The 225,781-nt window shown below is 56.8% G+C and overlaps 2 protein-coding genes across 7 annotated transcripts; both read left to right on the forward strand.

Annotated features, from left to right (window-relative positions):
- The first annotated feature begins 3,225 nt into the window (after positions 1–3,225).
- On the forward strand, positions 3,226–169,816 carry TACC2 (transforming acidic coiled-coil containing protein 2). Of its 6 annotated transcripts, XM_036027415.1 has the most exons (22): positions 3,226–3,550; positions 5,561–5,639; positions 22,298–22,410; positions 41,835–47,573; positions 48,311–48,430; positions 79,178–79,303; positions 87,746–87,880; positions 124,079–124,215; positions 131,046–132,363; positions 133,903–133,938; positions 136,164–136,224; positions 137,367–137,568; positions 143,605–143,666; positions 144,701–144,816; positions 146,039–146,210; positions 154,859–155,002; positions 155,444–155,520; positions 158,801–158,844; positions 164,299–164,459; positions 164,669–164,775; positions 165,135–165,255; positions 169,313–169,816. In XM_036027415.1, exons 2-22 carry the CDS (start codon positions 5,607–5,609, stop codon positions 169,376–169,378), a joined length of 9,090 nt encoding a protein of 3,029 aa, XP_035883308.1. In that variant the 5' UTR covers positions 3,226–3,550; positions 5,561–5,606; the 3' UTR covers positions 169,379–169,816. The 6 variants fall into 6 exon arrangements, with proteins under 6 accessions (XP_035883308.1, XP_035883309.1, XP_035883310.1 ...); XM_036027416.1 differs by lacking the exons at positions 3,226–3,550; positions 5,561–5,639; positions 22,298–22,410; positions 87,746–87,880; positions 133,903–133,938 and adding exons at positions 147,436–147,576; positions 148,509–148,598 and having other exon boundaries at positions 45,322–47,573; XM_036027417.1 differs by lacking the exons at positions 3,226–3,550; positions 5,561–5,639; positions 22,298–22,410; positions 41,835–47,573; positions 133,903–133,938.
- A 6,650-nt stretch (positions 169,817–176,466) lies between these two features.
- On the forward strand, positions 176,467–212,029 carry BTBD16 (BTB domain containing 16). Its single transcript, XM_028513873.2, has 14 exons — positions 176,467–176,519; positions 180,192–180,271; positions 182,171–182,305; positions 185,555–185,644; positions 187,211–187,325; positions 188,120–188,189; positions 189,335–189,465; positions 196,361–196,480; positions 204,793–204,884; positions 205,720–205,802; positions 207,721–207,798; positions 208,927–209,025; positions 210,629–210,817; positions 211,890–212,029. The coding sequence occupies exons 1-14, from the start codon at positions 176,467–176,469 to the stop codon at positions 211,959–211,961; spliced, it is 1,407 nt and encodes a 468-aa protein (XP_028369674.1). The 3' UTR covers positions 211,962–212,029.
- The last annotated feature ends 13,752 nt before the right edge of the window (positions 212,030–225,781 follow it).

Below are 225,781 nucleotides of genomic sequence, written 5' to 3' on the forward strand. Positions count from 1 at the left end.
CTGCTCTTTGCTGGTCTTGAGTCACGCCACTCGCTGTCTGTGAGCTTTAGTTGCTTATCCACAAAAAAGAAAATACCTACCCCATAGTTTCTCTGTAAATATTAAAAACAGGATGGTGACGATCAGGGGGAAAGGGGGTGGGGGGGGAGGAGAGGTCAGGTGGGGGTAAATGGTGATGGGAGGAGACTTGGGGCTGGGGAACACACAATATGTAATACACAGATGATGTATCATGGAACTGGACACCTGAAACCTCTACAGTTTTATTAGCCAATGTCACCTGAATACATTCTTTTTTTAAGTTTTAATTTTTTAAAAGATTTTATTTACTTATTTTTTGAGAGGGAAGGGAGGGAGAAAGAGAGAGAGAGAAACATCAATGTGCAGTTGTTGGGGGCCGTGGCCTGCAACCCAGACATGTACCCTGACTGGGAATCGAACCTGCAATGCTTTGGTTCGCAGCCCGCGCTCAATCCGCTGAGCTACGCCAGCCAGGGCTACCCCAATACATTCTATAAATTTTTAAAAAACCCATTTGGAAAAAAGAAAAAGAGCGTTAGTCCCTCAGTGCTTCGCACGTACAAAGGGCTCAGTATTTGTGGAGTGGAAAAGTGCGTGACTTCATGAATCCAGGGCTGGGCTGATGCGTGTTCAGGGCCCTTTGTGGCTCGGACCAGGTGACGCCGATACACCAGTTGAAAATAAAAATTCTCCCAAACAGCCATGTTTTAAAATGACTTTTATATTTCAGTCTACAAGAAATTGGGCTGAGGTTTAGCTGGCTGCTGGGGGACTCCGTACCTAGGACGGTGGGCAGCAGAGAACCCTGGCGAAGTCAGCCCTGGTGGTGGCGAGCTGCCCAGACGAATCAGCAGCCGGCAGCACGAGTCACTGTGACAAAGTGCAGGGTCCTGTCCCCCGGGATCACACCACCATTAATATTATGACAGTCAACGGTTTGTCTAGCCCTCAATCTCCTCCAAGAGCTTTACCAAGGCAGACTCACCCCGGCCACATGATTCCCACTTGAGAGGTGACAAAACCGAGCACAGAGAAGTTAAATAACCGGCCCGTTTATACATCGGGCGAGTGGTGCGGCCGGTGTCCAGCCTGTGGCCGTTTGGCCCTGGGGCCTGGGGCCCAATCACGACCCTTCATGTACAGTCTCCAGAGGGTTAGATGAGTGAGCCCACATACGGGCATGTTTGCCCATCTGTAGGGGGCAGTGGAAGCCTGGGCAGTTGCTTGGTGCCCGGCTTGGAGGCAGACAGCACGGAGAGAAGGAAGTTGGTCGGCCATGGACACCTGTAGACAGCGGTCAGTCATGCAGGTTGATGTTGGGATCTAGTTCGAGTGGCGCCTTGGAGAAAGGCAGGCGTGGTGGCTAAGGAGTGCGGGCCCTATAAGCTGTGTAGTGCCCAGCGTCTGGACCGCGCCAGGGCCATCCATGATTAAGAGACAGACCTCCAGCTCCTGCCATGGGAGCTGAAAAGTCTGAACATTCCTTTGCTCTTTCCTTCGGTGGAAGTGACAGCCTCTCTGGTGGCCAGGGGTGGCCAGGACAGCAGCGATGGGACAGGTGTTGGCAAGGATGCCCAGCATCCTGCATCCATGGTCTTGGTGGTCCAGGGGCCAGCGGTGGCAAGGACAGGGGTGCTGTGAGGCTCCAGAGTTGACGGAGAGGGTGGTTCGTGGAGAAAGTTCACGCTGCCAGAGGTCCACACCTGAATGCTGGGCATTGAACCCCACCTGCCTTCCAAGTCCTGTGGGACTCTCCCCTCACTCTCTCTCCTTGCTTCCCCCTCCCCATTCCCCCTTTCTTTTCATCAGGGCTTTTACAACATTTGCCCATCTATTGCAGACTTGCCTGGAACCTCTTTTCATTCCCAGTTGGCTCATCCAAGATACTTGGCTGGAAAAGATTCCCTTCTTTAGAAAAATTCTCCTGTGATTTGAGGGGGTGGGGGTGGGGGGCAAGCAAACGTTCCTGTTTGCCACGCCTCTGATCCTCAATTGTCCAGAAACCTAGTGGTAACAAATGCAAAACAACAGTTTTCAAACTTTTTTTTTTACCCAGTAGCGGAATTCCATTTTTTCCCAAATATCTTAGGCAGAACCCCAAGGTGTGAAAATTATATACTCAAGAAAATTGACATGAAATTCACATAACATAAAATTAACTATTTTAAAGTGAGTATATCAGGGGCATTTAAAAAATTCCCAGTACTGTGCAGCCACCACCTCTATCTACTTCCAGAACATTCCGTCACGCCAAAGCCAACAGCTGAGCCTGTCAGGAAGTTACTCCCCGTTGCCCAGTCTGTGGGAACCACCGACCTGGATTCTGTCTCTCCAGACCTGCCTGTTCTGCACATTTCTTATCAATGACCTCACACAATACAGGACCCGTGGTTCCCCTCACTTAGCGTAATATTCTTGAGATTCTTTGGAGTTGCAACAGGTGTCAGAGCTTCACTCCTTTTTAGGGCTGAGTAATATTCCACTGTGCAATTAGACCACAATTTGCTATCCGTTCACCTGTTGAAACATACACCTTTCTGCTCTGTTGGACCCAGAAGTGGGGCACTGAGCACCCCCCCCCCACGCACACTCCACATCCAGCTTTCCCCCTCAGGGAGCTCCCGACGCTGCTCTGAACTCTTGGTGAAATGCTGATGTATTGCCCCAGAAGGGTGGAGCCTCGTGGCAGGGGTCAGGGGCTCCTGCAGAAGCTTCCATTTGAATGAAAGTCCCTGCCGCTCCAGAAACCGAACCGAACTGGCTGCACTCATGCCCAAGTGTGGCTGACTGGTAGTAACTGCAGGCATCCTGCGAGGTGGGAGCCTGCGGGGCAAAAGGGTCTCTGGACGGCTGCCCTTGGCTCCCGCCCATGGACCCCAGGGGCTCCGCCAGCCTGGGTGGGCGGGCCTGACTAGCAGCAAGCCGGCCAGCCTGCCGCTTTTACGACTTCATGAGCTGAAACTCAAGCCACGCCCCGGTAAGTACATTCTGCACACCCCACGCCATAAACAGGTGCCAGACTGCTGGCGTCATCCCACTTCCACAGGTTCTCTTTGTCTCCCCACACCATTCATGGCAAAGTCTCCCAGGTGCCAACAGAAGCCCTTTGAGCATTTCACGCCCTTCTAGAAAGCAGGGTTGGTCCCCCGCTCTATTGCGCCCCACTCCCAGTGCAGGACAGTCCCACTCCCCTGGGTGTGGCCAGGTTTAGCCTGGGTCAGCGCTTTCTGAAAGGAGCCCCCGCTCATGCAACTACGGGGAAAAGCCCCCATGTGGAGGGCCCGGGACACAGCAGCCTGGGCAATGCTGACGTCACGTTTGTGCAATCACGTGGCTTGGCACGGCCACCACTGCCCAGGTAAGAAGCGCAGCTGGTTGGTGTAGCTGAGGAGGGTGGAGACCAGCTGTTTGCCCAGCTGGCTGAGGTGGGTCCGTGCCTCCGCGTACACCTCCCTCGCTTCTGAATGGAGGAAGACCAAGTCCCACTGCTGGGAAAGCGACTTTGCGAAGTCTCAGGCCGTCCCCGAACGTAAGTAGCTGGCAGAGCCGTCCCTCCTCTGCTCTCTGACAGCCTGAGGGGGTGGTGGTGGCCCTGGAGGCCAGGGGAGAGAGTTCCAGATGCAGCCGGGCCTTCCCTTTGCAGCTCTGAACTGTGCATGATGCAGGAGTAGTTTTGCTGTTTTCTTGAATCTCTTGACCCGTTTCAAAAAGCTAGTTTGGGTGTTCTAATTTTCAATACGATTCTTGAGTTTAGTTTGGTGAAGGAGTTTCAAAATCAGCATGACATTGACCCATGTGGAATTCCAGCTGCATGAGGTTTAAGCGGGCTGGGACAAGGAAGTCACGATCATTGAGAAGGACGTAAAGATGGTAACACAACATTGTCTGCTAAGGAGGCATCATTTTCCAAATGAACTTAAAAAAAAATAACCTGAAGTGAGCAGTTGTAAATAAATGAATATTTTTGCATTCTGTAGGTGAGCCTATAATTTTGGAGGGTCCACCTGGTAAACAGAAAATGGCAAGAAAGGATTAAGGAAATTGTACCCATTTGGTGAAAAGCTTAGGTGTGAGAGAATTGATCACTGTGGGGACCTCATTCCCAGTTTTCTCAGCGTGGGAGCCTTTTAACTGAGCCCGCTCAAAAGACTTAAATTTTATTTTCCGGTGCCCCGTTCCGTAGACAGAGCACACGGTGACCACTCCACTGTGTTGTCAGGTGACGAGCACATCACGGGGCAGGTTTTATTGCCCGTCGGTCCTTGAGGTTTTCCGGGGAGATGCTGGGATGTCAGCCCTGGTGAGGAGGAAGAGCCTTGAACTAGAGGGAAGGAGACCCTTCTATTTCAGCTTCGGCTTGCTCAGAACTGGGTCTGGGGCTGGCCCCTTACCTTCTCCAGCCTGCTTCCTTACTGGACTAGGCTGCTAGTCTCTAAGGTCTAAACATCTATGATTTTTTTTACAAGTTTTCTGCAACTCCGTTTCCCCACCCAGAACAAGGCACGGCCTGCTTCTGTTCTGGGGTCACACAGAAGCCAGCTGGGTCCCGGTCAGGAGGGGTCCTGCCTTCCTCTGTGAGCTGTGGGAAGCACCCTCACTAGGAGGATGTTTTTTTTTTAAGATTTTATTTATTTATTTTTAGAGAGGGAGGGGAGAGAGAGAGAGAGAGAGAGAGAGAGGGAGACATCAATGTGCGGTTGCTGGGGGTTATGGCCTGCAACCCAGGAATGTACCCTGGCTGGGAATCGATCGAACCTGGGACACTTTGGTTCCCAGCCCGCGCTCAATCCACTGAGCTACGCCAGCCAGGAGGAGGATGCTTAACAAATGCTCTCACCAAGTGCGCCCAAGGTCAGGCCTCTAGCCGCCCGGCGGCTCGCCCGGCTACACCGCCACTTCTCCCTCGCCTCGCCCCCGAGACCCGTTTCCCTCGCTGAGAAAGCCCTTCTGCCTGCACAGAAACACGCGCAGAAGTGAAACTGCTTTGATGGAACAAGTGTTTAGAGTGGAAAATATAAAAACCATATGTTGTTGAAAACAAGCCGGTTTCACGCCTCCCCATGCTCCACACTTAGCTGTGCTGTCGCCGGCGGTGGGAACCCAGCCACACTCGGGGTTTCCAAACCGCGCGCAATTGGAAACAGAACGCGTGTTCCGCCGCCGCCGCCGCCGGCGGTGGCAGCGGCACTCCCCGCGCTGCCTCTGGCAAAGCGGCCGCTCCGTCGCTCTGTTTGTGTATGTTCGTATATGTGTGCACTGGCATCGGCTCAGAGACGCGGTCGCAAACTCGTTTTTCAGAAGTGCCTGCCAACGGCGGGGCGGGGATTCCAAACACCAGCCGGCGCTGGGAGAGGAGTCTTGGGTGGCACAGCGCAAAAGAAAACCCTTCCAAAGCAATTGTCCCTGATGGGACTGCAGAGACCACCAACACTTCCCGTCATCTGGCTTTTGAGTTTGGGGAGACGAGCAAGCAGACAGAAAAAGCCCCAGACCTTCTTCCGGTTTGCAGATGTGAATATCCTTTTTTTTTTTTTTCCAGTCTCCTCTGATAAAATCCCCAGGGACGCTGCGCACCGTGACTCGCCATGGGCAACGAGAACAGCGCCCCGGATAACCAGGTGGGTGTCGGGGAGCGCCCCCTGTAATCTCCGGAGCCCTCTGTGCTGACCTCGGCTAGGCTCTTCTTTCCAGCATCTTCTCTCTGCCCAGGAAGGAACAAGCTAAAACACAGTCTCTCCAGACACTTGTGGCATAGTACTCAGATCCGTGTGGGTGTTTTTCATTTCATCCTCAGAACTCCCATGAGCCCTAAGTTCATAAGCCATGAAAACGAGTTTTTCTTTTTATTCTGTGCTTTTGAAATCGATATAATGAGAGTTTGGCACGTTTTTCCTGGATCGCGTCCCAGTCCCCGCCCCATCTCCCCATCAGCATGCAGGGGTGCGGCAGAGAAGGTTAAAAATAGAAGCTTTTGCACACTCCTCCCCAAAATTAAGTTATGGCCCTTAAAAAGTGATTTTTAAATCTATCAGTGTTGAGCAGATGACATGTGAACTATTGTTTCCAGGTTAGTTAAGGTTTTCACAATTGAGAAATGGACTCTGCTTAAGTGTGCAGGCAGCTGGGATATTATAGTCAGATTTTAGTTATCCATTTTAAGTTTGAATCTTTAAAAAAGATAGTATTTATTTATTTTTAGAGACAGGGGGAGTGGGGAAGGAAAGGGAGAGAATTTTACATCAATGTAAAATTGATTGGTTGGCTTTCACACATGCCCCTACTGGCCTCTGACTGGGGACCAAACCCTCAACCCAGGCATGTGCCCTGACCAGGAATTGAACCTGCAACCTTTGGCTTTGCAGAACAATGCCCAACCAACTGAGCCACACTGGTCAGGGCTTAAGTTCGAAACTTTAAAATCAGTGCCCTGGTGAACAAACTCAAGGAGACACTTTCCCATTCATCTCGCACACGGTGGAAATTTGGGCTCAATGGTGTTCAGTTCTTTGAAGAAGAAAACTGCACGTAAGGGCCAGCATCACTCCGTTAGGTTCCCCTCTTCCTTTCTTAGGCAGCAAAACACAGAATCACTAACAGAACAGGAGCACACTCCAGGCCTGAGGGGCAGGCAAGAAACAGTAACTGTGCTGAATGACTGGGTGCAAGACAATGGGGAGAGGCAGGGACTGTGGCAAACCGGAGGGTCCCCGTCCTGCTGTCTAAAGGAGACAGCCACCACCCACTCCCGCCGATGGGTGTCACGTGGGGGAGGGGAGCCCCCGGTACAAGATCTTCCCAGTTCTTCAAGGGGAGTCAGAACCCACATTTTTTCCTGTGAACTCTTTACAATTTTATAATTAAACTCTTAAGTGTGAGATAATAGGTGTGCGTGCTGTTATCAGAAATAATACTGAGCAGTCTCATGTACCCTTTACCTACTTTTGTTTTGCACTTTACCCGGTAACACCAAAGGGTCACCTCTTGTAAAACTATAGTATCGCAGCCCAGATACTGACATTGCTAAAGTCAACACGTAGAACATTTGCATCCCCAGAGGGGTCCCCCTGTTATGCCTGCAGCCACACCCACCTCCCTCTTACCCCCTATTTCTAACCCCCGGCAACTTCTAATTTGTTCTCTATCTGTTGTATGGTTTTAACCCCCCGAGAATGATGTATAGATGGACGGGGTCACATGGCACAGGACCTTTGGGAATCGGCTGGTTTCACTCCGCACAGTTTCCTCGAATCCATCCCGGTCCTTGCGTGCGTCCGTAGTCTGCTCCTTTTCACTGCTGAGTAGTGTTCCTGGTCCAGAGTGCGGCAGCTGGGTGGAGCTCCCACTCAGCGAAGGACATCTGGGTTGTTTCCAGTTTGGGGCTGTTACAAATGAAGCTGCAATAAAATTTGTATACACAGTTTGTGTGTGTGTGTGTGTTGGGGGGGAGAAACATATGTTTGCATTTCTCCAAGTTAAATGCCCAGGAGCACCATCGCTGGCTCATGTGAGAGTTGCATGTTTCGTTTTGTACGGAACTGCCACACTGTTTTTCTAGCGTCACTGTGCCCTTTTATATTCCCGCCAGTGGTGCAGGAGTGACCCAGACCCCCTGCCACCGTTTGGCGCTGTCGGGATTTGGCGCTGCCACTCTGATGTGTGCGCTGCGATCGCTCATCACGTGTGGTTTTCATCTGCATTTTCCTGCTAAGTGATGATGTTGAGCATCTTTAATGTGCATACTGCCATCTGTACATCCTCTTCGGTGAAATATCTATTCATGTTTTTGCCCTGACTGCATTTTCTAACTGTATTTCTTTTTTTTTACTGCTGAGTTTTGAGAGTTCTTTATATAGTCTAGATACTAGTCCTGAGTCAGATTGTGGTTTGCAAATGTTTTCTCCCAGTCTTGCTTGTCTTTTGCTTTTACAGGACAAAAGTCTTCATGAGGTACAGTTTATCAGTGTTTCCTTTTACAGATGGTGCTTTCCTTTTCAAACTTAAGAATTCTTTGTCTAGCCTTACGTCCTGAAATTTTTTCTTTTTTTCCTAAAAGTTTTATACTTTTACAGTTTATATTTCAATCTGCAACCCATTTTGAGTTACTTTTAGGGTAAGGTGTGAGATCTAGGTTGAGGTTCATTTTTTGTATGTGTTTTTGTTTCGTTTTGCCTGTGGATGTCCGTTCTCTCAAGGACCATGTGGTGAAAATACTCTCCTTTTCCCATGGAACTGCTTTTGTACCTTCATCAAAAGATTAGGTGGTTATATTTGTGTGGGTCTATTTCTGGGTTCTGCTTTATTTCGTTGATCTGTGTGTGCATCCTTCTGCCGACCCCACGTAGTCTGGGTTACTGCTGCTATACAGTAAGTCTTGAAATCAGGTAGAATGATTCCTTCCACCTTGTTATTTTTCTTTCACTCTCCTAGGACCCACGGCTGTCCGTGTAAATTTCAGGATAAGCTGGTCTATGTCTACCCACATCTTTGCTGGGGCCTTGATAAGAATTGTATCAGAACTACACATCAGTCTGGGGAGAATTGGCATCTTTGCTACGTTCAGCCTTCCAGTCCATTTATTTGGGTCTTCTTTGACTTATTTCATCATCATTTCATCATTTTTGGCATGCCGATTCTGCCTATGTTTTAAGTTGATGTTAAACTATTTTCTTTCCTCTGCAGTGATTGTCAATGGCAATGTGATTTCAGTGTTGGCTTCCACATGTCCATTGTCCGTGTGCTGTTTTTTTTTTTTACGTCAAGCTTGTCTCCTGTGACTTTGCTGAACTCTCTTATTAGGATTGGGAGGTTGTTTATAGATTGCTCGGGATTTCCTATATAGACAATTCTGGTATTTGCAAACAGGAAGAGTTGTATTTCTTCTTTTTAATTCTGTTTAGTTCAGCCGTATAGTTCTGTTTTGTTTGTTTGTTTGTTTGTTTGTTTGTTTTTTGCCTAATTACAGTGGCTGGGAATTCCAAAACCGTGTTAAGTGAGAACAGTCCAAGTGGCTCTCCTTGCCTTGTTCCCTGTCTTCGGGGGGAAACCTTCAGTCTCTCCCTCTTAAGGAAGATACTGGCTGTAGGGTTCTTGTAGGTTCTCTTTAGTGAGTTCAGGGAATTCCCCTGCAGCCCTAGTTCGCTGAGGATGTTTATTGTGACTGGGCATTGGATATTGTCGAACGCTGACAGTGGATGTCATGATATGATCTTTCTTCTGGCCTGTGGATACGTTAGGTTGCAGTGATTGAATTCCGAGTGTTGGACCAGCCTTGCGTACCCGGAGTAAATCCCACTTGGTCATGGGGTATGATTAGTTTTCAACATGGTTAGACTTGATTTGGTCACAGCTTATGGAGAATGTTTACATTTAACTTCATGAGAAATACTGCTCTGTGGTTTTCTTTTTGTGGGGGGGGTTCTCGTCCTAGTATCAGGGTGATACACTAGTCTCACAAAATGGGAAATTCTCTTCTGTCTTCTAGAAGAGATTGTGTCAAGAAATCTTACAACTTGTAAAAGGTTGACAACCAATTTCAATTATTTTTCAATACTCTGTGGGCAAAAAAAAAAAGTGTCTTGCTGGCTGGGTTTGGTTCGTGCCGTAACTGTGTAATCTGGACTTAAAAGAACGTTCTGTCTCAGGTCTGAGAGAGAAGGGCGTGGCCACCGGCTGAGGGCCTGCAGGTGCAGACGCAATAAGGGCCCCGGACCTCGATTCTGGCCTTTCGTCTGCTCACCAACGAGCCAAGCAACTCACATCCCAGCCCTTCCCTAAGGCCTTCCAGGTCTATTTGGGCCCCAAGCCTTCCGCAGGCTCCACCCCTGGCTACAAACAGGACAATGCAGAGCTTCTCATTGGGGGGGGGGGGGTTGATTTTGTGTTCCCTGGGAAACATTTGGTGATGTCCAAAGACATTTTTGGGGTCACAGCTCCAGGATGGAGGTGTTACTGGCACCCAGTGGGCAGAGGTCAGGGACGCTGCTGAGTGTTCACACTGCACAGGGCAGCCCCACCACAAAGAACTGCCCGCCCCAAAATGTCAAAGGTGCTGACGTGAAGACCCCCTAGAGTGGAGGAACCTTTGCCTTGCCTGCTTCAGGAGAGCTCCCGGGGCAGGGGCTGGACTTCTCTAACCTAGGAGGAATCTCTGCCTGGACGCTAAGTTCCAAGGAGCTTACATTTTTTCTCTCCGTTATCTTTACCAAAATCACACTGCCCAGAATGATTTAGGGTGGACTCACAGGAATGGAATTCTTGCGTCAAAGGAAACGTAAGTCTCTCTTGTTCTGTCTCTATCTCTGTCTGGATCTCTCCCTCTGTTTCTCCATCTCCATCTCTACGTCTGCGGCCAAAATGCTTTTCCGGAAGGTGACTCTAACTTAGACTCCTCTCATCAGGGTACGGGAGCCCATCTCACTCTGTCCTGGGAAGCCATGAATACTTTAGTCTCTGCTGATTGGGGAAAATGCTGGGAAGTTTAAGGACCCTCACTCCAGTCTACCTATCCGCCCGGCTCCACCCCTCTCCTCCGTCCTGAGTCCCTGCCGTCCTGGAGCAGACAGGAGGTGGTTTCCTGGCACTCCAGGTTTTCACACCTCCAACCTCAGCCTGACCCAGTGGGCGTTAGGGGGGGCTGCCTCTGGCCTTCCAGGATCAGCACAGGGCTCCCCTTCCACAGAGAAGCAAGTCTGGCTGAGGACTCGGGGCTCCCCTTGGGGCTGGGGCCCCAGGCCCACCTTTCCACTGCCTCCTGGGTGTCTCCACCTGGATGATGATGCACAGTTGCCCCAGGTTCCTCAAGCCTGAGCTCAGCCGCCCTCCCCGGTCCGTTCCTCCTGGGCGCCATGTCCCCGTCTTCCACGACAGAGACCTGGAGCCACCCCTGGCTCCACCTACTCCCCTTCTCCACATTGATTTAGCAAGTCATAAAGTCACGAATGGCCTCACCAGGTAGTCTTCTGAATTTCCGTTGGATTGGGAGTTTTTCTTTGATTGGGAGAAACAGAAGCCCTTCTGCAGCGAGCAGGAGCAGGGAAGGCCCGTTTGGCTCACTGGACTAAGAAGTCCACAGAGGAGGTCAAGCTGCAGGAGTCACTGACTCCAGAGGTGGCCGAGATGGCTCCAGAGACCCGTCCCCTCCGGATGCTGGTCTGCTCCCCTCCACCGTGGCCTAGGGCTCTGGGAGGTGCGCTCGGCCTTGCCCCCTGCCAGCAGCTCCAGGCTCCCGGGCTCCTTCCTGCTGACGGGCTGGTCCCCCGATCGGCCCCCTCTATGGGACCTCGACTGGCTGGGATGGCCATGCATGTGCCTTCTTGGGGACCTGTCACTGTGCCCTGGAGTGCAGGCGGCAGGATGAGCCGGGCCGAGTCATGCACACACCTCTGCGGGGGAACGGCGGGCCCGGGATGATGACCGCCCACCGTATCGCTGGACTTGTGTCCTCCAAAGACAACCATGTAGCCCGTACTCACAGTGGTTCTGTTGTTTTCTAGCATTTTCCTCCTCTCCACTCCCACTCTCACAATGCTGTCACCTCGAACCCAAATCTTCACTAACACTGCAGACTGGTTCCTCTGCCTCCCTGCTCCCCCCGCCCACCCACGCCCCTGTCCCCCCCTCTCTCCGAGGCCCCTGCTCTGTGGCGATGCACTTGGAGGTCCCTGCATGCTGCTTACAGACGGACTCTTGCACGGGAAGCTGAGGTCTGAAGGAGTCTTCCATTCGCCAACTAAGGACCATGCACTGGGGACCAGCCGTGTCATGAGGGCGAAGGATGAGGGACAGGCCTGCCCCGTGCACCCTCGGGTTGTGGGTGCCTCTCCTCCCGTTGTCTGGTTTCCCCTGTAGCCACAGTCAGAGGGGAGTGCACCCAGCAGGCTGGGCCTGGGAATAGAAACTGCCAAGACTGTCGCTCTGGTCCTGCAGGGGATACCGTTGCCTATGCCCGTCCTAATGGGGAGACCCCCCTTGCTTTCAGCAGCAGGACCCTGGCCTGCCCAGTGCCACCCCGTGGCCTCCAAACCCTGGGGCCTCCTCAGGTCCTGGGGTCCAGGCTGTGCACGGTCTGCTCTTCAGCCACCCCCCAACATCTGGACGGCCTTTTATCTTTCCTCCTCCTCCTCTCACTGCCTCCTGCGAGCTGCCCTACATAAGTCATGCGACATAATCGAATCTGCCACACACGTCTAGCTTTTTCACAAACAACGCGTTGGTGAGCCCACCCGAGGAGGGGCTCAGTGGGTTTGTGGTGAGATGCTGAACGGGGCTTATGTTCTCGACATAACGCAGACGCTGGGAGCCGTACCGACCCTTCCAAAGCCTTCTGCTTGGGTTTCCCTTGTCCTGGAGGGAGGCTGGGGGTGGGGCGGTGGCCCCCCTTTGTCGGCAGGCAAACTGATGGGTCGTAAAAAAGGTCAAGTTCCCGATCAGTTCGTCAGCGTCGTTATGCGCTAATGCAGCAGGCTGAGTCCCACAGTTTAGCGCTGCCCCCGGCGTTGGCTGTTGACCTCGGGGGAGGGCAACCTGGGTGCTTTGCAGCCATTTCTCCCTGGAGAGGGTGTCAAGCTCGAGGTGTGAGGTGCACTTGGGGGAGGGGGGGGGCCTCCCGCTTCGGGATTCCCATCACACTCGAGTGACCTGTGCTTTGCTTTCAGAAAAGACTCGCTCCCTCCCACCCCCCAGGGGTGGCTGCCAGGCAGGTCTGCCTGGTGCCCTGGAGCCTCCGCACGTCCCTCCCAACACCTGCTGGAGGCCGTGAAATGACCGTGCCGAGCCCGGTGAAGCCTTTTGGCATGTGTGATTCCATCTGATTCTTGCCGTACGCCCGGGAGGTGGGCAGGCCCAGGCTCCCTGCTCCTGTTTCCTGGACAAGCACAGGCTGGGAGGGCCGGTCCCCGGCGTCGCCCCGGGGGAGTGGAGGAGTGAGCCGGAGACCCTGGTCTCCGGAGGGTCTTGGGAGCGGCCGGGCCAGTGGTGGTGTCTCGCTGGGGACTTCCCACAGCACTTGGCGGCCGCGCTCACGGTCTCAGTGACAAACTTGCACGTCCTGAGGAGGACGCGGTGTTTCATTCACTCGGCGAACAGCCGTGGAGCCCTCGGTGGGTGGCAGGTGCTGGGGACTCGGGGCAGAACCAAGCAAACCGGGTCCCTGGCTTGTGGAACTGAACGTCCCGTGGGACGTCAGCCAGGAAACACGTGAACAGACACGCAAGAAGTCAGCAAAACGATTTTTACTTAAAACGGTGAGGAATGCTCTCTGGGTAGCAGGCACTAGGCTAGCATGGGAGGTGAAGCCGTGAATAATTCAGCCTGGATCTGCCCCAGCGCCGCTCCCCTCCCGTACAGAGTGACAGACAGCGAGCTGGCAGGCAGATACACACGGAGCAACACTGCCTGTGGACATGGGGGCTCTTTCTTCTTCTAGTGTAGTACAATAGACATGATAGAAAACGCACCGTCTTAGCCATTTTTAAGGGCACAGTGGCGTTCAGCACATTCCCGTGATCGTGCAGCCGTCACCACCGACATCCTCAGGACTTTGTCACCCCCCAACCAAAGCCCAGGACCCATTAAACGAGAACGCCTCCTCCCCCACAATTCTCTCCTCTCCCCAGCCTCGGGCAACCGCCGTTCTGCTCCCTGACTATGCATTTGACGACTGCAGGCACCCCCTCCCCCCACACCCAAGTGAGCTCGTTCAGTCTTCGCCCCTTTGTGCCTGGCGTGTTTCACTTCGCTCACTGTCCTCAAGTTCATCTGTGTCGCGGCAGGTGTCAGACTTCCTCCCTTTTCAGGCTCAGTAACAGTCCACTGTCTATCCCATATTTCACTCATTTATTTACCCATGGAGGGACACGTGGGTGGCTTCCACTTTTTAGAAACTGTAAAAAGGGCTGCTCTGAACACGGGTGTGCAAGGATCTGCTCGAGCTGCTGTTTCCACTCCTTTTGGAGGTGTATCTGAAACTGGGATGGCTTGTATGGTCATGCCACGTTTAACCTTTTTTATGAATCGCTGTACCGTTTTCTGCAGGGCTGCACTATTTTACCTTCCAGCAGCAATTTGTCCATATCTTTGCCAGCGCTTGTTATTACTATTTTTTTCATATTAATAGCCGCCTTCATGGATGTGAAGTGGTTATCTCATTGTGGTTTCGATTTGCATGTCCTTAATGATTAGTGGTGTTGAGCATATTTTCATGCGTTTATTGGCTGTTTGTGCATCTTTGAAGAAATGTTTATTCAAGTCCTTTGCCCATTTTTAAAAAATAAAAACAATTATTTTCTTGTATTGATTCTGGAGAGAGGGGAAGGGAGGGAGAAAGAGACGGAGAGAACTATCGGTGTGAGAGAGAAACATTGATGCATGCATCTCAACTGGGGATCAAACTCGTCACCCAGGCCTATGTCCTGACTGGTAATGAACCCGTGACCTTTCAGTGTGCAAGCTGATGCCCAACCGACTGAGCCACACCGGCCAGGGCCGTCCATTCTAAACTGAGGGTTTTTTCTTTTTGGAATTGTTCAGTTGTAGGAGTTCTTTTTATATTCTGAATATCAATTCCTTACCAGATACATGATTTGCAGACATTTTCTCTCATTTCATTGTTGCCTTTTCCTTCTTTGGATGGTGTCCCTGGGATGGACGACATCATTGCCCATTTTTCTTGTTGTTGGTGCTTGTGCTGTTGGTGTGATAGCTAAGAAATCATCCCAAGTCTAATATCATGAAACTTGGTCAGTAGGGGCCATTTTTCTGTTTTCTTATTGAGAGGAAATTCATGTAAAGTAAACGTCACCACTTTAAGCGGCATTCAGTACATCCGCAATGTGCAACCGCCCTCTCTGTCTTGTTCTAAAGAGTTTTCATCGCCCCCAGGGAAACCGCCCACCCCCCGAACAGACACTCCCCCTCGTCCTCGGCCCCCAGGCTCCGGCAGCCGCTGGTCAGCTTTTGGTCTGAGTGGACCGACTAATTCTAGTGATTTCACATCAATCCAATTATACGATACGGGACCTTTTGTGTCTGTCTTCCTTCAGTGAACGTAACGTTGTAGCGTGTATCAGCACTTCCTTTTTACGGCTCAGTGTCATTGTACAGCTGTAGCTCGGTTACAGCATGGTGTGTGTGTCTGTTCACCTGCTGGAGGACTTCTGGGCTGCTTCCCGAGTTCGAGTGTTGTGAGCGATGCTGGGATGAACTTTGGGGTATAAGTATCTGTTCATATCCCTGCTCTCTTTTTTCTTTTTTTAAAAGAATTTATTTATCTTTAGAGAGAGGGGAAAGGAAAGAGAAAGAGAGGGAGAGAAACATTGATGTGCAAGAGCTACATCAATAGGTTGCCACTCGCATGCCCCCAACAGGAGACCTGGCCTGCAACCCAGGCTTGTGCCCTGACTGGGAATTGAACCAGTGACCTTTTGATTTGCAGGCCAGCATTCAGTCCATTGAGCCACACCAGCCCTGACTTTTACTTTGAATTCTTTGCGGCATATACCTAGAAGTGGAATTGCTGCATCATGTGGTAATTCTAAGTTCAACTTATATATATGATCAGCAAAAAAATAAAAAACTTTTAAAAAGAAATTCCATTGTCTGGATATTTCTGTATTTAGAGTCCAGAAAAAAATAATTTTTAACTAAAAATAAAAAAACCCATGGTCAACACTATGAAGCAAGGAGACAGGGGCAAGGACCCCCGAGCTGGCCCTGGGTGTCAGGGCAGCTCTCCCGGGGGGCTGCTCTTGGAGCTCAGAGCCAAAGGATGAGCGGAAGACAGGACCGGGATGATGGAGAGCAGGTGGCTGTGCACACTGCCCGCATCCCCCAACACCAGGCCTCGTAGGGGCAGGTCTCCCTGTTCCTGCCTCAGGGTCCAAGAGGGAGCTTGGGTCTGAGGTTTAGGCAACCTCAGCATAGGGGCCTGGGGGGTGGGGATGGAATTCACCGACAGCCAAGGAGTGAGGGCTGGGAGGACCAGAGAACCGGTGCTCTGTGAGCTGTCCCTGGGATCTGGGTCCCCGGGAGCGTGCCCGTGCAGGTTTCCGCAGGCTGAGGCTGGCCGTGGCTCATTACGTGACCATTATTTTGCTGGATAGATAAATGGCCTATAAGTACATGCCTGTGTTGTTCAAATGCTTGGGCCCCCCGTTTAACGTGGGGGTAGTTTCTCCAGGTCCCGGGAGCCCAAGGAACCCAACATTATGACAGCATCAGGCTGGTGGTGCAAGAGCCAGCATCTTCTCATAGTCTCCAGGCAGTACGTGGGCATCTGGGATGAGTTAACTGCACTTAACGAGAAAGACATCGAGGGGAGAGACCGCGACACAGCAGAAGCTCAGTGTTCATAACAGCGGGAGCTTCTTTATTGCCACGTCTAGTCGCCCAGCCCAGAGGGCTGGTGCTACTTTTCCCTGGCACGGTTACGGCAGTGTGTGAGCCTGCATGGGTCCCGGTGGCCAGGAGCATCTTCTGAAGAATCGGATCAACTGCTTTAGCTGTAAGTGGAGGTTGCCACTGGGGCTCTTAGTTCATGAGTTTTGAGTCCATTTCTTCTTTGTAATGGTAATAACTAGCATTGCTGAGTGTCCACTGTGGTCCAGCCTTGTGCCAAGTGCTTCTCGTGTGGTGTTTTATTTGACCTTGAATGCATCCCTGTGATGATGATCCCCATTTTCTGGATACAGCCCTGGAGGCCAGAGCCCAGACAAAGGCTTACAGCTAAATAAGCAGCAACACTCAGCTTTTAACCGCTACCCGTGGCTTTCTGCACTCTACTTCTTGAATCAAGCCTCATGATGTTCTAGCATGAAAATTGAGTGGATGTGGGAATTCTAGACGGGCACAAAATAAGGCTTATGTCTGTACTGCAAACATAATCGAGCACGAATCACAGGACATTATGGGCCATCCTGACGAACTCAACTATTTATATAAAGAGACTTTCTTCTCTATCTGCACAGCTTTTTGACGTGTCGACAAGGCTTTCCCGTTGCCCACCGAGGCAGGCCAGCCAGGGACTGTGGTTCCCATCAGCTGGAGAGAGAGGCTCCAAGAAGTGAAGGGATTTGGGTTTTCTGAGCTGGTCCAGCCCTCTGTAAATTACATGGCTGCTGAAGCCTTAAACATACATTGGTATTGAGCCGTGTGTTTCAAGTGTCAAAGGTTTTGCTTTCCCCACAGATGAAAGAGGTCAGAGCAGCTAAACTCTGGCCTTGGGGGGGCTCCTGGGTCCTTTCAGGGGAACTCCTACCCTCCAGCCAGGTGCTAGGGAGGCAGGGAAAGCAGGTATCGTTTATGGAACGTGTACCTGTCAATCACTCACTAAACTGTAAGTTCCAGGAGGGTAGGAACCGCCTCTCTTTTTTATTTTTTATTTATTTTTTTAAATCATCTTTTTAAAAAAGATTTTATTTATTTATTTTTAGAGAGGGAAGGGAGGGAGATAGAGAGAAAGAGAAACATCAATGTATGGTTGCTGGGGGCCGTGGCCTGCAACCCAGGCATGTACCCTGGCTGGGAATCGAACCTGCGACACTTGGGTTCGCAGCCCGCGCTCAATCCACTGAGCTATGCCAGCCAGGGTTCTTTTTTATTTTTTATTTGGGAATATTTCTGGGTTCACAGAAAAGTTGTGCAGATAGCACAGAAAACTCCCACTTAGGCTGAGCTGAGCTTTCCCTGAATCCGATGCCTTACACCCTGTCCTTTGAACTCTTCCGTGTCCGCCTGGAACCGAGACCCAGCCCCTCCAGGACAGGGGGCAGAGTTATCGAATCCCACTGCGAACTGAGCTCTCCTCCTCTCTCCCGCTTTTACGACAACAGCGGCGACGCGTTCACACCCAGCTCTCTCTGGCTCCGGGGCTTGTTCATTGCTCTGCAGGGTCCTGTCAGAAACCATTTCTTTGGGGAAGCCTAAAATTCCACCCTTGGGCCCGACCGGGTGCCTGCCCGGGGAGGCTGGAGGCTGGGGTGTGCCCGGCTGCCACCGTGGGTAAGCGGCTCCCCTCCGCCGTTTTCTGCTTTGGAGGGGAAGAAATGTGGGGGACGGTCTGGCGGAACCAGTGGTCTGAACCTTCGCCCTCGGGGGACGGGGAAGAGGGGCGCACGCACAGAGCAGGTGTTCCTCCTCCCTATCTGGGGGCCCGGCAGTTGCTTCTGAAATCCGATTCCTAAGGCCAGGGGGGTGACCTTTGGTCCACTTCCCGGCATCCACCTGCCGCCCCGCTGCTCCCAAGAAGCGCGTTCCAAGAGTGGGCGAGCTGGCAAGACACTCTGGTCATGGTCCCACCCTGTGGACGAGGCCTCTTGGTCGGCACGAGCAGGCAGCCCTGGTCCAGAGCGGTGACACTCATTTAAGAGGTGAGGTCAGGGAGTTCTTTTTAAACGATGAAACACTTGGGCTCTTGGGAAAGCGGGGTTTTCGGGACTGGAACGTCCCTATGATGGTCGGAGGGCTGCTTCACGATGGACGCAGGGCCGGGAGCGCTCCAGAGCCGGAGCAGGGCTCTCTGTTCCCCCCAGCAGTGGCCGCCCCTGGAGGTTTGAAGGGGCATCTTGACAAGGCTGCTGGTCACGTGGAGGATCGCCAAGTTTCTCCCCAGCCCGAGGTTGGGGAGTGTAAGGGGAGACTTCTGAAGCGCATGCTGTTCTGCAGTGAGGCCTGTTGACACAACAGACCCCTTGGAATCCATCCTCCTAGCAACAGGGCTTAGTACTGTTGCTAGGGCGGGGAAAGTGGGTGGGGGGAGGCAAAGGCACGGGCCAGACGTGGCTGAAGCGAGGGCTCCGAGGGCTGGGTGTGCTTCTCCCGATTTGCAGGAGTGGCTTCCCGAGGAAAGGGGGGCGATCTGTTTTTCCTACTTTCAGCAAATATTTATGAAGTGCTTCCCCGTGCCAGGTGCTATTCTGGGCGTCCACTCTGGGCTCCTGCACCTCATCATTCATAAACGTCTGGCTGTTTTAGTTACATGGAACGTGGCAGGGAGATGGCAGGGACTGCAGGCCTATGCTATTTCCACGGTCTGGTGAGGCTGCACAAGGTAGAGGTCAAGGGCACAGGCTCCAGACCCAGACCATCTTGGTTCAAGCCCTGTTTCTGCCACGTCCAAGCTGTGTGACCCTAGGCAAGTGGCCTGACCTCTCTGTGCTCAGGGATCTTGTCTGTAAAGTAGGGTTGTTGTAAGGATTGAATGAGTGTAAACACGGGAAGCACTGCAGAGTACTTAGCCCACAGAGATTATTTATAATCTTAAGGTTGCTATTGTTGGTACAGCACAGAACGTGCCAGCAGGCATTGGGAGGTCCCTGCTGTTGTGGAAAGGGCACTGGACTGGAAGGCGGGAGACCTGGCCAAGCCACCACACGCCCTGCTTCTCGGCTGGAGAACGGAAAACATTGTCTTATCACCTGTTTAGTTCACTGTGATTTCTACTAAACTTGGAGAAGTGCAATGTGCCATCCCCACGGATAGTGCTATCGCTTTCTTCTAACGCACCCAGATGAGCTAGATAATTTTTGTGTTGGAGGGAGCTGGTGTTCTTCCAGAATAGCTTTCTATTCAGAGGAGGGGCAGGGTGGAAAAGGGAGAAAGGCCCACCCTACTTTCCTCTCCCCAGGCCAATCCGAGCCCACGTCCCATCTCTGCGGCCTGAGGAAGTTCGGTGTGTGGCCCCGCCCCCTTTGCAAAGACCCGCCCCCTGTTCCATCCGTTGCTCGCGTTTGTCTGGCTGTGAGACGTGTCGGTGTCTTTTCCGAATTACTTTACAGTAGCCTTGATCGTGGAATAAAGGGCAGGAGATTCATCTGTTAAATTATTTGTGGAACAATTCACTGCAGATATGGCAGCGGGAAGGGCAGCCCGGCTGCCGAAGGTGTTTGGAGCCGAGGCCTGCGTGGCGGGCGGAGGAGCAGGAACTAGGTCACGGTTTGAAACAGTCAGGGCCCCAATATGAACGTGCCACTCACTCTGCATTGTGATTCCCAAGTTATCATAGGAAGAGTTTGAAATCATGCATCCAAAGGAGTAACATCTTGTAGATGAAGCACCTTCCACGCAAGAGTCAGGAATACTTTGGTGCTCGCATTTGGTGCTTTCAAGCTTGTACCTTCTTGCCCTGCCTGATGTGGCTCAGTGGATTGAGTGCCAGCCTGGGAACCAAAGGGTCACCGGTTCAATTCCCGGTCAGGGCCCGTGCCTGGGTTATGACCAAGTCCCCGGTTGTAGATATGCAGGAGCCAACCAGTTGATACATCTCTCGCTCTTCCATGTTTCTCTCCCACTCTTCCTCCCTCCCTTCCCATCTGTCTCAAAAATAAATAACACATCTCTTTTAAAAATAATAAAGTGTGTACCGTCTTGATACTGTCCTATAGGGATGATTGTCACCCTGGACACAGACTGGGAGACGGAGGCCCTGAGAACAAGGCAGGGGCTGTCATTACAGGGAGTGGCTCAGCCAGCAGGGCGGCCAAGCCCCCCTGGGCCAGCAGCGCCCTCTTAGGTGACGAATCGGCACCAGCCCTCCCTGCCCCCTTCTACACTTTCCCATCGAAGGGCTCGAACATGGGTGCCTTTTCCTGGCTCTGGAGTCAGAGAGAAATGGGCCCATCCAAACTCTCCTGCTGTGTGATCATGGTCACACACTTAACCTCTCACAGCCCTGAAGAGGGGCATGATCAGCACCTTCCTCGTGAGACTGTTGTGAAGATGCAAGGACACACGGTTCATGGCAGGATAGTGGCGCGGCGCCGGCCGCTTAGTAAGCCCTCAGTAAACATCCTCTGTTCTAGCAAAGGTGGACAAAGCTTTGCTAATTGCAGTGTTGTGTTAGCGCTGGAATGTATGGACCCTAGAGAGCTGGGGCATCTTTTATATTTTACCTTCGGGCACAATTGTGTGAACATAAGCCGCCAGCCACTCAGAAAAACGTACCAGATGGGGATACCTCTCATCTGGGCTTTTCTCTCCCTGCGGCTCCACTCTCTCTGCCTGCAGTGACCGGAAACGGGCTGTCAGTGTCTCTGCATTCACAGGCTACCGAACCCGCCACCAGATTCTCCACCCTGTGGTTCTTCAGGATGTCCCAGGAGGACCCGGCTGGACCCGAGTCTTGTGCACACCCTGACGGGTGGGGCCGTAGGGTACCACGGATTGGCGTCTCCATGAGAACCTCTGGAACAGAGGGTAGGGGTGGAAGAGTTCCGTAGAACAGGCAGATCCAGGGCACGGGTGTGTGTTCTTCAGGGAGGGGCCTTCCGAGGCCAGTGCCTGCGTCGGGGAAGATGAAATAAAGGCTAGCCCCTGCTTTGGAAAACACTGCTTGGGATTATAAAGGCCCTTTCCTCATTTCTGGTGTTTAGATTATGCTTGGGTGAGCATCGCTTAAATGGAGGCTTTTAAACATCTCATCTCTTTCTGTCCTGTGATTTGAAGTTTTGACTGTGCTTTATTTTTTGCATCTTGGTTTTAAAAATCAACTCAACCGCAGACAAGCGTGTTGTGGGTTTTTTTTAAAAAAAGATTTTATTTATTTTTAGAGAGGGAAGAGGGAGAGAGAGAGAGAAACATCAATGTGCGGTTGCTGGGGGTTATGGCCTGCAACCCAGGCATGTACCCTGGCTGGGAATCGAACCTGGGACACTTTGGTTTCCAGCCCGTGCTCCATCCACTGAGCTACGCCAGCCAGGGCGTTGTGGGGGTTTTTAAAAAAAAGGTGACCAATTCTTGGAGTACTTAGGACCTCAAAGGGGTGGCCGTATGTTTCCAGGGGCCCATCATTTCCTTCCCTCATTCTTTGCCCCCCTCACCCAGGTTTCCAGGTGATTCTGGGTGTGAAAAGCCACGGCTGGGGGCGGGGGGAGGAACATGTGCCTTCATCTAGCTGGTGACCCAAACAAACTGGGTACTTTGAGATCTGGAGTTAAATACCCCTACTTTCTCCGGGGAGCAGAGGAAGCCCCCAAGGGTGAGGAGGGAGGAGTCCCCAGTCTTGGTTTCTTGGTTTCTTGCTAAAACAGCAGCCCTCCTCAGCGGGAGTCACTTGTTTAACTGTGTTTCTGCCCCATTAGAGGAGAGCAGGGGCCACCTTTGCTCTGCCCACCGTTCGTCCCCAGGCGTAGCTCTGTGCCGGCACGTGGTCGCACTCAGTTGGAGGGTAAAGCCCTCAGCCCGTCTGGCCCTTGAGTGCGGCGGTCCGAGCCCACTGACGCCTGCTTCTGTGCTTGCCGAGATTCCTATTTGACCCTCTTTCCCATTTCTCTTTCCTTGGGCCCAGAGGACTTCGTCCACTCAGAGCCCGGGACCCCTACGACCACCTGGGAATCGCCAGACTACAACAGGGAAGCCGGAGGAGAAGCCCAGGAGCGCTGACCGTGGAGACGTGCCCAGGTAGGCGCCGGGTCCGGAGCCGCGTGGCCAGCTCGCTGCCCGCTCAGCCTTTGCTTTGGAAAACTTACCCCACGACCCATGACGTGCTCCTCAGTGGCGAGGTATTCAGAACAGTGGTTTACAGACCTTTCTGTGGTAGCCCAGACCGGCGTGATTGGAAAATTAACTTCAAAGTTACTGTTTTTCTGCCCCAGAATGAAATGAGTAATTACAGGCTTCCATGCCAGCAACGCTTCAGGTGGCTCGTGGTCACTGTCGGAACTTAAAATAAAAGAGGCGGAAGCTGTTCCAAGGAGCTTCTCAGGGGCATCAGGTCTGTGGCTACGCTGGGGTTGGCTGTGGGGGAGGGAGAAACTGTCCTCTACCCTTCTAGGTTCTTCCCTCTGGTCTAATGAAATCAACCACATTTAACTATTTGCGTACGTACGGGAACCCCACACATGAAAGAGCCAGAGACCACCCCCTGCCCCCCACATGAGAGGTTCCGAGACAGACGGGTAAACTGGGGTGTACCTGGCGTCCTGAGCTAAGGGGGGGAGGTCAGAGCCCTGGGGCCCCAGAGGGGAGGAAGGTCATTGCAGGACGATAACAAAAGCAGATATTCAGTAATTATATGTTCACCCTGCTGTATAGATAGGGCATAAAGAGTTAGCTCAGGTTACAACTCTTATGTTGGGCAAAGCCCTTAATTTGAATTCTTCTAGGTGGTTAAGTGGGGTGAGGGGGGGCAGAAGTTTCTCTTGAGCCCGCAGGGTCTCGATGGCCTTTAGATCAAAATAATCCTCATGCCGAAGTGCCTCATCTCGGGGAGGCCTGCCCTGAACCCCTCCACTGCAGGCACCAGAGGGCGAGACAGAGGGTTCTCAGGTGTGTTGCTCCAGTGACCGGCATCCTCAGGCCCGGGGCGGCGGGCGGATGCATTCCAGAAACCAGCACAGCTGCATGGTTGTGGCGGAATGTGGCCAGGGCAGCCAGTGCCCACGGGTCCGTGGCTCCTCGTTGACCCACACTCAGGTCCCGGCTATTGGGAAGGAGTCCCATAGACTCCTCCCAGGAGGAGTGGGTGCTCAGCACCCACAGTTTTGGGGGCCTTCATAGCAGAGGGCCAGCAGACAGGAACGTTCAGTCCCCAGAAAGGGCACGGGCTAGGGACACTGGAGGCCATTAATAATGGTCAGGGGGTCGAGCGTGTGATCTGATGAGGAAAACCCTCCTGGACAGTTGAGGCCAGGCTGCGGGGAGGCTGTAATTACAAACCTTAAATGAATGAATGAACAGGAGCTCCAAGGAACAAATGTGAACAATGGAGTGATAGCCCCCACCCCCACCCCTGCCATAGATAATAGACAGTGAGACTTTGGGTCATGAATGCTTTGCAATAGCTTTTTAGCTTAAGAGTTGAAGCTCCATTTGTTGCTTTGGCTTCCCACTGTGGCTGGTCATGGGTGAGTGAGAGTGACCCCTGGTGGCAGGAATCTTTGTGCCTGGCTTGTCTTTTCTGGGTGGGGTTTCTAGAGGAGGCCCTCTGACCCTCTGGGTGTGAACCTCTGAGTTCTCTAGGGCACAGGCAATCAGATGGGGCAGAATCAGAGAACATGCCCTTGGTCAACACCTGTGACCTCTGTTCTACTTGCACAAACTTTTTATCAGGGTAACTCCGGACCAAAGATTTTAATATTCGGTTCTTATAAGACCAGTTGACAGGTCTCTCTCTACCGGCTCCGAGTGGTCATGGAATTAATGGGTGGCTGGATCTGTTCTGGAAATCTACACAAGCAAAGTCACAGCTGGCCGTCTGTGTGAGGCTCTGGGATAAGAGGCTTGCAGATTATTTGGGCCTGGATCACAGCTGGACAGAGGACAAACAGCCCCACAGAGGTCTTTTGTGTCCTATTCCTCACTCAGCTTTAGTCAATTAGGATCTTCCCCTTGAAGGACTGCCCCTCAGGGACATGCGCACTGAGCATAAAAGGCGGTGTGTTCTAAAAGCAAGCCCAAAGAAGCAACTCACTGTTCACGATTGCAAACACAACTCTCCTCCATACATGTCGGAGTATTGGCTCTGCAGGGCCTGGGCTCACTAACAGGGCTCTGGCTCTCCAGGGTCCGGAGTTCGCTGGGGGGTCAGGGCGTCTGGAGGAAGAGAGAATGGGCATGGGCTCCTGGTGCCGCTCCGGTGGCGGGGCGGGGGGGGGGGCCCGCCCTTGCATCTACAGTAACGATGAAAACGGCACTTGTCACTTTGCAGACGGACACCAGATAGTATGCCAAGTGCTCGATATGCACAAAATAAACATTTCTTTTCATTTACTCCGTTCATTCCTGACTCCGTGTGCTTACTCAGCCAGGCGGCTGGGAATGCCGTGTCAGCTATCGGTGACTCCCCTCCCCCCACCTGGTGTATTGAGCTGTCACCTGTCTGCCCCACCGCATCCCCACTGAGATGCCCGCTGGTCCAGGCCACACTGCCCATCATGCCCTATGACTGCACTCCTTTCATGCCACACTTGGCCCGCGGGACCCTTTGGTGAGGCTGGGGGCCCCAGGGCCATTCCCTTAGGCCCTGGGTGCTGCGTGTCCAGCCCTACAAGCCCGAGGACTCGGTCAGACATTGCTCACTCTCTAAGGCCCTTCCCTGCTCTCTCCCCATTGAGCTCCAATGCATCTGTCTCCTCCCTTTGCCGCATCAGGCCACCAGCGTTGTCTACACAAAGGATGTGTTACAGGCTGGGACAAAAAGTGGGAGAGAAAGTGGGAGGAGCCTTGGCCTCAGACGGTCCTGCTTCCCCCTTGTAAAATCTCCAGAGAGAAAGCGCAGTGGCTCCTGCCGGAGCTGGAGGCAAGGAAAGAACACAGAGAGAGCAAGGCCGACGTCAGTACTGCCCAGGAACGTCCCTCTGCACGGGCGAGACCTCCATGCTACGGTTGGGGAAACTGAGGCTTGGAGCTCTGTGTTATCCATGCCCTAGCGGTAGAAAGTCCATTGTTTCCCCCACAGGCTCTTCCTCCCTCCGAACTACACTAGAACTTGATGCATCCCCAAAGGGGTAAATCTTTGATCTGATCACAGAGCCCCACCAGTTCAACTGCCTTGCCTCCTAGTTGCCACATGGTGTCGCTGTGGTAACTTAGCCCTGCATTGGCCAAACCCCAGCAGAGGCTGGGGGGGACCTCCCTGCCCTCCTAGGACCAAGCTTAACCCCGGGTTGCACCTCTTACTGCCCAGCAGTGCCCACTCCTGAGCGCAGCGGCCCTGGATACCTGCATCCAGACTGGTTCCAGGTCCACCGCCCACCATCCTGTGGAGACTCCCTTCCCCTCCTGGGGCACCAACAACCAGGGATGGGCAGCCCTGCCCTCCCAAACCCTCGAAACACAACAGATCTTATCATGCAAACTTTTTGCAGGTCATGGAGCTGTTAGGTTGCCCCACAGGGAATCAGGTACCAGATTGCCGGGTGGTAGCCGCTCCTGTGCTGCAACATTGTGCCTGCTCACTGGTCCAAGGAAAGCTGTAGGCAGTACTTCTGAGATGATGGACTTTTCCGGTGAATTTCTGGCACCCTTGTCACTGAAGAAGGAGGGATGGGAACTCAACAGCCTAGAGTCTTAGCTGTCATGCCTGGCTCTTCACCTACCAGGCGGGTTAAAACAGATCGTGGGGCTCTCCTCCAGATTCTGAGTCGGTAGGGCTGGGCTGGGGCCCGAGAACGAGCATTTATAACAAGTTCCCAGGTGACACAGGCACTGCTGACCTGGGACCATGCTCGGGAACTGCTGCGTGAGGGACACAGGCTCAGTGACACTGGAGATGAGAAGAAGTGGCCTTCTGTGAGGGCTGGGCTGGACTGGGCAAGGAGACGCTCTCGGCAGGCATGGGGAGCTGGGACCGAAGGGGACTGCCCCAGAGGCATCTGGGTAGGGGCGGGATTCCTGAACTGGAGCTCTGCGGCTGCACGGGGAGTGAGCCTGGACCAGAGCGGTGGGTGTTGACTACACACAAAACCGGGGGACTGAGCCAGGTGGAGGAGCCCTTGGAGGTCAGGTTAGAGGCTGAGACGTATGCTGCCAGTGACAGGAAGTGGGGAAGCGCTCTGCGGTGGGTTGGTCTGTATTTAAACAAGGGTTCACGCATGCAAGGAAATCACCCAGAAGATGAGTTCAGGGGCTCCAACCTGTGCACCGAAGGGGGAGGCTGGGAGGGCAGGAAGGGTGGTGGTCCGGGGACAATTCCCAGGTAGAACCCGCAGAACGGGGTGAGTTCCAATCATCTGCACAAGCTGTGCCCAGATGGGGCGGTGCATTGCAGTGGTCTTATACCTGTCACTTCAAAACTCCATTGAGAGCGTGGGAATGGGTCAGGGTTGGGGGGAAGGAGAGCAAGTGAAATCAGACAGGGCAGGGTTTTCCACTCTCCCTGAATCATGAGATTTACGTGAATGTTAGTTGTAGATACAAATCCCCAGGCCCCATCCTACTCCTTCTGAGTCAGAATCGTTAGGTGGGGGGCTTGGAAACTGTGTTTTCGACAAGCACCCCGGCGACCCCTTTGAGCAGGGAAACTTGTGAAATTCTGATCTGTTTCTACGTCCACCTTATCACCAGCTAAAATACCCTGTGGCCAAGGCTCAAGGGTATGATCCAGTGGGTTTGGGGTGAGACCAAACATCTGTTTTTTAATAAAAAGCCCATGTGATTCTTATGAAAAGTTTGGGAAACACAGACCCACGTTACCTTCAGGTCAGTAACCATAGCTGACTTCCGTTTGTATTTCTGTGAACTTTAAAATGTCTCCGAACTTGGGGATCATTAACATCCATGAGACCCCTGTCCCCTCCCTTCTGTCCTCCATTTCTGCTTTTGACAAATATCTGTTGGGCATCTGTTCTGGGCCTGATGCTGTGCTGGCTGCGGGGGACACAGCCCCCAGCAGGAGCCTGGGGGACTCTGCTCCAGTGGACAAGTGGGTTGTAGGGAGGAAGTCAGACTTGGAAGGAGGAAACGAAAGAGGAGACACTTTCAGGTAATGTCAGGGCTCCAAAAGACACCCAGTGGGTCTTGTGATCGACAGTAACAGAGAAGGGAGTGGCCAGTTCAGAACGGGTTAGTGGTTCTCCAAGGGAGGGTTCCCGACTGATGGGCAAGCCTAGTGTCTGCTGGGAACTTATCAGAATTGCCAGTCTTGCGCCCCACCCCGACTCCCTGGATCAGAAACCCTGGGGCATGGGGGCAACCATCTGTGTTTCCCCGAGCCCTCCGGGGACTCTGGTGCCGCTGGATGAGATGCTCCGGGAAGGAGGGGGTGTTGAACTGAGTTGGGAATGATGAGGAGGCGGGCGTCGGGAGATGAGGTTGGGGACAAGCAGGGCACAGGGCTTGGGGTGGGAGTGAATTTGGTGTTAGACTCGGGGAGACGGAGGATGTAGGGAGAGGTGCGGAGGACGGCGGGGCCTCGGAGGCCGTGGAGAGAAATTCGGGTTCAGGTGACATGCACCGATACGTGCTCTCATAGGGCCTCTCTGGCTGCTGGTGGACAGTGCAAGGGGGCGAGACTGGAGGCCAGGAGGTCAGGGAAGAGGCCGCTGCAGGCCCCGGGCGGGTGAGAGGGGCGCCTCGACCCAGGGCAGGCTTTTTCAGTCTTATTTTCATGGTCTCTCCCCCCACCTCCCTCTCCCACCCCAGGAACCTCTGTAGACATTTTATTACCAATTGCCCACTCCTCCCCAATAAATGTCATTACCATTGATATACATACAGCACATGCTTACATACTGTGGTCTTTGGACCAGACATTCCCACTACCATAGCTAAGACTTTTCACCTCTCGGGAGCCAGTTTTCGCCCGTCTGGGGAGAAACAGTGATGCAGGCAGTGACGGCGATGGCACAGGGGGGAACAGTGATGGCGGAGAAACCAGGGTAGCCTGAATATTTGGGGCACTGGGAGCTAGAGAAGCCAGGACTTGCTGATGAATGAATTTAAAAGGAGGGAGAGAGGGCTCAGGGGAGATTCCTGAGCCTCTGGCGTGGGCCATGGAGTAGACGGGACCGCTCGCCGACACAGGGAGCGTGGGATGAACAAGGTCTGTCTGCCGAGCTCCGTGGCCACAAATGCAGGGTCTGGGGGGAAATCCTTTTGGAGCCAGGCGAGGCAGGCCAGACAGAGCGCTGGCTGTCAGGAACTCAGTCCCATCCTGGGGGACCCTGAAGAGGGGGACTGGGTTGAGAGAAAAGCCGGGTGCCTTTGGTGCTTCGGGGACAGCTTATTTCCTGCCACACACCTAGCACCTCAAACCCCTGAACGTACCTCATCGTCCTTTGGGGTGGGGGCAGGCAGGCTTCGCAGTCCCTCTAGCAAGCATGTACCGCACACAGCCCACCCCAGGTGGGGGTCTGGGCCCAAGGCTGGGGCCCAGCAAGGAGCAGGAGATGTGGATCCGGTACAGAGAGAGCCATATACACAAATAATTCTAGAATGAGCCGAGTGCCGTGGGCAGGCTCCAGGGGCACGCAGGGGCACGGGAGGGACCGGCTGTGCTGAGGGAGGAAGCGGCTCCCAAACTGAGTGGAAGACGGGGACTGCGGAGGAGAGCGGGCAGCTCCAGGCGGAGGGGACCGCTGGAGTCGTCCCGGCGCTGCGGGAAGCAGCGTTTGGGGAGGACTAGACCTACTGGCCTCTCAACCGGGAAATGTCAGCGCTTCTTTGAATACAGGAAATAGGCGATGTAGCGTGTTTATTAAGCTCAACCTCTCGGCCTTTTGAAAAGATGAATTTAGAACAAAAATTCCATGGTGCTTGGGTAGCAGCGGATTGGGGAAGGAAGAAAAATGGTTAGAAAATAATGAAGTAGTGGGCTTGCCCCCCTGTCCCCCCACCGGTCATTTTAGGGGGTCATCTACGGCATTCAGCTCATTCTAGAATTGCTTGTTTATATGTCTCTCCCTATACTGGATGCACATTTTAGTCTTGTGGCCTTAAATCTGCCTAATGTTGGCCCCTGGTCCTGGGGCCTCACCCATCACCTCGCCGAGAGGCTCCGTGTAGCTGGGTGTGGGTGATGGAGGGGCCACGTGAGGGAACCCGGGGTCAGAGAGGTTAAGGAGCCTGCCCCCCGTCATGCAGGCCAGCACCCAGCTTGGTCTGAAGCCACCGGAAGCGCCGGCTATAACTGTCTCCTCGAGCTCTCACAGGTGTGTGAAAATATTTGCGCTGTGGTTTCATAATTAGAAAGCAAACCGCCGTCTGTCCTTAAAGTTTCATTTCCCTCTAAACAAGGTCAGTTCTCAGACCCAGAAAAAAAGAAAAATAAAAAAGAAGGCTGGTGTGGCTCAGTTGTTTGGAGCATCGTCCGTAGACTGAAAGGTTGTGGGTTCGATCCCCAGTCAGGGCACATACCCAAGTTGCAGGTTCAATCCCCAGTCAGGGCATATATGGAAGGCAACCAATCGAGGTCTCTCTCTCTCTTTCCTCCTTCCCCCTTCCCCCCTCTTTCTCCCCCTCTCCCCCCTTCCTTTCCCTCTAAAAGCAATGAAAACATGTCCTCAGGCTCTGGCTGGTGTGGCTCAGTGGACTGAGTGCTGGCCTCCAAACCAAAGCGTTACCAGTTCGATCCCTGGTCAGGACACATGCCTGGGTTGCAGGCCAGGTCCCCAGTGGGGGGCACGCGAGAGGCAACCACGCCTTGATGTTTCTCTCCCTCTCTTTCTCCTCCCTTCCTCTCTGTTTTTTTAAAAAAATGAAATCTAAAAGAAACGTTTTAGAAAATGACCTCAGGTGAGGATAAAAAAACAAAAACAAAAAAGATCTGATGAGTTTCGTGAGCAGCACTGGGGCCAGCTCTTCGTGGCTGAGCCCTGTGTGCTAAGCCGCAGCCTTCTGTCCCTTCCCAACAAACCTCTGTGACAGCCGGGCCTGTTTGCACGCTCCAGCTGGGGCAGGGCGTGGCCCGCAGGGCCGGGTGCAGCCTCCGCCGCCCGGCCCCGCTTCTGACTCACTGTTTGTCTCCTGCTGGAGGCCCACACCCAGAGGGGAGCGGGAGGTGGGGAGGGACGGAGCAAGGGCCCCACTCCGACACCGGCCGGGAAAGAGGGTCAGGTGCTGAATCAGGTGTGTGTCCGCTCTCCGCTCATCCGGTTTCAACAGAACATTCAAGGAAAGAGGCGTATTTTTCCATTCGGAGATAATGCCCATTGACTGTAACCACTGGGAACACGGACACAAGTGGGAAGGAGAGGGAGAAAATCACCGATTCTCCCACCTCTTACGGAAAACTGCTCTTAAAATGTTAGTGTTTTCCTCAAACTTTTCTGTTTTCCTAGTTCTTTAATGAGTGTGAGATAACTGTGTGTGTATATACACCCTTATAAATCCTTAAATATAAAACACATGAGAATAAAATATATTATCCTATATGCTGCATTATGTACAAAAGTATAAAAATCTATGACTAAATAATGAATAGACTATTTTTAGAGCAGTTTCAGGTTTACAGAAAAATCGGGCCGGACGGAGGACTCCCATGTACCTCTCCCTCTGCGGTGCTCCGTTTTCTGTGTCACGAACACTTCGCATTGCTGTGGGGCGTTTGTTACAATTAACGAACCCATATGGGCACACCACTGCGGGCTGAAATCTACAGTCACCACTAAGGTTCGCCCTCGTGGTGCGCGTTCTGTGGGTGACAGATGCCTGACCCACGTATCCGCCGTTACGTTGTCAGACGGGATAGCCTCACCGTTCTAAAACCCCCTGCGCGGCCCTTGTGCGCCCTCTCTGCGTTCCCCCACCCCCGTCACCCCTGGCAACACTGACCTTTTCATGGTCTCCACGGTTTCTTTTTTTCCTTCTGTTATCTTTTCTTTATCAGTATAAAATACGTACTGTTAGCCCTGGCTGGCGTAGCTCAGTGGATTGAGCGCGGGCTGCGAACCAAAGTGTCACAGGTTTGATTCCCAGTCAGGACACATGTCTGGGTTGCAGGCCATGACCCCCAGCAATCTCACATTGATGTTTCTCTATCTATCTCTAAAAATAAATAAATAAAATCTTTAAAAAAATACATACGGTTAGAGCATGAACCTGAGAACCTCGAGGAGGGCCCCCACCCCCACATACCTGTGCGATCACACCTGGCTCCGAGGCAGGGCCCGCCCCCACGGGCTGCAACTCCCCTGACTCTCACCGCCACGGACTAGGGCTGCCTGTTCTCGAACTTCGAACTTCGTGTAAATGGGATTAAACAGTGTATATTCTAGTTCCTTTTATATACTACTCCTTGTTGTTTTTTTAACAATTATTTTTATTGTGATAAAAAATTGCATAACATAATGTTTACCTTCTCAACTAACTCTCAGGACAATCCAGTAGTATTAAGTATATTCATGTGGAACAACCAATGTTCCCATAGTTTCTTAAGGGAGGAGCTATGGTCATTGATTTGAGACCTTCCTTTTTGTCTTTAAAGATTTTATTTATTTATTTTTAGAGAAAAGGGAAGAGAGGGAGAGAAACATCAGTGTGTGGTTGCCTCTCGTGCCCTCTGTACTGAGGACCTGGCCCGCAACCCAGGCATGTGCCGTGACTGGGAATCGAACCAGCGACCCTGTGGTTCTCAGACCTGCACTCAGTCCACTGAGCCACACCAGCCAGGGCGAGACCTTCTTTTTTAATATGGATGTTTTAGTTTATTGAAAGGGATTCTAAGTCCTGCACCTGACACACTTTGATATTTGTGTTTTTATTTTAATTTGGTTCACACACTTTCTAATTTTCCTTTTAATTTCTTCTTTGGCTCACAGGCTCTTTAGAAGTGTGTTATTTAGTTTCCAAATAGATTTTCCAGACAGTTTTCTGTCACTGATTTCTAATTTAATTCCATGGTAACCAGATAAAATGTACTTTGAGTGATTTAAATCTTTTTGAATTCAGTGAGACATTTTTATGTGTGGGCTATGACCTGTTTTCTAAGTGTCCCTCTGCACTCGAAAAGAATGCCGCTCTGCCACTGCGGGGGAGCGGTTACTAAATGCCGGTTAGGGCGTGTTGGCTAAAGTGTTGTTCAGATCTTCTGCATCCCTACCGATTTCCTATCACTCAGCCGTCGATCAGTGAAAAAGGGATGTGGAACTACCAGGTTGTACGTGTGGATGTGTCGGCTTCTCCTTTAATCCGTCTTGCTTCAGTGACTTTGAGACTCCGCTATGAGATGAACTTTTAGGACGTCTGTGTTCTGGTGACGCACGGAACCCTCTCTCGCTGTGTGACCCTCCGTGAGCCTGGTCCTGGTCTCCGCTCCAGAACCCTCTTTGTCTGATAGGGTACGGACACAACAGGTTTCTGTTGATCAGGGTTATCATGTTTATCTTTTTTTCCAATCTGTTACTTTTAACCCATTTATGCCTTCTAAGCAAAATTTGAAGCTCACCTTTCTTGTAGGTGCTTCGAAGCTCAAGGTCGGAGCTTGCATTTTTAATCCACTGTGAGTATCTCTGCATTTTAACTGGAGTGTTTGTAACATCTACGTTTAATGTGATTATTACCACGGTTGGTTTAAATCTACCAGTTGGTATTTATTTTTTCTGTCCATCTCTTTTTTGTTCCTAACTTCCTCTTTTTGTGCCTTTTTTTGGGGAGGACATCATCATTTTTATGATTCTACTTTATCTCCCTTTTGACTTATTACTAGAACTATCTGTATTATTTGAGGTGGCTGCTTTGGGATCTGTAACTTGCATCTTTGAGGCATCACACCCCACTGTCACGAGATACTGTATCATTTTGTGTGGATAAAGAAGGCCTACCACGGAGTCCCGCCACAGCCCTCCTGCAGCCGCCACACATTCTGTTTGCTCCGTACGGTGCGAATCCAGTTTCTCTTCTTTTTGCTTTGTATAGCCCCTCATCTTTTAAAAAGATTTAAATAATAAGGAAAAAAACTTTATGTTTACCTGCATAACTACCATTTCTGGTGGGTTTTTTTATGTCGATCCCAATGGCCATCGGTTATTCTTTTCTTTCGGCTTGAAGGATTTCCTTCCGCGTTTCTTGGAATGTCAGTTTGCGGGTGATGAAGTCTTTCTGTGTAGCTGGAGAGAGTCTTCACTTCACCTGGGCCTTAGAAAGACATCCTCACTGGGCAAAGACTTCTAGACCAGCAGGTGACGTTTTCCTTTGTTTACTTTAAAGATACCGCCCCACTCAGTTCCAGCTTGCATCGTTCCCCACAAACAAATCTGATTTCACCCTTCCTTTTGTCCTTTGGTCTTTCTTCCTCTGGCTGCTTCTGACCTTCTGTCAGTTTGAAACATGTTGGTGTATGATGTGATTTGGTGTATGTTTCGTTTTGTTTCTTGGTCTTGGAGCTGGATTCTTGGATCCGTGGGCTTCCCGTTTACATCATATTTGGAGACCTTTCAGCCATTATGTTTTCGTAGAGTTTTTAAATCCCCTCTCCTTTGGGGATGTTAATTACAACATTCAGCTGCTTGGAGTTGGCCCACAAATCCCGGATGCCGTTTAACTTTTTTTTTTCAGTCTTTTTCTCTCTGTTTCACGTCAGAGAGTGTCTGTTGCTAGGTCTTAACATTCACTAGTCTCTTTCTCTGTAATGACTAATCTGTTGTTAATCCCACCCCAGAGTGGGTTTCCTTTTGGACACTGCAGTCCTCATCTCCGGACTTGGATTTGTGTCTTTTATATGCCTTCCCTGTCAGTACCTAACGTGCTCACTCTTTCCTCCACCCTCCTGCACAGATGGAACACAGTTACAGCCGTTTGCAAGAGGGGCGTGCGCACCAATTCTGTCGCCTGCCTAATTTCTGGCTTGGCTTCGATTCCCTGAGTTTTCTTTCCATTATGGGTCCCATTTTCCTGCTTCTTGGCACGCCAGACACTGTGGAGTTTATGCTTTTGGGTTCTGGATATTTCTGTATCTCTATAAATATTCTTGAACTTTGCTCTGGGATGCAGTTACTTGGAACTGCTGAATCCTTTGGTTTTTTTGCTTCTAAGCTTTGTCAGGTGGCACCACAGCGGTGCTTAGTCCAAGGTTGATGGTCTCCTCCGTGGAGGCCAGACTCTCCTTCGTGCTCTAGCAAGTGTCCCACGCCTTAGGAGGTTTTCTGCGCTGGTTGGAAGTGCGAACCACTCCCAGCCCTTTGTGAGTTTCAAGAATTCTTCCCTATAAGCCTTCTGGGCGGTTTGCTCCTAGACTCGGTGGTTTCTGCACATGCATGTACCAGCTGCTACTTTGCACATCTCCTGCGTCCTCTTTGTCTGGGTTTGTTTTCTCTGGTTGGGACCCTCAGGACCTCCAGCTGCCTGGGTCTCCCTGGATGCCCAGCTCTGTCTCTCCCACAAGTCAGAGGGACTGTCAGGTCGCAGCCGGGTCCCGCCTCCCTGGGCCACGCCCCTCAGACCTTACTCTGAGCAGCACCAGGGCTTACTCTGCTGCGTCCTGTCACTGTCACCAGGACCATTGGCTTTCATTTTCTGGGTCTCCTGTTGGACTTCACAATCTCTTATATGATGCTTTCCCATCCAGGCTCTCTGGAAACATCAAAAAACATCCTATCAAATTTCTTCCTCTGGTTTTAAATGGAAATGTAGCACATCACCTGGCATTTATTTTGGGAGAGGTGAGGAGACCCTTCTAGAAACAAATACTAACAAGAGAGAAGATGCCGGGGGTGAGAACTGTTTTTCTTTCTCATCAAAAGCAGCTTGTCTCACGCGCTGGCAGTCTCTTGTCTTGTACGGGCTCAGATGCTCGCCGTGACGGCAGTTACCTTTGCCAGGTTCCCCCTGCAGCCGTGGGACTGCTGGGAGGGGCTGGAATGCTTTCTGTGTCTTTAACGTTGAGTCAGCTTCGGTAACTTGTCGACTCCTCCCCTCTCCACCCCCTCATTTAGGTCAGTGGGTGACAGAGGCAAATCTCAGTGGAACAGGCTGGTGACTGGCACTTACTCTAACCACGTAGCCACATTTAAGAAACCCGTAGCCACATTTTTGAGCTCAGTCCACATGAGCTGAGTCTCACAGGTGACACGGGTGACATCTTATTGTTCAGTGAGTGGCCCAAATTCTCTGAAAGATTTTTTTTCAATTTCTTCTTTTTTGATTGTCTGATTTATTTATGTTTAGAGAGAGAGGAAGGGAGGGACAAAGAGAGGGAGAGAAACATCCACGTGCAAGAGAGACATCAATCAGCTGCCTCTCGCACGCCTCCAACTGGGGATCTAGCCTGCAACCCAGGCATTTACCCCGACCAGGAATCGAACTAGCGAACTTTTGGTTCATGGGCCAGCACTCAGTCCACTGAGCCCCACCAGCCAGAGCTCTGGAAGATTTTTTTAGTCGTGAAGGGCATTTCACTATGTCCCCTACTTTGTACTGTATTGACTAAGGCAGGAAAATGATTTTAATACGTGTCGGAAGTCCTATCAAGAAGGAATATAACAAGTGTATGTTTACCACTCTCTCTTCTTTCTTGGCGTCAAAAGAAAAGAAACATGTCCTCATACTCCAAGCACACAAGCAAAACTCTTGTTTGCATTTTTCCACAGACAGCTAGTGGGATTTAACTTAAAATTAAGGAAATATTAATACTCGGGTAAATATTCTATCAAGTTCCTTAACTTGAGCTTATTAGCGTTTTAAAGGGTTTTTTTTTCACGTGAGTAAAAACAGATTTCTCCTCTAATGGGATGGTAGGGTTACATTTGGTGGTCGATTATTAAGAAACGTCCAAATGATCAGAAGTAATCATGTTAGAAGCGTGTTTCAGTGGACCAGCATTTCACTGTGACGGGTAGTCTCAGTGCCCCTGAAGGACAACGACAGGCAGGGATGAGGCGCCATGAGAGGCGGAGCTTGTGCTGGCTGTGGGAACCCTCCTGCACGACAGCCCACCAGCCCCCGCCAGCCCCCGCCAGCCTGAACTATTCTGAAAAACTGATTATCCTGCTGCTTCTCAGGACCCCATGAGGGGGCTGCCAGAAACGTGTTAGAAGGCAGTTGTGAAATATTTTTTTGGATTTCAGTCCTCCGCTATGCTGAATGGCAGATTCTCGTGCATGGACTGACACCTTGACCTTGAAGTCATATAAAAGTTCTTGTGGCAAAGTATAGGCTGAATATTGAGGATACTTTGGTGTTTCATGCACTACACCCCCCCATGTACCTTTCTCCCCAGGAACTCTTTATTTTTTTAATAAAGATTTTATTTCTTAGCCCTGGCTGGCGTAGCTTAGTGGCTTGAGCACGGGCTGGGAACCAAAGTGTCCCAGGTTCGATTCCCAGCCAGGGTACATTCCTGGGTTGTAGGCCATAACCCCCAGCAACCGCACATTGATGTTTCTCTCTCCCTCTCTCTCTCCCCCTCCCTTCCCCCCTCCCTAAAAATAAATAAATAAAATCTTAAAAAAAAGATAAATAAAATCTTTAAAAAAAGATTTTATTTCTTTACTTTTTAGAGAGAGGGGAAGGGAGGGAGAAAGAGAGGGAGAGAAATGTCAGTGTGTGAGAGATACCTTGGTTGGTTGTCTCTTGTGCGCCCCCTACTGGGGACCCAGCCTGCAACCCAGGCTTGTGCCCTGACTGTGAATTGAACTGGTGACCTATTGGTTCACAGGCCGGCGCTCAACCCACTGAGCCACACCAGCCAGGGCCCCAGTAGCTCTTTAGAACCTACCAACAGTTTCTTTTTTTCTCTATTGCTTAGGTTGCTCAAGCACTTTGGTCTTCGTGGGTTTTGGTTTGTTGGTTGGTCTCCTATTACAGAATGAGCATGGAAACAAGAGTTAAAACTGGATTGAAAAGACAAAGCTGAGTCCGGCAGGGCTGCTGAGGTCAGTGGGCTCCCTGGCGTCGTGCAGGGAGCCTGGCACAGCCTCGTTAGGCCCACGCACGTGGACAGGACCCAATCTGTGAGGCTCGCCAGGAAGTGTCTGAGGAAGGTGCCTTTCCACGTGAAATACCCCCCAAAGGCTGAGAAACCATGGCAGCGTCCAGTCCATCTCCTTCGTAACCTGAGAACTCCTTCCTCTGCACGGGTCATTCAGAAAATACTTTGCTTTTCCAAGGTCTCCGGAGTAGGAGACGCCTCCCCCAGTGAGGGTCCCCGACAAGCACCCTATCCAGTCAGACGTTCACGCAGTCCAGGTTTGCTCCCTGCCGGGCACTGGGATATAGGACAAGACCCAGTGGGGGAAGAGGTCATCCACCCGTGGTGATGGCAGCTGTGACGAGCGTCATCCCCAGGCGGGCCTGCAAAAGGAGCTCGGGTCCGAGAAGCCAGGCCAGGGAGCTTTGCTGAGAGGTGGAGACTGGGGCTGAGATGAGCTGGGGATGGGGGAGGACCCCAGGCTCCAGGCAGAGGCAGGATGGGGAGTTCTGTGCTGGCCGAGGCAGGAAAGGTGGGCTGCTGGCCCAGCTTCTACCTAACGGGGTGAGGCCACCGGAGAGTTCCGCACCCCCACCGTGCAGGGAGTGGCTTTGGTTTCTAAGCCGTTGCTGCTCTAGTGGCCACCTGGAGACCAGAATGAAGAAAGGGGGCTGGAGTGGATGGGAGAACGGGGCAGCTGCAGCCATCCCGCAGAGCCACAGGCAGCAAGTGCAGGGAAGTGGGCGGTGGCGGGGCCCTGGAGCGGGCAGCGTGGGGCTCCATCTTGCATGGCAAAGTGACCCTGCGACCCCAGGTCTGGTCTTGAGCCGCTCTAGAAATACTTCGTTGTGTGTGCAAGAGGAGGGACGTCCTCCCTCTGCTGGGGCACCGTGTGGATTAAATGCAGTCATAACTGAATCATGCTTCCCACGGACCCGACCTCAGTAAATGTTCAGTGAGCAAGAACGCTCCATCTTGCCAATGGTGCGTCCTGGACCTGTTGGTCTCCGAGCCTGGCAGTGCGGGGCCAAGCTCATTTTATTTCCCTCAGCTGGCCTCCTTCCCCTCTGTGCGTGTTCCTAGTCTGCTGGCGTGTTGGGTTCAGGACTGCGGCGCACTTAGGGTATCTCCTCTGGATGTGACTGTCTCCCGCTGGGCAGTGGGCAGGGCCTTTTCTGCTTCCCCACGTGTGCTTGGAACTGTGCTGCAGCAAATCACCCCCCTCCCCGGGTCTGCACCCCACGCCTCCCCTTTGTCGGGCTGGGGGTGTCCGCCCCACACCAAGGCGGCTGCTGTTGGGGTGCCCTCCTGACCTCGAGACAAAGGCAGCGCCCTTCTGAGGCTGAAAGCCTTCCATTGAGAGGCCAGCCCACGAGAGCACGCCTTTGAATCCCGAACAGAGCCGGCATCCCACACACTCTGACTCAGTCTTGGAGCATAAAAGGACATGACGTGAGCTTTGATTAATGAGGAGCCCTGAACAGACCCGTTCTCAGAACTTTTCCTGCCCTGAGGCACATCGACTCCTGCGAGTGGCTTCCGACGATGGGTGATCAAAGGGGCTGGTGCTGCTCAGCTTCCACTAAACAAACCAAAGGCCGGATTGTGTTTGAGAAGAGAGTGCCTCACGCTCAGTGGGGTGTCTGGTCCTGGGTGCTCTGGGATAAGACCCACAAGTTTTCAAGGTTTCCACATCCAGTGAATTTATCATCTTGTCTCTGGACGGTGAAGGCACACTTCCCCTAAGCTGGCCGGTCCTGCCCGAGGTGGGGGCAAGGAAGCAGCTTTGGCTGTTTTACTACCAGACGGCGTTCTGCGCTCCTTGAACAAGCAAGCAGATGTAAAAAAAAAAATAGGAGGGCTCCATCTGGGAACGACACACCACTCATCTCCCCAACTACTAAGTCGTTCGACCCCCTAGCGAATGGCCCAGACACAACAAAGTTCAAGTGCTCGTTCTAGAAAAGTCCATTGAGCCAATGGCCTCACAGGTTGTGACCTTCTTAAACCTCGTGCTTTCCAGATGGCCAGGCCTGGCTCCTTAACTGCCCCCCACCCCCCCGCACCAGCCAGCACTGGGCCAGGGCTCTCCACGGGGACTTCTGGCCTCGTGACCATCTGGGAGTTGGAGGATTGCATATAACTTACCCTCTGAGTTCTCTCTTCTTTGCGCTTGCCAGCTCTGCTTTGGGGTGAGGCAGTGACAATCTGGTTGAGACACTAGCCAGCTCTCTCTGGGCCCACCTGAAATCTTTCCAGTGCCCCAGGCGCACTGTCCTCAGGTCATGGACTAGGATGGCCAGTGTAGCTGCGAGGTGCACACACCCCTACCAGGATGTCGGCTGACGTCACATGCATCTCATCATAGGTGAGGGGCGTGGCGAGAGGCGGGACTGCAGGCGGGTCGAGAGCCTCTTCCCCTCTGTCTCAGCCGGTTCAGGCTGCTGTCACAGAGATGCCGTAGACTGGGACTCAAACAACAGACATTTATTTCTGCCTCTTCTGGAGGCTGGAGGTGCAAGGTCAAGGCAGCCGCAGATTCTGTGTCTGGTGAGAGGCAGCCCCCTAGTCCCTAGATATCTTCGCTTGTGTCCTCACGTGGTAGGGGGAGCCAGGGGGCTCTCTGGGGTCCCTTTAGTGAGAACACTAATCTCATTTGTGAGGGCTCCACTCTCCTGACCTCATCACTTTCCAAAGGCCCCACCTCCTCATATCATTGCCTTGGGATTAGGTTTCGATGGAGGAATTTGGGGACGCAAGCTCAGCGGCCCCCCTTGGAAGGTTTTACTCCTGGAGGCGGCACGGAGGGAATAAGATGGCGGCCGATCAGATCAGATCCGAGCTCAACCTCTCTGTTCTCCGTGGTTCTTGCCTGCAAAACGGGGGCAATGATTGCCACCTCACACGGTGGTCGGCAGGGTTCAGTGAGGCAACCCGTGCAAAGCCTTGATGTCTAACGGATTTCATCCTTTATTATTTTCCCACCTTTTCATTGTGGGAGGCCACACACCTCAAACATGTGGGAAGGACAGCACAATCAATCTCCTTGTACCTACTGTATCCGTCTGCTCAGGCTGCCATGACAACGCAGCAGACCCAGTGGCTTCAACAACAGAAATTTATTTTCTCGGAGTTCGGAGACTGGAAGTCCAAGGTCAGGGTGTGGGCAGGGTTGGTTTCTGGTGAGACCTTTTTTTTTTTTTTGGCTTGCAGATGGCTCCTTCTTGCTATGTCCTTTCACGGAAGAGGGCATTCCTGGAGTCTTCTCCTCTTAAAAGCGCGCCACCCCCATTGGATCAGGACTCTGTCCATGCGACTTCCTTTAATCTGGGTCACCACCTTAAAGGCCCTGTTTCCAAACGCAGTCGTACTGGGCGTTAGGACTTCAACATATGGGTTTCGTGGGGGACACGGCTCAGTCCATTGCATGTATTTCTAAATTTTAACAGGAATGTACCTCACCTTGCCACTGTATGAGTCCCTCCTATGGGAATAGATGCATTGCCTTGCATGGAGGGCTAGAATTTGGGTAGTGAACATGTGAGTTTTTTTTGTTGGTCACGTTGAAAACACTGTGGGTCTGTGTATGTGTGGATGTGTGTGGATGTGACAGTTTCCAGAAGATTCCATACATTTTTCCTTTGCAATTTTCCTCCCTATGATAACTCTAAAGAAAATGGTAAAAAGCCTTTAAAAACACCATACTTCTGTTACCTTTCTACATTTCCAAAATTTTGTATTGGCAAAATATCCTTTTTAAATTCTTAAAATGCACTTAATTAAAACTATGTAGGACTGAGAACTACAGCCCAGATAGAGCAGGAGACAAGCTATTTTACAGTCACTGGGTAGTTATTTATAGCGAGTCGGTAGTTTCGAGCCCAGTTCCCTCAGGGTCCCTGCGTGTTTCGTAGCGTCTCTGCCCGCCCTGCGCAGCTAAGTGTGTTCAGCACAAATACGGGCATAAGGGAACGCGGCTCCCTGGAGCTTTATATAGCACACCATGCAGAAATTCCGAGGCCACGCAGAACTGACTTGGGAATTGCGCCTCTCACAGTAGCACCTGTTGAATGTGAAGCGTCGAGCTCACGATTATCTTTGTCTCAAAGCACAGTTGTGCTCACTTGGGCCTTCCCCCAGACATCTAAGGATCCCCGGGGGTGTGCGGGACCTCCTCGTAAACCACACGGAATGGTTCACACCCTCTATCATGCCAAACTTACTTAACAACTTTCTGAGGTCCCCGCATTTTAGGCTACGATGAGCTGGTCTCCCCATTTCCCCACTCAGTGCTGACCAGCCCGGAAAGGCCCAGACTGAGTGTTTTTTTATTTCCGTTGTTGATTCTTGGAGAAAGTGATGCCATGTGTAGTGGTTCCGGGAGGGACAGGATTGGGGGCGTGTGGAGGAAGGAGCTGCAGGGGGGACGGTGCGGTTCGTGGCCTTTGGTGGGGGAGCACGGGGGTGATTCTGCCTGTGCTGTGGGTCTGTCCTTGGCATCGCTGAGAGCCAATGACACAGTAAATGTTCTCGTTGTTGACAGCATCGCGCACGGAGACTCCCGCTCCGCTCCTGAGGGTGCTGCTGCCAGCTCAGATCCGGGCATCGCGTCCCCAGAGGTGACTGAACCAAGGAAGCACCCACAGAAAGCCAGCGGCCCGGAAGACTCTCCACTGCCCAGCCCACCAGCGCCCTGGGAGCAGGACAGCCCCTCGGGCTCCATGCCCTTTGCCGAGGGCCCCCCCACGGTAGGCTCCATGAGCCCTCCAGCTGCACCCGAAGGCTGGCCCCTCATCCGGCCCCTCGCTCAGCACCCCAGGAGGAAATCTTGCCCAAATGTCCAGGGGTACACCCTGGGAGCGCCTGCCCCTCACGGGGACAGCCCTACTGAGCACAGTGCAGCTGCCCTTGTCCCCAGGGCTGGAAGACAGAACGACCCAGAGGAAGAGGGGAACATGCCCTTTGCCGAGGGTCCCCCCGAAGCTTGCTTTGCAAGCCCTCCAGCTGCCCCCGAAGGCTGGCCCCTCATCCGGCCCTTCGCTCAGCACTCCAGGAGGAAATCCTGTCCAAATGTCTGGGGGTACACCCTGGCAGCGCCTGCCCCTCACAGGGACAGCCTTACTCGGCACAGTGCAGCTGCCATTGTCCCCAGGGCCGGAATAAAGAACAAACTGGAGGAAGAGGGGCACATGCCGTTTGCCGAGAGTATCCCCGAAGTGTGCTCAGGAAGCCCACCAGCTGCACCGGAGGGCTGGCCCCTCATCCGGCCCCTCAGTCGGCACCCCAGGAAGAAGCCTTCCCCAAATGTCCAGGGGAGCACCCTGGGAGCGCCTGCCCCTCCCGGGGACAGCCCTACTGAGCACAGTGCAGCTGCCCTTGTCCCCAGGGCTGGAAGACAGAACGACCTAAAAGGAGAGGGGCAGAAATCGGCTTCCATTGATCAGTCGCCAGGAATTTCACCAGCACCTCCCAGAGAGCCTGTGGGGGGACAGCCGGCTGGAGAGGCGGGCCAGCCTGGTGGCTTCGACTCCCAAAGGAAAGAGGCTGCAGGTGGCCTCCCTCCACCAGTGTCAGGAGTACAAGCGGCCCCCACGAGCCCATCTGCAGCCCCGTCAGGCGAGAAGAGCTCAGCTGCCCTGGAGGACGGCCACCCAACGCCCAAGACCCCGGCCCCAGAAGTGCCACCCCCCAGAGCCTCAGACAGAGGAAGTTGCCAAGCAGAGATGCCGCCGCAGGATTCAGTCACTGACTCAGTTTCCCTCGGGGTCTGCTGTCCCACAGGGAGCCATTCAGGGCCTGCTCCAGAAGCCCAGGCCGTTGCTTCTCCCCGGGAAAGTGGTCAGCAGCAAACCGGGGCACAACTGCCGTGCGCGGAGCCAGCCTGCGGTCTGCCAGGTCCTGCCCTGGCGCCGGGGGCCGGGGGCTCTCGGATGGAGACTCTAGATGCCAGGGACGCTCAGCATCACTCGAAGACAGGGATGCCAGGCACCGAGCCCAGTAAAGCCGCCTGTGGGGCAGCAGGGGACCAGCCTGAGGCAGCTTTGCTTATGAGTGCTGAGCAGCCAAGTCCAGCCTCGGGCCTCACTTCCCAGCCCGGCGCCCAGGCCTCAGCTGCCGCAGGAGAACCCGGCTGGCTGACCAGGGAGACGGTTTCGGGGCCTGAGGTGCCTGTGCTTACAGATCCAGCCAAAGAGCCGGCAGAGGCAGGGTTGGCGGGACAGGAGACACCCGCGTCAGACCTCAGAGGTGAGGGAAGGGGTCTGGAAGGGAGCCCCCCGGCCGAGGGTCCCGCCCATTTGCCCCAGAAGGAGAGTCGGGAGATCTGCGGCACGGAGCAAAGCCGTGAAGTCCAACAAGGGGTGCCGCCCCCTCCCCCCAGCGCACCAGATGAAAGTGCCAGAAGGTCCCTGGGGCCCAAGGGTGCAGCCAAGGCCCCCCACAGCCCAGGTGTGGCTGAGGGGGAAAGCAGGCACTCTGGGGCCACTCCTACAGGACAGGAAGAAGCCCCAGAGCCACCAGGCAGTGCAGACCCTACAAACCTGCGGGGAGAGCACCCCCAGGCCCTCGGCTGCAAGCCCGACCCAGAGACGGAGAAAGAGGAGGTGTCAGAGCGAACCAGTGCCGTGGAGAGCAAAGTCCTTCCGAGCACAGCCTTAGCACAGCCCCACAGGAAGGAGGGTCCCGGGCACAGGGACAGGCCCGGGTCCCCGTCTGAAGCTGCAGCTCCCAGCCCAGTGGCCCATGGAGCTCTGGGAGAAGCCCACGTGGTCCGGGCACCTGGCTCACTGCACACGCTCCAAGCTCAGGGCCCCATCACACCCCCCGCACCGGATGGAGCTGGTGAACCCGTTGTTCCCGGAGGAGCCGTCCAAGAGGGGCCAGGACCACAGCCCCAATGTCCTGACGTCCTTCAGGACGTGGGGGGACGGGGAAGAATGGACTCTCTTCCTGCTTTAGAAGCTGAGAAATCGGACTTCCTGCCGGCTTCTGCTGCGGAGGTCGTCCCCGAGGCTGGGGCAGTGGAGAGCTCGTCAGAAATGAAGACCAGGGGCCGCCCGTCTGCACAGACGCCCGGCAGCTGTGACGGGGAGGGCTCGCTGACGCCCCCACGACCCCGAGGGCTGGGGCGCGATGCAGCTGGACAGGAAGTCCAAGCCGATGGGCCGCATCCCGCCGAGGGGGAGAGCTTGGGAGTGGACCGTGGGCTTCCAGAGCAAGATCAGCAGGGAATCCTGCCCTGCCCAGGACACCAAATCCAAGTGGCTGCACCTGAGGGACCCTCAGGAGAGCCTGAGAACCATCGCCGGCCACCCCAGCCGGGCCCAGAAGGAGCTGTCTTTGCCATGCTCGGGGAGAAGCAGCAACAGTGTGAAAATGAGGACAAGACTTCCCCAGCTGATCCAGGTTTTAAGGACCCAGGTGCGGATTCCCCCCAGATCCCTGTCCCCGTGGAACCTCGGGAGGATGTGACCTTGTCCACGCACGGAGGAGGGGAGCAGGCTTGTAGACCAGAGCTTCAAAGGGAGCTCCCCAAAGTCAGTCTGTCTGATGCTCCGAGTTCAGCTCCCAGGGACACGGTTCCGGAGAGCCCTGTGCCAGAGCAGTTGGAGCCGCTGGCCCCAGTGAGCCCCGAGTTGCCTGCCCTTGGGGAGGACGGGCGAGAGGTGGTGTGCAGTGGCAGCGAGCCCTGTGGCATTGTGCTTCCTGCAGCGGACACCGCACAAGACTCCTCGCTCGAAGGGAGCACCGCACAAGGCTCCTCCCTCACAGGGAGCTTGCAGGGGAACGAAGGTTGCGCTGGGCGGGGGCCGAACAAGCCCCAGCAGGAGCCGGTCCTGGTGCCGAAAGCCAGCAGCCAGCGTGAGGAAGCATGTCTCAGGGACACAGGTGCTTCTGAAGCAGCCGACGCCTGGCCCCCACTCCAGGGCCTGGGCAAGACGAAGGAGGCAAGTGGGAACACAGCGGGGGCCCTGCCCTGCCGGCCTGACTCAGGAGCTCTCCTGGATGCAGCTCAGGGCCCGCCGGGCCCAGCGCCTGCCAGTCCCGGTGTCACACCCACTCAGGATGCCCCGGAGAGCGCGGCGTGTGATGAAACCCAGGAAGGCGGGCGGCAACCAGGGCTGGCCCCGCAGGAGGAAATGGAGCGTCCTGCCACCTCGGAGGCAGAGGCCCAGAAGCTTCCTGGAAGTTTTCCATCGGCCGAGGAGCAGCGAGGTGAGGCAGGGGCTGCTGCGATTGGTGAGGATGCTGGCCAAGGAGACCTGAGGAGGCCGCGGGCTCCGGAGGAGCCGGGAGAAGGTACTCCGGGTGGCAGCTTCCTGCAGATGGAGCCGTGTCCCGCCCCAGGGGAGCAAGCTCCCACCCCCGCCCAAGGGGAAGCTGGCCACCCTGGGCAGCCCTCGGCCAGCTGTCAGGACACCTTGCCGCCAGCAGGAGAGCTGGCTGGGACTTCCAGGAGCATGGTGGCTAGTTCCGCAGCCCAGGCTATCCCTGACCCCAAGAAGCTCCTACCATCGGGGCCACCAGAAGAGGCCGCTCCTGACACTCCTTACCTGCACATTGACAGTGCTGCCAGGAGAGGGGCAGAAGATAGTCCTAGAGGTCTTGGTGAAAGCCCTTGTCCCACACAGGAGCCCTCATGTGCCTTGGAAAACGCCGCCTCCGGGAAGCCGGCTGCGGGCCCCCTCGCCTCCCCCTCCCTCTCCCTCTCCCACCCAGGAGCTGCAGGTGGGGACGTCTCCGCAGTGCCGGCCAGCAGTGGAAGCCCCAAAGCCAGGAACTTTGAAGGACCTGGGGACCCTGTGCCCTACATGGACAGGATGCTGCCTCCGGCCAGTGGCAAGCAGACGGCAGAGGAGGAAAGAGCGGCTGGAGCGCCTGATGCAGGCACCCGGCCCCAAGAAATTCCTGCTCGCCCTGCCAGTGAGGGGGGCGCGGGGAGGATGGTAGAACCTTCCCAGGACACGAGGAAGGGCGCGTCCGGTGGCGTGGACACCGGCTCCAAGCAGACCGGCATGACGGCCGGGTTCCCGGACTTCAGGGAGCACATCACCAAGATCTTCGAGAAACCGGTGCTTGGAGGCCTGACCGCCGACCGGCCCCAGCGTACGGCAGGGGAAAAGGCGGGAGCTGGCCCGAGTGTTGGGGGCAAGGACCTCAGGGTGCCCTTGCCCCCAGAGAAGCTTCCAGGTGGGACTCAAATAGAAGCCGTAGCCCCTCTCCCTGCCCCTCCCGCTGGACTCTGGGTGGACTCAAAGAAGCAGAAGCAGGAGCTGGCGGTTGAGGCTGAGATTTCCCACGGGGTTCCCCAGGCTCCAGCTCCAGAAGAGCTGCTGGGGCTGGCAGGGCAGAGCCTGGCAGGTGCTGGCGTGGGGAAGGAAATGACTGGCGTCCCACTGATGCCAATGCCGAAGGAGCGCGAGGAGCTAGAGGGGGCGGCAGAAGCGGGGCCGGGGCTGGGAGGCCAGGCCGGCTCACAGCAGGGGAGCGGCCGGCAGTCGCCAGCTTCGGGCCCTTCTTCGCAAGCTGCTTCTCCAGAGACTCCTACGGGGAAAGCTGCAGACTTGCCGGTGGCTCTGCAGAGCCCCCGAGAAGGGGACTCGGTTCCAGGTGACAGGATTCCTTCTGGGAAGCAGCACCGGGACACACCCACCAGCAGCAGTCGACCCAGAGAAGGCGGTGCCTGCGGCTTTGGTCACACCGGAGCTCCAGGTGACATGCCGGTGTCCACCTCTGGCCTGGGAGCATCTGGCCCCCGTGCGGACGTGCCTGTCATAGCCGAGGCCGCCAGTGAGCCCTGGAACCCCAGCATACCTGGGGGAGAGAGGAGGCCTGGGGGCGCTGCTGGGACCTCAGAGGAACAAAGTACCCCGGGCAGCCAGAGTGTCCGTGAGCCAGCAGCAGTGACAGACACTCCACCGGAGCCCGGCGTGGCGGCAGGGGCTGCCAGGGAAGCGGAGGGTGACGTCACTTTGAGCACAGCTGAGACCGGGGCACGTGTGCCTGGCGACCTGCCGGAAACAGGTACGACGAGGATGTTCCCTGGAGTGCCTCCTGACTCTGCACCGCCAGGGAGCTGTGGGGACCCCGGCTGCTCCCCGGGGGCTCCGGGGATGGAGGCTGCAGACGCCCTGGGCGCAGAGAGCCCCGATGGGCACCAGCAGGCTGAGCCTCCGCCTCCTGCTGGGGACGGGAAGGCACGTGTCTCCTCGCCTCCAGAACCTGAAGACACTCGGGACCCTGAACTGCAGAGCCTGGCTCCGGAAGCACTCCGCGCTGAAAGGTACTTAAAAGAATACATTGCCCTGGGAAGGTGGGGTCCGCTTCACAAGTGGTTCTCACCCTGATTCCTGTAAGTCAGTCAAATAGGTGGGTCGTTATTAAGAAGCTAAGTTCTCCACGTCTAATTATTTACAGTTTACCTGCTTACAGTCAGTCTCTGGATGTGCTGAGATTGTGAAAATTGTGGGCGGAATGGGTGGAGGCGCGTGGGACCTGTTTGTTTGACAAGTCTTATGCCTCCCCTTGTGTTAACTCATCCTGCTCAAACTGTTTCCAAAGCACGAGCTGTTTGCCGGCTGGCCGCGCACTGCTGGGTCACAGGTTACAGTCGATCGCTGTTTATCCGGAGTCCAGGCAGCTCTGCTTTTGAATCTGCATTGATTTACGCAGAGATGCCTAAGTGATCCGAAAGCATCCCAAACCCAAACGCATTTGTGTCCCAGGGCTGTGGGCGTAGTAGGCATTTTCAACAGGACACGAAGAGCGGTGCCCTTCGTACCATCTGTTGCTTTCTTTCTTTCTTTTTTTTAAGATTTTATTTATTTATTTTTAGAGAGGGAAGGGAGGGAGAAAGAGAGAGAGAGAAACATCAATGTGCGGTTACTGGGGCCATGGCCTGCAACCCAGGCATGTTCCCTGACTGGGAATCAAACCTGCGATGCCTGGTTCAAAGCCTGAGCTCAATCCACTGAGCTACGCCAGCCAGGGCCATCTGTTGCTTTCTTAACGCCCTCCCAGGATGAGCCCGGGGCCTGGCCCATCCCCTTCTGTTCCGGAGAAGGGTGCTCCAGAGGTCACGGGCGAGGTTGTTTCCAAGGAGGCCAGCAGTGCGGGAGGAGCAGAAAGGCCAGCGAAGAGGTAGGAGCCTTTGGAGCACCGTGGTGCCTGCCCGCGGCGGGGGCACACGGGGTGTTTTACAAAGGGGGGCACCGCGTAGGCACGAGTCCTGACCCAGGAGGAAAGCAGAGAGCCACCCTCTTCTTCACACGGGTGAAGCAGCCCCCGAGGTCACGGAAAGCTCCATGGTTGTAAAAGGGACCGAGCGAGTGGCTTTCTTAGCTGGGCTTATTATTTCTTTTGAAAAGGCCAGCTTTATTGAGAGGTAATCCGCATGCTGTGTAAGTCGCTCATGTACAGTATACAGTTCAGTGGCTCTTAGTATCATCAGAGTTATGCGATCATCACTATAATTTTAGATCATTGGCAGCTCCCCCCCAAAAATCCTGCACCCCTTAGACATCACACCTCAACTCTCCACCCCCCTGAGCCCTAGACAACCACTGATCTAGTTCATTACCTTTTGAGGCAAATGGGCTCCACACCGATTGACTCTCTGGAGCAGGAATCTCTGATCACCAGGAACCCTCGCTCCACAGAGATCTCAAGGTTAGAGGGGGCCACGTGGCAGAGGTAACAGATCCCAGTCCTTGGCACTTGCAGGGCGCCTGCCTCCTCGTCCCTAAGTGAAGCGCCCCCTCTGGTTGTGCAAAATGTGCCACCGGGAAGTTTCATCTTTGGGGGGCGGGAAATGGAGGTATTGTGGGCAGGTACGTCGTGAGCAGGCTTCACAGCATCCTTGGACCTGCGGCTGTCTGGCGCTGTGCGTGCGCGAGCACGCGTGCATGCGCGCGCACGCGAGCAGGGTGGGGTTGGCCTTTACATGGGTACCTGTGACGGGCTATTATTGTGTTCTCCCAAACAGCTGCAGGCATTTTATAAATGGTTGGACTCACACTGTGCGCACGCCGAAAGAATGTGCGGTCACCTGTTCCTTCGCGTCTGAGCACACCCACCCACACCCAGCTGCCGCCCTGCCCCACAAGGGCAGCTCTTGTCCTAAGTGCGCGGAGGGATGCAGGCGCTGCGGCCCAGGCACATGCGGCTTCCGTCCGCATCGGACCCTCGCGTCTGCTGCTGACCGGGCGCGGGATTCCCCGCAGCCCGTGCTGGTGTGCAGTTCGACGTCCCCAGTTCAAGGGGAGACAAAACATCCAACCAGGAGAAATATCTACCCTCCCTCACCCCACAGACGATGGGTTAGCTCTTTGTTCAATGTCCCTGGGTATTTTATCCCCTTCTTGGAGAACTCAGGACCAAACGTGCTGTAGGTTAATGAATATTTTATAGTTCATTGTTTTAATCACTATACGTCTTCATATTATAATTTCTTTTTTAAAGATTTTATTTATTTATTTTTAGAGAGGGAAGGGGGAGGGAGAGAGAGAGAGAGAGAGAGAGAGAGAGAGAGAGAGAGAGAGAGAGAGAGAGAGAAGCATCAGTGTGTGGTTGCTGGGGGCCGTGGCATGTGCCCTGACTGGGAATCGAACCTGCGATACTTTGGTTCCCAGCCTGCACTCAATCCACTGAGCTATGCCAGCCAGGGCAATATTATAGTTTCCAAATTCATATTAAAGAATTTGTAAGATACAGAAAAGTATAACAGGAAAGGGAAGGACTCACAGCCATGCCACCTAATGATTATAGTTATTTCTCATTTCAGCGTGTTTCCCCCCACTTTTTTTCTGTGTAAGTTTTCAGAGACTTGATCCGTGCCCTCCCACCATCAGAACTCTTTACCAACAAACCTTAGTGGCTGAAGTCGCATCCCTTACCACAGTTTCCCGAGCAGTGGGTGTTCAGGTTGGGACTGACACTTCCTGCCGGCTGTGCTCAGTGTCCTTCGAGTCATAGCCCTTTAGACTCTCCAGAGCTGGGCCGACCGGGACGTCTGCACTCACCAGGCGTGAGTGTTGTGCTACGTGTGTAAACACACACCTGAGGTTGAAGATTTAGTCTGAAAAAGACAAGATGTATCATTAATTATTTCCGTATTGACTATAGGTTAAACTCATATTTTGAATGTATCGGGTTAGACTATAGTATTAAAATTAATTTCACTTATTTTTTTTTCTTGTTTTAAATGTGGCTACCCAAAGTTTTGAAATCCCACATGTGGCTTTTGAGTACATGGCTTGCATTTGTGGTTCCAGGTCTATTTCTGCTTAGATCATTTGCTTCCAGAGCCTGCTTTGCCTGCTCCCTGAAGGAGTGAGGATGAAGAGGGTGGGCCTTTCTTGTGCTTTGGGCTCTGGGGAAGTTGCTCTCCCACTCTGTCATTGGTTGAGGGTTTCTGGGGAGAATTCTCATTGGACCCTCCCCTCCATCCTGCCAGGTGTGGTGACCTCTGGGCTCCCCTCCCTTAAGGGGAATTAAAGAGGCATCATCGTCTGAACGAATAGGCTGCAACAGATTCCAGCTTATACTTAGTCGACAGTCAAAGGTCTCCAGAAGGGTCCAGACCAGCTCTGCCTGGTAGAATTATGGCACGAGCCACAGATGTAACCTTGAATCTTCTAGCAGCCATATTAAAAATGAAACAAATTTTGATTGTATATATAATAATTATAATATATAATTTAATAACTACCAAATTCACTTTGATAATATATTTTATTCAACAGCCTATCACAAATGCTTTCATCTCAACATGTAATTGATATAAAAATTATCCAGGTGATACTCTCCATTCTTGTTTTCTTTTTTTTCTTTTTTTTTTAAATTTAACTTTTATTTCTTTTTTTTTTTAAGATTTTATCCATTTATTTTCAGAGAGGGAAGGGAGGGAGAAAGAGAGAGAGAGAGAGAAACATTAATGTGCGATTGCTGGGGGCCATGGCCTGCAACCCAGGCACGTGCCCTGACTGGGAATTGAACCTGCGATACTTTGGTTCTCAGCCCACGCTCAATCCACTGAGCTACACCAGCCAGGGCCATTCTTGTTTTCATAGTAAGTCTTTGAGATCCTGTGTGTGTCTCGTGCTCACAGCACATCTCAGTGTGGACCGGCCACATTCCCAGCACTCAGCAGCTGTGAGTGGCCCGTGGCTGCTATTCTGTACCCCCCAACCCCCAAAGTGTTGTGACAGCTTTGACGAGCCTTCCCATGGGGTCCCCACAGTCCTGCGTCTCTCTGCCCAGCAACCGCAATCCTGCAGGTTTAGCACAAACATTGGGAATGCTTCCTTGCCCTGAAGAGGGGGCTTTAGTACCTCCGGTGAACCTGTTCACCACGAGGAGCTGTGCCAGGGGCCTGGGCAGGTCTCAGAGAAAGTCTGGTCCAGGCCAGGACGTGTGTGACCTGGGAGCAGCTGGTTGCACGGGAAGGTGAAGTCCAGCAGCAGTCTGGGAGAAGCCGGGTGGCCACACTTCAGTGGAAGCTGCCAGGGCCTGGTGGCGATGAAATTCGTGCAGGGGCTCCGGATTCCCGCCCCAGCTCCGCCCCTTCCTGGCTACATGCATGGCCTCAGTTCGCCCAGCTATAGAATGGGCACGTCTGTGCCTGCCTCAGCCAGTTGCCGTGAGGTCTGAGATAGCTGATTCAAGTGCAACGCCCGCAGGTTCTGGGGCTGGGTGGGTGTTGGGCTCCTATCACGGTTCTGTGGGGGATGGGCCTGTCCCGTGCAGAGAACTGAGCGGCTGCCCTTCGTCTTCGGGTGGGGCCTGTTCTCCTGGGGCGGAGGTTCCAGCCAGGCCATCGTTCTTCTCCAGTACTGAGTTCTGTGCTGAAATAATCTTTAAAAAAAAGTTTATTGATTTTAAAGAGAGAGGAGGGGTTGGGGAGAAAGACAGACAGACATCAATGTGAGAGAGAAACATCAGTTGGTTGCTTCCCATAGGCACCCTGACCTGGGATCTTACAACCTAGGTGTGTGCCCTGGCCAGGAATCGAACCCCTAGCCTGTTGGTGTAGGGAGCGATGCTCCAACCAACTGAGCCACACTGGCCAGGGCTGTCTGCTGAAATATATTAATGACTGAGGAGAGTGAATTCTTTCTTACCCTTTGCTGTGGAGCCCACAGCAATCTGCTTCCACTTAAAAGGTTTTGAGATTGTGTTTTATTCCAAGACCTTCCATGTATCTTTTACTGCGTGTTGTAGCGTACTATATTTCAACATAAAGTAGTGTTTTGAGTTGCCGAGAGAAGAGCAGAGCAAATCAAAACCACACTCTCTCTGTCCTTAGAGATCGGGCGGCAGGCCTCTGCGGACTCTGGAATTCGGGGGATGCTGCTGACTTGCACGGGCTGACACCGCAGACCAGACTCAGTATCTGAACATGTGTCTCTTCTGCCTCGGTGACAGGGCAGCTTGATAACTCAATCTCACGCTGCGCACGTGGGTGCAGGGAGCATAGATACGCTTACTGTTTATTTCCCAGCAATTTGGGAGTGAAATCGGCCCTGCCGGCGGATGCGCCACAGGTGTCCTGAGGCCTTGTGGACCTCCTGCTGCCACCCCATTCGGGGTGGGGGGGGAGTCTGTGGGCGCCCAACTCCGAGAAGCAGGGTTGACAGGTGGCTCTGTGGGTTTCTGTACATCATGCGGTCCCTGCCTATGGAAGAATCTGGGACCCACGGACAGGCTCGCTTCATTTTCAGGGTGTTCCACAGAAGGCGTTTGAGTTGCTGTGGACGTGGGGTGCACACGACGCTTCCGAGTGGGTGGGAGGTTGCGCTCCACACCACTGGTGTCAGACACATCATTCTGGGTCCGTCTTGGGCATTGCCAAGTCGGTTTTTCGCTGGGTTTTTATTTAAAAGAGGTTTTTCTTTCCCACGTGGGAAAATAGTTGGAAAAGTATCCTTCTCAATTATTAGCGCATTTCGAGAGAATTAAATGATTCCCAGATGCTCGGGGTCTTTGCGCAGACCTGGGCTCACTCATGCAGGGCGGCTGGGCTGCGAAGCTGAGCGGGGAGGGGACATGGGGAGGAGTGGCTGGCGTGGGGCCGAGGCAGCCCTGGCGGGACCTGAAACCAAGCCCGGGCCTGCTCCTCACCCGTCCTCCCACGCAGTCTTCCCACTAGGTCTCTGCTTCTTCCTTCTCTCCTCCGCCTCCTTCTAAAATTACCAGCTGTGACACCATGTTTTCGAGTTTAAGAATAAGGTTTTGAGGGTGGTTACAGCTGCATAAATTAAAGAAAAGAAAAAAAAAACATTCAAGTGTAGTTCTCTTAGCAGATAAAGCCGGGACAACAGGTCCCACCCCCCACCCTGCCTGCCCCCTCAAGATCCCTTGAGGTTTGATTTTTATATTACGTTGCTTCTATTATTTTTAACCTTCCTTCTGGGAAATACGGGGCTACCAATGGGCTACAGCTCTGGTCCCCCTTTCACTGGGAGCGATTTTCCTCCCCGGAGGGAAGCAGTGAAGTTGAGGCAGGCCCATTCATGCCTCAGAGGCTTCTCACTGGCTGTGCTACCTTGGATGAGCCGCTTGACTTTCCAAACCTACGTTTCCATATTTATTTTTTAAAGATTTATTTATTTATTTTTTAGAGAGGGAGGGGAGAAAGAGAGAGAGAGAGAAAGAAACATCAATGTGCAGTTGCTGGGGGCCGTGGCCTGCAACTCAGGCATGCGCCCTAGCTGGGAATCAAACCTGCGATGCTTTGGTTTACAGCCTGAGCTCAATCCACTGAGCTACGCCAGCCAGGGCTCTAGTTTCTATATTTATAAAGGGAGAAAAGTAATTGGGATTGGAATTAGAATAAAACTGGAAAGTTTCCGAAGCATCTAGCCTAAAGCCTGGTATATGGTAAGTGCATAAGAAAAGTGGCAGCTGCTATTATGTCACGCGTATTGACTCAATATCAGCCGGCAAGCAAGAGGAGAAAATTCCCAAGGCTCAGAGGAAGTGGTCACAGCCCCTGTGGGAACAGGACGCCGTGAGACCGGACGAGAGCTGGCTCCCGGCCGTTGGCCCTCTCTGTGCAGACTTCTGTCTGTCTGTCTGTCTGTCCTCAGGGGATCCGCTGATGCTGCTGGGCTCACGCAGAGCTTGTTATGGGGTTCAGAGGTACCTAGGAACCGAAGGCTCTGCAGACGACTTGGGTGTTGGGTGTGTATTGTTACCAGCAGCTTCGGTCACTGTAAAGGTCGGAGGAGCTCTGACAGTGGATATCGCCTTTATGTTCTGGAGCTCTCGTGTTCCGTAACTAAAGGCAGTTTTCTTAAAGGTGCACCTGTCCCTTGGCAAAGTGCCAAGTCACTTTGGCAAGCTGGTGGGTGAGGCACCCCCACCGAGGGTGGCAGTCCCTTCAGGGGGAGGGGGCTGAGTCTCTGCCACCAGGCGCCTCCCGTGGGCGTGCACGGCCACGGCCCCCGTCCTGTCGCGCCTGGACCCGAGGGGCAGCTGCAGGGCAAGCTGGTGATTTTCCAAACGAATGTGTCCAAACGGACCGGCCTTCTCTTCCTGGAACCTCTCATTACTGCTGCTGGTGGGAACCGCTGCGTTAGGCCGGGATTCGGGTTTGTTTCAGCAGCGGCTTTGGAGAAATGGATATTTTTGATCTGAGAGGAAGGAAGCGTGGGGTGTTCTTGACGAGGCTCAGAAGTGGGAAGAGACGAGGGAACTAAGTGGCCCCGACGCCCCTTGATGGCCCCGGTGGCATATTTCCCCCTGATGCCCGAGCTGCCCTGAGCACGCTGTCACAGGGGAGGGGGCTGGTCTACCCCACAACATCAGCCAACACCGCCCCCCCCCCCAACACACACACACACACACAACCTGCGTCTAGGCTTTTGAGAGAAGACCATACAATTCTGAGTTCTACCGAGGGACAAGCAGAGGCCTCCAAGTTGACAAGCCTCAAGTTCCACCTCCGTGACCTTGGGGGCGTGACCCTCTGACCCTGCTTACTCACCTGTAAAATGGGGCACATGGTACCTAGGACTAAAGGGCACTTGAGTTTGAGCACCTGACACAATAGGGACTCGTTATTAGTCCTCTTCCATGTCCAGGCCCCAGTACCCCCCATCCAGCACACTATTTCAGCCTCACCTCCTCTAACAGGCGCCGTCTGCAGAGGAGGGAAAGGGAGGCTCAGACGGGTCACCTGGCTTGTTCAAGGTCAGAAAGCTAATGAGAGTTAGAGCTGGCTCTAGAACCCTCTGCTGGGAAGGTTTTCAGACACCGAATCCACGTTTAGGGTCCCAATCATTAGCTCATTAGCAGGCGGTTACTCGCTGAGATGATGCTGTCCGCCAGGACTTCCTACAACAGTAGAACGAGTCTGTTTCTCTGTCTGCCACGGCAGCCGCTAGCCACAGGTGGCTGCTGAGCACCTGAGATGGGGCCACTTGAAAATCCAGGGTCAGTTTCAGGGCCACTGAGCAACTGACCTGTGAATTTCACTTGACTCTGATTTTTACCATTGAAATGGCCACGTGGGGCTAGTGGCTTCTGCACGGGAGAGCCCAACTCGAAGACGGTTTCTTCACGTGCATGTAGGGGGTTCACAGTTGCTGTCAGCTGTGAGGTTCTGTGTGCGCAGCCTGGCCAGGGTTCGGGTGCCTGGGGTGCTCAGGGAGCGAGCGCAGGGTTCCTCCTTGTGCCCCGTGGCCCTGCAAGTGGGAAAGCCCGGTGGCTGTGTCTCTGGAGCGGAGACTGGGGCGTATGCACTGCAGAGTGCCCGGCAGCACTAGTCAGTGGGACGTGTCTGCCCAGCACCTGAGTCAGGCAGGTTTACCGTGGGCCAACCTCACATGCAGGCCCCGCCCCCACCCCCAACCCCAGGTAACCCAATCTCCTGGCTCTAAAGCCGCCCAGACTCTTGAGCCCTCCCTGCAAACACTTCCCCAGCGGCCACACCTACCAGGGTGGGAGGAGGCTGCACCTGTTCACTGCAGACCCCGGCTTTCCAGTCGCCGTCTCTGCTCTGTGAGGTCCTCGTGCTGGGAAATGGCCGGGTGGGAAGGAAGCACCGTGGCTGTGTGGTGTCAGCACACCCCAGCCAACTGCGCCTTGGGCTCCCCTTTCTCCACAGGGCCTGCCTGTGAAGTCCTTGTTAACTATCTTAGCAGCCTTCTGATTCAGACTAGGCTGTGAAAGTGTTTCTCTGTTTCCCGGGAAGGTACTGGAACAGGTCTGAGTACTGATACTTTAAATGCCCTCTCCTTTTGCTGGGCATCCAGGGCGGGGAGTATTTGGGAGGAAGCATCTTGGGGGAGGGGCACGTCTTCACCCTGGGAGTGAGCAGAGCAGGGTGGGCCCAGGGGGGACCGAGGACCACATTGTGAGGGCACTTGGGTCCGCACTGAGTTCTCAGGCCTGGAGCCCCCGAAGGTGGAGGGGAGCAGAGCCCCCGAAGCTGCCCCAGATGAGAGAGCAGAGCCAGAAGAGGAGGGACCGGAAGTGGGGCTGAAATCAGGTTGGAGGCAGAGCAAGTTAGGGGATCGTATCCCGACCCCAACCCCAGGGGCCATGTTGGATGGCCCTGCAGCTCCTCCAGCCTCAGCTCCTTCCCAGGTAAACAAAGCCGCCAGCGTTCCCTGGGATTTAAGGGAGATCCAAGGAGGCAAGATACAGCGTACTCTGTGCAAAGCCAGCTTTTAGAAGCCTGTGGCCGTCCGCTCTTAGCCCACGGACAGGGTCCCTGAGTCTCGGGGAGTCTCCAGGCAAGTCCATCCCCACGACACTGCAGCAAGTGAGCACCCAGGCCGGGTGCTTGGGCGGGAAGCCAGGGTGACTCCTGCAGGGAGGAGCTGAGGTGGGTGCTCTGGACGCACTAAAGGCAGACCTCTCCGCTGGAGAGAGGGGCGGGGTAAACGGGAAGGTGGGCGGGCAGGTGTGAGTTGACACGCTGCAGGTGAGCGAGGAATGCGTGGGGTCTGCTGACCCCCCGTCCAGCGCTCACACAGTCCCGAGGCAGCAGGTGGCTTGCTGGCTCTCGTGTCCTCACTGTGCGCCTCTTCCGGGGGCTGCCCTTCCTCTCCCTCCCCGGACCGCGGTGTCCAGGACCAGGAGTGGGGAGTCAGGATGTCCAGCTCTCTGTCTAGGAATGTTTGCTCGGATACCTGTCCGTGGTCATCTCAGCAGAGAGAGTGGGTCTCGGCCTCTGGCCAAGAGAATGTCACGATGTTGTTCCCTTGGGAACCTCAGGCTTGCAGACACGGCTCCTGGTTACCCAGCACCCGATACCCTGCGTGGCACCCAGTGGGCGCCCCATACACGCTTGCTGAATAATTCAACCCCACCTGCTATCAGGTGAATCGGAGGCGTCCTGTCCTAGAAAACCGGGTCGGACAGGACTTTGGAGGCAGGTGGCCTGGTCCAATTTCCGGCTCTGCCATGACTCTGAACCTTCCAGCACATTCCTCAGCCACTCCAAGCCTGTTTCCTGTACCAGGCCACCACGTGGTGTTATTATGGAGATCATATAAAAACAATATGTGTAAAAGCTTAGCCTCGTGCCCATCCGGCACACACTAAGCACTTAAATATCAGGGGTAATTGCTTTTGTTATTACTGTCTTTATTATCATTACTACCATCATTGGAATGACACTCATACTATTATTAAGGCGGGCTACTGGTAAACACTTGTGCTCTGACACATGAACTTGTTGAAGTTCGCTGAAGTTCATTTGCATCTGCCCTGGGTTCTCTGGAATGTGTCACTACCCTCTAACGCTACCTCCCATCCCGTAGCCACCAGCCTCCCCGTGGGGGTGGCCTCAGTGTTGCAGTATTGTATTTGATGCAAGGTCATGCCATCCGGCACACACGGGGAGTGCATTCTCTTCCGTGGGGAAACGAGGGCTTTGGGGTTAACCTCTTGCCAAGGGTGGCCGCCAAGAGGCCGAAACCTAGCATTTGTGGGAGGGAGGGAACGCCTGTGTGGGTGAGCCCGGCTGGGCTGCGCCCGCGGAACGCAAGTTCTGAGCGCATTTTCTGGGACAAATTGCCCCGACTCTCTTGGCACGACGACGTTTGGAGCTGCTAGGCCATCCCAAAGCTTGACCCCGCAGGGAGGGGCAGTGTTGTTGCAAGTTGTCCAGCCCTGCCTGCCAGCCAGACACCACAGCACAATAGCCGGAGGAGGAGACCCTCCCTGGCAGGTGACCGAGCAGCTGGTATGTAAATGTGCATGGCGAGAGCTGGCAGAAAGTGAGAAGAATCTGGGGGGAGAAGAGAACGCCAGGCCTGAGCTTCAAGTCTCGGCTGAGGCTGGACTGCCTTTCCGGGGCCACCTGTGGAGGATGTCTGGGGCGGACACTCCGCTGGTTCCTGAGGCCTGGTAGCAGGGGTGCTCACCCTGTGAGGAGGGGTGCCCCCCCTCCTCCCCGGCTCATGAGACGTTAGAACCAGAAGGACCAGCAGGACCCTCAGCGTCCTCATCTCACCAATGAGAACCCTGAGACCCAGAGAGGCTGTGCGACTCCCTTAAGACCACCCAGCGCATCGGGGGCCACTGGTCTGTGTCATGGTGAACGCATTTCCTCCAGCCTCAGGCCCAGTGTCCTTTCCAGCAGAGCCACTGGCACTCTGGGGAGTGACCCAGCCTCACCTCGGCCGTGCACAGCGGGCACCCCAGGTAAGCCTGGTGGGAACTGATGTCAGGGAGTGTTTCCCTGTTTCCCAGGGGGTGCTGGTCATGGCAAAATGTAATCTTCTCGTCCCCGGGTCAGGTCCGGGCAAGCTGCCTTTGTAGGCCTGCTCCGCTCCCTTTGCCAAGTGAGTTGACCTGCCGCCCCTGTGCGTGCCAGGCCCTGCTCGCTTCACTTGTGGCCGAGAGCGTTTGCAAGAGGACTGCAGGGAGAACTCTGTGGGGACCAGCCGGACAAGCAGATTCTCAGATTCCCCAGGACTCTCAGGGGTGAGGGGGGTGTGGATGCTGATGGGGGGAGGACAGTCTCGGGTAAGAGTCAACAGGGGAGAAAGTTCAGCTGAAACTCGAGTTTCATCATCTAGGGAGGGAGTCTGTGTGAGCAATTTATCGAGGAAACTCTCCAAGGACACGACAGTCTGTTTCAAGTTTCTTTAACACACAGTTGGACCGTGAATCCTTGGGAGATAAAACACTCCTAATGGCCTTTGCAGGCTCTAGTTTCGTTTGTGTTTTGTTTTGCTTTCCTGCGTGAAGATGGGAAGTTTATCTGTTAGAAACCACCAGGCTCCCTGTTGAACTGTGTTTACAGCTCTTATTTGGTTCATGTTTTATCTTCAGTGGAAAGGAATTTTTCTGCAGAAATGGCCCGCATGGGGGCGGGGGTTCTTTTCAGAGCTCCGTCTGCATTGGGCATTTGGGGGCCATAACTGACCCAAACACAGGGATGTTATGGCTTCTGGCTCCTTCCCGGCCGGCCTGAGAAGCCACTGATTCTCCACATCTCATAAAGGGCATTGGGGTCTTCTCCTCTGAATCCCCTTTCCTTCAAGGGGAAGATGTACAGAGAGGTGTGCGTGCAGAGGCAGCTCCAGACCTTGTCTAAAGGCATCGGAGGCAGGAACTTCAGCGTGGCTGAGAGCCGCCGGCCAGACGCATGCGCCCTGCTCCCAGGCTGACCCTCTGCCCTCGTCCCTCCCCCCCCCCCGCCCCCCAGAGACCACATTCCTCTTCAGGAAACTGCACAGACGCAGGCAAATGTAGTGCCTGGGAAGCCTTCCCCACCCTCCCAGTCCCCAGGGGACGCCACCCCCAAGTATCCAGTGTCCTTTGAGATGGTCAAAGGCTTGCCGAAAAGCAGGACTAAAGCCAAGTGCAAACACAGGCCCAGCAAGTCTGTGCGTGCGTGAGGTAGGACTGTGTGCGCTCAAGGAAAACCCCAAGGTCATGTCTAGAAACTCTGGATGGGGCCGAGCAGTCACGGGGAAGCGGCCCCCACACATCCCCTGCGTGTATTTTGGGTTCCAGCTGACATTTCATGCCTGCGTGGGTGGAGGGACCGGCTGAATGTCTTGAAGGCCTGGATCCCGCCTACACGTTTCTCTCAGTCACCCTCACAACTAAGTTTTGCTGAGTTGGAAGTTCAGGAATGGACCTCGAAGCATGGACTCAGGAGCCCAAGTCAGTGATTCCTTCTAGAAAAAAAAATAACAACTTCCTCGGATGTCACTAGTGAAGTGCTTCTTAGATAGTATCGGTGTGAGGGCTGGACTGGCAGGGGAGAGCCGGGCGCTGGCCCTGGGCCCCTCGTGACAGCCTCCCCCGTGCACACGGTCAGAGCCCATAAAAATGTCTCCGGGGTGGAGCTCGGCGTCACTGTGGACTGGCCCGGGGCTTGGTTTGCAGACACGCAGCCTGTGTGTGACCCTGGCTCCGCGTGGTGTGACCCCAAGTCAAAGACGTCACCACTCCAAGTCCGTCCCCCGCTTGGGCAGCTGAGGGCAAGGGCAGTGCCCGGCACATAGGCCCAGACGGTGCTGAGGGAGGGAGAGGGGGCATAAGCCCCTTAGCAGATGCCAGCTGGGCAGTAAGTGCTCACAAATGGTCCCTGTTAGCATGGTCATTTAAAAAGGTTTTTCAATCACCCTTTGGGTTTTTTTTTAAACCTGATTATTAAATGGGGAAGGCAGAGTGCGTGCCGTCATGTGCGGGTACCTTGCCGGCCTTTAAAGCTGGCAGATGATAGGATCGTCTTCTAGGGGGAGATGCCCTTTCAGTTTGGGTTTCTGGTGGTTGGGTAAAGCCCCAAGGTGCCGCCTTGCCAGAGAAAAGGGCCCCGAGGAGCCGTAGGGTCTGGGGCAGAAGGTTCGGCAGGTGGAAGCTGGCCCCGGGGGAGGAGGGAAGAGGTGGGCGGCGTGAGCACTGGGCTGAGAGTCAGCAGAAACTCAGGCCACACGGCTGCTGGCTGGCCACCGGGCAGGGCTTGGCTTTCTCCTCCTCCTGGAGGAGACCCACCCCGGTTCCAGAGACAGCGCACAGGTGTGGAAAGGTCCAAACATCTCACGGCCCTCCTTACCTTTGCTCCCCATTCGGTGGTTAACGGAGGCGGCCACTAGGACTCCTTACCTAGAAGGTATCCTCCGGGGGGCGTGGATTTCATCTCTTCCATTCACTCCTGTCTCCCAGCACCTAGAAGCACCTCATGCATTGTCAGTGCTCAGGAAGATATCTGTCGAATGACTTAACCATGTATTCCCTTATCACAGCCTGCTACTAAGTGTATCCAGGCAGAGGGCTAACTCCCACTCCCTGGAACAGGCTGTCTCTCTTCTCCCCGCCCACCTCTCTTTCTCATTAGCTCAGCACGTTCCTGATGCCTGTCACTCACACGCCACTCACACACCTCTGACCGCGTCTGGGCATCACTTGTGTTGTTATCTACTCACTGTTTTTCCTGACGTGGCTTCCTTTGTGTTTCGGTGTATTACGTTAGTGTTGTCCTGGGTAATGTCTGTGAAGTTACGGGTCTGCTGTGCAAGTCCTGTCTTTTCTCCTAATGTGCTTTAAGTACATGCCTATCGAAATGCCCCAATGTAAGAACCCTTAATGTGGTAATACTGTTTCAGTCTCTAAAGCTCTGCTCAGGTATCCCCTCCTCTGGAGAGTCCCAGGGCTGATGAAGAAGTCCTTTTCTGCCTCTGCCACGTGGTGGCCGTTTCCTCGGGCGGCCACAGGACCAAGCACGGGGACCACGAGGCGCCTTACTTTGCTCGGCGCCAGGATCATAGTAGGTCCTCCGTGCGTGGATTTGAGCGATGGTGTGTCACCCCTTGAGCCCAGGAGAGGCCATGCTGTCTGGCCATGTGTGGGTGCCCTGAGTGGATGCTCTATCGTTCTCTGAGGACAACGTGCCGTAATTCAGGGCCCCAGGGTCCCTCAGCTGCTACCCGAGTGGTCCCCCCATCAGCGGGTCAGAGACTCCCACCATTCAGACTCCCTCGCCCAGGGAGGAGCTCGCATGCTCTTTGCCTGGGGAGAGATCGGCCTCGGTCCCTCGGCCCCACACACTCCCTGTCCGTTGGCCAGCCGGCCTCGCACGTTTCCAGGGGCTGGCCTTGTTGGCCGGGTTTCTCCGTGTGTCAGACGGTGGCATTGGTGGTGCAGGCAGGGGCCCGTGGCCCAGTGGGGTGGAGGAGGTCAAATAGCATGGATAGAATCAGAGAGAATGGAGGTTCCTTTCAGTCTTCTGAAATAACTAACGCCGGACCCTCGGTTCTTGTTGCCGTGAACGCCGACCACCACAGTGTCTGCTGGTGGCCTTGCTTCCGTACTCCTGCGTCCACCTCCAGCACCAGTCTGTCTGCCCAGGGGGGCCCTGTCTCCTACGTGTTGCTACTCCCACGGGCACCTGGAGCAGTGATTGCTGGTGCTCGCCGAGTATTTGATAAGTTCCCCGTTATTTCTGTGCCAGGCACACTTGGACACGGGTCTGTAGCCTTTTGTAGCCTGGCTTCCCATTTTCACATGGCTTGTCACTTCTTAGCCCAAGCAAAATACCGTTGCCACCACAGGGTAGTAGAGAAAGCTGCAAGTACATAGCACAGCACGGCTAGGGGGGCGGGGCTGAGGGCGTTTCCCGCGCACTCTGGTGTCTGCGATGCTCTCAGATTAGTACTTAGATGACCCTTCAGCTGCGAGGATCCTTTTGAGGCGTAAAGGAAGAGGAATAAAGAGCTAGACTTCAAAATTTCCTTCCCAGTGCTTGCCTTTTGGCCATTCAAACAGATGTATCAGCTGATGTGGTGAGGATATCTGGGACTTGTTTACGAACAATCTGGGTAGCAGAGGGAAGCCCGCATGTAAAAGAAACACAATCGGCCGCTATGTGACAATACTGAAACCGAGGAACTCACACAGGGCTCGTTACACTGTTCGCTCTACTTAAGCTTTTAAAAATCCTCCTTACAGACACCTCCCACCACTACGCAGCCTTTGAATCCTTATACATTGTGTCACTCTCCTTCTTTGGGTCTCCCTTGGATTCTAGGATTCCTATGGCACAAATTCTTTTCCATCAGGCAGTGTTTGTGCATTGTCTTCTTCCCCCTCTCTCCAGACGAACCTTTTCTCCAAATAAAATCTTACGTGGACCCCAAAGGCAGGACAGATGAGAGAGGAACAGCTCTGGCTGCGGCAGCTCTGGGGGCCTCCCAGGCAGCCTTTAAGATGACTTCAGAAACCGTAGGACTCCGGAGAAGGCAGTCTAACAGCTGTTGCCCTAGGGCATTGCTAAAAACACTCACACAGACTGCATTTCCGCAGAGACCTTGGCCTTGCACTTAAGAAATCCTTAAGATGTAAAGTTTCAGCCATGGATGCAATTACTAAGGTACATCCTTCCTGCCTGTGATTCAAGCTCCGCCCCCCTCCCCCCTTTTCCTTGCAGATTCTAGGTATCCCAAGAGGGAGGTCACAGACGTGCATCATCTATCTGTCCTCCTCTGTACCAGAGTTCTGTCGTTACCCTGGCCTGGAGCAGCAGGATGGGGGCCGAGCAAACCCACTGGAGCTTCAGGCTCCCTGTCTGGGCAGCAGTTCTGGCTGTGGCTAGGACCAGGGCTGTGCGGGTGGCCTAAGAGTTTCCAGTGTGGATGTCTCTCTGTCATATCGTGAGGTTTGGGAGCTCTTGACTGCATCTCCTAATGAGTATGTCCTACCCGGACCATGCATGGCTCTGTCCGAATGCTGGCCGCCCAGCCTCTTCGGGCTCTTGAAGCTTGGAGATACTTTGGCGAGGTGCTGGGGTTCAGCCTTTCGAAACCAGAACATTTCTGCATCAACGCCCTGGCTGAGAAAGTGAATGGTCTTAGACTCCGGAGACCTCATGAACTCCGAGATATTTTCATAAGATCTTTCCAAGAGGAGATTAAGTCACCGTAATACCCAGATACCTACTGTCCTAATTTCCCGTGGCTGCTGTAACGCATGACCACACAACCAGTGGCTGAAGGCCATGCAAAGTCACTTCCTTGCAGGTCTGTAGGTAGAGCCTCTGGCATGGGTCTCGCTGGGCTGGGATCCAGGCACAGGCTGTGTTCCCTTCTGGAAGCCCCAGGGAAACACCCGAATCCTTGCTTTTCCAGCTTCTGGGGGCTGCCCACGGGTGGTGTGGGCTCGTGGCTCCTTCCTCCATCCTCAGTGCCAGCAACACAGCATCTTCAAGTCTCTCTCTGACTCCTCTTCCATGGTCGCTCCTCTTTCTTCCTCCCTCCCAACTTCTGAGGACCCTTGGGACTCCACTGGGTCCCCCTGGGCAATCCAGGATAACCTCCCTGTTTTAGGTCGGATGAGTACTGTATTCTGCTGTGTATAATGCACACCCATGTTTTTGACCCAAACTTTCAGGAAAAAGAAATGTTCCATTTAAATGTTTTAATTCAACTATTTATTTATATGTAGATACTTGCTTTTTTTGTATCATAAGGGAACTTTAGCATTCCTTTTTGAACATACTATGGTACAAGAAATTTTAGGTAACAAATAATTATAAAACACAAGAGCAGATACAAGGTGTTTCAGGTGCTACCCAGGTATAATGTGCCCCCTTATTTTTCCCTCAAAAATCCGGGCAAAAAAAGTGCACATTCCATCTATAATCTTAATCCCCCCTTGCCATGTAAATTAATATAGTCACAGACCTCAGGATTAAGATGCGGACACCCTGGGGTGGGGGGCTTCCTTCCACTGACCACACCAACAGGTTTCGAAGCCAGCGGTGCCGGCCGGTGTCGTGAAGGAGAGGTGTCCACCCTCCGGGGAGGTGTCCAGCCTCCGGGGGTGGGGCTTTTTCTCGGGGAAGGGGTGGCGCCTCACATGTGTCTTAGCCCTTTGCCTGGTGTGGTGCTTGAGCTTTTTTTAAAATTTTTTTTGTTATTATTTATTTACTTATTTTTAGAGAGGGAAGGGAGGGAGGGAGATAGAGAGAAACATCAATGTGCAGTTGCTGGGGGTCATGGCCTGCAACCCAGGCATGTACCCTGACTGGGAATTGAACCTGGGACACTTTGGTTCGCAGTCCGCGCTCAATCCACTGAGCTACGCCAGCCAGGGCGTGCTTGAGCTTTTTGCAAGCTGGTGAGTGGGGTATGTTTTTTACAACAGCTGTCGGTACACATTTAGACAAATTAGCCCATTCGAGTCTCAGTTTCCACACTTGTGCAATGGGTCCATGAAGACCATGTGAACAAGGGATCTATTTAAACTGCCACCAGACACGTGACTCTTAGAAGCATGGTGATTCTAAAAAATAATACTTGAACAGAAGGCAGTGAAAGCCAACTTCTTCAGTCTACAGAGAATTCTCTTCTGGGGCCATCAAGCCTTGGGCGTCTGTCTCTTTAAGAAGAGGAAAGGAAGCGTTGAGTCATTTGTGAGCCTCTTGCCCTTTGCTCCCGATGTATATAAAATATAGCAATGCTTTCTTGACACTGAACTTAAAGTAGGGAGCTTGGCCTCCACAGATAGCCACAGGCTCTTCTGGATGGGGGGAACTGGGCTGCAGAAATTTCCAGAGAAAAGGTGACACGTGACAGTGGTGTGGGCAGGCAGGCAAGTGTCACTTCTGGGTGTGAGGTCGATGTTAGCCAAGGAGTTGACGTGGGGCCATGCAAGGTAAAAAAACAAGACCAAACCCACGACTGACAAATAGAAACGCACATGCTGGCTAGAAATACGGCAGCGGGAAGTGGTTTGCATTCGGTCTCTCCCTACTTCGAAGGGCGGGACAGCCCTGGAGAGGACAGCCGACACGTTTTGGAAACGGTGACCGCGGTGCACTGGAAGGATCCGTGCGTGGTTAAGCAGCATTGGGTCTCCACAATGCCGCTGACGCGTTTGGTTCCAGGAGCCAGCGAGGCTTCGCTTCATCCCCGGCTTCTTTACGGGGCCAGCACCCGGTCCTCCCCCTGCCTTGGACCTCAGAACTGGGGCAGCCCGCCCGTATTTGGCCTTCTCAGTCATCTCACACGCCAGTACCTTCCCCACGTTGCCATGCGTAGTGGAAAGCGCCGTGGAAAAACTAGGAACTGTAACAAGTTGTCACGGCTCAAAGACTCCTGGAAGCAGTCTGCAGCGCATTCGGGAGCAGCAGCAGTCTGTCTGACTGTCCCCCGCTCGCCCTGCGGCCGCCTGGGCCCCTGGGTGCGCCTGGGCGCGCCGCGGGCCGGCCCGCACATTCCTGGGCCGGGCGGAGAGCGCCGCGGGCGCCCTGCTGGAGCAGCTGGCTGCGCTGCCGGGCTAGGAGCGCCGGGAGCTGGGGGAGGAGCCTGGCCCGGCCGCCGCCGCGCTCCCAGGCATTGGCCTTTGTGCTGCAACTTTGCCCGAGCCCGTCGGGGCGCCTCGCTTCCCCTGTCCCCGCCCCGCGCCGCCGTTGCCCCGGGAAAGTTTGCGTCCCCTCTTGGGGTCTGCTGCGGAGACTGCGTGCGCCGCTGTCCGGCTCCGAAAACTCGATCGCTCGGGGCTCTTTGGCAGCTGCGTCCCCAAAGGAAGGCGGCTCCGCGCTGGCCATGCCCGATAGCCCCAAGGCCGGTAAGTGCGCTGCGGCCATGCTCGTGCGGGAGGGCGGGCACCCGGCGCCAAGTATGGGACTGGCGCCCCCTGGGACCTTGGCCGCGGAAGGTGTGCTAGAGGTGGAAGCCAAGGCTCATTCCATCTTTCCCCAACGGGGGGCTGGTGAAGGGGAGGAAAGTGGCTAAACACACAGCAGTTTCCCTTGCTGGCAGACGAGTGTGTCTGCCCGGGAGCCGGCGGGGCCAAGCGCGTCTGCTCCGGAGGCGCCTTCTTTTGGGCGATGATATCTATCCGCCGGTCGGTCGGTGGGTCGGGATGCGCACCCCCGGCCGCGGTGCACGCCTGTGGCTGGGATGCCTGCCCGTGGTTGAGGTCCCCGCCCACAGTTGGGGTCTGTGCTGTGGCCGGGGGCTCCACCCGCGATTTGGGTACATCCCCTTGGATTGGCTCCGCGCCCTCCGCGCTGGGCTCATTCCGAGTTCCTGTGGTCCCACCATACCCCGCCCCCCGGGTGGGCCACAACAGCGGGTGCGTGGATTTGCCATAAAACTGCGCCGGATTCCCTCTGAGATTGGGACTTTTAAATTCTCGAATAGTTACGTCAGCGGGGCCGGGCGCCCTTCAGGGCTCCGGCTCAGCACGTGACCCGGTGGCGCTTCCCCTCCGCGTCCTTGGCCCCGGAGTCTTCCTCTGCCTTTGCACCGTCCTGGTCGCGCGACTTCAAAAGGACCGTGATTCCTGGCACAGCCCAGAGCCCCGTCTGCAGCAGACTGTTGCATGGCGCCCCGGTGGCGACTGTGGTGCTGATCGGGGGCTGCCTTTCCCTAAACCGGCATCCTCATCATATCCGTGTTGTCCTGTGCGTCTGTCCGATGTGAGGACAGAAAACTGTGGTGGCCGGCTACCACACGACTGAAACAGAGAAGCGTGCCTTCCAAGCCTGGGAGGCCTTGGAGGCCTGGGGAGGCAGAAACAGAGAAGTTCAGGGAAGGGTGGGGGGGGGGGCTGGGTTAGTGCCTGTGCACCTCTTCGTGTGGGTGCACGTGCGTGTGCATAGCACTGTCCCAAGTCCCTGCTGTCACAGTGCGTGGAAAACCAAGGGTCCTACTGCAGCTTCCTAGCTGCCCTCTGCCAGGGGAAGGTGAGCTTCGTTGAAGGTGGAGAACTCTGTTCTAGTTTTTCTGGGATCCCCTATGGAGGTCACCTTTCAAAAGCTGTTTTCCTCGCATTTGGGTCTGGACCCACGTCCTGAGGCTGGGTTTCATCAGTGGGTTTCATCCATTCAGACGCTCCGTGTATTTCACAGGGGCCCATTTGGACAGTTGACAGAACTCAGAGGAAGGATTTTGTTGGGCATTGTGGAGTTCGTGGCCTCCCAGAGCGGCTGGCTCTCCCCGCCTGAGGTCAGGCTGGGAGCTGCTCCAGAGAATGGGGCCAGTTGTGCTGGGCAGGTGAGTGCAAGGGAGAGGTGTCCCCAGGGGCTCCTTCTCCCAGGCTCCGCCCGCCCGCCCGCCGACCAGGCGTGGGCAGCCTGGGAGCAGGAAATAGGACACCGAGGGCACCTCGCGGCCCTCCAGAGCCTCTTGGCTCCTTCCTGGTCAGCAGCCCCTCATCAGGGGTTACCTCCCTTAGGCCAGGCACCGCGGGGAACCGCACACACAGGCTTCCCTGCCTGTCCACGGGGCCAGTGTGCCCCCTGTGGGAAACCCGACCAGAACTAGCCTCTGGGCCCTGGGTTTGAGTCCATCCCTTCCGCCCTCTCGGCTCGGGTGCTTAGAATTGTTTTCGCTGAAAGGAAACGTAAGGATCAAGGTTTCATTTCACAGCTGTGATAAGAGAGACTCAGAGAAGTCCAGGGTCTTGGCCACGGTCACCCATGAAAGCCGGGCTCAAGCCTAGGACCCCAGACATCTGTCCTGCCTGGTGTTCTCTCAGCGAAGTCTTGAGACTAAGTGGCCTCTTCGGTTCCATCCTGCTTTGTATGGTGGTTATTTATATTTGCCGTTTCTATGGAGACAGACCCTGGAGGACTAGCCGGGGTTGCAATACCACTGCACAGGAGTGACATGGGGGGGGGATGGTGGTTGAAGTGAATAAGCCACAGCTCTTGCTTTCAAGGAGGTTGTGCGTGCGTGTGTGTGTGTGTGAGTAGGCATGTGTTTGTGAGAGAGAGAGTGTGTGTGTGTACGTATGTGTTTGTGACATGACTGAACATGCGCACCTTGGTCAGTTTTTATGGTGAGGGGCATGCCCCAGTAGGGGGTGTTTTGGTTGTCCCCGTGACCGGAGAGGGCACTACTGTCATCCAGCCAGAGAGAACCAGGGGTGGTGCTGAGCAAGGGACAGTGCCTCACCCCCAGATGCCAACGGCACCCCCTTAGAAGACACCGGAAGCGCTTGAGGAACTGGGAGAGACCAGTTCTAGCAGGGAAGGCGAGAGACGGGGGTCTGTGGGCTTGCTGGGTCCCCGGCCACCGGTGTGGGCGAGGCTGGGTCCGGGGCTGGTGTGTGTGGGCGTGTGTGGGCGTGTGTGTCTGTGTCCGTGTGTGCGTTCATTCTGCTGGGACCCGGCTGTATGGCCAACAGCAAACCTTGGCTAGCTGTGGTTTGGCTTCAGCAGTCCGGCACCTTGTGCGCAGACCGTCAGGAGAAAGTTTAGGGCGCTGGTGATGGAGTCGCAGATGGGTTCGTTCGGCTGGCGGGAACCGTTCTGAGGAGGAGAGGCCGGCGCCCCGTTCCCTCCTGCCCGTGGCCTGTGACTGAGGCTCGTGAAGTCTGTCTTGGTGGCTGGGTTTCGTCTGCCTCTGCCCTGTTGTGGTCACGGTCCTTTGCTTATAACCTAAATAACCATGGCCGCAGCAGCCCCCTGTGATGGCAGAACAGCCCAAGGATGGTGAAATCATATGGCAGAAGGGAAGGGCACGGAGAAGAAGGCCGGGGAGCGTGAGTTCGCTCGAAGGGAGGTGCCTCTGCTCACAGACGGCAAGACGTGCACCCCAGGGACCACCGAGCACTTACTGTAATGGAGGCTGCATTTCGGAGGCTCGCGCATCAGCTGCGCCCACTTCCCTTCCCTTCTGGTCCGCTCCGGTCTATGGTTTCAGCCTGTCGTTGAGCAAGTGTGTTTGTTCGGTGCTGCCCATTAAAAGGAAGCGAAGTTTCCAAGACTGATTCTCCCTGGGGCAGGGCGAGGCAGTGTAGAAAAGGCTTCAAGTTTAGGGACAAAGATCCCATATTCGAATCCCTGCCCCACCCTTCAGCGCCCGTGTGACCTTGAGCAAGTCACCGACCATCTCGGAGTCAGGACTTCCTCCTGTCAGTCATTAACGGTGGTGACACTTACCGCTGCCCAAGCTTCTGGGAGCGGGGTGGGGGGTGGGGGTGGGGAAGGAGAGTGTGATCATGTGATGGAAATACTTAACAAACTGTGAAGATCTCTGCAAATGGGAAGTCGTGTCGATATCTTTCTCCTCGTTATGATGAAAGGGATTTATTTAGGGGAGGCAGATCTCCTGACACCTCCGAGAGTGTATTTTTATTGTTGTTATTTTTAAACGGAAACAGGGCCGGCGAGTCAATGCAGTTCTCTTTTATTTGGAAGCCGGCCGTGGAGGCTCACTCTGTGGCCATCCTTCCTTGTTTTGTCACCTTCCCCGTTCATGGGTCATTTGTACTCTACCCAGGAAGCCAGGGAACAAACGTGAACGGATAGGAAGCTCACGGCAGCTCCGCCCCCAGAGGTCAAGTCTGGGGAATGACCTAGACGGCGAAAGCGGCCGCTTCGCTGCCTCCTGCACACGTTTGCCCACGTCCAGTCCCTCTCCTGCTGCTGCTCCCTGTACGGCCGTGTCCACGTGGGTCCGTGAGGCCCAGGCGCCGTCCTGGGGGCTGTGTCACTCAGAGTGGACGGCTCCTGGCCAGCGTTCTTGAGTCTGACACCTTGGGGGTACAGGGTTGGTTTCACCTCGTGACAGCGATGGGGGCAGGTTCCAAAGTGGGAAGGGGTGGGAAGAGTTGGGTCAGGTCGGAATCCAGCATGACCTCCAACCCTCGGGCTCCCCGTGGCTTTGCACAAAACAGGAAAAGGTCCCGTGTTCTCTGATGCACCTTGACCGAAGCCGGCTCACCTGTGAGTTACCCGGCCCCGGAGCCTGCATTTGACAGCTCCCGGGTCGTCTTGCGGTCAGCCGGGTGCCAGGCCCTCGCCTTGAGGGCCGATGAGACCCCTCCTCCTTTCTCCCGGCAGCCTCACGCTCAGCCCGTCGCGTTCCCAGCTGTCCCCTCTGGGCACCTCGGGAACTGCGGGCAGGAGCCCTTGCTCCTTGCATGAGGTCTAAAGAATGTGGCTCCGAGGATGAGAAGCACAGCTCGTCACTGACATGGACTCATGTTCCATTTTAAGTGTCCCTAAAACATCCCATGCCAACCTCCTGGCTGGAACTCGGTGACCTCCCTGATGATGCCGCCGGGTCACCACCCTGTGGCTCTGCCCCTTCCAGTTCATCCGTCCCTGGGACTGTTTGCCCTGCCGATTCTGGGCTGTGGGGGCAGCAGGGAGCAAGGCGGAGGGTCCCCCTCCTGCCACGGGGCCCACAGTTTCCTGGCTGAGAGGCCCGGGGGCGGGGCGGCCTGGGCCCCTGTAATGAGGACGAAGTCTGTGGCCGAGGCCTGGTTCTCGCCCCTGTGGTTCCTTGCCAAGGTTCTTAGTTCCTTCAGTCTCAGGCTCCTAGTCCATAAAATTAGTTGTCGGCCGTCTGCACGGGGGAGGGGAGTGAGGACATAAAAGGCAGCATTTGGCAAAGCTCTGAGGTGCTGCACTAATACAAGTAGCTGTGGATTTTTTCATTACTTCTTTTAACTGAAGGCTAAATCTTTAAACTGTGGACTTTTTAAAAAAAAAATCTGGTGGTGGAAAATTCTTTCTCTCTTCCCCCTGACTCAGAGCTCTGAGACACGCTTCTTTCCATGGTCCTGTGGGAGCTGCCCTAGCTCCAGCCGGGCCCAGGGCACACACGCCACGGGGTCGCCTGGAGCTGGGCTCTTGGACCTGGATTCCAATTCTGCCGCCCTCCGCCCCTCTCCAAGGGCTGGACAAGCCAGGGTGGGCGGGGAGGGTATGCAGTGCCTGGCAGACATGAGCACCCACCAATGCCAGCTGCTCTCGTGACTGGCATGTATTGTTAGCCCTGGAACGCTCCTTGTCACTATTTAAATTTGTCCCAATGTTTAGTGTATGTTCAAATTCTACCATCAACCATACAGCCAGTACACTTGAGACCATGGTCCTGCCTCTCCACGCGCCCAGCCTCTCCACCCATCTCTGCTCCCGGGAACAGTGGAACGCTCTGTGCTTAGGAATCTGCTGATCCGCCCGGCCCGGCCCCTGGCCCTGGCCCTGGCCCTGGCCCGTGGGGACGCCAGGCACATGTGTCCCACTCATCATTTGCCAGACCGAGCAAGGACGAGCTGTCCTCCATAGGGATTAAGGGAGCAAAGCCTTTCGAGGAGGTGTCAGGGCCCGGAGCTGGTACCCGGTGAGCACGCCTTCACAGATGGCTGCAGACGGGAGCCCGGGGGTGTCCGCTCCTCGGGCCAGGACGGAGGTTTTGTGTCGGAACACAGAGAGCCCACACGTGCACTCCCCACTCGACGTGCCTTTGCCACGGCTTCTCGTGGGACGTTCCTCACTCCTTACTGGCCAGCAGCTCCCAAAGATGCGAGATCTCAGGAGACTTTCTTTTGCTGGTTGATGGCAGGCCTGGCCTCTGTTTTGTTTTGGTTTTTTTAAAGGAGGGAACAGATGTGAGCGGTGCGGGGCTCCCCTTCTGCCGCGTGGGTGAGAGTGGAGGCGTCAGTGAGAGTGAAGGCGTGGGTGAGAGTGAAGGCGGTGTTCGCCGGGCGTGGTGTGCGGCTGCCGGGGGCCTCCGCCTGAGCTCGGAGGCCGCCCGGTCGCGGCCAGAGGGATATGGTATTTACTTGGTGTCAGAAAAAAAAAAGTAGCACACTGAAGAAACAGCACACTGAAGCCACAGACTCACAGGTGGTATTACTTAGGATGATGTAAATTCCTTTAAATTGAACAACTGACTTCACTGAAAGATAAGTATTAAGCAAATAATAGCGCGGGAGGATCAAGGAATCGCGTGTGAGGCGGGGGGCTCCTGACGGGGCTTTCCAGCCCGTGACGCGCTCAAACCCCAGGCCTACTGCGACTGCTCCTCGGGTCCCTGCAACCGAAACTGTCCCACCTGGGGTTGGGTGGACAGCAGGAAGCCCGGCCTGGCCCCTTTGTCCTCTAGACCCTGAACCAAGCCCTGCAGGTGCCTGCGGGCCTGTGCCCAGGCCGTTTTCCGTTCATTTCTGAACTAATTTCCAACTTGCAGAAAAGTTGCAAGAACAGTATGGAGAGTTCCCTATTCTCTTTGCCCCAATCCCTCAATTGTTCACAGTTGACTGTACGTGCTCTGCCACCCCCTCTTTATAAGCACATACATATGCTTACGGACGGATACATGTGGGGATATATATCCATTATCGTTACTTGCTTTCTGAGTCATCTGAGAGCAAGGTGTAGACATGGAGCCGTCCCCCTGCAAACAAAACAAAAGAAAACAAGACACTCCAGAGTTCAGTTCTCCCAAACAAGGACACTGTCCGGGACCACACCAATAAGGCCATCCGTTCCGGAAATCTCTGTGTCGCCGCACCGTTTGGTCTGCAGAACCCACTCCGATTCCCCGGCACCGCCCCTCCCCTGTCTGATTGGGGACCCCCGTCCAAAAGCACGAGCCACACTCGGCGTGCCCGCGGCCCTCCTTCAGTCCGGAAGAACGTCTCGGTCTCTCCCCCCGCCTCTCACGGCCTCGCAGAGGACGGCCCCTGCAGTCTGGAAGGGTCGCTCAACCTGTGTCCGCCCAGAGTCTCCTCATGAAGGTCTCTGGCTGTCCCCTTTGGTCAGGGGGGTCCCACAGAGGCGAGGCTGTGCTCTTCCCAGGGGGTCACGTCCTGGGCTGAGGACTGTCCCACCCTGGAGACGGTAAGCCGGGGCAACACCGGGCCTACTCGGTGCCCCCCAGTAGTCCTACTCAGTACCCTTTCTCCACCCTGAAGTCACCACCCTCCCCTTGGGACCCGGCCGTGTGTGCTGGGAAGGTGCGCCACGCCGGTGCCCTTCACTTCCTCACGCCTGTTCCATCCACCTGCTCGGCCTCCTCCGGGGGCTCCTGCCAGACCTGACCACCACCCCCGGGGGACCATCCCTCTTCCTGCATCTGCTGGTTGGCATTGTGCTGGAAGGAGGAGCTTTCTCTTCTCCCTCATATATGCACTTGCTCATGTTTTTATATGTACATGAACTCTTGGATTATTATGTTTCTCAATGGATTGTAATCCATTAGCATCCATATTTTTTATGCTAAATTATTCCCAGATTCGGATTTGGCCAGTGGCAGGCTCTTTGATGTGGCTCTTACGTCCTTTTGACGTACCCCTCTCTGCAGACAGAGTTGGGAAGTAGGCGTCTGCACGTGTACACACAAGTGTGCACACTCGCACACCCCTCCCCATCGAGTTCCGTGTCTCCCGGACGCCTCTGACCGCACCCCAGCCCCAGGAGCTCGGTGGAGCTGACTCAGCTTCCGTGTAAGCAGCTCCGTCCCTGCCGCGAGAACCTGGCTCCCGTCACCCTTGGTGTGTGTTTTCCGCTCATCTTCCCGTAGGTAATGATTTCCTTAAGACTGCAGTCCCCTCCCTGCCTCTGCAGAACCTGTCCCTTCTCCCGCGCACCTTCCTTGCTGTGCCCAGGGAGGGGGGAGGGGAAGCCGAGCTAGTGGCTTTCCACGGAACCAGCAGGGGGAGGGAGGGAGAAGCTTTTTTTTTTTTTTTCTGGAAAGCCCGTGCGCATGTCTGCCAGCTGAAGCACCTGACCTGACTCTGTCCCTCCGGACCTTCCCAGCTCGCCCCAGCCTGAGAGAAGCCCATGTTCCTATGACGGTTTATTCTTCCGTTACCACCCTTCCCGGTTCTCCTCGCTTCAGACTTTGAACTTGCCTTGCTCTTGGCTAGCCAACCCTGGAATGTGAGATCCCCATTTAAAAAAGATCTTCTGCCCTGGCTGGGGTAGTTCAGTGGATTGAGTGCCAGCCTATGAACCAACCGAAGGGTTGCTGGTTCGATTCCCGGTTGGGGTACATGCCTGGGTTGTAGGCCAGGTCCCCAGTAGGGGGCGTGTGAGAGGCAGCCACACATTGATATTTCTCTCCCTCTCTTTCTCCCTCCATTTCCCTCTCTCTAAAAATAGTAAATAAAATCTTTTAAAAAATCTTATTAAGGTATGATCAACATATAAAAGCTGTACACACTTAATTTTTATAACTTACGTGAGTTTGGGGAGAAGTCTATACCTCTATCATCACCTTCAAGGCCGTAATATTTCCATCACCTCAAAGTTTCCTCCTGCCCGCCATGTATTACTACTACTACTACTGCTACTACTGCTACTCGTAACCCCATTCCATCCATCCTGGGGCCTGCCAGAGCTCCCCCTGTGGCCCTGGTCCCGCGGGTAGACCTGAAGATGTTGCCCTCGCAGACTGGAATGCAAACCTCTTCCTCTTAGACGCAGAGCCCCGTCTGCCTCCGTCTCCAAGCAGGGGTGGGGGGTGACTCATAGCCCTCTGGGGAAGCACTTGCTACAAGCTTCCACCTTGACATTCCAGTGGAAAATCAACCCTTTGCTGGCCTGCCTAAATTTACAGTGGGCTGGCCCCAGCAGCTGGTGGCAGCAGCTGGGGGTTAGATCCCTGACAGATTCTTTATTCCCTCTGAAACATGGTTCAGTCCCTGTAGTCCCAGCACCACCAGCGCTGCTAGCGTTTAGAAGCCATTTATAGCCTCTTCCAGTTGGTCCGTGGAGAGCTGCTCTGTGCGTCCCTAGCGTCCCCAGACGTCGGCTCTCTCCCGGCCCTTCCCCCTGGGGCGTAACCAGATGCCCAGCAAGTGAGACTGAAAGGCCCCAGCCTGATGGTACAATGTCAATTTCACAGCTTTTTTTTTTTTCAAAGCAACTTCCTGTGCTTCGATCTAATGTATCTGTATAGACACCCATCCATGTTTATTTTAAAGCTGTGAGAATTACGCTGTATGGGAGGTTTGTGAACCTTTATCAGAGCTCATTAATTCTTGACTTACACACTGTTCTGACCCCTCAGCCATGTCAGTCTGGAGCACATTAGCAGCAGGAAACTGGAAGGCAAAGTCACAGTCAGATGGCTGGTGAGCAGGAGCCTGGCTGCCAGCCTCCGAGGGAGGGGCCAGACTGGCTGGGAAGAGCCCTGGGTGGTCATGAGCCCAGCGCCCTGACTTGCCCAGATGGGGAGTCGCCCCGCTGAGACCCACCCCACAGCGGGGCCGCTCCGGCGTCCAGGCCTCTTGCCTCGATTTGTGAATCGTCTTTTTTGTGCCGGAGCGCCCTTCCCTGCTCACATCCCAGCTGCTCGGGATGCTGCTGGTCACTTGTCACGGAGAACATTTTAATTACGTGCACAGATTCTCTGTTCAAAACATCAGGGACGTGTCCAATAGGCTATGAAAAAATATTTCTGTCCCGAAGAGTTCAAATAAAAAAAAAAGTTCCATCCCACGGAGTGTGCGGGCAAGCGTCTGTTACCCAGAACACTCTCCCCGGGGACCTTCACTGTCCCTGCTGGTGCCCAAGGGGTGAGGCGGGGCGGACACGGCTGGGCGGGCCCAGCGGAAGTCGGGACACAGAGGTGGGGAGGGACGGCGTTTCTCTCGCCTGCCCCATCCCTCGCACGCCGCCGCCACTGAGCTGCGAACCGGAGATGCTCCCTGGCGCTTCTGATTTTCCTTACATGTGTTTTCTTGTTTGTTTTGCTTCTAAAACCAGTACGTGTTCCGCACAGAACTGGAGGATAGAGATACACTCAATGGAGGTGAAAGAGAGCGTGCATCACTCCACCCCGTGGGCACCCTGGCGTGTGTGCTTCCATGCGGCCAGGCGCTCTTCACGCTGTCGCTCTCCTTCTGAGCGTGCTTCTACATGCATGTACACATGCACACGGACATGGCAATCCCATGTGCACAGGAAATCTGGATCACGATGCCAGTAGTTTTTAAACCTGTTTTTAAGGTCCTGATGGACACGTTTGCCTCCAGATACGCGGAGAGCTACCTTATTCTTGTTAAACAGCTGCCAATGGGTCTGTTCTGTGTCTGTGCCTGAGTTTCATGAACTCTCTGCTACTGTCGGGCGTCTGTGTTCTGCTGTTCTGGCCACAGCTGCGATCGGCTTCCCTGCTCACTCACGCCCTTAATCATGTCCTCAGAGTAAATTCCTGGGTGAATGGCTGTGTCAGACAAAACGACGTCCTTTATGGCTTTCAGCGTGCGTTGCCAGAACTCCCGGGTGACGTCTTCCCACTCAGGTTTCATGGCTTTGGGAAGTCGATACTGCCTGTAGGTGAGGACTCTCGGAATCGTGATCCAACAAAGACAGCCAGGGTCCCCGCCATCCTCTCTCCTTCTGTCCTTTGCCCTCACCCCGCCCTCTGGCTGGCTCCTGGGGCGTGGCCTTTGGGCTGAGGGATCAGGTTCTGGGGGATTTGGGGGGGCGGGTGTGGGAACTGTGGAAGGAGAAGGAAACGCCAGAAGACCAGGGGAATAAACAGTAGAGGGTGGCACACGCACATGCCATTCTGACTGTATTGAGAACCTAGCTTGGGAAATTCACCTGGGCTTCCCCGCCTCTCGCCCATCTCAATGTCAAGGGTAGCTCTTGTGGCTGAGCATTGGATTGAAGCCTCTGACTGGTTCTTCAGCTAACAGCCAAGTCCCAGGACCGGGACCTGGCCTTGTGATCTGGCTCCTCCCAGCTGTCCCCTGCCTGGACTGCTTCGGGTGTAGTGTAGCCACGACGCCCTTTTTGGCTTTCTCCAGAATGCCACACCCCTTCCCAACGCCGGCCCTCCAGCTGCCTGGCTCCCTGTGCCAGAGGGCTCTCTCCCTTTTTCTTCCTCTCCACCCTCTGAGACGGAGCCTGGCGTGGTGGTTAAGAGCTTGGTCCTGGAGTCAGGCTTGGGTATGTGTCCTGGTTCTGTCTCTTGTCTGCTGTGCAGCTTCGTACAAGTTACTCAGCCTCTCTGTGCCTTACTTTTGTTGTCTGTAAAATTGGGATAATGATAGCATGCACCTCACGGGCTGCTGTGGGGATCAAGTGTGGTGATATCTAGCCACCTGTGCCTTTCCTTCCAAGTGGTTACTACGATGGTTACCAGATTAAAAAAAAAATGTCTGTCTCCTGCCCTGGCTGGTGTGGCTCAGTGGACTGAGCACCAGCCTGCGAATTGAAAGGTCACCAGTTCTGTTCCCAGTCAGGGCACATGCCTGGGGTGTGGGGTGGGTCCCACGTGGGTGGCATGTGAGAGGCAACCAGTCGATGTTTCTCTCCTCTTCCCCGCTCTCTAAAAATAAATAAGTACAATTTAAAATAAATACGTGAAAATGGCTGGCTCCTGCCTGAGACTACGCTCCTCGAAGGCAGGGACCACCTCTCCTTTGTTCCCCGCGTGGCGCTGCTGCCGGGTCACCCTCTGCTCCAGGGTGGAGAAAACGGTCCCTTTGCTCATTGCTGAAGGGCCAGTCGGTCAGAACGCACGGCACTCGCCGCCTCCGATGGACTAACGAGACGCAGTAACTGCGCACGGGAGGGGTTTCCTGCAGGACGAGCTGGTGTGGGCGACAGTGACGGGGGCCCTTGACCCGTGTCTCCCTGGACTGGCAGAGGTGGCCGGCTGTCGGAGGTTATGTCGAGCGGACCTTCTCCGTTGGCGAGGGCCTCTGTCGTTTTTTCCTCTCTGCCGTAGCGCAGAGCAGAACTTTTGAAAATGCGGTTCAGTCTGCAGGGTTACTAGAAAATGGCACAAAACGCAAAGCCGGGAGATTCCTCGCCCCTGGCGCCACCGGCATTTTGGACCAGGTAATTTTCTGTTGTGGGGCTACCCTGTGCACTGTGGGGTGTCCAGCAGCATCCTTGACTTCTGCCCACTGGGTGCCAGTAGCACCTCCCCCGCCAGCTGTGGCCACCAGAAACTGTCCCAGACTTCGCCAGATGCCCCCCGGACGCGAGGGTCGCCCCTGGGTGAGATCACACAGCTCAGGGCCCACACAGCGAGCCCGGCTGGTGCCGCTCATGCGGCAGACGAAGATTGCTCCGTCAGACTGCTCTGAAGCTCCCCAGCTCTCACTCCCGGCCTCTGTGCTGGCTCGGCACCGAGTGGTGGCAGCCTCTCCAGGGTCCAGACGCAACTTCAGAGAACACTTCTGAGCCTGGGCGTCGTCTTCTCTCCCCAGGTCACCTGTAGCAGATGACGCCACCCGGCCGGCTGCCCGTGAAGACCTGGGAAACCCACTCTTAGCTGCCTCTTCCCACCCCGGTGTCATCATCGGCCAGGTGTCCACGGACCTGACGGCCCAGAGGTACGGTGGGGGCTGGGCCCCATCCCTGAGGCCGCCCCTCCCCCTCCCCTCTTCTCCCAGGCAGCCCCACCCTGGCACAAGGCCTGCATGCCTCCTGCCCAGGGCTGGGGCCTTAGGGGGGATCTGAGGAGACACCAGGAGACCCCCCCCCGACAAAGGCCACTTCAGAGATTGGTTCCCTTGCGGACTTTGAGCACCTCTGTTTACAACAGGAGTCCTCCGAGAGAGATAGCGTGCTATTTATACCTTTTCAGGGAGTGACTTAGTTGGCTGCCTTCTGGCCTCCCCAGCAGCAGCTGGTTCGCTGCCTGTTGTTTTTCTGGGTGGTGGTCGGAGAAGAGCAGCCGGCAGCACAGTGGGGGGAGGGCCAGGTCCCTGTGCCCTTGCCGGGCAGCCGGGCCTAGGGTGGTGTGGCTTCTCCTGCCTCGTCTCCCGCTGGTCTGCCCTCACTCGCCCTGTGTGTACGTCACGCCCCGCAGCCCCAGCACCCACCACGGTTCCCCCGTACCCTGTGCGCGGCCCCAACTCAGGCCCCACCCGCGTGACCCTATCACCTCACCTTGGAGACTATGATTCCCACCTGTGAGTTTTGGGGGACTCAAACATTCAACCCACAGCACCACCTGTGGATTCCACCCCCCTCCCCGCCCTCCTGTGTGGAGTGGGGCCAGGGGAGGCAGAGGGTGCGGTGGGGAGGCGGGAGGGGAAGAAAACTAGGTGGAAGGGAGGCTTGCCTTCCCACAGAAGCAGGGCTGGTACCTCACATAAAAAGTATAAATTGCAATAAAAATTTTAAGAATATGTTTTGAAAAGAATTATTTTAAAAAGTGGGCTGGAGCATTGGCTGTAAGCCGCCAGAGAGAGAAATTGAGCAGGCCCCTCTCTTCCTCCCCCACTTTGCCTGCTCATTCTTCGGTGCCGTCCCCTCCCTTGTGTGGAGCTCCTCTTTCGGAACAGGGAAGCAGAGCGGGGGCACCCCCATCTCGGAGGCACCCCCTCTCGGGGGCAGTGCTCAGACAGTAGGGAAGGGATGTTGACCACCCCTTCTCTTTCTTAAAGCCCTGGAGGACATCAAAACTCGCCCTCTCCTCAGGGAAGAGCCCCAAACCCACTTAAAGTGGGGGAGCGCCCATCGTGCTTGTGGCCTCCCTGGACGGCACCGGAAACTGAGTCCGGACCTCCGAGAACATTCTGCAAAGGACTAGATTACCCATGGGCACTGTATTCCCTAGTCCCATCTGTTCAGAATGTCCTTTTTTTTTTTTAAGATTTTATTTATTTATTTTAGAGATGGGAAGGGATGGAGAAAGAGAGGGAGTGAAACATCAATGTGTGGTTGCCTCTCAGGTGCCCCCTACTGGGGACCTGGCCCGCAACCCAGGCATGTGCCCTGACTGGGAATCAAACTGGTGACCCTTTGGTTCTTAGGCCCACGCTCAATCCACTGAGCCACACCAGCCAGGGCCCCATCTGTTCAGAATTTTCAAAAACAGTTTTTTAAAGCAGCAGAATTGTTTCCCAAAAGGAACCTTCCAGCTGTATCACCATTTATTAAGCAGCGGAACGGGGTGCCCTGGTTGGGTCCGGAACCGCTGCTTTTCCCGCCGTCGGGAACCCGGACAGCGGGGTCCCTAAAGACCTGGCCGGCTCCCGCGGGCGCAGCTGGAGCACCGCTCTCCTGACTCACGCCCACGGGGGTCTCACTTCACCAAACATCAGAATAACCTGGTTACGGCCCAGAGTGCTGCCGCACCCCAGTTTCTGCTTCAGGGGGTCCTGGGGACAGGCCCGAGACTTTGAGTCTCCACCAAGGTGCCCAGTGAGGCTGCTCCTGCGGCTGCTGGTCCGGGGTCCGCCCTCGGGAGCCGCAGTCTCGTCCTCACCTGCCTGGCTGTGCACAGCTCCCCAGGGTCGGGGACGCCTGTCCCAGCTGCAGGTGGCTGAGTGTCCGATCTCCGCCTTCTGCTCGGAGAGCCAGGAGCGCGGGCAGCTCCTGCTTAGCGTCAGAGCCGGCGAGTGTACAGAGACTTTCAGAACTTCTCGCAGTTGAAAGCGCAGGGAACTCAGACTGACTTACAGCTTCTGTTTTTTCTCTTGGTCCGAAGCATGTGGTTTATTCTGGTTTCACCTGTTGGCACAGCAGATTTTTCTGTCCGTCAGCTATGGGGGTGCACCGGTGGGTTCAACTGTACCTTAGAGGGGAGCCGAACCTTTGTTCGAGCAAACACCTACCAAAAGCTGCATAAAATGGAGGCATTCTTTTCTTTTTTTTTAAAGATTTTATTTATTTTTAGAGAGGGAAGGGAAGGAGAAAGAGAGAGAGAAACATCAATGTGCGGTTGCTGGGGGTCATGGCCTGCAACCCAGGCATATACCCTGCCTGGGAATCGAACCTGCGACACTTTGGTTCGCAGCCCGAGCTCAATCCACTGAGCTACGCCAGCCAGGGTGCATTATTTTCTTAATTTAGAAAAATGGTCACCTAAAAGTCTTCTCCAGGTAGCAGAATTCCTTTGTGCCATTTAAAAGGAGCTCAGGGAGCAGGTTTATGTAACCAGCACCCAGCGCACTGAGTAAATGGGGGTGCGCCTACCTGTTTGTTCAGAGCCTTGGACTTTGCGAGGCCCAGCTGGCTGTGTTGTGGAAGAACACGAATCGCCATTTCAGCAGCTGTCAAATATTGACCGTTTCCTACGGTTCACGCTAACATGGGCTTTTATTGTTTGCATTTGTCATGGTTTCGTGAATTGCTTTATCCGTGTAGGTAGATCACGTGACTTTCTTAACAGTTAAACTTGCCTGTCTGAGGTCGGTTTCCTCAGTCATCGGTCCCCCCATCGCTGCAGTCCCCGTAACTGGGGCCGTAACTGGTGCCCATCAGGGCACCTCGTGTCCCTGGGAAGAGGACCCAGGGAGCTGCACAGGGGAGGGTGGTGGGAACTAATGACCTGGACCACCCTACCCAGATGAAAGACTCTTGTGCAGTTTGGGACGCTGTTTGTGACTTTTCCTTCGTCAATATCTCCTTCCCAATTCAGTTTCCCTTGAGCCTAGCACGACAGTAATTCCTGGCGTCTGGGCACAGACTCGCTGTGTGAGGGGAAGGGGGCGAGAAGACAGACGCTGGGAAGGAGCCGCCACGCCAGGTCAGGGTTAACGGTGCGCAGCCCCCCCCCCCCCCACTCCCCGGCTGGCCGTCAGCGGTGTCGGGAGCCATTCTCATTCTCACGTGGGCTGGGGTTCCCGTGCCGGTGTATCTCTCTCCGGCCGCTCGAAATAGCTCAGTGGGTCTGCCTTGGAGTCTCCAGCCCATGGGCAAGCCTCTCTGGATGCCTTCTGACTTTGCCTCTGCTGCTGCTCACTGGCTGCGTCTCCGGGGTGTGTGTTGTATCTGCCGTCGCTGGACTCGTTTTGTCAAATCCCAGGCTCGGCTGGGCTGCCTGTCCGGCGCTCCGGCCTACCGAGCCCAGCTCCCCAAACCAACAGTTTCTGCAGGAGCCCTCGCCTCTCTGCAGCCTGCATCTCACTTTCCATCCGAGCTGTCTCTGGCCTCGGCTCTCGCCCCATGATGTGATCGTGTGCACTTGGGGATTTCAAGGAGGAAAAAAAAAACCCAAGAAGGCTGTGAGGGAGGCCACTGTGCTAATGCCTTCCAGATGGCGATGCGGAACGGGAGATGAGACCCCATCCACCCATCTGGCCCCGCAGGACCTGATAGGTTGGGCCTGTATCTTGGGTGACAGCCAGGGTCGCGTTGGTGTTTGTCCCCCGGACAGGGGCTGAATTTGGCAACTCTGGCTTCTCTCTGAAATGAAAGTTGCCATCAGCTCGGTGAGGGATCCGCCGGGAAGGACTCAGGAGCTCTGAATGGGGAATCACAGGACGGCCGTCGCTGATGGGGACTCGTCTCGGCTGGACTCGCTGGTCAGCCGGGCCGAGCGCAGGCCCTGCACGGATGTCCCCGCGGTTCTCCGGCCCCGCGTGGGCGGACGCCGTGCCCGGACCTTGGCGAGGCACGGGATCAGGGAGGGCACTCTCCGACCCGTTAGTGGCGGCCCCTGGGGGGCCTGGGTTGGGAAGATCCTTGGGGTCTCGTCCAGCCGGGCCCACGCAGAGAGAATGCTTTGATCAGTAAGTCATGTCTGTCTGCGAAAAGTACGGCGGTTGTGTGTGTTCTTTGTCAGTTCTCCTCTTAAAGGAAAATAACACACGCAAATTACATCATTCCCTTCATCTTCCAAAAATATAGACACTCTATGGGAATCCGAATTCAACTTTCTGTTACTCCAATAAGGTGTGGAAAAAAGTGATGAACTCCTTCAGTGGGAAAAGGGGCCTGGACTTTTACGGCTAGAAAGTCGCCCTCCCCTCCCCCCGGCCCACTCCCCGGAGGAGGAGACCCGGGGGAAGAGTGTAAATGCCCTGCGGAGGTCAAAGGCGAACAGATGTGCAGACCCCCACCTCCATGCTGTTCCTGTCCCTGGGGGGAGGGGGCGGCAGCTGTCAGGAGTTCCCCGAGGGCTGGAGCGGTGCTGGGTATCGGAAAGGGCCCAACTCCCTCGCAGAGAATAATGTCTTTAGGAGGAGTCCCTGCTGCTCGAGGGAGACTTGGGCGGAGACAGGAGCTGTCCTTCTGCTTCTTGCCCCCGCCGTGGCCACATGGCAGTCTGGCAGCTCAGGCGGCTGACAAGGAACCTGTGCAAGCTCCTGCTCAGGGTCTGGAACCAGGGCTGGCCTCGTGGGCACCACCTGGGCTGGGTTCGGTGCTGTGATGCTGCCGTCTTTGAAATTCTGGCACTTTCAAAACGGGGGTGCTCACGTTTTCACTTGCCTTCATTTGCCATTCCGTTTGGCCTCCAGATTATTATATTGCTGGTCCTGCCTCAGAGGGTTGGGATTCCAAAAAGATAGGACAGTTGTCCCACCGTTGGTGGCCTGTGGGTGGCATGCTCGGGAAGCCGGGGCAGCCAGCTGCGCTGTGCTGAGCGATTTAGACCAGGATGGTCTCCGGTAGGAGGAAAGGACATGTTAGCAGAAAACAGACGCTCAGAGGTCGGGCCCAGCCCAGCGTGGCAGAGCAGGGTGGGCCAGGCTTGGGTGGCACCTCAGGATGACTGGGGGGTGGGCTAGGAGCGGGTCTGAGAAGGGCAGGTGGGCATTCGGGGCGGGGTCTGCTTGAGCAAAGACACGGAGGCAAGGAGCGGCCAGGAGCACTGTGGGGCTAGCTGGTGGGTTAGAAGGGGGAGAGGACAAACCTGGGAGGGGACAGAGATGGAATGTGGGCGCTGGAGCCTGGGGAGTCTCGTCTGCCTTCCGAGGCAGGAGGGGGTCGTTGTGGGGGGGCGGTGTTAGGCAAGGGAAGGACCCAGATGCACAGGGACAGAAGGGGAGGTGGGGTGTGCAGGAGCCCTGCTCTCAGAGGCTCAGGCCTGGACCCGCAGAGGTGGCCAGGACAGAGAGGCTTCCGGAAGGAGAGGGGAGATGACTCAGCAGGAAAAGGAGGTGATGATGGGGGACGAGGGCGAGAGAGCCGGAAGCGTCGAGGACCATCCCGGCTTCTGGTGCCAGGGCCCGGTCGGCTGGGGGTGCCGCTCACCGAGCTGGGGAAATTCAGGGGAGGAGAAGGAAGAGGGTTCGGCGGGAAGAGAAGGAGTCCCGCTGGGGCTGGGAGGTGTCCGGGGGGAGGGGGGTCCATGTGTCAGAGCTTCGGTCGTGAGTCACTGAGCATTCCCCCGTTGGAGGCTGACCTCCTGGGCCAGCAGCAGGCTGGGGTCCTGGAGGCAGGGAAGGCAGCATTCCTGAAAGAGCTGTTGAGTCATTTGTTTGGTGCCTTTGGCTGACGGGAGCAGGCCCGGGCAGGAAGGGTGGGGCCCTGGTGGTCGGGGCCAGCCGAGGGAGGGCGCCCGGTCTGCAGGCTGGAAGAGGCTGCAGAGCCCGGCGGAGCCGGGGCGTTGGCAGGGGTGGGGGCCTCGGGCAGCGGGCGGCGTCCTCGGTAGAGCAGTGTGACTGTCCCAGTGTGTCACCCGAAGGAGTGGGCCCCGGTCTGAGGGCACAGGTCCAAGGCAGTCTCCCTGCCCCTCTGTCTCGGTTTTCAGAGACAGACATCTTTCCCTGCGCATCCATGCAACACCCTTAAGGGAGTGGAACCGCAACCCGGACGCCTTTCCTCAGTTCGGGTTCGGTGAATGAAAACCACGGTGGGGTGGGCAGAGCATGGAGCTTGGCCCATGGGATTTCCTCAGGAAGCTAAATTGGGGTAGTTTGGGTTCATAAGTGGCCTATTTACTGTTTACGAATATGAATAAATACAGGCTTCCAAATGATGAGAATGGCTCTTAGAGAGCCTAAGAGCCCCCGTCGTTTGTATTGTTTGAGTCATTCCCTTACAACACGCGTCGTTTTAGCTGCTGTCCGAGTTGCTCCAGTGGGCAGTGTGGTCAAGCACCGCGTCACTCCAGCTGCGAACCCACTCCGCACTCCTGCTGGGCCCCCTGTCTGGGCACTTCGTCCTCGCTCGGGGTCATTGCTCTCTGCTTCTCTCCTCGCGGGTTCCAGCCCTGTGTCCGCTCCCGACACCCCGCTTGGTCATAGCCCCTTGGGACACCCCGTTCACCCTCTGTGGCCTGGCGAGATGTGGGGACACTGGGGTGAACATGACAGATGCCACCCTGTCCTCAGGGAGCTTGGGGTCCAGTCTCCCCAGTAGCCCTCAAGTCCTCTGTGATCTGTGTCACCAAGGAGGAGCGCAGGGGCTCCCAGGTATATATATCAAAGGGACTCTCTTAGAAATGGACATGAAAAAGCGGGGACAATTATGACACCATAAGCAATAACATACAATAGACAAACGAAAAATGAAAGTGGCCGTGGCAGTGGTTAAGGATCTGCTGCCTGGGTTCACGTCCTGGCTCCACCCTCTACTAGCTATGTGCCCTTGGCTGGGTGACCTCACCTCTCAGAGCCTCAGTTCCCTTCTCTGTTAAGTGAGCATGAGGACACCCTCCTCAAAGCATTGTTGGGAGGTCACCTATGTGAAGCACTCAGCACAGGACCAGGCATCCCGTGCTGGGCTTGTAGGACTGGGCACCCAGCACAACGCACCTTGGCGGGGCACCCTGTGAGGGTGAGCTGCCGCTGTTTCTGTAGCTGTTGACTGGTGACGGCTGAGCGGAAGCACGGAAGCTGAGGGCTTGCTGGCTTGGCCCAGGGAGAGGGTCGCCAGCCCAGGAGGCAGTGATGTGGGTGTGGAGGGGGCCCGGCCAGTTGGAGTGGAGCGGAGTGAGCGTGGGCATGGGCAGTGGATGTGGGGGTTGAGGCCGAGGCCCGGCTGCAAGACCTGCTACGCTGTGTCAGGGATTTGGGGCAAGACCGAGACTTCTTTCAGTGGGTTGGGGCGGGCCGCCCTCGGCAGCTGCCCTCCAGGCCGGGAGCCAGCCTCGCAGGTGGAGCTGGAGGAGATGGAAGGTAGCCGGGCGTTGCTGACCCAGAAATCCGGGTCTGGCAGGTCTGCAGTCCAGTCCGGGGCTTCCTGCAGGTGCTCGCGCCCGGGGGGGAAGGAAGGAGCCCCCACCTGCAGGGTTGTGAGGCCTCCGGGCAGGCTGGATGTCAGGCCGGGTGTCAGGCTCTCGGTGCTGAGTCATGTAACTCCCACGCGGCCCCTTCAGCCCGGCCACCGCCCCTGTGGCCACCTGGAGAGCCACGCCCCCCACCCCCAACCTGAAAACTGCTCCAGGCTTTAGTCTGTGGCAGGTGTTGCTGGCCTTGCTTTTCGCCAAAGGGGAAAATCAACCTGCTACGAGCTCCAAACCCGGTGACTTTTGTCCTCTGAGGGGGTATTTGAGGAGGGCCGTCCTATCCCAAGAGTGTCTCCCTGCACTCCAAGCGCTTCCCCGGCTGTCCAGCAGGGGGCACTCACCCACTGAACGTGGGGCCTTGCTCTGCTGTGGAAATCCAGCAGGGACAAGGTTTCTTGATTACCCATCAGCCTTTTTGCCTTGACGTTTTTCTTACCCTTGGGTTTTGGGGGCAAATCTCAGGGAGTTTACAAGGTTATATTTTGGTTCCCAACTCACATGGAGTATAAAAGAACTATTAGAAGTGGTCGTATAAAAGCCCTCTTCCCCAAAACAAAAATCAAACAAGACAACTCACACACAGTGTCCTGAACAGCCAGGCGGCCTCTGTCACAGACACCCAGGTTCTGCCAGAGCCCAGGAGGGAGGGACCCTTGGCCTGGCCTGGGGGCTGCTGCACGGCGGGGCGCACCTCCACGGTGTCTCAGCCGGTCCAGGAACCGGGCGGGGAGCCCAGGGGAGCAGTGTGCTGGGTCTTTAAATAGCCCGTCCCGTGTGGGTGGGTGGGTCGGGCGGGGTGTGCAGGCCCGATGAATGTGCCATTGAGGAGCCGAGTTCCACTGGGAATAATTCTCCCTTTGTGTCCCAGCACCTCCCCAGCCGCTGCCCATGCGGGTCCCTGTCCCCCGGCCTCACAACACGCGTCTCTGCCTTCCGCCTCGGCGAGTGATGGAGTAGAAGCCCCTGCTACCTCCTGCCAGGGTCTGGCCAAGGACTTGACCAGGTAGGGTACAGAGCCCTGTCCCTGCACAGCCACTGGCCCTGGTGGTCTCTACCCCTGGGCCTCAGGGGTGAGCTGAACATGGCATGGCGCCAACAAGGCGTGGACAGTTTGACCCGCGATGCCATGTCTGTGATCGTTTGGGCGGTAGCTGATCTGATGTTTTCCTCTGTTAGCAAGTTCTCCATGTTACCAAACCCCGTGGTCTGGCTCGGTGGCACGGGATGGGACAGGGACAGGGACAGGGACCAGAATGGCTGTGATCCCATTGCCTTGAGCACACCCTCCCCTGCACCTTCCCGGTGTTGCCAACTCCACTCTCCCCGTGGCCTGGATCCAGGGATCCCAATAAACTTGGTCTTTTCCCCTCCGGCGGTTCCCTGGAGGTTTTCAAAGCCAGTTTCGAAAACGCAGGGAGGACAGAGTGGTTTTGCTGAACCAGAAGCCGCCGTCACCAAGCCTGGGCCCCGTCTGAGGTGTCTGTTGCTCCCGTGATTCAGAGATGCGTCCGCCACCTGCCCCCATTCCCAGCCACGGTGCCCTCGTGGGAACTGGCACGCCTCCCACGTGTTTCCACCGTGGACACGCGGCTGTAGCCCGTGTCACATCTGGGCCTTGGAGGGGAGCAGCAGGGCAGCGAGACCTGGTGTCTCAGCAGAGGAAGCCGGGGGCAGCGTCTCACTGCCGACTGACAGACGTTCTGTGCTCGAGAACGTGCTGGCCGACTTCCCGCCACCGCCTCCTGCATCCCATGCTGCTGTGGAAGTGACACAGGCCCAGGACAAACGGCTTTCCTCCCCGAGTTGCCCCGCCCCGCCCCTCCCCCATGTCCACTGGTAACCGTTCGCCGTGGGGGGAACAGATGTGACCGAGAGAGGCCATGGGGAGCGGAGAGAGCTTCCTTTCTCCGCTTGCCAGCCCTGCCCGGAGCACAGAGCTCCTCCTGGGAGGGACGCTGTCCACGGCAGTGGCCAAGCTTCCCGCAGGCCCTCCCTTCCTGCGCCTCCCCACCCCTCCCTGGCCGACCGGCCAGAACTTTTGGGAGAGCATCATGCAGGGATCAAGTGAGCCCCAAGAGGCCGAAGCCAGGTTGGGAATCTGAGGATAAAGAATTTCCAGGAATGCACGCTGATGGCCTGCACTCAGGCCAAGGCAGCCACGGCTGACCACGGGGTTTGGGATTCTGGGAGGAGGGGGGGTGTGTTGCAAAGAGCCTGGTGTGTTGCCCCATGGGCCGGGCAGGGCGTGACCCTGAGCAAACAACATCCCTGTTCAGAGCCGACCTCCCACTCTGCCTGCTGGGGACAGCGGCCCCTTAGGAATCGGTACCTTGGAAACCGGGCTGAGGGCTGCCTGGACAGACCAGGAAAACATGAGACAGAGGAGAGGTAGCCAAGTATCTGCTGGGAGGAAGCTGGTTCCATGGTGCTGGAGCTGGAGGCCAGGGGACACACCCCTAAAAAAGGTGTCCGGAATGTACCATGGCAGGAGGGGCGGGGGGCAGGTGGCTTCAGCTCACCGGGGGCTCTGGTGCGTGCCCCCAGGTCCTGCCTGCTGTGGGCAGCCCTGAACCGCTGCCATCTCTTTATCAGCACTTCTCCCAGACTCTCGAGCCTTTCCCAGGCAGGAAAAGGAGTGCAGGGCCCTACTCTCCAGCCCCTCTGAGGGCGGGACCCTTCCGCCCAACCCTTGAAAACTATTGCACAACCTCGCCCTTAGAGCCAGCTCCCGGGCTGCTCAGAGCTGAGGCTGCGGGTGCGGTGGGGACCGTCCCTTGTCTTCATGAGGTTGTAGATGCTCATGCTGCCAGGTGACAGGATGCTGCCCTGAGCAGACGCGTCCCATCGGCCTTGTTCCTCGTTTACTTAGACCGAGTTTCACTTCGATCTTCCTCCTGCCTGGAACACCCACTTCCCACGGGGCCGCCCAGGCCAGGAGATGGTGTCAGCATCCTGGCCAGACGAGCAGAGGCCATGGACCTGGGTCTCAGTCTGTGAATGGGAACCAGCTGCCCAGCATCCCAGTGTTGGTTGGCTGGCTGGCTGGCTGGGCATGCCCGGAAGCTCCGTCTTGCTGGCTTCGGTGGGAGCCGCACCGGCAGAGGGAGGCTGTTCCTTCACTCTCCACAGGAGTCTGGCAGGAGGCGGCCTCCTTGGTCTGGGAGGAGCGGGTGGGGACAGGGCGGGACCCCTGAGGACCCCAGCCCTGCAGCAGAGGATAGGGGCTGCCAGGGGGCTGCTCTGGCCCTGCTCACTGGGGCACAGCCAGGAGGAGCTCCAGGGCTTCAGCTTGGGACCGCATCTGGGCTGGAGTCCCTGGGCCCCTAGGGCAGCGGGGAAGGGAATCCGACCTGGCATGGGGTTCAGTGAGGAGGAGACAGAGCCATGGAGCTTTGAGGAGCCAGCAAAGGCGAGCCTGGAAGTGCCCAGCGCAGCTCTGCGTGGGTGGAAGGTTCTGGGACAGCCGAGGCCCAGGGGCCTGCCCTCCGATCCCAGCTGCCACTCCGTAACTCCAGGTTTCATACTGCAGGAGGTCACTTTTCTTCCAAACCAAGGGTTTGCCGTTCAGCCCTGGGACCCGGCTAGAGGTGTGGAGGCAGAGGTGCCAGGATCGGGTGGAGAAATGGGCCCCCAACCCTCGGGACAAGTGGGGACAGAGACAGGGCCCAATGACATAGGGTGGGAGAGGGGCTTCTGGTCAAAACACACCCAGCTCCGGGCCCCTCCCTGCCCGGGGTTGCTGTCCTTTGCTGTGAGTCTGCACGGTGAGGCTGGGGCTGCAGGGCTGGTGCTGTCAGCAGCAGGAAGTGCCGAGTGCTCGGAGTCTAGGTGGATCGCATAGTGCACGCTCCGCTTTGGGTCTGTCCATTCATCCAGCCGTTTGCCCTTCTGCTCCGTGGGCGAGGCCTGAGTGGATTCTGAGCCACGCCCCCTGTGTGTAAGGGGTGGGGGGAGGAACGTCAAGTTGGAGAGACATGCCCCTGGGCCGTTTATGAGCTGTGTGACTTTGGGCAGGTTACTTGACCACTCTGGGCCTTCATTTGCCCATCTTTAAAATGAGGCTGGTAGGTAATTGGAGGAAACGGGAAGCACTGTAGCTCAGTGCTTGATGGGAGGGAGGCATTTAGTCGATGTTGGCGCCCCCTAATGGCCAGCAGTGCCAGGGGTGCGGGGGTGAGGCAACAGAGGGATGGCTGCTCTGGAAGTGGACACAGCATTGGGGTTGGTGGCCACCGTAGCAGGCAGTCATCAGATTTGGAGGGGCCCAGAGCCAGGCCGGGGGGGAGTTGCTGGGGTCCTATTTTTACCCCATTGCACAGATGAGAAAACTGAAGAACAGGGGCGTCAGGTAACTTCCTAGGGTCGGTTACAAAAGATTCGGGTAAGGAAAATTGTGCCCTACCATCATTGATCCTTTTGACTTAGTTGTCTGAGGAAGAGCGTTTACTTCAAACCTCATTCCCGGGCAGCCAGCCTGCTCCTCTCTGCCCCAACCACACACAAGAAGACCAAGACCTGGACTGGGGGGGGGGGTCTGAGGTCAGGGGGGCTGTGGAGCGTGGCTCTGGGCTCTGCACGTGATACTGGTGGGAGACCTGGTCCCCTCTCCTCTGTGTCTCTAAGCACAGGCCTGTCTACCCATCTGTCCATCCGTCTGTGCACACAGTCACTGGGGACTTCCTCGGTGCCCAGGACCGGGCTAAGCGTTGGGCAGTTGGGCATGCTGTGGGGCGTAAAGGAGGCGTGGCCTCGGACCTCCAGGAGCCCACACCTCTCTCTCTAAGGGGAAACTGGCTGCTAGGGCTGCTGGGGGTGACATACCCTAGCTCGAAGGGGTCAGAGATGCTCATCTCCTGGACCGTGCTGGGGGTCAGAGGCAGCCCTCTGACTCTCGGGCTGGGCGGCCCTGCCCTGCGGACATGCTCACCTAAAGCAGGAACATACCATCTCTTTCTGGACTAAAAGCTTCAATTAGACACACACACACACACACACACACACACACAAAATGTACATATACCTGCACTTATTCTGCGCCCGATTTGTACACATCACCAGCCCTTGAGAGTTGTCAGGACACCTGGTGACGTCTCAGCACATTTCCTTGAGGTCAGCAGCGTGAGGCAGCATTGGGACAGTCTGTTTTCATGGAAAGTCTGTCTTCACATGAGCAAATCAATTCCTGTAAATCTGAGTATGAGGGAGAAAATCCCTTCCCTTAGGCACAGCTATAAGCTAATTGCATCCAGTGATGAGTAGGCAGGTGCAGAGGGCATGTGCACAGTCAGGGTCCCTTGGGTGGGTTAGGGAAGAGAAGGAGAATTTTATTTATTTTTATCTTTTTAAAAAAGATTTTGTTTATTTTTAGAGAGAAGGGAAGGGAGGGAGGGAAACGTCAATGTGTGAGAGATACCCTGGTTGGTTGCCTCTTGTGCGCCCCCTACCGGGGACCTGGCCCGCAACCCAGGCATGTGCCCTGACTGGGAATCGAACCAGCAACCCTTTGATTCACAGGCTGGTACTTAGTCCACTGGAGACACACCAGCCAGGGCGAGAAGAATAGTTTTAGGGCTCATTAGTGTAAAAGTGCCCCCACACATGCCTACAAAAGCACGTGCATGCCCCCACACGCCCACACATGCATGCGTGCGCGCACACTCCTCCACACTCTGCCACACTTTCTGCTAATGACGCTCTCAGGAGATGCTCACGGGTGCCATTTCCGGCCCAGCCGTTCTGGGTTCCCGCCCATCCCGGAGCCCTGACTCAGCAGTTCTGGTCCTGGGCTCCAGCTTTCGGCCGCCCCTCCCACAAGCAGGGCAGCCGGTGTCAGGCTCCGTGCGGCCGCTACTTAAGCGTGGGAACTAACTACTCCCTGCTTACAATGCAGGAAGGGCCCAGGGGTTCAGTGCTTCCCAGCCAGCTCGCTTGCCTTTTCATCTCGGGAGCACCGGCGCCCCGAGCAGCCCCTGGGGCCACCGAGGGGAACCAGCTTCCACTGCCAGTGGGCAAGACCTGCATGTCTCAACCTGTTTTTCCACAAGTCAGCTTCGCACTGGTATTTTTTTGGCAGCCGAGAGATCTCATCTCTGTTTACACCTGAACGTTTTCCTTAAAAGGCCTCTTCCCCCTCCTCCCCTGCAGCCTCTGCAACCAGTAAGCTTCAGCTCTGGAGGAACTTGACGGATTAACACATCAACGTTCAAACCGAACACAGTGTTTAAGCTCCTTTAGCCGGACCGCAACATTTGTATAGCGCTGGTGGGATTTTCTGTTCTTCCTGGGACTAGTTCCCCGAGAAGAAAGAGAAATAAAACCGGTCCCATTTCTGAGCCCAAACAGAGGCAATTACCTAGCCCCGGAGAGTCAGTCGGTTTTCTCTGCCCAGTTTTGAATGACACTGGACTTTCTTTCTAAGTACAAGCTTGCACTTCGGAGGTTAGAGTTTTACTTGGCCACATGTCTACCTTGGGCCTCCCGGTGGGGTTTTTCCCCCTGTGATCTTAAACCTAGTTTATAAAAGTAGTCACCTGAAGGGGTCTGGATTATCTAAAGTGAATTGTTACCTGAGAAAGGCCACTTAAAAGGAACCCACTCAGTAAGTAAGGAATTGTAGTGGGGCAAATGTTTAACTGGAACTTTACCTTGAAAAAAAAATTATGAAGAGGATTTGCTTTCTATTTAACAAGGTGCAGACTTTGATGATAACCATATGCTCATGCTTCGAATGAGCAAAGATTTCTGGCCGAATCTTTCTGCCGTGGTTTCAGGGTTGCGTACTCTCCGCCTCACGACAGGCCCTCCCGGCCCACACAGAGCCACTTTTCTGTAAACACAGAAGGACTCGAACGGTGTCCCGAAGGCTTTCTCTCGTTCTTTGGCCTCGGGTCCTCTCCTTGAAGCCCCCACCCCCCCATCCTGGTGGGCTTCCCTTCCTTCCGCAGTGGTTCAGACCCCCAATTTCTCCGTGGCTCCCGCTGGCTTTTCCAGCCGTTCCCCAGGCTCTGTCCCACGGGCTCCACGGTGCCCGGCGTTTTCGGTGGGGCGTGTCGTTTGCCGTTGGTGGCGCTGTATGTCTGGCCCAAGGAAGGACAGGAGGCAGCTGGCAAGGTCTTGGGAAGCCAGGAGGAGTGCCCGGCGAGGGGAGGCCTGGGTCGGCTTCGCTGGGGGACATCTTCCTCACGCCGACCTTTGCTTCCCCGTGTGGCCTTGTCGCTGTGAGCACGTGGACGGTGGGCCCCTCCGTGCAGGACGGGGCAACCAGAAACGCGTTCTCTGGGAACCTCCCGGTTGCGTGCCTACAGGGATGGCTGGGGGCGGGGCCGAGTAGCGGCCGACACGCCCTCCGAAGCAGCCATGGGAACGTGCGTGTGGTGTCGGCAGGAGGACACTCTCGCAGGGCTCGCCCGCCCGAGGCACCGTCCGCTGGTGGAGGGCCACGCGAGAGCGCCTGGCGAGACATCTGTCACAAAAATGATGACCTGTATTTATTTATTATCTATTTTTAATCAGCTAGGTTTTCTGAATTCTATGTCTGACGATTGTCTCCTCTTTGGCTTTCGGCCACTGGACACTTACAGCCAGGCCTGCAGCTACCCCGGGGGCTCGGGTCCGTGTCTCTGGCCTGGCCTTGCCCACTCTGACTTCCCCCCACTGTTAGCCTGGCTTCCTTCTGTGCCGTCCCAAATCGCAAGCTTGAGTCCTTTTTTTTTTCTTACTTTTTTCAAAATTATGTAGAGCATTACTTGTTTAAAAATTCATCTTAAGAATATCTCCTATTGCCCTGGCTGGCATAACCCAGTGGATTGAGCTTGAGCTGTGAACCAAAGTGTCACAGGTTTGGTTCCCAGTCAGGGCACATGCCTGGGTTGCAGGCCATGACCCTCAGCAACCGCACATTGATGTTTCTCTCTCTCTCTCTCTCTCTCTCTGTCTCTCTCTCTCCCTTCCCTCCCTCCCTTCCCTCTCTAAAGATTTTATTTAATAAATAAATAAAATCTTAAAAAAAAGAATATCTCCTATTATCGCCACCTCAACAAAGATGAATTAATCTGGTAACGAAAGAAGGTTATTCATATGGATGAGACCTCTCAACGTTAATTTGCCTTTCGCACAGGCCCTGGGGTTTTCACAGCCCCGCCCCCACCCCTCCTCCTCTGTAAACACAGGGTGGGGAGAAAGTAGGTGGGATGTTGTGCCTGTGGAAGATAATACAACAATTAATAAATGCTAATGCGAGAATACACTGCGTGCTCCGTGTGCTCACAGCGGTACACCCGCCTTTGCTCCACCCTCTATGGGGAAGGCAGGGAGGGAGACGCACAACAGACCAGCCCTCTTCAAGGAGTGAGCCAGAGAACCTTCTGGAAAAGATGGGGTTTTGCCTGAGCTTGAATGTCAGCCCGAGAGAACCACGGAGACCCCCGGGGGAGAAGCACGAGAGACGGAATGTTGGGGCGTGTGGTGACCGGAACGCCCGTGGCCCCCAGCAACCTCCTGCCTTCTCTCTGTGCCTCGTGAGACTGAGGACTCGCTGGCCCTTTTTCGTGTCCCTTGAGGGTTTTGGGTTTTTTATAAATTGATTTTAGCAGAAGAGGGGAGGAGAGACATGGAGAGACATCGATTTGTTGTTCCACTTGCACTGACACACTCATTGGGTGTTTCTTGCATGTGCCCTGACTGGGGATCGAACCTCGACCTTGGTGTATTGGGAGGACGATGCTCTAACCACCTGAGCTACCCAGTCAGGGCCCCCTCTGAGGTTTTATGCGCAGGTGTCTGTCTGTGCCTGTACATGGCAGGGCAGGAGAGCGGCAGCATCAGACACAGACACAGACACGCAGCTGAAGGGAGACGGACGAGGCGGGGAAGCATCAAGGCTTAGATCTGCTGGAGGCTGAGACGATGGGAAGGTCTGTGGGCTGGGCAAGACCCACCCCTCCTGGAGCTGGGACTGGGTGCTGGGTGCCGGGGAGGGATTGAGAGAGCTGGGGAAGTTGGGGGGAGGTGGTGCCTCCTCAGTGGTGAGGTCACAGCAAGGACCCTGGGTCTGCTTGAAGGCAGGATGGAGCAAGAGACGGGACCCAGGCCAGAACACAGAACTGGGACTTACTTCCCCCTGAAGGTGGTGACAGCTCTTGGAGCACGTCTGAGTGACATGGAAGCCATGTCTTCAGAAGCCTTCAGGAGGGTCGCAGAGCTGTAAGACCGGGGCAGGGAGCGTGCTAGCAATGGGCTGTTCCTGCCCCGCAGCCCCGTCCAGCTCCCCGGGCGGCTTTGCTGGGCTCGGGCTCGTATGTCCCTGTGGCTGCTGAACGCGGGCCACAGGAGGCCTGAACTCAAACAGCTCCCGGCCTCAGAGTCTTAGGGAAGGGCGTGAGCTGGCCCCTCACAGGGCTTCCAGATTCGGGACGCGCTCAGCACAGAGTTGCTGGGCTTTCGGGGCCTCAGATGGAGGGAAAGCTGCAAGAGGTCAGTGACAGCCCCGCCCACGCGGGGAGCCCCTCTCAAGGTTGGATCCCAAAGGGGCGGCTCCCGGTGTGGATCGGTCCACCCTCCCCACACTCCGCAGCAGCCGGCAGCTCTTGGCCGAGGCCGTGGACGCTTTGCGGCAGCAGGGCCCTGCCCAGGTCTGTTCTCCATCTGTGTTTACGTTCCTAGGCCTCTCCAGATGGGTTTTTCTGCGACCTGACCTACTTTCCTCCAGCCCGTGCGCTTGGGCGAATTCGCGGTGCGGGGTCCGCTGGTGGTGTTTGGAGAGCGTCGCTGCTATGGCAACTGGAGGCTCCTGGAGGCCAGAGGCAGAGCCAGGGCCGCTCAAGTTTGTTTCTGGGGGGTGCGGGGGGGGGGGGGCGCAGAGGTGCTCCTGAGGGCCCGCCCTTCTCCACGGGCTCGTCTCTTGGACCTCAGTGGGTTGTGAGCATCTGCAGCACATAGTTTGTGTCTTGCTTACAGGGACTTGGCAGGTCTGCTGATCTTTCTGGTCTGTGTCCGTGAATAACTTGGGAGTAAACCCAGCCTATTCTGTATTTATCGGCCAGGCACTTGGTAAGTGCCTTCATGTGTGTTGAATCGCCCGTTGTCTTAGCTATGACGGGTGCGTTCCTCCAGGTACCCCGGTGTCCAGGCTGTCTGGGGGGTGTCAGGAGGTAGGCTGGTGGTGGGCTGAGCCTATGTCGAGGGTGCTGGAATGTGGGCGCTGTGGTCCATGGGTCCCAGAGGGGCTGAGTTCAGGGTCTCACCAGGGCTGTGACCAGAAGCACCGGGCATCACTGGTTGATCTAGAAAATAAAGGCCGAGCCTCTGCCCCTCACCAGGCAGACAGGGTGGACCCTTGAGATTGGACTGGGGGGATGAAGAGGCGGTGCAAGGAAGGGAGGAGCTTGTGCAGGCAGCGCCTCCTGGAAGGAGGGAGGGTCTCCACGAGTGAGCGGGATCCGGGACAGTCTGGGGTCCCGGCTCCGGTCCAGGGCCTGGCCCGAGTGGGTGCTCGGTCTGAACACGTGAAGGGAGGAGCGATTGGAATGCTCACTGTGTGCAGTTTAATAACTTTAAACGGGATCTGTGTTTTGATTGTACAGCCCCGTGACTTAACCTTGGAGGAATGGTTTGAGGTTGCGGGGGCGGGAGGGCGTGGGCGGTGGTGTGCTGTGCAGGGGTGGTCTCTGCGTGTTGAGCCGTCCTTGCGGCCAATTGGCTAATCGCAGCCCGGCGGGGTGGGGGCCCGGGGCTGTTCTTTCCTGTTGCCTTGATCCGACTGGAGTAATTTATTTGTTCCCTTTTCGTTAGCTGCTTTCCTTGGTCCTATGAGTGTATTTTAAGCAGCCTGTCTCGGTCAGCCTGGGCTGCTGTAACAAAAACAACGTGGCCTGGGCGGCTTACACAGAAACACTTACCCCCCACGGTTCCGGAGTCCGCGTGTTCCAGATCGGGCCGCCAGCTCGGCTGGGTGGCTGGGGGTCTTGGGGGGGGCCCTCTTCCCGGCTTCCCGACGACCACCTTCCCACTGTGTCCTCACGTGGAGGGGGCGGGGAGGGGTATATCAGGAGCCTCTTTCTTTGTGTAAGGGCATTAATCTCATCACGAGAGGCCCCTAGTGACTTAATTTAGCCCTAATTACCCCCCCAGAGGCCCCCCCAGAAGTCCCTTGGCGTTGGGGGTTCGGGCTTCCACATAAGAATTCTGCAGGGACACAGACTTTCGGTCCACAGAGCGGCTTTTCCTTATTCACCGCTCTCCCTCCCCGCCCCCTGACCCCAGCTGTACAACAGGCTCAATTACGAGATAACCACCTGTTTTAAATTATGCGTCAAGGAAGTATCCGAGGGTCTTAAATGAGAGCTGGAGCAGCTCTCCCACCAGGACTCCCCACAACCCAGTGACACGTGACTGCAGGTGCCCGGACCCCAGCGCCCAGCTTGTACTGGCGTCTCCCCTGGTTCTCGGGCCTGTTTTTGATGTCCGTGACACGGGTCAGCCTACTGTGTGACCTGTCTTGTCTCTACACCGTTACTTTTCGGTCGGAGGGATTCTAAATAAAAGCACTGCACTTTTGATGCCCCCTCGTTTCCTGTGTGGTGCATGCTCAGGGGACACCGTTTCTTACAGAGAAGCCAAGGAAATCAGCGCGGCCTCAGCACCAGCTAGGGTCCTGGTCACGGGCTTCCCTTCAGTCACCTGCGACGTCAGTTACCTTCCCTGTGAGACTGACGCGATCGTGATCATTAGCTATTTTCCTACACACCTCGGTGTTTCCTGGGGGTTTCGTTAATGTTATTCCAATGCCCTGCAAAGTGGCTGCTTTCTCTCTTTTGCCCGGAAGCAGAGCCCCGGGACGGTTCAGCAATGGGCCCCAGGCCACACAGCAAATGAGTGAGGAGTCAGGGTTTGAACTCCCGTCTCATTTCAAAGCCCTCTCTTATTGTAACAAACGCCTCGCTGCTAAGGATAAGGGGACTCAAGGGGTTCTGTGCTTTTGCATGGAAAAAAAAGCCATCAGATGAGTTCAAGTTGCTGGTCCCTCATTTGTTTCCCCCACATACTTTCCTAGTAACAAGCCTGGCTGAGGCCATACCCTCGGTGCCCAGGGAAGGAGCCACTTCCTCAAACAATTAAGTCCAGGTTAGCGCTCATGAAATTTGCAGCTCCACACGGTAACATTGTTTGGATTCCCAACTATGTGTGGGGCCCGAGAAAGAGCTGTTTTCCGACAGAGAAACACACCCTGCGGGGCGGGGAGGGGCTGGTGGCCCGAGGATGCGCAAGTTGCAGGACCGTGGCCACCGATGACACCCGGCCCTGACAGCCAGTGATGCCTTCCAGAGCAGGGCTCCTCAGGCCACCCCCTGACGTTCGTCACCTTCCCCGCGAGACTGAGCTCTTTTCACATAAACCTCAGTGTGCCCTGGGGATTTCCTGTTGTTGCGTCCTGGGAAACAATTTTGATTTTTCTGGGCTTTTGTTGACACTGATCTTAAACACAAGCAGGGGCGAGTTGGCCCACCACGGCGCTCCGGAACCATCCTGACGTCGCGAGCCGTAACCGCAGATGCACTGGTCCAAGCCTCCTTGGCCGCCGTTGAGCAAACACGCGGTGTGTCGGAAGAATTTTAAAATGTTTTGAGCATTTTTGTTCACATTTCATTTTCTTTTGGCCACAACTTAGCTACACTTAGGTTTCCTGTGTGGGGGTCGGGGGGAGGGGCGCTGAGGAGGGTCCCTGTTCATTAGCCCATGAGTCTGGGTTTGGGGGTTGGAGGGGAGCTGCACGGAACAGGAACAGCGGGCAGGAGAGAAGGGTCAGGTTCCCCTGTGTGCCCTGCACCTCCGGAACCCAGAAGGGGAGGCAGCTCCTCTCCGGCCTTTGTGAGAAGGCCTGGGAGCCCAGGACTGGAGGAGAGTTTGGGGGCCATCCAGAAGCTGGGCATGGGGACCTGGCTGGCTGGGCTCGGCTGGCCCAGCTGGAGCATGGGAGCATGGGAGCATGGGAGCACGGGCTGGGTGCTGGGGCACTGCGACGGAGCTCCATAGCCACTGGGAAGGGCCCTTTGGTTGCACAGCGCTGCAAGCTGCCTCTCCCCTGCACACCCTCGTGCAGCATTAGGGGCCTCGCAGGGCCTCTGGGCTTGCCTAGCCTCTGGCTCTGCGGAGAACTCATCGAGTGGCCCCACGGGGGGCGGGGGGGGGTGGCAGACCCTGAAGGGGGCCCCGTGCCTCTTTCTCCCCAGCTTGCCCCAACACCCCCTCCCGCCTCCCCAGTCGTGTGAGCAAAGGTGTCTTCGGAGGTCCCACCTGGGCTCACTGTTGTGGGGGGGGGGGGAGCCAGGCACTCCCCTCTCTCTTGTTCAGGCCTCGGTGCCTCCACAGCCTGGCTACCTGCGGAGGGAGGCAGGGGCTGCAGGGGAGCCGGCAAACAAGTTCAGGTTTCCTGGGGCCGCCCCGTTTACCTGCTCCTCCAGCCACCCTCCACCCTGGGGTGGGAGAGTCCATTTCCTCCCTCCAGGAGGGATGAGCCAGCCTGGTGGAGAATACCCCCCACCACTCTGCGGTCAGCGGGCGGACCACCACGCCCCTCCGGGGCCCCAGCCTGCTCCGCGTCCCCAGCCCCCCGCCTGCCCGCAGCACATTTGCATTTCAAAGCCACACAATGCGAGCGGTAGAGGGCGGCTGGGGAAGGCGGTGTAGGTACGGAGGGAGGGTCTTCTCGCTCCCTCCCCCTGGCCCCGTTTCCGGAGGAGTCAGCGATGGAGCTTTGTGAAGATGCCGTGGTCGGGGCTGCTGGGGGATGATGACATCACCGTGTCACACACAGGAGCCCTGCTGCCGGGGGTTTAAGAGCAGATCCTGGCGGACCCGGCCACACCGGCGCTCAAGCTGAGACTCGCGCGCCCCGAGCGCAGAGCCGCGCGCCGGCCACACTCGTGCACACACTTGGGCGCGCGCTGGCCACCCTCGCGCGCACACTTCCCCGGCGATTGCTCCCTGGGCTCCGGATCGGCCCGAACCGCAGCTCCCTGCTGCCGCCGCCGTCACGGATGCCAGCAGCTGCTCCCCTCTGCAGTGCACCAGCCCCGGCCGCCGGCCGGCCCGCCCCGGGCTCCCGGCTGGAGGAAGCGCGCCAGGACGCTGGCCCTGCTCGCGGCTAGCCTGCCTGCCGGGGCGCAGCGAGGATGGGAGGGTCGCAGTCCCTGCAGCCAGTCCCCGCCTGCGACCTGAACCTGGAGGCTTCCGAGGCAATGTGAGTGCTCCCCTGCCGCCTGGAAGCCCCTCTCCCCCAGGAAAGGCTGCCTGGGCTTTGTTACTGTCTCCTCCCCTGACGCCTGTGCAGCCTGGAGCTGAGCCCAGCCCCGGGATATCGGCAGCCTTGCGTGGCTTTACCTGCTCCTGGCATTTTGGTGACTGCTCTGGCATGAGCATCTGGCAGCCCCAGCATGCTGCCTCAGGGGCAGAAATGCCCCCCTGGAATTGTGTTTGTTGTTCAGTGGTCCAGTGCGTGGTGGGGGGTTTCTCCTGCCATGAACATCTTAGCTCCGTACCCCCCCCCCCAACACTGTGGTATTTCCTGCAAGGGAACAGCCAGGCATCCACTGGGGCCTCTTGGGAAGAGCCCTTGAGTGCGGCAGCTGGGTGCCCACGAGACAAGCCAGTTTAGGGGCGTCCACTGGCACGGTGGGGCAGATGGCATGGAGCCTCGAGGCGGACCTGCATCGGGTTAGCCCGAGCACCCACATGCTCACTCTGCGGGGAGCACTGTCGAGGACAAGGCCGCTTGCTATTCTTAGGAAAGCCGGCCGAACGGCCTTGTCATTGGCCCACTAGTGGAGGCAGGATTGGACTGTGCATCGATCCAGGAACCTGATCTCTCCTCCCCACCACAGGGCTAATGTGCCCTGACAGTGGCCTTTCTCCTGGGTGGGTGTCGACGAGCACGGCCGTCTGTTGCGCGGCCGGCTCCATTCCCTGGGCCAGGCACCTGGGGAGGCTGGGGCTCAGCGAATGGGTCTGGCCCATCTGGCCGCCGGGGCCCCGTGTCGGCAGGCCGGGCTTGTCTGCAAAGTGAGCCTGCACGTTGCAGCCGGACCCACGCTCCTTTCCCAGAGAGAAGAGCGTCTCCTCCACGTTCCGGGGGCGGGGGCGGCGAAGCGAGAGCCCTTGTGTAGATGCAAAGAGAGCGGGGCCGGGCTGTGTGTGGTAGCAGGGACAGGCTGCCCTACGGGGCTCCCTCCTGTGTCCCCATGCCCGGGGGCTTCAGCGAGGAGGAGCTCGGCCCGGTGATGTAATGCCAGGCTGAGAGAGCCTCCTACGTTCCCAGCGACCCTCACTCAGGAGCAGGTGTGTGCTCGTTTGTCTCCATCCCCGTAGCTCCGAGAGCGTCGCCTTACAATGGAGGCAGATCAGGTTGGAGGAGTCGTTCACTTATTTATTTATTTTAGCGCCGCCAGCCTATCCTCGCCCTGGTTTTCGTCCACGTGGAGTATTGTTAGAGGCATGGAAATACAGGGCTACCGGGAAGGAGGCGAGCCTGAGCAGAAAAGGACCATTTCAGCCTCTTTTTTAAAAAGTCTCTACGCTGGAAATCAGTCCCCTCGAGCCCCCGAGCTAGCTAGCCGAGCTCAGACCTGCCCAAGGGAATGAGACCGGGAGAAAATAGCGTGACTATGTAGGTTTCAGAAAAGAGGCCTCTGAGCCACTGGAAAGGGAGCCCGTCGGCCCCAGCCTCCCTGCCCGCGACCCCAGTGCAGTTAATGAAGGACCAGTGTTCCGCCGAGGTCTGAGCCTCGGGAGATTCTGTTAGATACACCGCCTTTTTGGATCAAGTCTCCTAAGCTTCTGCCCTGCGGGGATAGTGGTGTTTAAATAAAGCCCCAGGTTGATTGGCCACATTGTAATGGAAGAAGCTACTTAGCAGCAGCCCTGCAAGGTTGCAAGTTGGTCCTTATCCCCCAGCCTGAGGCACCTCTCCCTGGAGCTGCTACTTGGTCTGTGAATACGGATCTCTGGGCCTTAGCGTGTTTACTCATTCACAAAACCCCACCTTCTCTCCCCTAACATTTTTTTGTTTCTTGAAAAGGGAGAGAGAGGAAATGTTTGGGGCTGGTGACCTTCCTAGCAACCATTCTTCTCTAAAATTCCATCTCCGCTCTCTGAGTAACCAGGGCTTGCTTTTCTGCATTTGCTCATTTCCAGTCTAGAGGCTGAAGAAAGTGTATTAGGAGAGCACTCCCTTCTGCACACATGGGCCCAGGTCTTTCATGGGACCGTGTGTTTCCAGGCACCTGGAAACGCGTGCATGGAGTAGGAAGTACAGCAGGCAGCGCATGGCCTGCGGCCCGGGAGACGGTGCGCCTGCTCTGAGGCACAGTCTGCGGCAGCTGGGGTCTGGAGGGGATGTTTCTCTTTTCCTCCGGTGCTTCCCTGCAAACGATCGGCCTGGGGAGGGCCCAGTCTCACGTCTTAGAGAAACCAGGGGACGGGGGCAGGTGGAGATGATTTGGCGGTGCTTACAGGATTTTTTCTCTCTCTCTCTTTTGTTTTTTTTTTTTTAGTTTTAGGATTTTTTTTCCTTCAGATTTCAGGTTTGGGGTACTTTTGGGGCAGCTTTGGTAGCCTGGCTGAGAGCTCCCTCTGGACAGAGTGCCACAGGGTGAGGAGGGAGGGAGACTGGGAATCCAGCGTCCCCCTCCCTTTGGGGAAGGGTGGTCCACTGTCTCCCCTGGGGGCTGGTTAGAAATGGAGAAGCTCCCCCCCCACCCCAGGCTGGCTGGTTTGTAAAGACGGCCGTGTGATTTATGGGCAAGAAAGCCTGAGAAGCCCTGGGTGAGTTCAGCCTCTCCACCCTGGTCCATGTGAAACCCCGGCCACTTCTCTAGCTGCCTCTTTACCGTCTGGGGGAGAAGTTCCGGTAGCAGCAGTCTCATTGCTTCCAAACGGAAGAGGGGTGGCAGGGAGAGGAGAACCCCGCTGCAGAAATGCTTCTCAGCAGAGGGGGCGGGGATCGCGCAGGAAAGGGACAGGAAGTGCTCCGGCAAACGTGGTCCATGTCTATCGATGAGACCCACTAGTCCCGCCTTCCTTCCGTGGCAGCCCCTCATGGCTTGGCTTCTGCTAAGCTAGCAGCATTGTGTCCTTTGCCCTTTGTATAGTTGGGGACCCTCGTTCCAGGGGCTCCGTCAGCTGCCTGCAAATTCTCACACCGCAGCCACTGAGGGGCAGCTCTCGGCCATTGTCACCTGAAAGGACCAGGGGTGAGTCCACTGGCAAGCTCAGACAGTTTCGACTGTGCCTCCGCCACATCTGGGCTCTGCACAGCCAATCACAAACAGGAAGACCCGGGGCCGTGGGCCCATGAGGGTGAAGGTGGAAGGGCTGGGGTGGATGGAGGGAGGGACCTGGGGAGGAACCATGGCACAGGCCTGGTGATCGACAGGGCGGGAGCAGGAAGACGGGACAGCGGTTTTAGGCTCCGATGACTAAGACGAGGATGAGGATTTGCCAAGACGAGAAAACTGGACCGGGAGCTTGGCTGGGGGAGAGCTGATGGATTCGGGCTGGGCTCCGAGAAGCAGGTGGGGTCAAATGGTTCCAGTGGGAGGATGGGAGTCCCCCCCCCCCCGCCCACCTGTGGTCACACTCAAGAAAGGGGAGCTGCGGGCCCTTTCTGCCTCGTGGGGCGCCAGCGACCGGTTGGGTCCCACCTGCCTCAGAGCGTTTCCCAGCCGCGCGGCGCCCCGTGGGTAAAGACGGAGAAGACAAAGCATCGCCCAGCTGCAGCCGCAGGGACACCGGGGGTCCGAGCACCGCCAGCACCGAAGTCACCCAGAGGCCAGAAGGGCCACTGGGGCTCCTGGCGGGGGTCTCCCCTAGGCCTCTTGGGGTCTCTCGCCAAGCCCTCCTTCCGGAGGTGACCCTGGGCTGTCATTCGGCTTCAATGAATGACCTCTCATGTCCCCGCCGTGGGCCAGGGGTAGTTCCTCAGTTCCCGGAAGCAGGTTTCCCTTCGGGTATCGTCGTTGGGCAAAACTCGTGGTTGCCCGCCTCAGTTCGGGCTGCTGCAGCGGGATCGCCCCGGCTCTCCCGTGGTTCATACAGCGGGCATCGACCTCGCACAGTTCCGGGGCCGGGAAGCCCGAGGTCAGTGTGTCGGCAGCGTCAGCGCCTGCTGCGGGCTCGCTGCCTGGTTTCCGGATGACCGTCCCGTGTCCTCACGTGCCAGAGCAGGGGGCGGGGGAGAGAAAAGCGAGTTCTCTTGTGTCTCTCCTCATCTGGGCACTAATCTCATCATGATCCCACTACACCGGAGGTTGGGGTCTCAGCATACAGATGTGGGGGGGACACGAGCATGGAGTCCACGGCAGGTGCTTTCTCCTGGGCTGTCAGGCCTGGGTACGTCCCGCATGGCTCCTGTGGCCAGGTGCCCGTATGCAGAGGTTCCTGACCCTTCACTGCCTGCCCTGCGGGACTTGGCCCCAGGTTTTCTCGAAGGTGGTCTGATGGCAAGGACACTCCGAGGCCCTCCAGGTGCCGTCAGTTGCCCGAGGGGTCACGCCCTCCCGTTCTGCTAGGGCCCTGGGGGGCAGGTAGCCGGGACTGGGGTGCTGACTGTGGACAAGTGTTGCGTCCAGGTCGTTGGATTCTGGGCCAGTCTCTCCCCATTGGCCCTTCTGCCCCCATCCCTGTGTTTCTTTCTACTGCCTCAGGCCTATTTCTGTGGCTGTAGTTTTGGTTGCCTAGGAACCACTCTAGCCTGAAACATGATTGGCTGTTCCTGACAGATGGATTGCCTGAGCCAGGGCAGCGTACCAGGGTAAGCAGAAAATGTTGAGCAACTCCATCCTTTGCCCCTGAGATGAACGACGAGGACTCGGGCATTGTGAACAGTGGTCGCATGACAGCCAGCTGCTCAGGGACTGATGCTTCTTTTTGGGCCGGAGGGGGGTCCGGGGAGCACTGTGTGGCCAGGAAGAACGGACTCGGTCAGACCGCTTCCACACGCCCGTCCCACACCAGGCGTGGGGGTTCAGGCGACGCTGGTTCTGTTTCTATGCACAGACTCAGTGTAGCGGCTGTTTCTGCGGAGCAGGTGCGTGCCACGCGCATCGCCAACCGCGGAGACAGGGCTGGGCGCTGCCGCGCCGGAGCCGAGAGAGCAGAGCCCTTTCCCTCAGCCTTGCGGGGTAGCCTCCGGGGTAGTTTTCTGTCGTAGGAACAGTACGTCCACCAGCCCAGCGAGGCAGGCACTACTACCTCAGTTTCCTGTTGGAACCTGAAGCTTGGAATCTGGTGGCTTAAATCAAGAGGTCAGCAAACTTTCTCCGTACGGGGCCAGAGAGCCAGTCTTTTCGACTTTGGAGGTCACGTGGTCTGCGTCGCAACAACCCAACTGTGCCATGAGCTTTCGAAAGCAGCCACAGACGATTAGAAAGCCGGTGTTCCGGCACAACTTCATTCACGGACACAGGAGGGGGCTGTCAGTGGCTACGCCCTGGTCACACGGCTGGCTGGTGAGGACCCGTGCCCCCTGCCCTCACGACCTCGGGCCTGCTTATCCATTTGAGGTCCTCCGGCGTCTGGCTGAGGCCACCCCCTTTGTTTCTCTGTTCTCTTTCTCCAAGCGTCTCATCTGTGCGCGTGGATTTAACGCTGTAACGTATCACACAGAATACCCCTGCCCGTCCCATCCCCTACCTCTGAGCACTGCACTCACGCAGCTGCTCACTTCCTCTTCTGGGGTTTCTAGGGGAGCTCAGGCTGCACGAGTCCCAAATAGAACTGACGACCTCCCTCCCCTCCAAACGAAATAACACAAACACGCATACAAACTAGGTCAGTCCCACCTCGGCACGTGGAACCTCATCCGCTCAGGTCAGAAGCCTGCTGGTCAAATATTCTTCCTTCCCCTCCCCGTCTGTCTTCCTAAAAATCACGCTCCTTCCCTGATCCTGTTTCCATTGCTGTTTAGCCTAAAATCCAACCCCCCGTGGGGTGGGGGGGCTCCAGGCCTGCAGGTGTAGCCCCCATCCCCCGCCGCTTGCCTGCTGTTCTCCGGCCACACCGGTCACCTGTCAGTTCTTTGCACAGGCGACACCCACCTGCCCCGGAGCCTTTGCACGTGCCGTCCGCTGTCAGAGAGCAAGCTGCCCGGGCCGGCCCCCTCTCCAGTGCTGTCCCGCAGATGCGTCTATGAGGCTGTGAGGTTCTCTGGTCCGTGCCGTCCGCGTGGCAGCCCACTACCACGTGTGCCTGTGGAGCACCCGAATGAAATGTGGGCAGTGCACCCAAGAAACCGAATGTTGGATTCCACTGAGTTTTAGTCAAGTCGCCACACGTGGCAAGTGGTGGTCGTGTTGGACACTGTGGCTCTGCACGGTCTCGTCTCGGTTCTTCATGACACTCACCCCGCCCCCCCCTGCCCCCTCCCCCCGTGGTGGGTCTTGGCCGGGTCTCTTCTGTCTGCTCTCGCAGGTCGTCAGCCACGTGAGCACGTTCTGCTTGCTCGTGCTTGCGTCCCAGCACCGAGCCCAGTGCCTGGTGCCTGGTGGGGTCTCAGGAAATAACGTGTGGAATGAAGGAACGCGGGAACAGGTGGATGAGTGTCCGACTAGCAGAAAGGGTCATGGGCCCCTGCTGCACGCTGGGCCGCGCCAAGGGGCCCTACAGCGGGGGTCTTGGAGGGGCAGGGAGAGGCTCGGCGGGACCCCCGGCGTTAAGTTTCTGTGGGCCTGGCGCGAGGACCTTCCCCACTGCCACCAGGACTGCCGGTTCGGCACTCGGCCTGCCTGTTGTCACCGTGTGGCGTCCCGGGACGCTGCTGGTGCCCCTGGTTAAAGGAGTGTGGCCCTGCCTGTGCTCTTGTGCACATCCCAAGGGAGGATGCATTCACTGTAGGCTGCAGCAGTGGGGGCCTGCCCCTCTCACATGCCACACAGCCCTCCCCTCCCCCTGCCCCTCCCCCTCGCCTCCTCTCTCCTACATGCTTGGCTCTTCTTAGCCATCTGCTTTGTCCCAAAGCTCTGCGCCCAGCTCCACGGCACTCCCCTGAGCGCCGTCCTCTGTTCCTCTCTCGGGGGGTCTCTCGCCACGCCTGCATCTCCTCCTGCCCCTCGAAGCTGCCCCTCGCTGGGTGGTGGAAGCACCTGCAAGTGCTCCAGGCGCTAATGAGAGGGCTGGGAAGGACGTGAGCAGTGAATTACCTTTGCTCCTGCTCGGGGGGGGGGCCAGACAGGTGGCTGTGCCTCGGGGGAGCCGTCCTTCCCGCAGGTGCCCTACCTGCCGGAGAAGAGCTGGTTTTCCAGCTCCGCTGCTCTCCCTTCTTCCTCACCGTCTCCTTAAAAGGAAGCAGCAGCAGCCCCGCCCCGGGCTCCGGGCGCTGCAGGAAGATGGTAGTAGTTCTGTGTCCTTACGGGCCGACAGCTCAGGCGCCCTGCTGGGCCGTGTTGCCAGCAGCATCCCAGCATCAGGGCCGCCGCCGGGGTGTCTGGGGTTTCAGAGCCCGAGAACTGCCCGGCTGCACACGTCAGGGCCTTGGGCCGCGCAGGGGGCTTTCTCTCGACAGAAAGTCCTTCTCCGTCCCGCGAGCACGTCATCCGTCAAGTCTCACTCGGGCCAGTCCAGCCGGTCATTATTCAAAGTGAGTCAGGCAGTCATCTCACCCCTTGGCTTTAACTTCCAATTTGCCGGGAAATGTATTTGTAGATGGACTGTGTGTATCCTTTGGTAGGCTAAAATCAAAGCGCCCTCCCCCCGGCAGTGAAATAGCTTCGGCTGCCAATCCTCTCTCCCCCGAGGACCCGTAGTGGACAGTTCATTTGAGGATAAAAATGACCGATAGCAGGACTTGGGTTCGGGCCTTGCCTTGAGTGTTCAAGACCCGGGCTGCTCCCTGGGGGAAGACCTCACGGTGACAGTCCCCACCCTGTCTGTGGCTGCCCCACCCCAGGGGGGCGGCTGCTTCCTGCAGCCTTAATGGGGATCAGACCAGGGTCCCCGGGGAACTTCAGAAGCGGCCTGGCTCCAGAGGGGCTGCCGATTGTTCATTGTTCGACATTAAAGGGACACTCTGGGGTGGTCTGGGAGCATGTTCCCTCCGGGAAGAAGGCAGGGGAGGCTGGCTCTGCTGTAGGGAAACCATATGCACACATACACAGGTCGCGCATGGAGTCTCCCAGCCCCTCCTCGTCCGGAGGAGGGTCTGGTGGCTGTCGGTTTTCTTTCACGCTCAGGGAGGGGAAGCGTGACCCTGTTCCTGGTGGGCAGGGCTGCTGGGGGGCGAGGGCCGCCACTCGGCATCCGTCTCCAAGGGGCTCTGCTCTTGGGGGAGGAGGGAGAGGCAGAGTCGCCCCAGGGGAGGCAGCTGCTGTGTGTGGTGGTGGGGGCGGGAAGGGGCTGTAGGGGCGGGATCGTGAGTGTCCCTAACACTAACCTGTGTCACTGTAGCCTGAGTTGTCTCTTCTCTCAAGGGCCTTGTCTGTGGCCCCAGCTAGGCACCTTATGTCTCCAATGAGGGGTGTGGTGGGGGGGGGCGATTCAAACTGACTTAAAGAAAAGAGGAAATCTGTTTCCTACGAGTAACAGGGTTTTTTTCCAGGGGTAATGGTCAGGGTGACTTTAGAAAAAGGGGGCCCTCCCTTTAAAAGAAAGCTAGGGGAAGGAAACCCTGAAAAACCGAAAGCACCAGAGTTTGTGGCTCTAGTAGAATCACCTTCTCTGATCTGAGACAGGTGACATGTGCCCGGGCTTCCTGGGGCTGCCCCTCGCTGACCTCCTGCCACCTCTGGTGGGCGGCTGGCCGCCGGGGGAGTCCTGTGTGCAGCCCCTGGGGCATCTGCATGGACCTGGAGCCGAGCTGGGGAGGTGGGGGGGACCGGGAGGAGAGCCAGTGCTCCGGGCCCTGCTCCTTGGTTGGCCGTGAACTGCCTTTCAGTGACCCCGCCTGTGTCATCGGCCCCAGCTGGGGTGCTGTGGGGGAAAGCCTGCTTCTGCACAACCCTTAGGTGTTTGGGCACCTGTAGCATCTGTAGGTACCAAGGGGCAGAGCTGGCTGACCCCAGACACAGGCACGGCGAGGAGCAGGAGGCGTTACGCACGGCTGGAAGCTTCTGGCAGTGTTTGCCCGGGAGCCTTGTGGCTGATGGTTCTGGACACTGGACAGAGTGGGGGGTCCGTGGGGCAGAGCTCCAGGTAAGAAGGGAGAGGGGTCACCCAGCAGAGGGGGTGCCTCCAGGCGCTGTCAGTGACGAGAGAGGGAAACAGGACTTCCGAAGGAGAAACACGTTTGTTCTCGACATCCCTCACGTCCGGCTGTTCTAGTAACAGAGGTGGGAGGAGGGTGTGAGCCAGCTCTGTGGACACATGTCCCCCTGGGCAGAGCTCTTACCACACCTGCCCAGTCCTGGGGCTGCCTCCAGACTCCAAGGCCACCGTGGGATTGAGCCTGTGCCCTGTGGCCACCAGGCGCCTGGCCCTGGAGTCAGGACGGGGGTCAGGGGCTGAGCGGGGGCTGCGGCTGGCAGAGCCCTCTGCCCCCTGCATTTCTCCCTCACGTCTGTCCTCCCTGCGCGAGTGGGTCCCTGCTCCGTGGTCCTGCCCGTGGGCTCCGTGGACCGTGCTCCCGACCGGAAGCCCTCGTGGTCTTTCTGACTGGTGAAGCGGATCCATTAGTGTTTTATGTGGACCAGCGAGGCAGGTGGCATTGAGGCTGGGTGGGGGGTGTCTGATGCCCTGGCCTGGCCGCCCCCCGAGATGAAGAGGCGAGAGTGTGCACTGGTCAGCAGTAACCAACCCCTTTCCACTGTGAGAGGCGGTGCAGAGGTGACGAACACACCGTAAAAAACACCAGTGGACCACGGCGCTGGCTCAGTGCAAACCTGCCCTGGGTTTCTGGGCACGAGGCGCTGCCGCTCACCCTGGGCTCAGAACCACCAGCTCCCCCAGCCTCCCTTACGGCGTCCGTGACGTGGGGGGCGCACCCCACCCCCTCGCTGCCGCAGGAGGGTTTTGCATCGTGTCAGAGACTGCGTTGCTGGTGTTGGGGGGACTCTGGAGAAGAAATGCCCGGTGTTTGTGGTTTTGGGTTTGTTTTTTTTTTAATGTAGCATAATTCCCAGATTACGCTGGTGAAGAAAACCCTGAAGTGCTGATACATCAGCAAAAGGACATGTTAGTACCACTCATCTCAGCTGTGCCCGTCAAGAAAACCCTTGTAGTGCCTGCGAGGTGGAACAGAAGGTGCGAAGCCTCAGAAACTGGCCTGCTCAGACGGGGCTCCTTCCATAGCGCAGTTTCCGTTCCCGGTGCCCGCCCTCCTGGGCGCACACGGCGCATTTCCCATCTGTGCTCAGGTACTTCTACCACCCGATCCCAGGAATTTCCTGGGTTCAGTCTCTTTCCCACCTCTCTCGATGTGACCCCCTCCCCTAAAACTCAGGGTGTAAGAGCCTGGCACAGCGTGTGCAAGGGAACCGGAGGTGTGGCCATGATTGGGTACAGACTTTCCTGGAGTCGGAGTTGCCCAAATCTCAGGGCTCCTGGGAAATATCTCCCCCATCCCCAGATGTAATCTTTTATTCGTGATGAATATTAGATGAACTTGGAGCTGTCGAGTTGTCTCATAGACTAGGCCAAAGTGGCAGAGTGACGGCTGCCCATGGAAAATTGGGGGCGAACGGGATGTGGCAGTGATGGGAGCTTCCAGCCTGCTGGGGGAGGCGTTGCCAGGCACCCTTGCTGTTCACATGGGTGTGGTGAGCGCTGGGATGAGACCTCAGCCTCCTGTGGGGGTGAAGCAGTGGAGAGAGCAGGACGGGGGGCTGCATGGAGGAAGCGACACTTCTGCTGACCCTAGAAAGACAAGCAGGTATCTGCTGGGCAGGATGGCATGCCAGGTGGAAGGAGCAGCAAGAGCAAGTGCAGAGGGGCCGGGAGGGGCCGGGAGGGCCCGGGAGGGGGTGCGGTTCGTCTTGAGTACTGGGTGCACAGGGCGTGGGTGTGGGGGCTGGCCCTAGAGAGGAGCGACACAGGGGTGAAATCTTGAAAGGCTCCTGTTAAGCAGCTTAAACAGTGGCGGGGTGGTGGGGGTGGGGTGGTGCTTTGATGGAGTTGAAAAGGGGGCCTTGTGACCAGATTTGAGCCTCGCTCAGGGACAAAGAAGGAAAAAAGCCCACCTTTGTTCTCTGCTTCTTTTTGTCTCGCTCTGGGTCCCATAATCGAATTTCTTTCCTTCTGGGTTTCCAGATTTGCAGCCTCAGAGACTGGGCGGCCTGGCTCTGTCCATTGGATCCTCTTTCAAATTGAGAGCGTGGCTTCTAGCTTTAGCGCTGTTTGGAAATTTGGCTTTCCTGAAGTTTTCCCTTGCACCCCGCTTGGTTCATGAAGAGCTCCGTCTCCTTTGCCCCACACGGGTGACGGCTTGGTGCATACGGGGCTGCCCACCAGGGGGAGCTGTCTGGACTGGGCGGGGCAGCTCCACAGGGGACAGAGTGACAAGTGGCCAGCGCCCACCGCTCGTCCTACAGGGAGAACACTGTGTCGTTTTATTTAATATCTCATTGTATGTGCGGACAAAAAAAAATGGATTTGTCTCCTGGACATTGTGTGGCCTCGTAGCTTTAGAAGCAAGGGCGATGTGGAAATGGTCAAGGGTCAGAGCTTTCCCAGTTTAATTTTGGGCCGAATTCTCCCTTGGATTCTCCACTCAGGCTAAAGCACGAGTGTACGCCAATCCCAACCTCCACTCAGGGGGATAAGCCAAAACTTAGGTGAAATCCTTGATTCTTTCCTTCTCGTGTTTCTAATGTTCGATCCGGTAACACGTCCTGCGACAAGAAAATCAAGAAAAGACAAGCCCCTAATTATTCCATTCGACGTACATTAAGATCCCAGCTGACACCAGAAGCACAGCTTTTAAATAGCAGGAGCCTTGCGATACACGGAGCACGCTGAGCGTCTGATGCGAGAGATCAGAGAAAGAATGCACGAGGCCGGCCCTTTATACCTCGCCCCCAGAGCAAGGGAGGAGGCTGGGGGGTGTTTGTAAGTCAGAGGGCTTGACAAATAGCAATAGCCGGGTGACTGTTGTCCGGTTTGTACTTTATTCTGTTCTTTTTATCATCAGATTGGGTAGTTTGTTGGCAAGAAGTAAGCTCTGAGAGTCTATTGGGACTTGGTTGGGTTATAGTCACAAATGCCTTACTTAACTCAAGGTGGTTTGCCTGTGGGACGTGGGGTTTTGTTACGTGTGACTGAAACCAAGGTTACCCATCAGCCTCGTCGTGTCTGAGCCACCCGTGAGGGCTCCAATGTTCGTGCTGTTCTCCAACCCCCCGGTGTGAGATGGTTCAGTCTCTTGGCATCAAGAAAAACTATTTTCGTCCCTGTGTCAGTTATAGCGCAAGCGGAAAGAGGTGCGTGTTTGGGGCGCACCTCGGTGAAAGCACACCTGGACCCCCAGCTCGTTCCCTGGCCTCACCTGTCCCCTCAGCTTCCCACAGGTGTCTCTGCTCCAGCCCCACCCCGCCTTCATGCTGGCTGCTGTCCTAGTCCGAGGCTCCGCGTCCTTTCTTCTGGACCCGGATATGTCCTCACGGATGGGGGACGCACCACCCCCGCCCGCTCCCATCCCTGCGACTGTTCTCGGGGTGTCGCACTGAGCCTTCGCAACACAAATGAGGCTGAGTGCTCCCCCCACAGGATGACGCCCCAGCTCCTCCTCCGGACGTTGTCCTCCTTGTCCACTCGCCCTCCCCCGGGGCCTACACACGTGGTTGCACTCAGCAAGCCCCTCCCCACCCCAGGGCCCTTCCTCTGTGCTTCTCTCGGCCTGGAACCTTCTCTCCCCGGTGGCCGTGCGACGCCTGGCTGCCCTCGTGCCCCTGAGAGACCTTTCTTCTCGGGCGAGAGAGAGAGAGAGAGAGAGAGAGAACTCCAGGTGGACGGGCGGACCCTGCCTGTCAGCACTTCTGCTGTGCTGATGACAGCGTCTCTCCGAGTGGCTGCGAATTAATTCAGTAAATAGCCGAGTGAAGTGCGTTGCTTAATTTTGCAATGCCTCGCCCGCAGCCATGGTGGCAGCGTGAGTGTGTGTGTGCACAGGGGGTGTCGGGTGTGTGGGGAGGAGATCATGTTCCTTTCTCACTAGTCTGTAAAGTCCTGCATCGCTGGTACAGCTGTCCCCGGACCACAGGGGGCTTTAAAGCAAACATGGCCGTACTCTGCTGTGTCTCTGACGACGTTCATGGGAAGGGCGCAACCGTCCTGGTCGTAGGGTTTTAACACTTTGAGGACTGGAGACGGTGAAAATGCCATGGAAACGCTAGGCGCTGTGCAGGCTACTTTAGAGGCATCGACTTAGCTCTCAGAGCACCCCCCTGCTGTGGCGGCACAGACGCGGGAAGTCAGGCCCGGGGAAGCTATGCGCCCCGCCCAAAGAGGCCGCTCTCTCACCGGGAGGCCCAGCGTGAGTTTGGGAACCAGATCTGTCTGTGCGTGTTTCCATGTTCGCGTGTGCGGTTTGCCTCCGTGAGATCAGCAGAGCCACATCACTCCCATGTGATACTTGACTGTGCTTTGATTCAGACCTCACCAGTTCCGACTTTTTAGTAAGTGGGTCGAAGGCTGAGCTGTGTGTGTGAGAGAACCATGTGAAGGTGCCGGGGCGGGCAGCGCCTGGGAGACGAGCACGTTGGCAAGGTGGTGGGGGGGAACGGCACTCACGCCCCCGCCGTCGGGACGCTGTTTGCAAGCCACGCTCCCGTCGTCTGCTGGGAAGAGATGGGGGGGTGGGGAAGGACCAGAAGCTTCAGGACCGCCTTCTCCATTGTCCAAAAGCACGGTCCAAAGACCGTGGTAGGAAGTGAGCTTTGAAAACTTCCTAAATTTCGGACTTTTTACTAATAAAGTATTCTTCTGGCCGCCCCAGCCAAGTCCAGGGTTGCGCATTTTATTTCCACGTGCAGCGTCACCACCGGGACCTGCTGAGGGCTGCTCCAGCCGGGCTGGGAGAGTGTTCAGGAGAACTCAGCTTTGGTTAGCGGGAGTGGCTGTCGGAAGTATTCGTGCGGCAGGGCCCCTGGGCAGGGCCCCGAGAATAACCAGTTTTGTTTTGTTTTTAAGATTTTATTTATCCATTTTTAGAGAGGGAAGGGAGGGAGAAAGAGAGAGAGAGAAACATCAATGTGTGGTTGCTGGGGGTCATGGCCTGCAACCCAGACATGTGCCCTGACTGGGAATCGAATCTACGACACTTTGGTTTCCAGCCCGCGCTCAATCCACTGAGCTACGCCAGCCAGGGCGAGAATGACCAGTTTTCAGGGAGGGGAAATGCAACGGAAATCAACCCGCTCAGAAGCACATTCTTTCTCCGTCGGGCGGAGCTTCAGGGTCTCCCAAGGCCTCGCCCAAGGTCGGCATTCTCAGCAGGGGGGCGAGATGCTGCGATGATGGTCTCACAAGATGCGCCCAGTGCTGAGTTCCGGCACGCTGGTGGACACCCACGTGTAAGGGGTGTGTGTGTCTGTTAGAATGGGGGCTCCTCAGTGCGCCTCACTGGTCGATACGCGCGAAACATCGCGAAATGATGAATACATCCCAGCGATACTGGTGTCCGACGCAGGGAGAGCCTTCCCATCCTTTCCTGATTGCTGTTATTAATAATAATTTGCAAGGCTTCAAAAGACCAATTTAAAGGCAAAATTATAAGTGATGAATTATGACGTCAAAACACATGAGCTTTAATTATGGATGGAGCAGCGTTCAGAGCCGCTGGGCAGCCTCCAGATGTGCCTTTCTCGTGCGGACTAGAGCGGGGGGCGGAGGGACTGAGAAGCAAGGGGCTGAGGCACACATGTGGGCACATATGCACACGGGCACACACATGTACATGGGCACACATATGTACATGGGCACACACGGAGAGGAGAGCAAGGCAAATACCCAGACGAGGAGAGGCTGAGGCACATTCAGAGGCAGACCCAGAGACAGACAGATGGACGCCCTGGTGAGGGCGCCTTAAAGATCTCGGGGGCCAGGCCGGAGCGGCTGGAGCGGCCCTGCTCCCTGCCCAGCCGAGTCTTGTGGTCTCCGGAGGCGTTTGCTTGAGGTGCAGCCGAGTTCAGCCTCCCGTGACCCTCGGATGGTGCCGCCCGTTGCTCGGGGTCCCTGACGGTAACAGGGTTTATGGGCCGAGCTGATGCCTCTGCAGAGGGCCTGTGGGGGGCCCGGGGTCTGGGTGGCCCACTTCCTCCCCTCATCACTCCCTTAGGTTCCGAGAACCTCAGGCTGTGGTGGTTGGGATGGTGTGGCCGACACTGAGACACCCACTGGGTTAAATGAGGGAAGGGGACGCAGTATGGCCGGAAGAAAGGGGGAGGGGAGGGGGCAGCGCAGGAGACCCGCGCTGGCCTGGCTGCCCGCCTGGTGCCCACCCGTGGGGTGGTCCCAGATGCACATGTGAAAAGTCCCTGTGATCCTTTTTTCTCTGGAGGTGAGGACACTCTGGGAAACCCAAACGCACTGGAGACTGATTGCAAGCGAGGAGTCCAGCCTGTCGACCTCTAGGACGCAAAGAAAGGCGCTTAGGTTACCACCAGGGACAGAGGACATGTGGTCTCTCACCTTGGCCGCTGCCCCTGCGCGGCTCTGAGCCCTGGGCGAGTTGCTGAGCCACTGGGCTCTGGGTTCTCGTGCTCAGGGCCCAGGAGGACACGGGCTTCTTGAGCGTGGGCAGCTGATCTGTCTGACTCAGCTGCCCAGGTGCCCAGCACGTGGCAGGCTCTGCTGAAACTGGCACGGAACGACATCCAGGTGTGTCGCCTGTTGTGGGGGTCCGATGGGATGATGGATGGATGAGGAAGCTCTGAGGTGCTCAGTGTAAAATGTCAGCTGAGGTGAGCAGCTGTGGGCTTCACAGTTCCTGCCTGGGGCACCCCTCGCCTGGTTGGTACCCAGGCACCTAGCTGGGAAGCCACCTTGAAATCAGGATGCTCGATGAGTGAGTGTGGAAGGTGAGCTTCAGATGCAGGATGGATGCTTCCCACTGGCTAGGGGGCACCTGGAGGGTGGCGCCTCTGCACCCTACGGGGAGACCCTGGGGCGAGCAGCCCCCGAGGGCGAGTCTGTCCTGGGCTCCGCAGAGGGGCAGGGTTTGTTCCAGCCGCGTCACTTTTCCCAGACTCCTTGTCAGCTCCTTCCCTTGTGCCGCGTCGCCCTGAGCAAGCTTGGCTGATCAGATCCCAGCTTCGTTCCATTCCTTGGGCCCTGGACCAAGTTGAGATTTGGGAGAACGGGCTGAGCAGGGCTGGGCTCTGTCCTGTTCAAGCCTGCGTCCTCCCCGTACTGAGGCAAACACGCACCCATGTTTAAACGTCATCCCTGCGTGTCAGAGAAACAGTCGAGGACCTGGGAGCTCAAGTGACCTGCATAAGGCCACACAGTTGCAGGGAGTGACGTCGCTGGGAGGAACTCTGTGGTAGATACTTGTTGTTTGTGGATTGCCTGCCATCCATCCATCCCACCTCTGGATTGGCTTTTGGGGTACTTCTGTCTTCCCCACATGTCCTATCACAGACGGGCATACGACTCAAGGTGACTGATGTTCCTCTGTCTCTTTAAATCCGATTCCTCAGCCACCGCGCCTTTTGATTAATTCCACGTTTGCTGTCATTACCCAGAGCCACTTCCTGTGTCGTGTGGTTCTGCTCCGTGGACAGCTGCCCGTCCCCAGGTCTGTGGTCCCCTCCATCTGTGTGCTCTTTCACCTTCACCGTGCCCCCTCCCTCGGTGGGGGTGCAGCCTCGCCCGGCGTGGCCAGCATGCCCTGCTGACGTGTCAGCGCAAGCCACCGTGTGACAAAGACTTGAATCTGAAAACGGGGCCTGCCTTGTCAACCTGACAGACACGAGGAGTCTTGTGATCATGTGACACCCTCTGCCTGGATCGTCCCCAGAGTGCCGGCCTGGAAAACGCAGGCAGCCCCGCTCGCCGGAGCTGGCTTTGTGTGTACGGGAGGCAGCACCTGGCCGCGGGCTCCCTGTCACCTGACAGTCCAGGAGGCGTCTTTGCCTTTGGTCATGTTGAAACCATGCCCTCGCTTCACCTAAAACACCAAGGAGCCTTAGATACTGCAGAGGAAATTCCTTTTCTAGATGCAGGATGGGTGAGGGGCAGACCCCTTGCAGCCAGCCTGGAAACATCACCTGTCTGGTCGGTTTCTGTTTTAGGTAGGAGGGGTGTGTGTGCATGTGTGAGGGAGAGTGAGAGTGAGAGAGAGAGAGAGAGAGCAGGGACAGCTTTTATTGACAGGGCTGCCCGAGGCGGGATATTTTGATAAATGTAATTTAGCACACAGCAGTTTCAAAACTATCCCCTCTCACAAACCCGTCCAACCCTCACTCACGCACGAGGGCCGAAGGGGTGAATGAGAGACAGTGCGGTCCGCCGAGAGCTCCATGTCCTTTCCGGAAGGCCTCCCTGTCTCTTCGGGGACAGCAGACAGATGGCCTCTGGCCTGGCGCAGGGCTCCGGGTCAGCACTGCTTGGGGTCAGCACCTGCGCCTTCCCCCGGGCTGTGTCCCCGAGGGGAGGGAGGCAGAAGGAGGGCCTCTGTTCTGATGGGGTAGCTCACCTGCTTCTCTTGCTCAGGTGGTACCCTCCTCCAGGACGTCCAAGGGGGGGGGGCTGACATCATGGGCAGCCCCCACCTCCAGAGGGTCCGAACTGTGTCTTCAGTCTTCATGGGTGGTCTCGAGAGCCTCCATCCCCAGATGCTGTCGTGTTGGAAGCTGCCAACTGCCATTCTGAGGAATAGATCTGGAAATAGATACGTGCATGGAAATATCCCCACTCCTTCAGCACTGATTAAGAACAGATATTTCTTCTTTTTTAAGATTTTATTTACTTATTTTTAGAGAGAGGGGAAGGGAGGAAGAGAAATAATTAATGTGTGAGAGAAACATCGACTGGTTGCCTCTCACATGCGTCATGACCGGGGACCGAACCTGCCACCCAAGCACGTGCCCCGACTGGGAGTCAAACCAGTGACCTTTTGCTTTGCAGAATGGCGCCCAGCTGACCCACGCCAGTCAGGGCAAGAACAGATATTTCTTGATAATCAGGTAACATTTAAGTAGAGGTGCCTTGGGATTTCCAGGGCGAGTGGGGGGCATTGTGTTTAGAACTCAGGCTCCTACTTGGAGGCCGTGTTTAAGGACGGCGAGCCCGGTCCTGTGCCCTTGCGTGGGCCATGACCTTGGGAAGTCACTTCCGCCCTCTGGCCTCTGTTTTTCTCACCTGTGTGAAAAGATTGGAGGAGTGTGTTGGAACAGAAAGTTGGTCTTTAAATTTTCTTCCCACTTCAAAGGTGGAATTATCTATGGTTTCTGAAATTTCTTACTCTTAAGCCCTTGAATTATCTCCAATAAAACTTGAGCAGATGTAACCATTTAATGATATGCTGGTAAACTATGTTTATAGTATCTCTTTATTAAAAGACACCCATGTTTTACTTACATATGCACATTCACACACACATTTGTGTGTCTGTGTGTCTGTATATTATATTACCCTAACTTTACTATATTGCACTAATATATTTTATGACATTCTAGTATTATACTGTACTGCATTATGCCAATTTTTCTGTATTATGTAGTATACCAATTATACAGTAATGTATCAGTGTGTGGGTGCTGACCTTACACTATTTTGTTGTTGTAGTTCACAGAAGTAAAACACGAACCAGAGTACAAACACAGGCTAGCAGGCCGGTGGGTTCCAGGGACAGTTTCCAGAAAGTGCCCCGTCTGGGCACGGGGTGTCATCTAACACAGGGCCCGCGTTCCTCGTCGCGTGGGGCAGAGGTTTTCAGACTGTGCCCCATGGGATTCCAGAGCCCCGTAGAGAGTCTCTGAAATCCAGGCAAATAGTGGAAAAAATATTTACAACTGGGGACCAGCACACACCTGGGGAGCCCGGGCCGCGGGGGCTGTGCAGCCTCTGTGCTCGCTGGCTGGGGTCGCACTTTGCCATCTCCCCGAGTCTGTGCAGCTGGCTGCGTGGTAGGGACACCACCCCCACGCTGCCCCACCTGTGTAGCTGGTGGGTCCATTCGGCTTTGCTCGGTGAGGTGGCTCTCCTGCCCCATCCACACCGTTAAAGAGTCACAGCCCACGCTCAGAGGCCGAGCCGCTGAAACACGGTGCTGTTTGTGCTCCTCAGGGGCCTGGGTCAGGACTTTTCCCGGTACCCTGGGGGGGCGTCGACAGGGATAATGCTGCCACCCTCCGTGGTGAGTCTGTAAGGTCATCAAAGCCGCTGAGCCGTTCTCACGGATGGGCTTTCTGACAGCAACGGGCTGTGAACCGAGCCTGTGGAATGAGTGGAGGGAGAGTCTTCGGGAAAAGAGCCCCATTGCTAAAAGCGTTTGGAAGCCACGGATGTCGGGCAGTGGGCACGGGTGTGAGAGGCAGACAGGGTTGGGTCTGAGCCCTGCCTACTGACCAGATGGCCTCAGGCAGAGCAACGGGTCTCCCCAGGTCTCGGCCGTGTCCTCTGTGAGGTGGGCCCGCTCCCCAGCAGGCGGGCTGTGTCGGAAGATTGTAGAGATGTGTGTAAGTGGGCCCACTCCAGTGCCTGATACAACACAGAAGGTTTGCACACGATAGCCGTTCCAATGCTTTTCATGCTGGCCATGGAAGTCACTGTATTTCACGACTGGCCACTAAGAGCAACCTCTTTACGCTGTATTTATTTATATATATATACACACACACGTATTTTTTAAAAGATTTTATTTATTTATTTTTTAGAGAGGGAAGGGAGGGAGAAAGAGAGAGAGAGAGAAACATCAGTGTGCGGTTGCTGGGGGTCATGGCCTACAACCCAGGCATGTGCCCTGACTGGGAATCGAACCTGCGACACTTTGGTTCACAGCCTGTGCTCAATCCACTGAGCTACGCCCGCCAGGGCTACACACACGTATTTTATTTGCGTATTTACTTATACAGAGAACTTCGTGTGTGCATATCTTGGTAAATATATTTTCCTGTAATTTATAGAGACGCTTTAGCATACCGAAGTGGCACATGTTTCTTTCTGATACATCTTCATCGCAAATTAAATTAATTTCCTTTTCTTTCACGTGGAAAGTGCTCGGAGCCTTCACAGAATCCTCTCCTGTACTTCGGCTTTTTTGTCGCGGGAGTAAACCTCGCAGCCGTTGGGAACCGCTTTTGTGCAGCGGCGCTGTGAAACGCTGCTTTATTTTTATGTACAGGCTCTTTGTGGGTGGACCGCAGAAATCCCCGCTCTTGGAAATGTTTGTGGCGCCCGCTGGGAACGTGAAGAGGGAAAGAAAGAGCTAATTTAAAAAGCTGCCATCCGCCTCCTCTAATTAACTTGCTCTCCGCTCCTGGGAGAGGGCGTGGAAATCGGGAAACAACACGGGCTGCGTCGGAAGCGAATGCCATTCCGGGGGTCCATGGTAGCCCGTGCCGTTCCCATGCAGAATGAGTAGTTCATAGTAAACGGGCCAGGAGCCACAGAGCGGCTCGGAGTACCCTCCGCCTCCCCACGCGCTGCCTCCCGTGCAGGGCGGAGCTGAGTGGTGGTCCCTGCGGAGCAGGTGTGCAGGCCGGGCAGCTGCAGCAGGGAGGCCTCATTGGAATTCAGCAGCTTGAACCCAAGAGCATCCGGCCCTCCCTGTCGCTTGCTGGTGCTGCTGGGAAAGAGCTGGGGCCCTTTGTGCTCCAGAGCCACACTTCCCCAGGGCCCAGGGATGCAGAAGCCGCGGGAGTCTCTCTCTCTCTGGATCTCTGCTGGACGCTGGAAGAGCTCACGGCATCTGTGCAGCTGACTTTTTGGTGACATCTTGAAGAGGTTTAGGTCCCAGAGATCCCAGCAAGGGAACTAGGAGGGGAGTCCGGGGGACAGAGGTGGTAATTCAGCAGAGATGGCTTTTACCTCCTGGAGGATGTGGCCCCCAGTGGAGTGGGCTCGGTGGATGTGGACGGCGGTGACCAGCAGTGGGGACTCCAGTGTGTTGGTCCTGCAAGGAAGCCCTGCAAAGAGGCAAGTTAGCCCTGTCCGGTGTGGTTCAGTGGGTTGGGTGTTGTCTTGCAAACCAAAAGGTTGCCAGTTCAATTCCTGGTCAGGGCGCGTGCCTGGAGGGCGAGCCAGGTAACCGACCAATTGATGTCTCTCTCTCTCACATCAGTGGTTCTCTCTCTCTTCCCCTCTCTCTCTAAAATAAATAGATAAAAACTTTTTTAAAAAAAGGAGGGAGGTTAGCTCCGTGTGTTTTTGTCCGCATCGTCCCTGATGCTTGCTGTGCCGGGGGTCAGGGCGACGCCCAGGGCCCACCAGGCAGATCCAAACTCTTGCTCCTCTTTGATGCTTAGTTGCGTAACGTCCTTGTGTTTCTCTTGCTGGTAAACAGACTCGGCAAAACTTTGGGTACTCGAATCTGTTGTTGTCCAAGCGTGAATTTAAACTCTCCCCCTAGACAAAAGCTGAGCCCTTTAATGTTAATGCCTGTCTGTGAGTCCGTATGGCCCCTGCTGGGTTTGCACGAATTAAGCCTTTACTCATGAAATTTGATAGTTTGCAGGCTTCAGCTCTTGGGATCCCATCAAAAACAGCTCTGATGTTTTTGTTCATCTTTTGGGGTCCCGGGAGGGACCTGTGGCTGGCTGGAGGAGCCGGGGACCTTGGAGGGGTGGGGCGGGGGTCTTTGGCACCGATAAAGCGAGTCACTGACAAACAAGTTGTAAAAGCAGCATCGACATCGATTTTCCAAAGGCGAACTCTCCAAATGGCTCCCTTTTTCAGTCCCCGCTGACCATGCAGGGATTGGTTGGTTCCTGGTCTCTGTGCAGGCCAGCAGACGGGCTTTAGGAGTTGCTGACCTCTGCTCAGGTCACTGTCCTTTGACCTTTGTGGGAGCTGGGCAGCCTGAGTATTTGATGCTCCATATTCACTGACGGGTCACCCCGATTATGCATCTTCACCCAGAATTGCCCATCGGGTCACTGGTGCCGGCAGCAATCCTAAGTATCTACCCTCTCGATTAATTACCTGCCTTGTTGCAAATGAATAAATGGCATTCGGGTCTATGTAAAGGATCCTGAGGGATGCAGATCAGCCCAGGAGATGCTTTGTGCACTCTGGCCTGCTCAGAGCGAGGTGGGGCCGGGACTGGGCACTGCTGAGCCTGTTCGGAGATCAAGGAGCCGCCCTCCAGCCGGACGGCACGTGCCTGGCTCTGATTTGGGGGGACCTCCTTCTTTCTGGCTTAAAATTGAGTCCCCAGCAGAAAGAGGGTGGCAGAGAAGGGCTGCTTGCACCTGGTCGTCTGGAGCCCAGGATAAAGCTTTAGTGTGGTGAGTGGCCTCCTCCCCTTGTTATCGGGTGGGGTGCCCTCTGGGTGGAAGTTTGGTCCATTTTTTCTGAGGGGAGAATCCTCCCTGAGAGCAGACTTTCCTGCAGACCAGCGAAGGCCATTTTCACACTGTTGGGGTCAGCAGGCTGTGCTCTGTGTCTTGGGCCGGCACTTCCTCCAGCGGACTGGCTGCAGGCATTCATTCATTCGTTCACTCATTCACTCATTCATTCAACAGATGTTTATTCCCTGCCTCCTGGTTTAGGCTCCGGGGGAAGCTGGGATTCCCCTGGCTGCCCTCATGACCTTTTCAGCTCAGTAGAGGAGAAAGATAATTAGCTTGATTAGAGAGAATAAATCCGTAGTAACGAGTGATGACAAGCGTGGGAGAGAGGGTGGGGCGGGGTGAGGCTGAACGTCGCTGAGATTCGTGGACGGGGTCCCGCAGGGTGCCGGAGCCGTGGCATCAGAAAGCGCTCTTTGCAACTCCCCCGTATCGGTGTGACCAGACGCCAGATGACCTGTGTCGGAGTCGATCGGAAGCGGAAGCTCCCACTGTGTTTTAGATCTGCCACTAAGGCCAGAAATGCGTACTTCGAGGAGAGCTGAGTTTAAAGAATGTATCATTTGGGCACCAAGCTGATGATAATGAGATCCACCCTTGGGAATCACGCTTCAGAGCGATTTTCCGTGCCTCTGCCCGGCTACAGTTTAATCGGGCAGCGAGCCTGGTTCCGCCGGCGGGTCAGGAGGTCACGCGCGGCTCAGTGGCCCCGGGAACAAACTCAGCCCTGGCCCCTGTCTAACCTTGTGTGTCTCCCCCTCTCTCTCCATTAGGAGTTCTGACTCTGAAGAAGCATTTGAGACCCCAGAGTCGACGACCCCTGTCAAAGCTCCACCGGCCCCACCCCCGCCACCCCCAGAAGTCGTTCCAGAGCCGGAGGTCAGCGTGCCACTCGCCCCGGAAGAACCAGGTAACCAAGGGTCAGCTGCCCCTGGGGAGACACAGCCACTCGTCCCGGGGCAAGGCTGCAGCAGGGCGCCCACCCCCGGGGCTGTCGCTGGACCGCAGTTGCCAGGGCCTTGAGGCTCCAGGCCGTGTTTTATGTGAGATAAAGCTAAGGGGGAGCAGATACTGCAGACTCTTCTGTGGTTGCTTTGCAGGAGTTTCGCAGAGGCTCCTGGGAAAGCCACTCATTTAGCTCCGGGTGCGTCTCCCCTGGCACCCAGAACTGGGTTCGAGTGGAGCAGGTGGGCCCGGGGAGTTTCTGGTGCCATTTGGGAGTCTCCCGTTTGGCCCCCGGCTCCCGTAAGAACACTGGTTCTGGCCGGCCCGTGGGACCTGCATTTTCACTGGAGGACGTGTGCCCCGTGGACTTGGGGAGGGAAGACACAGAGCATGCGGGCGAGAGGAGGAAGGGACAGATAGCAGCCTGCATGCGTGGCTCGTTTCTTTCTCATCAGCCTCGAGTTTCCCGATTTCTTATCCCTTTCCCGCGTCCCTTCTCCCCTCCCGCAGGCCTTTCTGCACCTTCGAGATGGGGCGATAACCAGGGGGTGGGGCGGATCTCCTTTCTCCGCCGCCAGCTTGCGCACCTGGCCGGGGGCCTCTGCCTGCATCCTCCGGTTACACCGGCAGGGACTGGGACCACCGTGGGCATGAGAGTTTAACTCGAGGCCCGGCAGGAAATGGGGGCTGTCGGAAACAGCCCCACAGGCTGGCCAGGGAGCCAGGCAGGCCGATCCTTAGACCAGGACCGCCTGCTCCAGCCCCCACTTCAGAGGACTCCCTTTCCTCGGGCCACAGCCCTCCCTGTGGGCGGGGCCTGCGGGGCCACACTCCTTGGGGACCATGCTATGACACCGGGGAGCAGCCACTGCCTGGGCCCACCAGCCCCCTTCTCCCGGCCTGTCTTCCCAGGGCCAACTCTGCCCATGGGTGCACCCCCTCAGCCAAGGAGTAACGGGGGTGGGACCCGCAGCCCCCACCCTCCCGTGCTCCAGGCTGCCCCGGGTGAGGGACGGAGCTCGGATGGGAGAAGAAGGGGCATGCTGAGGGCCAGGCCTGTGTTTGCACCCCTGCCCCGACCGGGAGCCAGGTGGGCTGTAAAACCAAGTAACATTTTGACTTGGATGTCGGTTTGGGAAAGAAACGGGTGCAGTTCTTTTTACCTGCCCTGGGTCCACGCGGCTGTTGTTTCAGGAAGGGCAGGGCCTCCTGGGCTCTGGCTGCTCACGAATGGTGCCCCCTGGGGCTTGGGGGACAGGGGTGGGGCTGTCTTCAGGGAGAGCAGACGTCTTTTCTGGTGTCTGGTAAATGCAGTTTTTCCATGTTCTCCCCTTTTAGGCAGCTCCTCAGCTACTAGTGCCTGAGTCAGCACAGCCAGTCAGAGTGCTGGGCTCTGAGGGCGGAATTGTGGGAATGTATTTGATTTTCTGGGAAAGCAACCGGGAGGGCTGCTTACATTTCTGAGAGTCTTTTGCATCCCCACTTTCTTGTATATATACTAAAGTGCATAAAAAAACTTCATTTCCTATCAACTTATGTTTAAAATCACCCTGAAGCTGAGTGGAAAGCGAACAACAGATTGGAATCCCTAGGTCCAGCATGTGATTGAGAATAAACCGTCCTTTTTTGGGGGGTATGATGCGTGCATACCTGCAACCGCGTGGGGTGCTTCCGAAAAGAATTTGGGAGAAAAAGGACGGCCTGTTCCAGGCGTAGGGTCCACGCGCAGGCGCCAGGGAGCGTGCAGAGAGAGGTCATTGCTGCGAGCGCCCGTGCGCCCACTAGGGTTTCCAGCCACCCAGCCGGACTGCTCCCGGGGGGAGGGGCTGCCGCTTCTGTTCTTTTCTTCGGCCTGTGCTTATTCTGTCTGCCCCGACTTCCTTTCCAACAAGGCAAAACAATTTCCATTCTTGAAAACACAGACTCGCATAGCACCCACCTCCTTTTTAGATGGCAGTTTCTGAAAGAATGAGCATTGTAGAGGAGGGGGAGAGAGGCCCCACCCGGAAGGGGCTGGAGCCGTGGATCCCTCGCAACTTCTGCTGGAACTTGGATTACAGCGGGTTGGAGTCTTTGAACGGGGACGTTCCCCTTCTCCTTGGGAAACTGCAGTGAGGCTAAATGTATGTGAACTATACAATAAGGGCTCTTTTGGTTGGGATTGTGAGTACTTAAAGGCCCCCTGGCCCGGGCCGTACAAAGATCCATGGGATTGGCTGCACGTGTTAGAAAAGCCTGCTGGTCCGTTCCGCAGACAGCCAGCCCGGGGCCGCGGTGCAGGCGTGAGAAGGCAGGGTGCTCGCCTGTGGAGGCGGCCGGAGGAGAAAGCTGCCGTCTGAGAACCATGGGAAACGGAGGGCGAGAGAGGAAAAGCTATTGTTTCGTTTTCCTCTGCAAAGTGCCTGGGACATTGCTAAAAGGGACGGGAAAAAACTCCTAAGAAACAATAGACGAGACCTTTGGCAGGGAATAAAGACTCGATGTTTTCCTCCTGGAGAGTTACATTTTACAAAATAAACAATCACCTTATCTCGGGTCCCGCCGGCAAGTGTGGGCTTTGCAGGGCGCAGGCTGGGTGAGTCGCCGGGTTCCCCTTGTGTCTCCCCGCCTGGTCGGGGCCGGGCCAGGATGCAGTTTATCCGAGACCAGCTTCCTTACCTTTCAAGGGCAGAGGGCGACCCTCGAGCCCCCGGAGACGCTTCCCTCCGCACCGTCCATGGTCCCCTGAACGGAACGCTGGGCCGCCCTACAGTGCCTGCCTTGTTAGAACTTGGGCCAGTCTCCGGGGACCTAATTAAACGTCCCGTCATCGAACAGCAGCTCCCGTTGTAGCACCGGCCACGTGCCGGGCCTGTGCTACGCTCTTGACGTGTTTCAGCCCCAACCCAGATAAGAGAATAGACATTATGGACGGTGGTTGTCAGTCATCCTCCTGTACTTAGAAGGTGCAAGCTAAGCTCCCTGTGAGAAGACCTCCTGCCCTCGAAATCTTGGTTTAGGATAAGAGTCTGTGGTCTGTGAGTGCGGGGTGGCCGTGGTCCGACCCCTTTGGTCCTCCAGGCCTCCGGGTCCCCGATCAGAGTGAGCTCACAGACACAAGGGGGACCAGCCGGGGGGAGGGGGAGCCAGCCGGGGGGAGGGGGACAGAAGCCCCAGCGCAGCTGCCAGCGAGTGCCCCAGTCAGAGACAGCCCAGTGAGGCTGAGCCATGTGGCCTTTGGAGACGACAGTACGGTGACACCCACCGGGTGGCACTAGGCACCTCCTATCGGCGTTCCCTTTCCTCGGAAGTCCCTCTGATTCCCGAGGGCATCCGTTTCTTGCTGGCGTGGGGGCTTTGCTGCCCGGCGCTGGTGCCGTGGACACGCTGCGCTTCCCCGTGATCACGGGCCGAGGGCCTGCCCCCTCCTCGCTGGGGCTGGATTCCAGGGGGCCTGAAGGGGGTGCTGAAGATCAAAAGGGGTCAGATGGGTGGGGCCCTCGTTCAATGGCACTGGTGTCCCTGTGAGAAGAGGAGGGGACGCCAGGGATGTGCTCACACAGAGGAAAGGTCGTGTGAGGGCACAGGGAGAAGGCCAGGCAGACAGGCCTTGGGGGCCCCAGGTTTGTGACACCTTGACCTTGGACTTCCGGCCTCCAGCACCGGGAGGGACGCTGTCTGTCGTTTAAGCCCCCGTCTGGGTTACTTTGTTGTGGCGGGCCACGCAGGCTGGTACAGCTGGGGGACCTTCTGGTGGGCCCTGGCCTCTGATGAACCAAGGATGCCGACTGCGTCATCAGCTGGGCCCAGCCCAGGTCGGCCTTGCTGGGGACAGGAAGCGGAGGGCGTGGTCATGTGGACGGATGCACCGGGGGTCCTGTCCTTCCTCCCACTGTCCATGGCAGCCCGCGGTGGCAGACTCAGAGGGGCACCCAGATGGCTTGTGCAGTGAGTGAGTGGATGAATGAACGGTCCCCACGCAGAGAGCGGTGTGCGGGCTGCAGACCCCCGGGGGCACGCTGCGGGGCCCACTGGGCCGCACTTGCTTTGGAACAGCTGGCAGCGACCTTTGTCCTGTCTAAGGCTCCCTCTGAAAAGGACATGGAAGGCCTGCAGTGCGTGGTCCACGCTGGCCACCACCCAGTAAGACAGTGATTCTCAACCAGGGACAACGTTGCCCTCCAAGGGGACATTAGGAAATTTGTACAGACAATTTGAGTTGTCACAGCTGGAGCGGGGGTGCCCCTGGCGTCGAGTGGGTGGGGCCAAGGATGCACCGAACCCCCTCCAACGCACAGCACACACAGCACGGCCCCCAGGACGCAGGCTGACGGCAGTGGCTCCCGGCCGAGGGCGAGAACCCCGCAGTAAGGCTAGGTTTCCTGGGCCATGATGATTTAATTAGAGGATGTCAGTCCCAGGCAGGAACACCGTGTTAAGCAGACCAGGAGCTGTTCTTCCGGGGAAAACAGTGAGCAGATGGTTAGGCTGACTCTGCAGACTGCTGTGCGGTTCGGGCAGAACCGCCGGCATCCGAGCAGCCTCGGAGGGTCTCCTCCCCGGGCCGCGGGGCCCCGCGTGGCGGCCGGAGAGCGAGCAGGTTGGCGGCCTCAGCGGGCCGTGTTTGGGAGCGATGGGGCGGACTGAGGCCCTCGCTCCCTCCCGCGAGGCCCACCTGGAAGCACCCGGCCCCCTGGGCCCCCTGCTCTTCTGCTTCCCCTGTGCTGTGTGGCCGGGGCAGGAAGACCAGGCGATGACGATGGGAGGATGGGGTGCCGGGGTGGGGGGCTGCCCGGAGGAAGTAGGGAGGGAGTTGACTTTGGGGTGAAGGAGGGTGGAGCACCCCCTTTTGTGAGAAGGGCAGGAGGCGGGGATGCTGCAGGAGGGTGGGGGGAGGCATTTGGCCGACAGAGCGGAGCTGAGGGGCGTCCGTCCAGTCCGTCCGGTGCTCTGTCTCACAGGACGTCTGCTCCGAGTGGGGGGGCCTGGGGTGGCATCAGGCGCACGCAGGAGGGGAAGGTTTGGAACTGTGTCTGACTAAAGCTGTGCTTCCGGAAGGTGCTCCCCGTCCAGAGGCGCTGACTGAGCCGTCCGGAGAAGGGGCCGCACGTGTGGCAGGGGCGGGGGGAGACGATCAGACCAGCCCCCGCCGCACTCAGGAGGCATAAAGTCTCCTTGTGTTGTCACCCCCCAGGCAGCACCTCATCGCCCGGGTGCCCTGCCGCGTGCTCCCAGGGAAGATCTGCTTGTGAGGGAAGCTGGGTGGGCACCCCGTGGAATGCTCCCCACCTGGAATGTGCGGCCGTGAGCATGGACTGCGCTGAGCAAAACTGACCGTGTGAAGCCGGTTCAGGGTTCAATGAGCACTTTCCAAACCTTGTGGGTGTGTTGGGCTGGGAGCTCGGGCTGCCAGGTGTAGCAAATGACAACACAGGGTGTCCCGTTGAGTTCTGATCTCAGATAAACAACAAAGAATTGGGACGTGGGACGCATTTACACTAAAAATCTCGTTCATTTATCTGAGATTCAGATTTAATCAAATGTCCTGCGTGTTATCCAGCAACGGTACCAGCAGGGGGCGGGGTGGGGGCTGGGGGCAGAACTCTCGCCAGGGAAACACACCCTGGGAACGCATGCCATCCCCAGGCCCGTGTGTGCCAACCCTTTAATCTCCTCTTCCGCAGACCGCTTTGCCACGTTCGCCCTCCTTTGTCTAGGGACACGTTTTTGGTTTTCTGGCCAATCATTGTCTGGCGTCCTTGACTGCCCAGGACAGCTGAGAACCCACAGATGCATGAAAGGCGCCACCTGGTACCAGCAGAGCCCAGAGCAGCCAAGCCAAGGCCAGGCTGGCCTGTTCCCCGGGGGGGCCGGGGGCTGGAGGTGGGGGAGCGGGAACGGAGCAGCCTCCTTGGCCAGCGGAGGCACAGGGTGTGGAGAAGCTGGGAGGAGGCGGCAAAGAGAGGAGAGAGAATGGGGGGGGGGGCGGTGAAAAGAGGAGCGTGGCAGACAGTGTTGGAGGGAGAGGTTGCAGGGCATGCCTGGAGGAGGGACAGGCAGCAGATGGGGCCTGTGGAAAGGCTGCCCGTTCCTCTCGGTGGCCCTGATGAGCAAGCACAGGCTCGATGGCAGTAGCCGCTGGTATTGATGAAAGTCTCCCTGTGCCGCCTCACCTGCCCCTCTCCCTGGCTGCGGCCCCACTGGCCCGTGACGTTTCTCTGCCCCGGGGCCTTTGCACCTGCTGTTCCCTTTGCCTCGAATGCTTCCCACAGGGTGGCCTCCTGGTTCACCCCTCTGCCTTGTACCCCATCTTTGTTTCAGTGTCTCCTCCACGGAGGGCTTTGCCCGACTACCTCATTTTAAAATTGCAGTGTCCCTACCCTGGCTTTATTTTTCTCCATAGCACACATCTCATAGTCTGGACATTTTCCTTATGGATCTGCTTCTTGAGTCTCTTCTGCCTGAAGAGCGTAACTCCAGGAGCATGAGGGTGTTGTTGGGTTTGCTCATTGTTGAGTCCCCAGCTCCCGGAACAGTGCCTGGTCCCAGCTGGGCACGTGTCTCTGGTGGCTGAATGGTCTGAGCCCTTCCTTAGGCGGTTCTACCACTCCTGCTTATTACGGGGGGCGGGGGAGGGCACTGAGGGGAGCCCGTGCGGGGCCCGGAGCTGATGCTGGGGCAGAGCAGGGTTTGTGCCCACGTGACGGGCCGGGTTGGCCGGGGGGCTCTGCTTAGAGGGCGCTCGCCCGGCATGAGACGGGAGATGCTCCTGAGTGTCCTGTGTCCCCAGGTGACGGCTCTGTCTGCTTTCCCCAGGATGCGGCGCTGAGCCGGCCTCCGTCCCCGATGGCCCGCGGAGCGCCTCGGTGGAAGGCAGCCCTTTCCGCCCTCCGGCCCAGTCCTTCTCCGCCATCTTCGACGAAGACAAGCCGATAGCCAGCAGCGGGACCTACAACCTGGACTTCGACAGCATCGAGCTGGTCGACGACTTCCAGACCTCGGAGCCTCGCTCCGCGGACGCCAGGAGTCCGGAATGCAAAGGGAGCACGCGGAGGAAGTCCACGGACTCTGCCCCCACCTCTAAGTCCACGCTGTCCCGCTCCCTCAGCCTGCAGGCCAGCGACTTTGATGGTGCTTCTTGCTCGGGCAACCCTGAGGCCGTGGCCCCGGCCCCCGATGCGTGCGGCGTGGGTGCGAGCGGCGATTCCAGCACCCTTAAGCGAACTAAGAAACCAAGGCCGCCTTCCTTAAAAAAGAAGCAGGTCACCAAGAAACCCTCGGAAACCCCCCCGGTGAGAGAGACCCAGCAAGAGCCAGCCGAGGAAGGTCCTGTCCCCAGTGAGGAGAGTCGAGCGTCCGAGACAAAAGCGGAGTCGGCCCAGCTGGAAGGTTCTAGACCAGCCTTCACGCAGGAGGCACCACCGCTGGAACCGGCCGCTGTGCCCAAGGCCGCCTGCCCCCTGGACTCGGAGGGTGCACAGGGGGCTGCCCCCCCAGCTTCTGGAGGTGGCAGAGTGCAGAACTCACCCCCCGTCGGGAGGAAGGCGTTGCCTCTCGCCACAGCCCTGGAGGTGGTGGAGGCAGCCCCAGCAGAGAGCGGGGGGCAAGAGGACTCCCCGGCCAAAGGGCTCTCGGTGAGGCTGGAGTTTGACTACTCTGAGGACAAGGGTAGCTGGGATAGCCAGCAGGAGAACCCCCCTCCTACCAAAAAGACAGGCAAAAAACCAGTTGCCAAAATGCCCCTAAGGAGGCCAAAGATGAAAAAAGCGCCCGAGAAACTCGACAACACTCCTGCCTCGCCTACCAGGTCCCCCGCCGAACCCAATGACACCCCTATCGCCAAAGGCACCTACACCTTTGACATCGACAAGTGGGACGACCCCAACTTTAACCCTTTTTCCTCCACCTCAAAAATGCAGGAGTCTCCCAAACTGCCCCAACAACAGTCGTACAGCTTTGACCCGGACGCCTGCGAGGAGTCCGTGGACCCCTTTAAGACGTCCTCCAAGACCCCTAGCTCACCCTCTAAGTCCCCAGCCTCCTTTGAGATCCCGGCCAGTTCCGTGGAAGCCAACGGAGCGGACGGCGACGGGCTGAACAAGCCCGCCAAGAAGAAGAAGACACCGCTGAAGACGTAAGTTCAGGGGAGCGGGCGGGGCCGCCCAGGGGCGTCATGCTTGGTCGCCTGCCTGGATGAACCCGCACTGTCCTCACCTACCCCACCCCCGCCCCTGCCAGGATGGCGCCCCGTTGGTGGCTAGACCCCACCCTGGCCTTACCCCACCCACCTACCCCCTTGGGTCTGGAGTCCATGACCCTTTTGCCCTCGTACATCAGCGGTCTGCGGCTTTCCTTTGAGTGGAAGACCTGACCTTCGGCTCCAGGGCACCGTGTTGGGGTCCCACAGGAAGGGAGGGGTCCCACGGGAAGGGAGGAGTCCAGCGGAGACCCGGCCAGCCTCCCTGTTGGTCTTTTCCACTTAGCGTGTGGATTGCTTTTTGGGATGGTCTCCGAGCTGGGAGATACGCCTTTTAAGAGACTGTTAAAATCGGTAGCATTTGCCCGTTTGGGAGAGTGGTCCAGGAGGCCTGGGCCCCTCCCTGCACCCCAGCTGGCCCGGGGAAAGACCCCTTGTCTCCCTAGCCGTCTTTTGCAGACAGGAGTCCAAGGGGCCCGTAGATCCCGAAGTGTTCAGTGGGACCTGGAAGGGGAAAGCCGCCCCCACGGTCCCCAGGAGGCCATTGATACCTGGACCTGGTGTCCACGAACGCTGGTTAAGCAGGGCACCCTGGAACGCTGCGTGTCCACGCCTCCAGGACTCACTGCAGGGCCCAGCCCCAATTCGGGCGGCTGTGGGCCCATTTTGAGGACTGTGGTCTGAGCGTGGTGTGGTTTGGGACGGGGAGCCTTTGCTCTCGTGTGAGGTGCCATCAGTAAGGCCGTGGAGATCAGTAGGACAGACCTCAGCTGCTGGCCCCGAATCAAACCCAGTCTGCCTGGCGCTATGCGGGTCAAGACGGGCTGACCTCCTGTCCTGGGCGCACTCGGGCATCTAGCATTCGAGAAGAGCCTGGGGGGGCTTCTGCAGGAGAGGTTTTCTCAGCAGGCGTTGGCCTTGGACCACCCTGCAGCTGTCTGGTGGTGGGTGGGAGGCAATCCTGGCCCCAAATGGGGACTTTCAGACCAGTTACCCAACCAGACTTTTGCTGGAGACCCCATAGAATCTGTGATAGAAGCTTTATTTTAAGCCTCAAATGAGGGAAGTCTGGCACGCTCAGAATGCACAGCCGCGTTCTCTCTTCTTTGGAACGAGAGCCAGATTTATGGTGCCACCTCCTCCCCCCGCAACCAGCGTGTCTGTGCCCCGTTCTGTCACCAGAGTCAGCTGGGGTCAGGGAAGCCGGCCCATTGCGAGGTCTCACCTCTAGCGCAGGTGGCTGGGAGTCCCACCCTGGGGGACAAAGCTCTTTGGGCGCCCCGCGCTTTGTGGGGTGGTCGGAGGAAGGCGTCCCCCGAGAGCCCCTCTGCAGAAAGTGCCCACCCCCCCTCCCGAGCGGAACCCCGTGCGAATGGCTGCTGCGCCCTCACCCGCTGCTAACCAGTCATCTGCAGATTTATCTCTTTTGTCAGTGCCTTCTGTCTGCCTCTCTTTTTCTCTGTCTCCGTGTCTTAGGGTGGTTGAAGATGTGATGTCTGTGTGCTCTCTGTTGTAAGTAAACTTCACGGGCCGCCCCTCCCGCGCACGGTGCCCTGTCCTGCCTTTCTGTCGTTGCCTCCGAGCCATCTCCTCCCCTCTCCGCGGCGGCTGCTCACACGGAGCTGTGGCGGGCCGGGGCGCCATGCGGCATGGGGCTGCCCGGCAGCGCGCCTTGCTTTGCTCTGCTCCGTAGCGATCGGCATGCGTGAAGTGCTTGGCCGTTTAAAGTGGCATTGCGCGGCGTCTGCCTGCCTGTCACGGAATGGAGCTTTTCCCGCCTTGCACGTTGGATGCCTTCATCTGAATCCCATACCTACGTTTTGTTTTGTTTTGTTTTTTTCACTCTCATGTCATTCTTTCGCTTTAAATGGAACCGGTGGGCGATGGCTTTCGAAGCACCGTGGCTTTGCATGGAAATAACCGTCCCGTCGACCCCAGGCGGCGGCGGCAGCGGCCGGTGCTTGTCCTTGCTGACAGGTGACGCAGAAGTGTTGGGGCTGTTCTAAACTGAAGCCTGGGGGCGCCCCCCCCCCCGAGATCGGAGACGGCTCGGAGTGGAGCGCACGCCCATGAGAGCCGTGGCCAGGCTGCTCTGGGCCTGAGGCCTGGGCCGCTCAGGGCCGGGCTGGGTACCAATTGGCCTGCCGCCTGGGGTCGTCGGTCATCCGCTGGGCGTCGGTGGAAACAGGGCAGACCACCTCCCTGCCTCTGCTGCTTTGTCTCCCCGGCCGGGAGGGGTCTTGTGGGCAGGTCCTGAGGGCCCAGGGACAAGCAGCTCCTCGGCCCCCCTGTGCTTCCCAGGGAGGCCGGCTGGACCTGGGCCCCCAACAGCCCCAGGAGAGGGTGGAGTCTCTCGGGCTCTCTTCAGCCCAAGGGAGTTTAGTATTTTTAGAGCCACTTAGCAACATCAAAAATATACAGTTAATATATTTATATGCGTGAATAAATATATGCTCCAAGCTGAGATTGCACTGTTCGTGTTGCAAATGCCATTGATGCTGTAAAAAGCCATTTGTAGTGTTTTTTTCACGAATGCCATTGTCGGAGTGTTTTCTCTGAGAGAACACAGGAAGGAACCCGAGTGCCACCTTGCTCTGTCCATCAGTTTATGGTCAGGGCAGCGGAGGGGAGAGGGATCTAAGAAAAGGGGCTCCCCCTGCCCAGGCCCTGGTCGTTGCTGGGGACAGGACTGTGCCACAGAGGGGCCTGAGACCAGGCGGCAGGGACCAGTCTGCAGGTGCAGAAGCCTCCCTTCTCACCTTGGAAATGACCCCTGACCTCCCAGTGGACTGTACGGACCCATCCATGCTAAAAGGCCCTTCCTTCTGAGCCCTTTGGGGGCCTTGTCCAATGTTTCCTTGGCCTCACGCCCTCGCTGCCTCCGACTCTCTCTATGAAGGAAGGACAGGGAGGGAGAAAAGAGACCTGAGTTGTCTGTGGTTAGGACAAGATATGTTAAAAAAGAATTTTTAAAAAAGAATTTTTTAAAATCCATCTTATCCCTGAAAAGAATCTGGAGATTGTCAGCAATGAGAATGTACTTCACAGCACTGAACTGTACGGTTAAAACTATTTAAGGTGGTACAGTTTATGTCATGTGTATTTCTTTTTTACCAACATTTAAGAAACTCATCTCACCTCCAGCCCCTGCCTGTGGTCAGGACCCCGCCCGGAAGCCCAGAGGCCCAGGGCTCCACCCACTCAGGGTCCCTGTGAGCGGGAAGGGATCTGCCAGCTCTCCCCGGAGACCCAGCACCTGCTGCCGCCCTCCGCACGGCTCCGAGGGTTGTCTCTTAAGTGACGTGTTGGCCCGGCCGCCTGTAAACCAGATCCCGTTCATTGTGTCGGCACCCCTGTCCCTTCCCTCCACAGTGGGTGGCTCTGACGGCCCTGGATGGGTTCCAGGACACGTGAATCTATCTGCTCACCCAAAACTTGCTTTTTAAAGCAAGCGCAACAAGAACATCTGGTTAAATTTAGCTCCATTATCTGGGTCAGCCCTCCAAAATGGCATCCTTGGAAAGGTTTGCAGCTCGACGAATCCTCCCTTGAGGGCGATGGCAGTATCCGCCAGAGACGCCGCGGAACCGCCCGCACGCCCGCTGGTTGGCGTGGGCGCGGTGCGGGCGGCAGGGCGGGCTGGGCGGGCAGCAGAGGCCGTGGCTTCGGTCTGCTCTGTGTGCTCTGGAATGTTCTGCAGCTCCGTGTTGTGTTGACATTTTCCATTTTGTTTCCAGTGACACATTTAGGGTGAAAAAGTCGCCAAAACGGTCTCCTCTCTCTGATCCACCTTCTCAGGTATAATGTCCCCCTTGATGTCCTGTGACTTGATGTCGCCCGCGGGAGTCGAGGCTGACGTGTTTACTCCCCACCGGCGTGGCCGCGTGGCCGGCGCCCTCCCCTGGCCTCCTCCATGGGGCGCCTCTTGGTGTCTGCAAGACACCGTTGGACCCCTTCCCTGGGCGGGGAGGTCAGGACGTGTCCCAAGAGTAGGAGGCTGTTCAGGAAAAACGTCAGTGAGTCTTTTTAGAGGGCTCTGTGGGAACCCTGCCAGTCCCTTCTGGCCAGTTAATTTTCTGAACCGTGCGTGAGTGTCACGTTGAGGAAGTCTGCTGAGATAAAGGGCTGCATCGTGAGAAAGACTGAGTCCGTGTGCAGAGCACTGGGCAGTGAAACCCATATCAGGAAGCCCATCTTTCTTCCTCTGCGTCCCTAGCTCCTGCTTCCTCGTTCTGCTACCAAATATAACCCATTTCTTCTGCCTGTTTATAGCCCAGGAAGACTGTCCTCGGGCATGTATGCCCGGCCGTTCCAGGTCACAGAACAAACCTCCCACCCCCAGTCTGGGCCAGCAAAGCCCCAGCCAGCCAGCCAGCCCCACCTCGCAGGGCGGGGGCCGCAGAGAGAAGCAGCCAGCCCCAGGACAGGGGTCTTGGGCCCCAGAGCCAGCTCCGCTCTGGCATTTCTGGACTCCCACCCCACCTTGCTCAGGTGCATGCCGTCTGTGCGGGCGGAGATAAGACCCCCCTTGCTCTGTCCCCAGCGACAGGATGGTCAGATGATGGCGACGTGCAGGCCTGAAGCGCCGTGTGGCCATAACAGAGTCGTCGTAGTAACCACGCTGCCATAAACAAATATTCCCTTATTTTTCCCAAAGTGAATGAGCAGGAACATCTCAAGTAACCAAGGCACAAAATCCCAGTTTTTTTTAAAACCCATGAGCACCCCCTGAAACAAGCCACTGACAAAGGAGATTCATAGAGGAAGGGATTTACTTCCTCGGGACCATTTTGAGCAGAGTGTGAGGATACGCAGGGGGTTCGGACAGGGACCTGCCCTAGCCAGTGGGGGGGCGGGGGGCGGTCTCAGACGCGTGGGCAGGAGCAGTTCCGGACGCAGACCCTGGATGAGAGGAGAGACTGCTCCCCTTTTCTTCACAGGACCCCACTCCCGCGGCGACGCCAGAAACGCCGCCGGTGATCTCCGCCGTGGTCCACGCGACGGACGAGGAGAAGCTGGCGGTCACCAACCAGAAGTGGACGTGCATGACGGTGGACCTGGAGGCCGACAAACAGGACTACCCGCAGCCCTCAGACCTGTCCACCTTTGTGAACGAGACCAAGTTCAGTTCGCCCACGGAGGGTAAGCGCCCGGGCGGCCAGCCGGACCCCCACCCCGCCTCGGACACTGCCGCCCGTAGGGAGCCAACGGCCGGGAGAGACCCTCCTCAGCCAGGTGACCATGCCACCGGCTGCAGTCTCCCTGCGCGCTGCCGGCTATGGCTGCATTTTGGAGTAGCCCGAGGCCTGGGAGCAGCGGTGCTGTGGCCTGAGACCCCTGCCAGGAGCCCCCTCTCTAACCCCCGTCCTGAGCTCACCAGGCTTTGCTCCCATGCGGCTGTGCGGCTGTGGTCCCGCGGCGACTTTGACGCACACACGGCTCCAAGGAGCATCATTCGAGGCAGATGGGCAGTGTCGGGCCACTTCCCCGTGCCCGTCGGTGCCACCGCCGTGTGTCGGCCACACAGGGGAGTCCACGGTGCAGCCGCCCCTTCTGCCCGAGCCCCCGACCAGCGGTTCCCTCAGCTTGCCGGCTCGGAACGGGCCCCCCCAGACACACTGCCGATCTTACTCATACCTTCCTTCCTCTCGTGTGAACGCACTGGCAGCCTTCTGCCTGATCCTTAGGCTGGAGAAACTCATCCGTCCTAAGTCAGAGCAACGTGCTTTGGTGAATCATTCTTAAGAATTTACTTACTGCACTAGCACTGATTTTCCTCGCTCTGTGTGTTGGCTTCCACACCTGCTTTCTTGTCAGGAAAGTGGGCGGGGGAGCAACGAGAGCTTTTGTCTGAAGGGCTCACCATGTCACTGAAGGGTTAATCATTTCACGGTCTGGTGGTCCTCCACCCCCGACCCTGCGACCCTGCCCCTGCGACCCTGCGAGGCCTGGGAGCCCAGTAGGGGGCCCGGGTTCCATCCCTCCAAACTGTCCTGATGGTTCCAAGTTTCCCCTTCCAAGAGGGTGATTTCTAACAAGTTTAAAAAATTGAGTAGATGCCCGTATGAGGACGATCAGACATGGAAACCTGTGCTTCTGAGTGTGAAGATGGAAAGATGACGCAAGTCAGGTGTCCTTGGGGGGTTTTGGGGCCCTGTATTTTCTGCAGACTGGAGTCTTTTGGTCAGCTCTCCGATAGGCCCTCTGGTGTAGGGTTTGGGAAGCTTAATAGGGACCCTCTCACCACAACCTGACCCCAGAGCTGGGGCAGGGGCACCTGGCCTCCGCCTCTCTTCACTCCCGCATTTCCTCTGCACACACACCTGGGCCGTGAGCCCCGCCACTGTTGCTCAGGGACACCCCCACTCAGCTGCCTGTGCCGCTGGCCCCGGGCTGGAATGCCCCTTTCCCTGTGTCCTGTGCTAGTCCTGCCCCCTCCCGGCCTCTCCCTGGACGCCACCTTTGCTCTGCCTGCCCTGAAGCCTCGTGTGTGCTATTCTGAGGTCACTTAGCACCCTGATGATGATGATGCACATGCCTCTCTTGCTTCCTGGCCAGATTGTGTGTTTCCTGAAGGCAAGCACGCCACCTGTGTGGTCCGTCTGTGTGTCCCCACTGTCCCCTGAACACAGCAGGGGCTAAAGGCAGCTTTGTGAGAGAAGGGAGATGCAAGGCCAGGCAGGGAAGCAGCTCAGTGGCAGCACGCTCAGCTTGGTCTCTGCAGTGGGCGCCCTCGGTGGGAGGGACACCTGGGGCGGGGCGGGGGTGACAGCCCAGAGCGCAGGTGTGCCGAGGCCCCCACCGTGGACCTGGCTGTTTTGGTAGCACCTGTGGTTTCCTGCTGGTTCGTGTCTCTTAAAGCTTGATAAGGAACGTCTGTCTGTCAGAGAGCCGTTCAGAAACCAGCCTGGGTTCGCCATTGTAGATAAGAATCAAAAAGAATGATCTGGGGGGATGCGCACATTTGGTTGTATCGACAGGAAAGAAATACGTGCGTTAGTTTCCTAGGAAATACAGAGATGCTTATAGCACCTTTTAAGCGAATAGGTAGGCGCCTCCTCCCGTGGTAACATCAGTTCCTTCATCATTAACATCACACCGAAACAGACAGCTCCCCAGCTCGGTCATTGTTTTCTGCAAAGATTCGACCAATAGGCACATCTGCAAGTTTGGAATGAAACTTTGTTAAGGCTGGGAAGTCCCGACCACGCTGACAGCCAGCAGGCAGGTGCAGACCTGTGCTCTGTGGGAATACAGGGCACTGGCCCTCTCGGGAGGTGCCGCCCCCGCATGCACCTTCCTGGAGCCCCCAGCTCCCTCCAGCGCCCGGATGCTGTTGGGAGGCGTCACAGTGACCATCTGGCTCCCACCTGATCCTAGAGGCCCAGGACCCGGGATCTCCTCTTACTGCATCGTCCTTCGCGTTACCTGAGAGAGGTCAAGGCCAGCACCCGCAGGCACACCCCCGAGGGCGCGGCTGTGATACTGAGCAAGAGCCTGGCCAGGGCCGCCCTGGACTGGGGCACTTGCACGGAAGTTGCACACCACAGGAAGACCCTTAGAAACAATAACTGTCCTTCGAACGCACAGTCAGGACTGTAGGAACCCTCTGGTAGCCGGGTGAGGCGGGAGCTGGCCTGCAGCCCTCCCTGCCAGCCCCGCTGAGTGTTGCGTGCATGTAGTTTCATTCCGCCCTGACAGCTCCCGGGAGGGGGCTGCTCGAGTTCCCCACCCAAGACTGATGAAGCAGAGGCTCTGAGCTGCTAAGACTCTCGGGGTGCCGCGGGGCTGATCCGTGGGGAGCCAGGCCTGCAGACACGCAGGGCCCTGCCCGGTGCCCCCACTCCACATGCGAGCCTCGTGCGGGCTCCCCCATGTCGTGTGTCGCGTGAGGGTGTTGGACTGTTGGGCACGTCCCTTCCCGGGTCCACGAGGGCTGCAGGTTGGCTTACTAGTTTGAAAAATCTGAGTGCAACCAGTGGAGAAGGATGCCCGGCTAATTAAAATTGCATGTTTGGGCTGTAATTACACCAGCTCACTGTGGGACCGCTGATAGTCTCCCGCCGATTAAAAACTCCGATGGGCACTTACACACACTTTTCTCTGAGCGCTTGCTTACTAAGTGCCCTTTTCTGGCCGGGGCTTTTGAAACAAGCCTCGTGCACAGGGTCCCTCTGGGTGCCTCTGAGACCTCTCCTCACTCGGGCCCAAGAGATCCTGTGAGAGAAATGGTTTCAGGTTCACAAGTCTGGGTGGCCTTGGACGGTCACGCAGTTCCCCTGTCTCCCTTCACACACAGCCGTCAGCCCCTGCTTCCCGCCTCCAAGAGGGGTAGATGCCCCAGCTGTCCCCTGCAGAGGTTCGGGGTGACAGCGAGGGGGTTGGGAGTAGCATCCTTGTCCCCTTCCAAAGAGCTCTTTTCTTCATCACTTGGGTTAACATGTCCAGAAATGGCCCTGGCCAGTGTGGCTCGGTGGATTGGGTATCATACCACAAAGCGAAAGGTCACAGGTTCAATTCCCGATCAGGACATATGCCTGGGTTGTGGGTTCGGTTCCGGGGTCAGGGTGCACACGAGAGGCAACCAATTGATGTTTTCTCTCACATCGATATTTCTCTCCCTCCTTTTCTCTCTCCCTTCCCCTGCTTCTAAAAATAAGTAAATAAAATAGCTTTAAAAATTAAGTAAAATTTCCAGAATGTTAGCAATGATCAATAATATGCCTCATCCTAATCCATTACGTTTGTATAACCCACAGTAGGGCTTTTATCTTACGTTACAGAGTGGGTAAAAAGTGGGTCTACAGTTGTCTGTATGGAAAATGCGTACCCTTGTGAGTAGACAAAACACAGGGTTTATTCTCGCTTTATTATTTTACTGATTGCTGTGTTATTTTCCATGTAAACGCCTGTACACCTCCTTTTGTCCCGTGCTGATTTTATTTTTTTCCTGCCCGACGTACGTAGGCTGTTTGAGCCCCACTTTGCAGACACGTCGGGGGGTGCAGAGAAGTCGGCGAGCGGGCTCCCCAGGTCCCGAGAAGGGCGACCTGGACCCGGCGGCACCGTTCCGGCCCCTGCCCGGGACTCGGTCCAGCCCCCCGGCCAAGCCCCAGTGACCTGAGTCAGATGAAAGCGGCAGCCCAGCCCTCTCGCTGCGCAGGGCCCCAGAAAAAATAATGACCCTTTAAAACAGCCCTCGGGTGGGACAGGACCCATGGGTGACAGCTCCGGGCCTCTTCTCTTAGAGGTGGAGACGCAGTGCCCTGCAGTGGGGCCCTCGTCTCCCTGGCACCCCACCTTGGAGGCCTAGCACCTAAAGCAGATGAGTGAGATGTTTGAAAACCGAGCGCAGTCAAATGTTCTCTTCAAAATACACCTGATCACCTTGCTGAGAAGAAGAGGCGTTTGCTTTTCTTCACATGCTGTCCAGGCCAGTTTGTAAATTATAAATGACGGGAAGTGTCAGGTCAGGTTCGGGCACACCTCCCGGACAGAGTCCCTCACTCGCCAGACGTGACCACCCCGGGGAGGGCATGGGCCCCCTGTAACCGCGCATGTTGCAGAGGCAGACATTGCTCTGGGGGGTCGGGGACCCTCACTGTTGTCCTGTCAGGTGCTGCCCCTAAAGGGAGGAACAGGGGGCACCGGGCAGTAGGAGGGGAAACCCTCCTGGCAGGTAGGAAAGGAGGCAGGTAAGTGAGCTCCGTGCCCGGAAACACGCCCGGATCAGTTGCCAGGAAACAAGCAAAGATTCTGGGCGAGGAGCTTCGCTGTGGCGGGCTGGTCACCCGAGCCGGCCACTGACCCAAGGCCACGGGTCCCGGAGAGTGTCCGGCACATCCTGGGTGCTCTGTGCCATGACGGGGCGTGTGAGGGTTTCTGTCCAGTGACTCAGGGGTAACTCAGGCCTCGGCCATGGCAGTGCCACCTTGGAGGAGGCAGCTGGTTCCTAATTGTTTTCTTAACTTTAACAGTCGTCAATGGGACAGTAAAATGATGGCCCTGGGGACCTGCACACAGAAAGTGATGGGTCTGGAGAGGCCTTAGAAACCCCCTGTCCTTCTCAGCCCCCCGCCTCGACCTCCTCGTGGAGGGGCACGCACGTCTTCACGAAGGAACGCTCCGCGTCTTCGGCCGGGTCGACGTCACAGTCACGGGCAGCGAGCTCCCGCCCAGAGCACGTGCTTGGGCTCTGGTCTCTGATCTTCGCAAAGGACCTTTTTCATGCAAAAAAAAAATATATATATGAAGGCCTTAGAGTTTAGGCATTGCCGCTGATACTCTTGTCCAGCTGGTTTCTGAGCAGGTCACAGGTCACCTCTCGGCTGTCTTTTTAAGGAGCAAAAAGCCATCCGGTAGCTGCCGACAGTGGCTTCTGTGAGGAGAGTCCCTGTGGGTCTTGCTCACCACGGCACCCGCTGGGCGCAGCGCCGTTTGAAGCACATCGTAGGTGCTCAGACTCCGCGTATAGGACCAGGGAGTCCGAGCTGGGTTTCCACCGGGAAACGGAGACAGGCGGCGTGATTCTAGTCTCTTGTGTGAGTGTCTGCGATTTCCTTTGCAGCCTGAAGTCTCCAGTCAGTGTGAAACAGGTCACTCCTCCATTGAATGGGACTTGTAAAGTCCTTGGACCTGAACATTTGACCTGGACCAGCCCTGTGGGCACCAGCAGAACTCTGGGGGGATACTCTAGGTGACCTGCAAAGCTTCCCTGACACGCCACACCGAAGGAAGTGCATGGGTTCTTCCCCTGCTTCAGGGTGTGGCTGGAGCTGGGTTCTCAGAGCGGAACGGTTCTGAGACGTCACTGGGACGTGGGGAGACCCCATGCGCCGCACACGAGACTTAGAAAACCAACACCCCAAGTGTGTATGTTCACGCTGATCTGCAAACTTGGTGCACGGTGCTCACACTTGTCCCCATCAAACCTGGGCTCGGTCATGACATTTAGTTCCCTTGGAATTCTCTCAAGCGGCAGGAGACCCTTTCTGGGAAGAGGTTTACCAGTTGTCTGAAGGTGGCCAGGGTGAGCCTCCCCTTTGACTGTGCTGGAAATCACTAGTCCGTGGACATTCTCGAAAAGCTGAGACTTTGTTCCGGGCCCCACCCCGCCCAGCTCAAAGCTTTCCATGTTTTTCTCTGGTGCTGACATCTCTCCTTTTGTTCCTTCTGCAGAGCTGGATTACAGGAACTCCTATGAAATTGAATATATGGAGAAAATTGGCTCCTCCTTACCTGTAAGTTTTCCTCCTTCCAGCCAATCAGGGCACTCGCTTTCCCATCCTGTCCTTTGTCGTGTGTGCAAAGCATCCCCAGAAACTGAGACCTCAAATGCAGGGCTCCCGGTGCCTGCCGCGTCCTGGGGGCACCATGAGGGTGAACTGGGGCTGGGAACCTGAGGGTTGTACCCAGGCCACCTCAGATGACGTTTTCAGGGAGAAAATGATAGAACGCGGTTAGACTTCCTACAGGACGACTTCCCTAGCCTGACAAAGTTCTAATCAGAGGCTCCTTTTAAACAGGAGGTTTTTAAGGTGGACCGTTTTCTGGGGTCTTCGCATCAGTTACGTTATGTGACGGAAGATTATCTCTCCCTGTGACACCCCCTCCCTCTGCATTTTCAGTGGTCATGATGGGCAGCTGTCTCTGTGGCCTCATATCTGTTGCCACGGAGCATTTGGTCCCACGCATGACCTCTGCACTGTGCTGCTGCCAGGGATGCCCTCGGAGGTCTGGGGGTGCCGTGACACCCAGTGGCCCATGTGTGTCACTCTTCATCTTTCTTGCATGGTTGTCAATGCTGGGTTGCTGCTGCCCCTAAACTGCAGCTGGAGGTCAGCCAGCCACAATAGTAGCACTCATCACGCCAGGTCGTCATGCTCCTCCTACCTCGCAACTGTGGGCAATGCCCAGACTGGGCTTTCGCCAGCCCCTCTGTTTATCCTCAGTGGCTGACACCGTTCCCTGCCCCACCCCGCCCCACCCCGCCCCATAGAGAATGTGACCAACGATGCTGTGCAAACCCTTCTCCCCTGGAAAACGTCCCCAGCTGCATGCAGTTGCTCTCTGTCTGCTTCCCTCCTTCCCCCCTGTCCTGCCCTCCTCCCTCCTGCCCAGCGCTGGTCCGCCCCCCTCCTCTGGGTGGCTTAAGCAAAACGAAGGCTTCTCTGTGATGAGCTGTGTTCCTATCCAAAGCGCTCTGGTGACATCTCTCTGCAGCTTGTCCGGGCCAGTGGTAGCCGAGCTGACCTGTGCCTTTCACCCCCTACAGCAGGACAATGACGCCCCCAAGAAACCGGCCTTGTACCTTATGTTCGACACGTCTCAGGAGAGCCCGGTCAAGTCTCCCCCCGTCCAGATGTCGGAGTCCCCGACGCCGTGTTCAGGGTACGACAGCTGTGATAAGAGGGTCACGGGGCAGGCCAGGGTCCCTCCAGCCTCTGGGCGCGCTAGCACTGCCGTCCTGACGTCGTCTCGTTGGCATGTGTCTGGGCAGCTGAGTGTCCACCCAGATGTAAATGCAGTGGGTTCGTTACTGGCCACCCTTTGGACAAAGGCGAAATCCTTTCACAGCTGAATGTGCTTGCTCCTCTCATCGCCCCCCAGAGTGCACACAACTTTGTTTTGTCATTTGTCCCCTGGGGAGGCAGCGAGCCGCAGTGCTCGGAGCCCGTGCGCCACCCTGACCCTTGCTGGGCATGTGATCGGACGCAAGCCACTCGACACCCCTCGTGCTGCGTTGCCTCGTGCGTGAAGCGGGGGTGCCAATACCACGGGCCCCGTCGGGGTCAGACGAAGATGAAACGAGGCTCTCGGCCTCACAGGCACTCGTACCCACTGTGGGGCAGCCGTCCTCCAGCGCCATCAGGAGGAACACGCGAGGTGCGCTAAGGAAAGCAGTTGCGTGGGGCCCGGAACACACAAAGCGCCCCATAAACATTAATTATCCATGTCGACGTGAATGCTAGCGTTCGACAGGGCTCAGTTCTGAGCTGTGTGCTGCTGGACACGGTACGGGTTGGGCATCGCTGTAGGGCTGGGACCTTCCCGTGGTCTCCTGCCTGCCCCGTTCCCTGGGCAGGAACAAAAGCGGTGGCTTTGACCTCCCAGACTCGCCGTAGAGTCTGCCAGGCGTGGCGAGGTTGCTGCTGCTGCTGCTGCTGTTGTTACAACAACAGTGGCGCCACGTGATAGGCCCAGCGTTAAGTGCTTTACCTGCAGGTAGCCCCTGACATGCAGGTGACCTTCACAGAGAGGTGTAGTGCCTCCTTCTTGCAGAAGCGGAGACGTAGGACCTGGCCACCTCCCCCCGGGGGTGCACACCCAAGCGGCTGGCAGTCTGCTCGACTCCACAGCTCCTGCCTCTTAGCCAGCGACGCCTGTGCTTCTGACCTGCCCTTGTCAGCGGGCCCTGGCATGGGGCTGGGCCACCCCCTCCCTCGGGCTGCCCAGCCTGCAGGCCCCGGCCACCCAAGACCTACGCCCTTTCCCTCCGGGAGCGCAACCCTGGCAGCCCGGGCCCCTTGGGGTGTTCACTGGGTCAGGGCATCCAGGCCTGTTTCCGTGGGATTTCCAGCGAGAGCACTAAAGATGTGCTTTGCCTCCTCAGGTCAAGTTTTGAGGAGACTGAAGCCCTTGTGAATGCTGGGGCAAAGATCCCCCATCCCGTCGCACGAGGGCTGGCCCCCAACCAGGAACCACACTTGCAGGGGCCAGAGAAACCCTCCCAGAAGGAGCTGGAGGCCATGGCCCTGGGCACCGCTTCAGACACCATGGAAATTGTAAGTGAGGTCAGAGGGTCCTGAGATCCCTGGGGTGGAGGCCAGGGCCAACTGGGTCCCACCACCAAGGGGCCAGGTACTCACCTGGTGCCTGGTGCGCGGGCCCCACCCCACCCCGTGGCCCACAGAAGCCAGCCTCGGGGACCCCTACCATAATGAGGAAGGGCTTTCTGTTCTTACCCACGTGGCTGTGGAATGATCACCCAAGTGTTTTGATTGCCTTCAGGGCTATTTATTGTCCCCTGGTAGCCCTTTAGGACTGCTTTGGGATTGTCCTCAGCCTGTACCTGCTTCTCAGGGGCAGACAGTGGCAGCGCAGGGGACGCTGTCCTTTCTGTGATTTTCCTGGTCCTCGGTGACGGGAAACCCCTCGTGTCTGTAGACAGAGACTTATGCCTCTTGCCTCTGGGCACATCGGCCGAGCCGGAGGCTCTCCCCATGTCCCCCTCCTTGTCTATTTAACACGGACCCCCTTCTAGGCGAATCTTATCTGTGTTCCTGTCACCTCCCTCCTAGCAGTCTCCAAGGGGGTTCAAAGCTGTTGGTTGAGCGTGTTTATCCTTTGTTCCATATTAGTAAATCAATTCCTAATGCGTGCATCGAATATCTATTGAGCACCTACTATGTGTCTGGCAGTTGGATAGCGGGGAACTATGAGCAAAAAGAATCTACACAGAACTCAAGTAATCTCACAAATAGATCGCTGTGGAGGGTGCACCTACAAAGTTGGCTTCTGATTTTGAAGTCTTTCTGGTCTTTTGAAATTCTTTTTCCATTATTTAGAAAATGACCTCGACCAAAACCTTACTTTCTTTGATATTTATCCTGGGAGGTATTTTTTCCAAGAATTATGTCATGTTTGGAAAACCCATCAAACAGCTTGTCCCCTGCCTACTGAGATTTTCAAATAAATAAGCGAATGGTGCCATTCCCCCCACCCACCAGTTAGGGAGTGACCAGTTAGGGAGCTGGGGGTGGGGTGGGGGGCGGGGAGGTTCCTCAGGCAGCGTTTGGGGAGGGGGCGGGGCCTGCCACTCTCAAGGGGCCCATGGTCAGCCTGTGGGACCCAGTCCAGAGGAAACGAGCAGTGCTGGGCCCTGACTGACCCTCTCTTTAGCCTGAAGGCAGAAATGTCCAGCAAATAGACGCGTGGTCCTTGCTTGGAGTCGATGACACTCTGCTCTCCTGTCTTTCTCCTCTGCCCCCCCTCCCCGCCGGCCTCCAGACAGCTCCGGAGGGTGCCCTTGCCTCTGCTGACGCCCTCCTCAGCAGGCTGGCGCACCCGGCCTCCCTCTGTGGTGCGCTGGACTATCTGGAACCTGACTTAGCAGAAAAGAACCCCCCACTCTTTGCTCAGAAACTCCAGGTTTGTAGCCCACGTGTGAGCTTTGGGGAGTTTGTCAAAACCTCAGTAGAGAATGAACCTCTGAACCCCGAATGCCATTGGAAAGGGTGGGTTTCAGGAAGCACTGCGGAGCATGTTCCGCGTGACATGCCTCCCCCCCCCCACCCCCGAGACTGACGTGTGTGGCGTTCTGTTCCCGCGGCACCACACACGGCGCTATAAATTGTGTGACTCCATGTGGGCCCGACCATTGTATTTCAGTTTGGAACCGGGGCCCAGGCATTTTTCAGAAGTTCTGATAGCCCCGAAAGCAGTTTCCGTGATTTATTCACGGAGACGAGGGTCTTGGATCGTCACGGAGCCGAGCTGTTTACACACACGCGGCTCCCCGGCTCCCGCCAAGACAACACCTGGACTCGGTCCCGCATCTGGAGCCGAGACCACGACCTGCTCGGTGCTTTAAACTCGGCAGCTCAATCCGATGCCCTCCCTCGAGACCGGGTTCCGAGCCGACCTAGAGACATCGCTAACCGTTGCTTGCTCGGGAGACACGAATCCGTTCGAGGACATTGTTGGCCGGCTTTACGCTAAACGAGCAAAACGAAAGACATCAGAGGAAACAGCACAGTAACAATTCTTATTGCATTTTAAAAAATTTCATGTCACATTTGAATGCGTACTATTTCCTGACAGATGTTCCAAAGGGTGACTTAAAAAAAAAAGAGAGAGAAAGAGGGAAAATGAAACACGTGTTCATGATCTGCTGAGGTGGTCACTGTGAAAGGGAGCCAGAGCGCGTGCTCGCCCGCGCACCTGTCATGACGCATTCACGAGACACTGTCATGTCGTGAATGTGGGCACATTTATGTCCTGTCTTTCTTGGTGCGTCTCCCCCCGTGGCTCATGCCCCCTGCCCGCCCCTGCTCCCCCCACCCACCCCCCCGCCCCGGCAGGAGGAGCTAGAGTTTGCCATCATGCGGATAGAAGCGCTGAAGCTGGCCAGGCAGATCGCCCTGGCCTCCCGCGGCCGCCCGGACGCCAAGGTACCTGCTGGTTTGCCACGTGGTACCCCGCCTCTCGAGAATGGTGTGTGTGGTCTGGGCGCTTCTCTGCTAACCCTCGGCCGGGCCGGCGTTGTTGGTGTTCGACCACGTCTAATTCTGCAAACAGCCGAAAGCGTAACTCCTGCCTAAACGCACCCCGAGCACGCGTCTGAGACCCCCTCTAACCCGGGACCGAGGGAGCCAGCAGGGAGGGCAGAGCCGGCTGAATGGAAGCAGACAGGAGGGGGCGAGGCCCAGTCGGTGTGGTCACGGGGGTGGGGGGAGGAGGGTGAGAGGTGAGAGGACATACAGAGTGAGGTGAGAGGTCCGGCTGGCTCGGGTGAGCTGCGCAGAACCACCAGGTCACCACCACCGTGGAGGTCTTGTCTTATTTCTAAAATTGGTTTCTCATCGGAACCAAAACGATTTGTAGCTCTTCTGTTTTCTACAAGTTACTCTGTCTTTGTGCTGCACCTGGGCTCCGGTTCGCAGTCAGTAGTAAGGGACAGCAAGGCCGTCCTGAGACGTTTGATTGGCCCTTCGGCCAGGGTCAGGAGGGTCACAGAAAAGCCGTCCCTCTCCGCGGAGGGCAGGTGGCAAATGCTGTAGGCTCCGTGGGCCATGCAGTCTGTGCAGCTCTGCACCCGCGCTCGGGAGCGGACGCGGGCCGTGCGTCGGCGGGTGGCTGTGGCGGGCTGAGGGAGACCCTCGGCACACCGGCGGGCGGGCGGCCGGCTGCTGGCGGTGCATCGCGGTCTGCCAGACCCCGCTCTGCAGTGGTGCATGTTCTCGACAGCGCTTGCCACAATCTTCTGCCTGGCTTCCAAGTGTGGGGTGTTTGTTTTTTTTAACAGTTTGAATGGGTTGCTGAAGATAAGCAAAGCGGCATGTGGTTCTGCAAGGCTGAGCCCACCCCAAGCTGGGCCGCCCTGGGAACCCAGTGTGTCAGACCAGAGCTGGACTGTGGCCCGAGCTGTGGCCCTGCATGACCTGGGGGACCTCTCTGAGCCTCAGCTGCTCTGCCTGTGAGGCGTGGCTGGCCACAGCCAGCCCACAGGTGCTGTGAGCACCATAGGTGATGTGCAGAGCAGCACTGTGCCTGGCACGCAGTAGGTGTGCGATAGAGGAGAGCTGCTGCCGTGAGCTCACCTCCACCTTTGCGTCTGTTACCTGATCAGACAGGTGCTCGCAGCACCCCTCCTCAGTAGGTGGGTCCGGGTCCCGTGTCGCCGAGGGGGAAGGGAGCCACGGCACCAGCCCGAGGCCTGGCAGTGACTTGCCGGCCTGGCAGGACCCGGAGCTCAGGCTTCCAGACGGAGTGCCTCACCCATCCACCTCAAGCAGCAGCGCCCCCGGCAGAGGGGTCAGCGGTCTCGCCTGTCCCTCGTCCTCATACAGGGTCAGGGGTTCATCTGCCGCTTGTGCCCCGAGCACCCACTGGTGGTTTCCCTGGAGCTGGGGGTGAGGGGCGCAGAGACACCTCTTAGTGAAAGAAGGGGTCACCCTGGGTGTCCAGAATGGACATGGTGGGACAGAGGGCAGGGACAAGAGTATAAAAGTAGGTTGCTGATGTCCTTGCTCTTGTGGCCAACCCATGAACTTGGGTTTAATTCCCATGCGCTGGAGATCTTTAGAAAGCATTAAGCGGTGAGCATTTTCTCCCGTGAGATTTATTTCTGGGTGTCCTTGGGCAGCGGCTTAAAGGCAGAATGAATTGCTTAGTGCAGTCACTACAAATACGGTGCATTCCTGTTCCGGAGTCTGAGGCAGAACTGAGAATGTTCTAATGAGTAGTTCAGACGGAGTAGCAAACGTCCCGGGGTGCCCGGTGCCCCCGCCCCCCCCCCTCGAAGGCCACATCGGAGATGGCCATCTGCAAACACTGGCCAGCAGCTGACTGCCTGCCAGTCACAGCCTGTCCTCAGACCATGTGCGCCGGTTTTGGTCTGGAAGACACTGTGGCATGACTGTACCGAGCGTGGGTGGGAGAGACAGCCCCAGCTACCTCCGCGTGTGTTTCAGGAGGGCGTGCTCAGAGAAACATCCCATGGGTGGGGGGGAATGTCTGGGAGTGGAAGGGACATTTTTTTCTGCCGTAGTAACTCGCACTGCTTTTGTAAGAGACATATTGTCGCGTTGCCTGGGCCCAGGGGAAGCAGGTGCCATTTCCCGACCCACCCGAAGGTGAGAGCCCTTTACCTGAACCCACTTCCGCTCCTAGGGGTTTCTGGTCACGGGTGCCCGACGACCCCTCCCTGCACTGGGAACCGCTGACGTAGGGACACAGCAGCTGCCGTGGGTCTGATTTGCTGTGTTTCCTGCCCGTCTATTTCAGTGCCAGTGACATCACAGGTCTTTCTGGTGGTATGGCCTTGTATTGTTGACAATGCAAGAATGAAAGCACTTGGAACGCAGGGATCACACTGAGGGCATGAACGAGGAGGGTGATATGTGGGTGTCCCTCCAAGCAGCTTAAGTTTACGTTTCCCTCTAGATGGGCAGCTGGTCTCCCCAGCCTTGGGGGGGCCACAGTAGGGTTCCTCCTGAGGGTCTGGGGTGTCCGACTGTGGCTCCTTAGTGCCGTCCATCCACATGCTTCTGGCCGAATCGAATTCAGTTTTGTCCTCCTGGGAGCAAATCTGACGAGGGTCATGGCTGTGTGGTACGGCAGCCGGAGTTTCACCTAAACTCAGGGAGTTTAGACAAAACCTAAAAGTCCCATCTGTGTGGCTTTCCAAGGGGCGCACAGGGCAGGGAGTGGGGGGTACTTTAATTTGTGTGTATAACAGATATTGGTGACGATCCCTAAAACCATTGGCCCCTCTGGATGAAGGGGTCAAGACACAGAGAAGGAAGGGTGTGTCTCGGTAATCTGGGGACAGGCATTCACGAGTGGCCAGCGTCAGCACTGGGGGAAGTCCTACAAACAGGCAGTGTTGTGAGGGGAAAGACGGTAATCCTCCGTGCCGGAACCCTCCAGAAGGCCTGGCCTATAGAGACGGACGCCTGGACTTTATGTGGTTGAAGAGTTAGGTCAGGGGCCACGCGTCCTGCTGGTGAGTGGCTGGACATGTCACCTTGGGTCGGGGAACTACCCACCATCCCCAACGCCGAGTAGCATGGGGCCTGAAAGCCAGGGGAACAGGCTGCAGAGCGGTGACAGAGGGTTGGCACGTGGGTCCCAGCTTCCCTGCCGGTTCCGAGGAGGTGTGGTTGTCACCTGCAGTGCGTGTCAAGAAGGACCAAGGCCGTGTGTGTCGACTCGGGAGTGTCCGGCAGCGCCTGGTGGTGGCTCCCACGGGAGGGCCTTCCTCATTTTGTCAGGGTTGGATGGGGCGGCCCTGGGGCGAGGCCACTCTCCTGCCCAGCCTGGCGCAGTGTGGCCTGGACACCCCCCAAGCACCTAGCCTGTGTCCACGCTCCATGCCCTTGGCCCAGCTTACTGTGGTCTCCCTGCCTGATTTCTCCTCCTGGTCCCCACCCCAATGCCTTCCTCCCTTGCTGCTCGGCCTGCCTGGCTCCTGGGGACAGAGAGCCTGGCTCCTGGGTCGCAGAGGTGGCAGCTTGTCCCTGAGGCTTGGCACCGGGGAACTGGCCACAGGGGGACTGAGTCTGGGTGAGTGGCCGGGCCCTTAGCCCCTGACTGCAAGGCTAGAAGGACCCCAGGTGTGAGGTCTGCAGACCTGACTGGGGAGACTGTGCCCCCAGGGAGCACGATTGGAGGGCACGGGTGGAGGGGTTGGGAGTTGGTGCCACAGGCTCGTGTCCTCTGAGCCATGGCCGTGTCACATGACGTTAATTTCTGATTCTAGTAGCTTTTTGGCTCCTCTAAAGTAGCAAGTGGAGGGTTATATAAGAAAAACCAAGCTTAATGTAAATCTGATCTTAAAATATCAGTGGGAGACAAACCTATTACTTTGGGCTAAAAGCGGGTCTTAGTCGTGAGAGAAAAGCAGGGTGCGTACCCTGAATCTCACTCACACGCAGACGCTCAGGTAGCGGCTCCAACGGGATTCTGGCGTCATCTGCTCCTTCACCGAAAACACCAGGTGGCCAAGGTGAAGGGGACGCGGCGTCACGGCAGTGGGCAGTAACCTTCTGTGTTTCCTGGGAGAGCTCATTGTTTTTCTCCTCTTTCATTCCCTCCCTTGCTTTGCAAGGGCAGCTTCGGGATCATTAATTCCCACGTTGGTCAGCTTTCGTTTCTGCCCAGCACGACAAAGTTAGCTTTAATGCACTTCCTCGTGCACTGACGAGAGCTGGTTGATTCTAGGTCAGAACTTGAATCTCCGTACAGGAAACCTCGGCCAAATCTCTCCAGTCCTCCATTTGTTTTTTCATCTTCAATGGAAGGACCGGGATTTCCATTTTGAAAGTTTAACGATTCTGTTTTTTTTTTTTTTTCAAAGAACACGCTATTTTACTTAAAAAGTGATGGGAACCGTTTTTACTCCTCTTTGGAATTTTGTGTTTGTGAACTTCATCCACAAACACAGACAATGGGTCTTGACATGGAGGCGTAATTTTCCACTTGCTTCCGGAGAAGTTTCTCGCAGGGAGAACTTTTAAAATACTTAAAACTCCCGTGCACAGGACCGGAGAGGCCCTGCCCCGGCCAGTGGCTTTTTTCCCCAAGAGGCCGCCCCGCCTGCTCCTGAGGGCTGTGCACCTACCTGTGTTCTGGCCCAGCACCCTGTCCCGGGCTTGTCTAGGACCCGAGGCCAAAAAGCTCTCTCCTGGGCACGTGTCTCCAGGGTCTGGTTGGACGAGGGTTGTGCGCCCCCCTCTCTGACCAGCCGTTGCCACCATTCGGGTCCCAGCGCGCAAGGCCAGGCAGGGGCAGTGAAACCCGAGGACAGGGCTCCCTTCCAGGACGGCCTGGACCGTTGAGTGCACTGCGCATGCGCACGACTAACCGGCCCTAACTCACCCGGGAGCCTCCAGTCCTATCCATTCAACTTCCTCCCCACTTCCCTTGGCCGTCTCAGGGTCACTTTCCCGGATACGGTGGTGGGGGGCAGGGGGGGATCATGCCTGTTCTCGTGACCAAAGAGAGAAATTCTGCCCAGATGCCTTCGGGTGCACCCCCTTCCCGGTGCCTGTTGGTTCCTTAATCTTATCTGCTGCCACTTACAAGAGGAGTCCGCACCGTTCTTCCCCCAGATCTCTGTCTGTCTGCCACGCCACGGGGTTCTGTTCACCGTTCGCTTTTTCTCGCACATTCCCGAGGAAGAAGCAGTCAGCCCACCGTGCCTGCCAGACCACCACCGCTTAGCATGGCACCGGACGCTCGTAACCAGGGCGGAGGTTGGCCTCGGCAGCCACGGCCGCCGGGAGGTTGATGAATAGGACTGAGAGGACGACGGGTTGGGCGCTCCTGGCGCCGTGGAACGGGACTGACTCCGGGCTGTGCTGGGTGGGGATGCTCCTAACACCGCATTTCCAGCGTGTTGGCGACTGCTGAGCGTTTTGTGCAAAGGGGGGGAGGGGTGGGGGACCGCAGACCTCCCCCTCTGTCGAGGGAGGACCGTCAATCCGGGATCAGTTAGAGGGCGCGGGGAACGCCACCGCTTGTGGATGGCCTCGTCCGCAAAGGTGGATATTGCCCGTGATCCGGGTTTCGGTTTCCCCAAGGACACAACGGGCCGAAGGCCACGTAGCTCCAACTGAACCCTTGCCTTCGGGCAGCCGGGAACTAGCTTGTGGAAGGTGATGGGGGTTGGCAGCTCCGGTAGGCCTGAAGCTCTGTGTGAGCCGTATCCTCTCCAACGGAGCTCACCGCATGCCCCGCCCCCTGGATTGGCAGGTGGACCGTCTTATAAAAATGATCAGCTCTGCCGTTACTGGAGACTAGCTAGGCAAGCGCAGACTGGGATTCCACGTCGCTCACGTCAGGTTTTTATCTGGCAAGGGGGCCCTGCAGAACAGGAGCTCAGTTCTTACGCGCTGTGCCTAAATGCCTCGGCAGCTGATAAATGGCAGCGATAAGCGGGCACCAGACACGCTGGACCCCGAGGGCTGGGCGTGGGGGAGGCCTCCTCCATCAGCCCCTTTGTCCACCTGCCCAGGTGCAGAATGATCGATTTCCATAGACTGTGTCCGCCATCCCCCCCATCCATTAGTCCCAGCATTTTCTCATACTTTGGATGTTCTCTGTTTCCAAACCATACAACTGACCCATTCACGAGAGGATGAATGAAGTCCTCTTTGTCATAGGATGGAGGGTAACTTTTTTTTTCTAATTAAAACTCATTCCGCAGAGAGAAGCTGCTCACCCGCCAGACGTCCCCATCTCCAAAACAGCCTTGTACTCCCGCATCGGGACCGCCGAGGTGGAGAAGCCCTCGGGCCTCCTGTTCCAGCCGCCCGACCTGGACGCCGCCCTGCAGGTCGCCAGAGCAGAGGTACAGCGGCATGGGTGTGGCCTGGGCGAGGCCAAGGCCAGCTCGGGTTGCCCGGGGAAAGGCTCCCGTGTCTGCCACGTGTAAATAAATATACATACCCATGTCCATCTTTGGACACTGACGTTCTCCTGTGACCCCTGCTGGCGTGGACGGGCGGCAAACTGTGGGTTTTGACCTTCTGGACACAACTGTTGAACGAGTGTCTGTGGTCTTGCTTGATTTGTAACAAAAAGCACGTGCCTTTAGTGGGCACTGTGAAGGCCTGAGGTCTGGCTTGTTTGTCTCTCGTGCTCCGTGAAGTTCTCTGAATGCAATTGTTATTTGATGTAGGAGACATTAACCCCACGTTTGCCTCCTGTCTCCTTGTCTCAGTCGGCGAATCACTCAGATCTGAACTCACTCACTGGGGGCTCACCTTTCTCTTCTTCTCCCTGGGGCCAGATCCTAGCCAAGGAGAGAGAGGTGTCCGAGTGGAAGGAGAAATATGAAGAAAGCCGGCGGGAAGTGATGGAGATGAGGTCAGTGTGGTGCTCGGGCCCCTGTCCCCGTGGTTTGGTCACTCGTGGAGCTGGTGTGGCCCACGAATAGTGTCTTCTGTAGAAGTGATCTGTTCTGTATTACCAAGGTTCACATTTTCACGGAAGTGTTTTTACTGTTCTACTTGTGATTAAAATCACAAGGGTGTAGGTTAAATCCTGCAGTAAATGTACATACCGTGAAAAAACGAATTTCTTTACCCAGTGGCCTCCAGCCCTGCACCCCTCAGGCATCTGCCGGTCACCATTTCTGGCGACTTCTTCCCAGAACGTTCCATTTCTCGTGGCAAATGTGCACATTACCCGTAGAGGCTCCTTTTTTCTTCAAAAGTGGAGATATCTGTGATTCTACACTCCTTTGTAACTTAGCATACCTGGGACAGTTTTGCTACATCTCCACCTCATTGTTTAACTATTGCTCAATAGTCCTCATGCAGTTATAACATCATCAATTTCACTAGTCTCCGTGGGTAAACATTTAGGTTTTCTCCCGAATTTCATTTGAAGGATTTATTTTCAGTTGCTGCTTTCGTAACAGGCGTGGGATAGCTACCGTGTTAATATGCGTGTTGATACCACGTTAATAGTGCCTGCCACATGCCAGGCGTGGCCCGGGCTGCACGGTCTCCGCATCTCCCCCCGGCTCTATAGAAGGACGGTCAGCTCTGTTTGACAGCAGGAGGCTCAGCGAGGTCAGGCCCACGGTCCTGGAGCTTCTAGGTAGAAGAGCATGAGTCCGAATTCACCTTTCTGACTCCAAACCCCAGACTCTCCTGTACCCATCAGCGGCCCACCTCCCTTATTCTCACGTCCGCTGCCCCTTGTCCCCTTTATTTCCTTCCTGCATTTCTCGTCGTCTTGGAAACCGAGAAACCGTCTGTGGGGCTAGCACTTCCCCTGGGGTGTCGCGGCCTCGGAAGCACGGTGCGTGTTTTCTCCCTGCCTTCCTTCCGCTCCGGCTGGGTCGCCTCTCGGGTGTTTCAGCTGCAAGAGAAGGCAGGGATGACAGCACGGTCCCTGTCACAAGGCAGGTCTGTGCTGTGCTGTGCTGAAAATCCATGGCAGGGTTCCTTCCTCCTCCAAGTTGGGAGTAAAGGAATGGATGAACGTTTAGAAATCAGTTGGAGAATTAGTACATTCATAGGGCATCTCACTGCGACAGCAGGGGTTCATTTATTATCAAAATCAATTGCATATTGAGTAGCAAGTAAACTGGGTAATCATACCCCCTGTTTCCTAGGTCAAGTACCGTATTCTTTGGACTATAAGACGCGCCCCTCTCCCAATTTGGGAGGAATAATGGTGGTTAATGCTGCCGTTGAGTTCTGTTTGCATTTACATTGGTGAAATATTATGTTATTAAATATTTCACCACATTTTTTGCTTCAAAATTTTTTTTCCTATTTTCCTCCTCTAAAACCTAGGCGTGTCTTATGGTCCAAAAATACGGTGATACCTTCCTAAAAATTCTGTGTGTTTGTTCTTTCAGCCGAGGCCTTCGGGACCACTCCTGGAGGCTAACGTGACTGTGCTAGTTCACGTTCAGACGGAGGCCCTGTGGGTGCATTCTTTTTACATTGCTTTCTTCTTCTTTTTTTGGGGGGGGCGGGAGGGTAGTGGGGAGGGAACAGGTAGTTTTAGTTCTCTGCCTGCCCTGAAATGAGGCAGAGAACACAGGGCAGGCTGGGAGCTCCCCAACGCCTTTCATCTCCTGGGGGAGTCATACCCATAGGTACCTCCCGGTGTGATAGGATTTCACGTGTCCCCCGCTGGCACCGCCGCGCTAGTGTCTGACGGCCCCAGGGCCGGCCCCGTCACCCTCGGGACCCAGACCAGGTGGAAACCGGGCTCTGCTCCCTCCCTGCTTCCGGGCCTGTGCCGTGACTCTGAGAGGACAGGTCCCTCTCCTGCCGAGGGCCAGCCTGTGTCCTCGGGGGTCATGGTTGCAATGGGACAGCTGCGGAGCTTCATTGCCGGTTTCTGGTTCTCAGATACAAGGAGATGTCGTTCCACCAGAGAAAACACAGAAGACAGGCTTCTGGGTAGGGTGAGGAAGAGCCCGAGTGGGCTCCTGTCACGGTCACCTTCTTGTTGTGGGTCTGCCCCGGGGGGAAGTGCCGGCCCAGGGGCCTCAGTCAGAAAGCCAGGGCAGCTACGAGACCTTTGCAGACGGCCCTCTGCTTTTCTGGCCCCTTGTAACCTGGTTTAATTCCCCACAGCCCTGCAATTCCGAATGGAGGTGCCTGCTCCCTGTGCTGGGGACCAAGCGGAGCCCCCAGGGCCTGTGACTGGCTAGTCTGAGTCACACAGCTGGGGTGGGGGTCGGCTGGAACCCAGGCCCTGGGTCTGTGGGTGGTCAGCAGCTCCTGGTTCCCCGTGGAGAATAATTATTGGATATTGTAGGTGGAACCCCCAAGTCTTTTTCAAGAGGCTCCTTCCGGAAGGTTGACTCGGGAGGAGGGGCTTCTTCACTCCTGGGTCCTCCCACCGGTGGACGGCAGTGAGGTGGTCTTACACACAAGGGACCTTAGTGCTTTCTCGTAGCTTCTGTTTATCACTACTATCCAAGAAGTGCTACCCTTTCCTCCGCCTGCCCCTCCCCACCACACACAGGTGACTAAGACATGGCCGTGGGCCTTGAGGAGCTTCCACTCACATGCCATGATTCTTCCACTCGTATTCTGTGCGAGATGCTGGAAGAAGAGTCAGATAAAATGTGAGAGAGTTTGCAGGAGAAATCAGGGAAGGCTTCCTGAAAGAGGAAGCATTTGCATTGGGCCTTGAGAAACAGAGACTGTGAAAGGTGAAAGTAGAGAAGGGACATGGACAACCCGGACAAGGGCACGGAGGTGGGAAAGTCCAGAGCAAACAAGAGATCATTCGTTCTCCACTGTGTTCATGAGACGGCGTGGCGGGAGGTGAGGCTGATGAGGAAGAGTGGGCCTGGGCTGTGGAAGGCTGGATGGTCAGGCTACAGGTTTGGCTTTATTTTTTCCTTAGTAGGTAGTGGGGGGATGTTGAAGGTTTTGCACAGGAAGTGGCGTGTCCAGAGCTGTGCTCTAGGGAAAGGCACCTACCTGGGTGTGCAAGGAGAGGGCTGAGGTCAGAGGTGGCCCTGGGGGTGTGAGCCACCCAGGACAGATAAGACTCGTCTTCTTGAGCTGACATGGGTCAGGCTGCTGACGCCTGGCACGGGGGCCCCGTGGGAAATTAAAGGCTGCTCTGTTGTCATGGTCCCAACACGTTTTCGCTTCTCTTACAGGAAAATAGTGGCCGAGTACGAGAAGACCATCGCTCAGATGATAGGTGGGTGCCGTGCCTGGCAGGACTCAGGCCTGCCCTGAGGTTTCCAGACTACGGGGAGGGCTTTGAGGATGGAGACTCGGATCAGGCCCCCTTAGACGCCCGTCAGACCCTGTGGTCCGTGCCCCGGGATGGAGAGCTGGGGCCCCCCAGGAAACACCTGCTCGGATGTCCCTCACCACTATTTGTGCCTGTGGGAAACCCTGACGGCCACCTCGGTGGCCACCATTTGACCCGGCCAGGACTGCCCACCCGCTGGGGAAAAGGGATGGGGGCTGGTTCCTGGGACGTTTGGGGCCTGTTTCGCTCATTGGAGAAACCAGCAGTCAAATCCCTGAACCCTGAAGTAGTTTAGACGTAAGTGACAAATACCCACTCGGCCTGTTCACGCAGGCGTCTCGGACAAGGGCAGCAGAGCTGCGGCTGTGCAGCCGCCCACCCCCGCTCTTCCCTTGCGACGCGGCAGACCCTGTTACCTGATCCCAGGCGCCACCTTCTCACTGAGCTGGGGCACACGGCTCAGCGTCCCTCTCAACAGGCCTCGTGGCGGCCAGGGCCTTTTTTTTTTTTTAAATAATGAATGAGAAAAAGATCTTGCAGAAGTTCTTAAGCCCAAGTTTTAACACGAATGATCACTTTTCAAAAAGGACGCTCTGGACCCTCTCCAGAGGGGGAGTTTTCGTTTATCTATCTATCTGTTCATTTACTGAGCTCCACCATACCGGTTGTGGGAAGACCCTCCCCCCTAAGGACGTGCGGAGTGAAAATGCCAGCTCTCTGCAAACCGTGGCCTCTGTGTCCAGGTTCGACTCTGCTGCCAGAGGACCCTCGGCCTCAAACACTGGGGCGTGTGTCACGCCGCCTCTCCGGCCTCCCCCGAGATTCACGTGGGAGTAGCCTGGGGGGTGAGGAGGAGGAGGCTGCCAGTTGAGTGCTTTCCATTAGAGGAGCTTTAACTTTGATTTATTAGCATAAAGGCCGTTTCTCCCCGAGCCTGGGGGGAAGCCCATGCGGGTGTTTGTACAGATCGGCCGCCTGGCGCCTGTTTCCCATCAAATCAGACCTCTTTATTAACTTGATAGAGGAATTCTCAAATACGTATGGATGAGATGAAACACAAAACTTTGGCATCGAAACTGCCGGTGAAAGTGGCCGGGAGGAAGGATTTATGTCTTCCAAGGCACGGCGTTCGGCAAGCCCCGCACAGCCTTCGGGCCTCCCGGGGTCCGGGGGCATGAACCCGCCACTCACACCGACGGTGGCTCGTCCAGAAGCGCCGGTCTGTGCCCCGGAGTCACGCGTTTCTGTGTTTCTCTTGGCGATGACGATATTGAATGGGGCGGGGGGGCGGGTGAGAGGCCTGGAGCTGTTGCTGCCGGGAGGGGCTGCCCTGAGTCTTCATCTTCCAATCGGCTGGCAGTTTTGATAGAAGACATTCCCTCTTGAAAACCCGAGGAGCAGGACTCCCCGGAGGGGAGTAGATGGCCTGTCCTTGAGGCGACGAGACGAGTCCGCTCTGACGCTTTCCGGGCCACGTGTTGGCAGGGCAGAGTAGTCAGAACAGCGATGTCAGCTCCAGATGATCTGAGGAGTGTCCGAACCCCGATCCCAGCAACCACGGCCACTCCCAGCCCACCCCTGTCCCCGCCAGTGCCTCCCTCCCTTCTCCCCCGCCTCCCCCCCCCCCCCCAGCCCAGGAGAGCTGGTGTGTCTGGCCGAGGGCTCCTCTCTTCCACAGCCATGAGCTCACCCCTTTGGAGCACTTTCACTGGGGGGGGGGGGGAGCTGGTCTCACACTTGGCTTTGTGAGACCTTTGCAGTGTCCCTAGCTGGACACCACAGCATGGTCGCTCTGGATGGGGGGCTCACGGTGTCCCCATTCCCCATTCCCTGGCCTCACGCATCCCTTTCCTGTCCCTCCGTCATTCACGTTTCCAGAGCTGGCCTCACTAGAAAGGTGGCACATCTGTGGTTGTCCATCACTGCCACAGGTCACTGATCAGGGCCGCCGTAGATGTTGAGGTCCTTGTGTCCTTGTAGAGGACGGAGGATGCGGGCCAAGGCACGGCTGGGACTCACTGTGGCCTTGGGCAGGCCACGAGTCTCTCCCTGTGGGGGGGCCGCCCATCCACACGCCTCATCGGGATTCCATATCGGTCTTCTCGTTTGCGTCCCCCTAACCAGCATTCCTTGAGGAAGGGGAAACTCAGGCCCAGAGAGCTCGGCCATGCGGGCCCAGGGGGACTAGAACAGCGTGTTGAAGTTAACACCAGTGTCCGCCCACCCGCACTAGCTAGCCCTCCCTGGCTCCGTGGCTTTGGTCTAACCGTCTCAGATGCGCCACGCCAGCGTGACATCAGCCTGCCATCAGTGTCCCTTCCCACCCCGAGTTCCCAAAGAGAATGCTTTCAGCCGGAACACCGAACATGCAGAACTCAGGACAGACAGACCCCGTGCCCTCCCCGTCGCAGGTGGTTGCAGGCGGTTTTTTTTCTGCTTTCCTAACAACTGCCCTGATTATCTGTTTTGCTTCCGTTTTCTGTTGCTTCTGCCCCTTCGCTTGCAAAACAAAAACAGGCAAGCCTGGTAAGTAAATGCTTTTCACCTAATTTGACACCTGCCCTTTGCAACCTCTGTTTGTTTGTTTGCTTTTCTGTTTTTGTTACTTTCGCTTTTGTGCCTTGGCTGTCTCCCCGTGTGGTTCCATCACGTTTGTCCTGGAAAAAAGCCAGGAAAGTCTCCAGGGGCATTGCTGGGTTGTTAAGTCCGGAGCCTGTTGGGTTTGGGGCTGATTTCCTGTAATTGACAAAAAGATGTGTGAAGCCTTCCCGACCCCTGGACCCCTGGGTCTCCCTGGAGCTGGGAAATTCTATTTTTACCAGGGTGGCGCGGGGAGGAGAGGAAACCCGAGGCAGACGGAGTCTCCGATCCAGGAAATCGGAGGGGCCCTGTTCGACAAACGGCTCCTCTGCGAGCCAAGTGAAACGTATACAGGCCCTCACGCCGGCCCAGAGTGTGCATTGTGCAGCGTGCTGAGGACTGGGGGAGTGTGGCTCCGATTCAGAGAATGAGAAATACTTGGCTCCTGGCGGAACGGTGCCATGCCCTCCCTTTTAGGTGCCCCCCGTGCAGCAGGCAGGTTGCTGGCGGTTCTGTTCTTGCCTTGCGTGAGGCTCCGCCTCCGCGGGTCACGGTGACCTGACCTCCCGCCAGCTCCCACTGCCAGTGATGCCGCTGATGCCGGCCCACTGAACCCAGTTCTCACTGCGTGTTGGAGGCTTTGCACACGTTTTCTTGTTTGATCTGCCCCCAAGGGCCATGAGCTCGGCCCTGGGATCCCTATTTCCGGGAAGGAGACCCAGACAGAGGTTCGACACCCTGCCCCAGACCACACAGCGGGGCGGCCCCAGAGGCAGGACTTGAGCTTGGACCTTCAGGCTCTGGCACTGGGTTCTCCCCCAACTGTTCTGGAGGGGGTCGGGGGGCTCTGAGAGGCAGGGTCAGAGGGGTCATCGGCCTCTTCCAGGCCCGCCGTTCTCCCAGTGTGATCCGTGCACCTGGGAACGGGCCACAGACCCCTGTTCTCAGCCCTCTCCGAGACCTACCGAACCTGCACGCACCGGGCGGGGGGACAGGGCTTCGCCAGCCTGTGGTAGAACCATGCCCCCTTGATCTGGATCCCAGCTCAGGTGGGAGGGCCCCTTCTTTGGGAAATGAGCCCCTAGGACCCGGAAAGGCGGGACTTCTGAGCAAGTCTGTGGTGGGCCTAGAGCTGTGGCCGCTGTTCCGCACTCCTCTGCACCACACACACACACACACAGACACACCCCTCACCGGGTGTGCCTCACCGGGGTCTGTTGGGAGTCTAAAGGGGAAGGACCCACAGCAGCATCCCCCTGCCGGGAGGGAGCGGCTTCCGTCTGGGCCCGTCACTCAGAGGCCTGTGCACACGTGTGGTCCCGAGCACGGCTGTGGGGCTGGGCCTGACTCGGCAGCTGCCACAGTGGCCCGGTGAGGTGACGTAGCCCCTCGGACCCCGTTCGCCTGCTGCGAGTGGAGATTAGAAGCCTGCCCGGGGACGTGACGAAGCGTCACGCGTCCGCCCACTGCACGGGTGTGCGTTGAGTCGTCCTGTGAGCCAGGCACTGCCCTAGGCCCTGGGACAGGGCAGTGGGCGAAACCAACTCGGGGTCCTCCGGCAGACGTGCCCGTGGGCACACCGTGCATGTGTGTGCGATGTAAGGAGGAGGAGAGGGCACTGCTGGGAAGCGATCACGGGACGAGAGAGTGGAGAGGAGGCGTTTCCCACGGGTGTCCGGAGAAGGGGTCTCCGGGTAGGGGGGTGACCTGGGATCAGAGGCCTGAGGGAGGCTGGGGCCCTGGCAGCTCTGTGGCCCGTGTTCCTGACAGAGGACACAGCAGCCCCGTGCCCTGGGGGCGGGGAGGGCAGGGGCCGAGGGCCTCGTGTCTGGGGAAGGAGTGGGACTGTGCTCCCGGGCCAGGGGTGGAGGGGAGGCCCCTGGGGGTGCTCAGCAGGAGGGAGGAGACCCGGTTTGGATTTCTGGGCGCCCAGTCGGGCACTAGGTGCTGGCGAGGGAACGTTACATAAAGAGAGCAGCAGGCGCTGGCGGCATGCGGAGGCGGTCCCCAGCAGGCAGCACCATTCCAGGTGACTCAGGTGACCTGGGCTCAGAGGGACGGGTCTGCGTGGGGGCTGTCCCCTACATAGACAGATCACAACAAATGGCTCCCGGCCCACCCGGACCAGTCCTGGGTCAGCAGATGGCGTGCACCATGCGGGCCAGCAGCTGTGTTTCGTAGCATGGTCAGAGAGAGCCTTTCGCACGAGTCTGGGCGGTTTTTGCAATGTTCTTGCAGAACGTTAGTTTGTGGTGGCCTGGAGACATGGGGTTGGGGACAGGGCAGTCCCATTCACCGGGACCAGCCACTCGGAACCGGGCCAGAACTTAATTCTTTTGTACGAAACTGAGAGACTCATTTGACAGAAGCAGCTCCATGGGATGTTTTAAGGGTGAAGAAGACTTTCTTTTCTCAGTGACCATCTCTTGACCTTGACACTTGAGACGACAGGACCTTGTCCCTTTGCCCAGCACAGAGCCCAGCGGTGATCTTCTGTTTTTCACCCGTGGGTCTGTTTATTTGCCGTCAGCCACCATGTGGAGCCACTGGGGTCTCCAGTGTAGTAGTTTTTATGGGGCTGCACCGGTCAGGTCACAGAGCAATGGCTAACGTCCACCCCATCTACTACTGCACAGGTCCAGGCCTGGGATGCAGGGACCATGGGGTTCATTCCTTTAGATGCAGAGCCTGGGTGGGCTCAAGGGACAGGTCTCTCCCGAGTCTGAGATGCCCACAGGTCAGGCTGAGGCCTTGCTGGCCCGAGACCGGGCTCGGATTCTGTGGGCTCCATGGTCTCGTGCCTGTGTCTCCCGCCAGAGGATGAACAGAGGGAGAAGTCGGCCTCCCACCAAACGGTCCAGCAGCTGGTTCTGGAGAAGGAGCAGGCCCTGGCTGACCTGAACTCCGTGGAGAAATCGCTGGCGGACCTCTTCAGGAGGTACGAGAAGATGAAGGAGGTCCTGGAGGGCTTCCGCAAGGTGCGTTTGTGTCCGGGGACGCGTGGGGTGGGGCAGGTGGGCGGGGGGGGGGGGGGGGCGAACGGCCAGGGCTTCCGGAAGGCCATCGTCGCAGGCTGGGGAGTCAGCCTTGGCCGTCTGGGTTACACCCTCATCAGAGGGTCCTTGGGGTGCCCAGCAGCCCTCAGCCTTTCACCCGTGGGCTCGACCCCTGTCCTCTGTCGTGTCAGAACGAAGAGGTGCTGAAGAAGTGTGCACAGGAGTACCTGTCCCGGGTGAAGAAGGAGGAGCAGAGGTACCAGGCCCTGAAGGTGCACGCGGAGGAGAAGCTGGACAGGTAACAGCCGGCGCTGCTCCCGGGCTGGCCGGCAGCTCCGACGGCCCCCCTGGCATGGGCCTGGGGACCGTGTGCATTTTTTGGGTGCAGTTCAGTAGGGTTCGGGATAAGATTGCACTCGGTTCTGATGCATTCTGATCAGTGGAGACCGCGTGCTGTAATTTTCAGAGCACCTGGGCGTCGTGAGGGTGGGGTTCAGGATGGGGGATCTCGTGGGCGCCTGTGCTGGGCCTTCATTGGTGGGAGCTGGAGCCAGGCCATTCCCCCCTACCCCCGCCCTGAGCTGGGAGGAGGAAGGCTGGAGACGTGTACACTCAAGGGTGATGATTTCTGAGTCCCCCACCCCCCCATTCCCACAGGGCGAACGCTGAGATCGCCCAGGTCCGGGGCAAGGCCCAGCAGGAGCAGGCTGCCTACCAGGCCAGCCTGCGGAAGGAGCAGCTGCGCGTGGATGCCCTGGAGAGGACGCTGGAGCAGAAGGTACGGGCCGGGGGCGGTGGCCTGCGTGCAGACAGGCCGGCCAGACCCTCAGGGGCACCGAGGCTGGGCTTGCCCTGCGGGGCTCCCAGGGTGCACTGGGGCCTCAGGGGTATATCCCGGCTGCTTCCTGGAAGAGCCGGCTTCGTCCCGCCCTCAGACTGGCCTCCTTCCTGCTGGTCTGGGAATAGCTCTCCGCCTTGGTGTTTGTTGCTGGTTTTCGTTCCTTTTCAACATTCATTTACCTGTCCGATATTTAAGCACCTACCTTGTACTTTAACCACCACATCCAGTGTGCTTACTGGTGAGTGGATGGGACCCACCAGGGACCCACCAGGACAGCGGGTAGGTGCAGAAAACGGGCTGTGTCCTCCTATTTGCCTGGGGGGTGGGGAGGGGTCCTCCTGAGGTCCCCCTGCCTGGCCCCAAGTTTCCTGATTTTCAATCTAGTTCCCAGTCCACAGCACACGCCCTCCCTGGGTGTCTAGGGAGAAGCCCCTTTTGCCCGGGAGTGCCATCACTCTGAGTGCGGGACAGGGGAGGGGGCGGCAGGCCCCCTCCCTAGGCGTGTTTCCAGATGTGCAGCCTGATTCTGCTCGGCTGACTGAGCCTTAGGGTGCGTGCCCCGGGACGGCACCCAGGAGCCCAGGCGCCTAAGCTGGCTGCACTTCTCGTGCACTGGGACCTGGCGGGCAGTGCTCAGGGGTCCTTTGTAGACAGATGGCCTCAGGAGTCCAGCATGTCTCCCAAATGGCCTCTGCTGACCCAGCAGCACCCAGCTACCCTCGGATTGGCCCCCCCGAGGAGCCCATACCCAGCAAGATCCCGGTGGTACCAGCTGAGGTCCCCGGGGGGGACCTGGGCCAAGCAACACGGATCTCCACAGCGGCAGGTACTACCTGTCACTTCAGCCGCGTGACATCAGGACACGCCCTGGGGCTCGCGAGACTTGGGTCCTCGCCACCCCCACCCCCCGCCCCCGCCATCTGTCAGGGCCCCGGGCAAGCCTCGCCCTTCCCCTCGGTGTCCAGGTCTGTAATATTGGAGGGTTGAACCGGAACACCTAGAAAGTGCCCTCTGGCCCCGAGAATTATAGGTCTCCAGTGACGGAACGGAGTTCCCTGAGGTCTAGTCTGACAGCATCCCAGCCTCCAGCTGCCTCGGCGTCCCAGGGTGCAGCACAGCCCCCCGTCACCTAGAATTCAAACGGCCAGAAACTCGTGTCCCTGGGTCACTTTCCTTCTTTCCTGTTCCTCTTGGGATGAAAAAGACAGATGGCCACTGGGAAGTTGAATGTCATGCAATTGTATTTTTTAAATATTTTATTTATTTATTTTTAGAGAGAGGGGAAAGGACGGGGGGAGAGAGGGAAAGAAACATCAATGTGTGGTTGCCTCTTGAGTGGCCCCACCAGGGACCTGGGCCTCAACCCAGGCACGCGCCCAGACTGGGAATCGAACCGGCAACCCTCTGGTTCACAGGCCCAGCACTCCATCCACTGAGCCACACCAGCCAGGGTTAGAATTGTGTTTTTACCAAAGAAAAGAAAGCCTGGACTATGCTCAACCACCTCTATGTTGCAGGCTCTGACTGTTGTTCTTGGCAGTTACCATGGAGACAAGCAGCACGGTCAGCACCGTGCAATGCCAGCCCCCGCCCACTCGGCACTTACTGAAAATCACTTCAGTGTTAGTGCTGAGTGGGCGTCTGTTTTCATTCTTCGACTGTTGATAATCCACTCCTGGCGTGTTTGGTGACTTTTGAAAAGTGGTATATCTCTGTAAATTAAAGACCACACTCTCAGCCATTTGGGGGTATGAAGGCAGTGGTGTAGCAAATGTTTCTCGCTGAGAAATACAGCAAACACGGTGGAGGTCATTCCCTCCTGCTTCCGTCCGGATTGGATGGTGTTGCCATCGCAACACGTTGGTGCCGTTCAGGTGCATAGAGGCAAAACGGGAACCAGGATGGGGGCTCGCGAGGCGCCCGGACTGCTCCGACGGTACAGTTGCGAAATGAAAGTGACGCTAAGTTCCCTGGTAAACAAGGCACGGAGGACAGTGGGTTGCCCGGGACTGGGTAACAGGGAAGATACAAGCGTATCTGGAAACGTAATTCTGTCTTGAATGAAAGCTCAGGAAGAATGAGTGAATCCCACAAGTTCTTCCCTCAAGGACTGTACGTGACACAGAGGAGAGTCTCTGTTTGTTGTTTTTTTTAGATTTTATTTATTTATTTTTAGAGAGGGAAGGGAGGGAGAAAGAGAGAGAGAGAGAAACATCAATGTGCAGTTGCTGGGGGCCGTGGCCTGCAACCCAGGGCATGTGCCCTGACTGGGAATCGAACCTGCGACACTTTGGTTTGCAGCCTGAGCTCAATCCACTGAGCTACGCCAGCCATTATTTTTTATTTTTTATTTAAAAGATGCCAACACGGGATTCCCCCGGGGAAGTCCTTTGCCCAGTGGGGACCGTGGCAGATTTTTGTCTGGGGAGCCGAGCTTTGCGATGGACAGTTGGCTCAGCGTCAGGCCGATGGTGAGAGGGGCCGAGGGGAGGCTGTGTAGGAACTGAGAGTCAGGGGGTCTGCTCGTGCCTGCCGGCCACCAGTCCCTAGATGTCACGTGTAATGCGTGGCCCAGCAAGGCCCACGAGGAGCCAGGCCAGCATGAACATGTGTGCCGGGCTCGCCTCCTCTGGCCGGCACGGCGCCCCACCTCTCCGAGCCTCAGCCTCTGTGCAGAAAAGTAGGAGGGGGCGGGGGCTTTCCATGAAGGGCCTGTGGTGAGAACTGAGTGAGACCACAGTGCCTGGGGTGTGTTTAGCATGGTGACCGGCACCTGCCAAGCGCCCCAATAAAATGCAAAGTCACCAGGAGCAGCCCCGGCCTCGGCGGCGGTGGCTGTAGTAGTTATTTCTGGCTCTGTGGTTGGTGCGGCTTTCCACAAGAGCCCCATCTTCCCACGGGTGTCTCAGAGCCGTAAACTCGCGGGGGGAGGTCAGCTGAGGCGGTGCTGCCGGCGGGCCCCCTCCCGGCGGGGGGCTGACTGTCTCCTCCACGAAGGAGGCCGATTCTCCCCAGGCACCAGCACAGTGATGAGTGGCCCGGGGGGTGGGGGAGTGGGGTGCGGGCACACACAGGGCTCCAGGCTGGAACGTGCCTCTGGAGGTTCCAAGTTTCCAAGGAGCGGCCTCCGTACAGCCTCAGGGGACAGGCTGTGGTTCAGACTCAGCTTCCAGGGGGCCTGGAAGAAACGCTGGCTGCAAAATGTCCCCATGATACTGGAAAGACCTAGTCCCCTCAGGGAAGGCCATTTGAGGTTGGCTGTTCAGCCAGCCACATTGGCATCAGGTGGGCATCTAGCCCATCCCACAGCTGAGCCCCTCCTGCTGAAGGGGCGTGTCATTCCGCCGGATCCCCCTTTCTTAGAGGTTGTCGGGTCAGGGTCATCAGTGTGAGATCAGCCTGTGGTTGGTTCCCCATGATGGGGAGTCAGAGGACAGGCCAGGTGTGGCGTGCGGGACACCTGAGCCATCAGCTTCGGCCTCAGCCTCTGTGACCCTTGGGTCACAGCCCTGTCTCATTTGGCATCTTCTGAATGATGCCGGCGATCCCCATTCGTGTAGAATAACTTCACCCCTCCTCGAAGCATTTCTCAAAAGAGCCGCCCGGAGCCCACCCAGCCCATCCTCCTGTGTTCAAAAGGGCAAATAAAGGGAAGAACACCAGGACCAGTGAGGTCTTCACTGTGTGCGGGTCACCGTGCTGGGGACAGGTTGCATTTCTGACCTCACTTAATTCTCAGAGAGACAGAGGGTGGCGTCCACATTTTAGAGATAAGGAAACCATGGCTCAGAGAAGTTGAGCAACTTGCCCAAGGTCACACAGCTGGAGCTGGGATGTCGATAGATCGTTTGTCTGCAGGTCATTTCTCGGGGGGACCAAGTTCGGCCTGGAGCACCCCATGCCCCTAAAAACCCAATGACCATTCCGATTGGCCTGACTTCCAGCAACCAGGAGATTTCAGCGATCTTTTCTCTTTTTCTGTCTTCACTTGCAGAATAAAGAGATAGAAGAACTCACCAAGATTTGTGATGAACTGATTGCCAAAATGGGGAAGAGCTAACCCGGATCCAAACGTTCGGACTTGACCGTTGCGTGCAATATGACCGTCGGCACACTGCTGTCCCGCCAGGCCCGTGGACAGGCCCTGTTCTCACTCTCTCGTATGCACTGCTGGGTCCCCTCTCTAGATAACGGTGACTGGATGGTATGCAGTACTAAGGAGACTATCGGAATTTCTTGCTATTGGTTTGCGTTTTTCCTAGTATAAATTCATAGCAAGTTGACCTCAGAGTTCCTGTATCAGGGAGACTGTCTGATTCTCTAATAAAACACACACCACTGACCTTGGCCTTGCCCTCTGTCCGTGAGTTCCCGGGGTGAGCGGCTTCTGGACTTCACATGAACACGTACAGCTTGCACAGGGACTCTTGCCTTAAGGAGTGTAATACCTTGATCTGCATTTGCTGATTTGTTAAAAAAAAAAAACAAAAAAAAGAAAAAAAAGAAGAAAGAAAATGCATGTCTCAAAATGAAATTCTCTATTGTAAATAAATTTTTTTCTTTGGATCTTGGCAATACGTGTGGCTGTGATTTTATTTCCTGGGAAGGGGCTGAGGCTTTTCTCATCTTTGTTACATCTTATCAGGTCTGCCTTCCCCTCTCCTCCGTCCGGACGTGTGACTTTGCCCATAGACTTAAATGACATCTCCTTTGTTATCAGGGCTGTGCTGGTAAGTGGAAGCTAATGGGAAGTATTGACTTGCTACTTAAATAATTCAGTGGCTGCATTGAATTAGCTTGGATTTCGTTCTTACAAAGTCCCTTTGACCTTAGGGGGCAGAACCGCTTCCTGTTATTGGCTCAGGGAAGCGGCAGGCTGTCACTCCCCTCTGTCCCCTCTGTCCCCTCTGTGTGTCCAGGTCCACGCTGAGGGTCCGTCCCCTTTGCATGAATAGGGAAGGTGGGAGGCAGGCCACCGGGCCACTGTGGAGATCACACTAGGTAACCACCCTGAGATTCCCTAATTGCTCCTGACTCTCTCGGAGACTCCAGGTTGGAAGCTGGGGGTGTGAGGGGGTGGGAAGCTGTCCTTATTTCCCAGGACTGGGGTAACAAATGGCCACGAATTGACAGGCTTCGAACCACATAAACGGATCCTCTCCCACTTCCGGAGGCTGGAAGCCCAAGATCCAAGTGTCAGTGGGGCTGGCCCCCTCCGGAGGCTCCGAGGGAGAGACCGAGCCATGCCTCCGCCCCAGCTCCTGGGGGCAGTCCCCGGCACGCCTTGGCTCCTGGCTGCGTCCCTCCAGTCTCTGCCTCTGTCCTCACGTGGCTCTGTCCTCTCTGCCTCACGCAGCTCCCCTTCCTCTCCTCAGGATGCCACCCCAAACCCAGGGTGGCCTGATCTCAGTGTCCTCGATGACATCTGCCAAGACCCTGTTTCCAAATAAGGTTGCATGTTCATAGGTAGCAGCTGTTTGGCTGTGGATGTACCGTTCAAGGGGATGTGTGTGGTGTGGGGTGTAAGCTTAAAAATTAGACTGGAGACCCCCATGGCCCTTGGCTCCAATGCCCTTCCTCCTATTCAGCCATGTGGCTGTGGGCTGTCCCTGCGTAGGGCCACCCCCAGCCCTGAGTGGTGGGAGGGTCTACTCCGTAACTCAGGAGGCATGTGGCCTTGGCTGCCCCCAGCAGCACAGGGGAGAAAGACACAGCCGTGCTGTCCAGCCTGTTCTCTTGGGCCCCATGCGGCAGACAAGCTCAGGCGACAGTGCCACCGTCACCCTCCGGGCACCAGGACCCTAAGCCTCCCTCGTCCCACTGCCCGGCAACCTCTGCTCAGTGATGTCCTGATGTCAGCCGTGGTGGCGTTTGGCTGCTTTCCTGGGCCAGGAGCTGAAACACGAGGCCTCGATGTCATTTCCAGGGTTTAACGCTTAAGGGAGTGGCCGTGCCAGGGCTCGTGGGGGAGTCTGTGAGGCTCTTCTCTGGCCCCCCTGTTCTCCTCGGAGGGGGTCCTCTGCATGGCTGGCGACGGGCCAGGGGAGGAGCGGTCAGGGGAGGGTCCGAACCGCAAGGCCAGTGTGTGTGTCAGGAGTGTCCGGGGTCCCGGAGCTGGCCTGTGCCAGACAGAACCAGAGTCGAGGTCGGGTGTGTTTTCAGTGTACCCCACGGCCTCTCCAACGTGTGACCGGTCAGAGTGGGGGCTGGACTGGGCAGCCGGGTAAGGCAGTGAGCCCCTCATCCCCGGAGCATTCAAGAAGGTGGATGTCCCACCGGGATCCCCCTGTAACCATGGCGCGGGAGACTCTGGTACGAGGGGGTTCTAGCTGAGAGCCCTGCCCATGAGGTTTGGTGTCTGAGCCCCCAAAGGCCTTTGCTCCCGGACTTCCGACCTGTCTGGGCCTGTGGCCCTGGGTTACAGCACCTCCCCGCACCCAGGGCACCGCCAGGAAAGGGCTTTGAGGGAAAGTGCCGGGGTCATTTCCGTTCACTTGTACTTGTTGTCTTTGACTTTGGCTAATAGCTCAGCCCCCGAAGCTCCATAGGGGATGCATGTTGGAAGGCTTTGGGGTGGGCTGAATGTCCTAGGTCCCTGAGCTCAGATCCCTAGGGAGTGACCGCCCAGCCAAGGCCGGGCAGGGGTGTTGCTTAGGAACCACAGGGAGCCTGGCACTCCGTGGATTTCCCTAGAGTGGCCACTAGAGAGCGCCCAAGGCCTGCTCTGAGCTGTGCCTCGGAAGGAAGTACCTGAGGGATCCCAGCTGGTCCAGGGCAGGGTAGTTCAAACCCTTTCAATGAAATCTTACAGGCGGCCCTGCATTCCAGGGGCAGGTAGCTGGGGAAGCTGGGGTGGAGCAACAAAAAAGGAGTGAATCTGTCCGTTTGTGCAAAAACATCTGCTGAGATGTGACCGCGGCCCACACAGAGACACGCACCTGTGCAAGTGTGAGCACGTGGGCACTGTGCACCCTCACACACATGCAGTGCTCATCCCTGTGCAAAAGCAGAGCACAGAGTGGCGAGGGATGGGCACACCCAGTTCTCCACGCGTCCAGAGCTGTGGTGGAACCCTTCCTAAGGGCCGGGTTTGGTGGCTGGGCCCCGTGGGGACACCCCACGGCCACCGCCTGCTCTGCAAAGCAGAACTCGGGTGTCAGGAGGGTAGAACCCCAGATCCGAGGGGCCGAGGGGGCCCCAGTGGTAGAGGGTTTCCGTTTCCAGGAGGTGACTGCAGGTGGGCACAGCAGCTGTTTCACTGTGCAACTTGCGGGGGAGGCCGCACGGGAAGGGCCTGGAGGGAGCTGCCCCGACCCCTGGCTCCTGTTACTGTGGCTGGGATTGCAGGGAGCCCTGGGTGGGGGACCCCGGGTGCCCCTGGACCGAGTTCCCCAGGAGTAATAGATGCGGCCCCCTCGTCTCCCCCCCAGCCCAGGGTCCCGGCTTTGCAGACCCAGCTGCTGGGGACGCTGCAAATTCCGCCCGGTGCCCAGAGGGGAGGCTCTGGGTCTTGTCCCTGACTCTGAGGCGGTTCTCAGTTCCCGGAGACAGCAGATTGAAACCCGTCTAGCGACACAATCAATCGGCAGGCATCGCTTTCCACAGTGGGAATCTCTCCAGTTTTTATGTAAATGTTTCCATCAGACCACTGCTGGACCCCAGAGGCAGAAACAGAGCGCCCAGAACGCTGAGGCTGGGAGGGGCCTGAGGGCCTCTGAGTCCAGCGATTTTCAGCCGGGGCGCCGCAAGAATTTTTAAAACTCACAACACCTGACTATTCAGTCAGTCAGGGGCACTGACCTCTTTTCCCTTAGACAGTCGGATTGGCAAAATGTATCATCTGCTTTTCAGTGCGCCGCAGAATTTGAGTAATTATGCGTGCTGTGGGATGAAAAAGGCTGAAAATCGCTGTTCCAGGTCAAGCTTCTCATATCACAGAGGGGGCCTGAGGATTAGGGGGCCGGCTCTCACTGTGGCCGTGTTCCAGAATCTTCCACGTCACCCCAACTGCTATAAGGGCACTTGGCAAGGCAGGAAACAGGGCAGGGGCGACGCCGCTCCCCTAAGGAGAGAGGCTGAGGAGGAAGTGCCTGGCGCCCCCGTGGTTGTCTCTGCTGCCCAGTTCCCAGCCCCCAGCCCCCCAGCCCCCCTGAAAGCAGGCCTGGAACAGGAAATGCTCGGAACCTTCCCTGACGTTGCCACGGCGCCCACAGCCACCCCAGGAAACCAAAGACAAGCCCCTCTGCCAACGCACCCTGGCCCAGAAAGGGAACCCGTGAGCCCCAGATGTCACGAGCGCGCTGAAGACTCGGCCCCAGAAGGGGCACGGGCCCCAGCGACCTGTAACTTGGGGACAAATGCAATGAGAGCGCCTCTGCCGGCCCGGCTTCTCCTGTGAAGGCTCACAGGGAGGGCGAGGAGGCCTGGTAAGTGTGGCTGGCTGTCTTGGTCGGCCTGAGAAGACTTTGCTTCCAGGCTGGTGCTGTTGGGACCTGGCGGGGAGGGGCTTCGGGGGTCCCGGCTGGGAGGCAGAGTGTCTGGGGCCTGTGCAAGTAGCACATCACGTGGTCGGCCTGCTTACGGCCATCTTCGGGTCCCCATCCCCGGGGGGAGGGTGAGGACAAGCGTCATCGGAGCCCCCTCCCCTGAACCGTAGCAGAGGGCTCTCAGCCTACTGGTGCCCTTTTAAAAAACTAGATGTTCTCTCGGTTTGATAAATAATGACCACCCCTCGAGGCTTTACTCACTGTTACTTTTATGGACGAATATAGATTCTTTGGGCCAGTTTCCTCTGTAACAACCTGAAGAGACCCTTTGGAAGTTTTGGGAAAACGTAAACTTTCCCTCTTTGCTTTCCACATGCTTCTCCGCCCCACCACCCCCAACCCACCTCCGGGTGATCCCCACTATTGGCCCCGAGAATGTCGAATCGAGGAAGTATTGGGTTGGCCAAAAAGTCCATATGGGTTTTTTTTCTGTAAAATAAGACACATTTTTCATTTTCACCAGTAACTCGATTGATTTGGATATTTTGAGGATGTCGGCTGCCTCCCACAGGGCATAACATTGACTGTTCTCAATTAATGCCTCGATTTGATCACTATCAACTTCAATTGGTCTGCCCAACCATGGAGCGTTATCATCCACGAGAAATCTCCAGCACGAAGCTTCACAAGCCACTTCTGACACGTTCAATCTGTCACAGCACCTCCTCCACACACTGCACAAATCTTTTTTTCTTTGCATTTCGTTGCGTTTTTACCTTCCTTGAAATAATAACGCAGAATGCTCCAAAAAATGTTGCCTATTCTCTTTCATCTTCCATATTAAAATGGCTACACAAAAAGTCAGCAATTTTGGTAAGTTTTTTTTTAAATGCACACTGATATGACAGCTGTCACAATACAAGCTAACACAATTGTTTGGAATGAAGTTAAAGACAACTAAGCACTACTAGAGCCATCGTACGGAAAAAAACAAACGAACTTTTTGGCCAGCCCAATAGCTCAGCTGCCCCGGAGGCAGGACCGGTGAGGAGCCGAAGGTCCTGGTTACACGCGTGTCTCCCCGTGCCCATGAGGGGTGGTGGGTCCCGCTTGCGGGGAAGAGGGTGTCAGGGTGCCAGTGTCGTTGTTCACACCTCCCACTCTATCGAGGTCCGGACTCCACGGTTTTCAACCACCCACCGCATCCCAGGCATAGCACTAAGGCGTAGTTCCTGAATTTAATTTTATTTTATCGTTTTCACATCGCCGCCAGCACCTTCGTCATCCTCATCCTCATGATCATGGTCATCATTCCCATTTGACATGTGAGGACCCGGGGGCTCAGGAGGTTAAATGGCTCGCCCAGTGTCACACCGCCTGTCAGTCAGGTGCAATGATGAGATTCGAACTCAGATTTTCCCTTTCGTGGCACCTGCTCTGCCTACCCTGCTGCCGGCACCTGTGGTGGCTTGGGACCAGTCGCACCCATTCCTGTGGGTCCCCCCACCCCGTGCACTTTTTCCGGCCAGGTTTCCTTGGGCCCCCGCGTCTGAGGCCTACATCCACGCCACGTACTCTTCTGCTCCCTAAAGGAAGCGGCTGACAAAAGTGTCTATAAGTAGAAGCCCCTGCCCAGGGACCCCGCTGTTCCGCTCCTGGGTGCGTGCACGGAGGAATTGCGGGCAGGTGTGCAAGCAGAAACATGGACACAAAAGCCCAGAGCAGCATTGCACACGGTAGCCAAACGCTGGAGAGAGCCCGAGTGTCCACCTCCGGCGAAAGGCTAGGGAACAGGTGGCCCACCCGCACGGTGGAATATTATTCTGCCATAAAAAGGGAAGAAATTTCGACCCACGCTACAGCATGCATGAAACAGGAAAACATTGTTGCTAAGTGAAAGAAGCCACATGTAAAAGCCCGCACACCGTAAGACAGCGTTTACATAAAACACCCAGAACAGCAAACCCACGGAGGCAGGGCCGATGAGCCGTTCCCAGGGGCTGGGCGGGGGGAGTTGGCAGACGAGGCTTCCTTCTGGGGCCATGAAAATGTTCTGAACTGGATCGTGGTGATGGCCGTGCAGCGCTGTCATGTACTACATGACGCTCAATTCACACTGGAAAATGGACAAAAGGGTGAATTGGATGCTTTGTGTATTGTACCGCAAATCAAAAACAAAACCAGCTGCCACACAGGCTCTCCCTACTTTGGTAACGACATAGAGAGCAGTTTCTGGAAGCCTAACCGTGTTCCTGCTGGTGGGCTCTTCAGAGCTACAGGCAGAGAAACAACCTCCCCCTCCGCCCCCCCCGTCCCCCCCCCGGGACAGGCCGCCTCGGGCGCCTCCTGGCCTCGACCCAACTTCCGAATGACTTTGTTGTGGCTTGCAGTCGGCTGTCTGCTGAATGCATTGGCCTGCAGAAGGTGGCTCGGGAGAAATGTTGGCCATGGCTGAACGCTAACCAGCATTTAAAACTTGTCTTGGCTTTCTTTCTACTCGACTACTTGGAAGGTCTGGCGCTTACGTGAGGCTAAGAAAGGATTTTCTCTCTGTGTTTCCCAAAAAGCACAGCGCTCTGCTGGAACGCCAGACAGTTGGCTCACAGACCAGTGGGCTGTCTCCGGGGGGCCCCTCTCCGGGGACCCGCCGGCCATCTCCCCGATGAGCAGCTCCACGGGCACGGAACCTGACGAGACCCTGAAGGACGTGGGCAGGTAGGGAGATCGAAGGCCCGAGGAGGGGGCGCCCCGACGCGACGAACCCCACTTCTGGGCAGTGCCCGTGGCTGGGCGTATGGGCTGTCACGAGGCACAGCGGTAGGGAGGGACAGGGTCCGAGTGACACTTCCTCTGGGAATGCGTGCGGTGGCAATGGACATGCAAAGAGACTGACCACTGCTTTCCTAGCTTTTCCTTTGCATTGGGAACCTGGGACCCTAACAGGATCATTCTAAGTTTAGTGACTCATTTGTTGACAGGACAAAACCTAGCTCGTCCTGACCCTGAGCCTGAACCCTCCCACAAGTCTGCATCTCTGCCCAGTTGATGGTGGGCTTCCCAGGGGAGGCTTCCCCTGCCCCGCCCACTCCCCAGGGATTCTGAGCGTAGAGTTAGACAGCATCGCTTCTTCGTGTTGCGAGTTCTGTGTCGCCTCTCCTGGGGACACAGAGCTGGACCCCATTGCAGAAGGGACACTGCGCTTCCCTGGTGCTTTAGACCTGCCTCGGCCCACTGCCCTCCCGGGCTGGCAGCGCCTGCCACCCGAGCACATGGCCAGACCTGCCTGTTCGTGGCCGGGGCCCCGGGCAGCACCATCACCGGAGAGCTGCTTGCCCCCCGTGTCGGCCGAGCAAGCACCGAATCCTCCCTTTGTGCGCCCGCTGGCCAGTCCTGCTGCCGTGCCCCCCGCCCCGCCCCGCAGGTGACGCTCGTACACACGTTTGAACAAATCAACATCCGCCTGCTTTTTTTTTTTAATTCTCTGCTGACCCCACCTTACAAAAACTGAGTCCTATTGAGAGTTGCTGGTTTTGCACTGACTGTTGCTAGCCTTCAACTACCTTGAATTTATCTTGTGTTTTGTTTGATTATAGCCTTGAAAATGCCTTAGGGTTCTGCCAAAGCTCATTGTGCTCCTTTGCACCAGGCCGGGCTGGAGAGCAGGCATGGGCTGGGCCTGGGAGTGTAGGCAAACTGGCGAGGCTGGCGGGGCAGCAGGAGCGGAGTTCTCCAGGACACGGTCTGTGGGATCCCCGAGCTAAGCTGGCGGGGGGCGGCCTGAGAGGCGCGGCACCTGAGGACGATGGCCACTGTGCTGGGCTTTAGGACTCGTAAAAGCAGTCTGTTGGACAGCGTTAGAATTCCTTGTCCTCCATCAACCAGCTCTGTGACCTCTAGCCAGTGGCTTAACCTCTCTGAGCCTCAGTTCTGTCATCTGTGAAGTGGTGATAACGGCATCTCTCTTGGAGACGGTTAAATGGGACAGTACGTTGAAAATGTTCAGTGCTGTTCCCAGGAAAGAGCAGATGCTCAGTACACACAGCTGCTACCTTTCTGGCCTGAGCGGTGGGTGGGTTTAGTCATTGGCCCTGGTGGTATCTTCCTGGGGTGCCAGCCAACAGCCCCAAATTTCACTTTGCCTCTCAGCACCGTCCCCAGATCAAAGCACCTGGCCTGCCACATGACACACCTGCCTCTCTGCTCGGTGACACTGGAGGCTGACTTTCGAGGGCACCCCGAGTAGGCCAGTCCCTCATGTCTAGTGGTCAGCTGACCCAGGCCCAGCACGGCGGGCCGTTCAGGCTCTGGGCCAGGAGCCCCTCATCCCTGTCCTAGTGGGCTAGCCTGGACGTGAACTTGTCCTGGCAATGGCAGAGGGCAGTAGGGCAAGACCGGCCGCCATGGCACATCCCTCACTTCCCACTGGCCAAAGCAAACTCACACGGCCCAACTCCAAGTCCAGGGTCAGGAGGTCAAAGTGCAGTTTCGCAGGTACCAAGCCCGACGCCCCCGGGGATGGTTTGCTGAGGGCAGTCTGGAGGCAACACATGGAGTTTCCCATTTCCCGTCTTGTTTCCCACCGCAGGTCGTGGCTGGGCGGAGCGAGCCCCCAGCCCAACAGCACGTTCAGGCAGCGGGCAGGACCTGTCACAGGTGTCATCTAGTCCACTAACTGTCCCATCGCCCCTAAAATGACCCCTGCCCTCAGACCTGGTATATCTGGGTGGGCAGCCGTGACACCAGCCAGAGTCACATCTTCTGTTGTCTGGAACCCCCCAGCTCCGCCGATGACACCGAAGTCTGTGAGGGCCGCTGAGTTCATGGGCATCTCCCCATAGTTTCTTCCAAAGTCCATTGCTCCATTTCCAGATCACGGTCTGAACTCCTGACCTCGGCCAGCTCTTCCCAGAAGTGTGACCCGCACCGGTGAGGGCGTCGGGCTGGCTCGGGGGCCGGGTCCTCCGCCACTGCTGGGTAAACAGGGCCGGCTCTCACCGCCTTCCGGAGGCTGAGTCACCGGGAGCCGCCGCTCCCCTGGGAAAGGGCAGCTCGTGGCCGAGCTCACTCCAGACGCAGGTTCCCGTACCCCCACCCCCCACCTCACACCTGGCCCTCGAGGCTCCTGCGGCCACTGGGAACAGCACAGCGAAGGTGACGCTGACGAGATGTGGTCACCGAGTGTCACTTGGCTGGTCGGCTTCCCTGGGATGACTGTCTTCGAGCTGTGAATATGTGACTCAGACTTTGTTTCATTTCCTTGCTCAGCGGGCTGGATGCAGTGTTTGTGGAAAATCATCTTATGTTTGCAAATCACTCAATCACCGCACGGGCCCTCGCTGAGCGCTCATACGACGGCTGCGTGGGGGTGACAGCAGTAAATAAACGCTAACTCTGTCTGTGTGGGAGGCAGAGCCCGGGGAGGGGGGTGCATGAGTAAGAAGGCCACCCTAGGATGCTGCGGAAGGAGGGTGGGGGGGGTTGTGCCAGGTGGGCAGCAGGGGAGGGACAAGAGCCCCACCTCTCCAGACAAAGCAACAAGGGCGGAGGCCACAGGGACAGCAGGAGCTCCTTAGCCAGGCTGAAGAGCACTGTGGGGGAGGGGGAGACCCTGAAGGACCTCAGCGGGAGACAACCAAGACCAGAGGGGTCTTCCAGACGGGCCCTGGGGCTGCAGGGTGGGGGATGCATCACAGGGGAGCACGCTAGGGGCCGGAGGCCTACAGGGAAGCGGGGGGAGGAGATTGGGGCTTGGACAAAGGTCATGACAATAAGGGGGGCGGATGAATTCAAAAGATACTATCAAATCCAGGCCAGTGCTCCGACGTGACCACGGGCCCCCCTGGCATGCCGGTCTGGGAAACAGGAGGGGGCTGCAGGCGGTTCCTGAGACAGGCAACTGCCACGGGGGAGCAGGCGCGGGTTTGGGGTAGATGCCACGGTCAGGTTTTGGACACGTGGAGATAGAGGGGAGCACGCTGCCCTCAACAGAAGTGTTTGTGAGTTAATGTCAAGGAATGCCCAGGGCCTTCTCCACCTTACTCTGGCAGATACTTATGGAGCACCTACTGTGTGCCAGGCCTTGTCTGGCAGAGAGACAGACACTCTTCAAAACAGGGGTTCCTCGGGCAGCCCCACGGAGCTTCACATACCTCCCACTAAGGCCCGCCCGCACACAAAGCAGGAGACCTCGAGTCTCAGGCAGACAGAGTTTGCAGTTGACCTGACCAGTGACAACGGGCGACCTGAGGAAAGTCCCCCGAAGGGCACGACACGGAGAGACGACCGAGTGGCCGCTGCAGGGACGCTCACCCCTCAGCGACCCAGGGGGCAGCTGGAGGAAAACACCAGTGGTAACACCGGCATCTTTTGTTCCTATTTTTCCCTGAGGTTATCCACTCCGAAAGTTCAGAACAAGCTCTCTGAGAATTTGAAGGACAAGGACAAGGCCGTCCCCAGCAGGGACACAGGTGAGTCCTCGTCACCAGGGGACTCGGTCAGAACGGTGCGGCCCTCAGGGCACTCTGTGGTCCCCATGGAAGGAAACGAGGCCAGAGGTCACATCACTGGTCCTTAAGTTTTGGTTCCTGCCCCCTGCCCAGAGTCCAGCATGTCCCAAGGGCCCGTACACATGTGTCAAATGTGTGACGAGTGAAGCCGAGCTGGGCAAACACAGTTTCCCGTGCTAGCAGTCACCAGAAAGACGGACGTGCCGATGGGAACAACTAGGCATTGAGTCGGAAGGCCGGACAGGGTCCTGGCGAGCGAGGGCTTCCGTTTCTGTCCTTTCCCGTTGTGGCCAGTCGTGACTGTGATGTCACATCTGCACTTGTCCAGGAGGACTTTCCTGAGTTAAAACCAAGGACCGGACTAGGTCCGTCCAGCGGGGAAAAGGCCTGTTGAGCCTCGCAGGAAACCTGGACAGGTCAGCTCCTTAAAGGAGCTCTTTCAGATAAGCCCTGCCCCAGGGTGTGGCTGCCGGGGCCAGAGCCCCCCTCCCTCCCGGGAGGGGCTGAGTCTGTCTCGCTGGTGGACTCCGGTTGACCGGGACCTGAAACGTAGTCTGAGACCGTGTCTGTGATAACGGCCACACACTTGTCGTCCTGAAAGGGGACATGGACGTCCAGGGAAGGGGCACCCTTCACCTGCAACTCTGCTCCGGCCTGAGGCACGCCTACAGGGTGGGATTCTTTCCACCCGGCAAAATGGGACCTTCCCCTGCAGCGATCCAAGGCTCGAGGCACAAACCCAGGTTCTAAACCCCAGCACCAAACACGCTCACGTGGTGCTCAAGCACGCTCAAGACCTGGTGAATAACAGGTATAATGCCAACCGAAGATGAAACAGGTACCCAGGGTCATGCGGTCAAAACCACGGCGAGGCCAAGAAATAAGTCAGTGGGGCTAGTGGCTCTCCGGTCCTGTCCGGTGTGGAGATTTAGGGTTTTGGGGGGTCCCTCTGAGCACCACCCGCTGTCTGCATCTCTGCGCTAACAGGTCCGTCCTGCTGAGCCCTCCTACCTACAGCTTCTCGTGCCTCACCTGGCCGGGCGTCCTTGCACCCTCCACCTGCCCTGTCAAAGTCTCTACCCCTTTAATCGTCTGCACTGTCCACGGGGGAGACTCCCCCTTACGGTCTGTGACCTGCCTTTCTGAGGGTCCCCGTTCCCTTGAGGAAAGTGAGGCCGTGTGAGCCCTGCCCCCTGGTGACGGGGCTTTTACTGTACTGCAGGCCCTTGGCTGTTGCCTTTCAGGTGAGTCATAATTAGCCACCAACAGCTTACTCTCCGTAGTTTTCCACAGGACACTGGGAGCCAATTTTTGTCACCCAGGGACATGAGGCAATATCTGGGGACGTTTTTCGTTGTCACCCCAGTGGCACCCGGTGGGTAGAGTCTGGGGGTGCTGCTAAGCATCCTTCAGTGCCCAGGACAGCCCCACCACAGAGAGTTGTCTGGCCCCAAACATGAGCAGAGCCGAGGCTGAGAAACTGTAATGGGGGGAGGGCACGGTGAGGCCCCCAGAAGTGTCCCAGCCAACATCCATGTCCCATGAAGCCTTTTCCAGTTCCCCACGTCGGAGGTCAGCCCTTGACCCTCTGAAGTCCCGCAGCTGTGGGTCGGCTGCCTTCTTGGATGGTTATCACTTCCTGTGTCACCTCGTGAGCCTGCCTGTCCTATCCCCCGGGGAGGCAGTGAGCTCCCCAGGGCTCTGACTGTCGACTGCGCCACTTGGTGCCTGAAAGCGAAGCCACCGCCCCCTCGTCTGCTGGGCGCCGTGGCTGGGCAGGGGAGCGCGTGGCGGGAGCGGCGGCCTCTCCGGGTCGCTGCGTGATTGAGTGCTTTGCTCAGCGCTGTGCTCTCTCCGCAGTTGTGACGCTCGAATGCCTGGGCTTCAAATGGGAGCTGCACCCGCCGCAGCTGTTCCAGTCCGAGACCTTGAGCAAGCTCTACCTGGCGGCCCTGAAAGGGAGCTCCGTGAGGGAAACGGAGCAGCTCCTGCCAGGTGCGACCTGGCTGCGCCGCCCGGAGGGAGGGGCTCTGGCCTGGCCCTGGGCTGTCCGGCTGCTCTGGGGCCGTGGTCGCCCTGGCGGCAGTCAGAGCCCGGCTCTCGGTGTGTCCTCATCATGGATCTAACCTCGGTCTCCCCATCTGTAGAGTGGGGGTTCCTGCTGTGGTGCAGTAGAGACGAGAAGTGGTTAGCGCTGTGAAGGTCTGGGGCAATGCCGGGTACGTGGTGAGCATTCAGTAATGTCTGCTGTTGTTCTCTGAAAACCCAGTCCTGCCGCGCCAGCGAGGGCAGGGTCTCCAGTGTCTCCCCCGAGGAGGGTGCTCTGACGGGCTTTCTGGAAGTGGGGGGGCATCATTCTGACGCTTGGGGTTTGCTCGGCCCCAAGTGTTAAGGCCAGAGGTTTACACGTATTCACGGGTTTTACTTTTCCTTTGCTCTCCCTTCTCTTTTCTTAACTCCGCCTTGTTCCAAAAAGTATTTAGGGCACTTCTGTCTTTCTTTTTCTCCTCGGTTAATCCTAATAATCCCCAGCCTCCCCTTCCGGCAGCCTTGCCCACATCTCTGGGCCATCGAGGTGGCGTCACTGCAGGACGATGCGTGAGCAAAAAAGGTGCCGCAGAAAAGTCAGGGCCGCTAGTGCCCGCCAGCAGCCAGCCAGGAAGGGATCACGTTTCCAGGGTGTGACAGCACAGTCCTGTTATCGGGAGCCAGACAGGCTGCTGGAGCCCCCTGTCACGGGCCTGCCTGGAGCCTGGACAGGAGCCCCAGCTGCCTGCTGGAACCCTCCAGGCCACAGACTTGAGACTTAGCCCTTCCCTGCCCCCTGGGAGCTGCTTGGGCTGCGCCAGTCCCCACACTTGCGCTCACTCGGGGGCCTCTTTGCCCTTCTAAGCCTTTGCCCCAGAGTCTTCAGGAGCGGGATGGAGCCCTTCCTTCCGCGTCCCCAGGGCCTAGTCAGAGCTCCTGCGAGGCAGCCAGTGAACGGCCATGGAGACCCAGACAGTGAGCACATTGAGAAGCAGGTGGTTTTGGAAGGAAACATGGAGGCACTAACAGTGCGATCTTGAACGTGTCAGGGACAGCCTCACTTAAAAGACAAGACCTGGCCCCGCGAAGGCAGCCGCCCTAACCAGACCCCTGCTCTAGGCTGGACCTGACTGAGGACGCTGGGGCGGCCGCAGAGACGGGGCCCAGTGCCAGAACTGTCACTACTGTTCAGGGCTCCCCTCCCTGAGCCTCCTGGCCATGGCACCAGCCACGGCACCAGCCACGGCACCAGCCATGGCACCAGGCCCAGGACTCAAATCTCCACGGCTCTCAGTGGGGACCATCATAGCCTTCATGTGCCTTTATCTTATTAGTATTATTTTTAAAATCCTCACCCAAGGGTTTTAGAGAGAGGGGAAGGGAAGGGGAGAGAGGGAGAGAAACGTCGATGTGAGAGAGAAACATGGATCAGTTGCCTCTCACACACCCCGCCTGGGAAATGAACCCGCAACCTTGGCCCGTGCCCTGACTGGGAATTGACCCGGTGACCTTTAGGTGTATAGGATGATGCTGCAACCAGCTGAACCAACCCTCAGGGAGCCTTTGTGTGCCTTTGAAAGCAGAACGTATCTCACCAGGATGGTTGCGTGCGAATCTCACGGTTTTTGCTCCTGGGTCCTGGGGACCTTGTGTGTGTTGCTGGCCTGGGGTTAGCGGTGGGGACGTCTGGTACCTGGCCCAGCTGTGATGCACCTTCCTCCTTCCCCCGCTGCTGAGCGCCGAACTCACGCCAGGCACTGCGCTAGGAACTTGGCCACCCACGGTGATGACAAAGCGTGATAAATAGCACAAGGCTGAGATACTAACCACCACCCCCTGAGGGCCTACTATGTGTCAGATACTCAGTGTGTGTCACCTCATTTACCACCCTGGAGGGGAGCGACTGAGAGATGGAGCCTGAGGGTGGGGGGCTGCAGAAACCCAGGAGAGGAGAGGGCCCCGGAGCCAGGAGCCAGGCCCAGCACTTAGTAGGCGCTCAGCAAGAGTTGGCTGAGCCAGGGCGCAGCACGAACGTGGTGAGGGAAGGCGGGGCGGCCTTGCTGCCTGAGGAAAATGGCTCTTTTTTCCTTTTCCTTTCTTCCACGGTCCTCGTCGTTGCAGCGGGTGGCAGGCTTTTCGGCTCCTGGCCCGTGCTGTTTCTCAACACCTACAGCCTTGAGCTCCCTGGGCCAGGGGTGCTGCTGGCGGAAGCCATTCGTTCCATGTGCTCAGCTGGCGTTGGCTGAGCGCTGGCGTGCGAGGCTGGGCCGGGTTTGAGGGACGGCGTGGCAAGGGGGCCACCCACTGTGCCTGCCTCACAGAGTCAGCCAGCAGGTGGTTCAAGAGCACGGGGTGGGACAGCAGGTGGCCAGTCCAGAGGGCACAGAAAGTCCATCTGGGGGGATGTGGATGCGGTACTGCCTAACATGGGGTCGGGTGGCCAGGGAGGGAGCCTCAGGTCTGTTCTGGGGAACTAACCTCCAGGGGGCAGGTTTGGGGCCCAGGGAGCAAGGAGGCCGGTGGGAGGGCCTTAGTGCAGGGGCCTGGGCTCTGCGCCAATGGTGTGGGCCCGCCCCGGGGACCTGAGAGCGGTGTATGCGGTCACTTGGTCACTCGCCTTTTAGAATGACCCCGAGTGCATGGGGTAGGCTGGCACTGAATCACACGGTCCTTTCCCTCCCTCCTGGGAGCCGTCAGTGATGGGGTTGTCTGTTTGGAGGCCTGTGGGACAAAGTTTCCAGAGCCACTGGGTGGACGCCTCAGCTGTCCTTCAGCAGGTGGTCGGGGGCTCCTGCTTCGAAGCAGGTGTGAGCCAGGGGCTGGCGGCACCCAGGGCACTGAGGCCCTGCCCTCCCCCTCAAACGGCTAGCGGCCTGGGGGGAGAAAGGCGAGCAAAGGGGAGGGGAAGGGGCTAGGGATAAACATTTCAAGTGAAGTGTGAGCCTTTTTTCCCAGTTCTGACACCCATAGGGGCAGCTCCCAGGAGAAACTGGAGCACAGGAACTCTGCCCTAGTTTTGCAACTCCTTGTGACTCTTCAACTATCCCCAGATAAGCGCCCATTTCACACCTGCACCCACTCAGCCAACAAGCAAATGAAAGCAAACTAAATGCAGCGAGCGACCTGCCCAGGCGGGGGTTGTGCAAAGGGCGGGGGCACCTGAGGCGGGGTCTGGACAGTCACGCCCGTGCGTCCTCGCCCCTTGTCCTTCGCCAGCGCTGCCCTCTAGGAAGAGCAGGAACACAGCCCTCGTCAAGAAGATGGCCATCTCCCTGAAGATCAACGACCCCCAGGTCACCAAAACCGGTAATGTGCCCCGGTCTTCCGTTCCGGAGGACGCAGCCCTCCCAGACTTCTAAGGCAAACGCACAACAGCAACACCACGCAGCAAACAAGCGCCGTGTGCCCGGTGCTCCCTTCTTGCAGACAGCGGGGCAGTGCCGGGGGCGGGGAGGAAGGCCGGGGCAACCTGGGGAAATGCGAGAAGGTCAGATGCTGCCGGAGAGACGGGCGCGGCCTCGGCACAGAGGCCTGAGGGACGCAGAGGAGGGAGCGAGGAGCAGGGTCCTCGGCGGGCCCAGGGGAGTTGTAGGTGCCCTTCAGGGCCACACGGTCCAGGGGAGCTCCCAGACCGACTCCTGACCTGCCAGGTCCCCTCCCCAGGGGCTCCCTTTGGCTCACCCCCTTCCCATCCCACCCTGACCACTAGAAACAGACTCCTTGTTAACGTGACGTGTCACATGCTGTCACAGATCAGGACATCGTCCCTCGAGCCCTGACCAAGGCCAGGCGTCCTCAGAGTGCACGGTCCACACCGCGTCCCTTTGCCCCTCGTCACAGGAGCCCGGTGCCTAGACTACGGGGTCGGCCAAAAAGTCCATGATGTTTTTCTGTAAAATAAAAGACACACTTTCCACTCTCACCAATAACTTTGTTCATTTGGATACTTTGAGTGTGTCCACTATCTCCTGCTGTTGGCTTCTAGTGGGCAGAGGCCAAGGGAGCTGCTAAACATCCTCCAAAGCATAAGCCAGCCCCACAGTGGAGAATTGCTTGGCCAAAAAGTCAACAGCACCAAGAAACTTCGCAAACCACTTTTGACATATTTGGTCAGTCACAGCACCTTCTCCATACACAGCACAAATCTTTTGTGTTTCGGTTGTGTTTTTACCTTTCTTGAAATAATAAAGCACAGTACTCCAGAAATGTTGTGCATTTTCTTCCATCTTCAATATTAAAGTGGCTGCACAAAAATTCACCAGTTTTGATGTTTTTAAATGCACGCTGGCGTGACAGCTGTGACAGTGCAGTCTAACAACATTGTTTCACATGGATTGAAAGACACCTAAGGGCAAATAGAGCCATCGCCTGGAAAAAAATATAACAGGCTTTTTGGCCCACCCAGTACCAAATCAGCCGGGCTCCTCCGGAGCCTGTGAACTTTCTGAAGGCCCCAGACTCCGAGGAAGGTCCGCTGCGAGTTACACGTCATTCCCGGTGCAGACCCCGGCTGCCCCCGCACGCACACAGCACCCTGCACGTGTTCGGCCAGTCGTCTCCCTGCGAGGCCTCGGCCCCCTGCTCAGGGGAAGGTCCCCCCCGCCCCGGGGCACAGACTCTGGGGACCAGCTCACAGGAGCAACCTTCCCACGGGGACTGTTTTCTTCCGCTTCACCCTTGGGCCCTCTGGGGAGGCTGGGAGCCCAGGAGGCCCCTGCGCCCTGGTCAGCGCAGGGGCTTTGCCTCCGAGGGCATCTCTGGCTGCCCAGCAAGTGGACACCAGAGCATCCGGCAGGGAGGGCACCCGAGAGTGAGAGACACGTGGTGCCCAGCCCCACGCTGACCGCCCTCTCTCGGATGCTGCCTCCCCAGGCTTCGCCACGGCACTGAAGCACCTCTACGTGAGCCAGGTGGACATGAACTTGGAGGATGTGCTGGGGGTGCTGGCCTCCGCTCACATTCTGCAATTCGGCAGCCTGTTTCAAAAGTAAGGGGACGCGGGAGGCGCGTGCAGGGCCGGCCCTGGGACAGACGGGAGCGGGGCCTGGTGACCCACTTCACGGAGCATTCCTCTGCCGTGGGCCGGGGTGCCTGGGCTTTCTTGCACAGAGAACAGCTCTGGGTCTGCAAAGGAGTCAAGTCAGACACTATCAGCTCACAGCTGGGCCGTGTCCCCAGGAACACCCTCATTTTAATGAATGATTCTTGCCTCACGGGGATGAAATGCAAGCAGGGGGATTTCCATGCCTGGGAGACAGTTTCCAGGTGTGCAGAGTGACTTCCCAGGAGCACCCAAGCCATGCTTGTCCATGTCACTTGCGCTCCTCTTTGGCGGAAAAAGCCTCTCTCCATGTAGTTCCACGCCCAAAAACCAGTTGTTCGAAGACAAGTTGACTTCTTCCATCACTATTAGGACTCATTTCTCCCACTCATTTCCGATAGGGCCTTGTTTTTGCCGGGTAAATAGTATGATTTTTACAAATGTTACACAGGGTCATGGCAGATATTCCAGGAGAGAGAAAAAGTCAAAGATCAGAGTCAAAATCGCCCGTCCGTCCAGCTGCCCATTGGGGACCCAGCCTTTCCCCTGGGCCTTCAGATCCTGCCGGCCCACCTGGGGGTCCTCTGGCCAGACGTCCACATCTCTCCAACGAGGCTCCTTCCCCGGGAAAGGGCTGTGCCACTGCCCTGGGGTTGAACGGGACCCTCGGCGAGGTGGCGGGCGGCGGTGGGTCTGGGAGCAGCCTGGGAGCCTGGGGAACAGCGGTTCTGTCTGTGCAGGTGCGTAGCCATGATGGTCGATGGACTCAGCCCAAGCAACATCACTAACTTCTACCTGGCTGGCTGCAAGGTGAGAAGAGCCCGGGCAGGGCAGGTGGCACCTAGGGCAAGGGCGCCCAGAGTCTGGGTCACGTACCAGGCCCCGCTCTGACACACACCTACCTGAAGTCACCAACTAGGGGTGCCGATGTTTTCTTTCGCCAAGCGAACAATTTAGAAAGGCCATTTCATTTAGAAAAGGGCATTTAAACACCCCAACAGCAGAAAAGCTTTGATCTTGGTGGGGTAGGAGGGCGGGGGTCATGGCCTTTTCTCACCAAAACAGCACAGGGCCTTCCAGGATACTCTCGATGGAGGCGGGTGAGGTTTGTCCCCCAGGGCCCAGTGGGCACTGGGAGCACAGGGTGTGGCCTGACCCTCTCAGGAGGCGGAGAGCCCAGGAGGGGGGCAATGTGGCCAGGGTGACGCAGTGTCTCAGCGGCCATGCCACCAGCCTGAACCCCGGGCCTCCGACACCAGCCTCCCGCCGTGAGGCCACTTCCGCCGACACGGGCATATTCAGCCAGAATGTTCAGCTCACACGCAATCAGCCTGTGCGGTGCCCTGCCTCTGGGAATGCCGAGAAAGCCCACTTTGTCAAAGATAACTCGTGGTCCTGTCCTTTGCTCCCTCCCTAATCTGCCAGCCCCGCGGTGGGGGGCACCTCTGCCTGTCTGTCAGCATCGTTCAGGTGCTCTTGGGCGGGGGGAGGACCCGAGTCCCCAACGCACGCAACACGCACTCGGCCCCTGCCCGGGGCCCTGGTCCCCCGAGACCTCTGCCACTTTCTCCGGACGTTCCTTTCTGGGACGTATGCACTCACGACGAGCCTCAGCACTCCACCTGGGGTGGGCCCCGGGGGCCGTCGCCACTGACGGGTCCAAAGAGTTCAGTGATGAGCCCTGGGGTCAGACCGCCGGGGTTTCCACCCGGCTCTGTGCTTACTCAGGTGACCACGGGCAAGAGCAGGAATCTCGGAGCCTCCGTTTCTCTCTCCAACAGTAAAATAGGGATAATCGTGAACCGACCTCACAGTTGACCTATTTTGAAGAGAAAGTCTGAGCACACCTGGGACCTGACAGTCCCGGGAGCGCACGTGCAGCCTCATCACTGTCCAGCAGAGGGCGCTGAGAGTTCAGGGATTCTTTTACCTACCGGCTTTCCTTGCCTTCTCAGTACAAGGAAGAGCCGCTCATGGCGGCCTGTGAGAAGTGGCTGGAAATGAACTTGGTCCCCCAGATGGGGAGGCAGATCCACCTCCGGAAAATCCCCAAGAACCTGCTCCAGAAAGTGCTGATGTCTCCCAGGTCAGAGCTGGTTCCGGGGCGTGTGTGTGCGTGCGTGTGTGTGTGCATGCACATGTGTGCATGCATGTGTAATGCGTGCCTGCAGATGTGCCTGGCGGGGCGGGACTGGAGTTGGGAAGGGAGATGCTGCAGCAGTGGCAGCACCCACACTCCGGCCGGACCTCGTCCGTGGGCCACACCGCCTGCGCCCCAAACTTCTCGCCCTCCTGGCCAGCCAGTGGGAGGGCTGAAATGTGGGGTACTGTGCGTGGGGAGGGGAGGGCATTCCCTTCATGCTGTTCAGCAGGGTAAGCACCCTCTGGGTGCCCACTATCTCGCTACCCACCTGGTAACTCATCATGCCAATTGCCTAAGGAATTTTTTTTTGATCCTGCCAATGTTAACATATATTCATTGTGGGAAACTTGGAAAACAGGGAAAGCAGAAACAGGAAAATAAAAGATCGTCCCCTAAATCAGTTTCTCTCCTCAGACCTGGCTCCTCTCCTGAGCAGCTCTGGACCCAGAGAGCTAGCTACCTGCACGGCCTCTCTGACAATTTAGGCTAAAACCCAACTCCCGGTGCCCCAGCCCCCAGCCGCCGCCACTTCCGGACACCACTGCCCCTCCCTCCCCATGAGCCGTGAGTCCTGCTTCTAGACCCAGCCTGTCACCATGGGCCTCACTCCCAGGTACCAGCAGCTGGAGGCCAAGCCTCCAGGGTCTCAGCTGGACCCCGCAGGGACCTTTACCTCGGGGTCTTGCATCTGCTCCTGACCTCCTTCCGACCCTGTCTCCGGCCAAGAGCCACTGGCCCTCCCCATCTGGTGCCCCCTCGGCATCTCACAGGCCACTCAGCAGCCGTGGGGGGCCTTCCCAACACCTGTTCCCCCCAGCTCCTTGAATGTGCCCCTCCCACCTGAAATGTCCACCCCACGCCCCACTGGCTCCTCACCCCCCCCAACTATTCACGGGAACCTCCTCCAGGGCCTAGCCTCTCGGGTCATTACCACGGTTTTACGACATAAATAGCACCCTGGCGGCCGTAAATTAAATTCCTAGAAGGGAACTCACTCAGTTAGAAGGAATTTCTGTTTGTTTTTGTTGGTATTCCTAAAATACTTTATTTGAAAATAATTTCAAACAAATAAAAGTTACAGGAATAGTACAGAGAATATCTGTACGCCTGTAGCCCTGTCCAACTTCTGCCCTGTACGCCCACCCACGCATCCCTTCGTGAGCCCCCTGAGGGCGAGTAGCGTGCACCACGCACCACGCACGACACACCATGCACGATGCATGACGCACCACCCAGCACACACCATGCTTCCTTGCCCCTAAACACCCCTGAGTCCGTGTTCTAGCAGCAAGAATGTTGTAAACCACCACCCCAAGGCAGCGAGCAGCTTTGGGAAGCTGGATGTTGGGGTATGCCCCCCACCCCCGACCTGGAACTGTTCTCTCCAGCACGTCTTGTTCCTCTGGCGCGGCTCGACTCAGGGTTCATGTACCGCACTTGCTTGCCCGCCCATGCCACGCCGGGACTCGTTAAAGGATGTTTTGATACCCGCTGGCAAGACACCAAGTTTACATTCCCTTCGGGTGGGTTTCAAAAGTGGGGACTCAGTTCTGCCGGAGACACGAGTGGCAGAGCGGGAAGCCAGGGTTTGCTCGTGCTCCCGAGGCAGAAAGCCCCCGGATTTCTGCCGTTAGAGGTGGATTGAGTCCATCCTTCGAACTCACCAGGGAGCTTGCAGTGCGTGGAGGGGCGAGGTTGGGAGAACAGCGTTCCGGCGTTGAGGGAACCCTGAAGATGTCAGGACCCGGGGTCCCAGGAGCAGCCCCAGGCTGCTGGGCAGACTCCCTGGGGCCAGTCCCCTCTGCCCCCCTCCACCCCAACCTCGGCGTTCCCCGCGAAGGCACTCTCCCGCCCCCTAGGGGAGCAGAGCTTATGCAACGGGCGAGGAGACGATAAACAGAGCACCCCTTGGCCTTTTGGGAACACTGCCCTGCCCTTGGAAAGACTCAGCTGCCCCGCCCTGGTAGCCTTGAACCAAGAAAGGGGGGAAAACGGGGCTGACCACAACCAGGACATGAGCGATGGTCCAGGCACCAGAAAATACGTGCCCGGCAGGAAAAGAAATCAAGGACATGACGTGTCGGGTGTCTGGACTCTCGAGTTTGGGGAGCATGACTGATGCCGGGGGTGGGGGGGAGACTGGGTCCCGCTCCTCCGGCCCCCCTGCAGGGGCCGTCTGCACTGGCCGCCCGGGCACTCCCGGCACAGGGAGGGGGCAGTGCTGCGTGGATAGGGCACGTTGCTGGCTGAGCGCCCGCCGTGGCCAGGCCAACGGCTCCCTGACTCACATCTTCCAGAGTAAACTCTCCTCGCCTCGTTGATGCCCAGGGGCCACCTGCTTTAAAGCTGGAGGGAGGGGGGGCGCAGAGGGTGCAGGGAGAGGGGGCTTGGGCCACACCCGGTGCCGGGGACAGTGTGAGAAGTTTACCCAGGCTCAGGCTCCACGGATAGCACATTATTTAAAACAAAGTTTTGGGGGAGTTCATTTTTGTTGACTATTTCGGGGTGCCCCTTTCCGTCCCCACAGCCCAGGGCAGGAGGCAGAGTTGTTGTCCGTGAAAGAAGGGGAATGATCACAGGCCAGGCTGGGCTCCTGCCTGGCTCCTGGGTCCCGGCCCCCACCCTGCTCACCGCACCGTCACCTCATTTGTTACAGGGGCCAGGGCTTCCCAGCAACCAACTCGGCCTGCACTGGGGCGGCCTGGGAAGTCAGGTGGCTCCGGACTGGCTGGGCAGGAAGGCCACCCTCCCCCAGGGCAGGGATGGCTCACCCTGTGGCCCACGTCCCAGCTGTGGTCGTGGTGTCTGGACTAGAGGACACCACCCCTGTTGGAGCAGCACCCATCTCTCAGCTGATGCATCCACTTCTGGGCCACTCCCCTGCTCCTTCCGAAGTCCCTTTGACCTCATCTTCCTGTGGGTGTTGCTTTCCAACTTGTAAATGACCTGGGGTCACACACACCGTTTCCCTGACCTCCTGGCCCTCGGGTTTCTGATTAACGTTCACCCTAGAGGTCACCACTGGGTTACGCTGTTCTCACTCTAATGTGACCAAAACAATGCCAAGGCCTGATTTTCTGGAAGCAGAGGTCCTTGTTGACCTAAGAGGGTAGAGAACCTATCTGGCCTCTGCCCACGAAAGGCTGCCCTGCAGTGGCGGGTGGGGGGGGGGCCACGTCCCTCCGGGTGGCCACCTCTCCCTGGCTTCCTGCCTATGAGGCAAGGAGTCTCGAGGGCTCAGGGATTCCCTAGGAGAAGCCGCCCTTCTCCAGGGATGCCTGTCCCACAGCGGGTCCACTAGCGTCTGGAGCCCGCCTTGGCCTCCGTCCCCAGGGTAAGAGTTCCTGAAGCTACTGCTTCTCTGGCTAGTAACAATACCCCCCAGTTATTGAGTGCTTGTGGTACACAGGGCCCTTGAGTGGGTTACCGGGTCCAGCTCCCACAGCAGCCCAGAGAGGGGGCTGTGTGACACACGCTTTGCCCGTGCGATGGCGACGATGGGAAAGGAAGGACCGGCCCGAGGCCCTTCGGCATCGCAGCTGGGACTGGAGTCCAGGTCTGAGTGGCCTCAAAACCCGTGGCCGCGGTCAGCCCACTGGGGAGCTGCACTCCGGCCCCCCTTTCACCTGACTGATGGTCAAGATCAATAAGGAGATTGACGTTCATATTTTTTTTATTGGAAAAAGAAATTTACAAAGGTGGGAGGGTACTACAAAACCCAAAGGGACCCACCTCCCAAATGGACAAAGGGTGGTGACATGTGTGGCAAGCTGGAAAATGGAGAACTACCAACAAAGCCGGAGTCGCCTAGTGATGTCCCAGCCCCGCCCCTCCTCCCTTCCTCCCTCCCTCCCTCCCTCCCTCCCTCTGCTGTTGTGGACCCGTGCGAACTCAGTCCAGGAGGTTATACCCTCACTGCACACACGTGCGTGCGTAAATACTGCGTCGTATTGTTTCGCAAAGGTCTGAACTCGGAATAAACGCTCTCATCGTGACTGTGACGTTCTGCTACTCATGTCCTCTGCTAACGTCACGTGACATCTTCTCTCCATGGCAGTACTTACAGAGCTAATTAGCCTTGTTAATTAATCGTGGTCCAGGGTTCCGCTGAATGAACAGACAGGATTTTTTTTTTTCATTCCCTTCCTAACAACCCTTTGTTTTATCGTGTTTGGCTTCGGTATTTTTCCCTGCAAGCATCCTGGCTCATATTTTTTTTGTTCTTGGCTTTCTCTGAGGTCTATATTCAAAAGGAGGCCTTTGTTATTTATATACAGTTTTCTCAAAAAAAAAAAAGAGGACACAGTGTCTTGTTAAAAGCATTTTTTTTTCTTGTAAAGAACAAGAAAAGAACACCCCGCCCCAAACCCAGCCCCAGCCCCAGCCCCAGCCCCACTGCTCCGAGGGGAGCACGAGCAAAGGCCCCGGGAGCAGCCCAGGGTGGGGGAGGGGCGGCACCTGCCCGGTGGGAAGGTGGGGCTCTGGGTGAATTGTCTTGATTAGGGTTAAAGAAACTCTGCTTAGAAGTCCTCCTGTGTGGTGATTTCCTGCAAAACTGCTACATTAGGGTCCTGATACTCAGCCCAAAGGCAGAGAGAGGGCTTTATTTCAACAATTACCCTCCATCGCAAAAATAAAACCAGGGTGAAAAATAAAGTTCATGGACCTCTTGTGACCCCGCCCCCCCCATGTGGCTGCTAGCCCCTTTGGTAAGGTCTCAGAGAACCCCCTGGGCCTGGGGATCTGGAGCACAGGTTCTGCCCCAGAGTCATGTTGCTCGCCACCCAGTGGTGGCAGAGTCCCGGCAGGGTTCTCTGTGGGGACATCACACCAGGTGGCTCTACGACATCCCCCCGCTGCCTCGCCGTCATTGCCCAGACAGTGACAAACGTGTCCTGTCTGGCCAGGGTCAAAGCCCAAGCATCTGTAGGTGGCTTAGAAACAAATAAGAGAGAAGAGACCGTTCTCCTGTGTCCAGAAATAGCGTGAGAGGTGGGTGGGTGATATTTCCACTGCCCTTTAGAGCCACGCTCTGGCTGGGGCTCCACCCACCCTGACCGTAAGCGGTGGGTGAAGAGGCTGTGATGTATTTGGAAGCCAGGGGGCCAGCTCCATAGCCAGAGACGGAAAATTCCAGCGGGGTTGAGAACCCCTGCAGAGGCTGTTCGGGCAGCTGTCCGGGAATTGTCCTTACTTAGGTTGCAGAGCTGACGTGGGAAGGCAGCAGCGTCTCTCCGGCACTCGTCTCCGGAGGGGGCCGCAGGCTGCCGCAGACCCAGTGTGGGCCCTGGAGCCAGGACCCAGCCCCGCTCCCTGTGACTCAGAGCTGCCGTCCGCTGAGCGCGTTTCCAGGAGCCAGGCGCTGTGCTAAGCAATCAGTGTGTGCGGGCACGGCTCAGTAACGGTCCCCAGAGATGTCCCCATCCCAACCCCCGGCACCTGTGACTATGTTAGGTTGCAGAGCAAAGGGGAATTAAGCTTGCAGGTGAAACTAAGGTTCCTACATGGATGATGTCAGAAGGGGGTGCGACCCTGGATTATCACGTGGCCCAAGGCCACCACAAGGCTCCTTAAGTGTGGAAGGGGGAGGCGGCAGAGTCGGAACCAGAGAGGGGTTGGAGGGTGCCCTGCTGCGGGCTTGAAGATGGAGGGAGGGGCCGCAAGCCCAGGAGCGCGGTGGCCTCTCAAAGCCGGAAGAGACCAGGACGCGATCCTCTGCAGGAGCCTCTAGTGGCACCAAGCTCTGTACGACCCACTTCGCCCCTCTGACCTCCCGCCTGTGAGACAGTGAACGTGTGCATTACGAAGCCGCAAGGGGTGTGGCGGCTCGTTTCAGCAACAATGGGCTTCATATGATGTGTCCCCTCACGTCGCCTTTACCCCTATCCTCTGGGCAGCCGCGTCACCATGCTCTCACAGACGAGAGAGCTGAGGCTGCAGGGCCACTGAACCGCCCTCGGGAGGGTCCACCGGCAGTTTGGGGCAGAACCGAGCCATGCCCCGGTCTGACCCTGGAATCGGTGACCTCGAACAAGCTGTTCGTGTTTCAGCCCTCGGTCAGGGCTGGGACTAGAATATGACAAGAGACACATTTGTCTCGGGTGCAAACCTAGGGGCAGGCACCAGTCTGTCCTCCAGATTGCTTCAGTGCAACATTTAAAAATAAAAATGTGAAAAGCCATGATGAACACACTATGACAATTTTAAATAAATGGGCAATCTCAATTTCTGCATCTGTAAAAGTCAGGACTCTCCCAACTTTGGGGGATTGTTGTGTGGATTTAAATAAAAGAAGAGCCCTGGCTGGTGTGGCTCAGTGGACTGAGTGCCGGCCTGCAAACGAAAGGGTCGCAGGTTTGATTCCCCGTCCGGACACATGCCTGGGTTGCAGGCCAGGTCCCCAGTAGGGGGCACATGAGAGGCAAGCATACGTTGATCTTTCTCTGCCTCTCTTTCTTCCTCCCTTCCCCTCTCTCCAAAAATAAGTAAATAAAATATTAAAAAAAAAAATTCAAAATAAAAGCATGGCTGACAAATAAATAAATAAACCAATAAAACATGGGGGGCACTGGCTCGTGACACGATACACGATGGCCGTTGTTTGGGGGCAGCACAGCGGGCGGATGAAAGAGTAGGCTCCAGCATCAGGTGGCTGCGGTTCAAATCCCAGCTTGCCATTTACCAGCCCCGCGACCCCAAGCAGGGCACTGCGTGAGGCTCTGTCCGAAGCCACCTGATGCTGGAGCCCCACAGAGTGGGGTTCTTCTGTTTTGGTTTTTGTCTTTGTTTTTGTTTTTTCTATTCCTACAATGCCCTCTCAACCTCTTATTTTGCCCAGGCTGTTTACGCTTAGTGAGCTTCACCTTCTGAAAACGCTGCTCCTGTGGGTCTACCTGCACCTGAACCACAGGACTCGGGCCATTCCGGAGTACGAGGCCATGCTGACGTTCTTTCACAGGTAACGTGTCACCTAGTGTTGGTTGGCGACGGGTACGGACATGGTTTTTTTTTCTCATAATATCGGGGGGGAAAAGCATCAACGATGCTGTTTTTCATGGCGTCATTCAGAGTGCACAGAACGCGGTTTTGTTTATGGAGCCTGAGATTATGGGATACGCCTGGCCCACTAGAGTCCTTGAAAACCTAGAGGATGTGTAGGTGTTGGCATATCGAGACAATCCTTCTGAGAACGTGTCCTGTGTCCAGTAAAAGACACACTGCAGAAGGCAGTCCTCCTTCCCGGGTGGCATCCAGGTGCGTGATCACGCTACCCTGACCTGGAAAACTCCCTATTTCAAACATACCTAAATCCGACCCATTCTCACTGACATCTCACTAGCGGGCATACGCATTCTGAACTTTCTGGACAAATGAAGAAGTATTTGAACATGCACAGGTTTCATAGAATTAATTAGGAAACTGGTTTCTTCCGCTCTGTAAAGGTATCGGTTCTAAAAGGCATACGCCTCCACATTTAACTGAAAAACAACAATTGCCGAATAATAATGAGCGCTGGCAAGCTTGCTGAATGCAGTAATGCTGACAAGCAGCTACTTGGAATCTCGTTTAACCCGCATGAGACGCAGGGGCTGGCTCCACGATTCCCATTTTCCAGTAGAGATGAACTCTCTTATCCGGAGTCCCATGCCTGAGAGGGGGTGGAGCCTGACTTGCACCCAGGCCCGCGGAGTCCCACAGGACGTCACTGCCTGTTCCCAGCGCAGCAGCCGGTATCCTCCCTGTTCCCGGCCTCGCTGTCCAGCCCAGCTCCCTGGGCACGGTGCTCAGAAAGACCCCAAGGCTGCCTCTGGGCTCAGTGTGTGTGGTGCTTTGAGGTGCTTTTCTCCTCCTCACCGTGTCCCCCTTTGCCTGTGAGTGGCTCCTGCTGTGGCAGCCCGAGGCCAGGGAGCAGGGTGGGATGAGCATGAAAGCAACAGTTTATGGGATCCGTCTGGTTTCGGTGTTCAGCCTCTGTTAAAACTGCCTGACATAGGCTCACGTCCCCCGAGCTGCCCTTGGAGTGCGGGGACCCTGCAGCCAAAGACAGTCCCCCGGTGGCCCTCGGCAGATCTGCCCCAGACAGGAAGTCGTTGGTGGCATGACCCTCAGGGTCGGGTCCAGGACCCTGCGCCCCCACCTGCAGCCGCGGGGCCTCCCAGCAGGAGGAGGCCTGGTTGGTTGGGGGAGTCATGAGGCTCCATTTCTCCCGCTGCCGTGGGCTCAGCGGATAAACACGCCTTCCGCATGCGCGTCATTGGCCTGTCGACCTGTTTAAGCCAAGTTGCGTCTGCATTGGGCGGCAGCACGGAATCCTTTTCTGGAACTTCCGTGCGCCGCGTCGGCGACCGAGCCCGTTTTCTCTGTCTGGTTATTTGGAGAAAGCAGTGTTCAGTGCCAAAATGATAAGCACTTCGCTTAGTTTCTATATAATTTGCTTTGAACCCCGATGTTTTCATCCCTCCCTCCCCCCTGCACTTTGAATAGCTCAAGAGACACTTTTTCCTATGAGTCACGCACACCAGGAGAGTTGCCGTTTGGCTCCGGATTCCGTCTCCTACTGGAAACGTCTGAGAACCAGGAGATAGGAAATGAGCGAGAAGGGGGGTGATTCATGGGGCTCCATGTCTAGTGGGAGAGAAACAAGTGGGGATGAGGGAGTGAAGGCTGGTGGGCCCTCCCCCACCTCCAGTGAAAGTGGGGCGTCCTCACACATGTCATCGGGTTGCGGTCTCAGGGCCTTCTCTCCCACACAGGTGTGTCCCACCGTCACGGCTTCCCCGTTCCTCTTGGATCTACGTCAATTCCATTTTGCCCCAATCCCCACTGCTCCTCACGGCACGTCCCCAAGCCCCCTGTCCTGCACAGCTTTCCCGGCTGGAGACCGCTCGCAAGCTTCCAAACCACCCCAACCTAAGCAGTTCCGACAGCATCTTCCACCAGGGCCCCCGTCCAATGACTGAAGCACAGCAGTGGACCCTGACGGCCTATGAACCTTCCCGGCTGCCTTGCTCCCTCTTCTCTCCCTCCGGCAAGCCCTGTGTGCCCCCAGGTCAAAAATGGGGCAGCCTAGGCCTCCGTCGCCACCCCCTGTGGTGGTCCAGGCCTGCTCCCAACTGGGAGCACCACATGGCCCAGTTCTAGTGCCACGGGCGGTCCTCCTCCCGCCCCGGCTTACTGGTCTACCCAGAACGGTGGGACCCATGAGGTCCACCCCAGTCAGTGGCCTCCACCACGCAAATCACGTCCCTGAGTCCCCAGGGCTCCTGAGCCTAGGGAACGGCATCGCTGCCCCCGCTCACCCCGCCCAGGGCTCTGCCTCCTGTCCTCAGCCTCCCTGCCCATGAACCTTGTGCACCCCTGTGTATGTGTCTGTCCTGCCCACCCAGGTGCACCGTGAGCCGCTTCAAGGACGCTTGCCCAGTGCCCAGCACTGGGCGGGACACCTAATAGCAAATTAAATGAGGCTCCATTGAACATCTTCATGCAGCCTAGTTCCCCTCAGGGAAGCGGGTCTTACCCTGCTGACATGAAATTCAAAGCACGCCATGTCTGGAGCGCCACGAAGTGAGAGGGACCGCGGACAGACATCCATTGTTGTGGATGGGCGGTCCGGTGCACCAGACTGGGGCGGGCTCTAAGGCTCGCTAGGCTCAGAGAGAAGTAACGTCTTAGCAGGTTGTTGACACCTACACCTGCCCGGACACGGGAGCAGGCCGTGGTGGCGCCCATGCTCCAAGTCTGCCATCCCTTCCTGAGGCTCCCGCGGCTGGCTGGCGACCGCTCAGGGCCCTGGAGCTGCTGGCCCAGCGTGGCTGGTGGGGGCCCGAGGGCTCAGGCGGTGAGAAGGCACCTCAGCTCCAGCCTGCGGGAAGTCATGGTCAGCAGGGGCCAGAAGTGGGTCAGCAGGGGAGGCAATCGACACAGTTCAGTGAAGCCCAAGGGGTCAGCTAATCCGTGACCACTAAGAGGGACATGCCGGGAGCATCTCCACGTGGGGCAGAGGAGCGGATCTCCTGGGGGGTGGTACACAGGCTTGGGAAGGAGCAGCGAGAAAGTTGACTATTTGGGCCCAAATATAAGTTGCATCTGCTGAGGAAATCATTCCAATGGCGGAGTGATGTACAAGCTAAAGCCCGGGTCGGGCAGCAGCAGCCGGAGTGGGCATTTGGAGGCCTCACCAACAGGGGAACTTCCCAGCAGAACTGGACTCACATGGTGTGGGGGCTGGGGGACACGCTGCGCGAATGTTAGCGAGCGAGGCCCGGTGGCCCACAGGACAGAGGCGGCTGCTGCTGCTGCTGCTGCTGCAGGTGCAGCCCGGGCCAGCCCCGCACCTGCAGAGGGTAGAGAGCCGCAACTGAGGAAAACGAACAGGGGCCCCTTTTCCCCGCCGTCTTAGCAGCGTCCGGAGGGCAGGCTGTCGGGGTGAATGGATCTGCGTGGTCTCCTTCTCCCACTGCGCCCTGCAGCAGATCCCAGCCTCTCCTGCTCTCCCGTTTTCTTGATTGATTTTTCCGATCTTTCGTGTATTCCACACATATTCATTGTGCATGGACTCTGTGCTGGGGACCCTGATGGAGAGTCGAAGCGGTGGTTTCTCTACCTGGCCAGGTGCTCGGGAATCTCTTCAAGCTTGTTTTTACTGCTGCCCAAGTGCCTCCAAAGAGGAAAGAGACAGGCTCACACTCACACACACACACACACACACACGCACCCCACCCCTCGGCACCCACAGCCTCTGTTCCTGGCAATGGTTATTTTAGAAAAACAAAAACACTGTCCAGAATAAAATGTAACATTTCCTAGTAGGGAAAACAAACAAGAAAAAACATATGCAAAGCTGTCGCCTTCCTCCGCGGAGGCCTAGTCATCGCTGCATTCCGCTCGGCAGCCCGAGAAGGCCAGGAAAGCTGCACAAACTCACCAGCTGGAGAAAAGCCAGAGGCAGGCAAATTGTTCACTTTTTAGAAGTACACTTTTTTTTATTAGATGACTTTTTAATTTTATTTTTTTAAAGAGTTTATTTATTTCTTTTCAGAGGGGGGGGGGAGGGAGACAGACAGGGGGAGAAACGACGATTGGTTGCCTCTTGCACGTCCCTGGCTGGGGACCTGGCCCACAACCCAGGCATGTGCCCTGACTGGGAACTGAACCAGCGACCTTTCAGTTCACAGGCCGGCACTCAGTTCACTGAGCCACAGCAGCCAGGGTAAGAGTATGTTTTTTTTTAATTTATTTATTTTTAGAGAGGGAAGGAAGGGAGAAAGAGAGAAAGAGAGAGAAACATCCATGTGCAGTTGCTGGGGGCCGTGGCCTGCAAGCCAGGCACGGACCCTGACTGGGAATCGAACCTGTGACACTTTGGTTCGCAGCCCGAGCTCAGTCCACTGAGCTACACCAGCCAAGGCAAGAGTACGTTTTCAATCAAAGTATCAAGCAGACACAGAGGAGTGCACAAGCTGACAGTGAATGGGTCCCACGAAGTGCCCTCATCTGCCTCAACAGCACCCAGGCCACGGAATAGGACTCGACCAGCTGCCTAACTAGCGGCCTCACCGCAGTCACCACCCCTCCCACACTTCCTTTCACTTCCAGGTTGCAGGGGTGAGGGCGAGCCATTCACACACCGATTCTTCTTGTCCCTAGTCGATGTATTAGTCCCTCACTGGGTCCCCCTCAGCCTCGGCAGAGGTGGGCTCCAGCCACCGACGTGCGACCCCACCGGAAGGAGGCCGGCTTCTGCACAACCCCCACTGCCCGATGGACACTCCTGACCTCTGCTGCTGAGCCGCCCCTCCCCGCGCCCTGTGCAGATCCGATCCAGCCCCCACGGAGCTGGCCAACCACTCCTCCAGGAAGCCTCCCAGGGTCTCAGCTGCACACCGAATGGTCCCCTCCCCCAAGCCTCACTTTGCCGAGAGAACAGGAGCTGGCTGGGCGGGCCAACCCAGCCCCCCCACCCGCCCGCCCCCGTGCACCTGGAGAGGGGAGCCGCCCTGGCGCCGCAGCCCGCTGCCATCTCGAGGGACGCGCTCTGTGACACAGCGGGCCAAGGACGGGCGGAGGTCGTGTGTGTCTTGTGATTAATGAACGGCATTCGCAGAGTCACCCGTGAGTCACGGCCGGCCGTGAGGACCATTACCTTGTCCTCGAATCGCCCCACCCCCCCAAGCCCCGCCCACCTCCATCCATCCCGTCCCTACGGACCCGACTGCTCCGGGGACTTCAGAGAAGCGGAGTTGTGCAGTATTTACCTTTGCGTGTCTGGCTCACTTCGCGCAGCAGCATGTCCTCGAGGTGCACCCAGGTCATGGCGTGTGTCCGAGTTCGGGAATGCGTGCAGACGGTCGCTGACTCGCGACGGTCTGACTCGGGATTTTCCACGTCGCCGTAGGGTACCGGTGGCGGGGGTCCGGGAGAGACCATGCTTTGAATTTGAGAGCCGATCTTTTCCCGGGGCCAGGGACCTGCGGTGCGGGGCTCTCCTGGGACGCCGGGCAGCGGCAGGGAGATGCTTTTGCCCGATGGTAGGCTCGTGTCCGTGTCCTGAGCACGTTCAGGGTGGGCTGGGCGACGCTCGGGTGTTCTGTAGGTTGAGTGTATTAAATGCGTTTTTGACATATGGCATTGTCCACGTACGGTGGGTTTATCGGGACGTAAGTCAAGGGGCAGCTGTACGATATTTTAACACTAACGGTTGAAGGGTTGGGGTCCCGGGGGCTCCGAGTTGGGGACTGAGCAGAACCAGTAAAAAGGCTTCAACAGAGGACAGGGCGGAGGGGGGTGGGGAGAGGGTGGCTAAGAGCTGCTCTAAGCCAGGGAGACCTGCCCCAGCCACTACCTTTCAGGACCCAGACGGCTGGGACGAGCCAGTTCAGGGGCAAAGGTGCTGGGCCGGACCCAGGAGACCTGGGTAGAGCCCCGGCTCTGTAACCACAGGCCCCGCTGGGCTCCCTGGGCAGGGTGACGCGGGTCTGCTCACGGGGCCGGGGTGCTCTGAGATCTGAGAAAATAGGGGGCCGAGGCCTCCGCTGTCTCCTCCTGAGATGGCCCACGGCTCTTGGGCCAGTTAGAGGGTGACGCTGATGGTGGACGCCACCAAGAACAGTCCCGCGCAGCTTGGGTCTGGGTCATTTCCCTGGGACCAGAGGACAGTGGCGGTGACCCTGGCACTGAGGGGTCACCAGGGGTCAGTGGCTGGGCCAAGCCCCTCACAAGCCCTGTCACCTGAGGCCTCCCAACGCGACCTGGGAGGCACCTGTGGCTAAAGCCCCCACTCGACGGAGAAGGAGGCTGGAGCTCAGGGGAGCTCGGTCCCGTGACTGACGGCCAGGGGGCTCGGGACCCTGACCTGGTCTCACTCCAGGGCCCAAGCTCAGGGACCTGGGTGGGTGGTGGATGAGCTGACCTGTGACCTCACCCAATCAGCCACCATCAATGCCACTTCCCTGTGACCCAACGGAGTCATGAAGTCCAGTCACCTTTCTCAACACAGCTCTTCCTGAGCCCTTTGGGAGAGGATGTCTGTCCAGAGGGGTCCTGGCTGATGGTCTACGGGGCCCGAGTGCCTCCCACGGGAGCGTGGGGACCTCGGCTCCCTCCCAGGCCTCCAGCAGCCTCCCCCCACAAAGCTGCAGAGCTAGGGGCTTCTGCGGAGGAGGGGAGACGCTGTCCTTCTGACTCTCCATTTCTGCCCGGGATGAAACCGTGTTTGACCTGCAGCTCCAGCAAGCACCCCCTTCTCAGGGGCAGCGCCAGGCCACGGGGGCCATTGCCAAGGGCACGGGCTCACTCCCCGGAGCGCTCGGCTAGGCTGGGGGCTGCACCAGCTCGGCCCCTTCTCCCCTCCTGGGCACCTCTGCCCACCCTGGATGCCACTTGGCTTGTTCCTCCATTAATGGTGACAGAGAGCCTGGGAAGGAGGTACACCCAGGTCAGGGACAGGAGGAAGATGGGGGTCATTTATCCATTTAGGTGATCTGTCTTCTCAGGGCACGGCCCCCACCAGCCCAGCTCCACCTGCTCTGGGGGACAGGGGGCCGGTTGTAGGACCAACAGCTCTGCACTCCCAGAGGGACTGGCCTTCGTTTACTTATGCCTGATCCACCCACCCCCAGAGACAGGCGCCCAGGGGATTCTGATAAATGATCATTGCCCCAAATCCATGCATTCGTCCGAGCATGCCTCTCCTCTCCACGGCTCCTCAGCACCCCTAACCCTCCCTCCTGGGGGCCACCGGCACGGAGGGGAGTTGGAGAGGCCCAGGAATTCCAAGATGACATGAAAACGGATGGTCCCGGGGGCAGGTTGGCAGCACCTTTGGGTGGAGGCGGGACGCCGGGCCAGCGATGCGTTCGGTCTGGCCGGGACAGGGTGTGGTTTGGCCATCACTCCTGATTCATGGAAAAATAATCCAAAAGGGCCTCAGCTGGTCTCCTGCAGGGCCTGCTGTGAGGAAAGGGCTGTGCGTGCCCGAAGGGACTTGGAAAACATAACCCCCTGTCCCCATGTGTGAACAGTGACCACGTGATGAAGCACGCTGTTTCACAGCCAGAGCGGTGGGCGTGTGTCTGTGTGTCTGTGCGTCCGTGTCTCCCCGAGGGCAGTCTGGTCCTCTCAACCCGGCCTGACCTCCAGCCAGGGGCGGGAACAAGCTGGAACACGGTATTCACACCAAGGGTCCCAGAAGCGACCGTGAAACCAGCTGCCGAAACCGGTTACCTCTCATCCGACCTTTTCCCTTTTCCATTCCATCTGGAAGTGCTTTGGAAGTGCCTACACTGGCCACTTATTCAAAGGGCACCAATGGGTAGAGGAGGCGTCCGAAGTCCCAAGTTCAAGTCCTGACAGAGCCGTTGTTTTTCTCCTGTCAAGGGGAGCCTAGGATACCCGCCCTCCCCGTCTGCCCCGTGGGAAGCTGGAGAGACTCAAGTGAGAAAACGTATCTCAGAACCCTCTACATAGTAACGTGTGTTCCCTTCTGTCATGTAACGAGTGTTTGCTGGGCACCTGCTATGTGCTTGGCTCGGCAGTAGACAGAGAGGGGAATGTAACCATTTGTCTCATTACAGTCTGCAGGGCCAGCCTCCACTGAGGTTATGCCTGCCCCTTCTTGCTTCCATACCCTTCCCCCACCCAAGGAGACCCAAGCCTCCCCTGCCCCTGGCTGGCGAAACCGCTAGTGTCTTGGAAGGGGCTGTCGCTAGCCCTAGCTCGCCCCAGAGAGCGGTTTTCTGAAGGCCTTTTCTTCCTCTCTGTGCCCCTGCCAAGCCTCTCCAAGAAGAGTTGCTTTCTGGACCAGGAGGAGGAGCGTAGCTTGATCCCCCTCTTCCTTTCCCTGCGTCTACACGGCATCACCGAAGGTAAGCCCCGGCCAGCGGGGGTGGGGGGTGTCCGCAGAAGGCAGTGGGGGGCCCGCCCCACCAGATGTCCCCAACAGTATCCACTGAGCTCTCGCCCGGTCACTTCTGAGCTGTGTGACGCGTTAGGAGAGCCTCTGTCTGCTCTCGGTTTATTTCTCTGAAAGTGGCTACGAGCTGAGCTCCTGTGGAGTATGACAATGGGTCGTGAATGCACACAGCTGCCAAAGGCCACGTCACTGCCCCCTTCCCTGGGCCCTGCCTGCCTCCTGGAGCAGCCGCCCCTTTAAAAGGTGGCTCGTTGCGTGGGTCTGGAGAAAATTCTGGAGCTGTGCTCCAGACTTGAGCTCCCCAAACCTCACGCTCTGGGCCCAGGGGAAGACAGCTGGGACTTGGAAAGAGGAGGGAAACTGGGGAGTGGGTTTCGGGCTGGCCCAAGGGCCACCCATTGAGACCTTTGTGCCTGAAAGGACATTTGGAACTTGTCCAGGTGTGCAGATAAAGTGGGCGGCTCTAAACCCCAGGGGTGGGGGTTGGGGTTTTGTCCCAGTCACTCCTAGACTCTCTGAAGATACTGGCTGTCAGATCTCAGCCCCGCCTCCTTGGGCAGGATTGGTGGGGACAGGGGGTGGGGGGTGGGGGGGAGCTCAGGGTGCTTTGGGGGAGGTGCTCTATAATGTCCCGTTTGGGTCCCACACACCTTACGATTTCCCGGGGCCCTGGGAAGGACCTCCAACCCTCAGCTCCCAACTTCCTCTGTTTCCTCTCTGTACACGGGACTTTCGGGATTCTCTTATGAATAAATCCAGAAAAATGTTCCTTCTGTGTTCCCTCCAAGGCAAGGATCTGGATATGTTAAGGCGCATTAACTTCTTCCCCGAGCTCTGGCTGCTCCAGGTCACCGCCAACCATTACCACGCCGTGAGTTGCCAGCTCAGCAAGAAAACAGTTACTGACATGTGTTGCCTTTCTGACTTTGCCTTCTCTGGAGATGTGTTTTGCATTTGAAATCTCTGGGCCTTTGAGGTCGGGCTATCGGCTTCTCCGCCAGGGGACGCAGGGGGAGCCAAGCCCGGGGAGGGTTGGAGGGAGGGGGCCTTGGAAGCCAGGTGCTCCGGGGATCTGTCCGGTTGACCAGGACCGTTAGATGGGGTGGAGGAGCGCCAGCCGCACCGCCCTCGAAACAGAGTCCCCAGCAGACACAAATGTCACATGTGCTTCTTACGGAAACGGTTCCAAATGCAGAGAAATTGAATGACAGAAAGCACATACCAAGCACCTACCCTCAGACCCTCACCCAAAGACAACCACTGCCAACATCTTATTGCATGTGATTGCATTTCACCTTTTTAAAAAAATATTTTAAAAGATTTTATTTATTTATTTTTTAGAGAGGGAAGGGAGGGAGAAAGAGAGAGAGAGAAACATCAATGTGCGGTTGCTGGGGGCCGTGGCCTGCAACCCAGGCATGTGCCCTGACTGGGAATTGAACCTGTGATACTTTGGTTCGCAGCCCATGCTTAATCCACTGAGCTATACCAGCCAGGGCTCACCCTTTTTTTTTTTAAACACAAATAAATGGATTCATGAACACGATCTTTAATGGCTACAAACTCTTCCACCAAGAAGGTATTCTGTTACCAACGCTACTTTGCCATTTCTTTATCATGGAAAATGTATGGTGTTTCTAATTACTAGGTAGCTATTCTAAATGACTGTATGGTGAATATATTTGTGCATAGTGGTTTATTTTACTCTACTCGGAGTTACTTTCTTATAGGAGATTCTCAAGAGTGGAAAACACTGGCCCCAGAAGGAATGCGCATTTTTGTCCTTGATTCATAGTAGCAAATTTGGGACCACAGGACTCTCTTCCCCGAGGTCATTGATGAGAGTGCCTCCCTTTGTACGTGCTCAGCAGTGCACGGCATGTCTCTCTCAGTTCCCTTCGGGAACTTCCCCGACTGAGAAGTGAACAATGGCATCTCGTTTTTTTTTAATGGGCATTTCCTTGCTCACTGGTGAATGTTACTATTTTTCCACGTGGCATTTCACCCTGGGTGACTTGTCCATGCACATGGTGGCACTTCCTATGTGTTTCCAGGCTTGCATTTTTAGGAATGAAGTAGGGCAGTGTGTGGGTTCTGAAGACGGATGAGTCACCACTTGAAATTCGGTTCAGCTCAACAAATACCTATTGTCATGCGCAAACCGCAGAACTCTGTGGTCCCTGCACAGCAGCAAATGGGGGCTCCACGGGACCACGCTTCTCTGGGACCCGATTCAGAGCTGCGCTTTGACACTGCGGGGGAAGGGAGAGGAGGGAGGGGAGGGGAGGGGCGGGGCCATGGAGAGAGGACGGTCCCCAGGGCTGGACACCTCCGGAAGTCCCCCACCGCCCTCTTCATGTCCGTCTGACCCTGCCCACCTCCTTCCTTTTACCCCCTGCTGCCAGTGTCACGCTCCTGAGTCCACCCCGTCCCACCCCGGCCAGCCTGCAGGTGGAGCTGGCTCTGTGGGGCCATCTTTGCTCTCGACCTTAGGGCTGTGACCATTCCCTGCCTCGTGATCAGGCTACTTACAGACACACGGTGTCTCCCCGGTGAGGCTTCTTGGGCCGTTTTCTGGCTGTGGCCTTTGCATTCTCTGAAAGCTGTGAGCCTGGCCCCCACCCCTGAGCAGGTCTCCCGCCAGCACTGGGGCCTGGGGCAACGGCCGGCCTTGGGATCATGAGGCGGCACCCTTTCGAGCACAGTGGGGCGGCGAGGGTCCGCGAGCGCCGGTGAGGATGGTGGCGGCGGGCCAGGCGGCCGGTGAGCTGTGCGTGTTTCCTTCCCAGGTGGAAAATGGGGGCGACATGTTTCCCGCGAAAGATTTCAACACCCAGGCCGTGAGATTCGGGCTGCTCTTCGGCCAGGTACTGACCGCGGGCCCTGAGTAAGGGGGAGAGCCGTCCCCTCCTGTGCTGGCTTAAGCACCTCTCTAAGCATCACTTCTCACCTCCGGTAGGAAGGCCAGGGCCGGAGAGGAAGTTACAGGTGCCTCTTCTGCGGGCTTCCCACCCCCCAGGAAGTAAAATTCTCAAGACGGGGGGCCTGGGAGGGGCCATTCAGTAACCCGATGTGTGTGTGCGTCCAAGCTATCCCACGGGGCGGCCCACAGCCCTGGTTTTCAGGGAGCGGGGAGTCTCCATTCTTAAAACCGGGAAAGGCCTGGGCAGGCTGGCGTGAGTGGGGCGGCTGTCTTCTCCCCTCCACACACATAGATGCCAACGGCTCCCCGAGAGAAACCCCCCACCCCGAGCCTGGGTTTAGGGTTACGAGGGTAAACCCTTCCGAGCCACCTCTCTGACGGTCCCTGGAATCAAAGTAACGGCGGGTTGGGAGGCTCGGGGGCAGGGCGCCTGGTCGCTCAGCCAGCAGGGGAGTGTCCGGGCCAGAGCCTGCGCTCCGGACGGCTTCTGATAACACACGGCCCACCACGCAACTGCTGCTCTCCTCCAAGTTCTTTAACGCCACCTCGTGCTTCAGGGACTCGGGGCCCTGAGGCTTTGGTCAGAGACTCTGCCCTGGGTCAGGCCCGGATGGGCCGGGTCCAGCCCCTTACTTTCAGAGACCCGCCCACCTGCACGGGCTGCAAACACACGGGCCGGGACACCTTGCAGTGCCCTGCGTGGGGGGTGTCCCTCAGGCAGGCTCATCAAGACGGAGCTACATGCTTCTTTGGAAGGTCTGCAGGTCGTGTAGAGCAAGCGACAGTGTCATCAGGGCTGTCCTGTAGGACCTGTGAAGTCACCGCAGTGTGCCTTGTCCTGTGCTTCCCACGCTCGGATGGCTATGGTGTTTTTTATTTATTGTGTTTTTTCCATTCCCATGTATCCCCTCCCGCCCTTCTCCCCCCACCCTCCTGGCTACTGTGTTTTACGTCAGTTTTCAAATCAGTCACTGTGGTTGTTGCAGCTAGAACTTGTTTTGCTCCAGCCCCTTGCCCTTGAATGCCAATGGGTTTTTTTTTCCATCGCTTTGTTGTTTCTTCCCCAATGTAGGAATGCACGAATTATTCGAAAATGATTGCTATATACGGATTCTTCTTTGAGATAAAGGGAGTCAGAAACGACGCTACATCTTACAGTTTTTACATGCAGGTAAGGAGGCCGGAGCGCTGGGGTGGCGCGTGCCGGCAGCAGCCCTGCGGGTTCAGAGTTCAGGGTCAGGTCACACTGGAACAGTGAGAATGGACCAGTAGCTGTTTAGTAGCCGACACGGACTGTGTTGCCAGCCTGGAGCTGGTCCCTCTGGCAGATGTGACGTCACTTGCTTTCTGCAGCAGCCCTGGGAGGCCGTTGCGTCGGCCCACAGCACGGGTGCAAGTCTTGAGACTGAGTGTCTCCGTGTTCACGCGGCCTCTCCCGGCAAAGCCGGGGTTCGAGTCTCCTCTGACGCCACCCTTGGGGCTCAGCGCATCCTCGGTTCCCATGCGATGGGTGGGCGATGCCTTACAGGTGGTCGTTCCTCTGCAGAGGTAGCAGGAAGGGCCCAAAGGAGAGAGGGAATGGTCTCATGTCGAGTGACAAAGCCGGGCAGGGGATGGGGCACCAGAGCAGACAGAAGGGCGAATGGCTTTGCTTGGGTGCCCTTGCGGAGCGTTCGGGAGAGGCAGGAGAGCACTGGGTTTAAGAACAATGAGTCTCACCCTGGCTGGCGTAGCTCAGTGGATTGAGTGCAGGCTGCAAACCAAAACATCGCAGGTTCGATTCCTAGTCAGGGCACATGCCTGGGTTGCAGGCCACAGCCCCCAGCAACCACACATTGATGTTTCTCTCTCTCTCTCCCCCTCTCTCTCTCTCTTTCTCTTTCTCCCTCCCTTCCCTCTCTAAAAATAAATAAATAAAATCTTTTTTAAAATCTTAAAAAATAATAATAATTTGTAAAAAAAAAAAAAAAGAGCAATGAGTCTCAAGTCAAAGTTCTGGCTAGCCATGAGACCTTGTCAAGCCCATGGACTTACCTCACTGGGCTGTTGGGAGTGTTAATGCATTAGTTTGTGCAAAGGGCTTAGGACCGGGCCTGACACATGAAGCCCTCCCTGATGATGACAATGACGACAACGACTATGGTGAGGGACCACTCTGTCCCACTTAGGATTTGCCTTGTAAGTCTCCAACAACTTGAGAAACCGTATTTTATTCACCTTTTTTTCCTATCACCGCCGATCACAGCGCCTGGGACATAGGGGAGGTAGGTTCGTCTCGCGCATGGGTGAATGAATAAATGCACGGGTGAAGAGACCTGAATTTTAGTCCCAGCATCGCCACTACCTCATCATATGCCCTGGAGCCCTGTCTCTGTCTCGGATCAGTTCTTGGTCCTCGGGGACTCAAGGGTTTCCCTCCCTACACCATGGCTTTCACTGGTGGGAAGAGGGGGATTGTGTAACAATACCAGTTGACATGCTCCTATGAACACTATGTTGGTTCTGAAACCCTGGCAAAGTGGTGAGAAGACCTTCCAATCCAATAGGCTCGACTCCACGGCATTTCTCTGGATCGGCCAAACCCCAGTCCATTGGCCAGCGGTTTGCGGGTGGCTCAGCAGCAGCCGGGCTCAGGAATCGGGATTCCGGGGGAGACGCCCTGGAGCGCTCTGCATGCATCGTGCGGGAGGGTCCCCGTGCCAGGAGCCAGGTGTCCCCGACTCCGGGTCACCCCGGGTCAGCCCACCTAAGGCACTCGATCTCCCTCCTTGCAGAGGATGAGGCACACGGACGCTGGATTCCCGGCCTCGGCCTGCGAGTACGGGCTCATTAGCCTAAGGGCGGAGCGCTTGGTCAAGTACGAGATCCGAGCCCAGGCCCTGGTGGACAGCCGGTGGCAGGAGTTCAGCACCAGCCCGATCGTGCAGAAGTTCCGGCTCGCCGGGCGCACCTGCAAAAGCCAGGTGAGTCTTGGTCTTGTCCCTTCTCTTCCGCCTCATTTTCGCTCTTTCTTGCCTGCACCCCGTTGCAGGGGGGGCTACTCACCGGCTTCACATCTCGTGGGACCTACAGGAAAAGCTTGCTCTGTTTCTTAAGGATTATCACAGCTTCGAATAGTGCTAAATGGAAATCTCCTAGAATGGGAAGCTGGGGATACGGAAAAATGTAACCCAAATCACACTGCCCGACGGAGGTCATGCCAGATCCATTATAGAAATGTCCAAGGGTGTTTTCCCAGAGAAGGGGAGGCTTGGTGGAGTGTATTTGCTCCCTCCACCTCCGCTCTTGCCTGGATATCACCTGTCACTTTGGCTGAAACCCACGGCCCGGCCCACCTGCCTCCACGGGCCACGCCAGCATCCAGGCGGATTCGGTACCTGGCCTGGCTCCTGAGGGTGGCCATCCAGAAACTGCCCAAGAGTCTGTCTGTAGTCCTAGGAGGAGCTCGGGGTTGTGAGTCCTGGGGGGCTGGGGGGGGCCTCCCATGCTGCCCTTATAAGGGATGGATCTTGGCCTTCAACCGGAGAGTGAAAGTCTCAGTCCTGGCTGTCATCAGAGTCACCCGGCCCTTTGCCAAGTCCGCAGGGCTGCGTGCCACCCAGGCGGCACCGGGTATTTCATGGTGGCGCCCAGGTATCAGCATCTTTCATAGCTTCCCCAGTCATTCTCTATGATGTTAGAAATCCGACAAGTCCTGTTCTTTGCAGAGGTGGGAGCAGGGAAGGCCCGGATGCTGGAATTCTGGAAGGGCGGTTCCCCTGGGCCTGAAGGGGTCATTGTTGTACCCAGGGTGGTGGCCACCCAGGAGCACTTACTTGTGCAAACTCACCAAGCAGTCCCCATAACACCTGTACTGAAGTCACACTTACATTTGTTTAAAGTTTACCTGAAAGGCTTTGTCCTGGTGACCCTCGTGTGCAGCCAGAGCTGAGGGCGAACGCCCTGCACACCCGTCAGGCCCCCCTCCCCCGCCATCCGGGGCCGCTGGTGTTCGTTGTAAAAGCCTCAGGCGCTCTGTCTTGCTTCCTCTTCTAGGTCTTGAAAGTCCAAACTGTGGGCAGCCCGCTCTACGTAAGCTTTTTGTTCACCTTCCCAGTGTCTTGTTGACTTCGACAATTTCCAGAAGAATCAGCGGGATTTGTTTTCCTTCCCCCAGTCTGCATGAGAGACAATAAAGTGACTTGAAGGGACCGACTCCCGGGTGTGGCTGACTTTCCCAGTGAGCGAGGGCTCGGGGAACTCTGGCTTGTTGGCTCTGTCCTGTCCAGACTAAGCCACGGGGCGGTTTATAGCCTTCAGAACCGTGTGACTCCCCGTGCTGGAGCCCGTGAGTCTGAGTCCAAGCCCACGATGCTGGCAGACTCCGCGCGGTGTCTGGGGAGGGCCCACCGGCTGCCTGCTTCACAGCTGGCCCGCGTCCCACTCTGTCCTCACTGGGAGGGACAAGCGCCCGGCAGGGCTGGCTGAGGCCTCTTCTATCAAGGCGCTAACCCCACTCGTGAGGGCTCCACCCTCCCAAAGGCCCATCTCCCAATACCATCACTTCTGGGGTCAGGGTTCAACGGGTGACTTTGACCATGGCGCCCACATTTGCATTGCTTTGGGGGTGGAAAACACCTGAGCCAGAGAGCCCACCTGCCGTCCTTGACCCCCAGACAGCTGGAGCCCCGCCCTGATTTCTCACAGCCTCGGGGCTCTTTGATGGGAGCACCTGCAGTAACAACGCCCTCCCACTGGTGGGGCAGGTGGGGGGGCGAGGGGGGGAGTGGATCACACACCTGCCTGTGGTCCCTGGCAGTCTGCGCTCAGCCGGAACAAGAGGTAGGAAGGGAAGGAAGCAATGATAAGGCTCAGAGTGACTGACCGTCAGTCATTTTAAGTGGAACCCTGTGGTCTGGGAAAAGTAAGGTAACTCGATACCATTTCCATTTCCTTGCACAAGGTGGTAGGGGTAGGGGAAAGGGGGGGTGAAGGGGGACCCCCCTCGAGGAGCCAGAGTGGCAGGTCTGGTTGGAAGATGCTTACTGAGCACCTCTGACCCATTAGGCACATGACATGCCCCCTCTCACTGCATTCCTCCAGCCCCCCCGCCCCCGTAAGGTGGACAGGGTGAGGTATCCCCACCTGGTGAGGGAGGAAGCTGAGCCCCAGACAGCAAGGCCTTGACATGTCCAAGGCTCCTCCAGGTGCCAGGCCTGGGGGGCACCAACCACAGGGCCCACTGAGAAGAGGGGGAATGCTTAGGGGTGTTCAGTTCAAGTGCGTGTTAAATACCTACTATACACTCGACAGAACTGTGCCCTGAGCTTCTGGGGTCTCATGGGTCATGCTGTGCAGAGGCTGTCAAATGGGAGACCACATTCGATTCCAATGAGGGCCGTGGCACAGAGCGAGGGTGGTCTCGCTGAGGACATACACGTGCGTGGGCCTTGGAGGATGGGGAGTGTCCCTGCGGGTGGACCGTTGGTGGGAGATGGTACGCAGGGGACATTCCAACAGCTGGGAGCAGGCTCATTGCCAGCCCCGGCCTCTGGGGCCACAGTTGTCAGAGTCACGAGGGAGCTGGTGCAAAGCAGATGCTGGGTCCCCAGCTTCGAGAGGCCGGTCTGCAGTCCGGGGGACATGGGGAGTGTGAGGTAGGAGGTCTGGAGCCCCACCCGGAGAAGACTCCAGTCTGAAAATGCCAATGTCATGACAGGGTCCCCCGCTGCACCCACACACCGGATTGTCTTCCTTACCCCGAGCCCCCAAACAAAACAAAACAAAAAACAACAGCCCTGGCTCCTGTGGCTCAGTGGATTGAGTGCCAGCCTACAAAGCAAGAGGCCACCGGTTCGATTCCCAGTCAGGGTGCATGCCTAGGTTGTGGGCCAGGTCCCCTATAGTGGCTGTGTGAGAGGAAGCCTCACATTGATGTATCTCTCCCTCTCTTTCTCCCTCCCTCCCCATCTCTAAAAAAGAAATAAAATTTTAAAAAAGTGATAACAACAACAACAACCAACAACCAACCTGTGAATCTCTCTCACCACTTTGTCTGATTTTATTTTTAAAACCAAATTTCTAGAGTAGGAAATAACCTAAATGGAAGCACCCTCCTGTGGGCGAACCGTTCGCTGGAATCCAGAGGGTCCAGCGCTTTCCACTAGGGGGCGAGCGCTGCCTCAAAAATGAGAACCAGCAGTTCCGCGGTAGGAATTTGCCACTTGAAAGCCCATCGTGCAGCACCTGGCTTAGTGGTTGAGTGAACTTCTCTCTGTGCATTCCAGGTGAGGCTGAGTCATTCAAACATCTGCAGGGTTGACGTCAAAAAAAGACCTCTGAACCCGGAAAGTATGTTATGAGATACACATCCTTCAGATGACCCGACAAGCCCTTCTTACCAGTGGAAATGTCTTAGACTGGCATTTGAAACCCAGAGTCCCAAAACCCAAGGCAGTGAGCATTGGTGCTCATCAGCTTGGCATCTGGTGTGTCACGCCCAGGACCTTCTCTGTGTGCTCCTCACCCCCCACCCCTGGCTTGCCTCCCCCACCCTCCCCCCCACCCTTGGTGCCCAGGATTCCCTCTGCACACAGCCACTCTTGTGGGGCCTGAGTTCAGGCATTCAAGGGCCGGAGTCGGATTTGCTCCGCACTAGTGTGCGGTCCTGGAGAAGTCACCTCCCCTCTTGAGCCAGCCTCGGAGCCTGCGCTGAGGCTGGCAGTAAAACCTGTGGTACGTGTTACATTTAAATCACCCGGTGCTGGAGGTGCTTAACACGACTTCCTCCTCTTCCTCCCTTGCTGCTTGGAGTCATTCCGTGCTTGTCGAGGGTGGAGGCCATGTGACCTTGGGCACGTCCTCTTCCCTCTGGGGGCCTGCTTCCCCCTGTGCAAACGGAAGGGTCGAACCGGGCGTTCATGGTGGACGTGTCCAGCGGTGGTCATCGGGGCCTCTGACTCCAGGAGTGGGGAGGAGCAAGACTCAATGACTGGGAGGACCAGGGGAAGGACTGAACGGTGTCTTAGGTTCCCGTGGGGTCCTCAGAATGAGAATGAATTAGAAAGAGTAAGAGCTACTTCTTTCATTGCCCCTCTTGAGAGGGCTTTGTGCCCTGAGACTGGTATGTCTGTGGCCCCGAGAGGGGAGAGGGCATTTTTGCCCCTGTAAGCCTAGGATGGGAAAGGGGAGTGGCGGGGCCTGCTGAGCGGCTGGGAGAAAGGTGGGCTTCCCTGGGGACTGGGTGAGGGAAAGCCCTGGGCCCCATTAGTACATGGGGGGGCTGACCCCCAGGCCCCGAGGCCTTGAGAGCTGGGGACGGGGAGGGCAGGCACTCCCAGAGGAACCAGAGAGGGGAGAAACACCGAGAAGGAAACCTCAGGGACAGCTGTGTCCAACAGAACTTTCTGCAGCGATGGGCACATCCTGTATCCACCCTGTCTGGTATGGTGGCCACTGGACACTTGAAATGGGGTTGGTGTGATTAAGCAATTGGTTTTCATTGTAGTTCCTTTTAACGTATTTAAATTTAAAATGCCACACGGCAATTAGAAGGAGCAGGGTAACATCGGGACCCACCTCGGAATGAGGACCGGGTCTCTTCCTATCCCACAGACCCTCAGCACCCTGAGCCTCTCGGCTCACCCCAGGCCCTGGAGCGGTGGTGCAGCTGTGGTGGCCAGCCACGCCTGAGGCTTTCTCTGCCCGAGGCCGCCCCAAACATCCTCCAGGACCTCCGGGTGATGGCCACCTCCCTGGGGGCAGGGAGAGGCCATGATGGGGTAAAGGAAGGTTCTCACGCCAGGGAAGCAAACTCAGTCCTGTATCAGGGCACCATTGTTACCTGCCCCCTCTACCTGCACCAATGGTTATTTAAATTCAAACAGATCGAAATGAAATAAAATTAACTTCTCGGTTGCAGGGGCCCCATTTCAAATGCTCAGCGGCCGCACGTGGCTTGTGACTACTTTATTGAACAGGGCGGATATAGGACAAAAGGCTCCCCTTGTTTCTGGGGCACTTTGTGCTTTGTGACTTTGAATGAGTCACGTGCCCTTTGTGCTTTCACGCCCTGACTCATTCATTCACTGTGCGGAGTTCTGGTGGGAGGCTGCTGTGGGGCTGGCCTGGGTTAGGGCCTCGAAGGGGAACCAGACAGGCCCCACCCTGCAGAGCCTGCCATGTGTGGAGAGACAGTGTGGACGGGACGGCCGTCCTTCAGGTGCCTGGGTGCCCAAGGCGAGGGGGCCCAGTCCTCTGGGAGCATGAAGCTCAGAAGCCGGCCTGGCCCCCAGGGTGGCCCTCCCCAGGGAGGGGCCGCTGAGGCTGACAGCTGACGGAGCAGTGGTGGAACTGAAGCAGGTTTGGGTGGAGAAAGCGGAGCCTTGACACGCTGTCCTGGGGATGTGATGCGGTGCGGCCACTTTGGAAGACGTCCCAGCAGTCCCTCCAATGATGAGACACAGGAGTTGCCGTCTGTCGGGCCACTAGGTGCACACCCAAGAGAAGTGAAAACATATCCATGCAGGAACTCGTACACGAGTGTGCGTGGCAGCACAGTAGCCAAAAGGTGAAAACAAAGAAAATGCCCACTGACGGGTGAATGGATAAACAAAATGTGGTCTCTCCACGTAACAGAACATTATGCAGTCTTGAGAAGGAATGCCATACTCGGCGAATATGCTGAAAGTCACAGAGTTGTATGATACATGAATTAGATCTCCATAAAGCTGTTAAACATAAAAAGCGGAGGGGTTGGGGGTTCCGGAAAAGATCCCAGCCCCGACAGCGGGTGCAGGGGAGCCTGGCACCTTCGGAAGGCACGGAAGGAGCCCGGGGGGGCCAGAGCCGGCAGAGCCAGCAGGAAGGAGCGACTGGGTAGGTCTCAGGCCTCCCAGCAACCTGGAGGCCACGTGAGCGACGTTGGTCTCTTTCTCTAGAGCAGCACGGAGACTGAAGGGTCTTAGAGCTGAGTCTGACCTGACGAAATCTGCGTTTTGTGAAAGTCATTCTGGATGACACGTGGCAAAAGGAGTGGGGACGGGCAGCGTGGGGGTGTGCACACTTCAGAAGTGTTTGGCCCTGGCTGGTGTGGCTCAGGGGCCTGAGCGCAGGCCTGCGAACTGGAAGGTTGAAGATTGGATGATTCCTGGTCAGGGCACGTGCCTGGGTTTCAGGCCAGGCCCCCTGTTGGGGGATGTGCAAGGCAATGGACTGATGTTTCTCTCCCTCTCTTTCTCCCTCCCTTCCCCTGTCTCTCAAAATAAATAAATAAATAAATAAATAAATGAATAAATAAAATTTTTTAAAAAGAAGCAGCCTTTGTTTGTGAGCTGGAGAGAAGTGAGGGGTTTACCCAGGAGCGACAGCGGGGAGAGGGGGCTGAGCACACAGACTGGGAGAGACACGGAGCTGGTCCCGCTCTGTCCGCGCCCCACTGCCCCGCGTGAATGCGGGTCATGCAGCCCCGCCCCCAGTTGCCACCCGGGAAGTCGACCGCCGCCACTCGGGGCAGAAAGCCGCTCCACCCTCACATATTGTGTGTGCTCTTTCACAAGAGACTGCGCCCGTTTGTTTTCAAATTAATATTCCCAAAGGACACTGGCGGGCGGCAGTGGAAATTGGCGTCGCCTTTCTGGGGACCCTGTAGCAGCACGTTAGAAAACAGCTAGGAAGTGATCTGCGGTAGAGATCACGGTGACCTTGGCCCCTGCGACTCCGCCTCCCTGCGGCCACGCCCCCTGGCCTGGTGCTCCACCCACCAGGAGACAGAGTCCGTTTCCCCGCCCTCCGGAATCTGGGCAGGCCCCGGGGCTTGCTTGCTTTGGGTCCTGGAATGCGGCAGAAGCAGTATCGTGGGAGTTCAGAGTCTGGGCCTTGCAGCTTCTGCTCTTGTGCTCTGGAAACCCTGGGTCCCCTCGGACAGCAGTCCCGCACCCGCCTGCTGGGGGCGAGAGTCCACGAGGGGAAAAACCGCGGACCTCGGTGAGTGCCAGAAATGCGAGTCGGGCCACCAGGAAGCTTCCAGCCCCGTGGACCCGCCAGCCCAGTGCAACCCTGTGAGTGGCTTCAGAAGGAGGTCGCGCTGCAAGGGATTTATGTCTCCCTTAGAATCATAAGAACTAGTTAACTGTTTTAAGTCACTGCATTTGGGGTGGGGTGGGGAGTTGTATCTCACAGCAATAGATACTGAAGAAATACATACCCTTTTAATTACACAAATCCACTTTAGGTATTTATACCAATAAACACAAAATCCACAAAACAGCCAGCGATTTAGCTACAAAGGTGTCCTTTGCAGCCCTGTTTATAACACAAAACATCGCCATGACCTTAGATGTCCACTAGCAGGAAGGAGCTAGAATACGGCCCACCTGTACACTGTGCAACTATTGAGACATTATTGTTGGAGCAGCCTAGTGCCGAGATTTCCAGAATCCTGGTAATTTGGAAAACAAATCAGTGTCTCAAAGTATGTATGATCCCATTAAAATATGCATATTTTAAATATATTTTAATATGAAGCTGATGGGTCCAAAGACATGTGTGACTTCAATTCGATGTCAAGTTGCTCTCTGAAAATGGGTGTGACAGTCGATCTTCCCGCCAGCCGTGAGGTGCCTGTCTGCTCATCCAGGCCCCAGCCGCTCCCCAGCAGCCAGCAGCTGACCCGTGTGTGTGTGTGTGTGTGTGTGTGTGTGGTGGGGGGGCAGGATGATCCCCTCCGAGCTGATGTGAGAGGCAGCAAAGATAACACTTCCGCCTTGACCTCACTGAACAGGCTTCCCTGGTTTCTTTTTTGCTTACTTTTTTTCTTACTTTTAATTTAATCGAGATACAGTAAGGGAAAGAGAAAGAGAGGGGAGAGAAACATCAGTGTGTGGTTATCTCTTACGTGCCCCCCAGAGGGAACCTGACCTGCAACCCAGGCATGTGCCCTGACTGGGAATCGAACCAGTGATGCTTTGCTTCACAGGCCCGTGCTCAATCCACTGAGCTACACCAGCCAGGGTGGCTTCCCTGGTTTCTTGGCCTCCCCAAGACATCTTCCCCGACCTGCTTCTCACCCAAAACAAGGGGCCTGCCTTCCTCCTGGATGCCCTTCTGGAGAGGGACAGCTGGGGCACAGCATCCAGGAAAGGCAGCAGGCAGCCAGGTGTCGTGCACGGGACGGCAGCTGGTGGCGGGGGAGTGGTCGTGTGCGCCTGGCGCTCCCGAAAGAGCTCAGTGAGTCTCGAACACAGTGGTTAACTTCTCTGCAATCTCCGCATCGCTGAACAGCACGGCCCACGGCGTGGCTTCCCCAACGAGCCCTGCCTGAGTCACTCGATGTCTTCCTGTGGCCTGAGCACGTGGCCTCGCGGGCAGGGGCGACGGTGCGTTAGGGATGCCCAGGGAAGGAATTATGCTTGCTGCCCCCCTCCAACACCAACGGCATAGTGAGCTGACAGTGCCTTATTTACAACAAAATTATATTGCTCTAGAGCCCTTTTTTTTTCCTGCTGAGACAGAACCAAAGAGATGAGTTTCATTTCTTTCCCTTTCTCCTGGCTGTTCCGTCAAGGCTGAAGGTCCCCGGGATACGGGGCATCTCCGTAAGTCACAGGGAGTTTATTACTAACTCACAGCTTCACTGAGAAAATCATTTACCAGACCACGTTGGCACGTGCGGCGCGAGCAATCTCTGAACTGCCACAAAGACCGGGACCCAGCTGTGGCCTGCGTAGCTCCGTCTTGTCATGCGGGTCACTCCTCAAACGGGGACAGTCTGTCTGCAGGTGTTTCCTTTGCGCTCGACAGACACGCAGCTCTCCCCCCTTGAAAGAAAGAAGAACAAAGACCCGCCGGGGCATGTGGAGGGGCAGAAGTCACGGAGAGAAAAGCAGGCCTTTCCCACGTCACAGACGCCTGGTCCTGCTCTTACTCCGTTATGTAATCTCTTCAATTCGGTGAGGATCCACCGCCCTTGCCCTCCAGCCCTCCAGCTGGGTGACTTTCGGCACAGGCGGAACCTTTCAGAGCTTCAGCGTCCAGCCCTCCCAGAGCCATTGAGAACAGGAAACAAGGGGATGAATGGAGAGATGCAGTCGGTCAACAGAATAATGGCCACAAAGATCCTAATCCCCGGAACCTGGGCACATCGCTTTGCATGGCAAAAGGGATTTTGCAGGTGTGATTAAGTGAAGGATTTAGAGACGGGAAGATGTGATCACAGGGGTCCCTGTGAGAGGGAGGCGGCAGGCTGCAGAGGCAGTGGAAGGGGAGATTGAGGTGATGTGGCCACGGCCAGAGAACACCAGCTATCTCCAGAGGTTAGAAGGGGCGAGGAGCAGGCTGCCCCCAAGGGCCCCCGGAAGGAACTAGCCCCACCCACACCTGGATCTTGACCTCTGGCCTCCAAAACTGTCAGACGGCAGACACGTGCTATTTTAGGCCCCTCAGCCTGTGGTGGCTGGTTAGCGCAGACACCGGAAACGAATACAGGATGATATGTACAGACAGAGCCCCGCTCAAATAAAAGAGTAAAAGAATTCGCTGTGCTGCAGCCAGAGCCAGCTGAGGCCCAACACAGTGGGCGTGCCCGGTGAGCCAGCCAGGTGTCTACATGCGTGAGCTTATTTTCGGGGAGGGAAGGTGCCTTCACGGGCGGCTGTGAGTGCTTGTGTACCTGGTCACCCAGACTTCAGCCACCGTCCAGTGGGGAGAGGTTCCGGACAGAGCCGACGGGACTGATTTCCAAGGGGCTGACAGCCTCATGGGTGTCTGCCACGCCGCTGTGGGGCCCGGTGACAAGGCGGGACACAGAGAGAGTAGGGGGCATTTGCCCCATTTCCACACGTGACACTGCCTGGCATGTTCTGGCACCGAGGGTGCACCTCCAGACCACTGGCCCACCTCGGCCTGGACCTGGGTTTGGGACATTGCAGACAGCAGGTGTCGCCCAGTGGTTAGACCCACAGTTTTGCCTGAAACTCCCCAAGGAAATAATGCAATGAGCCTTTGTTCTGGGGGAGTGGGGTAAACACAAGCCACCAGTGTCCAGACTCGTGTATGTCAGTGCCAGCTCGCTGATGAGGCTTTGGGACCCTTGGGCCACTGCAGGGCCTGCCTGTGGGCATCCCCCCAAGTTTCTCTCCAGGACAGCCGTTCCCGAGGTGATCCACAGGCCTGGTACTCCGCTGCCCTGCTCTCCCCACGCAGGGGTGATCCACCTCACATTTTGTAACATGGCTTATTCCCTGGAGGCCACGTGTGATTCTCTGAGAATTCCTCTTGCTCTCGGCCACGCACATCCTGAGTCCACCTGGAGAGCCATCAAACAAGGAGGTGGCCAAGTGAGACGCCGGGTGTCACGAGGCTTCTCAGGTGTCCCAGAGAGTTTTGCCAGTGCAGAAGCACTGCTGCTAATGGTGAGGGAGCCTGCAGCCCGGGCCTGAACCGAGGACTGAGGTCAGCAGACCCTGAGCGGATGGGCTGTGGGCCTGGTCCGTGGTCAGTGTCCATGCACCGGCTTGGCCGTGCCCCCCAACGCCCGGCCTGGCCCAGCAGCCACTCTGTCTCCTTGTCCGGTGCCATCCTCACTTCTCCTCCTGCCCCACCACCGCCCGCCATCCACACAGTGGGCCACGGGCCGAGCGACCCAAACAGGGCACAAATCAGCTCAGATCGCCACTCGGTGCTTCACCCGCGACTGCATTCCAGATAGGGCTTGGAAATCCATCGAGCAAATAACAATACAGGATGCCCGGAGAAACTGGAATTCCAGACACTCCGAGAATATTGGTTTTTTAGAATAAGCACATCCCAAAACTTACCTGAAATTCAAGTTCAGATTTAACTGGGCAACCTGCTTTATCCGGCAACCTTCATTGAGCACCGTGAATGCAACCTCAACTCCTCACCTTGACCGACAAGACCCAGGGTCCCACCTCGGCCACCCCGTGGACCACATATTATGTTCTCACTTGGTCCATGAGCCCCTACCCCCCACAATGAGCTTTGTCCTGTGGCCTAAACACATTACACCCTCCCCGACCCCACCCCTGAGCCCTTGTACTTTCTGTTCCCTTGCCCGGAACAGTCCTCCTGGACCTTCACACAGGTGACCTCTGTCTGTCACTCAGCTCTCGGCCCTGGGTCGCCCCCTCGGGGTGGCTTCCCCGGACCCCGGCAGGCACCCCCTGCCGCAGCACTCCCGAATTTTCTTCCTGCTGCACAAACACCGCCCATCTCAGTCTGCTGCTCACTGGGCTGGAAAATCTCAGGAGCCGGCCAAGTGGAAAAGGCACGGGGAGCTCGTGAAGTGATTTTCCATCAGGATGGCCTGTGTGAGGGTCAGCGGAAAGTTCTGGAAGAGTCGATCTGGTTCCCCGGCCACATTCCGGTTTTCTCTTCTCTGAGGGCTCTGGAGAGACCAGGGGTGGGAGAGGGAGGAGGAAGCGAGAGGTGATTCTCTCTCTTGGGGTCTTTCTCTGCCTCCTGCTCCTCCCTGGCCTTGTTTCGGAGCATCATGGGAGATCACATCATTCTGTCCTCGCCGCTGGCCTGCATGCTGCCCCTTCTTGAGCCGGCTGCTCTGGTCAAGTGCTAATGGTCCTTTGGAAAGTTCCTCTTGGTCACCCGGTGTTTAGGAAAACTTCACAAAAGGGTCTTAGCATCACTGTAAGTGTTTCTGCGGATACCTTTCTCAGAGCGGGGTGCCCTGAGTTGTTCCAGAATTTCAAAATTTGTAGTGCCACGAGGGGGCAGGAGGGACGGGGGGATAGAGAGAGAACCTCGGTATTTATGCAAGTCATCGCCTTCTAGGAGCTGATAACCAGTCCACAAAATCCCGACCAAATCTCTCAGAGATTTGAGTCTCTCCGAGGACACAGAGGCCATGCTTGTCTGTGGTGGGGACCAGTGTTATCACTGCCCCGGTCCATCTCAGATGGACACTTCTGGAAACTGTAATGAAAAAGGAGTGACTTACAAAATACAGCCCCTCTGACCGTGCATGTGTGCGCCATAACGTCGAAACGCTATACACGTTTCTCAGTTTCTGCACGTGACCCATTGCCAGTAGATAATAAACGTTTGTGTACCGGTACCAGTCCCGGTCCACAGCCCACTCAGAGAGCATGGCACAGATTAATGGGCTGTTTGTTTAAGGCGAGAATCCTGAAAGTGTTCTTTATTCTTCAGCATGTGCTAAGCAACGAAATCACCAACTCTTAAGGCATCACAGAAGACCTCGTTTCATGCGAGCACATTAGATAAACACCTGCAGATTTAGCGTCATTATTCTTGGTTTGCCCACCGGGGGTTTGTGCACGTGGGATTATGACTTAAAATGAATGTGTGTGGTGCAGGGGGGGGTCCCTTAACCTCAGTGCTCGTTCACGTCCAGCGGACACGATCGGTGTGGGAGGAAGTGCAGAGTCATGGGTCCACGCTCTTCCTCCTCAGGACGTGGGAGCCCCAGGTTCTTCATCTGTGAAACGAGGGAAACACCTGGCGGGCTGCCGTCAGCTCTAAACGCGACAAGGTGCCGGCAGCCGGCTCTGAAACCCAAGCGGGGTCTGGCCCACACTTGACTTCATACCACTTCTCTGCATGTCCCTCAGCAAAAGTCCCCCCCACCCCCACATCCCTTCATTGCCTGAAAGACATGGTACAAGGCTCGATGCCCGGTCTTGAGGGGAGAATCAGGCAACAGGGAAGCGTCCAGAAGGCCACCTGACTGATGGCTGCATGGTGTGAGTGGGGGCCTTTGATTTGACTCAGAGTGGGTCTCAGCCTTATACTGACAGCCGGGAGTAAAGGGTGGCGGTCTTTCCCCTAACTGGGCCTCTTCGTCTGTGTCCGGGTGGACAGAGGGCTGACCACGGCCCGGCTGCATCTGAGCATGGCTATGAGAAAGAGGCCAGCACTGCACATGGCTCCTCAGTTGGGGAGCCTTTGCAAGTGAGTCTCTGTCCCTTGCCCCGGGGAGGGTTCTGGAATGGACGGAGCCGTCTCCTGCCCCACAGGCTCACAGTGGGCCTGATGGTGGCCGTGTCGTGACCCTCCTGTCTCCAGATGCCCTCTTCCTGGGACTGATTCTGACCCAGTGTCCTAGCTTGTTCATGCTGGTTTGTATCTTCTCAAATGAAGCAAAGGATGCCCCCACTCCCTAACAGGAGGTCGGTGGCTGCCGAGGATACAGCCCCACCCCAGGCTGGGAGGGCGCCTGGCCTGGGCTTGCTCACTGAGTGCTCAGAGCAGGCACGTTCTGCAGCCCACGTGGCCCCAGAATGTTCACCCCTGTAGCCAAGTGAGGCCCAGACGCACTTTCCAAGGAGCCAACTGCTGCTTCTCTTTGGAACCTGGTTACATCTGTCTGCCACGAGAGGAGGGCCTTCAAAGTAGCCAGTGCTTTCCTCGTGGCATGAAGGCCAGGGGCAGGGGCGGGCCTGTGTGCTAAAGGAGAACAGTCACTTACTGCCACACCCCTCCTGTCACTCATTTAGTGATTCATTCCCTCCATTCATTGCTTATTCATTCAGGCATTCATTTGCTTCTTGACTTTGCTCAGCTATCAGTTTGGTCATCCACTTACTGATCCACTCATTCATTCAGTTAGACATTCATTCATCTATCCATCAACCATCGACACCCCCCTCCCCACACACCTATGCATCCATCCCTTTATTTGGTGGGTGAGCAATTAAATTAGACCGGCAATCAACAGACACATACATGCTCCTGTGTCCCAGGCACCGCCACTTGGCAGCGAGGAGGGCAGGGCACCAACATCCATCGCCAGGCGACTATGTGCCAGGCACGGTGCCAGCCTCTTAACGTGCTTGATCTTCACATTAATTGCAGAGGCAAGTTCTAAGCTCCACACCCACGGAAGAGGAGAGTAAGTCTAGAGAGACCGGGTGACCCGTCTAGAGATAGTCAGCCCGTTGGAGTCAGAGCCAGCGTCCCACCCACGTCTGCCAAACTCTGCAGACTGAGCCTTTTCCATGCCTTTTTGTTCAGTGTCGCTGTTACCCTTAACAGAATTGCGTTTACATTCCCTGGACACTTATCACAGTCCTGGCAGGTGCGTCACATTGCCCTATTGTGCAAACGAGCAACGTGTGGGTCAGAGAGTTTGAGTGTGTGGCTGAAGACCACAAGTTGCTAAGGACAGACTCTGAACATGAACTTGGGTCTTCTGATTGCAAAGGTTTTGTTCTTTCCACAGTACTGTGTGCTCCAGGAACTTGCCATGTAGGGCAGCAAGTTCTGAGTGGCTCTGGCCACTGCGTGAGTGGGTAAGCACCCTGGCTTCTGGGAGGGGAGCAGTGAACATGAACTAGGGGCCAGGAAGGGTTTCTGGAGGAGGGAGAACCGAGCCAGGCCTTGAAGGACAGGTGCTTCCGTGGGGCAGAGGTACAGAGAGTCTGTTTAGGGGTTTGGCTAGAGCAGGAGACCTGTGCTGGGCAAAGGAAGGGGATGATGCTGGAACATAGTTAGGGCTTCTCTTGGGGAAAGACTCATCCAAGAGTCCAGAAAGCCTTTTCTAACCCACAGACCCAATCACGTCCCTTTCTTATTTAAAACCCTTTGATGCCCCCCCTTTTCCCTCAGGATAGAGCCTATATCTGTGCCCTCTGCACCCACCCTGCCCCCCGGCAGTCCTGCCCACGGGGTAGCCTACCGCTGACATGTTTGTATAGGTGCTCGGATGTGCTGGCTTCTCCCAGCAATGAGTCAGGGAGCAACTTTTGTTGTAAGGAACCGCATGGGCAGGCCCGCCACTCCCTGGCTGGCCTCCTGCATCCAAAACAAACAGTCTGGCGGGTGGCATGTGGGCACCAGAATGCAGCGGAGGAGGGCATTTCAGGATAACCAGGAGCGCTTCCAGAGACAAGCCTGCGTGTCGCCCGGAAGTAAAGATGACGAACCCACGCACGAGGCTGGGGAGAGAAGGAGGC

Source organism: Phyllostomus discolor, chromosome 5 (assembly GCF_004126475.2).
Source record: "Phyllostomus discolor isolate MPI-MPIP mPhyDis1 chromosome 5, mPhyDis1.pri.v3, whole genome shotgun sequence".
Classification (NCBI taxonomy): Eukaryota; Metazoa; Chordata; class Mammalia; order Chiroptera; family Phyllostomidae; genus Phyllostomus; species Phyllostomus discolor.

Coding starts and splice junctions, on each gene's coding strand:
- TACC2 (XM_036027415.1), top strand. CDS start 5,607: ATGGGCAACGAGAACAGCGCCCCGGATAACCAG. Junction 124,216..131,045: donor ACTCGCCCCGGAAGAACCAG/GTAACCAAGGGT, acceptor TGCTTTCCCCAG/GATGCGGCGCTGAGCCGGCC. Junction 158,845..164,298: donor GACCATCGCTCAGATGATAG/GTGGGTGCCGTG, acceptor GTCTCCCGCCAG/AGGATGAACAGAGGGAGAAG.
- BTBD16 (XM_028513873.2), top strand. CDS start 176,467: ATGAGCAGCTCCACGGGCACGGAACCTGACGAGACCCTGAAGGACGTG. Junction 176,520..180,191: donor ACCCTGAAGGACGTGGGCAG/GTAGGGAGATCG, acceptor TTTTTCCCTGAG/GTTATCCACTCCGAAAGTTC. Junction 207,799..208,926: donor TCGGGCTGCTCTTCGGCCAG/GTACTGACCGCG, acceptor TCCCCAATGTAG/GAATGCACGAATTATTCGAA.